Source organism: Condylostylus longicornis, unplaced genomic scaffold, assembly GCF_029603195.1.
Source record: "Condylostylus longicornis isolate FDR11 unplaced genomic scaffold, ASM2960319v2 ptg000148l, whole genome shotgun sequence".
Lineage (NCBI taxonomy): Eukaryota > Metazoa > Arthropoda > Insecta > Diptera > Dolichopodidae > Condylostylus > Condylostylus longicornis.
Window position 1 is genome coordinate 358,411 of NW_026578116.1, and position 288,358 is coordinate 646,768.

Consider the following 288,358-nt stretch of genomic DNA (forward strand, 5'->3'; position numbering starts at 1 on the left):
TTTTCACTTCTGTATAACAGAATTCCATACTGTAAAATGGCATTCTAAGAATAAATCACCCTTTACATCGGTTGTGATTTCTAGTATTATACACCCTTAAAAAGAACGCACCCATCAATGTTATAGACACTTTTAACTTTCAAAAAATATAATTATTATTTTATAAAAGATCTTATTAAATATATTTGAACAAAACTAATAGAAAAAATATACAAGTAAAATAAAGAATCAAATAATTTTCTTTTAAAGTATTCATTGCATCTTATATATTTAGAGACATAATGATTTCAACATTTCATCATACAACGACATTAAAGTAAGAAGGAACAACAAAAAGTTGAGCGTTTACTTGATTTAAAAAAACAGTAGAACTAAAAAAAAACAGAAAATTTTGTTCTTTTACGTTTAACATTTTTACATTTTTAAAAACATTTTGTGCTTCTAAATTGAACACATAACCATACTTAAAACAATTACACAACTATATACACTTTGTACGTGTGTATGGTTTTAGTTTTTAAAACCTTAAAAAACCTGACGAATTAAAAACTAGAAAAACATCTTTTCTTCTAATGTAATGTAATAAAAAAAAAATAATAAGAAAAAAGAAAAAATTCAAAATAATTCAACAATTCCTTAAAAAGAGACTCCTCAACTCTTGGAGCCATAAGTAGACAAACAGCAAAAAAAAACAACAATAAAGAAAGAGCAAAAATGAAGCATGCATTGTAAATAGTTTTTTTGTTTTCTTCTCTTTCTCTTTCTTGTTTTTATTCTTTATTCTTCGTTTTGTTAATTTCATTTTTTCTTGTTTTTATTGTAATGCAATTTCTATTCAATGTACCAATGGTATTGGTACCAACTAACATGAATTCTTATTTAGCAAAATTTCATGTTTTAAACATCACCTTTGGTACATAGAATTTTTCTCTGTTTTTTTTTATTTTCTTCTTCTTATTTTGTGTTGGAATTTTTTTTTTCTTTTTTGCAATTCTTGTATTTTGTTGAATTGAATACATATAGAATAAAGAAAGAGTTGCCAGAAATTTCATTAGGGAAATGTTAAAAAAATATTTTTTTTTTCTTTTTGTCACCCTATATACACCTTATGCATTATACATTTAATATTGGTTATTAAATTTAACTTGAATTTTTTACCAAAAATACATTGAATATCCTTTTAAGTTTTACAAAGTATCCATGTATAATGTGTTGGAAATAATGCAAACATAGAATTGTAGGAGTTTTTAAGCACACATCCTTTTAACAAATGAATAATCGGATATCTAAGAGCACTTTAGGTATTTTAATTTTAACACAAATTCTGTGCCAATAGGGAGAACTATCCTAAACCCATTTAGTACAAAATCGAGATAATTTTGTGTTTAGATTTTGCGTATTTTAAATCTGTAATAGAACAAAATTTAGTCAGATTAGCATATTTCCAAATTGCTTAAGCTAAAGTGAGAAAAATGCTCATCAAAAAATTTGATAAATTTGCTTTCGATTTTGATTTCAAAAATTTGGTCAAATTAAAAGTAAAAAATTGTTGTAACTGATAGGGAATATCCTTACCCGGACGAAAAATTAATTTATACACAAAAATGTTATCCTAAATAAATTTATCTAAACCTTAGAAATTTGCTTTTTTGTTAAAACTTTTCTATTTCTTTTTTCTTAATGGCTTAAATTCTTTACACTTAATTTATGTACTCAAAACTATAATAAATTGGACTTAAATAGTTTTTCTTGAATGCCACAGAATTTTTTCCTAATTTATGAACCCGACAAATAAAATTCATTTTTTCTTTTAAGTGAGTAACATAGTGTCTATAGGAGAAATTATGTTTTTTTCGAATTTGAAGGGAAAGGAAAAGGATAATACCAGTATCCTTTTCCGGTAAGTTTTAATAAATGTTAATTAAAGGAAAATATTATGATTTTCTGGTCATATGAGTACTCTTTGATTATAAGTTATCTATTGTATATCTTTTCAATAATAACCATAGTATACTCAATTACTCTTTTATGACAATATGAAATCGACACCTACCCACGTGGTTCCGGTAAAATTCTACTTTCTTGAAAATGCGACAATGAGAATTGAGAATTTACTTTAATATTTTTCGGTAAAAATAATTTAAAATTTTTTGTTCAAAATTATTTAAAAAAAAAACAAATATGTCTAAAACGTCATCGATTGCTCATCAAATTTACTAAATTAGTAATAATGAAAAATTATGTACTCGCGACAGTTTTTGTCAATTTGTTCTTTGTATATCATTGAAATGACATACATATTTTGGTAATTTATATTGTGCAAGCATAATTTAGGTGTTTTTTTAAATGACGGCGCCTAAATGTTGTTTACATGCAAATTGAATGTTATTTTGTCAGTGTTTATAGACACTATATAGAGATCTACCTTAACTAAAGTATATGTAATCAATAAATAATGTTCTTTCATTTTAATCATTTGAATGATTACTCTTACTCTTTCTCTTAATACTCTTTAAAAGAGTTGATCTGGTATCTCTAGATAAGCGTATATTAACAACAACAATAAAAATATTAAAAAAAATTTTTTTTTTTCATATTTTATTTTATTCTTTAATTTTTATTACATGCTCTTTTTGTTTTTTACTTTTGTGCTCTTTAAGCTATTCTTATTGTAAGAGTATAGTGAGTGCAATGAAAATTTTAAGATATGCTGCACATTTTCTACATTAGATGCAATGCAATATTTGTGTGACTGTATATGCATGCACGTACTTATAACTTTTATGTAGATGAGTGTGTGTTTGAACGCATTCATTAAAACGCATAACTATAACTTGCGGCGTAATTCTTTTTTCACTGTTTTTTTTTTTTTGCTTTAACATTTTCTTTTTTATACCCTGCACTTCGTGAAGGGTATATTAACTTTGGTATGGAGTTTGTAACTACTTGAAGGAGTCATCTGCGGTATGGACATATATATATATTCTTGCTCAGCGTAAAATTCTGCGTCGATTTAGACATGTCCGTCTGTCCGTCCGTCCGTCCGTCCGTCCGTCCGTCCGTCCGTCCGATCGCACGATAACTCAAAAACGAATAATGAAATCGACACCAAACTTTCACAAGTTTTTTCTTTTGTGCCAAGGACGAGCCCTATTGTTATTGGACTAATTCGGACAACGGGTTCGGGTAGCTGTCATGCAACTCAAAGAGTTTATTTTAAATATTTCAAAAACTAATAAAGCCATAAATATAAAATTTTGTATACATGTGTCCAATTATATTCTACACATGCTCTAAAAATTATAATGGGATAGCTGCACCGGTTCGGGTGGCTGCCATACAACTTCAACAGCAAATTTTTTATATTCGGCAAAATAATAAAGTCAGATTCATGAAACTTGGCAGTCATGTGTCCAATTATAGGTCAAATATACTTCTGAAGTTTTAGAGGAATTGCTTTACAGGTTCGGGTACCTGCCATACAATTCCAGAAGCTAATTTTAAATATTTGGGAAAATATTAAAGTCAGATTCATGAAACTTGGCAGTTGGATGTCCGATTATAGATCAGATATATTTGTGAAGTTTTAGAGGAATTGCTTGACAGGTTCGGATACCTGCCATACAACTCCAGAAGCTAATTTGAAATATTTGGAAAAATAATAAAGTCAGATTCATGAAACTTGGCAGTCGTGTGTCCAATTATAGGTCAGACATATTTCTAAAGTTTTTATGGGATTGTTTGACAGGTTCGAGTAGCTCCCATACTAGTCTTACAGCTTATTCTTAATATTTGGAAAAATAATAAAGTCAGATCCATGAAACTTGGCAGTTCTGTGTCCGATTATAGATCAGATATATTTGTGAAGTTTTAGAGGAATTGCTTAACAGGTTCGGGGACTTGCCAAACAACTACAAAAGCGTATTTTAAATATTTAGAAAAATAATAAAGTCAGATTCATGAAACTTGGCAGTTGTATGTCGAGTTATAGATCAGGTATATTTCTGAAGTTTTGGTGGAATTGCTTTACAGGTTCGAGTAGGTCCCATACAAGTCTAAAAGCTTATTCTGAATTTTTGGAAAAATAATAATGTCAGATTCATGAAACTTGGCAGTTGTGTGTCCGATTATAGATCAGATATATTTGTGAAGTTTTGATAGAATTATTTGACAGGTTCAAGTACTTGCCATACAACTCCAAAAGCTAATTTTAAATATTTGGAAAAATTATAAAGTCAGATTCATGAAACTTGGCAGTCGGATGTCCAATTATAGATCAGACATATCCGTGAAGTGTCTATAGAATGACTTCACAGAATCGAGTATTGCTACACAATAACGAAAGGTGCAGGGTATAATTCAATCGGTTTATACCGACTGAAACGTTTTTACTTGTTTTTTATTATTTTTAAATTCAATTTGAAAATACCATAATATTAATGAAAGGAAGAAATGCGATAGTACATAAGAAAATGGAAAAGATTGTAAAAAAAAATTAAAACAACAAAAATAATAATTTTAATGAAAAAAAAAAAAGAAAAAAATTAAAAACAAGCAGGAAAAACTTAAAAAATGAAGAAGAGAGAAAAAAAAAATTGTTTTGCAGATCAGAGAAGAATTATGAAGGCAACGACCTAAGATTACCTGATAAGTTCAGGTTAAAAATTTTCTTCTTCTTCTTGTTCTTTTGTTTTTTTTTCTTTAGTTTTTTCATTTCATGTTTTCTTATTGTTTTTGTGAATATTTTTTTTTTTCATTCTCATTTTCTTATGTGCACTCATATATTATTATTATTGTTATTAGTGATTGCTACAAACATACTTACATTGTAACAAAAAAAAAAAACAAAAAAATGTAAAAGAAAATACAAAAAATCTGTTGTGTATTGTGTGTATGGTAGAAAACAATAATAACAAAAACAGAAATTATGTGTATATGAAAAAAAAAACGCGAATTCAATCAAGGACGTGTATAATAATCAAACGACCTTGAGTAGTTATGCTACACATACAAAAAAAAAAAAAAACAAAACTTTAAAAACAACACCAGATTAATTTTTTTTTTTTGTTTAGTTTTATTTTGAGATGCGAGTTAATCGCGTTTAATGTTTCAATTTTTATTATTATTTTTTGTGGTATTTTTTTATTGTTATTATTTTTTTTATTATTTTTACATATACGTAATTTTGGTATCATAATAATCTATTTTGATTTCTTTTTAATTTACGCGAGATTTTAAAAGTACTTACATTAAGAAATTTAATTTTAAATTTTCCTCGATACAAAAAAAATTTATCCTCATTATCAATAGGACAAAGTAAAATGCTACTAACATTAATATTATTCCAAATAGATTTTCGCAATTCGATTTGCTACCATATGTTCTTCGAAACCTGTACACCGTAATAGTAGCACTTCTTCCGTGTCCTAACTCCTTTGCAACAATTTCTGACAGAAAGCACATCGATTATCTTATTTCATAATATTAGAAATGCGCTTATTAAAAAATTTACATTACGCACATTGACGTGCATGTCAGTAATCTACATCTAAAATCTTAGTACTTATAAGAAACAGGGAAATTCCATTAAAAATATCTTCATGTATAAATTGTTGCAAAACGAGGCTATTTGATTTGTACTATTCAAAATTTGTCAGATTAATGTAGAGCCAAGGTTAATAATAAAACTAATATTTCTATTCTGTGGGATGTTTTTTTTTTTGATTATCTCGCAATACAATGGCAATAAGTTTAAAAAAATATTAAAAAGTAACGATACGTTTAAAGTTTCGCAAAAAGAAGCTAAATAAAGTTAAATTATGATTACAACATATTGGCGAATATTATTCTCCTCAAATTTGAAATTCTTACTCCATTTTACAAAAAAAATATTTTGTCAAATGCATACGCATAATTTACAAAAAATTCTACATAAAAGTTTTGGAGAAAACAAAACATCAGAATTATTTTTTGCCAAGATTGTCAAATTCATGCATCACCCTGAACAATGCAAAAAAAAAAAAACAAATTTTTTTTTTTAGTATCCCGAATAATTTCACGAAATAACCTCGAAAACCCAAAAGTACAATAAAAAAAATAAATAAATTTAGGTTAAATGGTGTTTTTTCTTTTTATTTTTGAAGGCAATTTTTGTTTTCGTTTCTCTCTTTTTACCCCCCTATCTGAAATTATTGAAAGCACAACATTTTCATGATAGGAAATGAATTTATGACATATAATATTTTATTGCAGACACAATTTTTTAATAATAATAAAAAAAAAGAGAAGGAAAAACAAAAATTCTTTTTCTGAAATATTTTATTACCCATCATAATCTTAGTTGTCTCCAATTTTGGAGGTGACCCAATTTTTTTTTTTTTCTGTTGGATATTTTCATTTTTATTCTTATATTTCTTAATTTCAATTTTTTTGGTTTGCTAAAAATTGGTCTCCTTTTTATACTATATGACCTCGCATTTATTTTATGTACTCACGAATATTAATCGAAAATAAATAATTTTGGTGCAGGGAGTTGAGTTCCATAAATATTAATGTGTACTTTTTTCTACGAAAAACAAAATATCCTTTACAAATTAAAAACTTTACTTTCTTGAGGTTGTTATTGGAAGTTTCAAGTAAGTGAGCTCGTATAAACTCTAAGAGTATAACAAAACAGTGCAGAACATAGTAGATGTTCTTTTTTTTATAATAATTTTAAAAACTAAGCAGAGAAAATATTCAACAACAATTTTACAAAATGAGTTGATAATTTTCGAAATTTACAACTTCTCTAAAAATATATTTTAAACTGAAGAAAAAATTTCCTTTAAATTGAAAGACACTTTAGTTCTACTAATATATGCGCATCATATATATTTCGTGCGTGAAATACACGATTTTCTTCCTCAAATACACAAATTTTTTTACATGACAGGAGTAGTAAACAGCAATTGGGAGTGAGAATCTTGTAAAACAAACGATATTTTGTATGGAAATTGTGTTATATAGAAAGATAAATTTACCTACAAATTTAAATAATAAACAATTTGACATTTCGCATATAAAATTGTTATACGGCCACCTATCAAGTAAGTGTGCGCAACTATTATGTTAAACTTCTTTGTAACATATAAGCTACCAGAACCTAATGTCATTTGAATATTTTTACTAGCGCCATCTTTTTCATAGCCAAAAAACAATAATTTTTTATTATTTTTAAATAAAGGAAGAAAGGGGGTGGTGAACATAAATAAAAATTGAGATATAATAAATATATAGCAATTTTTTTCGAATTTTATACATGTACACACAACCATACCTGCAAATAATGCATATATATGTATAGTTTTTTGAATCAAAAAATATAAGAGTTATAATTCTTTTAAATTTATTTCAACAATCGAAAAGTAATTTTATTTTTACCCCTTTTTTTTTTTATTCATATATATTTTTCGTCCATTTTGTAGATCAATATTGTCAAAACGGAATGAAATTATCCAGGTAATTTATTTATTAATTCTTATTTTGGGATTTCAGTTTTATACACAAAATAAAAAAAAAACTATACATATATGCAATAAACATACAGGTATGTAGAGTATGCACTAAAACAAAAAAACAGAACAAGATCATATCATGAAAATATAACGGTTTTATTTTTCGCCGACAAACATTAATTGGATATTAAATTGGCACGTGGAAATTTATATACGAAAGTGCATGTACAAAAACACTCACACTAACAAGATTTTCATGTTGGTTTGAATGTAGAAACAGCTTGTGCCCTAGATATTACGAACTTTTACGTAGCATGTACGTATGTCCATAATGTATGTATATATATGTATGTAGTTATGTTAACATCGCATGTAATTATATAAAAGGAAATTATTTTTTAATTACAGAATGAATTTTCGAAAATAAAAATTTCAGAAGAATATTTTACGAAATTATTTAGAATTTTATAAGAAAACAAAAAAGTAATAAAAAAATTGTGCACAGAAAATAATCATTGCCAGAAAAATTACGGAAAGAAACAATAAATTTTATTTTGAAAATGTTAAAAAAAAATGGCTTTTCATAATAAATTTTTTTTTTTTTCGCGAAAATGGGATCGGCGATTTAAAATGAAGATCTGTAAGTACAAAATAAAATAAAAATGAGAATCGATGAAGGCTTTGGTTTTTTTTTCCTTTCCTACTAAAGAACTTGGCAATTATTGGGATGAAGAGAAGCACAATGGTTTTTTTTTTTGGATTCAAAAAACTTAAAAATGTCGAAGGCAATTATTGTAAATGGAATGTTTTGTTTTTTTATGAAAATGCAATTCACAAAATAAAAATTTTTTAATTAAAATCTGAAATATTGTACACCTGATATAAGTTGGGAACGAGAATCGATTGCAAAACATTTTCCATTATTCCAGAACAGAATTGACCGTTCGACAAACAGAACTGAAATTATAAAAATTTCGGAAGAATATATTTTTTTTTTTAAATAAAAATTTTTTGAAAATTATGCATTATTCGTTTTTGATTTAACGTGCGATCGGACGGACGGACATATCCAAATCAATGTAAAATTTTAAGCTGAGTAAGAATATATATGCATGTCTACACCAAAGGCGACTTCTTCAAGTGGTGAAAAACGTCAAGTTCTTACAGAACGTACGAGTATACTTTACATTTTTCTGTATAAAAATGTAAGATATACGTTCAGTATGTTATATGCAAATATAAATATCAAAGAAATCGGTGAATGCCCTCAAGTCCTCATGCGTTTTTAAACACATTTTTATAAACAATAATGACATTACAACATCTGTGCGTCAATATGGCTTCAATTTAGGATTTAAGTAATTTCTTTCTCAAAAAGTTTCGTTTTCGTATATTGTAACCAATGAAATGAATATCACATCTTCATTTCTTTTAACTGTGATATTAACAATTTCTTCAACTTCATCTGCCAAATGAAAAAACTATTCTGATATGTTAAATTACACTTAATTATTCTTAATTATTGCTTGCATTTTGGCAACGATTTTTGAAAATATTTATTGCATAGTTACAATTTTATCCTATTTCCTCGTATCGTATTTCCTTCTGCAATATATTTTTATAAAAGAAATTTTGTATACTAATTTATACAATAAGATCAACACATTAAAATTTAACTTAATCTGTACAAGATGCAAATTTTCCTTTATATTCAAAATACTTGAAATTTTGATTGAATTTTGATTCATTTGCAAATTTTTTGTAAAAAATTTTTATGTCAAAATTATTCATAAATCGAACAGATTTATATGTAATCAAAAGTTTGTTTTACATTTTTTATTTCTAACAACAATAAATAACAATAAATTTTAATCAGATATTCAAAAATTTGAGACACTTTCTTTCGCATAAATCATTTGGTTCACCACTTCTCGGATTTTCTATTTTAATTGTTTAAAATTAGTAACCAAAAAAAAATGATACCAAAATTTCAAAAGAAAAACAAACAAATACCAATAAACTAAATTAAATTTATAACATTGTTAAAATAATAAATAAAATTGTAAATGAAAGCTGTAAAATAATATAAAAAAGCAAAAATATGCTATAATAAACTTATAAATTATGATTTTTTTACCATATTCAAATAAAAGAAACGAAATGAAATATAATCTTATTGAGGCTCTTAAAATAAAACAACAATAACATACCATAATATGATCGAATCGAATCGGATCATCATTTTAATCATCATCATGTCTACAAGATTGGCAATTTTATTTTCATCAAATCCGATAATAAATCATTCCCAAATCAATAAAACAAAAAAATGTTTCTTTTTACCTGCAATAAAAATAAAAAATTATAATTTAATATTTTGCAAATTAAAATATAATAAAAAAAAAAATTTTTATATATTTTATTTTGTTAACACTTATGAGAATTTAACAACTGCTATCATTTTAAAAATGAACAAAAAATAAAATTAAAAATCCAATCGGTTCCAATCGAAAAATCTCAATTTTTTTTTTTATAACCCAATTTATTGAACACAAATGTAAATGCAATTTGAGAGAGAGAATTTAATAGGGTAGTCAACCTTAATCAATTTTTTTTTCTCTTTTTGTATTTTTTATTTGGAATCACTTGACTTAACCATATTTTTCAATATTAATAGTTTTATGTTCACATATCGAATTTTTATTATTGTTTTTATTAGAAAATTTTTAATATTATTTAAAAAAAAATTTTTTTTATCTATACATACATACAAATATTGTGCATATATCGTAAATTTTCATATATATTACATTATTGTGAATAAAATTAACCCACACATTTTAATTTTGTATATTTTGTAAACTAAAAATTAATAATAAAATCTATATACAGTGGCATTTCAAACAACATTATTATTATACATACTTATATATCTCAGTTGAAATATCAGTAATTCTAGTAAATAAAAACAGTTATAATATCATCGGCCAATAATTTTCAATCTTAATATAATGAACAAGAACACAAGAAAACAAACGAAATTGAAAAAAAAAAACATAAAATTGAAACATAAAATTGTTTTCAAATTGAAATTTGAATATTTGCTTGGTATGACAACTCGTGTTCTATATTTGCTAGTCTTGCCGATTATACTGATAAAAATGTTTTTAATAAAAGTAGATTTGAATAAGTTTTAATAATTTTAAACGATTATGTGAACTTAAAATGAATTCTGCAACTCAAGATAGGGACCCCTAAAGTTATGCAAAAATATTTTTATACCACATATAGCGCTGCCGTAACAGAAAATATAGCAATTAATAGGAAACAAATTTACCCATAAAATGCATATAATTTTTATAATTTTTTATAATTTCTTAAAACACACACTATCACATTTTAAGTTTTCCATAAGCAAAAACTTGCTGTTCGTTTATCATTTTAGTGAACTAACACTGTTAATAGTTATTATCTAAAGGCAAGATATAAAATTAGTTAGAACTTTTCAAATTTTTCATGTAATTCAACGTTTCAAAAATTAAATAATAAAATTTATATAGAAATAAAAGAGTAACAAATTGTTTCTACTCATATTTATAATACAAAACTTTAAATATTTTAATTTAATTCATAGTACCGGTAACACTATTTTCCTAAATGTCAATAATATTATAATGTTCGCATATCATCAATATTAATTCAAACACAAAAATAAAAAGAAAATTACAACAACGTAACATTAATGTACTTTACTTTGATCTATACAAAATCGATAAATAATGTTCAACTGATATTCTAGCAAAATAATAAAAATGTACACCTATACATACATATAATAAAATTAAAAATCAAAAAATTGACTAACAAATACAATAATTGGAACCCCACTGTGACCTCCCTGCTATTACCTATATGTACCTAATATAAAGTATATAAGAATAAAAACTTCAAAATGTATGACATGCGAAACGATAATTTGACGATTATAAAAATTTTTAAATTTTTCAATTAAGAATAAAGAAAACTATTCCAATTTCAATCAGGTGCTGCCCAGATAAACGTCAGATATAATTTTTTATCAGATTCTCCCAATAAAATTTATTCAGCAGCAATAATATATAATTTTCAAAATTTTATTTTTTGCAAAAATATACGCAATTATTATAAGTTGCTAATTGAATTTCTATGTATTGCGTATTTCAAAATTTTTTTTTTAATTTTATATTATAAATTAAACAAAAAAAACATTAAAAGTATTTACCACTTCATAATAACAATCAGAAGAATTTAATTTGCGGATATCAAAAATGAATACAAGGACAGTTTTCAGTAGAGGAAAATAATAAATGTGGAATCATCATAATTTTGATTTAAAAATAATTCTAACCACATAGCCTAACACATGATATAGTGACAGAGCAACAGTAATACGCACCTTTTTCATTGATAAATAAATTTTGTAAAACCATTGAAATAGCTTTAACCCTAATGTTATTATTATGTTGTTATCTTCAAAATTAATTCATAACTAGAATCGATTTCATTTTAAATTGCTCACACAACACTACAGCAAGATAGATCACAGCAGACAAAATGTTTGACACAAAAGTTCACAAAATTTTCCCTTTCGAACTGAACTTCATTCAGTATTTTAAGCAGTCCTGAAATTTTCAAAAATTAGCAGCTATGCGCGTGTTGCTAATTTTAAGTGTTGCTAAATTTAATTCAACTATGCGTGTTGCTAAGCTTAATTTTGGAGTGATTTTATAGGCTTTAGTGCTACACTTTTAATTGTTAGATTGATCTCATAATTATTGCACTTTTTTCAATTAATCGGATCATGCTATTCAGCAACATGTCAATTGGACATCAAAACAATATTTAACAAAATTTTACAGACCAATTCATTACCCGAAGAAAATATCAAAGAAACAGAAGGGTTAATAAATTTTAAAGAAATAAAAAAAAATAATATTTTATATGCACCATCGGTTAGTGTATAACAAAATTCAATTGAATTCATTTTTCTTTTTCAATGATTGTATCCATTTCAAAAGCATTTTTATGTACATATATGATTTGATGAGCCTTTGGCAATTTGATAATGTTCAACGAATCCTATTTTAGTTTATATCCAAATAATTGAAATTAAAAATATTATTAATTTCAAGAGTTTCTGTTCATTATAACTGCACCTTACTAACTAACTTACACATCTTAATTATAATTTATTAAACATTAATGATTATGTGAATTCGTAAGGATGAAATTTAATTTTTAAATTAATTATTATAACACTATTTCCAATACACCAATATTAAATAAGTAACTATGATTTACAGCACGGTACATGTAAATTTCAAATTTAAAATTGAATTTGAAATTTATTAATATGCATAAGCATAGTGTGTGTGTCTGTGTTAACATGTTATATTAAACTTTTAACCATAATTTTTACTTACAAATTTACCAATATATCCGAAACATAACTTCAATATTGCAATGAATTGCATATGAAAAGAACAAAAAGTAAAATTTAAAAAATAATTTCTATTGTACGGCAAAGATCATTTAAAAATGGAGTTTTTTTTTTCGTGCACATCTCTAAAAAAAACTTTGCAAAAAATGTGCCTAATCATCCCACTCAGTCTATGCGTCTGTCTTATTTCTGTAAAAGTCTCACGTAGTTTTTCCTTTCCTACTAAATACTTTTTGATTTTAGCAAAATACCAATTTTCGGCCACGCATTTCTTCAAAACTATAAGCTTTACCGAACTTCCGTCAAAATAAAAATTTAACAGTAATCGTCCTGCGTCCTTTCACCTAAAAATGATATATAATATTTCACAATAAAGTACCTATATACAATTTTAAAATATTATAATAAAATATTTGAAAAATTTATTCTAAGATTTCTCCTAAATGTATGCAAAATTATATGCCAATAAGGGAGTTACATAAATGAATCGGTTTTAATTCACCAACAAAGATTTGTAAATGCAAACTCTAGATTTAAATTGTTTAAAGCATAAAGTGTGCAGATTTTACAAGCAACTGGTTTCATTGATTACATTTTTTTTAACAATTCTCTGTTCACATATTGAATAAAACAGAAAAATCAAATTTAATACATAATATCGATTTAAAAACGGTATAATACTATAATAGCAAAGTGGATACCAGTCATAGATTTTTTTGTTTAATTACAAAATAACAACCAATACCGAAAGTTTTTCTCAAAACGTTTATGTATTTACATATATACTTTAATGTATGTGTATATTGTGTATCACATGCGGTATAAGTCAAAAATCTTAAATTTTCAGTTAATAATAAGAATATGTTATATACTATTATATTAATTTAACTATTGTAAACAGTATTTGAAGTTAAAATATTTAATCACACATTCGGACCGAACTACAAAAAATTTGAAAATTTACATATATCTACTTCAAAGTTATACTCGTATATAAATTCTGGATATATTCGGAATAATTTCGGAAAATTAAATTAGGATTGATATAAATCCGAATTCGGAAGATTAAATTCGGATTAATATAAATCTGTTTAGAGAATTTTAATATCGACACGGAAACTCTAAAAGAAAATAGAGCAGTTTTTGATGGTATACGTTCCATAATCGCATAAATTTGTTTCGAATTTTAGAAAATTATTTTTTTTACTGAGTCAGGGTAGACTCTTCAATAGATCGGATCTATTAGACTCTTCAATCAATTTCTCTTCTTTTTGAAAACTATTATAATTTTTCGAAATATGTATGTCAGTTTGGAAACACGTATGCCACATCTATAACTATCATAAGAGTAAAATTTTATAAAAAAAAAAAAATATGGAAAATATAAAAATTATGCAAAATGTCAGATAAAATTCAATTAAAAACAAATATTTTATTTATGTTTTAACAAAATAAATAAATAAATATCGTCTTTTTTTCTTATTTTTTATATAAATAATTCCAATATTCATAAACATTATTGTACCTACACACATGGTATGTCTATATAAATTTTATTACTGAATTTATTTGTAGGAAAAAAAAATTATACAAGTTAATTAAGCCTCCAAGTTTTATTCAATTTATGGAAAGATTTTTTCTTTCCTTTGTTTTAACAAAAAAAAAAAAATGTACGGAAAATGTAGTTTCCATTTAATTTTTTTTTTTCATTTTCCGAAGCATAATGCTTACAGTATACACAACAAATTGTACTGGAAAGAAGCAATTTTGCATATTAATACAATGGTGGTAAAATAATTGTATACACAATTAAAATTAAAAAATTAAAATTAAAAAATTTGTTACACAAATTTTCTGTGAAAAAATGATATTGAAGTAGGGGGAAAATGTTAAAAGGCAAAAAGTAATACGGAGACAATAAAGTTATTAAAATTAAGTAAGGTGATAATAAGTTTCTAATCGGATGGTATGATATGATCTGCAAGTTATCTACAAAGCGAATTTGATTGTAAATGCAGCGCATCACACTTGTGTTAATTGCACTAAATAAATTTTGAATTTTAGATTTTCTGATTATAGATCTTGTATTCGCATAATGAAACCCAACCAAGCTAATTTTCCAAATTCAAAAAAACCTTGATTCAATAACTTTTCCACGACTTTCTATTTTTTGCATAAAATAAAAATAAAAATATAGTTATTCAAAGCCAATGTTAAAATAAAATTTATCTAAAATATTTGTCAGAATAAAGTACTAGTTAGTGTACATACAAAAAAATAAAAAGAAAACAAAGGTAATGTGAAAAGGAAAAAAAAATTTTTAACAAAGCCAACAATGTAGTTAAAAAATCAATTTAAGCCTTATCTTTTTTAACATTTAACAATTTGAAATAGTCCTTCGAGTTTTTGTAACTTTTGGTATGCTCAGCTAGTTTGTGTTAAAAAAAAATGTTTGCCCATTTTATTTACGATTGAAAATCTATTGATTAATTGTAAAAATTTTTTTGAAAAATTCGAATTATTAAGAGAAATTGACTAATTTATTATTATATATGAATAATTTGCTCAAATCCTTGGAGAATATCTCAAAAAAGTCACAATTATACTCAATTATTCCTTCTTTACTGCATACGGCTAGTGCATGTAATCAGGCCCTAGTGAAACTATTGTACTATTGTAGCAGTAATATCTCTATTAATATTAAGTTTGCAAATTTAATTGAGCAAATACAAAATACATTGTATTCTACATTATTATAATAATTACTATGATGGTTAATGTTATACTTGTCCCTCTTTAATTTAAGTATTAAATACAAAATTGAATACACATTACAATTTGGAATAAGAAAATAAAGATGTTAATTGTTTACAGTTAAAAAAAAATTAACATGTAAATTAATTTAGTATATTGTTGCATATTGAATTGATTTTATTGCTCTAACTTTAACATTTACTTGAGTACAATAAATTAATAGATTTGTAGACGAAGTTACAATGTTATCTGTTGAATGTTATTTATTACATGAACAGTGTATGTTATTCCTTCATGATGATGCAAAGTAAAGACCTGAAAAAGATTTTTAACATTTTTCTTTTTCCGGTTTTTGTAATTTTAGAACAAAATTATTACGGTGCTATAAGAAACATAAAAGAAGACTGGTAGCTTGTACCTATATAAATAAAAATATATAACATATATGTAAGTAAGCACAAATGTATTTGAAGCCCCAAATGAAAATTTTAAATTGAATTGTATAACAGCTATAAAAATTTACAATTTCTTAGATGGGTCCTTAATTACATTTGGAATATATTTATTATTTCGAACATAAATTACTATATTAATCACTACAGTTTATTAATGACACTATGTTACATTACAATAAAACTATTTTAAGAATGAGGCAGCAAAGTCAGAGTAGAGTAGTTATAATCGAGTAATCGGAGTAAAGTTGTTTAAAAATTTACCGGCTTCGATGTTATAATTAAATTTAAAAGAATTTTTTTTTTTATCAAGCTTTTTTTAGATTTAAATATTTTCAATAATTGCAAAACAAACTCGGAATCTTAAAAATTCACATAAAGTGACATTTTAAGTCTTATAGTGAATCTTAACAGAAAAAACTTATGTTACCACCAAAAATTTCGTTGAAATTAGCCAAGATCAGATATCAGAAAATTTGTAAATTCAACTAAGGTAAATATCGTATTCTGCAACTTCGTAAAATTGATTAAGATTATCGTGTTATGGCTATAACAACTTTTAATATTTTTATTTCTTAATTTGCTCGTTGAATGCTGGTAAAGCAAAGATTGACTCTTTAACATTTCATACTTATCACTAACTCATGTTGGCCAAAAAATGACTTATCGGGTTTTGGCAAATTTCCACTTCAATTTTTATTCACTTTCATATCAGAATAAATTTTGTACACATTTCAGAAGAAAACGAGATACGTAATGTGATTCTTCTCAATCGAAAATTACATCATACAAATATATGTACATGCGATAGTTACTCAGTTTCTTCTAACTTGGCGAGTAAAATAACGAGATACACGATATCAGGCTCTTAATGAAATCAGTTGCACTCTTCAAATTTATTTAAAAAAATAAATTCATCTTGTACATGGTACATGGCCATTATTTAACAAAAAAAAAAAAATTAAAAGAAAAAACTATAAAAAAATCTAAAAAAAAAATCATAAAACACCTGCAACACTTCCAAAACTTTTGAGTGTCATTTAAAATTTTTTCAAAATTTGTTTCCTTCCGGTAATAAAATAACACTTTTTTCTAGTTTATTGTTGTTATGAAGAGAAAAAAAAAATGTATTTGTCCAATACTAGAGAAATTTAAAAAAATTTAAATGTACACAATTTTAATGGATTAAAATAAATTTGTTTAAATATTGAATAAACACACGAACATATACAAAATACTCGTATAATATAGATAATTTGCATTTTTAACTATAAAAATCAGATGCTACTAGTATTTACCATTTTAGAATAACAATTAAACTCTTTAACTGTTCAACATTATATAGTTATGGAGAAAATCGAACATAAAATTTTTTTATATAATTTTTATTTGCACATTTTACTACAGCCAATAAAATTTAAATCAAATATTTATAATATTTTAGTCCAATTGAGACATAAAAAATTTTCGACATAAAAATTTACGATTTAAATTTTAATGAATGGTTTGTTTAAGAGAGAAATTTGATATTTAATCAAAAAAAAATTTGCAAATAGAAAACATAGACCATTTTAATATAATTTCATTAATTTTCATTCAAATATTATGAAGGTTATGTATGTATGCATAATATTAAATTTTGTTGATTAAGTTTTACTATTTTTAAAATTTTTGAAAATTTTTATTAAAAAATTCCATTTTCGGTATAAAATTATAGTACAAATTTTTAGGAATTTTTAAATTTTTTCTCTTTTTACAATAATTGGAATAATGACTTTTACTTTATTTTTTAAATCCAATTTTTATTCAGATTGTCTATAATGCCAAAACACAACATTTCATTCGCTTAGGTTACAAGAGACCCTGCTTTTTCAATACAGAAATTACAACTCTTCTTCTGATAAGGCTATTATTTTATTCGTGAACCTAAATTTAATAAGGTATAGGTACATCATGTACATATATGGTATATTTATGCACAAATAAATATTACGGGCTTAAATGACACATAGGCTGATTACTTAATTTTTAATTTAGTATATAAAGTTCAAAAATTAAATAATAACAATAGGAAAGAACACTAAACAAAATGTCACAAAATAATTTTATAAATTTTCAATAATGTTGTCCGTAGATTTGTAATATGATTTGTAAGTTATAAAACAGAATTTTTGGAAAATAGGTTCAAAATTTGCAGTTATCAAATAGAGTAAGGATAATGGCCAAATGAAAATAAACAAAACTAGATCCCTTTTAAAAGCTCGCCAGAATGATTTTTAATTGCAAATTCCTTCTTCAACATAAAAAAATTAAGAATGTGGTCCTTACACAGTAAAGTTCAAAAGATTGTTCGAAATTCTCGAATACATTTCGGTTGCTTCAATTTGAATTTTTCCAAAGACTTTCATTTACGCGTTGCAAAATTAAAATTATAAAAAGTTTACAATAATTTGTAAACATCATGTAATGTACTACATTAACGCATATATTACTGTTTATACAAGTATACGAGTAATAACATATTAGAAATACAATAGAATTATGAATATTTAAATTCTTATATGCAAAAATTTTTAAGTGCCTGTTGCGTTTGAAGAGAAACAATGCTACTCTTAATGCACATAAAATTGAATTAAGGTTGAATTTTGCAATTATTATATTAATTCTTCCCTAATTTTAAAATTTTCTTTGATTCACAATAATATATTATATTGTTTGATTATGTATATAAGTAAGTAGGTAAATCTCATATTATTTATAATCTTTTAATTTCTTTATTCTATTAATTTACTTAAAATTGTAAACAAATTGTTTTAATTTACCATTGAAGAAAATTTGTTTAATTGTTACACCTCACTTTATGACTTACTTTAATAATTTAATTATAAATCTCATCATCATCATCATTATCATAATTAACTTGTGTCATTCAAGAAAATCAATTCAAATTTTATGACGTCATTGAGTATGATTAATAGAATAAGAGATTTTTGTTTTCATAATTGTGTTTTTTTTACCAAGAGGACTGTGGGAAGACCGTAATAGCTACAAGAAGTTCGAATTTGTTTTGACACAGAATCTTTGATGGTCAAATAAAGGTCAAAAGTTAAATTGAAAATTTATTTTAAATAAAGTGTATAGGATTCTTTAGAATGACACATTTTCTTAAATTTAATGATATTTTGATCTATTTAACCAAATATACTAAAGCAAGTTTTTCTTGTCAAATTATTAGATGTGACGTCACAAAATATGAACATATTTTCTTGTACCACCTGCAGGTTTTGTGTATTCCTCTTATACGTATGTACCTATTAATTTTATTTAATCGTTCATTGTTTTATAAATTGTTGTTTTGAAAAAAATTCGCAAAGCTCGCATCATACACGGTTATATGAGAATTTTAAATGTAGAGAATTGAAAGCACAAAAATTTACATATACTCGTTTGTAACTTATTTGTATATGTACATATACAAGAATTATGTACGTGCAGATACATATGTATATGTAAGTATGTATACAATTATATATGCAAATTTGAAAATTATTAATAACCTAATAAAATTATTTGTAACATACCAATCATGTATATGGTTATAAAATAAATGAGTAGGTTATTAACCCAAATGTGATTTGCAAAAAAAAAAAAGAATTTTCCTTTTCCAATTTATTTTTTCTTATACAAATTGAAAATAACAATAAAAAACAATCAGAACAAGAACAAAATTTCTTTTTCTCATACTTTTCAAAATTTCAATTCAAATTTTTATCAAATTTTTTTTTTCGTTATAGGTTATAGTTTTTTTTTTATTATTATTTTAATTATAAATATTTGCATAATAAAAAAATACGTAGGTAAGTAAATAGAAAGAAATCAAGGTGAGTTCATATTCTATATTGGCGATTAATATATCACAATTTTATTTTTTAATTAACTCTTTTCAAAAAATAAAAAATTTGAAACCTTCTTAAATATCAAAAATTAAAAATAAAATTAAAATTTATTGATTTAGAATTCAATCGTTATTTTATTACCATTATATATTTTTATACAATAAATTATTGTATTGGGGACGGACGATCATTATTTCAAACAATAAATTAATTATGTATTTTAAAATTTAGTTTAAAAAACAGAAATATCATCCCACTTAAAATAGAAATCATAAAGAATTTTAAAAATTTTATATCTAAATATTTGGAAAAATTAACGCAGTTGGTGTGAAATTTCAACTTATACAAATAATTTTGTCCAATTAGTTAACATCTTTGAATATAAGAACATAAAATCTATTTCTTAATGCGAGATTTTACTTATTTGGTAATACACGCGTTCAAATATTTTCGGTTTTAAATTTAATTTGTAGAATTAATTCAAAATTATTAAAATGAAGCTAATAATCCATTAATTTTGTGAGATTTAAACTCAAATAGATTAACTTTCCTCGAGTTATTAACTATAGCTTTTATACTCCAATTGAATATATCATTCTAGCTTATGCACTCTTGTATAATCTAATCAAGAGCAGTAATATGACATTATAAACATTTATTAATATTTTTCATAAGAGAAGGAAATTTGACGAAGAAGGAAATTATGTTAGCCAATTGTGTTTTTTTGCATCATCGTTTTCTTATTTCGATTTAGGTCTTAGACAACATCATAATTTCTGAACTTATGTTTTTTTTTTGCAATTAATTCTATTCATTTAATTTTGTAATACTGGCTATTAATTATTGTTTTCTACTAGCCGATTTTTTTTAAAATATAAAATGCCACCTCCATAAAAATTAGAACAGCTTATCTTTAGAATTTGTATTATGCGATCTCGTAATAGAATCGTAGAATATATCATCGTCTTGTAAAATATCATTTTTCTCGTGTAATTATTGATATTTTTCTCTGAATAATACCTAATGATTATTTACTCATTTCATGTCATCACTAATGTCAAATTACATGACAATAATGTCAATAAAAACTTGCTAAATAATAAAGGGTACCTTGTTAAATGAAAACTGCTCGAATTTATTTTTGGTTGACAAAAAACTATTTTCGAATTTTGTTAAATTATTGTTGACCTTAGATAACAGTATACCCAATTGTAGTTATGTAATATTAAAGATTGCCCATAAAATTAACATTTTTAGCTTCTTAGTTGTTTTATGACTTCTGTTCCCTCCTTTATTAACATTATTAAGTGTATACCAAATCAATATATATTTAATCAACCGGTCACTAATCAAAGTTCTTTCTAATAATGAATCTTTAATAAACAAACAATAAATAACAGCGGACTATAAAAACAGTTAGGTTTTGTAATCAAATTTGTTTATTTTTTTTTTTGTTGTTTTTTTTTTCTATTTACAGTATGATTGTATTTCTTTTCATTATTATTATTTCATTGATTCTTGTTGTTGTTTTTTTGTTTTTATAATGACATTTAAGGCTACCTCACATTTTAAAGTATCCGCTTTTATAGAATTTTACTATGGACATACACACACCATAGGAGAAGAGTAAATATGGAAGGTTTAAATCTTATAAAATCAATTCTTTCTTCAGAAAAAAAAAAAAAACAAAAAATTTATATAAATAAAACAGAAATGTCAAAGTTTTCAAGTTGATCAGTTTGTCGTGACATTAAGTATCCGTTGTTTTCGGTGTTTTCGTTTTTCTCTTTATTTTATCAATTTTGTGTATTTGTTATTTTTCTTCTAATTATATGTAGAAGAGTAAATTGTGTTACTGTTATAATTTTATACTGACTGTATAATGTCCACTATGTATTTTGGCCCTCAATACCTCAATCGAAAAAAGTATTTTTTCTATTCTAAATACATACATATACATACATATAAAAATAAAATATTCATATATACATATATACATATAAAATAAAAATAAAAGAATTGAATTGTAAAGAAATTTTAACTACATACATACATAAGTATAAACACACACATAAAGATTGTCGTGTCATTCTCACAATGAAAACATAATTCATAGCTTAAATTCTCCTCTTTAAAACAAAACTGCATTATATCTACATCTTCATGCATTTTAAAATCTTCTATACCTATTTCCATAGATATACGAGTATATATTATATTTCTTGTTTATGTATAAGCAATCCACCGGCTCATTTCAATATTAGAGGTCAAAGTTATCAGAAGATCTCTATAGAATTTACATTTAATATAGTATATAGAAGAGTAATAAATTTTTTAATAACATTTCCACCTACATAATAAATTTTTTAAATTTATTTTATATATGTAGGTATTGGAATTAAGACAAGTTAAGTTGTATAGTAAAATAAAATTCAGTGGACAAAAGCCGTTACATTTGAATGATTTGTAATTTACAAAACAATCAAATAATTATTTTGCATTTATAGAAATTGTTTAAAATGTAGTGCACTTAATTTAATTGAGGATTAATTTCAGATTTTATTTCATAAATCTTCATGAAGGTGTTCTCGACTTTATATCATTTTAAGTTGACTATAATTATAACTCATACTCGCATATATGTACATGACTAAGATCTTTTTGGACAGAACATTGAGTCTTAAGCTTTAAACAATGTAAGAGGCTTAATATAATTTTTTACATATTGTTACAAATTATTAACATTTTGTTTTAATAAGTTTTAAATCACAAATTACTGCTAAATTAATGTTACAATCTTAACATTTACAATGTACCCAAAGTGTTATACACAATTTAATGCTTGTAAATAACAAATATTAAAAATATCTATTCAGATTAAAAATAATTTACGTAAGATCGAGTTGAATGTTAATGCTTTTACTTCTGGTCTAACAAAATTTAAGATTTTTTTAATATGAATATACAAAAATCTTTTATTACGATTCTTTAAGCATATTTTAGCAATAATTTTAATAAAAATTCTATTTTTATAGCCCTTTTAAGTTTCAGAATTATAAAATGTCAGTTTTTGACTTCAATTATCGAAATGAAATGTGCTACTTCAATCGACTATTATTAAATATTCAACTACAAATTTTCATAAATCCCAGATTTTGTTTTAAACCACAATAAAATTTATGAAATTTTCATATAAAATGTTTGTATTTTTTGAAATAAAGTGCAGCAATTTCACTACAATAAATTATAATCAATTTTGGATATTTTTCAATTTTATAATATTATTTTATAATTAAATAAATAATAAACAAATAAAATACATTTTTAATAATGGCTGAATATTTATATTGAGTATAATAATTTTAAAATTGACATACATAATTAGAAATAATTAAATAAAATAAAAAATATATATTTTTTGTGCTATAAAAATTTTATCATCTGAATTTAGATCATTTATATTCATTTTAAATAAATTAATTTCCGAAAATAAAAAAAAAATAATTTTTACCATCATATCAATAAATCTAATTAAATTTTTATTTAAAATTGATAAATTTTATATATGTAAATACAAAAATTCATTTATCACTTTATTAAAAAAATATTTTTTATTTATGATTTTATGAAGTGTGGGACTTCTTTATTTTGATGCGAGCACTAAAAGTACGTGTATTTAATTTCTACCACAAAAATTCATTAAATTAAATCAATATTTTTTTTTTTAAAAAAGAAAACACTAATAAATAAATTTCAATTTAGAAAATCTAAATATTATTAAAAAAATTAAATTTATTTATTTTTGCATATACTTGAAATAATGTAAAATAATATAAAATTTATTAAATTTAGATGGTCAATGAATCGTGTTTTTTTTTTAATAGTTTTTAAATAATATTTTCGATTGAGGTTAATTTTAATAGAATTAAGAGATGACAATAATATTGGAATAGAAAAAGGACAAGTAGTTAAATGTAATTCACATAGTTTAATAAAAACAAAAAATAAAAGTTAATGTAAAAATTCATCCTCTAAAATTAAATTTTAAACGAAAGACAATGACTTTAAATACAAAATGGTGTTCACAAAATTAGTTTAAGTTTTTTATTTTAATAAAAGAAATCAAATCAAATTGTAATTAACTTTTGTTAAAATTCAGCCAAAGAGTTACACAAAATGGGAAAATTCTTTTTGTATATTTAGTCTTAAATTTCACGAGCCAAGGCACCTTCAAAAATTTTTAAATTTTAAACATCTTAGAATAAGAATATTGTATAGCTAAATTAAAAATTTTTGCAAAGTTTTTCTTAATTTTTTCATATTATTTAGAAAATATAGTACGCTTTCATTTTGCAAGAACGGCAAAATAAATTTCATTTGCTGAACTGCAAACCTTAATGATGAAAAACCTATTTTGGAGACTAAAATTTTTTAAAAACTTTAACTAAGTATTAAAAAATTAAACAATGATTTTTAAATATAATTTAATCAATTATATTATGAATTTTACTAATACAACATCATAGTTGTGAAATTAATAAGTAATGTGCTTATTAAACTAATAATTTAACTTAATGAAAATTTCTTAATGCAACTGCAGAACAGATGGATGACGTAATCAAAGGAACGAGTTAAAGACAGAAAAATTAATTAAAAAATTTTTCTCCTCGAACTGGACTCGAACCAGTGACCTACCGTTTTCTAGGCGGACGCTCTACCAACTGAGCTATACAGAGGCATGAAGAAATTGCCGACGAAATGTTCTCTACATTGCTTTATACTGTAATCCACATGATTACTAATAAATTAATCAATTTTCTTGGTTACTATTAAAAATTACAAATTGGCTTCTAAAAAATTATTAAGTTTTTGTCACTTTATATATTCGAAATGTTGATCAAGCTCAAATGAAACCGATAAATATATAGCGGAAGCTCACATTATACGGATATAAATTGTAACGAAAATCAGTTCAATTAAAACTTAAATACTAAAATGTACATATTTGCCTTCTTAGCAAAATTTTTCAAAAGAAGCGAAAGAATTAAATAATTAGAAACTTGTTGGCAATGGAGTCTTATGATTAAATTTGTATGAAAAGATATGACAAAAATATCACACTTATAAGGAACAGTTCAGTACTGCAGTTTTCACGAAATTTACGGTGTATACTAGTATAATAGTAAATATTTCAAGGAATTACATTGTTTACGTGGTATTATTACCTTTAACTCTTTTTCTTGACCTTATACCATTTTAACAACTTAATTAATAATTACAGTTTGAAATTGTGAAAAAAAATCAATTTTAATCGAATACGGAAATTCAATTTAGCAAAAAAAATTTTCCACACCATACATTTTCATTCGAAAGCTAATTTATTAATTTATCATAAATGTTAAAATTTAAGAATTTTGTTTTAAAATTATTTTAAAACTAGAAATTGAAATCCATCAACACCTTTTCTTTGAATGAACTCAAATTATTACAGAGTCATAAAATTTTAATGTATACGCAACATACGTTATTGTTGTTAGCTAGATATACGGAATTAAATAAAAAAAGTTTTATTTTTAAAATTTTTATATTATTTAATTAGTATTTCGTTTTTATGATTTTTTTTCGTTCACTTGTAATTCTCACCTTTAATCTTTCTATTCATATAGCAATCATCCAGCATACAATCAACAACAATATTAGAGAACAAATTAAAAGAATAACCTCTAATAAATTTCTATTCTACCGCTCTTTAATGAATTCTTTTTTTTTTCCTGGAATTTTTTTTTTGTATTTGTAAATAACATGGGAAAAGTGCGAAAATTTAATACCAACCACAAGTAAATTTGAGAAACAAAAAAAAAAAGCAATAACATAATAAAAATTGAAAGCATAAATAAATAAAATCACCGCGCGCAACGCACTTTTTAGAAAATATTTTTATTTCTTGTTTTTTTTATTAATTTTAATTTTTAAGGTTTTTGTTTAAGATTTATTAATATTATGATGATAATGGTTATGTAATAACCATTAACTTAAACATATAATTTTTGTTTTGAAAAACCTCAACAATCAACAGCAATAAAATCATTTATAATTTTATATATATATATATATATATGCATGTATATCACCATCACCATATATATATATGCATGTATACAATCATACGCGCCCAAACATAAGATGTACAACACACATCAAGCATTTCTTATTGATGTAAGCGCATATTATCATTGCAACGCAATAAAACAATATTAACACATATACATACATCACCACATATGTGCATGCATTCCTCGCCATGTAACATTCAAATGGTAGTTATGTTCATCTTTTACCAAAAAAATTACTACTTTTAGTTACCAAATAAAGAAGAAAATTTTGTAGTTTTTTTTTTCTGTTTTTCTTTTAACTTTAAATATAGTTCCATTAATGAGTTAATAGCATGCTATGTGGGTGGTGGTGAACCGATTTGAGAAAATTATTTATTTACTTTTTTTTCGTCTTTTTTCTTTATTCTAATATTTTATTTGTTTTTAACATCAATCCGATGATATATTGTGTATAATAGTTAATTATCGCCCTTTCATAGTCAAAAATCGAAGTCAAAATAAACAAACAAAAAATGTAATTCTTGTGCGTTCTTGCTATTTTTTTAAGAAACTCTTAAAATAAAATACTTAAATTAAAGTAAATTGCATTCATTAGTCAAGATGAATATATATAGAATATGTTTGAGTTTTGTCATTTCAATTAATGCTGACCCAAGCTTAATTATATAGCATCAGATTCATTTTGTATTTTGTTATTCTATATGTATGTACATGTGTATATAAAGACTAAAATAATGTGCAAAAACGTAGGTGTGAGAAATAAATTGACCCATTTTTATTTTCATTTAAAATTATACATATGTATATGCAGATATTGACACTTAATCATATACATATACATATGCTTGTAGTATATATGCAAAGTTCAGGTCCTACTATATGTAAAATCAATTCTAAACTAATTTCTGTACCGAGATAATAATAAATAGAACCTATGTAATTAGGTTGATGTAATTAGGGTTTGATTTCGAATTAATTTTCCTTCAATTTTCTTCAATTTAAACTTCTTCTTTGAAAATTGATACGCCACCATACTTAACTCACAATTATTACTTTTACAAAATTTTCGCCATTTACGTATTTCATAAAAATTTTCAAAAAATTTTTAATACCACGAAATTTTATAAGCAAAGATATTTTTCCTTACATTATTTCAATAAAAAAATATTTTTTACGATAACATTTCTCCTCCCTCTCTGTCTCTCTCTCTCTTTCTCAACATTCCGCTCCTGTCATATCTACTTATAACCCAAATAATTTTTTTTTTGATTATTGTTTTTGATTTTTCCTTTTTATTATTTTTATTACATAATTAACAGTTTGAATATAATATGTACTTTACCGTTATTTTCATTTATTCCAGCTTTTTTTAATTAATTACATCAAAAATTTATTGTTATTATTTTAATATTTATCAGTGTCAGCAAAAGTTTAATCGCATAATAATTAATGAAAAATTATGTTACAATACACTTAATACAATTAATAATTTACGATATGCAACATACATATACATAACGTGCGTTATAAGTAAATTTTTTGGAAATAGGGCACTAATGTACCTTTTAACCGACATTATTATATTTCAAGTAGAAAAGTCAAAAAATGAAAAATTTAAAAAAAAAAATCAAAGTGAAATAAATGCTTCGAGGAATTCCAAATTTTAAACAAAATAATTTTAAATGGGAGCATGGAATAAGGAGAGCAACATTAAATCTAAATACTTAAGTGGGAGTAAAAGAGAAAAAGTATTAATGATCATATTTTTATAGAAGAGAATTACCGTTTTGTTTTTCCTTATTTATTATTATAAATGAATGTGTTTTGTCTGTTTATTTGTGTTATTATTTTTTTTGAATTAATGATGAGTCTGGAATTTTTTGCTTTATTATATAAAAAAAAAGTCATTTAAAATTTATTACATAATAATGATGAAAATAATAACAGAGTTAACGGTATATACTGAGAAGATAAATATGATATTTTTTTTGTTGTTCTCTTTGTTTTGTTTTCATATTTGAGAAGAATTCGTGAACAATCGTGAAAAATTATTAATAATAAATTAATAGTGAAAAATTCATCACGTGATATTTTATTTTTTTGTTTTTATTCAATTTTTCTTTTTTCAAGTTTTTCTTTGTTTTCATACAAATAAGATAAATTGCATTTTATTGTCTTCTCTTTCGCTCTGTAATCTTCAAAATTATTTTAGATTTAATAACAACAAAAATATTAAAGGTTTGTAAGTATAAAGATTATTTTCTGCCTTCTTGGAAGGGCGTTTGTTTTTCTAAAACAAATTGCTTGTTTTTTTTTTTCTAAATTTATTGAAAAAATAAATATGGATGTATTTTTTTCCTTATAACAGTTATAAATTATATTGAAGGACATTTCAATATCATGTTCTTTTCTTTTTTTTAAATACCGTTAACATTATATAAGTGAAAAGGTTAATAACTGAAATAATTGCTATACATATACCTATAGGGAGGAAAGAGAAATATTGGAGTAATAAATTAAAAAAAAAAAAATGTTAAATATTTATAAAATTAAAGAGTAAAGGTTAAAATGTAGATTAAGAGTGTTTAATGAAGGCTTTTTTTTGTTTTGTTTAAAAGTTGAAATTTAATTAAATTAATAAATTTTAAAAAATTCGTTTTCGTATTATTGAACATGTTTTCTAAGAATAATTAATTTTTTCGATATTTTGCCATATTAAATACTCTCTATGCGGTTATACATTAATAAATTTATTAATAATTGTTTCCTTCCCAAGGTGAAATAACATTGGCCTACATAAATTGGTAAAATATAAAAACAAATTTAAAAAAAAAAAGTTCAACAATAATTCACAAAAGATTTTGTGGCAATTTTTGGAAAAATTTTTAAATTTAATAATAATGATAATAATAATAATAAAGAAAACAGTTACCATGGTTGAGAAACATCAGGAATTGGACTGGCATTTCCAACATAGACGACTTAATGCATGTGGCGACGAACCGTGAAGAGTACAATAACATCGTTGCAAGAATATAACAACAACAGCAATTGCCATCGACATATGACCGCTAACATCCAGAAGTGGATAGGCACATTAGAGAGAGAGAGAGATAATAATAATAATAATAGCAATAGTACTAACAATAATTATACTTTCATGCAAATACACAGTACCAACTTTCAAACTACATACTAAATTATTTTTATTTTTCTGTCTTAATTCCATCTATTCCATCTATTCCGATATTGGGTTTACAAACAGATTTAGAACTAGAGAGAATTTTCGAAAAACTGAATTTTCTCCCATTATGAATTTCTATTTCTTCAATAATAGGTCTACATATTGTAAACAGATGACATTTCTACAAAATATAAATAGAACAGTAAACTAAAGAAAATAACAATGTAAACTGAGAAATTCGCTTTTGCAGAAAATCATCAAATATCAATAATCAATTTGCACATATTCAAGGTTCAAGATTATTTTTTTTTTTCAAATTGTGCATTCAAAAGTATACAAAATTTATAGTGAATCAAAATAATGCATCGAATTTTTCCTGTCAAATCTTTTAAAAATTTAACAATAGTTTTCAGTTACGAAAACAAAACAACTGCTTACAACACAAAGATCAAGCTACAAAATACCCCAAAATTTTCTTGAAAGCATAATTTCTTAATATAATAACAAATTTATCGTATTTTGATTAATAAATACCAATATATTTTTAAAAATTAATGTAATTTTTGATTTATAAATTTTACCTTTTTTGAATTCCAGAGGTTGCTGATGATGTTGCATTTTTTTTAATCGATACATTGGGAATAAACATTTAAAAACGATCACAACCTCTTATAATACAAAGCAACAGTAACTGTCTCAGAAGCACTTTCTTAATTATTTAACACTGATTGTTATTTGCTATTAAATTATTTTTAATTCACACTTTTTTATTAATCCTTAATTTTAAATGTTTTTCTCAAAAAATAAAGGTTTTCCTGTTTTCCTCCTAATGTAAATATTTTTCTTTTAGAAAAGAATGAATCTTTAAATAACATTACTTATGTATAATGAATTGTTTTTTATGTCTAGTTTAATATTCTTCCGATTGATTAACTTTACACTAATTTCTTGCTAAAAAAACATTTTCAAGAAACTATAATAAATATTAAAATTTTAATGTCATAGAACTAAAGTTTTTAGTTCAAATGTATTTAATATATAAATCAGTACAATTTTTGTGTTAAAATTCAAAAGTTGATACAAATTCAAATACACGTACGTATATATATATATGTATACCACTTACGCAAGTATAAAATTATAAAATACAAATCTGAAATTAAATTATTTTTATAAATTTATTGAGAATATACACATACATACTTAAAATTTTAAATTAAAAAATCATAATTGGTAAATAAATACTGGATTAGAAAAATGCGACTATGACTGCATGGTTTTAAAAAGTATGCTAATATAAATACGCTAATAAGTTTTTCAAGATAAATTCAAGAAAAATTTTGTGTTTGAGCAAAACTTGGACTCAGTCGAGTCAACTGTTAAACATTTCTAAAATGAGGTGGATTTTAAAAGCATTTTACCACATAATAGAAATTGAAGCATCTCCAATAGATCATCTTCACTAATTCAACTGAGCAAATAATAAATTAGTATGAATCTATTCTTAATTGTAATTAATTATTTAAATTTTTAAGATACTAATGAAATTTGAATTAAAATAAAGCACCTTAAAAAATTTTATACTCATATATTGCATGTAAAATTTATCTAAAAAAAATTAAGTGCTGCTAAATTAATTTTCGTTTATTCAGAACTGATTAGCAAACTGATGAACATTGAACGAAATTTGTTTTTATATTGAATTTAATGTTGTCTCTTTAAAGCTTAATAAAATTGAATTTAAATATTTGAATTAAATAATTTAATACCATGTGAACGAGTTTACTTTTAGCTACTCAACTTAAATTTGTTTATACCAACATTATACCCGTATGAACGTATGTTCGAAAGGCATACTAAATTTGCTTTACCGTTTGTAACGCTAAGAAATAATGGTCTTAGATATAGATTCAAGTGTATGTTTTTGATCAACGTCGAATTCTGAGTCGATTTAGCTTTGTCTGTCCGTCCGTCCGTCCCAACGATAACTCAAAAACTAATTGAACTAAGTTCACAAATTATTAATTATAGTAAATGTCTGAACCGTATTTAAATTGGATATGAGCGGGGTACTGGTTCGGGTAACTGAAATTTCGCATAAGCGAATATATTAGTTGGGCCAATGTGATTGATAAAATTCGTTGAAATTGTTTAGCTTTTTCTGGTAGCTGCCATACAACTTCAACAGTAGTTTGCCCATATCTTAGAAAATATTTAAAACACAGTACTAAAATTTTGCATAAATTAATATGGTAATACGGCAACTTAAAGTTATAGTCTGTCCCACAGTCAGTTATAACATATTTATTCGCAAATAACAATATCGTACGGGTACCACAGAGTTGACACGTTCAACTTTATTTTTTCTCGTTTGTAACTTAAATTTATTAAAAATTTGCAACTACTATACATTTTTTTTTTTAATTATCTATTCTTTATTATGAAATTATGTTTAAAACTATTTTTATATTTTAAATGCCTTTAAAAGGGAAACAAAAAATTTAAGAGTAAGCAGAAATTTACACTAACTTTGTTTTGTTAACTTTTTTATGAAATATGCAATAGAGGCAAGCACACTCAATTATGAAAATATTTAAAAATTCTTTAAATACAAAAAAATTTAAAAAAATATACAATAAATGTGGAAATATAATTCTCAGCAAGAACTAGCAAAAATCTCAGCGAATTTCAGCGAAATATGTAATTGCATGTATAAATTTGAAAATTTTTCATAGGTTTTATAACATTACAACCCTGTTCATAATATTGAGAAATTCTCAAAATAATAAACAAATAAATATATTCATGCTTAGCATCGAATTCTGATTGTATTTGACTGTTGAATGTTCGCGTCTTTTTACCGAAGTGATAATAAAACTTTATTTTATAATATGCCTAAGTTTTAGCAATTAAAGTATATATTGTAGACGCTTTATAACTTCAAAAATAGTTTGTCTATATCTTAGAAACTGTTATAACTGTACTTGTACTGTAATATTAAAAAGCGAAAACAATAAACGGGGAACCATCGTTTCCATAAAAAGTACTTGGGATTGCAATTTCCTTTATTGTATGTAGTTGCCATATATATACCTCTAAAAATAATACGCATCTCATAAAACATTCAGGCCAGAATATTTTTTCGAATTTGAGCTTATTAACATGACGTTTTAAAAAAAAAATGTAATTAAAATTGCTTAAATTTTTATGATTTTATAAAGCATTTTATATTGAAACTATAATATTCCAAATATAAATTCTTTTTCAAGAATTAAAAAGCTAAAATTAGTTCAATACTATTACAATTTTGATAATTTCAATATTATCTGTCCTCTTTCAATTTAATAATAAAATTAGGTCAGATATATGATTAAAATCTTTGGATTACCAAACTAGAAAAGACTGCGAATAATTTTTTAATTTGTACAATGAAATTTTATTTTGTGATTTTTTTAAATTTACTTCTATATTATAGAACTGACAAAATTTCACAAAATTTAAATGAAATTTATTAAATTTAAGAGCTAAACAGTAACAAAAAATCCAAATATAACATTATATAGTCTTGTATATTATTGAATAATATACAAAATTAAAATTAAGATATCAAAATCAAATAAAATATTACAATTTATTTAAATACAGATATGTAAATATTTTGTCAACTTTATCTATAAAACATACATTTTAAAAATTGTTTAGCTATTTTAAAAACTTAAAATAGAAAAATTTATTAGATTTTTTTGTATTTTTTTTTGTACAAAACAAAAAATATTTGCAAGCTTATGTTTAAAAATATTTTTTTAACATTTATTTGACCATTATTTTAATTTCGACTCATTTCAAAAATTCTTTACTATCATAATATTGTAATAAATTTAATATGGTAACATTTAGTATAAAAACGTTTATGTTTCTATATAAAATAAAATACCATAATGTTTATGACCTAGAAAATCTTTGTATTATAATGCAAATCTTTAATATTAAAATAAATCACTAATGGATTAGTATTAATAAATATTGTTAACGCGAAATCCAGCGAGTAGAAATAAGAAAAGAAGGTGAAGAAAATAAGAAAATTATAAATTCATAAAGTACGAGTGTGAATGTAAAAAGTGTGCGAAATACAAATATAATGTATTATAATGTAAAATCGACTATAAATTTTAATTTAGACCGAAAAATTTCTAAAAAATATATAAAATTTGAATATGAATATCTGGATTGTAACAGTCAGAATATAAATTCATAAATGTAAAAATTTTTTTAATAAGAATCGGTCATATCTAACAAAACTATGGTTGCTTCGCTTTTTCAATTGACCGAGGTCACCAGCTGATGATCCAGTTTAATAAATATAAGTAAATTTAACAAAATTTGCAATTACCGATATTCAGATGTATTCAACGGGTTAATCTATATTGTTTCAAAACGCTTAGCCTTTTGAAAGAACGAAAAAATGCAATTTAACGATTAAATTAGATTAAGGAGGCTTAGTAAATATAGAAAATATTACAAAGACAAAAAAAAAGTTGACCGTCTTCTTTTAAAGAATTCATAATTATTCAGACTATAAAATCGAACCAAAGTATGATATTTGTACTCTTTTAAAATGTACTGTTATACATCTATGAACAACACTTTCGCCATTCAATGTAAAGTACAAGGTGCAGTCCGCTCACGTTTCACAAATTTATAATCTGAATCTCTATAATATATGTATTGTACTTGTACTCGTATATTTTTGATATTCTAAAATCTCTTAAATATTTTTATTGTAGTTATTTTGTTCGACATTTTAAATTTTAATGGCACATTAAATGAATCCATTTTAAATGTTAAATCAATTTTAGAAGTATAATCATAAAATTCAAGCACTCAATATAAAAACAAAATACTTTAAAATATATTTTAACAAAAATTAATAGCTATAAACTGTGTATAACAGTTTTATATTTACGTTATATGAAAATGTATAACATTTGCATTAGGTACGTATTCACATTTGATTTGGAAGCGATAGAGGAGAGCTTTTTAATGTGAAATTGGAATACGTAAATGTATGTGAACTGTATATTGTACAGTAATATGTGTGAACCAGGGGAGAGAAACGGCAAAAAAACTTTTAAACTAATCACCGAGATTTCATTTCATTTAAGGGTATTTAATTTTTCTTTTTCTTTTTTGAATAACCGCAATTTTTAATTGCGAAAAATAAAATTATATTATTAAGGATTTTCGGTTTTGAGTACCAAAATCCCGCTTCTTCTTCTCTTTCTTTTTCCAATTCTTTATTTCTTTGTTTGTTTTTATTTTATAGCTCAATAAATGCCGCAAAAAAAAGTTGTTGAAATCGCTCTTTTAAAGTATTAAGATTTTATAGATTAAATATTAAAAGTATGTACAATATTAAGTTAATGGAATTGATACAGTTATAAATCTTTATCTGTTTAGAAAAAGAAGAAGAAAAAGAAATAAATAAAATTTTTTTTTTTCAATATTTTCCACTATTTTTGATTCAATTGATTTCGCATGAATGAATGAATCGCGTCTTAAGGGGACAATCTTACATTTTTAATCTAAGGTAAGTGGACAAGTAGGTACACGCACATGTAATAGATTTAGACAGACGAGCAGCACGATAAGTTCGCTAATCAAAAATTTTCAAAAAATTTTAAAAATAAAAAAGAATTACGGAAGGCCAAATCATGGCAACAAAAAAGAAGGGTAAATTTTTCGGGGCATAATTCAACCAATTTAGGAACAAAGCGCACAAAATAACTTTTTTCGCACAATCGAAATGCATAATCATGGTAATCGTTAATTTTCGAATTAAATAAGAACCAAGCTATTCCAGATATTTAAAAATATCACGAATGTCACCGAAGAATAAAAACAAAGTGAACACATTTGGAAAATGAAAAAAATAAAACACGATTAGAACTTCGAATCTAGAATTACTATATTAATTAAAATGAATATAGATGTATTAAATGGGGACGAGGAGGTTTATCAACAGTTTTTTATTAATTTTAAAAATTCTTGAAAACGCAGGCCTATTCAAGCGGATTGCCCTCTATTGAAAAATGGAAAAATATTTTTGTTATTAAATTTTTTGTTTTCCCTAGGCGAATTAACAGAATTCAATCAGATATTCTACTTTCATCAAATTTAATAATAAAATCAAACGGTTTATTGTAATTTTTGTTTGCATTGATTTCCGCGTCGGAGAACTTTCATTTCGCGATTTCTTATAGATTTCAATTCAAAAGAATATATCAAATTCAGAAATGGTTATTTTCAAATTAAAAAAAAAAAATACAAGTTATGCATGGAGTTTGTGTGTATTCTGACTGACTGAGCTGAGCTGAAAGATAAAACAGTTTTTTACATAATTTTGTTTTCTTTTTACTTTTTTCTTATAGTTTACAATGTTGGATTGTTTGTATTGAATTGAAAACTTAAAGAAATCAAAGAAAAAAAAACAAGAAAACATAAAAGACTGAGACCGTAAGAAAAAAATCAAAACAAGTTTTCACTGCCAATTTTACAATTTAACGACCTTTCTTTTTTCTTTAATTCCATAAAAATTTCAAAAAAAAAAAATTTTATTCTTTTCATTCTTAGAAGTTTGTTTTATACTTTTCGTAAAATTGGAAAAAAATTTTACATAACTGAAATTGCAATCTTAAAATATTCGTACTCTTTTTGTTTTTTTTTTTTGGATTGATAAAATTAATTTTACAAAAAATTAAAAAATAATAAAAAAAACACTCTAATGTCTGATTAAATTTAAATCAAGAGTTTGTGGTTAGATTTGCAAAAAAAAAAATAGATACTTAAATTCTCACTTCTGCTTTGCATTCTTATAACCAAAGCAAGTAGATGTTATAGTTGTTAAAATGAAGCTAAGCTGCAAATTTTAATTTGCAAAGTTAAATGCTAACCTAGGCTATAAGTTTTAAATTTCAAAGAAATCCAGAGAATTCTAAAGAATTTTAAGTCGACATACTGTTGTTTTGATTAATAGAATAGTAGACTCGGGGAAGAAAAATTCGAATTTATCTTTTCTTTTTTTATCAAATTTATGAATAATTATCTCAAAATTAATTTTTTTTATTAGAGTCGTCGAGTTTTTATTAAAGTCGCCTACTGGAATTAATATTCAAATTTTTAGGAATAATAAAAATTGCTTGTTGTAAGCATTACTTAGTGTTTTGTGTAACTCAAAAGATGTAACAAAAGAGCTCAATTAACCGAATGATTATTTTTTTCTAGATAACATCAGGTGTCTCTGAAAAATTCATATTTCAAAAAGTAAATATTGCCTTCTGCAAATTTTACTTTCTTCTCATTACCTCCTGGACTAAAAAATCAAAATTTTTAAATCTGTTTTTATTTCCCACAATATTTTTTGATACAATTTTATTGTTATTCTTTCGTTACAAATTCTTTTTTTAATTTTATTTTAAATATTTGTGGGCTAATTGATGTTACCTAAAATAATAAGAATTCGTTTGTCTTAATTTCTTTGAAATAAATAAGAAAAATCATGTTTTGCATCTTATGATCATATTTGAAGCTTTATTTTTAAATTATAAAAATTATCAGATTGCAGTTATTTTCTTTTTGACAATTGCCTTAGATTTTTAAGTTTTTGATATGAAAAAGCGAAACCAAAAATCTCAAGAAAATAACCAGAATTTCTTATTTTGATTAGCTCATATAACAAACACCGAATAAAAAAAAATTAAATTTACTTTTCCGATTGTGAAAACCTAATGGTTATTTTTGTCAGATTCTTATCCACGTAATTGGCCGAAATAAGAAATAAATAAATAAACAAAGGACCTTATAACAAAATATTAATTGACCTTAGTATGTAAGAATTTTTGTAACTGCGTTTTGTAAACAATTTCAGTAACGAAATCATACTGAATTTGGTTCTTCTGACTGTGAGAATCACCAAATAAAACTGCAAAACCAAAAAAAAAATTTTAAATATGTAATAAAATTTTTTTTTATTGAAATAACTTGAAGTTAAAGTTCAATATCCTTTCCAATTCTAATCGTATATTTTAAAGAAAAATGTGTAAAATTACCCAAACACGAAAAAAAAAAACAAATGTGGTGAACTTCAAATTTATGTCTTTATTTGGGAATGATGTATCTTTTTTTCTCACCTGGACTCAATATTTTGCAATAAAACAAACATAAAAGATCTTTTATATAAGATATCTATCCGGTCATAAATAAATTTATCACCATGTTTCTTCTAGACCTTATGTATACCGATTACAGATTTGGAATATAAAATTCCTTTTCTTTTTAATTTTTCTTTAAAGAATTTTTTTAAGTTTTGTAATCAAAAGAGAACGTTATAATTAATTGTTTTATATAAAAGTGATGCGATTATTCTGATAAAAAAAAGAAACAAACAATTTTGTTCTTGTTTTGGGCAACTCAGTTTAAATAATTTTCAAAATTTTCTTGTAATGCAATTATTTATTCTTCCACTTTTAAATAAAGTTGCATACGATTGTAAGTGTTTTTGAGTTCACATTACTTAATTTCACAAGATTTTTAATCTTTAGTCGAAAACATATGGTCAATATTTTGGAAATTTTATTTATCGCACATTGTAAAAGGAATTCATTCTTGCCATAAGAATATTCAACACTAATATTTACATTTGATTTAACCCTAAAATACCCAAAATAATTTTTTTACGAAATGTAGCTAATTTTTACCCCCTAATAAGATTTATTAATATTTTACGAAATTAAATACTTCAACGATTTTCACTTAGTTTACATAATATTTTTGTAGTTAAAAACCATATTAAGAGCAATTATAGGTGTTTAATTTAAATAGCATGAATTAAAGCAGTAACTCGGAACTTTTAACATGGTGTACCGTATTTATAGTAGTTTTTTACTGTGATATATTAAATTTTTGTTGGATAAAATTATGTAATTAAACACAAAAGCTAGAATCTCTTATTCTAAGCAAATAAATGGAATTATAGAAATTATTTATTATCAAATTTGTGATAGGGAAATTTTTCAAAGCACAATTGACAATACTTGAAACAGATTTTTACCTTAAAATTACAAGACTGTCAAAGTGCAGCATACGATCACTATGTACACATTTTTGTTGTTCAATTTGAAAAACTATGCAATAGAATTTAGCAAACAAAAAATAAATTAACGAAACATATTTCACATGGCAACACTTTATTTGTGACGATACCAAATTGGGAAGCGTTACATTAAAGGGTTAATAGAAAAAAATTAACATTTCCTTTTGTATAGACTCAGATTTGTTTTTTTTTTGAATTTTTGATATTAGTTCAAAAACTTTTAACAAATTCGAAATTCCTTTGAAATCGAAGAAACAATTAGTATCAGAGCATTTTAATATTTAAATACAATAGTGTATAAAGGAATGGGAATGTTACTGCACAGTGTCAATATAAGGTACGTCACATTACGTATTATTGTAAAATTATTAAAATTTTTTAATTTTTCATAACCTTAAATTTGGTTTATTATTGTGGAAATTTCATAGGGTGAAATGTGAGTTCTACAGATATTTTTAGCTCAAATTCTATACCAATTTAATAAGTTGCCAATTGTTTCAAATGCAATCTAAAATTCATGTATGTATGTATGTAGGTATATATGTATTTTAATTATAACTTGAATAATTTATCTATATACCTTTTCTATAATAAAGAGAGTTTTAGTCACTTAATTAATATAGACACAAAATTTTTACTTAAATTCAATAAAAAAGTTCTAAAATGTGAAACAACTTGGTCATATTTTTTATTATTTAAGTTTATTGTAACATTTTTTTGTTTTCACTTGAGTGTTTTGATCTTGAAATATTTCGAGTCAATATTACTAAAATTCTTTATTTTAACAAATCTTTCAAAATCACTTTATAGGGAATTTAAACAAAAAAATCAAGAATTTTTCTTAAACCACGATATTTTACATTTCAATTCCAAGTTCTAAAACTACTAAAAAATACAAGTTTTATTGTAACTTTTTTTTTGTTTGTTACTTTTTAAAAAAGGAGTAAATTACACGATAATATTTTAGCGAACAACTCAACTTATTGCGAACTTGTTAATAACACGACTAAATTTAATAATAAAAATTTACAACAATTTTTTTTTCAAGTTGATTGGTTTCCTTATAAAAGAAGAAAATGAAAAAACTCATTTCTTCCTTTTTTTTTAATATTTATTTGTAAAAAGAAAAGGCAACTACATTGCAACTTTCAAATATAAATCAAAAAGAAACTTTGAAATAATTTTAAAAATTTTTCTTTAAGGCGACGACTTAGAAGATCTCTCGTTATGATCGCTATGTAAGTATAGTTAATTTTCTCGCGAAAAAATTTCTTTGAAGGCGAAAGAAAAAATAGAAAAGGTTTTCTTTCTCTATATTTTCTTTATTTATATATTCTCACAGAATAATTATATGTTGCTATCTACTCAGTTTTCTCTTAAGCAAGTTTAATTATCAAGTGAGTTGTTGTAGAAACAAAAATTAAATACAAAATGCAGGACTACAGACTTTTAATACTAGTGAAAACGAAGAATAAAAGATAAATTCTCTATTTGAATACTAAATTCTCTGAAGGAAAAAAAATTTAGTTAATAATTGACATAGCTATATGATGAGTGAGAACAATAATTCTCACTCAATTACTGTTGAATCTTTTACTTTTACTCGGAAAATTTTATTTGCAATATTTGAATGCAATAATTTTATTTGCAATATTGCTTTCAAGTGTAGATAAAATTAAATCAAGATCTCGCATAATTTTGTTTTTTAAATTGTGAATTGAATAACATGTAAATTTACTATAACTTTTAATGTTATACTGAATAATTTACTGAAGGGATATAGTAAATCTATATAACAATAATAATCAGAGTAAATTCTAATAAACTTATAAAATTTTTAAAATTTTAGACTAACATAGAGTAAAAATTTGGAAAAAAATTTTCTTATAAATTTACAAACAGTTCTGATGTATCAACACAATTCAAATTATTATTCTTTTTAACTCAATAAAAGAGTTAAAAGTTTTAACTCAACAAAATATTATTCACTCAAGTGATTCTCTTCATTGATTTTTTTGTATTATAAATTTAGTAAAGTATAAATAATGAAAATAAATCTCTTAAGTCTCACTTTCAATAGTTTCTCTTTCAATAAGTCTCTCTTTTCAAGACAGGTTTTATATTTTCTCTCTTCTTTAATTTATTTCTTGTAAAATTCTTTTAATTTGTTCCTTATTGTAATAATTTATTGTGAATTGTAAGTAGAGAAATAGAGAATATTTTACGAGTATAGGCATTAATAATATAAAAGAATATTTTCAAATTTTTGTGACTACAATTTATTAGTATACTTTGTTCCTCTATGTTTCTCGTTAAGTAATAGTAGAGAGAATCAACTTTTTAAAGCGAACCGCCAATATTTTGCACTAGCAACAAGAAAATGTCATTTTTCTTATTTATAAAATTCTTGAAAAATGCAAGGTGTTTCAAGAGTTTTAAATGTATTTATATATAATTTTGATGAAAATTAAAAACTTAAATAAGTAAAATATTTTTTTTAAACAAATAATACTGAAAATATGCTTCTAATGGATTTTTAATATGAATACAAGAAAATTGCATTGTACCATTGAAATGTAGTGAATTGTGGGGATTTTTAATTTTTTCGTTTTAATATATGAAGAAATCTGCAGCTCAAGTTATCGACAGATTAACATGAAAAACACCATTTAGTGCATTTACGATTGGACTAGCATGTAATTAAATCAAGACGCTACAACAAAAATATACCGTGACTTCAATAATGCGCTTACAACGTAAACTTTATAAACAAAAGGTCTGAGACGTTACGTATTAATACAATTGTATTAACATAAACCGTACTTAAACTTTTTATAAATCATTATTGAAGTCACGGATTAAAGTCCGCATTGCATACATCGTTTTCATAAAATCAATCATTTTTCTCATTCGGAATCCTTATTACGTCCGAGAAATTGGGTAAAGTATACTAATCTGAAATGCTTACTTTTTGCATAAGCGAACATTAATATTATTTGTTTTGTTCTCTTTCGGATCTTAACAAAAATCCAAAATATATATGAAATTTTTCTTTTGTCATAAATTTTTTTTTGCCAAACATTTTTAATAATGTTAAAAATTTCAATTAAAATTTATTTGGGAGTCGCTTTCCCGCATTTTACGTTACAGTGTATTAAATAAAAAAAAGGATTTAATTTTATAATAAAAAAATTTTTTTTTTTCTTTATTTCTTCTAACAGATTTTCATTGCTAAAGTATGTAACTTACAAAAATTACCATATTTTAAAATTTATTCAATTTTATATTTAATCAAGTTAAACAAAACAAGAATCATGTGTAAAGAATGTAGTTAATACTTTTACATATACAAACATACCTACATAATACGTAGTAGATACCTTTATGTATTTTAAAGACTTCATTTGAATTTTAGCTGGTTTTTTTTCAGATTTGTTTCTTGTACATATCAGTTGACAAGTGAACTTAATAGAAGAACATTTCTACTGATCCTAATTTTTTTTTTCCTGAGATGAAATGATGGTATAACCAATAAAACACTATATATATATAAAACGGATACAATAATATAAAACGGAAAGGTAAATAAAATTAAATATCGCGAAAAAGTAAAGGTACAGTAAATGTAATTCAACATTTAAAAAAAAAGCAAAACATTACAGGTGAAATAGTTTAAAATGAAAGAAATAAATATATTTAAATAATGTTCTAGAGAAGTGGAAAAGGGTTGATCATGTCAACCTTAAAGAACGAATATGTGAATTTAAAAATTTTTGAATTAAAGGGTAAATCAAACCAACCAAATGTTTGTTTAACCTTAATTCAATCAATGACAAATATCGATATCCACTTATCAATTATGTGGAGTTAACACCGCTACATAATAATTTTCACAGGGGTAACACACTAAACTAGTATTTAATGTGAATGAACTGAATTTTATTGTTACTTTGTAGAAAAAATCATTAAGGATGATTTAAAACATAACGTTATAAAATTTCTAGTCTTTTTAACCCTTTCGCGGCTATGTAACGTATTTTTGTATTAAATATATTTTTTTTCAATTTAATAGTTAATATTCGTACAGTGAATAAGGAATTTAGACATTTTATTGGTAATTGACATACGGTAACAAGAGTTTGATTGATAAAACGCTTATAAAAGAAGACAAAACGTTAATTTCAGGTTACATTTCAGTAAGTTTTAAAACCAGTTAATGTGAAACCATAAATTTCATGTGAGGCTACCGTAAAAAAAAATTAATTCTTAATTTAAAATTTCTTTTACGGTTCTTATAATTTTACTATTACACTTATAGAATCTATATAGTATTAATTCAATCGGAAATTTTTATGGTTAGAAATGAAAAACCAAATTTATTATACACGTTCATAAATTAAAAATTCGTTCTGGTAATAATGTCAATTTTCAGAAATTTATTATAATATTCTTAAAGCCCTAAAAGAATTAATGCAAATTTAATGTTAACAATATAATGTTTGAGATTTTAATTATGTATATTATATGGTTGGAACATTCTTGGAAAAAATCACTATTAAGTTAAAAAGTGTAAAAGATTTTGCTAACAATTTGAGTTTAAAATAAATTTTTATTATTTTTCTCTTTCCATTTCTTTGTGTATTTTCAAAATTATCATAAAATCTAATTTTAAAGTTTCATTTTAAAATATTCTACAAAGAAAAAGAGTGTTAAAAATTGTAAAAAAAAAATTTTTCGTTTTTTATGTTTCTTAACTATTAAATTGTAATATTATTGTTAGTATATATTATTATGCCATTTTAAGTGTACACATAAATGTTTTAGAAAAGTAAGAGTTAAAAATTGTTCTTTTTAATTTCGTTTTCGCGTGAAAAATTCAAACAATTCATATTTTTTTTTTTTTTTGCCAATCTATTGATTTGAATATTTTTAAGGAATAAATTTTATTTTAATTTTTAAATAAATACAATTTAAATTAAATGTATAATATAGCGAGTAATATTTATTTTTTGAAAATATTCCCAGGAAATTGAAATTATTATTAGCAAGTTTCTTTAACGAAACAAAAGAAATGAGGTCGACTCATTCCAAACGTGAGCAAACCAAACGTGAACATTTTAAACAAATGCAAGAAATTTATTAAAACAGATGATATTGCGATTATCAACAGAATATTGAAATAGCGGAGCTGGAATACGAAATTTCCAACAATCGCTTGCATTTACGAGTAGCCCCCGAAGCATGACGAATCAATGACAATTTTATTTTATTGCGAATCAAATTTATTGTTTTTGCAATCAAAAAATCGGCCGAAAAATTAAATTCAATTCTGCTCAGCCCTTTTCTTTCTCAAGGTATCTAATATTAATTTGCAATTACTTTTAAAAGATTAAGTTGTTAAAACAAAAATTTTATTAGCCAATAAAATTCAAGAAAAAAATAAAAATAAAAACTGGTAGCTAATGAAGAGAAGAACTTTAATTTAATTTTATTAATGAACATTAAAAAAAAAAAAATTCTGACTGAAATATTACAGTCCTTGTATATGTGTAGTGCATATAGAAATGCAATTTAAAATATTTTTTTTTTTACAAATCCTTGCAATTTACAAGAATATTGCTATGGCCATGCAGTAAATATCATACGTTCATGAGTTTATTACGCGCAACAATGCATTTTATATTCTTTGATGACTTATGAACCTTCACTTTTAACTTTTGTTTCTCATTGTTTTGTATTTCTCTTTAATATTTTATAATGATAATTCAATGATTGATTCAAAAATTGTTTTTTTTTTTTTCAAATATTCTTTAAAATCATTAATACTTTTGATGAATATTTTAAAAATTATAGATGACTATTATAGTTTTCATCTTCATAAAAATAGATATTGTGATGCATCATGATCATCATCATCATTATATTATCACCATCAGCTAACAATAAAATGTAATTCATTACAATAAAGAAATGCAATATACGAGTATGCATCACTTTTTATTATTGATATAGATTCAAAATATATTCAACAGACTTGTGAGCACATATTACAGAACCTAATCCTAGAATTGAATAATGAGATTTGATTTTAAAAGCAAAAGTAAAATGTATTAATTTTTGTTTTTCCTTTTGTATTTTATTTTTAAAACTTTAAAGCGTTAAAAATTAATGAAAATTCTTGCACAAAGATTTTCTTCAACTCAGCCAAAAATAAAAAAACAAATCCTTTTTACGATGGAATGAATTTTTGTATATTTTTTTAACAAAAAGATTGAATATATTTTATTTTGCATTGTTATAGAGATGAATTGCAACAAAATTTTATGTAAGAGAGCAAAACAAAAAAAAATGAAAATCGCTTTACAAAATTATGATGAAGAGTGGAAATAATTGCAAAAATCAAGAAGAAAAGAAAAAATGGAATTCACGGGCTTTCACGCTCAATGATGACCTTGAAAAATCATTTTTTTTTTCTTACTACTTTAATGGGAAAAACTACATTTTAACAAAAAAAAAAATGTAAAAAAAAAATAAAGAAAAACAATTAATTATTCTGGTTAATGGATGGATTAACCATAAAAGAAAAAAAACTTTTTAAAAAGAATGTGTTTAGAACATTGACAGATCGCTGGTAATTTAAGTTGTAGTACAAAGTAATGGAAACAAAAAATTTACAAAATCTCATTTGATATTCGTCAATTATTATTATTTATCTTTAAATGGAAGAAAAGAAACAGATTTTTTTTTTCAAAATCCATTACTAATTCTTATTAAAATAAATTCTATATTTTATTGATTGCATTCTGCAATATTTGTGTATAAAGTAAGTAAAGCTATGCGTATACAGAATAAAACATACGATATGGTCAATAAATTTGAATTATAGAAAAATATATAAAAAGAAATTAACGTAATTGCATAGAAGATAAAGTTAAAGTTCTAATATTCGTAGTAAATGTCATTCAAACCTAATTAATTTTTTAATAAACTAAATTTAGAATTAACGCACGCATTGAGTATTAGCATAAAATTATGCTACTTCTAGTATTAAATACTTGATGTTATAATAGAACTCCACTTCAGGTATTAGACAGTGTTCTGGTATTAAAATTTTGTTCAATGTGCTTATATAAAATAGGAAAAATTTCAAAAATCCTTAAACAATTTAGAAGATAGAAAAGAAAACTTTTAAATTTAATAAATTAATTAAAAAATGTTATCAATGTCTTGAAGCACGTTTTCTTATTAATTTTCCTGTTATTACATTGTCTGCTATAGAAATTTCATACAAAATTGTTTTTCATATCTTTTCCGTGATTATAAGAACAATTTTTGAAAATTTTTAACTATAAGAAAAGGGAATAAAAGATTTCAAGCTAATTATAAATTTCATTAATACTTTTAATATGAAATAAAAAAAAGCATGATGAGGTTAGCACATAACCACCCGCAATGTATTTTGTCTTTTTTTTTTTTTTTCCTTTGTTCACTCCAAGGAGGAGCATAGGGCTAGTGCATGATTTCTCACTAGTTTCATAGCGTCATAGGGTTTAACTAGGTAGGTGACTAGCCTGCCGTAGTTTTTATTTATATATTAATTATTTGAGGTTATTAATATTTACTATTTATCTTACTTTTTTTTTTTAATATCGAATATTAGGAATATTTGAAAATTACTTGTATAATATTTTTATTAGTATTGTATATTAAGTTATAATAATATTGAATATAATTTTTATAGTGACCTGACCGGGGTTTGAACCCGAGACCCTTCGGTTAAAGGACCGGTGCCATAACCACTGCACCAATGGTCAGATAAAAATGTATTTTATCTAGCTAAATCAAATTGTTATAGAAAATTATTAAAAAAGAAAATTTTAATGACACTAGTAAGTTTTTAGTTAACATTGCTCGAAAAATGTAAATTTGCCTCGAATTTGGCTCTCTGGCATTCGAATCCTCAGAAATATTCGCAAGTTAATTCCGGTAACAACCGGAACTACAACACAATTATACAAACGTTCTACTATTTTAATTTGAATAACGTTTAATGATTTGGAACTCCAAATTACTGTATCTGATTTTCGATTAAGCTATTTAACTAAGCATTTTCTTCTGTTTCAGTTATATAATAATATTCAATACCCAGCTGCTAAATAATTTTACAATTATTGTGAATTAATATCATAATTTTATTTGAAGTAAGTATATATTACCGATTATACTGAATCACGTTCATTATTAATATTTATTTTAAAAATTTTGTAACTACTTTTATTTTAGGGTCTCGCTGCATGTTATCTTCACAATATTTGTAAATATACATGCACATACATATGTACCAAGGATTGTTTTATGAGATTTAATTTTTCATTTAAATTGCTTTAGATATCATAATTGTTATCTGAAATAAAAAATTTATAAATTCGAAACAAAAACAGAAAAGAATTCAAAAACAAAAAAAGAGTTACTGTAACCCTAAAAGAATCCATTATGCTTGGGATTGCTTAATCGTTCGTATAACTAAATTTTAACCAATATAGTAATTTATAACACAAAAATTAAGACATCATATTCAAAAATTTAACTGTTAATCATATCATATTATAACTGTATTAAATTAAGTCATTTTTTTTAATGCAATTTATACTTATAACTGTGCGCTTAATATTTTTTAAGTCATAATTTTAAACTTGTATTATGTTAACCATGAGATATTCTAAAAAAATACACCTTTACTTCATTCAGAAAATTAAACTTACTGAAATTAGAGAATTTTTATGAAAATGTGAAAATATTCAGGAAAACATATAATTCGTAATGAAAACTTGCGAAAAACTTAGTTTTAAAGAAATTTAATTATTAATACTATATAAATGATTCCCTTCAGTGATCACCATTCTCTAAACTCAACGCAGCCTTTTTTATTTATAGAAAAATAATATTTTGTGAATGTATGACACACAATATCCTAAGCTTACGGGTCATGTATATCAATACACCCCAAACAATCACGTTTTGGAGTAATTCCTGATAGAACGAAAATGAAATTTTGAGCCGAAGTAAAGTATATGTACAACACTTACAATTCCAGATCGTTTTATTGAAACACTATAAAGTATATTTCCTCTGTTAGTATAATAAATATTAAAGTTATGAACAAAAAAATTATTTTCGAATTCTATACAAATAATAAATTATTTAATATATGTATGTATATGTATATATATATATGTTCGTTAGTTAACCTGGGCGTATCACAATATTAAAAAATCTTATCCCGCTGAGTTATGTACATACTCTTATGTATATATTTATTAATTCGACAGAAAAAATTTTAAAAATTATTCATTCATCAGCTACCAAAAATTATGATTGATAATATTTCAATTTTTATTATATCTGTTTTTTTTTTACAGTTAAATTATTACGTAAATGTCATTTAATATAAAATTTTTATGCAGTTATAATTTAATTGATTAACATAAGAGAGCGGTTATTCCCTTATTTCTTTTATTCACATGAGATGCAAAAGTCCATTCTGTATATAAACTCCATGTATATAAGAAATTTAAGTAAGAAGTTCAAATATAGGCCTATAGGTTAATAATATGTCAGCTGTCAAAAAAAAAATTTTTTTTTCCGTTTTTATTTTAAGTATGACTGAAAACATTAATTAAAACATTTTAATTTTAATATGTATACGTAAATTTACTCATACATATACGAACATTTACTTAAACTTTGTGTATACAAATTAATATGCGTGTGTATGTAAGCATTCACAGTGCGGACTTAAAAAATTTATATAAAAGTGATTTTTCATTCTTAGCAATTTTCCAAATAAATTTTGGAAAAAGTGCTTGCTTATTAGTTTCATTCTGTCTGTCGGACAATCCGCGTTTCTCTTTACAAACTTCTACACCCCTTCAAGGAGAAAATTTTTACCTGTCTTCTTCCATCTAAAAGTTATACCATACTCTTTCAAAACTCTAAAAATATCATTAATTATTTTTGCCGAATTATCAAATTCGGCAAACATAGAGAAGTCGTGGAAGTCGTTGTTATCTCAAGAACAAAAACATCTCATAGCGCACAATTTCGCAAAAATAAAAAAAAAAAACAGAGAAATTTTTAGGTGAAAATTCAAGCGTCGTACAAAATTGCAAAGCATAAATTAATTTTCTAATATTTTCAAATACATGTAAAAATTATAAACACTTTTATTTTGATATTTTGTAAACATCAACTTTAATAAATATGAAATTATTCAAATAAATATTAAAATATTTTATTTATTTTATAAAAAACAAATCTACTTGCCGGTTGAAATAAAAAATACAAACAGAAAAATATTATTATGTGTTTGAATAAAAAATAGCAAAACAAATACGTACCAAGGGGCATAACATTTTGTTGATCAAATAAAATATTAAAATTTCGATACCAACCTAAAAATAAAAGAAAAATATTTGATTAAAATAAAAGTGTTTTTTTTTAGAGTAATAAATTTTAAATATTTAAACATTACAAAAAGTAAATTTTTTATTGTTCATTATTGTACAGTTTGTTTTTTTGTGAAAAAATATGTAGATTAGAAAAATACAGAGTGGGTACTCTACATATGCTCTAAAATACACAAATATGCTGAATTGTTTTGAAATACACATAGATCAGTGCCAGTTCTTGTTATAATTGCAAGCAAATGCCAAATATCAGATCTCATCTCAAAGTCAAATGGATCAAAAAAGTTGATAACATAAACGAAATCAACAAAACTTAATTGCGTTATTAGTAACAAACTAACAACACAGCTATCATACTTGATAATTTGTTTAAGAATAGATGAGTACCCATAAAGGTTACAGAATTATTCCGAATGTACATGTGGATGAATGCATTAGTTGACAAATGAAAACAACATTTTTGTTATTATTTTTCATTTACAAATATTAAAAATTTCATGCATAAAAAAATTTTATTGAAAAAATTTTTAGAATTAAAAGAATTTTAAATTTAATTTTTTGATATTTTTACAATAAAGTATAATAAAAGCAAAACCAATTACCAACGTTAAAATAATGGTTAAAAAAATGATCTTCGTATGTTAATGCAAGTTACATGAACGATACATATGTAGATGACAGTAAAATTTGACTATTGGCTAATATGTCGCGAAATATTCTAAAATATCATTTCGGAATTCAAATTGAGTAAAACTAATTAAATTTAAAAATATTGACATTAACTTTGAAATTATAGGAGATTTGCCTAAGTGTAAACGAATCTGCAATCTACATTATTCAAACATCGAAAATTTAATGTTGACTATGTAAATCAAATGAATTTTTGATAGACGATAACAGATATCATGCGCTTTAAATTAATTAAGACTGCTAAAATTGCTACCAGTTTCTATATTTATTTTGTATTTTGTATAACAATTAAATTTTTATAATTTATCCCTCTTATATAGCTTTTACATTCCAAAACTAATTTGAAAAGGAAAACTAACGCCTAACTATAGGCACTATAAAAGTGACAACTAACGCCTAACTATATGCAATTTGTGTAAATAAAATATTAGAAATCAGGAATTAGAATATACGGCTTGTAAAAGTCCTTTTCGCAAATCTCTGATTTATCTATTAACTTTTATAAGAAAATAATTTGTTTAAAACCAAAACAAAAAATCGAAATTTCATATTTCGTGTGCACAGCGCGTAAACACATAAATACTTAATAAAACGTCAAAAACAAATACACGGTTATCCAAAAAAAAATAAATAAAATAGGATAAAATTGGAATTTATGATTTGATCATAAAATGAAGTAAACTAAAATTTAAATTAGTTTTTTTTCTGATATTTTAATTTTCAATATGAAAATGTTCTCAAATTGTTGACATGAAACGCAAATTTATCAAAAAAGTACTTTGTTTTAGATATTGTTATTAATTTCAATATATACATATGTACATATGTACATTCGTGTCACAATTTTGCTTTTTTCCAAAATTATTAAATAAAAATTTTAAAATCCATCTGTGGTGACGAATAATTTTAAGAGTCCTATAAACCTATAGATACTTCATAATCCAAATAAATTTAAGTTTGAAATACATACTTTTTTAGAAATATTAAAATTTTTTATATAAGCACTTACGAAAATATTTAGCCATATGAGTTGTCATGCAAATAACAAGTTACTATTCGTAGTAAAAGTTTCATACTCCAAAACTAAGTACTTCAAATACGGCAAAGCCGGAATAATAAAATTATACAAATAAAGGCAATTTCAATTTATCTTCCAGAATTGGAGCCTTACTATGTAAATCGATTTCCGAAATGGAAACATAGTACTACACAAATTGATTGGAACTTTATCTTAACTTTCCGAATAAGTATAGGGAAACGCATAGTCAGGCTCAAACATAATCTTCATTTGTATGCATCTCGATTACTTAATAAATTGTTTTTAAAAAACGAAAAATTAAAATTATGTTTAAATACTCCAAAGTGAACCATTTACAATTACTGTCCTGCAAAAAAGGCTAACAATAATTTCTGTCATCAAACATTTGTTAGTATTCAAGAAAAATAATCACAGATAAATTTATAATCTTTTTTCGTTGGGAAATTTCAAAATTACTAGATTATTTTCCAAGAAGACACTCAAAATCTCTTCATTACATTTAAAGTTAAAATTGTGCAATTAAGTAACTCTGTAAGTTTAACCCAAAAAAGGTACTTAAAATAGTTCAAATAATTCAGAAATGTTTCTTATTCATTCTCCTTTTCTTCTCATAAAAGAGGAAAACCACTAATTAATCATTTTCTAAACAAATTTTACACCACAATAAAATTAAAATTAATTCAAAAATAATTCAACGAAAAATATTAAAAATAAAAATTTATTTATTTTTTTTTTCTCATTTTCTCATCTCTCATCATATTTTTTTTTTTGTTCATTCTAATAAATTTTACATCATTCTGTATCCATCATCATTATTTATCAACATCATCATCATTAGACTACTCGGCCGAAAACAAAGCATTCATAAAGCAATAAAATAAAAATTACAATTACAAAATGGTGAGGATGAAAGCATTAAAAAAAAAAAAAGCAATTTGAAGAAAAAAAAGTGCTGCCCATAACACTTTTGATCCATAATTTTTCATCATTTTTCAATAAATTTATTCATATAAATGTATGTATGTATATGAATTTGTGAGCAGAAAGTATAAAAAACTACAGTTATCGACAAAAAATTTTAGACAAGCTCTGGTTAAAAAAATAGTGTTGTTCCACTTATGTCGCATTTTATAGGTTTTCACTTTCTTTTGTAAATTTACAGTTTCATCGTACACAAAATTTCTTCTAATACAATCAATTTCACGAACATTCGGAGCAGAGTTTTAGTAATTCGGTATTGATAATAAGAATTTTCCGAATTTCAGGGCTACGACCGAAATTCGTTATAGGGCTGATAGCCTGTTACGTTGCAGGAAAACAATCGCAATTTTGGCAATATATAAGCGAAAAAAATTAATTCTCCATAATATTATACAGTTTATGTCCTTAAGTTAAATTATTAAGGCTCTTGAGGTTAATTAAATGAGAAATCCATCTAAATTTATTAAGATCTATTCAATATATTGGTAATTTAGCTATTTATTATTGGAATAATTTAGTAAAATTTTAATATAAAATTTTTTCCAAAATCCCCCGAAATTATACGACGATGTCCCATTATTTTTGTCAATTACTGTATATACTTTTATTTTTAACTTACTTACCATCTTATTTTACACCAGTTTTACAATATTTTCAAATTATTCAACATGAAATTTTTATTATATTATTTCTACGTTATATTGCCTTTACAAGAAATATAATAAGTCCATACATACACCCATACATAATATGTTCGTATGTATGTAAGCAATTTGTTTTATGCTTATTTTTGCAAATTACATAGTTGAACTGATAGGTTAGCATCATTTGAAATGACCTTGAGAAATATTTTTTCTTTTTTTAATGCATAATATTTATTACAAAAGAATTTTTTAATATTAATGTTTTATAAAATGAAAATACAAAATGGAAAAAAATTCAAAATGATCAAAGAAAAAAAATTCATTATCATTTCGGTTTCAATTTATAGGTATAGTTGTAATTAATGAAAGCTGATGAATGATGAATAAAACTTGCTTTTAAAATAAATGTAAAGAAAGCAATCTTTTGAATTTCGAAGTACGAATTCTCTTGCTAATGAATTCTATTTGAAATTTTAAATTATATCAAACAAGCGACCGATGCTAAAAAATTATAAATGAATGACTTATCTTAATAAATTGAGAATAGATTGGAAAATTTTCTTAAAATTATAATTTATTGTCATGACTAGAGTTTTAGAGTTTTAGTTATGTCAATTTTAAAACAAAAATTGTTATAAAAAACCATTTTTAAGAGATTTTTGAAATTTTGTACATGTGTGTATGTATGAATTTATTAAAAATTTCAACATTTCGACAATATTATAAAATTGATTATCGTAAATCGAAATATTTTTATATTTCAAATTACAATTGCATAAATGAATTTATCTTTGAATAATTTTGCAGTTTTCTTCGATAGTTTGAATAAATTGTTTTATATACTTAACATTATTCTCTACTATAAGATAAAATGCATTTGTATTCACCAAAAAATGTTGACTTTTGAAATAAAATTATAAAATATTTTATTTTTTGAAATTTTTCAAAATCATAATATTATATTAATAAAATTGATAAAAAAAAAATTTGAAAATCTATTCAAAACGCTTTTTTATCTGCTTACTTGCTTCTATATATATTTGCAATTTCATTTTCAATAAAATCTAATCCTGGCATGATATTAGATATTTATCAGTGACGTACGATATAAACATAATTTTTCAACATCTTCCAATATTATTTCAATATTGACGGATATTAAAAAACTTTATTTGCAGGATTTAATAAACAAATTGCTGTAAAGCACAAATATCGCTTATTCGTTTATTTGGCATTTGCATATTCGTATACAAAATAGCTATGTGAATACTTATATACAATATACGTATATTAAAACAAATTTTGCAGAATATTAAAGTAATCTTGTACTGAAAAAAAATATTTGTTGCAATTATTTTATTACATAATTTTGTATAATTAAAATGAAACCTCAAATTTCGTGGATTTTACAAGTTCTCCGAAAGGGCTGTCACATTAATTTAAAGTTAACCATGTGAGTTACTTTATCCGTATATTTTGTATACATCCTGCTACTTCACTGTTCAAAAATCACATACAATAATAACATTACGATTCAAACGATTTCCAGAAATTTGATATTTTTCATGTCAACCAATTCTTTGGTTCTTTTTCACCGTTCTATATATAGAATAAATGATAAGCTTAAATTGTTGCATTCCTATATAAAGAAAAATATATTATTCGCTATTAGAAAATTTCCTCAACTAAATAAAGAAATACAAATATTGCTTCCCCATATATTGGGAAGGAACAAAACGAAAATTGCATTATATACAATTCCATTTAATTTTTTTTTTAACTTTTCTTACCTTATCTGCATAATAACAGAAGAACGGTAACAATTTATTTTAAAGGATCACATTTTAACTGTATAATATGTAAATGTAGAGTAAAAATTATTCTTTCGTCTATTATTGTATAAGAAAGCGAAAGAATGAAAGGAAGCTCTCAATATTTTTTAAAAAATTCGGTTACACCTAAAACTTTTTATTTGCTCATCTTTCGTTGGAATCCTTTTTTTTTTTTTTTCAAGAAAATTTTTAAAATAGCGACGTTCGTACGACTTATATTTTATATAACTTTCATAGCATAGCGGTTTCTTATGATGGTGAAAAAAATAAGTATAAAGCTCTTATATATTATTTTGCTTATCTTAAATAAAAAATATAAATAAATAATATTAAAAAAAAAAGAAGCGTTAAATTTTATTTTGAAAATTGCTAACACAAAAGAAGATTAATCGTATCTTGTTAGTATGCGGTACAATTTATAAATATATATGAAAGAAATCTCAAATAGGATAATGGAGCGTAACTTAAAATTTTTATTATTTTCCTTTTGAATAAAATTTTATATAAATAATTTTATTAAATAAAAATAAAAATCAGATTTGTTAACGCTACATAAACGAATAATTTTTGGATTTTATTTTCACCAAAAAAAAAAATTTCTTTTTTAAAATAAAATTGTTTTCCATATTTTATAAAATAGGTAGTATAAAGTATAAGGTTTTTCAATAAGAGAATTCTAATTTGTAGTTGAAACAAAATGAAAAATCAATTGAGAAAAAAGAATTGCAATTTTTCGTGGAATAGAATATCATTCAGGTCTGATCTCCAAGGCTGCATTTAGAATCAATTCGGTTAACCCAATTTCACTCTATATGCATTATTATAAGGATATTATATGCACGATTTCAGTGTGAAATATTAGCTTTTAAAGAAGTAATAGTCTATGCAGAATTAGAAATTTGTTTCTCTTTAATAATGAAATTTAATCTGGATAGACGCTCGGAATGCAAAAGTGCGGTAAAGGAACGCTTATTTTGATGATATAAAGTTGAACAGTACTTTATATCGAATATTTGATCGTAAGACGAAATTGTAAATTTTGCCAGATAAAATTGACTTTAACAAAACCAATCTGTCACCTTATAATATATAGCAACACCAATATAGGCAATCCTATTGAAAAACTTATTATTTGTAGAAATAGATAAAAAAAAAGGATGTTTCCATCTGGAAGAACATTAACAAATGAAGTTGTTGCTTGAAAAGAAGATTATTTTAAAAAGAACAAAAACTTATTGTATTGTACTATAATTTATTATTTTGATTTAATTTTTGGAAATTATAAAAATATAAATTACTTTTACACTACACATTATGCTGGGTAGTGTAGATTCTTGTTTTATAATAAACTATAAAATAAAATATTATAAGTAACTAAAATCAAATTTTTAAATTTGGAATATTTTTAAATGTATTTGTACATAGGTATACACATGGTTTCCGCTTTCGAGATCCTACACCCGTTCTTCTTGGTAAAAGTATACAACGTCAAAAATACCCCAAATTTTATTCAATAATGTAGAAAAATTTAATTATCAATCCGTATATATAAAAGAGAAAATATCAATTAATTTACAGAAAAGTTTCATGGTCGGAGCTAAAGATTTTCGTAATCAATGAACACAAAAAAATTATCCGAAATTTCAATTAACAAATAGCACTGAATTCAAATAGCATACTTAATCTTAAATTATCATAAAAGCTTATAAATTTATATTACAATTAAATTTCTACTTTTCCAAAATTTAGACGAAATGTTACCAAAAAGGCGTTTTTACGAAATGAATGTTAATCCAAAAAGAACCCAATTTTGTTTCGGTTTTAACAAAATATAGATGTTGCAAGTATTCGAAACGTATTTTATTTGCATTTAATTAATTAAGAAACTAATTTACTTTATAAATAACAATCATTTAATTATTTACGAAAAATCTTAACAAATTCTTAAAATGTTAAAAATACTAAAAGAGTTCCTTCTAAAACCAGTAGCAAAAATACTTCCAATAACTGCTGGCAAAAATTATACACTCTCACCTTTTATCACAACGGTAAACAAAGGCAAAATTCAATTAAGAACATGAACCCTTAAAAACGGCCTTTAAAAATTTCATCATAATTATGGAAAAAAAAAAAAAAATTTTGGTGAAAGATAAAGGTTCCTTATTTTTACCATGTTTTCATTTTAATTAAACAAACAAAAAAAAAAAACAATCAGCTATCACTTTATGATTTTTATTGTTGCCTTTAATTAATTTCATTTTTTATGGTCTGGTCACACAAAACAAATAACATAATTTTGTTGACTTCTTCTTCAAACCCAATTCAAAAATAAAAAAAAAATGTTTAAGTAGCCAAAAAGAAAATTTTAATAAATTTTTTTTTATTAATCGTATAATTTTATTGTTATTTATTAGCCTTATCAAATTTCATAGGACCTACCACGTTGGAAATGATGACATGATTCTTAAATAATTGACCATGTACCATTAACATGGGGAAACAAATATGAAAATACAATAATCTTAAATATAATGACAATTTGGAAATTTACGTAAATTATGTTACTTATAAAATTGTATTTATGGTGCATGCATACATACGCACACAGATAAAATATAAGGAATACCCCTTTTTTTTTGAAATAATTAAACGCATTATGTAGCTGTGTAACGCTAAGCATTTGAAAACAAATACGACAATCACCGTGGTAAAATTTTTCGAATACAAAATGTAAATAATATTTCAATATATAATATACATATATCGTATATATATATATAGGTATTTATTTAATAATAAATTGTATGAAAGGCACATATGTATTGAGAATTTGTTTCTGTAATAATTATTGTTTTAAATTGCACTTAATGTAGTTCAAAGGAAATGCTTTCAAGTACTTATTTATTATAAACCGGTTGAAATTATAAAAATAATGGAAACAAGTGAAGTAATTTAAGTGATTATTAAATTCTATCATTATACAAATTTCATACACACAGAAAAAATTTCACAATACAATTCACAATTTCTGCTAATAAATTTTTTAAGTGAGATTATTAATTAATTTACGTTATTAAGAGATATTTTTGATTTTGAATTCGATAGCTGTCAATATTTTTAATTAACCGGGTACAAATTTCAAAGCTGAGCGTTTTTTGAGCCTTGGCTGTTTAAATATAAATTTAATCTCAAATTATAAGAATTATAAGAAAATTATAAGAAAACTCAAAACGGGTATAATAATTATTTGAATATTAGGGAATTGAGCGTTACAATTTTTGTTTTTTTACATGATCTCCTATATAAATTTTCATAACCAGAGTAATGTTTTATGTAATTGCCCATTTGAAGAGTCAAATTTTGAGCGTCCTCCTTTCGGATGCTTCGATTGAAATATCGTCAATTTATACGTTGAATATTGTAGATAGAAACACGAAAAACTAATCAACAAAAAATAACCCTATAGTATTGACAAAATAATGCTAATACTTGAATTTTCACAATTTAAATGGTTAATTCGAATTTCTCTAAAAATTTTGCAAACTCAATATTTTTATATACAAATATCAGTTATTTATTTTAATTTATCACATATTTCACAATTTTTTTTTGCAAAATAATCAATCATCATTAGCAAATATTTACAATAGATAATGTCAAATTTTAAATCACGATTCATCAAAATCCTATATACATATGTAGATACACAACATATGCTATGTAATTTAATCGCAAAATTTTGGCAAAATCTCAAAATTAATAAAAATTAAAATCAATCAAATACTCAAAATCTTAATTTTAAAAAAAATATTTTAATAATAAAATAAAAAACGACACGCTTATTTTTTCTTTCTCAAAACTTCAAATGAAGCGCCATTTCATCGCTACCTTATACCTGAGTTTTTTTGTGTTTTTTTTTTGTGTTTTTTGAACTTGACCGCTTATCGCTTATCTAATTTAATTATCTTGTACATACATATGTATAAAATAATTTATTTTTTTCTTTTTTTTTTAAAAAATGAAGATTATTACAACAATTTTAATGTAAATATTTACACTATACGGTTTTAAATATGATTTACTGCTATCTAAAAATATAAAATTACCTTGAATGAAGTAGAGAGAGAGAAAGAAAGAGAGGGAGAGAACAAAAAATTCTATTTAAAATGAAATGGAATTTTTAGTATTTTTATATTTTTTTTCAAGTTTAACTTAAAAAATTTACATTTTTTTTCTCACTCATTTACTCGCTTTTTCTTATCAGTTTTATAAAATCAAAAGACATAAAACAAAAATAATTTAAAAGTGACTAAAATAGTTTTAAAAATTCTCACATTCTGTCAAATAAAAACATTTTTAAATACTCGTATATCATAATTTTTTTTTTGTATTTTTATTATAGGTACATACTGACTTTTTTTTTTGGGACAATAGAAGTTATGCTATAAGGTAGTTAGCCATACCTAAAATATTTTTCATACTTACATTGCATGCCTGTTATTCTTTACCATTTTTTTGTTCAAAAATTTTTTAAAACAACAAAGTGTCTCTTTTTAACAAGAAAAAAGAAGACAAGAAAAAAACACAACTAATTTTATTAATTCTGCTCCAGTATTCCAATCAACTTTGTAATATGAGCACATTCTCATATCAAAAATTAAAAACGTCGTAAGTACAAGAAATGAACTTTTCGGAAAAATTTTTACATAATTACGTACATCAATAATTATTTTTTTATTAAACTGACGCAACGCAATTTTATCTAATAAATGATAAATTTTATTAGATTTTGATAAAAAGAAAATAAAGAAAAAACTATTAAATTAAAAAAAAAATTGATACAAGACATTATCAGTTAATTAACTAAATAGATTGATAAAAGAATTGATTTTTTACATGATAAAAATTATAAATAACATTATTTATGATAAAATTAATTTCATATTGAATATTTTTCATCATAACATTCTTTTTTTTTTTACTGGTGTATCGAAATTCTCTTTTTTAAAATAAAAATTTCATCAATTTATTGTTAATTATTTAGGTCAGAAATTATTTTAAAATCTATTTATTCTCTATTTATTATTATAGTCTATTTGAATTGAAAATGACTGAATTTTGTTTAATTTCTATATGTAATTTAATCTAATATTACGAGTATTTAGTAAATCTTCAAATTTTAAGATAAAAAATAGAAATTACATTAAAAATTATTAAACAGAAATGTTTGTGATTATTTTGAATTTCGAATGAAATTAATTTGAATTCAAAGTTTCACACAAATCACCAAAATTAGGTTCTATTGTGAATTTAAATTGAACAATTAAAAATTTTTGAAATAAGAAAAATAAGTATATTTGACTCGCTCAACACATAGCCGAGTGCAATGTTTGCTGTCTAGTTAAGCAACAGTGTTACAGAAAATTATTAAAATTCTTTTTAAACACTTCTTTGCACTTTAAAGAAAATAAGCTTTTAAATTAATATACCTAAAAAAATGTAAATTTGGCTCTTAGTTGTGTTTCGCTTTGTGCCATCCGAATTCCCTTAAAAAAGTTCGAAACTTAGTTTCGGTAACTCAACAAGAACTCAAAAAATAAATTTTAAGAAATTCAATCAATTAATTTCGTAGATATGATAAAAAATGTAAAATCACCTCTTGGTTCGATTTCCGAACCGGGGTCTTTTCAAAAAATTTATAAATATTAAATTTTAAGAAAATTGTTTGAATAATTGTCTTTATTTATATAAAGTTGATCAATCCGTAACATAGTTGAAATAAACTCACATATAAAATTTTATCAAAATTTATTCTACCGAACCTGAGAAACTCTCGTCCAGAACGAGAGGCATCCCTCTAAAAATAAGTTATTTACGGTTTCATACCGAAATGGCGAAGTGCGTTTCCACCGAAAACTAGATAAGGAAAATGAATGCGATCGGTAAAAATAAACAAATATTATAATTTATGACATTTAATGGTAATTTTCCTCATATTTCAAATATAAGTGTGTATTTTTGCATTTTGTTCAAATAATAGGTCTGTAAATCGTATTATTAAAACAAAATTAATATTTGAAATATTTTATATAATTCAAATCAAATTTTAAGACAACTTGACCGCATAAAAGACCCCGTCTGATTCATCTTTTTCTTTAGTAAATTAATTATGGATTGTTGTCAATTTATGCAAAAAATTTAAATTCTATACTAATTTTTGATATACATAATTTCCAACATATTATGTATTTATTATACAGTTTGATTTCATTAAAATTTTTTTTTTCGTCAATTTTGATTTCTTAGAATACATAATTTAAATTGATTTATTACATTAAATACAGAAGCATTATCATTAATTGAAAAATGTCAAATTAAATACCTTAAATGACAATTTATTTCAATCGTGCGTACTTCTTAACTGATCTCAACAATCTTCAAATTAACATTTCAAAATAAATGTCACGCACTATCAATTTTACAATACTTGCATATTATATGTTTATATTTATTGTGATTGAGGAAAAATTATTGAAATTTCCTCCTATAAGCATGCATTCCTGCTACTAACTAATGTAATATATAAGAACCAATTAAGGAATAAACAAATTCCACCGTTATAATTTCATTTACTTATTTTGTAATTAATTTTATTCAAAAAATCATAGCATCTTTATACCCGTACGAACGTATGTTCGAAGGGTATACTAAATTTGCCTTACCGTTTGTAACGCTAAGAAATAACGGTGTTAGATATAGACTCAAGTGTATGTTTTTGATCAGCGTCAAATTCTGAGTTGATTTAGCTTTGTCTGTCCGTCCGTCCGTCCGTCCGTCCGTCCGTCCGTCCGTCCGAACGATAACTCAAAAACTAATTGAGCTAAGTTCACCAAATTTTCACAAATGATTTATTGTAGTAAGTGCCAGAACCCTATTTAAATTGGACATGATCGGGGTACCGGTTCGGGTAGCTGCCATACAACTTCAAAATTTATTTGGCTATATCTCAGAAACTATAAAAGTTATGGTATTGAAATTTCACATAAACGAATATATTAGTAGGGCCAATATGCCCCATAAAAGTTGTTGAAATTACTTGGCTCCTTCTGGTACCTGCCATACAACTTCAAAAGTTATTTGGCTATATCTCAGAAACTATAAACGATGTGGTATTGAGATTTCACACAAGTGAATATATTAGTAGGGCCGATGTGTCTGGTAAAAGTCGTTGAAATTACTTGGCTCCTTCTGGTACCTGCCATACAACTTCAAAAGTTATTTGACTATATTTCAGAAACTATTAAAGCTATGGTATTGAAATTTCACACAAACGAATATATTAGTAGGGCCAATGTGTCTCATAAAAGTCGTTGAAATTACTTGGCTCCTTCTGGTACATGCCATACAACTTCAAAAGTTATTTGACTATATCTCAGAAACTATAAAAGCTGTGACATTGAGATTTCACACAAGTGAATATATTAGTAGGGCCAATGTGCTTGATAAAATTCGCTAAAATTTCTTGGCTCTTTCTGGTAGCTGCCATACAACATCAATAGTAGTTTGGCACAACCAGTATTTTGAATAACACATAGTACTGAAATTATGCATAAATTAATATGCTACGGCAACTTGAAGTCATAGTCTGCCCTATAGTTAGTTATGGCACATTAGTTATTCGCACATAGGATAACAAATTCGTACGGGTATCACAGAGTTGACAAGGTCAACTCTATTTTTTTCTCGTTTTATTTTAAATTAATTCAAGTTTAATTTCAAATTATAAATACAAATAAAAGCGGAAAAAGAAATTATTTAACATTCACGCATTTTAATTATAACAATAAATCAATCTTCATTTTATTGCTAACTAGTATTTTATAACTTGCAAATGAAATTGACAATTAGTATTGTATATGTATATTATGTATAAATATGTATATGATGATTACATCAAGATATTTAATCGATTTCAGACGCAATTCCACTATGCAATTAATAAATAGGTACAACATTGTTAAAAGCATCTACGAATAATTACAAAAATAATGTCATTTCCGTATCAGAATTTTAACTATTCACCTTTTCAATAGCAGATTTTTGCAGTTTTACAAAATTTTATAAAAAAAATTGAAGTAAGAATTTAAAATTACATTTTGTTTTCTTAATTTCATCTGCCTCGTTTGACTTTACAACGTTAATTGTTAAATTATAATTACAAGTGTAATACAACTCAATTTTCAAATTTTTAAATTTCAATAAAATTCAATTTGTCACAATCACAGAAATGTATGCTTCCATATTTCTACCTTCGTTGGAGCATTACAGACGAAACCACGAGAAGGGAAGAGGTGTTTTAAGATGGAGCCTCCTCTATTACGGGTCCTCCTCCATAAACTTGGGTTAAATAATCAAGAAACTGAGTGTTGCATTATGCCGAACTTCCTAGGAAGACGAAACAGTGAAGAACGTACGCCATGTGCTCTTCGAGTACCCACGCCTAATAAGAAATGGAATGAAATATCTGATAGAGTCCCACTTTGAGAGTTTGCAAGAAACTTCGAGGGCGTCCTTGATGATGCAGTTGAGATTCGTAAAGGATGCCGGGTGGTTTTAGGATTTTTGGTATAGTGAATATGATTTTTGTAAAGGATTAGCGTTTGACCTCTATATTTCATTACAAAATTTAAATTTTATATTTGAACAGTGTTAAAATTTTTCAAATAGACGAACGAATAGATTGAAGCAGTACTCAAATATTTTTATTTTTTTTTCTTAATTGTATCAAAAATAAGAATTTTTAATTTTTTTTTTTTATAAAATGATCTCAGAATTGAAAAAATCCCCCCGTATTGATTTAGATAAATCAAAAAGAGCAAAAATTATTGTACTAATACAAAAAGGAAGCAATAAATCAAAAACAAGCGGCAGCCAGTTTCAAAGAAAAAAAAACGTAAATAAATTAACACTTCATTTATTCAAATTAATTTTCTATAAAAAAAATAGCAACATTGTTGAAATATCTGTATAATAATTCTAATACAAATCAAAATGGGTACATTGTAGATATTAAAAAAAATTTAGAATTCTGTTTGAAATATCCGAAATTCAAACTTGAAAAAACTAAACATCTAAAAAAAAACTTCAGTAACAACTTATAAATACCTTAATCTTAAAGTCAGAAGACTGCTATCATTATTTACAGACTTGTTTACAATAATTATAAGTATAAGTATAAAGAACCCACAAATTTTTTTCTATATTTTGTTTAATACTACATTATCATCCATAAACTTTAAATGCAAAGCAATAAAAAAAAAAAAAAATTAAAGAAAATCGTATATGTACTTATACTTGCAGAAAAGAAAGCAAGAAAAAAAAGGGTCAAAAAAAAAATCTATCTAATGTCAAGTCAGTAGCTTTATCTAGTTAACGGTTTAAATTAGCGTGTAGTCGTAACTAATCCGTTTTGGTAATGAAAAAACAAACATAACAAACAAACATAATATAGATACAACTAAATATAAGAAAAAAAAAAAAACTAAAACTCCACCTTAAAAAAAAAGTTCTTCTGTTATTCCTTAAACATCTGACTGAAGACAATTTTATTAATGATCTCTACCAAGATTGGGAAAAAAATAATTTCTTCTCTTCTTTCTTTTCTACTCTTTATTGTGGTTTTGCCATTACATGTATTATAAAGTACCTATCGGTATTATTTTTATTATAAGACATGGGATGATTTTTATCGTTTAATGTTAATCAAAAAAAAAAACAAAAAATGGTAAAATGGTAAATGAAAAATCAGAAAGAGAAGAGAAAAAATTACAATGATGTTAACAAAAAAAAAACAGAAAAACCATTAGAACAAAACAAATTCAAATTTTTACTACTTTAGATGAATTGTCTTTAAAAATTAACTGTATGCCTCAAAGTGTTTAAGAATAACGTAGGTATACGGGTGGATTTGCTTATTTTCTCTTATATAGTAGAATGAAAGGAAGAAAACATTTTTAGTTTCTTGATTGTTTGTCAGATACCAAATAATTAACTAAATAACTATTTTAGCATTTATAAAAAAAAAAGTAGAAAAAAAAAAGAGTTATAAATAGATTTAAAAACGAAAAATAATTATTCTTTATTTTTTATTCAAATTTTTTATGCTTATCTTTTTAGAAAATAGGGTGAATCTTGATAAATTTCAATATATACACGGTTTTTAATAGATTTGAGTATAAAACAATGTTTACCAAATAATGTTGTTCAATAATAGTTTTTTTAACGCTTGTATGATGCCTTATAAAACATAAAGACTAGTCTATCTTAATATATTAATGAAAGCCTTTTGAAATAAAAACAGTTTCAATTAGGAAACTTCATTTAAATATTCTAGAAAGTTAAGTAAAAAGTCATCTGTTGAGTAAGATACAGAAACAAATAGACGGCGGTTAAGATATTCATAATAAATTTCGTAAAAAAAAAATAATAAACTTAATTTCCAAAAGCTGAGACACAACTATTCATAAAATCTTATAATTTGAAAGAATGAGAATTCAAAATTTACAATTAAACTCAATCAGAATTCTAAATATGTGATCATCACAAAGGTAATTATTATAATTATCATTAATTATTAAAGAAATCGTATGGGGTTACAGGAAAAGATCTATATAGAAAAGAAGATGAATCATTGAAATACGCCTTTTATGAGAGTTTAAAATTTTGATACAAAACAGTAGTTCCCCTCTGGATTAAGGTCACAGCAATGAAGTTCCTGATAATTGACTGTCACAACATCTCTAAGATAGATATCTAAAAAGTCTAAAAAGTAACGTGGGACATGTAATTAAAAAGGCTTCACAAAAAATTTCGAATATTACATTAAAAATGTTTTGTAAGTCATCAACATTATAGTGAATTCCTTGACAATTTCAAAAATTCATATATTATGTTAATATTATTAATTTAATTTTCAACATAATTTATTTATTATTTTAAAGAATTTACTCAAAAATAAGTGAAAAACTGTAAATTATATTAAATTTTTAAACATACAACTATTTTTACACATTCAATACATTTCTAATTTACTCCCCTATAAGTATAATAAAAACTCTTTATATTTCTACAATAGTTTTCATTTCCAAAACTAAAATTTTTGTAAAAAAAATTACTAGATATTAAAATTTAAATTGAATTACTAAATTAAAAAAATCTAATTTTGATAGCGATAAATTGTTTTAAATACCACATTTATAATTTTCCAATTTTTATATACTTATACATAGCTAATCTTAGCAAACAAGAAAAATATTTTTTCAATCATATTTTCAATATTCTTTTTCTCCATTTTATATATTTTATATTCTTTTTCTACATCATTAATTTCACAGTTAATTTAATATTGAAAGAATATTTTTCTCTTTCAATTCAAAGAAAAACTTTATATATATAGAAAAGAAAAATAAATCTTTTTCCCATTATTCTAGAAAATATTTTCTCTATTATAATCTAAAAAATTATGTTATACGTACATACTTTAATATCGTTATAAGCAGAACTCTTGAAAATGGAAAACATTCAAAAAAAAAAAAAAATCCTAAATAATATTTTTGCTTTTGTTCTTCAACCATCAGAACAGAATAATATTTTCAATGGAGATAAGTGTTTCTTCTCGCAAAATAACTATTTTCTAATGTTGTCATCGACCATTAAAAATATTATCATAGAGACTAAAAGATGAAAAAAAAAATAATAAAATGATGGTAATAAGAAAAGAATTGTTGATTGTACATGGTAATTTTTTATCACATTATCATTATGATGCAGTCCAATCATCAGTATTATTTATTATTATCATTATCATGATAACGATGACAATGAATATCATTAAAAGCATCAATTCTATTATCCATTTAATAACACTAACTGTTACCATCTATAAACACTTATATGTATATATATAAAATGAAGAGAATTCAATTACTGCAATAGATGCAGTATTGTTCAACCACATTATTTTCTCTTCTCTTCTATTAATGGTATTGTAATTTTGTTATTTATTTCTTTTATAAATCGATTATTAATCGTCATTATGAAATTTTCTTTTACTTATAAATTTTATTCTTATATAAAATAATTATATATGAACGCCTTTGTGTAAACAGAAGAGTGTTAGTTATGTTAAACCTTTAATCACATAATGATGATTTGAATATAATATTGGTATATGGTTTATATGATCATAAAATTTGAAAAATTATGGTATTTTAATTAATTTTTAATGTGATTTTATAATTTTCTGCAACCGAAGATTTGGATAGACGTAATGTTAAATAAATGTAACAGCATATTAGAATATAAAATGTAAACAAAACAGTAAAAAATTCATTTTGATTTTTAGCAAAATTGAATGACAGATTATATTAAGTTTAGAGACACCTTTTTTGTAGAGCTTTTTCAAGATCTTTGCAACGATATGCGGCATGACCATAAGCCTTACTTTATAGGACCTTACTTGAGACCTTCAAGGAATGATGTTTAACAAAAGTTATCGAGCATAAAATTGTAGAGATTCACGAGACCATAATTGAATTCACGTTTGCAATTTCAGTTGCAGTTTGCTGCAAAAACCATTCAGTTTTTGTTGGCAGAACTGCAAAATATCTTACATCAAATCTACAGAATAAAGTTTTTTTCTGCTTTTATATTAATAGTTTCAATTAGTAGAGACCTCATTATTTAAGCATAATGTGGAAAGAGTTTTTGTTCGCAGTGCTGCTTTAATTGTTCTATTAAAGTGCAGTTTTAGCTAATAACATCGCGATAATGCTGCATAAATAGAGTTGGAGCCATTTCAACGATGTGTGAGTATGATCATATTTATAGTGAATTTTTTTATAGCCTGCAATGGAACCTTGTGCGGATATGCAGTGGAACGATAGTGCTCATTTGTGCCCATTAAAATAAGTATTGTGCTCTAGCCAGATCTCTCTAAATGGACTTTGATCAACTTAAAATTTAATTCTAAACAAAAATATATAGAGAAACGTATACCTTATAGAGTCACAAGTGTTTCTTTTTTGATTTTATATACGTCGTGACATATATAAAAAAGTCAATATATATCCCCCATTTATATGCAAAATATAGGCAAGAATAATAATAAGTATGTTATATTATTATTTAATTATTAATCAAACAACATTAAATAATAATTGGATTGATAGTTGTAAATTAGAGTGTGTTAAAAAGATATTTGAAAAACAAATACTTAATGTATTTACTTCCGAATTCAATTATAAATTAATATCAAAAACAATAAACTCAAGTACCAATACTTTTAAAAGTTATTAAATTTGAATTACTTAAGATAAAAAATAAAAAAAAAAAACAATTTTTTAATCATTCAATTTTAATTTTAAATAAGAAATAAACTTGTTTATCTTAATGTATACTACATAGTATCATGATAATTGAACAAATTATTTCTAAAAACAAGGGAAATTGCAGAAAAATAAGCAGGTACCGGTCTTTTACTATACACTTGCAATTTTCATTATACATAATGTATTTGAAGAAAAAATCCTTAACAACAATGTATGTAATTTAAAATAAAGCAACAATGTTGCTGCAAATGTTATTGCTTAAGATCAATATTCAATTCTATTACCTCTATTTCTTAAACATTTGTTTTAGCAAAGCGAATGATATAGGAGAACTATTTTTAGATACTATTAATATTTTCTTTAATAATTCTATAAATATTAAGCATTTTTTCTAAAATTTTTTAGATTGAAATCTTTCGGATTAATGTCTGGAGAAAAAGAAAAGAAATCTTAATTATCCTGACAATTTCTTTTTCAATAAAAATTAGGAGCTACTTCTAAATTAATTCTAAATTGTAGAACAATGCCTTTATTAAATTTATCTTAATTAAAAAAACTATATGTAATTAAATAATTGTTTTAAAAAATAGAATTATTGTACATAGTTTCATTTAATTACAGAATTGAAATGAAAAATTTTTTGCAATGTGTATTACTTGGATCCTCTTGGACCTATTATCCAAAAAACTGAGGAGGACCTGAAAAGGTTGGACATCAGGGGAAAAAAACAATATTTCTCTGGTGCATCCAAGCGGCGTATCGCGGCTTATATCAGGGATGGCATGTCCCCAGAGGAAGCTCGCAGATACGAGAAGGAAAGGCTGGAAAAGCTGAAGGCCTGCGGATCGGTTGTTGTGGCCGACCATCCCCAAAAGAGGGAAAGGTCGGAAAGCAACACCCCTGATGCAGGGCCCTCAAAGAAGAGGTCGATGAAGGGCAATGCTGAGGAAAAGGTCCCTGGGAACATTCCTCAACAAAACCCGAAAATGACTTCTTATCGGGATGCAGTAGCACAGGTCAAGGTGGCCATCACTCATAGACTGCATCCAGAGGAAAGGCTATCCGAAGTCCAGATGGGGAAAATCAAAGTAGCCATCATGGATGAAATGGATAAAGTTGTGGACTCTCATCCACAATTCACTGCAGCGTTGCAAAGGGACGGATGGATATCCGTAACATGCAACAATCAAGACACCAGGGAGTGGATAACCAGTGTCTGCAGGAAGATAAAGCCTTGGGACGGTTGCGATGTCGTGGTACTGGATGGCGACAGCATGCCCAAACAGCATGTCTGCGTCACCTATGTACCAAAGGACGAGACAACCGTCAGTCTCTCCAGGGACAAATTTCTAAGTAGGATAGGGAAGCAAAATCCCAGCCTCAAGATAAGTTCCTGGAGGGTGCTGAGGATGGATAAGGAAAAGGACGGGGGCTGCTCCATCACCTTTTCCGTGGATGATTCCGGATTGGAAGATCTACGGAAAGCGGAGTTCCGACTTTTCCTGAATTTCTTCCGTGTTACCGTTCGGGTTAAAGGAAGAAAATCCTCTCAAGGTGCTGGCGGCAGGGCAGGACAAAATAAAAAACCAGTGCCCACCGCGACAACGACAACGACGAGCACTTCAGGCCAAACAAAAGAGCCAAAACTCATTGGAAAGTCTGAAGTCGCTCCGAAAATGGCGGCAAGGGAAACGGAAGGACCATCGACCAGCACGCCAAATACAAGCGTCCCGGGGGAACCAAAAGGGCTCAAGCCCATTGGGAAGCCCGGAAATGCTTCGGTATTTGCTGTTGGAGGGGCTAGCGTGGCACCTGGGGCGGCAAAAGAGGCTGTGGCAGGGCAGGCGCCCACCAAGATGTGTAAAAAGGCGAAAATGGGAGGTAAGGCTCATGTAAAGCCTTTGTCTAAAGGGCCAGAGCCCATAGACAAGAGCCGGAGGAAATAATATGGCTGTGAGGTGCATCCAAATAAATCTACAGCATGCTAGGGCATCTACTGATGTTCTGGCTCATAGATTTATGAAGGATCACCTCGATATCGCCCTTATCCAAGAGCCTTACATAGTGAAGGATCAGGTTAAGGGCCTAACAGGTGAGCTATTGTATGATAATACAACTGGGGGCAGGCCTAGGGCTTGCATCTTGTTTAGTAAAAAGCTAACGTATTTTCCCATTCCAGATTACTGTTCTAAGGATCAGGTAGCTGCGTTGGTGAAGGTGAAGTCCTGCGGGGGCTGGACAGAGTTCATTGTGTGCTCATCCTACCTCCCGGGGGACTGTGCCCACCCGGACGAGCAACTGAAGGATCTAGTGGACTTTTGTGGAAGGAGGAACTTCCAACTTATAATAGGAAGTGATGCCAATGCCCACCACACCGTCTGGGGAAGCAGCAATATAAACAAAAGAGGTGAGTGCCTACTTGAATTTATATATAGCTATAAATTAATGATTATGAATGAAGGCAATAGGCCGACATTCATAAATGCAATTAGGGAAGAGGTCCTTGACATCACCCTTTGCACTGAATTTATCGGCAGTAGGGTTGGTGGATGGCATGTCTCAAATGAGACATCCATGTCCGATCATAGGCAGATTAGGTTTGATATCATGGTCTCCGGGGGCCTGGCAGAAGAAATATATCGGGTGCCCCAATCCACAGATTGGAGTCAATTCGAAACGCTCCTCATGGATGGGATTAGATCCGTTCCTGCTTCTGTCAGAACGGTGATGGATATCGAACTGGCCAGCGAGGCCCTGACGGCGGCTATTACTAATGCCTATCACGGGAGCTGCCGTGCTAAGCCGAGGCGGAGCAATAGGAAGTGCCCGTGGTGGAATGAGAAGCTTTCAAGGCTTAGACTAAAGACCAGGAAGCTATTCAATAGGGCCAAAGCGTCAGGTTCGTGGGAAGAGTATAAGGACTCACTCACAAAATACAATAAAGAAATTAGGAAAGCGAAGAGAATCTCGTGGAGGGCGTTCTGCAAGGGCATTGATGAACTCCCCAGCAGTGCGCGTCTTCACAGGGTGCTTTCCAAAAAGTATGCTAGTAGGTTGGGCCTAATGGAACGTCCTGATGGCTCCATGGCTGAGAACGGAAGGCAGACGTTGGAGCTTATGGCGTCAACGCACTTTCCTGACTCGGAGATTCTTCGGAATCACTCAAATGCAGTCATCGAACCGGGGGCACCCTGGCCCAGGAGGGATGACTGGCAACGATCCCGTCTAGTCTTCACGATGGGCAGGATTAGATGGGCTGTTTTATCTTTCAGGCCCTTCAAATCTCCAGGTGATGACGGGATATATCCTGCATTTTTGCAGAGGGGTTTCCAACATATCGCTAGAGCACTGTTGGGAATTTTTCGCGCCAGCTATGCGTGGGGTTACATTCCTCAGGCATGGAGGGTGGCTAAAGTGACGTATATTCCGAAGGTGGGTAAGCGACCAAGCAACCACCCAAGGTCTTTCCGTCCAATCAGCCTTACTTCTTTTCTATTGAAAGCAATGGAAAAAGTGATTGATAGATTTATACGGGACGGTGCACTGGGAAGCAATCCCTTGCATGAATCTCAATACGCCTATCAGTCGGGAAGGTCTACTGTACTCGCTCTGCAGAGTCTGGTGGGGGTCCTTGAAAACTCACTGGAAGTGCGGGAGGTAGCAGTTGGCTGCTTCCTTGATATAGAGGGAGCTTTTGACAACACCCCATATCATGTCATCTGTGAGTCGTTGCACAAACGAGGGATTGATGCGACGTCTAGCAGATGGGTCAATCGGATGCTACAGGATAGGATTATTAAGTCCACCATAGCTGACGATATACTCTTCATCTCCGCTGCAAAAGGATGTCCGCAGGGCGGGGTTCTTTCGCCCCTCCTGTGGTCCATTGTAGTGGATGATCTAATAGCTGCTCTCAGGGGCTCCGGGGCGCGTGTCTGGGGATACGCTGACGATGTGGCCTTCGTCGTGCGGGGAAAATTTGAGAGCTCTATTTCTGATCTTCTACAGCAAAATTTACGTGTTGTGGAAAGGTGGTGCAAAGGCGTTGAGTTAAATATAAATCCAAGCAAGAGCACTTTGGTCGCCTTCACCAGACGCAGAAGCAGGGACAGATTAACGAGCCCAATTCTGTTTGGTGAACGTATTAGTTACTCGAGGGAGGTGAAGTATCTGGGGGTAACCCTGGATGATCGTCTCTCTTGGAATACCCATATCGATAGAGTTATCGGGAGAGCTACGGCGGCCTTGTGGACGTGTAGGAGCTTCATCGGGGGGACCTGGGGAATTAGTCCCAGAATAGCACTGTGGCTATATACGGCCCTTGCTAGGCCCATCGTCACCTATGCGTCGATTGTATGGTGCCGTAAAGCTCAGCAGGCGGGTGTGCGGGCCAAGCTGGAAAAGCTACAGAGGCTGGCCTGCCTGGGAGTGACCGGGGCGATGCGGACGGCTCCCACCGCTGCATTGGAGGTGATGATCGGATTGCCGCCACTGCACCTCCATATATTGAAGGAAGCTCGGCTGGTGACTTACCGACTTCTCTCTGGCGAGGACGGGGCAGGGCTAAAGTTGGCCCACAGAACTCACAGAGACTTCATTGAGGGCGATCCGATTCTAAGGATAACCATGTCAGATACCTGTCTGCCGCGGTACAACTTCGACCACAAGTACAGGGTTCTGTTTCCTGATCGATGGACGTGGGATCGGGGTGGTCCGGTACTTAGGTCGGGTTCGAGCGTGTGGTATGCGGACGGATCCAAAACGGAGTCGGGTGTGGGCTCGGGCGTATACGGTGTCCGCCCGGACACGCGTGTATATGCAACCCTTGACCCGTATTGCACAGTGTTCCAGGCCGAAATACATGCAATAGAGATCTGTCTGAGAATCAATTTGGAAAGGGGGTATAGAAACCGCACCATCTATGTGTTCTCAGACAGCAGGGCTGCACTGCTGGCGCTCCGTTCAGCTCAGGTTACATCCAAGCTGGTCTGGAGCTGCCTTGCTGCACTTATGGAATTGGCATCGGAAAACAGAGTGATGCTCATTTGGGTGCCGGGCCATAGTGGCCATGCGGGCAACGAAGTTGCCGATGAGTTGGCGCGGAGGGGATCTGGGGCTGCCTTTGTGCAGCCGCTGCCTTTCTGTGGTCTGCCTTCTTCCGCCGTGGGGGCCAGGCTTGCCTGCCTACTCGCGGCGGAATGCAGTCGTCACTGGCGGGACACGAAAGGGTGCCGTCATGCGAAGGTGTTTGTTCCGGCGTGCTCCGGCGGATTCGCTGCGGAGTTGCTGGGGATGAGCAGGAGCCGGGTTCGCACTATTGCGAATTTCTTCACGGGGCACTGCCCGGTGAAATACCACCTGCACAGGCTGGGGAAGTCGGGCTCCCCCCTGTGCAGATTTTGTGGGGGTGGCGATGAGACCGCCGTGCACATTCTCTGCGACTGTCCGGCACTGGCTGTTCGGCGCCGCAATTGTCTTGGACATGGGTCCATAAGTGTTCGGGAACTATTGTCCAACTCCCTTAGGGATATCTCCGGCTTTGTGATTGGGACGGGGATATTATAGACGGGGGGGTGGGGTAGCTACAATAAGTCAAAAATGGCTGCGGTGGCTTGGGGGGATGCTCCTGTCCCCACTCAGTTCCCTTAGAATCTATCTATCTATCTATCTATTACTTGCAGCTAATTTAATGAAGAAGAATATTAAACTATACTTAGCCAAACATATTTTTTATCAAATCTTCTATTATAATTATGTCAACTTATAAAACATTTTGAATCCATATACAGAGAAAATCAGCAACAAGTTTCAGCCCTTTAATATTTCTTTTAAAAACTGTTTATTTAAGACTTCTACATTTTTGGAACGGGAGCTATAAACAAAGCAAAACTGAGGTTTGCTAAAATTTCGTATTAATGAGGTTTGTCAAAATTTCTTCCCTCCTTTTTTGCTTCAAAAGGAAGAAATGAAAACTATTCAAAATAAAGAAAAGCTTCATAAAAAACATAAAGCTAAAATATTACATACAGAGTGTCTAATTTAAAAAATCTTCCTTTTAAGAATATCATGTTACTGAATTCACTAAGTTCTCCATATGCGAGTCGAACTGTTTCTAATCTTAATTGAGGATATCGAATCGATTAATAAATTTTGAAGCGTAAAATAATAATCATATTCAGGCAGTTCAACAATTTAGATTTTGCTTTAAGAATTTAATTCCTATAAAAAACCAAAATAAATTTGACTGCAGCCGACCAATTTCGTTCATTTATAATAAGGAAAAATTTTACTAAATTCTGAAAACTTTCAATAAATAAATTTTATAGTCAATTAGATTTTTTTAATTTTCCCAATAGAATGTTCTAATTTTGAAATATAGAATTATAGTTTCCATTCGTCTAAAAATTTTTAGAGAAGAAAAATTTCATTCCACTCATCAAAACTTTTCCAAATATCCGCATATTTACAACGTTTATAAATTATTAAATGTAATTTTCCATAACATTAACGACTATTAATTATTATACAAAATATTTTTAAAATATTGTATGTATGCATGTATGTACGTAGTATGTATTTTCAAATATTTGCAATTAAATTGAATAAAATATTTCTTTAATAAGAGAAATTTTGAAATTTTCAAAGAATATAAGGAAAGCATCATCTATTCAATTACAAAATGAAATTCCTATATAAAGTACATAGCTATTATAATATATTTATTTGTATTCTTATAATGTAGTATAAATGCAATACTCATTTCTGTACAAGAACTAACATTGTATTTCTATTACAATTGTAATTTATAATGATTTCTCACGTACATTTCATATAATGTACTAATTATATAGGAGCGAGAAATCCAATGTTTTTTCATTATATACGACAATTCATAAGAATCACGTGCTTTATTACGTTATGAGCAATGTCTTTAAAATTCTTGCTTTTTTTTTTTTTTTTTGAACGGTTAATCCAATCAATTAGTGTATTGTATTAAGATAATTATGAATTGTTAAAGTTTTTAAATCAAGAATTCGATAAAAACTATTTATTTTAAATCCATATATGAAAATGCGCTAAAATTCTATATCAATTTCAAAAATATATGATTAACGGCATCAAATGGATTATATATGATCATCTAAATCTTAAATAGTAATGGTAACATTGTGTGGCATTAATTTCATATTTTGCTGTTTTGAAATTGCTTCACATATTGTCAGGTTTTTAAGTAAAAAATGAATCAATTTAAAAAAAATATATGACAGACATAACTATTCATAGAATATTATAATTTGAAAGAATGAGAATTCAAATTTAGAATTAAATTCAATCAGAATTCTAAATATGTGACCACCACAAGGGTAATTAATTTGAAGTAATCAAAAAAATTCCTTCATTACTGATAAGGAATGGATTGAAAACAACTCGAAATGAACACTATTCTTCTAAGTTTTGGTCATACTTCCTCAACCTTTTATTATATTCCTCGTTATACCAAAACCAGAACATAAAATCTGGTATGACCAGTACATAACCTATCGTAAAGTATAATATCTAGTTTTATGCACAAGAAATTGTAGAAATATATTTTGAGGACTTCTTTAAAATTTTAGGGAAACTAGTAAGCTTTTAGTTAATATGTATGTACCTATAGAAACATGAAATTTGGTTACAGTGAGGGTTCACTTTAAGCAAATCTGATTTCCCTAAATAATTTCTCAGTTAGTTGTGTTCTAAAGCAGAACTTAAGCATGAAATTCCAAAAAAATTCTTCAATTATTTTCTAAAATTAATTAAAATATATAAACTTGACCCATAGTGAAAGTTCAGCTTCTGAGCCCTGATATTCCCAAATAATTTACTGGTTCATTCTTTTTATTGTTACTGGTTAAGAACAAAATAAAATTGGTTGGTTGCTTCTCAAGCAAAAATTTGAACTCGACCCATAGTAAGGGTCCTGTTATTAGAACGTAAGTTCTATTACGATTATTAAGTTGCTTAGAAAGGAAGTTCTTGCATAAAATTCTATTTAATATTTGCCTTAAAAATCACAAAAGTTGAGAAATATACCAAAAATTGATTAATCCGAAGTATAGCTTCAATGAACTCAAATTCAGCCGAAATTGAGATAGGCGATTGCACTCACAAACAGACCGCTCTGTTGGCATGCTTAATGTTCAATATATATATGTATGTACATACATACAAACATATTTAATTATCACTTTAGTACAATAAAGTCTTATTATTAAAATTTCCGTTTCAAACATTAGAATTCAATACATTATATTGTCACTGCTTTGAACAAAATTAAACGCATTAAACATTCCAAAATGTCGCATATTCGATTCTAATAAAAATTTGCGAGTTACATACATAATTAATTTTTTTTTTTTATATTACAAACTTACTATAATTATCATTTGTTTCTCCTTATAATTTGTTTTATCTTTATCATCTCACTTGAATAATATTGTCACATGATTACCAATGTGGCAACATTCCATCGATATCCTGATTTATTTTTTTTTTTACAATAAAATTATATAACATTAAATAAATAGCATAATATATGTAGGTATAAATGTATTTATATACTAAACTAATCATATGAGCAGACACGCACAAATTATAAAAAGCAAAAATAATATTAAAAAAAAAAGAAAAAAAGAAGTACGTCAAAGTTTAAATGATATTTATGTAATTATAAATAAAGAACACCTCTCTTTTATAAGAATTATGTCGCTATGTCGTTATGCCAACAATGAGGATGCGCACCGATTATGGAAAAGACAAGAAAAAAATTTTACAAAAAAAAAAAAAAACAATTTTAGGTATTTCATCAGGTGAACATTAACTGATTTGATAATTACATGATTAATGTGATAAACAGTGTTTCTTAAACTAAAATGGCAAGCGGTTCATACAGCGATTCCTTGCCTAATTATAAATAAATCTGATTTTGCATTTATTTTTGCTGGACAAAAAAAATGTCACAAATTAGAATCGGTATTCTATATTTCATTTGTTTACTTATATTTTTGAAATTAGTATTCATAGTTTCCTAAAAAAAAAAAAACAAAAACATTGAAATTTCCTGATATGAACTTATAGTTGGGTACGAAATCATAACACCTTTTCCGGGTGAATAAAAAAATTGAGATTTTTGCTGGTGACTAAAACAAAATAGATTACAGTTATAATATGTAATTTTAATAATAATTTAATCCGAAACGTAACCCATAATTATCGGGCCTTTCTCCCTTCAATTTTTTTTAATTGCTATTATTTTTTTAATTTTTGACGTAGAAATTGCTCTAATTCTCCCTATCATCGTAATTATAAATTATTCTAATATTAGCGTATGATTTATCACCACATCAATATTTATCTTAATTTTAATTTTAGGACATAAAACCAAATGTAGCTGCGTTTCCACGGTAAATTTAATGCCTGAAGAAACCTGAAACTTAGGTTTTTTCTAATATAATTGTGATTGACCGGCAGCCCGGTAACAAAACAGAATATTTCTGATTTCATCTTATTTTAAGAAAATTTTACAACTTTTATGTATAAATTCAAAAGTCTATTAATAAACTCTTCTTTAGTAATTTTTAATATATTATTTTATGCCAATTTGTACGCATCATATATAGCAACAGAAATTTTGCAAATAAATCCATTCGTATAGTAACAAAAGTGTTACAAAAAACTTTCTCATAAAACATTTGGCTTAATCGAAACATTTACTAAATTATAATTGCCATTTTAATGTGATCTTATATTGACTACAACAAAGATCAAACAGAGTGAATGCTCATTTCTTAAAATTCATACTAAAAAATAATTATTTTTAAATTAATATAAAAATAGGCCATTAGAATAATATTACCAATAAAACTTATAGAGCCACTGATCTTTTTGTAATCAAATGATAACTTGTTTTAGTTATCATCTTATATATTATAAAAATACCCATTGCCATTAACGCGAATTTCCATCTACATATACCTACATGTTATATATATAAGTAATATTCAATTGTTAATAAAAAAAAAATAAAAAAACGGGATAATTGTACAGCATGGTGGCGTTTTATTTAGTGAATTAATAAATTTCATATTATTTATAATAAAATTCTTATTATATAAAGTTTTCTTTTAAATATGTGTAAAATATTCACTATGTTTTAAATACACTTATTACATTTAATCACTATTCAAATAAAGTTTGAATATATAAGAAAACAAAAAATTTCTCACTTCTTCTACACATTCAGTTTTACAAAAGATGAAGTAGGTATATAGAAATTAAATGTTAAAATTCGTAATACGCCAAATACAATTTTAATATTCTTAAGCAAGGAAGTAAAAAAATATTTAAAGTTATCGAGAACATCATTCAAGTGAGTTAAGCAAAACCAATATAATAATAAAGTGCAAAAGAAAATTTATTTTGTATACTTGTGTATGTATGTATGTATAAGGTTTTTGTTTTTAATTAAAATTTATATTTATGGAAATCGATAGTTTTATATTATTCTTCTAACTTCAAATTTTATTATACATACATATATGACTTTAATATATATACACGAATCCCCTCACTTATGAGCATATTATTGTATGAGTACATATACTAAACTTTCTATGAATATCGAATATACATAATTCTGTAAAACTTAATAATAACCATAAAGAAGTGAAAAAAAAAATTATCTATTAAGTTCATATTCAATTTTCGCAATTGCAATAAATTCCCAATGCAATAGAAAAATCGTATAATCACAAAAATAAAATTCTTTAAAATAAGCACAAAAACAAATAAAAGAATTTTCAATTTAAACGAAAAAGAAAAGTTCTTTGACTTGCAACTTTTAATCAACTACTCGTATATACCTACCGATAACAATGTTACAAAATTAAAATTAAAACAAGCAATAATAAGAAAATAAAAATTTTTTTTAGAATTGATAATCGGTTCTACCGACTGACTACTAATTATTTTAAAATGAAAAAATTTCCGCTAGTTGCATAAAATAACATTTAGCCGATGATACCGACCGAAACCACTAATTATACATCTAATTATATCAAAATATTCTTTATGAAAAAAGATGAGAACGTTACTCAATAAATTTTTATATCGGTATTTCTACTCAAAATTTAAATCAAATTTTGACCCTTGCCCGCATTTGAAGGGGGGTATTGAGGAACTATGTGGAGTAACGAGCGCAGCTGCGGTCTACCGGCCCTTCAAAGTTGCTCGAATTCATCAGGAGGGTGTTTCTCGAGGAGTTTTGTAGGGCTTTGCCTTGTACCTATTTGGGGGGCAAATAAATCTTATATTTTCTGGTTGCGGTGCACTGTTACCCCATATTTACAATCTACAATCTACAAATCAAATTTAAATAGATTTTCAAAAAAATTAACCATCTTGGATTAGCAAATTAAATTCGAGATAAAATGAAGAGATTGCAAGGTAAAAGAAGCATATAAGAATTACTAATGCTTACGTTATTGATAAATTAGCGCTGAACCACTCGTAACGGCCAAAGATTCAATTCTATAAAATAACATAGAAACCTTGTTGTTCATGAAAATAACTATATAAATAAGTTATGTGGAGGTTTCAAGGGAGAGAGCAAGGTAATTCTCACATAATAACCAAATGGTGCAATTTATTTAACAAAAATTTTGTCTAAAGAAATGACGAAGCCGTATTGAAATAGAATAACTTCAAGTTAATTTAATGCAAATCAAGCACAATATTTTAACCTTCAGTTTCGACAACTGCAAGTTTTGATAATAGTTTATATAAAAAAATATTTCCAATTTGAAATTTAATTTCGAAAAATTATAGCGTTTAAAATTATTTTAAAACATACAAAAATTACTATCAAAATTCTTAACATAAATTCAACATGCACTTTTATTATAAAATTGCAATAATGCATAAACACACATATTGCACATATAAAATTGTACTATACTATCATATAAAATAATATAGTTAAGTTTGTATGTTCAAAACAGAAAAAAATAACATTGTATTATATAATGTATTTTTAGGAGAATAAAAAAAAAAAAAACAAGAATTACATAGATACCTCAAGAGGTTACAAAACATTTCTTTTAAAAATGATCTTCATCATTACCATTGCCATCATCATCATCATCATTATCAACATTGAACATATCATCAATTGGAAGATAAACAAAATAAAATTGAAAAACAGAAGTATAAGAATCGTTTAAGTTGCAACTTCTTTTTGGCATATTTACTTATAAATATCGTTGCATACACATACATACCTCTATACATATATATACACATAGCAAACAATTGTAAGAGTACAAAAATCGCATCACTATCAGCATTTAAAGTCAAAAAATATAGTAATAATAACAACAATAATAAAAATGAAAATAAAGAACAAAATGGTATCAGAAGTATAAAAAACAAAAAAAATTGAAGAAAAAATAAAAACGATCTTAATAACTTTTGTGAGTTTATCCAAAAACCATTTAATGTCGTCGTCACGACGAAATCATCGATATTTTATTTAATTTTTGTCTCTTTTCATTCTATTCACTTTGCTTTTAGCGCTTCCTTACTTAACTACTTTTCTACCTATATTTGGTATATTTTGTTAAAAAGCGCAAGCTAACATTAGATTACAGTAAAATTCAATTATATTCCCAAAAATAAAATTGATTTTTTTCTTTTGATACTTTATTTAGCTTATAAAATTCGAATTTAACAGGAATTTCCTTCGAAAATTCAAAATTGACCCGAAATACAAAAAAAATTTTTTATTGCATAATTTTAGGGGATGTATTTTTTAAGTTTTATGGAATTTTAGGGGTATTTACAATTAATTTCTCAAAATATAAATATCCGAACTGATTTTGAATTAAATAAAAATTTTTTGTCTACTTAAAATATATTAAATGAAATTTTCTTGCTAAATTAGCGATGGAATATAGAAAATAGAAGTTAATTCTTGTTCAAGAATGCATGATATATAGTAAATTACGACTAAAATTAATTACAAGGTAATAGATTACTTAACTAACAGCTGGCTGACCAGTTATAGGTATGTCAAGTAATAATTTGAAACAGTTGAAAGGAGACCAGGAATAAACTAAGCTTTTTACAAACCAAGCTTGAATAAAACTAATTGATAAATTTTTCAAAATTTTTCACTGTAAATTTTATAATATATATGTATATCAAATGTTTATATATAAAGTTTACTTTATGATTGTTATTTTCTTGAATTTTAAGTTAAAAAATCGTTATTACCTTTATTATTATATACATACATAATATGAAAACATAAATGTATATAAAGATGTACGAAATTTTCAATTGTAAATTTAACGAATTCTTAATACTATCGTATATATGAACGTTTGCTTATATTAATAGCTGATTTTTTTCTCATTTATATGTGCAATATATGTACAAACGTAAATAACAACATTTTGTGCAGATATTCATATTAATTTACATACACATATGTATATGTGTTATATATAAAACTTACATTTTACAACAATAACAACAAAATCATAACAGAAAAAAAAAAAAAAAAAAAAATTCTTTTAATTTTTTCTAATATTCTTGCTTCTTACTTGACTATTTAAGGTTATGTTTAGAAGAAAATGATAATGATAGTACAATATACGACGTGGTGTATAAAAAGAATTAATATACATACATACATACATATATAGAAAATGATAAAAATTTTCTTTTTAAAATTTTTTTTATAACTAACTACAACTATACAATAATGATGATCACGACGACGTTGATGATGATTAGAAATCAACATTGTCGTCATCATAATCAAAAAAAAAAATAATAATAATAATGATGACGACGCGCACCACCAACATTAGCACTCCAGTTGCGGTGGCCATACTAAAATACTTAAATACACAAAAATACAAAATAAAATAAACAGATAATAAAATAAAAACACAAAATAGAAGAAAAAAAAACCATTATTAAATGGTTAAATGGCAAAAGCAATGGTATATAATATGAATTGATATAAATGGCATGGCAATGCCAATGGTACTATAAATGATTATAGCTAAAAAAAAAAAAAATTAAAAGAATGAGATAAACAAACCAACCATTCGTGAAAAATAATTCTTTACTTTAATAGCTAGTAAGTATATATATAGAAAAGTAGAAGAAGTAGTCACCTGTCTGATTTCCAATGTTATTTTTCTTCTTATTATCATCATTGTTGCTGTTGTTATTGTTATTCTTATTATATAATTCTTACGATATTTTTGTTATTTTTTCTTATTTTTTTGCAACAAATACAGGTATCCCTTGTATAACGCGATAGTTACGTTCCAGGGAAATTCCGCGTTATGTGATTCGTGTTATATAAGACTTAGTATTCATATAAATTTGGGGGTTATGTTCCAATAAGTTTTTTTACAAAATAAAATACATATCTAATAAGAAATAACATATATTTCAGCTCAAAACTAAAATTCAGATTTTGTTTTAAAATTAAAACCATAAAATAAAAATAATAACAATTCAAAAAACAAAATAAAACAGATTCATACATATAATTAAATTTAAAAAAAAACTAAAACAAACTTCATTATAATTAATCTGTTTTGCTGTCTTCAAACATCCTATTTCGAGAAAGTTGTGAGCGTTATAGGAGGAGCGTCTCAAAGGCAAAAATGGGAAATTCCCGGTTTACATTGAAAACAAATATGAATACACATCCCAATGGCCAAAATGATTGTGAAAACAATGATGAAGATATTTTTATCGGATATTGGGATTTTCAGCTTCGCGTTATAAAAGTCCGAATTTCGCGTTGTACTGAAACCGAATTTTTTTCCAAATCGCGTTATATCGAAAACGCGTTGTATAAGTACCGTGTTATACAAGGGATACCTGTATTGCATTGCATATCAAGATATTTTTATTTTATTTTTTTGTTAAGCGTTTGTAAATTGTAAATTTTCATTTTTTATTTTTATATTTGTTTTTTTCCAATATGGTTACCGATTCTATAGTATAATATTAAGGAGGAAGTTAACTTCAAAGAAAGTAAACACGGCAGTATATAAAGGGCATATAATAAACAATAACATAAGAAAAGAAAAAAAAACAAAGTTTTTACTTATTTATTTAATTTGTTTTATTTCATTTTTTTATTTTTGTGTGCTTTTGAATGCCGCTTTTCTTAAAAGTTTATTAGAGCTATAGTTGTAGTTTCTGTTTTTTTTTTTTTTTGCTGGCTTATTATTAGACATGTATACATGATTTAACCATATTTTTGTCGCGGAAAAATCCATTTTTCTTTTTCGTTTTTTGTTATTTAAATTTTTCTGTAAAATATGTACATATATATACTTAAATATGTGTATATAATCTAGTATAACATTATATACTCTTAGATTTTTAAATGAACTAAATAAGAGAAGCATCTACATATATACATATTACAGTATAAAAGAATGAATGAAGTTATAACACGCGTCCTTTAAAATTAAATTTAATTCTATATAGAATAAATAAAACCGTATGGATGTATGTAATTTTTTTTCATGGGCAAGATATTTGTAGAATCTATTTAATGTATTTGAATAAAATATGTACCACGTCCTTAATTATATTTGAAATATTTAAAAGAATAGGAAGCCAAGAGGACTCTAAAAAATGATTGACACTATTAAATTTTTTGCTTTTAATTCATACTTTTATTAAATATATTCACTTTATAATGAATATACAGTAACATCGAAAATTTAATATTAATCTAAATTGTTAGAAAATTTAATAAATGTTTATTATTTTAGAATAGAAATTATTTTTAGCAAAATACCGAATATAAAATGAATTAGACTTTTATATTTATAATATAATCGTATTATTATTGAAACCGTGAAATTCTGAAAATTATTATGATATTATTGAAAAATATAATTAGAACCTTAATAATTCAATTAATATTACAAAATATTTTATAAAAATATTCCGTTATAAGCACAAAAAATATGTATTCATGGTGGCGACAAATAGCTATTCCCAATTAAATCAACAAATTCTAAATTTAATTTATAAAATAAAATTTAATACAATCAAAATGGAACCATTTGATTTTCAAACGTTGTTTTGATCAAATTCTAAATTAGAAGAGACAAAATGGCACGTTATACCATTTTCCAAAAAATATAACATTCTTTACAAGTTTTGGATTCCATATATACATATATACGATTATTCATCCTTACATACTCTATTTAAATATTTCCTATATTACTGGTTATATTTTTAATTCTTTGCTATTGCTCTAAACACAATTTAAAGTTTAATCGATTTTCTTAGAATTTTTCTTACAAACAAATATCTTAAAATATTTTCAAAAGGTATTTTCAAGTAGGTTTATATATTTTAAAGGTAAGTATGAAAAATTCATTGTAATAAAATTCTTTTCTATCCAAAAGGGAGCCAAACTCAGATTTCTTCTAATTCTCTGTGTTTTTTGTTCAGTTTTTTTTTATTTTAATTTATTTTATACACTTGATCCATACTGACATTTATGTTTTCAATTGCAAGAAAAACTTAAAAAAAAACAAATAGAAAAATGAAAATTATAAGTTATTTTTGTTAGTTTAAAGCATAAACCTGAACTTAAAAAATTTACGTTATTGGTCTGTCTAACTCCAAGATATTTTAAAAAAATAAAAACAATTTCGATATACAGTGTCATATTCAATATACAGTAAAAACTGTCAGAGGCGAAATCGCAAGAAACCAAATTTTTTTACGGTTTACACAGACTCTTACGAGAGTCTTCGATCTTCACAGAATAATGACAATTTTCTTTCAAATTCTATCTTTTCAGTAATATTAGTACCTTTGCAATGAACCTCAAATTGCCCTTTTTCCCTGCTCTGAAAGATTTCCCTTCTTGCAACGTCCGGCTTTGACGGATGTATTTGATTGCAAGAAATTGTTCTTTATTAGTTACTATTGTACCCTAACTTACTACATAACGAATAAAAGTCAACTTAATACAGATATTTGCGACATTATATAGAAATCGATGACTGATGACATGATGACATTTCAGTTCGTTCCCACCTCAAAAACATTCAAATTTCAAATATATAATTATACTTTATTACTAACACAATACGGCAAATATTGCTACTAAGCTGAATTGTTTATGAATGATAAATCTTTCGACAAACAACTGACGATAAACGTGAAATCAAATCAAAAACACTGCGTAATAAATAAAAAAAAAACAAGACAAAAAAACAAAAAATCTCTCGCATCAAACCGCTCCTTGTAAATATTTTCTGAACAAGAAAAAGAAAAATAGAAAAGAAAAAAAAAACAAAAATCAAATACTAAATAGAAAAAATTGTAAAAGTATTACAGGCCCATCGTCGTCCGCCACTATAATACAAAATTCCATATTAGAGAATTTCATAACAAAGAAAAAAAAAATAAAAAGGAAAAATTAAAGAATTTCGAATTCGAATTGAATACTTTATTGGATACAATAGAAAACTGGAGACTAAACTTAGAGAGCATTTAACAAGAAAATCAAGAAAAACCAAAAACAAAAAAAAAATTATATTTAAAAACAAGACTGCAAACAAAAACTTGTAGAATTTTATAAAGACAAGAAGTTTAGCTGCTACTATCAGTGTGGTGGCGCCTTTATTGTCGCGTTCTTTTTCCTGTTTTGTCTTCCTATTTTCAATTTTTTTTTTTACTTTGTTTTTGTTGATTTTTACTGTAAATTCCTTATTTTCTTTTTTACAATTTTCAAAAGCAGTAGAAATTTCTACTTCTATATTGATTTTAATTCAAGTTTGTCAAAGATAATATGTAGACGATTCCAAGTAGACAAAACATAAGGGATCTCACTTAAATATTAAATTTACTACTACATCTTCAATCCTTTTAAATTTTAAAGAGAAATTTATAAAAATAACATTAGAAAACATAAAACTTGTTATTTTTTTTTACTATTATTAAAAGTTTAAGTAAAATTTACTATTACCAAAAATAGAATGTTCTGATAGTTAATAAATTTGTAAAAAAACCGAAGAAAAATTTTTGTTATTATAAAAAAATACCTCCATACTACATAATAATGACATTCTATAAATTTTTTGACATATCATAGGTACTTGCAAAATTAAAAATACAATTGAATTCCGTTATAGCAGTCATATATGTATGTATGTGGAAAATCACAGGTACTTCTAAGTCTATATGTGGGTAATTTTTTTTTATACATATAATCGTATATAATCGTCTGTGATTTCAAATTTTTGAGAATTTTTTACAGTTGAATGTTAACGAAATGCTGTAAAAATGTGAAATATAAATTTACAAAATCTATACATAAAGGCATATCACACATTTTTTTAAATTTTTAGTGGTCTTTTACAAGGGAACGAAAGTGAGTTGTTTAAATTTCAAATATTAATTATTAACAATGTAAAAGTTAATAATTTAATTTTTAAACTCATTGTTTTAATTAAGTAAATTTTAATTATTAAGAATGCTTATCTAAACGCAAACAAATCAGCAATATTCTAATTAAATGAACAAAGCGAGATTGAATATTAATTGACATATTGTCCATACTTTTATTTCGATCACGACCAGGGTTTGAATCCGAGAACTTTCGGTTAAAGGACCGGTGCCAAAACCACTGCACCAATGCTCAGGTCGATCTTATTTTAATAATGGTTTTAAAACCCTTTTAATTATTCTAAATCAAGATTTCCTCAAATCTTCTTTGCTTGCCGAAACTTTGGCCCAAAAAAAATAATACTGATGCTGGCCTATAAAAGTCTTTTAATAAATATTATTAAATTCAATGATTTGAAATTGAAATAGTTTGTGTAAAAGAGCAAATATTAAACATTAAAAATGAATAAAATATTTCACATTCTAATATAATAATTACAATTAGTAAGCAAAAGTTAATGTAAGCTTTATATTATTAAAAAGCCTATACTTATAAAATTCATAGTTTTGCTTACTGAATTTAAAGATTTTTAATAAATTTTGGGATTGTTAAAAACACTATATTTATAACAAATTTGCAACTAAATCAATTCAGGAATCAATTTACAATAAATTAGAATCCAAAACAATTAAAGAATCATCATCAACAAGACGAAAATAAACAAAAACGAGAAAAAATAGAGTTGACCATGTCAACTCAGTGATACCCGTACGAATTCTGTGTGCGTATAAAAATGCCAAAGCTGACTATGGGACAAACTATGATTTTAAGTTGCCGTATTACCATATCGATTTATGCAAAATTTCAGTCTCTTAATACCCTTGTTTCCATGAGATAGTTTCAATAACTTCTGAGATAATGCCAAATAACTTTTTTTCAAATGAAATTGTTTGGCTGCTACCAGAAATAGTCAAGCAATTTCAACGACATTTATCAAACACATTGGTCCTACTAATATATTTGCTTGTGTAAAATTTCAATACTACAGCTTAGATATATAGCTAAATATTTTTTAAAGTTGTATGGAATCGTCATTAATATGAAGTTGTATAAGAAATCGTCATTAAGTGGGTATGTATGCATATGTGTGTATTTACATACATACAGAAGATAAACTTAAATAAATATTTAATTTTCAAATCAAAATATCAAACATTACACATAATGTACATGCACACGTCTATGTGTGTCTCTTAAATTTATACACGATTAAACCCTAAACGAATTGCAGCTGTTCTTTAAGCATTTCAATATAAACAAAATGGAAATAAATGCATTTTTAAAAACTTTAAAATTGTCAATGTTTTTTTTTTAATTGCTTTAATTATTCACAATTCGATCTAGATAATAAATTATAAAAAATCAAAAAAACATTTTCTTCTTTAATTGAATTGACCAACATAATGGTTTCTTTAAAAAAAAAAGTAACCATTTAAAATGTCAGTATATTTGGGTGACAATTAAATTTAAAATAAGAAAAAAAACCTACTTAAAATCTAAAAGAATCAAGAATAAGAAATTTTTTATTTTTGCTTTCATTCTTTATAGCTTCTGCTTCAAGTCAAGTATACAAATATGCTCCGTATTTTTCGTCAGTTGACAATCTAAAGAGATTCGGATTAAAATTTAAATTGAAACTGTCAGTTAAAGATGAAATTTAAAAGATTATTTTTATTTCTTCTCTCAAACTGAAAAGAACTGACAATTACATTGAAAAAGAACAAGGCCCCCTCTATACAATGTAAGTTATAAAAATGAAAAACAAAAAAAATCAAAATTAATTTAAAATTAAATCTGTATTTTAAGAGGATTTTAAAATTATTACATACATATATATCAAACATAAATACCTACATATTATTATCAGATAAATTCTTTTGACCAAGCGTAAACTATTATGCAAACAAACATTGCGAAAAACAAAAATAATCATCATGCGGCTAAGTAAAATCGGCATCATTCAATGCGAGGAAGGAAATGAAAATGGCGAAAAGTTAGGTAAGGATTAAAGTTTATTAGTATGGGACACAAGAAATTTTTCGGTTAATTTATAGAGAAAAAAAGCCTGTAGAAAAAATCAAAACAACTAGAATTAGAAACGACAACGTGCATAATCCTAGATGTCTGGCTATTCTTACCACAATCCGTGTTGTGGTTACGAACATTAAAAAGCTTTAATGATTTTAAGTTATTTGAATTTTCTTTAAAAAGACACCTGCTTCGAAAAAAACACAAAAACAGAACATTCCCCAGAACAAGCTGATTAACAAAAACTTGCTTCTGACACCCTCATATTAACAACTAGAACACGGGAGTGGAACGTTTTCAAGTCAACCAATAATAACATCTTTATACTTTAGCAGCCTAAGAGGATCAAAATGCAATCTTAAACACGTAATGCGAAACGAATAATACGAATCTTTTTTGAATATAGATTTCATTCTAAAATTCTAAAAGCAATATGAAGAACAATTCGTCGGCAATTCGTATGTGTTGAAAGCGGTAGGTTACAGGTTCGAGTCCAGTTCGAGAAGAAAAATTTTTTAATTTTTCTACCTTTAACTCGTCCCTTTGATAACGTCATCTATATCTGTTCTGCAGTTGTTTGAAGAAATTTCCATTGAGTTAATATTATTGTAGTGTAATAGACACAATACATTACTTATTAATTAGTAATTCAGTACTAATGGGTATTTTTGGCAATGAAGTTGTTAAGGTTAAAATTGTAAAATTTTAAATGTCATGTATTCATTTAATTTGTACATGAAGTTTTGAAAGCTTTCCAGTTTTAAGCAACCTTAAGAATTGCATTTTCAAAAATATCAAATTTTTCTCCTTATTAAAGTGATGTCAATTTACTCATCACCATATAAAATTGACCTTGCTTCTTAACCCTTATAACTATTTAACGTTCAAAACACTTATAAGTAGACCGTATATTAATTATATTACTGACAACACTTTTTGATTTAACATGAAAATTATGAAATGAAGGCTGGTAACTATGAAAATAGGTGGAAAACTTGGGCATTATTGGAACATTAATTCAATGAAATTTATAAAATTATTGTGTAACTAAATATTAAATTTATGTTATGCAAATATAACAAATTGTTTTCCTTAAATTACGATATTAAATTATTTAGATTATTAATAAACGCAGATGGTAATTAATAATTTCACTAGTGTGTAAATAAGAATAATAAAGTTGGGTCAAACCAATGGTTTGTATTGTAGCACTTTTCCCTTCAACAAGTGAAAATTCTGCTTTTAACTACAGTCTATTTGTACCTACCACACTATTAAAATTATTTTCATTCATATATAAAATTATTTCTAGGATTGCCTATATTTAGGATGACGCATATATGCAGTCTTTGAAATAAAGCAAAAATTAATATAAAAAGGGGTTAACATAATGCTCGATTTTAAGGGTTAATTGTGTGAGTTAAGAAAAATAATTATATTTTTTAATTTCATGGAATTTACCGTTAGCTTTTTGCGTTTATAAAAATTTGAAAAAACTTACGGTTTCGGAAATATAAGGCGTCAAAAATTCAAATTTTACAAATTTCAAGAGGCGATAACTAGAGAGGGGGTGGAGATGGAAAAAAAATTTCTTCTAACGAAATAAACTATTTGTTAATGTCTAAAAGCTCCTAAAATTTCAAGCTTCTACAATCTGGGGTCTAGAAGAAAAACGACATCAAAAATATGGAAAAAAAGGACTTTAAATAACGGTAAATTTGAACGGCCATTTTGTTTTTCTAAAATTTAACTATAGTATACCGCGCTAGGGGAAGCAAGTCGCTGCCTTTCTGCGTTTGAAAAATTTCAAAAATGCTTATGGTTTCATTGCAACAAATATTTAAAAAAGGCCATTTTTAGGGTTTTGGGGGGGTATAACTTCTAGAGGGGGGGAGATAGGTAAAAATTTTGTTCTACGGAAATAAGTTTCTAGTGAAGATCTATGTACGTATGAAATTTCAGCTTTCTATCTTCAAGGGTGTAGAAGTTTTGTAAACAAAAAAAGTGTCCACGGACGGACGGACGGACGGACGGACGGACGGACGGACAGAGTGAAACTAATAAGCACTTTTTTCAAAAAATTTTTTGGAAAAGTGCTAAAAAGAAAATTACCTTAATATTACAAAAGAATTTTTACAATTATTTAAAATCTACTGCAAAATTCTTATGTATCATGTGAAAATTCTATTTTAAAAATGAAAAAAATCTGATGTGGTCAGCACATAACCGACCGGAATGTGTATTGTCTAGTTAAGTGAAAGTGTTACAGAATATTATAAAAATGTCTGTTAAATACTTCTTTCCAATTTTCAGGACATTAGTAAGCTTATAATTAACATACCTAGAAAAATGTAAATTTGACTCTTAGTAGAGTTTCGCTTTGTGCTACCCGAATTCCCTGAAATGCTCGCCAGTCAGTTTCGGTAACAACCAGAACTCAAATATCAAATTTCAAGAAATTCCATCAATTTGTTCTGTGGATATGGTGAAAAATGTAAGATCGGCCCGCAGATCAGTTTTCGAGCCCTGGTCTTTCCAAAAAATTTATATGTTAATTGTTTTAGTACGAAGAATTTAAATATTAAATTTCAATGAAATCGGTTAATTATTTCTCTTTACATACACAAAAATGTACATATATTTGCTGACGCCTGATTACTTCAAAAGTCAGAAATTTTTGAGGACGGTCGAGCAAGGCTTATATATGAAATTTCAAGAAAATCGATTGAATATTTTCTTCAAAATGTTCAAAAATGTAAAACAGGCCGCTAAAAAGTGCAGTTGCCGAGGCCTGATATATCCCAAACCTTGATCAATCCGTGCCATGGTGGAAATAAATTTACATATAAAATTTCATCAAAATCGGTTCAGCAGAACTTGAGGTACACGCGTGCACACACAGACCGACAGACCGACAGGTTGCTAAAAATTGTTTATTTACACTTCCCTACTATGGAGAAGTGCATTCCCACCGAAAACTCGATATGCAAAATTTGTTGCCATCACATAACCTACCTATTGTTTACACAATACGGTCGGTAAAAATCAAGCATGTGGAAAGAATCGTATTGTATCACACAAACTTCTTCATGTATGCATGGATGTGTTTGTGAATAATTCTTTTAATGCGTCATGTAAGTAGCTTTATAACTATTTTTATAATAGAAAAAAAAAATTATTTTACTACAAAAGTAAAAGGAATTTCTGATTTAAAATGCAATTATACTAGTTGTTGTTTTAAGGTTATCATGTTAAATTGTAACCCCATATAAAAAGTATGTAAATATTTTTATTGTAAAAAGATGACTTGTAATACACTTTTATCTGGATGAAAAATAAATCAATATTGTATTTCAAGATGGTTAAGAAAATTTTTTGCAAGCTTTACAGGTTTATGAATTTTTAAATTTAATATCATATAAGTTAAAAGGGTTCAAGTTTAAGCTATATGATAGCAAACCTTTATAATTATAAGTATTACAAAATTTTAGTGAATCCAACATAGATAAATTGAGCTAGAATTACATATAATTGAATTTCCGCCATTAAATATGATTTGAAAATTATCTCAAATAAGCAATTTATTAAAAAATTAAAAAATAAATTGCTATATAAACTGAATTATGTAAACCTCTAACCGATGGCATGAGAGAATTGTTGAACTCAATTCCACAAACAAATTGACGTTATTTTAAAGACAAATACGGTTTTGACAATCTTTCTCAATAACAAGTATGGAGATATCGATACCATTTACAAGTGCACCGTTTATGAAAGCACATAAATATTAATAAATATGAAGGCACAAAATTTGACAGACACAAACATTATCATAACCTCACCATCAACAGTTTATACAATGTTTTCATTAAAGTAACACTTTCTTATGTGTCTACTACCATGAATTATCAATTTGGTAATATTGTTATAGTGTGGGTTTATTCATGGTGTTTTGCAAGAATACCGTAAATGCTAAAAAAAAAATCCTCGTTTAACAAAACTGCTTTCGTAAATTCTATGTAAACTTAAAAAAGCACCTTACTTCTTTTGTAACCCTCTTCCTTTTATCTTCTATGTCACTCACTCCTTCAATTGACCGTAAAAATTCGTATTCACAAGTTCTTTTATACATTCTTATATATTTAAAATAACTGGCATATAAGTGTATAAAATTTTTGAAATAAGTAAGTAATTAGTATATTAATACTTTATCGACCGGTTGTGGTTGAGGTTACCCCTCAGTAAGTAACGGCTAAGTCGCGCCTAAATTTACTCCCAGTACCGGCTAAATTTTCACTATGCATTGTGTTGTGCTTATTCCTTTTGTTATAAAAAGTCATAAAAAGAACAACCCACTGACAAAAACCGTCGATAACCAAAAGCCGATTAATAGACTACCGGTTAATAAGTGCTGGCAATCGAAAAGCCGATAAATATGTTACCGATCGATGAGCGTAAGGAATCGAAAAGTCGATAAATAGGCTACCGGTCGATATTGTTGATTGTTCACATTTTGACACACACGTGTACATAAAAATTTCAACAAAAATATTTTTTTTTTTACATATAAACGTACATAAGAAAATTAGAAATTTGTATTAAATTCCACTAGAAAACGCTGACACAAAAGAATTTTTTCACTTTTAAAGAAGATATAAAAATAAGAAACTCACAAGAACACCAACAAATTAAAATTAGTTTTGCACAAAATTGTGCATTTATTACAATTAAAGAGAAATTTATTGTCTATTACAATTCACTCTTCTTCTCTGACTTCATTTCAAATTTAATTTTTCATACATAGTTTGAATGCTTAATTTAATCTATTGAATGAACAATTTACGATCACCAAATACTGTATATATGGACTATATTTCAGTCCCCTAGGTTAGTATAACAGTTGGTCGATCATCTTTGGTAATAATATAAAACTATAAAAAATGATTCTTTGAGTATTATTCATTTTGAGAGGGTTCCACTGTTTAATTTTATGGAATTTTGTAGTTTGAGAACATTTAAAGAAATTTAATAATTTGTTGTAAAAAAAAAGTTTAACTAAACAATTAAGTAGAGTAATTACTAATGTTAAAATTAACTTAAATCAGTTTTGTATGGATCTATGCAACTTTAGCATAGATGAATTTTAGAATAGAGAAGAATCAAAGATTTAAAGAATTAATTTTCTATTTTAACCCTAAATGAAAATTCTTTAATGCAAAATGTTTTTCTTTTTTCATTTGTATAACAAATTGAAATTCTTGAGGAAAAATTTTTGGAATTCCTTACAATTCTTTTTTCCCTAGGTTTTGTAAAAATGTATGAGATTATTAGTAATAGTAAAAATATGTTTCTTTAAGATGGTAAAAGATAATTTTCCTTCTTAACTTATTCAAAAAGAAAATTATTAAAAAGAATTTTTGCTTTAAAAAGAAAAAAAATTTTTTTCCAATAAAATATTTTCTCATATAAGTAGAGAGAAAAACAGAATTTCTTGTATAAAGTTACTAAGATGTATTTGTAGTTTAAGCACAAATAATATATATAAATACTTTAATTAGAGTATAAGTGCAAGTAAAAGTTTAAAAAGCAATATAAAATATTTGTTTTACGAATAATAAACGATTCTCCTTCTCTGTGTATTCCTTTTTAGCAAAGAAAAAGTTCCTATCAATTCAGTTGATCGCATATATACACCTACGTATATGTTATACTCAAATATATATACTGTATATACTATGAGTTTTTAATATAACATAAAGTTCTCTTTAAAATCTCAAAGTATACTTCATTTATATACACACTCGTGCAAAAGTGAATTATGTAATTGAAATCATATGGAAAATATTATGTCAGGCACTCATTACATAATTATGACTATACAAAATAACGAAAAATTGAGGAAATTTTTAATTTTAACACCCAATTTCATATTTTCATAATTCATACATACTTGTACTAAAATAAGAATGTTTTATCACAAACTAACTGTTATACACATAAAAATTCTTGATAGTTGATATTCTGAGCCTATTTAACATTGGTTTGTTTATAAAAGAGCTTGGAAGCGGAAAATAATTACTCAACTGAACTGTTTAGTTTCATGCCTTATGTATTTTTAGAACTGTAGATGAAATAAGTTTCGAAAAATTTCTTTTTTTTTATAATTTTATTTTTTACAGCTTTTTTTTTACCTGATGATGACACTATGGAAAATTTTTTATCGCCTTATTTAAAGGTTCTTTTTCTAGATAATAGATAGAAACATGTATCAAATAGTAATAAATTTCACCAAATTCTTCTGTACTTCGGAAACAATGCATTTATACTCTTCATTTCAAACTCTTCTACTTCGCGAAACATTTAAACTTTAATGTTGCCTCTTATTATAGTCTAATTGCGTATATTGAAAATAAAACTGCATCTCCTACAAATTTTCCTCAACATCTTTCAAAGTATTTAAAATATTGTTTAGAATTCCAGTGTTTTAAGACCAATGAATCTATCAAGCATATTTCGATTTCTTTTAGAAAACAACTCTTTTAACACAAATTTTGATGGCATTATTTTTCACTCCTTATAGTTGAATGATATATAACTACTAATGCATATTTAAGACACGTTTAATAAACACTAGAAAATCTTTTAAACTTCCTTATACAATATACATACAAGTAAATTACATATACAATTTTACATATAACTTTATAAAGCATAATACGAGTTTCTTAAAAAAAATTTTTAAAATACAATTAAAATCAAGTTAACAAAATAATTTTAAATTTAAATTCACGTTTAAAAAATATAGAATTAATAATTTTATAAGAATTTAAATAAATTACACGTTCATTTTGTGTTTTTCATCTTTATTTCTTACTTTTAGTTACTTTTCAATGTCAGATCAACATCATTTTTATTATCATTATCCTTATTCTTTTTAATAATTTTAACATTATATTTAAATAATATTAACAAAAAATTATTGAATACAAATCAATAGTATTGAAAAAAAAAATCGGATATGGTCAACATATAACCGACCGCAATGTATATTGTCTAGATTAGTAAAAGTATTCCAGAACATTATGAAAACTGGTTTTAAACACTTCTTTATAATTTTAAGGACACTAGTAAGTTTTTAGTTAACATACCTAGAAAAGTGTAAATTTGCCTCTTAGTAGATTTTCGCTTTGTGCTACCCGAATTCCCTGAAATGCTCGCTAGTTAGTTTGGGTAACAACCAGATTTTAAATATTAAATTTAAAGAAATTCTATCAATTCGTTCCCTTGATATGGCAAAAAATGTAAAATCTGGCCCCTAGATCAGTTTCCGGGTCCTAATCGAATTTAAATATTAAATTTCAATTAAGTAGGTCGATTATTTTTCGTTATATACGCAAAAATTTATATTTGGCCCGTATCAAACGTCCAGTTGCTGACACCTGATTTCTTCCAAAAGTTAGGAAGTTCCGCGTACGGTCGAATAAAGCTTATATATGAAATTTCAAGTAAATCTTTTAAATATTTTCTTCAAAATGATCTGAAATTTAAAACCGCTAAATAGTCCAGTTCCCGAGACCTAATACATCTCAAAAGTGGATCAATCCGTGCCATAGACGAAACAAACATATAAAATTTTATCAAAATCGGTTCAACCGAACTTAAGATACACGCGTATACACAGATCGACAGACTGACAGGTTGCTAAAAATAGTTTACTTACACTTTCCTACCATGGAGAAGTGCGATTCCACCGAAAACTCGATATGCAAAATTTGTTGCCATCACATAACCTACTTTATTTTATACACAATGCGATCGGTAAAAAGAAACCATTATATGCTTAAAATGCATTCATCCAAATAAGAATAATGTAAAAGAAACTCATCAGAAATGCTATCGATATTGATTAATGTGTTATAAATTAAATCGATTCATGTCTTTACATACAAACATAAAATGAAATGTTATGTGGAAATCCTTTAACAAAAGGAAACCTTTCGTTTTAATATTTTATGATTTTTTTTCTTGCAAAATTGAAATTTATACAATGATTGATACAAAATTATTGTTAATTTTTGTAATAAAAACATGATGAAATTCAGTTTTTTCACCAAGTTTCTTATTTTTAATAAAATTCCGTTTATAACATTAGCATATAAGTCGATGAACATATATTAATGAAAAAGAAAAAGAAAGTTTCATACGGAGAATCAGGAAATTCAGAAGCAATTTGTGACAGTCTCTTTAACATGTAAAAAAGTCGGTTTAACAATAAAATAAAACAAGAAAAAATAGAGTTGACCTTGTCAACGTTCGTACGGGTATAAACATCAGAAACATTACAAAATATTGTTATTTACTTTGTTCCAGCACCCAAACTCCGTGAGACTAACAGCATAGCTGAACGCCGTCTTAGCGATATGTAATTCCGCTGAAATTGAGAAGCGTTTCCAAAGTATTCGCGGGCGTCAAATTTAATACCCCAGTAATATCAAAATGGTCTCTACTCCGTTAATATTTATAAGTGAAAAAATTTGAATTTTTCAGTAATAAATTAACAAAAAAAAAAACTAAAATTCTTTCTATATAAAAAACCGAAAATTCTTGCTATCTTATAGTTGGTAATTAAAACGTCATGAAAATTATACCATAATATAATAACGCTGATTTAATTCACATATCTCAAATCATACATGTTACTATTTTAATAATTTATAATAGCAAAATAATTTTAATCTTTTTAAATTTTATTCTTTCTTTAATATCAAAAAGGTCATTCTTATGCAATTTAACATATTATTATCATAGTACCTATATGGTTAAAAGCAATTCAGGGTCAAAAAATCATTTTTTTTTAAATATTTTATAAGTCAATAATATAAAATTTATGATTTCAATGAATGACTTAATATTGTTGAACCATAAAATGAAATGTTCTATCTAAAGATTTTGATTTTGAATTCCATTGTTAAAAATATTTAAAAAAAAAAAAAATTATAAAATCAAAACGAGAATAAATTGATGAATACATTAAAAAAAGAACATTTTTTTTTTACAGAATTAAATTTAATCAGCATCAATTATAACATCAATTATAACATATGTATGTGTGTATTATAATCGAATATTCGCATATTCTTAGAAACAAGAAGACAGGAATAAAGCAATATTTTTCAAATAAATTCTAAAATTCATTAAGGAAGTGTTAAAGATTTCAAGCAATATAAAAAATATTACTTAAAATCCAAAAATATTTGGAAAAGTTTTATTAAAAAATGATGGCAAGAGAAATTTTTTTCTAAATTATCATTGAAAACAGTTTACCCCAATTTTAATACATGACGTCTGTACAAGATAAAATTCCCCCTACAAATTTTATACATGCGGTATATTTTTTCTTCTTTTAAAAAATTATTAAAAATTCTCATATTTCTCTCCTTTCCATGCTGTAATATTTCTATCTTGAACAGGTTTCATTATAATACATTATAATGTATTATACTGAATCTTGGAAAGAACTGTTATTTCAGCTAACGCAGTTGTCCCTATAATTTTTATGAACGCTTATGAACGATAATAATCGTAACTTCATAAATTAACGTTTCATTTTCAATATCTGCATTGAAAATGAAACGTTAATTTATAATTCGTTTCCACTTAGGAGGTATATAGGGCTTCTATACTTGATTCTCCATCTTGTTCTAGTTTTGGCTAGTAACTTGACCTAAACCCATGGCAAATTCGTGTTCTTTAGTATTATACCCTAACGGATCTATATATATACCAATTTATATTTTTAAAGCATCTGGATTTTGTTGAACTATGTATAAGTTCCACTTCAAGTTTATTCAAACTGTTTCCGAATATTGTTAGATTTCAAACAATGCAACTTCACTTATTATTTCAGATTTACTTATCGATAGATTTAAGCCTCCTTGTCTACTATTCTTCAGAGTAATTATCGTCAAAGAAATTCAAATTCACAAGCAAATGTACACAAATGAAATTTGAATAAAAAAAATAATGATTTTTCAAATTAAATAATGTTCAATGAAAATTTTTTAATTTTCTTATCAATTTTCAATAACTTTTAAAAGTTAAAAAACAAAACCAAAATACGCGCTAATAAAAATAATTTTTGTATTTTAAATATCGCATATAAACACTTAGATTATAAAAATTAAAATTCCAACATTTTAATAATTAAAAATGAATATTTTTTTTTTCCTTAATTAATAATCTTGTAATTTCAAAAACTTAATGAAATCATTAATTTCAGAATTATCGTTTTAATTATTATTAATTGGTTTTAATGTTTATTTAAACCAAAAAAAGAATTTAATTATTTCATTATATATGAACAATGATGGGTAAATGATCTACAAAATCGATTGATTATCAAAATTATTTCAATTTAATTAAAAATTTAACATGAAAGTTTTGTATGGATTAAATTTAATTCCAACAATAATTTTCAATATCTTTATTAATGACATAATTAAGCCGAGAGAAATCAAACATTTGTTTTTGTTATTTTTTGTGTAAAAAATAGCAAAACATATCCAATTAGAGTGTCACAACCAAACCAAAAAAAATAATAAAAACAAATTCGTGAAACAAAAGATCTATTCAATGAAATCTGAGAAAAAGGATTAATTTAATTTCATTTCATTTGTTAGACAACTTTTACTTTTTCATATTCATATGGAAAAAAATGTTCGAAATATGTTACAAAATAGATTTTTCGTTAATGTTTTTCTATTTTCAGTGTTTGCCGCAAATGCTATGAATAAATACGATTCTTCAAAAAAAAATGTAAATAGAAACGAAACTTGAATAATTCAAAATTCCAGTTTGTAAGACAATTTCTAATGCTTTTATATAAAAATTTTAAGAACTAGATTTTAAAGTCTTAAGACTTAAGAAATAAATGCATACTGTATATAGACTTATACATAGTGTAAGTGATGTTAAACACAAAACATTCTTATTAAGCAAGAGAAACATATAAAATTATCCGAATTAATATTTTTTAAATCGTCACATATGGAAAATTTACAGCCTGATCGTGTATCTCACTTTTTTACTCACTTTTTATTCACTTTCAACACAAAATTCTCTGTATTTTCAAGTGGATGCTTCACTTTTCCAATAAGATTACTCATTTTTTTTAATTGGATTGCATTTTATCTTAAATTAGCAACTGAACGTTTCACTTTCAAAAACAAAGTGAATAAATTGAATATATGAAGTGAATTTTGTATGTATTTTAGAAAAAAAAACGAGATACGGAATATCAAATAATTCTTCTCACTCGAAAATTACATTATACAAGGATATAAGTTACTTACCTTCCGAGTAAAATCAGGCTCGGGATAGACGATCAGGCTCTTAATTTCAAATTTTATAAATAAAAGCAATAATGAAATTATTTTTTAAAATAAAAATGATTTTCACTTGAAAATACTTGGAGCAACTATAAGATTTGTAAATAGCTCCAGAATGTTTATTATAAATAAGTTTGTAATATTAAAATGAAATACCATTAAATTTTAAATAATCTTTGAGAAGAAAAAACCTTAAATACAAATGTCTAACGGAATCACTAATTTATTTTACCAGAAAAAAATAAAAAAAAACAAAAAGCAAAATATTCAAAAATGTTACAATTTTCCCACCTTCAATCGACGCCAATGATAGTGCATAAAACTGCCACGATTTTTATTATCACAACTCTATTTAACATCAAAGCACGATTTCAGAAAACAAGAGAAAAACAAAAATCAAAAACAACTAAAAATGTCCAATAAACATAACTATCATACAAAATATCTACTAAATAACTAAAATACTAACAATAGAAGTACAAAAAAAAAAAAAAATCGATTCCAAAAAATGAACGATGCTTAAACCAATTAATATTTTAATTTAAAAATTTTCACTTTGTCTCCCCGTTTGAGAAAGCGCAAAAATGAAAATTTATTTAAAGAAAAAGAATTTTTAAATTTTTTATCTTTTTTTTTTAAATATGAATATTTTTCAAGAGAATGTTTTCGGTTTTCTACCACATACAATACTACGGCTTATACTTGTATTACTAAAATACTTAATTTTGCTAATTATATTGTCTATTCACATGTTAAACACAAAAGTAATTGTGAAACACCAGATTATGCCAGAGAATCATGTAAAATATCGAATTATATTTTTAAAACTTAACACGAAGAAAGGGAAAGGCTAAGTGTACATGGGTATATACATATTCACACTTGCATATTTAGCCTTTCTCAATTCTGTAATTGTTTAAAATTCTGTAATAAGTTCTGCGCAACGTAATGCTAACAAACCATTATTGTTTTATTATAACTAGGTGATTTTCACTTGTAACCAGCAATTCAGCATAACAATAAAGTAAATATATGAAAAAATTTTAATTAAATTCTTTGAAAATTAAAACTTATATCAATTTTGTTTTAAGTTTGTAAACCTAATTTGAAAACTAAATCTTGAATTTTCAAAATTCATACATATTAAAAACTTATGCATATTTTTATTAACCCTTTGCACTATGAAGTCACTCTGTCTTGGCGTGACAAAAATATTTTTCTCTAAAACTCTGAAGTCACCTCTGGCGTGACAAAAATATTTTTCTCTAAAACTCAAGTCACCTATGGCGTGACAAAACAGTTATTCATGCGTGCGCAATTCAATTTTTGTTAGCATTGAGTATATTCTCGTCTGTAAGGTTGCGCACATTTGGTAGTAACTCCAAGTAATTACTTCATACCTAACATATGATATCAAAACCAGAAAAATTAAATCAGAATTGGCCGAGAACAAATTAGAAAAACAATTATAGTGCAAAAGGTTAAAAATATTAAATTACATATATATTATTTCATCAGAAATTTTTAATGTTCAAACCCATAAAATAGCGAAAACCATATAACAATTGAAATCGGTTAATAATCTTTAATTCACATGCATCTAATTAACATTGCTGTACACTGATTTAAGCAGCTATAAACTTAAAAAAATTTATTTTTTTGCTTCTTCGATTGATTCGATGCAGTTTTATTTGCAATTTGAAACATGAAGAGACTGAAGAGCTTCCAAACAATTGAATTGTTGTCAATATGAACTTAATTCATTTTTGAAGACCTATCAAATAGACTACCTATACGTAAGACGTAGTAAAGACGAATATTTTCACTATATTATATTTAAAAAGTAAAAATTTCAACAATTAATTTATCGATTCAAATAAAATTTAATTTGAATGTGCAATAGGCCACTAATTCATTTCTTTAACATATAACATTTGTTTAATCATAACCCCTTTAAATAATAAATTACATTTGTTCAAGCATATTATACATATTGCGTGTGTTTAATTAGTAATAATATTAAATTTAAAATTAATTTTAAATAAAACAATATTCACTAACCTTTATTAGAGTTTTCCTTCATTAAAATTTCTGTTTCTACAGAAATTTCCATTTTAATTTCAGGATTTTCAATATTTTCATCACTCTTATCTTGTTTAACATTCCATATAGATTCTGCTGGTATCTCAATAAGTGGATCATCAAGATCTGCTAAAGATTTTAAATCGTTAACTTCTGTTTCATTACAATCAACTTTTGAAAAAAGTTTTTGTTCCGTATCAGTATTTTTAGCATTATTAACTACAACATCGGAGTTGTAATTTTCATACGAATCACTACTAGCTACAGCTTTTGTTGATTTCATTCCTTTCGATTTTTCATTACTAGAATGTAATTTATTTTTAATTTTCAGATTATTTTTAGAATTTGAATCTTCGTCTCCTAAAATTATTCTTTGATCTAATGATGGTTTTTCTTCAGAAATTTTAGGTTCAATTTTATTTATTTTTATGTCAATATTTTCAATTACTTGTTTTTTATTAGATAGATTATTTTCATCAATTTTTTTATTTTCAATTTCATCTTCTTTACCAGAAGGTTCTGAACGATTCTTATTAAATAATTTCCAATAGAATGCATCGCGTTCAAGAATTTTATCAATATTATCTTGGCCTTCTGAAAATCGCCGCCCATTAACTAATGGTTTTTCATTTATTTCTTCTTTTAAAGTTTCAACTGAATTAGATTTTGGAAGTTTGTAAGTTTGTTCTTCAACTTTCGATGTAATTAATTCAAGTTTACCATTTATGGTTTCAGATTTCATTTTATCTGAATCAAGGTTAATAATTTCTTTTTTAGAAACTTTTGAAGTATCTACCTCGTTTTTAGAAACGTTAGAAGATGGAATCTTATTTGTTCTTACTGGTGGAGGTGGCGCAACCTTTTTAATTACTTTTATTTTATCTTCTTCTTGATTTGTTGTTTCTTTTGTTTGTAAATTTTTTGAAAATCGTTTAATTTCATTTGATTTGTTGGAGTTTTGAGCTTCTTGTTTGACAAACTCCGAACAAATTAGTTTTATATTCGGTAATTCTATTTCAGTAGAATTTTCAACACGCACAATATTAGTCAAAACAGGTTCTTCTTGTGGTTTTATTTCTGAATCCTTTTTAAACGATTTCAGATTCACCATGTTTTTATCGTCTGATGAAATATTTTTTGTTTGTACTTTAACTGGTACTAGTTTTGCATCCAAAATAGTTTCGTCTTCAGACGTAACATTTTCAACAATTGCAATTTTTATTTCTTCAAACATACTTGGTGGATCTGGAGTAATTTTACTTACTTGTAATAACGTTTCTTCAATAATTCTTTTCTCTTCATGGGACTTGGAATTAAGTTCATCAATAGTTTTTGATTTCTTATCGGACACCTTAATATTTTTTACATTTTTAATGTCAGTGTCAGAGAAAGCATTATTTTCTCCAGTATTTTGATTTTCACTACTTGATAAGATGAGTTGCTTCTCCTCCGAAATAAATTTTTTTATATCATCTGATTTGGTATTGTTTTCATCTGAAGTCTCGTATTTTAATACATTAGAAATTTGAACGTCAGATGGAGTTACAATTTTTTCAAAATTATTTTCTGATATTGCTGTAAGAATCATTTGCCCGTTATTATTGTTTTCAATTTGATTCGCATTTTGTTCTAGATTTATATTATTCTCACAAATTTTCTCTGACTTCATTTCTGCTTGATTAGAATTATTTTCTGCAGTTTTTGAAATGGAGTCAGTTCCAGTACTTTTTTTTGAATTTTTCCCGTTCTTTTTATTATCTTTATCCATTTTATCACTCCCACGTCCAAATAAACTTTTTTTAATAATACTTACTAGTATACCACGTTTTTCGGAACGATTATTTACTTCACACTTATCCGGTGTTTTAGGTTTTTCAATTTGTACTGATGTACTATTAGAGCTTTTTGCAATATTAACATCGTCTGTTTGTATATTATTCGCTGTTGATGTTATCTTATCTTCATTTTTGATATCATTAACAACAATATTTGAACTTTTAATATCTGGAGTTGTGCATTCCGTTAATGATGTTGTTGGTAAAATTTCTAAAGTAGTTTCAGTAACTGGTATGTCAGATTTTGTTTTACTTACTTTATTATCAATATTTTCTATCACTTGTTCATCATCTTTACTTGATTTAATTGGTATATGTTGAACATTTATATTTTGTTCCTGTGTAACTGTTATTTCACCAGAATTTTCAATACCTGCAACATTGTCATCATCATTAATTTGAATGAAGGAAATATTTTCTGTTTTATGATCATTATTGCCATAATTTAAATTAGAATTTAAATCCAAATTTATATTTGAATTTCCCAAAATTTCATTCTCAATAGGATTTTTATCAAGAATTTTGTTGCTTTCTGTTATACCATTACAATTTTTATCACTTGTTTTAACAGAATTAATTAGAATTTCTATTTCAGAATTTATCGGCTTGTTATCAACTTGTGATTGCTGCAGTGATATTATATTTGTTTGAGAAGTTTTCATTATTTTTGATACTGGTAAAGGTGGCGCGGGTGCAAGAGTTTTATTGTGCGACAAATTCTTTTTTTTGCTTTGTTGGCTATTTTGAAGATCCAACGATATTTGATTGTCCTCTTGTTGAAAGTTAGCTTCACTTTCTCCATTATTTGATAAATTGTTTTCGGAAAAAACAATATTTTCTTGCTCTGAATGTTGTTCGTGTGGTAAATTTTCTTCTTTTGGCTTCTCATTTTCTTGATTTTGCTCTTGCTGCGATTTTGGCTTCGATTCTGGTATATCGTTAATAAGGACAAATGGCCGACTGAAATATCAAAAAATTAATGAATACAAAAATAACTGTTAAATGTATATACATTTGCACGAATTGTACACACATACTTATTATGCTTCTATTGAATGGCAAAGGTTAGCTAAAAAAATTTTATATGAAAATACACACACATATGCGTAGTTGGGAGCGAAATTTTTAATGGCCGAAATTCACCAAATGTATACAACTTTTATGATTGTTTTCACAAGCACGAATCAAAGAACATAATCTATCGAGCGCAGCGCTGCCAAAGCCGAAGATTTTTCTTTCATATTTCATATTTTTTTGAACCAAACTTCAAAATTTAAATTTTTAAAATTTAGATAGAAAAATACCTTCAAATTTAAGGTTTTTTAATGTTACACAAGTTTTTCGAATTTCGAATTCTTTGCAGCTTTTTTCATATTTTCCAAAGTTCACAAAAAACATTTTAACAAAAAATTCAATTTAATGGTTTGAATTGAAATTTGATATTTTGGCTTGCTACTCTTTTCAATTTAACTTCAATTAAAAATCTTAAAGGGTTTTTGAATTTTTTTTAATGAATCTATAAAATGAAAATTTTATTTTAAGAAAATGAAGATATTTGAGCAAATATATTTGGCAGCACTGATCGTGCCAATAACGATATGTATGTACGCATGTATTTATATATGTATGGTTTGTGTGGATTGTATGTATGTAACACTGTTGATTGGGAATATTTCGAGCATTCGGTAATACTTACGTCATAACCGAAGAGGTTTCAGAATGTTGGATTGCTTCTTCGGACTGTTTGAATTCTTTATCCTCTTGCGATGATTTTTCAATTTGCAAATGTGGCTGCTGGTTCATACCTAAATTAGTTTGCTGGTTTTCTACATGCTCATGGTTTTGCACGTTATTACATTGCTGTTGCTTTTGATAAGGAGATTGTAACTGTTGTTGCTGTAATTGAAATTCCTTTTGTTTTCCTAATTGTTGTTGTAATTCTAAGGAAGAAAATTCTTCTTCGACTTCTCCAATAGTGGGTAGCATACTCGAGAGCCATGGAAAACTATTAAAATATGCCTCTGATGGTCCAGGTCCATTAATTAACTCCGGTGGTCCTAATTTTTCTCCTTCTTCAATATCATAATTTTTTTCGTCATCTTCATCTTCACTTGAACTACTTACTATATAATTATCTTCATTAGTAGCGTCAATTTTTTTACATTTTCCAACCACTACTACGGGAATATTGAGATCAGGTTGTTCAATTTGATCTAAGTTTTCGTTAATATCCAAGTTTTCAATATTTTTAAATATATCAACCGAAAATTTTTTAATTTCTTTAATTTCAACATTATTTTCAATATTTTGATTATTGTATTTATTATCTTCTGGTAATGATATTGAATTTATTTCAATTTCTTTATTTTTATCTTTTCCCAATGCTTCTGGCAGGGGACAAACGACTTTATTTGTCAGTTTGTTTGTAGTAGTTGAATTGATCGCCGAATGGTTTCGATTCAAATCATTTAATAGAGGAGGATCTTGCTCTATAGAATTACCTTCGTAAGTCTGAATTTTAAATTTGATATCTTTATTATGCACTTGCTTCATTTGACCCAAATCATTTTTCATTAATGACGGCTTTTCGACATTTGGTTTAAAAGTTTTAAACTCTTCAGCTGGAGAACTTAATAATTTTGGGATACCAGTTGATTTTTGTAAAGATTGAACACGTTCTGGAGGCTTTGGCTTTGGCCCTCTCAATTTTGCAACAGTTTCTTGACTTAATTTTGGTATTTGAGTAGATCTTTCTGGTATTTGTTTAGTATCTGCTGACAGTGATCTTTGTAATATTGGCTTTTCATTACCGTTTAATTGATTTGCTGGTTTGAATGTGGGCAAATTACTAATCTTGATATTCTCACCAGATCTAGTTCTTTGTAGAGCTAGCTTTAAGTCACTTTCCGATTTTTGCTTAGTAAGTGATGTTTTAATAACAGGAGGTTTATTTTCAACATAATTTAGATCTGAAGCATCTTCAATAGATAATTTTCGCAAAGGCAATATAACAGGAATTTTGGATTTACCTATTCTTTCTAAATCGTCACATGATTTTAAACATCTAACAGATATCTTTTCTAAGGAATTTTGGACTTCGTTTTTAATAAAATTTTGACATTGCCTTTGAAGACTGCTCAGCTCGCCAGATGGAGAAGTTGATTTTGCTTTAGTTCTTAAATCAATATCAGTTTTTGCTCGTTCAATATTTTTAGAATTTTGAGACGATGATGAGGAAAACATGGAAGTAATGGCTTTTGGAATTTTTGTTATTAAATCCGATTTGCTGCTATGAGAATTTGCTGAAGAATTACTTTTTGGTTGTGATTCGGGCGAACTCTTTAATTTAACTTCTGTATTAGAAGATTGATTGATCTCAATTTTGGTTGGTAAATTAATTTTTCTTGGAACGGGCAAAATTTGACGTCTTTTTGGTTCTATAATTCTTGGTTTTGGAGTTGGAGGAATAGAAATTTCGATGTTTTCATATTGAATAATTTGCAAGTCAGATGTATTCGTTGAAGGAATTTCTATATTTTCATAATCATTCGTCTTGGTTCCTTCTACTTTTGCAGTTGATATTAAGTCAATATTTTCATATGGATTAACTTGGCAACTCTTATTCTTAGATAAATCAATATTCTCATATTGATTCTTGAATAAATTTTGTTTAGATGTATTGTTATTTAAACTAATTTCAACATTTTCATATGGTCTTGCATTTTCATTTTGTGTCACTTGCACTTCATTTGCAAGAATAATTGTTTGATTGATTTCAATTGGCTCTAACTTTTTTAAACATTCCTCTAATTGAGCAGAACTATCGACATTAAACTCTTCTTCTAGTAATGTAAATGGTTGCAAAACCTTGGCTAATTCAGATTTATTAATCACATTATTAGAACCATTTAGAAGACCATAATTAGTTAAGTCTGATTCAGAAGAATAACTAGAACTTAATGAAAATTTGTCTATTACAGTTGATATAGAACTGCTTGTATCGTCACTTTCGGAACCTGTAATAACAGAAGCTGTCTCATCTGATAATAAATTAATGTAATATTCTGGATCTGGTGGTGGAGTTACGCACTTTTCATCTTTTTTAGTTATAATTTTATCAGAAAGTCTTCTCTTTAATAATTTTCTTGGTGGTACTGGTGGTGGCGGTGGAGGTTGCTGATTTAATTTTGCTTTCTCTTCTTCAATATTTTCAATTTTAATTCCATCGCCATTCCTTAGTTCCAATTTTATGGCAACATTACTTTCTTTCAAACACTTAACACATTCTATTCGTGTCATTTGAATAACAGGCTGATCATCAATTGTTAAAATTTCATCACCTTCTTTCAAATTACCCCAACTAGCTTTTACACGTGAAGCTGGACTATCTGGGGCGCATGATTGTATAAAAAGTCTTTGTATTTTTTCATTTGACTTAGTTCCACCTTGGAATTTTAATCCAAATCCTAATCTTTCTCCGGGTAAACGATATACAACAACTATTTCTGATATTACAGTTAATTGTTTTTTATTTTCTTGATTTAATTTAGATTCATTTTCATTTATAGATAATACCGTTATAAATGAGGAATCTTCATCTAAATCGTTATGCTCGTTTGGTAATATAACTCTCTCTTGAGAGAGTTTTTTACCATTCGGATCATCTACTTCCACAACTGTTATATAATCTTTATCTTCTTCCATATTTTGTACAAATTATTTCTTTCTTTATAATTCTACGACTAATTGTTCTCCAAAAATTGGTATTTGTTTAAGTAACATTTGTCAATTATAAATGTGATTCCTAAGAAAAAATAAAAATTTATGTATTTATTTTTTAAAATTTATAGTTTTTTTGGAAAAATATGATTAAATTTCTTTAATGACGTATTATACATGGAAGCTTACAAACTTATTTTGTGATTGCAAAAACGCATTCTACCATTAACTTTCATATTATTTTCTTTTTACTTTTACTTTAGATAAGCTCCAGAAATAAGATCTAAATTAAGATTAATCCAATTTAAAACTGCATCGACGTGCTTACAGAGCATTATTTAGTCTATATACCATGCCAATGATGCAATGTCGAATTTACTCATTACTTATATCTAGTCATGGCATAAATTGTACATAATTGTATATTTCAATAAAATTTATACTCTTTTCATATAACTAATTAATTTATAGTTTAAATACAGTAATGTTCCGATCCATTTGGCTTTATATTATTTTTCTAGTACTAAAGCAACATTGTAAGACTGAGTCTCTCACTTAATCGTTATTTATTAAATCTAAAATGTGTGATAGATTAATTTTTTGCTTTAAGAAAAAATATAAGTAAGTATATTTTATTTCTGTTTATTTTAAATTTATTTTCTGATAATTTCTTTTCATTTTTATTTTCATACCTACATAATTAGTATTTTTTTAATAGAAAAATTTAATTCAAAAGCTAATACAAAAATATTTATTTTTTTTTTTAAAAAAAATCTTACAATTTCGTCTTAAAAAAAAATTTTAAAACTAAAATTATAGAGTAACTAAAATAAATAAAAAATGTATAATACATATTATTATGTATAAGTACTGATACATATACATATTGTAATACATTGCCTAATCTTATTTAAATTTTAATCATCAACATATTCGTAATTTGGATTTCTTTTAATTTTTTTCGAGGGTAGCGTTGTATATTTTGGATTATGCTGTGTTTTAAAATGATCTCTTAAAGTTCCTTTATGGGCGAATCGCTTTTCACAAAAATTACAAGCAAATTGTTTTACAACACTATGTGTATTCAAATGTGTAGTTAAAGAATCTTTACGTAAAAATGAAATACCACATAGATCGCAAGTAAATAATTTATCAGTTCGATGAACATTCATATGACTTCTGACGCCATCTAAAATAATAAAATATTAAAAAATCATTAAAATATTACAAAATTGAAATAAAAAATAATTTTGTTATTAAATACTATCTCTTTAATTGCTTTTAAATTCAATTCAACAATGACTAAAATAAAACGTTCATATGCATATTAAAATTTAAAAAATGAAATTTTAATTTTTTTTTCTCTAAATAATTTTGTTAGAGCCTGCATTTACTGCAATATTGAATGAAATGGAATTTCTACTTATAAATTAAATTTGCTGTCTCAAATATTATTAAGCAAAATTTTGCAAATTTTGAATGAAAAGATTCTACAAATTAAACATTATGTAATGATAAAAATGCTTATTGGCTTATAAATGAAATTTTAATGAAACAGTAGTAGATGTTGATTTTTGAATTAACACAAAATGACAAAGATTTGTTACTTACTAAAAATATAAATTAATTTAGAAGAGCACAATGTTATTTATTAATTAAATTTTTATTGTTTCCTTAGCTTTTGATCTATATTTTCTAATAGGTATGCTTCCTAATTCAAATTTTTCATATTTTTTATGTAGTTTCAAATGGTCATTGAATCTTTGTTTACTTGTAAATTTACGCTGACATAAATTGCATTCGAAAACTTCTCCAGAATGAACTGGTAAATGATTTCTTAGACATTGTGGTCTAGAAAAAGAAATTCCACATATATGACAAATACAACGTAAAGTGCCTAAATGCCTTTTAAGATGATTTTTTAAATTTTCTAAAAAGAGAATAAGAACAAAATTATTAAAATTATTTAGATGACTTAACCATTTTTTTTTTATGATAGCCATCAGTTGATCCCTTTTTCTGGCTTTTCTAGTAAATAATTCAAATTTTGTTCTTATCCTACCCTTTTTAGGAAATTCAAACTTATATTTTTCATTTAAAATTTGTTATTTTGCTAGGCTTACCCTGAAAGCCAAACTGAAACCTAAATGTTGTCGTAGATATGCAAAAATTAGAAAAAATTAAGAAAGATTTGAAAGTATTTATGATAAGATTTTCTACCAAAGATACACAGAATTTGTTTGAAAATATTCTTTGAGATATCACAAAAATGAATTATTTACTTTATATATAGGTTATTCAATAAATTTTTAATGTTTACTTACCTTTGGTTGAAAACATTTTTCCACATATATCACAACTTTCTGATGGCGGTTCGTGCTTTCTCTTTTTGTGCATACGCATTATAACAGCCGTTTTAAATGCTTGCCCACATAAATCGCATGAAAATGGATGTTCTCCAGTATGTACTCTATGATGTTGCACTCTTTCTTTTTCATAAAAGAATTTCATTGGACAATAATTGCATTCGTACTTTTTTTCTACTAAATGATTTCTTCTATAATGATAAGACAGACGACGTTTTTCCGTTGTCTTATATTCGCAATAAGCACATTTAAATGGATTTTCTGGATCAATGTGTAATTCTGCTGTATGCGCAGCTAACTCTTCCTCCGTATCAAAAGGTTCTGAACATTGATTAATATCGCAGGTGAATTTCTCAAAATGAATTTTTCTATAGTGTGTAGATAGAAGGGAAGATTTAACTTTACATATTTTACACCGTCTTGTGTGAAATTGTTTCATTAGACTAATAAAGTGTGGATGCAGCGGATCGTCTACTTCAATATGATGGTTTTCTTTTCGCCTTGTATCTGTTTCTCCTATCCCAGATGAAGTATCAGAATCTGTGTCTATATTTTTGTCTTTTATATTTGGTTCAGTTTCATCTTCATAGTCCATGTTATCGTTTAAAGCACTATTGTTGTCTATGTTTTCCTCTATTCTTGTTTCTGAACTTAATTCTGCGAAAGTGGCATGAGTACTATCATGAGCTTCTAGTTCTCCTTGAGAAAAAGATTCAAAATCACATTTTGAACATTTGAAAGTATTTTCTAACAAATGAGATTTTCTATAGTGTAATATCAAATTTTGTTTCTCGTTGTCTTTGAAATCACAAAAGAAGCATTTAAATAAAAATTCTGTGTCTGAATGCAATACCACAAAATGTTCGTTTAAATCATTTATCGTATCGAATGGTTCAGAACACTGCGAAATATGGCAGACAAATTTCTGTAAATACTGCTTGTAATGTGAATTTAAATCTTCGTATCTTCTGTTACAAAATTTACATCTGCCATATTTTATCTGCCGCAATGTATTTAGAAAATGTTTAGGTATCTGGTGGCAATTCAAATCAACATCTTTTGGTGGGTCTATTGTATCATCATCTTCAATTTCGTTCCGGCTGATATCAAAAATTTGTTGAGAATCGTTAGAAAACTCATTTTGGGTGTAAACTTCCTCTTCTATAATAGGACTTTCACCCTTAACAACCATTTGTACAAAGGGACAATTTTGTAACTGCGTATATTGTGGTTGCTGAAGGAAACAGTTCAATAATTTTTATTACATTTAAAAAAAAATAAGCTTACCTGATCTTTATATTCCAAATTGCTTTTTTCAACCTTAATATAAGATTGATTATTAAAGCTACTTTTGTAAATTTCATCTGGATCATATCCCTGAACAATATAAAAAGAGTCATCTATAGAATTAGTATCTTTAACAGCTACGATTTCCTGTGATTGAAAATGCTGATCGTCACCAACTTCTTCCTCCGCGACTATTTCATGTTGATCTATAATTTCTTGCTCCGTATATCCTTTAATTAAATCTGTTTTTTCCTCTACTATGCAGTCCTCTATGACTTCAAAATCTCCTCTACATGAAGTGTAATCTGGTTCTACTTTGCTACAGCAAGCAAAATTTCCATCTGGATATATTAAACCACTCCAATCAATAGCATGATCATTGAGAAAATGATTTTGGAATGATTTAAAGCAATAATAATTTGCTTCACAAAATTTACAAACAAAGTATATTCTGCCGTCTAACGCTAAATAAATTTCACCAAATTTGCAATCATTCGGATTAGTATTCGATTCCTTAATGACATTGTTCTCGTTTGTGAGAGTAGTTTTTATTTGTACTAAATTATCGCTAACTGATAACTTTGTTTTATCCAAGCTAATTTTTAACATAATCTTTTGGTATCTAAGTACACATTAAAAATAATAAGGTAAATTAATTTAAAACAAAATGCTTGTATTTTTTATTTTCAAAATTTGCTTAGGTACTTCATGTATTAAAATTGAAAATAAAATTTGGTTTGTTCTTTTTAATTTAAAACGTCAAAAGAAAATTGAATTTTTGAAGCACTATTTCTTTAATTCACAATGGTTACCGCTACAAAATATTCTAGTACCACAAACTAATCTACTACATTATACGTAATATATGTTTACGTCATAATTTATTTTTTCTTAATTTTGCTAACCAACTACATAATTGCTTAAAATTTTACAAGAATCATTTTGTAGTTTTTTTTAGAAATATCTTGTAATCAGTATTCTGTTTATCATATAAAAGACTGACCTAAAATAGTATATAATAGTTTCATATAAAACAGAAAAAGATACGGGTAAATAGCTTTAGTATGAGACGAGACCAAGGAAAAATTCGATTGTTGAACAAATTTTTGCATTGTAAACTGATTGAAAGTGTGCATACAATAAAATCCATCAACAATTTTACAACACATAAAATTACTATTGTGATTTAAAGCTTTTCAAGCGTCAACTTCAAATTAAAAAATTTTCTATTGTAAATTGAATGTCACTTTATGTTGTCAAAATATTGTTTATGTTGGAGTTTCTTTTTCGTGTATTGGCAGAAAGCAATAAAAAAAATTAAAAATTAATTTTCAGTAAAATTTGTAATTTTTAAAGTAAAATTTTATGAAAAATGGGTAATAGAAATTGTATAGTGAAAGGATGTAATTCAGATATGGATAACCCGGCATCGGAGCAGTTGCAAATACATTTTTATTCGTAAGCAAAGTTGATAGGGGCGGCAATTATCAAATCTACTAAAATTATTAAATTCTTTTTTAGACTTCCAGAAAACCTTTACTTGGCGGAGAAATGGATTAGAAATTTAGAAAATAAAATGAAAGTAGATAAATTTACTGAAGAATCAAGGGTTTGTTCACTGCATTTTTCAGAAGAATCTTATGACACTGAGTGGATACCTACTATATTTCCAGACCTATCTAAGCAGTTAATTGGTAACGAATTCAATAAGTGCTTACCAAAAATTTTTTTAAACTCAGTTAATTTTAGTATACGACGAAGAAGCAAAGATAAATGCAGTTTTTTTAAAAGAAGATGACGAGGACTCTGAGTCATTTGAAGATGAAGACGGGAGCACATCTAAGCGTAAGAAAAATTCCAAAGCGTCAAAACGGAAGGCACCTCCAAAAAGCGCACCAAAAGAATTTGAAACAACAATTCCTAGCGATAACTTTTTCCGAAAATCAAAGTTAGCCGAAATATATGTCTCACCAACCGGAAAATTTTATGCAAAATGTAAATTTTGTCCTGAAAAGAAAAGTTTTCATGTTAATGATATTCTACAGCATTTTATAAAGAACCATACAACCCACTATTTAAAACCCGAGGGGAAGTATAGCACGACATATCGGAAAACTGCGAAAGAAAAGCTTTTCTATCAATCATTTATATTTTCTATGAATAAATCAAATAAGGTAACTGCAAAATACACGCGACACGCTAAAGCACAAGAGACTCCTGCGTCTTTTGTAATACCCGTTGATGTTAAAGAAGAAGTTAGTGTACCTGAAAAAAAAGAAAAAAGAAGGTATAAAACTAAATCAATTCAACCTACATCCACAAAGAAAGCTGATCAAATGAACGAAGAAAGAAAAGCTGAAATGTATAAACATTTATTGACTACAAGTATTAAAGAATCTTTGAAGCAAGATGCTGAAGATATTAAATTTCCAGCTGGAATTGTCGTTGAAGAGGGTGATCCAAATGCAGAAATTACTGATTCGGAACATATACAAAAATTGGATGATAAATTTTATAATCGAATTGGAAAAGATCCAACATACTTCCATTGTAAACATTGCAATACCTCAGTAAGATATATAGCTAAACATTACAAAAGTGTTCACCCTTATGCTTATGTATGCGAACGTGGTAGTTGTTATGAGACTTTCGATACAATAGCTGAGTTGAATACACATACGAAAAGAATTCATTTTGATCCTGTTTATGCATTTACGTGTACTGTGTGTGGACACAAATCCAGAACTTTGGTTTTATTTAGAACTCATTATCAGCGTATCCATATGAATAAAAAAGATTTTCCATGTGAAATATGTGAAATGAAATTTTATTGCGATTCAGAAAGACAAAAACATATGCGAGTTCACACAGGTCAAAAACCATATGTATGTACACTTTGTGGTCGAAAATTCGCATGTGGTCAACAGTTGAATTTACATATACAGAAAAAACATCAAGATCCACAATATGAGTGCGATATTTGTCAAAAGAAACTCCATACTAAACGTAAATACTAAATTATATTTAAATATAAATATACAATTTTAATAAATTTTTTCAATTTTTAGGTGCACTAAAAGAACATTCGGTTATACATGGAGAAAAGAAAATCGTTTGTCATTTATGTGGCGATAGATTCTTTAAAAGAGATGCTTTAAAGAGACATTATACCAAGAAACATGAACCAAGAGAATACAAATGTAAATTGTGCAATGAAATATTTAATGAAAGACCTCAACTTAAAGTTCATATTTTGGGTAAACATATTAAAAAGAAAAAAGTTTCTTCCAATTCCAAAAAATTTTCTTCAAACAATGTGTCATAAAATTTAATTTTTGAGAATAAATAACATAAAAATTTTAAATTGCAAGGAGAAATTATATTCATTCAAATCCGAATAAATTCTACCTACTTAAAAAAATTTGAAATCATGTAAAAAAAGACATTGCAATTTAATTTTTTCTTAATTTATTCAAAAATTATTGTTAGAATGAAAATTTCTAAATTTGAATCTTATATAATCTTCAAAAACAAAAAAATTTGAAAAACGAAAAGGAATAACTATTTCATACTAGACTAAATATCGAGAATAGTAGTTTTAAGTTGTAATTTTAGTTATTTTTATTAAGTTGTCCCTGATTTTTTTTTTATTTTTAAAGTTTAACAATTATAATATAATTTAATATTTTGTACTGGAAGATAAGTATGTAAGCATATTGTCTAATTATGTTAGCTATGTAAGTTTTCAATTTTAAACATAAAAATTTACTGGATTTAATAAAAATTATAAAATCCTGCATGCAAAATTGTGTTTTATTCGCATACAATATTTAAATATACATCCACATACAACTAGTTCTTGGCCATTGTTTCCGATCTTTATAACTGAAATATCTATGCATAACTACAAAATATATAGATATACTACGAAAAATCATAATACATATATATCAAAAATTACGCATTCGTTTGTTTTAATAATTTAAAAATTAAGTTTTGAAGATGGTTTCATATATCCAATCCAATAATTTAATCTGAAAATTCTATAGCTACATGTTGATATTGTCCACTATTTAGTAAATCAATATAAAGAGTTAAAATAAAACCGGTTTTAATGTGAATCACAACTTTGTGAATTTGTAAAAATGTACCTGTACATCTATTCACAATACTCGAGAATTTTTTTTTCAATTTGGCTGTCAATGTCAAATATGTGTTATTATTTTTAAAATTTTATTTTTATTCAAATCAGAAACAGGTGGCAAACATTTATATTTAGAAATTTAGTGCAAGAGAAATAAAAAACAAAAATTATAAAACAAAATTGAATTGACCTTATTTAAAGCAAAAACAAAAAAAATGGGCTATAAACACAATTTTCAGCAATACGTAACATAAAATGCTGGCATTTTGAAAAATTTAAAAAAAAAGAAAGATATTTAAGCGCAATATTGTAAGTACACACATATAAGATTTTTTAAATAAATGCTCCTAATTCAGGCTCTAGACAAGTTTCATTAAACATTTAATAAATAAATAATGGAAAATAAAATAGCCAAGTTTTATAAATGAAATTTTTGTTATAAAAATTTTTTTACTAAAAACTATGTAACACGTGGAGGTTATCCAATAAATTTGAATAAGCACACATAAAAAGTACATAATTTTTAATTCCAGTTGGAAAAGAAACAACATGGGTAGTAATTTGGAGAACGATTTCACGTTAAACGATTCAAGTTATAGCAGTGATGAGGATCTTATTAGTAAATTTCTAAAAATAAAATCACAAAAATCTTTGAGTTTATCAAGAAATGATGAAAACTTTGAATGTACCAAAGTTGTAGAGGTTTTCATAACAAAAGATGGAAAAATTTTTGCTCAATGTAGTATTTGCCTTTATAAAACGGAAATTGAAAACATGAATTACTTACTAAAGCATTTTATAGATAATCACGCTATATGCAGAATTGTTCAAAATGTTGAAAACCTTATTACTAATTATAAAAACCGTGATGAACCGGAAATTTTTGAAAGCAAATACAATAATACTGAAGGATTAAATTTCATGAATAATATTGAAATTGAAAATGTTCATCAACAAACTGAAATAAAAGCAATATGTGCAATACCTTCAGACATGTTTGAAGCAGAAAATTTGAAATTTGAAAATGTTAGTGATCAATCGAGTTCGTCGTGTGTAGAAGAATTATTTGAATTAAACAAATTAACTTCACTAAAAAATGATTTTGAGAACAATATAATAGATTTTGATGAGAATGAATCAAATAACGAATATATAACAGAATGTAAAGATGAATATTGTGACAGTATAATATTAGAGGAGAAAATGCTTGATAATAAATTAATTAAATCCATTGATGCATGTGAAGAAAATCCAAATTTCGATATTTCAAATCAAAGTGACGCTCAAAAATCTGATGAAGAATTTTATCAAAAATTAGCCGGTTTAAGTTCCGATCAATCGTTATGCCATATATGCAATATTAAGTTCCGTCATATTTCGCGACATTATAAAAATCGACATCCTGAAATAATACTTTGTGAGATTGGAAAATGTTTTCAAACCTTTAACACATTACCAGAATTGAATATACATCAAGAAAGGTTTCACAATGATCCAGACCATGCTTTTACATGTATTATTTGCTCTTATAAAACAAATAATTTATATTCTTTTCGATTTCATTATCAACGTGTGCATTTGAACATAAAAGGTTTCGATTGTGATTTTTGTGATATGAAATTTTTTTCAAATTATGAAAAAGTAAAACATATGAGAAGCCATACTGGTCAAAAACCATATAATTGTAAATTATGCAATTCAAAATATCCAACAAAACAACAATTGAATTTGCATATTCAGAAATATCATTCTGAGCCACTTTTTGATTGTAAAATTTGTAATAAAAAATTTCATCGACAACGTATGTACATATTTAATGTTATTAAGTATTTAAGAATATTATATTAAGAAAATAATATATTCTATTTTAGAAACCTTAAAAGAACATCAGATGACAAAGCATGCAGAAAATGAAAAAAAAGTAATTTGTGAAATTTGTGGCGATCGATTTTTTTTGAAAAAACATAAGAGAGATCATTTTAATAACATTCATAATCCAGATCGTAAACGTTGGACTTGCACTGATTGCGGAAAGTCTTTTAGCAGAAATTCCAATCTCAGATATCATAAAGCCATACACAATTTAGAAGACTAAGCATCTTTAAATTTATTTAAATTATGTTAATATTTTTGCAAATCATATAGGTATATTGTTCTTACCATTTGAAATGCGTATACATATATGTATATATTAAAGAAATTACAGCGTAATTATGTACGCCCTGTACCATATAAATCCCGAGATTTCTCAAAGTATTAACTATTTTTTAATTAAATTATATAATATATTTTGCTACATGTACCTATTTAAATATAATGATTTTGTTATTCTTAATTTAAATATGTTTGTCGGAAATGTATATTTGCTAGAATAAGTTTAGTTTTGTAAAAATGTTATTCATAAATAAGTACCTACCCTACTGCAAAAGTAGTAAAAATTGTTAATGCAAAAAAAAAAAGTATTTTAAAATTAAAAATTTTAATGCATAAAATAAAAGTATTCTGCCAATTTTTATTATTTTATTTAAAAAAAAAAACATTGTTAAAAATACGTACATCGAAAAATCAATCTTAAATTATGCCAGCATTTTTTTTATTTAAATCCTTTCTTAAACAATTAATGACTTAAGGAAAACTTTCATACGGAAGCGAGACAATGGTACTCCTACATACTTTACTTACAACTTATATATAATTTTAAATAGAAATGTAATTAAATACATAATAATAATTTTAGAGATAATTCTGCAAATGTTGCAAATATTAAAATATTACACTATTACTTTATAATATAAACAAAATTGTAATTCTTTTATATTTTTATCTATAGTTATTATTTTAATTTCTAATTTTCAACAAAATTGACTTAGATTATTACATACGTGAATTTTAGATAGAATTTATTCTTAAATATTAAATATTACATTAAGTGTGACAATAATTATGTTTTTTTTTATATATTTTATGTATTTAAAAACTATCATTCCTTATTTCTTTCACAACCGTAACCAGTTTTCCGTTATTGTGACATTCTTTAATGTGTCTTTTTCGTACATGATATGCGTAAAAGCTCTTATCACACAAATTGCACTGAAACTTTGGTTTTTGTAAATGAATACGATTATAATGATTTAAAATGCCACTACGATATTTACATTTATAAGAGCAACTTTTACATTGAAATGGAAAATTTGGATTTATATGTAATTCTGCTTTATGTGCATTATATTCTTCCTCGGAATCAAATGGCATATTACAATCTGATATATTACATTTAATGGCATTGGGGTGTTTATATTTTAAATGTGTTAGCATTTGGCCAGTCTTAACATTACATAACTTACATTTTTTATATTCAAATGAATCATATAAATCATCAAAGAATGTTCTTTTCCCACTGTCATTTAAATTCAATGGATCATTTTCAACGGATCGGATTCCCTGTGAACAAACTTGTTGTTCTGTTTCTTCTACAAAATCGTTTGCATAAATAGTTTGAGTTTCGTTATTGTACTCCTCCTGTAATAGTTCAGTTTCCAAAGCAACTAAAACACTACCAGCATTTTTCCTTAGCTGCTCTTCAGTTTCTTGATGATTATTTACTGTTTCAACGGTTTCAATACGATACGTGTTACCTGATGGATCATTCACTATTCTTACATTATCATCCTTAAAAGTATAGGTCGTTGTTGTTGTATTGGTAGCTGTATTGTTATTATTTATGACGTTCTCATTTTCATTTATAATATTTTCTTGATCTTGTTGCTGTTGTCGATGAATCTGCTCAATATAATTTTGATTGTCAGAATCTTCTTCATAAATTACCGTTTCCATTTGCATATCTTGATCTCCTAACAATACTTGACTCTGATTCAATTCATTTTGAGTTGCATATAAATGATCATCTTCAATTTTTATTTCTTCAACAATTTGAATTGATGCATTTTGTGTATATAAAGTTTTATGTTCTTCAATTAAATGTTTGGTGAAGTACTTTATGCAAAAATAGTTATTATTGCAAAATTCACAATTATAATAAAACCGACCATCTTGAGCTAAATAAATTTCACCAAATTTTTTATCATTTTCATTAATTGTTTTATTTTTTTTTATATTCGTTGAATTTGATGTCGGTGGTGACTGTATTGGATTATCTATTATTTTTAATGTTTTTCCAACTATTTGAAAGACAACATTTTCTAAATTTAATTTTGCGAGGGACATTTTAAACTTTTATAGAAAAAGTAAGAAAATTAACTAATTTTTTAATTTACTATTTCGGTAATTTTTATTTAGTCACTTTTTTTTGTTGACAAATATAAAATCTACCAAAGGAACCAGCCAAACAAATAAAAATTCCCCACACAAGAAAGAGACGCCATGTTAAATGTCAAAGAAGTTGTTGCATGAAATTTTCCGTCAATGAAAATTACGGCTGACAGCAAATTGAATTTTGAAATTAGCATTGCCAGAAACACTGAAAGTAACTTGAATTAAAGATGCATATGTAGATGAGATCCGTAATGCACAAATTTAATTTTTTCAAAAAAAGAACCTATATATAAACACATTTCTTCTAAATAAAATACCTATGTTTTCTAAATAAACCTATGTATTCGTATTTATTCATCTACCATGCGCTCGGATTGGTTAAATTGTTCTTCAATAAACCAATCAATCAGTTTCATTGATTTCTGCACAAGTTTTTACAAATAAGCAGTTGTAAATTTTTAGGCTAATTCCAGTGCTCATTTAATATATAAATTTTCGTATTTTGCGTCAATATCGAAAATAATTAAAAATTAAACTTCAAAATTTCATAATATTATATTATGACGAATTTTAAGATATGAAATAATTGTATGAATGTATTATGTAAATATATGTATTACATCGAAAATTAAAGTTTTTAAATCCGCTGAATGTTTTAATATTTAAACTAACGCAAAATGGTTAAAATAAAGCAAAATGTTTAGACAGATAAATTTTATTGATAATTTTTTGGCGTTTTGAATTAGCAATACCGAAACCAAACGTTAGATGATTTGACTATGACGTGCAGTTGATAGAACTGAGTATATATTCAATTTTAGCTCTGGCATAAAGTCATAATTTACATATGATAACACATTTTGACAAATCACAAAATGCCAATTTTCATATGTCATATAGCGGGGTGGTAGTATTTTGAAAATTTAAAATTTATAGATTTGAACTTTAGTAACACAAAAAATTTATATTTATATTTAAATACTTTGATGAATATGAAACCAGCATCAGAACGTAATGTAGAAATAAAAGCTAAAATTGGTTCTGATGAAGAATTTCAAAAACGCATTGATATTGCAAAAAATTTAACATCTAGCATTGGTGAACTAATTATACAAAGAGATGTTTTTTTCAAAAGTCAATCTGGAAGATTAAAATTAAGGTATCTTCAACCACCATCTAAATCACAATTACTTTACTATGATCGTCCTGATTTAGAAGGACCAAAACTTTCGCAATATGATAAAATTGAGGTAGATGAACCAGAAAAACTTGAAAAAATACTTGCAACAACAAACGGAATTATTGGGATTGTAAAAAAAGAACGTTTGTTATTCATGCACCAAACGACAAGAATTCATCTAGACAAAGTTGAAGGTCTAGGAAATTATTTAGAATTTGAGGTTGGGCTAAGTGTTGAACAAACTGTTGAAGAAGGTCAAAAAATTGCAAAAGAAATGATGGAAACATTCCAAATTAATGAAAAGGACCTTATTGTAGGTGCTTATTTAGACAAATTGAATAAATAGTTCCTTTTTCTTTTTACACATATGAATATGTATGTATATATTCTTTTTTATTGTGTATGATTGTAAATATAGAAATTTTCCTCATGATTTTTCAGCTTCTCTTTTATTTGTTTTAGTATGAATTTTTTGATGTCCTGTGTAATTATTTTTTTGAGCGAATTTTTTTCCACAAGTCTTACACTCATATTTTTTTGTTCCACTATGTAAATCTATATGTTCTCTCAGATATTTCACATGCTTAAAAGCCTTTCCACAAACATGACAAATGTTGGGTCTCTCGTTCGAGTGAACAAAATTATGCTTTAGTAAAGTTTCTACAAAAGTATATGTATTACAAAATTTATTTACACTCAATTTGTATATATACCTTTCAAATGAAATTTTTTTCCGCAAACTTTGCAATTGAATGTTGGTGCTTCGTGATCGCGTAATATGTGTTTATTTAAGTCTTGTGTGGTCCGCAAACCTTTCCCACATATATAACAGATTGCTGGACGTTCCCCTGTATGTACTCTTTCATGCTTTTTTAATTCACCTGAATCATAAAAGGTTTTCTCACAATATGAACACTTTTTGTTCCTAATATTTAAATGTATTCGCTTAAAATGAACATCAAGACTCTTCTTTTTGTTTGTTTTGTAATCACAATTTTTGCAAGCAAAAGGTTTTTCGGGATCTCTATGGATCACAGCAATATGCTCTTTTAAACGCTTTTCTGTTAAGAATAGCTCATAACAATAAGGAGTCTCACATTTATGCAACAAGTCAGAGTGTTTTATTCTCATATGTAATTTAAAATTCTTGACTTTAGATAAGCAGTGAATACAATATTTCAGCTTAGTCAAATCTGCAGGATCCTCAAAATCTGTACTATCATCTGAATCTTCTGATTGTCCGAGACTTGTTTTATATTCTTCTAAATATTCTTCATCAAACTCACCAGATAATTCTTCAAGCTGAGCTTCTGAATCATTTAAATTATCGTCCGGCTTAAACTTTTTGAAGTTCCTCAAAATTTCATCATCTTTGTCTGACAATATTTCTGCATTTTCGTAAAAATTTCTACTTTCATAATTGTGATCGTGATTTTTGAAAATATTTTCAATACTAGCATGTTTTAATTTATTTTTCGTAGTGTTGGATGCATTTGAAATTTTATTATCCTGCAAAAAACTAAAAATTTTCCAAGATTCAATGTCGTGATCATCTACACAGTGCTGTACATAGTTTTGAATTTTGTAATACGATTTACTACAAAAATAACAAATAAAATATAATTTGGCACCATTATTTGATAAAAAAATTTCACCAAATTTTATATCATTTGGATCTATTGGCCTTATAATTTTTACATTATATTTATCTTTGCAGTTCTCACTATTGGGAACAGTTTCCTTAATTGAAGTTAAAATGGAATTTTCTTCTTCATTTATATCTCCATCGTCATACACAATGCAATCTATGAAAGTATCATTTTCTGCTTTAATATCTTTAGACATTTTACTCTTAATATTCTAAAATAATTCGAAATAAATAAAATACTTAAAAATTACTAATTTTTTTCTAATTTTTAAATCGCTTAATTAAAAAATGTCACTTTGTCATGTTTAAAATTTTCAACTAACGTTATGTCAATATCAGATGTAAATATTTCCCAATAAACTTTTCATTCACAATAGACAAAACTTGTTTAGTTCAAAATCAACATTTTGTTCTTGTTAATTTGACAACCCATCTATTTTTTTTCTGTATATAGTTAAAAGATAAATATTATTTACAAATATTGTGGCTACATATTGTTTTTTTTTTTTTTGAAAAAGTGGATAAAAATACAACAACAATATTAATATAAACATTATCAAATTTTAGGTCAAAGATTAAATGTTTGCGCTAGGCCGCTGTGTACTACTATGGACTATTCTGAATTTTGTACAAATATATACTTATATAGATCATAGATCACATTTGATTTGATATAAAAATAACTGTAAGTATGTATGTAGTTATCCCATTTACTATATTTCTTAGCAGGGCTGCTACTTTGATACTTTTAAAAAAGTTTATAAGCCAGAAAAAGAAGAATTATAAAATCTTGGTAAAAAAGACAAAATCCATAAAAAAATGTAAAGTTTATACAAGGATGTACATACCTACGCACAAATGTATATTACAAACTAAGTACGACTTACAATGTTGTGTGCGTTATGTATTACAACATTCATTTTATTTAATAAGTAAAAGTTTTGCATACTCTGTTCCATGCAATTAAAAATATTTGTATGCACATAAATGCATGCATATATATGTACATATATAACTTATATATACATACATAATGTAGTTAATATGTTTATAACAAAAATAATTTGCTTTCATACATTCACTTACTTATTTATTCAGGAAATCAATCAACGTATTTCAGAAAACTTGAATATTTTCACTAAAATTCAATAAAAAATAAGCAGAAAAACATTTTGTATAAATACTGGATAATTTATGTACAAACCACTGCACAATTTTAGTCGCATAGCTTATAATTAAAACTTATACACAATAAAATAAAATGTTAAAGCTCTCAAGTAGTGATACTTGTAGAAATTGCTTGAAAATTTAAGTGCATTTAAGGAATTTAAAGTATTAAGAATTTTGTATGTGGCGTTTATTTAAAAACGAAACATTGCTTTTAAATACATATAATTAAAGTTTAAATAATAAAAGTTAATAAAATAATCTGACAAGAAACGCATTTAATAGATATAAAGCTATACAATACGTTTATGGCTCCATAAGAGCTGTAATACAGTAAATTATGTACTAAAGTTAATTATTAAAACTAGTGGTTCCAGGAAAGACATACATTCTCACTTAATTGAAAATTAATTTTACCTTAATCGTTTGGGCCATGTTTAGTGTTTCTTCATTTGTTTGCTTCGCAGCAATAACTCAAAAATTTCACGGCCAATTATTCGAGCATGCCAAGGAACTATTTTGCTGCCTTAAACGATTACGATAACGGTATATATATATAATCTTTTACATCAATTGGGATGTAACAATTTTAAAAATATTTGCACAACATGTGTATCTTTTCTGCGTTAGAAAAAATGGCCTATATGGTATTAGTTCCAGGAGGTGATATTTCAAAATAAAAAATTTGGAAGATTTGAACAGACTTCAATTTTCGTTATTTTAGTTCCAATAACCTGACATACCTACTATAGTCAAATACCTACTACATTTTATTTTATATATGAGCTGCATCGTGTACTTCGCTATTTTACTCATCAAGTGAGAAGGTGCGTAACTATCATAATATATTTGTATAATATTAATTTTGAGTGAGTTCCTTTTTGCGTATCTCGTTTAATGTATATAAAATTTATTTTGTTTTTGAAGGTGAGACGTTTAGGCCATAATTTGAAAGAAAAAATGCAAAAATACCATTGAAAAAGCGAGACTTATTGGAAAAATGAAATATCCATTGGAAAAGATTCGAAAATTCTAATTTAAAAGTAAATAGAAAGTGATATGAAAAATCGAGATACACGATTAGGCTGATAAGTAGGTGTCTGACATGCAATCTAAAACAATACTTGCATTATTCCAACAATTGTAATTATTATTACACTAAAATTGCTATGCAGGTACATATTAGTTACTTGATAATGAAGGCTACAATGCTAATAAATATGTACATAAGCATGTTGGTGAAATTTTTAATTTGTGCACACATTTTCATTTTTTTAATATTAATAATGTCACTTTTAATACCTTAATGAAATTAAAAAAAAAAAAAAGGTATTTTATTACATGCTTTTTAAGTGCAATTATAAGCATTTAATTAATTGGGCTCAAAGTAAGTAATTAAAATAATCGAAATTTCGAAATTAAAAGAAAACTGCAACATTTAGTCCGTGAGGTTGAAGAGAAAATTTGACCAAAATATACTTACATAGGTAACTGAACTTAAAAAAATAAATTGCAAACCAACTGTAAAATGTCTTCGCCCGCGGATGCTTGGAATGTATGTACATAAGTTACTGCAATTTTATATCAGATGAAAAATTGCCATTAATATCGAATTGGTTGAAAACGCAAGAAAACTTTATTATTACTTTAACTTTTAACCACAAATAATTAAATAAGCATTGCAAAAATTGAATTTTTAATTGTCATAAATCACATTTTAATCAAAATTAATAGAAACAATTTAATTTAGAATAACATTAAACAAATAAGTATCAAAGAATAGTAAAGAAATATGAATATATTTTTTCTAAGGTTGAGTAAGTATCTGTAATATTTGGTTTGGTTTGAATTAATATATTTTTAAAATATTTTATGTTTGTTCTTAATTTCGTGATCTTAATACTGTTATCGAGGAAAAAATGGCTCGCCTCACGTATTGGTGATAACGAAATCAAAATTTTAAAGAAATTTCTTGAAATTTTTACGATATTGGAAAAAGTGAACGGGGTATTTGTACAAATAATTTAATATATCAATCTTATTCGAAAAATGTGAAGTTTTTCGAAATGAATCTACTTTTACGAATATGTTATATTCAATATCCCTAATACAAAAATGGAGTGGAATATTATTTCCGACCTAAAATTCATTAAATCTATATAAAATTTTTGGATCCGATATAATATACAAAAGAGTAGGGTTAATGACTGTTGTTTTTCATTAAAGTTTTTTTGTAATATTCAGGACTTCTCAACTTGAGTACCATTTTGGACATTACTTTATAGCATAAAAATTAATTAAAATAGGTCATAATAGCTTAATTAACACTAATCATCCCAATTTGACCAATAACAAGATTATTCATACTTTAACTATTAACCGTATCTATGTTAGTATATAAGTAATGAAAATTATAGGTATACAAATATAATAATTATATAACATACTTGCAAACTTAGGAAATATGTATGTATATTGTCTTGTTTATGTCTAGTCTATTTATAAAACAAGAATACAATGTATGCAATTCCAAATAACATTTACATAACTATGCAAAAAATTTTTACATTTCTCTGTTAATGTTAGGTAAAAAAAAATAAATAAATAATAAAAAATGTGAACAAAATGAACATTTTGATTGTTTCATTTTATAAAATTCAAGTACGTGGGAATTATTATGCATTTTATTCTATTTTATATTTCATATAAAAATTTATTCATCAGCCTCCTATATAACAATAATCTTTTATACATTTATGCATATACAAAAATTGTATGGAAAATAAAATAAAACAACAAAAAACAATTAATTAATTATTCTTATTATACCATCTGTTTGTCATTATTATACAATAATGGTAGATTTGAGTGCAATGTCAAGGAAGATAAATGAATTTTATTGTTGGAAAATAATTACTGTATATAGTATAAACTACATTTAGCACTGTATATGAATCTGACTTAATAATAATTATTACTTATTGTGAATACAAAATTTTCTTCTTAATAATTATAAAATTTTTTCCCTATTTAAATTTTTTTTTTTATAAATTCAGTGTTAATGACATTAAAATAAAATTTATTCATCTTTTTTCATTCTCTAACATTTAATTCGAATAAATTATAAAAAGAAAAATAAAATTAAATGCACACCTTAATGGAAGACAAAGTGGCGCTTATACAAATTCTGTTTTCATATTCTTTATACATCATTTTTATAAAATTTATACATGAGGCATTTTTGTAAGGCAGTGAGTATAAGAAGTTAAGAAATTTAAATGTGTGTAGGCTTTAATGAACTTAATATGTAGGAATAGAAACGAATTAAGAATTTCTTATTTAATTACTATAAAAAAAAAAAAGAAATTATTTTCTCTAATTTTATGCGCATGATATTGAATTTTGGTTAATGTTGAGGATTTTGTTAAATTGTAATTATTGTGTATATTGAAAAGGAAATTTTCCGTAGTTGATAAGTAAATGATTAGTCCCGTAGTCATTATAAGTTAAAGAACAGCATTACAAGAAAATTTATTTCTAATAAATTTGGTGTTTTACTAAATTGTTCATCTTCCTTTCTTAAAATAATTTTTTTATATAATTAAAATAATTTTCAATTTCTTATACATTTTACATTTTTATACCCTGAACCTTCCTGAAGGGTATATTCACTTTGGTATGGGGTTTGTAACCACTTGAAGAAGGCGTCTCCCATGTCCGTCCGGTCGATTGCACAATAGCTTAAAAACGTATAACGCAATCGGCACCAAAACTTTCACAAGTTCTTTCTTTGGTGCAAACGACGGCTGCTATTGTAATTGGACCAATTCGAAAAACGGGTTCGGATTGCTGCCATACAACTCAAAGAGTTTTTTTTTAAATATTTCAAAAACTAATAAAGATATTAATATCAAATTTTGCAAAGATGTGTCCAATAATTTGTAAAATAAATAAATTTTAATGGAATGGCTGCACTGGTTCGGGTAGCTACCATACAACTCCAAAAGCTAATTTTAAATATTTATATTTGGAAAAAATAATAAAGATTCATGAAACTTGGCAGTCGTGTGTCCAATTATAGGTTAGATACATATATGCATTCTGTTTCTATAGAGTGGTTTGTCAAGTTCGAATATTTGGTTTCGAACCTGGCAAACAACAATTTTAAACTCAGATTCCTAAGGTCCAGGGTATAATTCGGTTGGTTTATAATGACTGAAACGTTTTTACTTGTTATAATTTTAATAGTATATTTGTATGTGATATCGGATATGTCTTAAACATGCTATGTTCTACTTTTATACATACTAACAATTGTTACTAATTTGTGATCTACTAGCTTACTAACTCACTGAATGTTTGATCATCCAATAATATTTGTTCTATTTGTAAAACTATTAGTCACAATTATTTCGATTAAAGAGTCTCTTTTTTGCATAGTGCTAAATTAAGAAACCTTATTCTGTTAAAATATAATATTTATTTTTATATTAAAATTTACTAAAAGAAAATTAGAGAAAGAAATAATTATTTTGGAAGCAAATGTTAAGGCTCAAAATAATAAGGAAATGAGATTTAGACTTTGAAAAGAAGTTTACTTTAATCTTATCAGGGCCTTAAATATATTTTAAATAAGAAACTTTTACTGTAGCTTGTAATTTTTAAAAAAAGTTCGTTTTGTATTTTTGTTGTTCATTGTAGTGTTTTAACCTTTGGTGCAACAGGACTTTTACAATTATTTTTACTAATTGAATAAAAAAATAATAAAAAGTTGTTTGGTTTATAGGGTCCGGTTTAATTTAAACAAAAGAAAAAGTATTCTTGATTTTTCAACAAATCTATTATTAATAAATTAGAATTGTCAGCAATTTTTCACAATTTAATCAATACACAGTTGTTAACAATTAGCAATCAACAATGTTGGGTAATTAATTAAAAAATTGACTCTTGCATTGAACTGATTAGAAAAAAAATACAATTTTTTTTAAGAATACTTCGTAAATCATTCTCAAAGTCATATTATTAAATTTATTTATATGTATATATATACATATAGGAATTGTTTTACCAATGTTATGAACTTTTAATTTTCCTATTCAACCATTTTTTCATATTCAATAAGAAATCTTATTGAATTTCTGTTTTTATACAAATACAAAAATGACCCTATGCTAACTGTGCTTTTCTGTGCTTTTCTCTATATCACTATATAAGAAAATTAATTTAAAATATATAATAAAATAAACAATAAAAATGATAATAAAAATTAAGAGAACAAAAAAAGATGAAATTCAAAATTCAAGTTCAAGATTTTAATTTTCAAAATAATTTTTCATTTGTTCCGCTTTTTCCGCTTTAATACTACATACGAGTAAATTTAATATTTTAAAAAGCAAAAAAAAAAATAACAACAAAATTTATTGCATTTGAAGAAAAAAAAAAATATTTATTTTAATATTTCATCGTCTTCTATTATGTGACATAAGTGTGAGCAAGTTGAATGTAATGTAGGCGAGAAGAAACTTAAAATTTATTCCCATTTAATGAGAAAGAAAAAATATTTTTATTTTTATTGTTTTTTATTGTTGAAAAATTACTTTTAATATCAATGATGGCATCATTGCTCCTATAAATATCTTGTTTCACATGTCAATATTAAAATTATTTTGATTTTTAATTATAAATTAATAAAAATTTTAAAATTAAGTGTGGATATTGTTCGGTTTTGGTGATTTTGAAAGAAAAGAAACTTGTTATGAACACGTAATTCAAAGTTTGCATTTTATTTTCATAAAAAGAGTTGCTTTAAGTACTTGGAAGTGGTTATGAAAACGGATTTAATAACACATTTCAATTATTGTTTAATCACATTTGTCTAACAACACATTTGTCAATTATTGTTTAATTACTGTAATCAACGGTTTTAAATTAATAAGACTTTCAAAAATTAAAAAAATTCTTAAAAAAAGATCGGCAGTATTCCGAATTGCCAAAAATAAACACCACTTCTAAAACGTATTTAAATCCAAAATTATGAAAATTATGAAACAAAAACAATTTTTGTTTTGACATTTCGGTATACAAATATTGATTTGTTGACGCTGACATTTCTCTTTTGTGACAGACAGTTTTTTAAAAATTTTTTTATTACCACCTTCTTTAAAATTCGCAGTGTTTTTCCAATTTCCTACAATTTTTCCAATACAACAAAGCTCAATGCAAAAAGTTAAAACTTAGTGTTATGCCAATACTTGTGATACTTATCGTCAAGACTTCAGAGAAACATTTTGCTTTCTTCTACCTTTCAAAAACGTCTTTCTGGTTGTGTATACAGAAAATACAGAAAATGATTGGTCATCAAATTTGAGTTTTTTTTACTATATACGGAATACTGCCATTTTTATGATTATAATTTATTTAAGTTTCCACGCAATATGAAGACATCATATTTTAAGAAAAAATTAAAAGATTATTACAGAAAAAAATTTTTTTTTGCAAAATATGGCACAAGTAATTCTATTATTTGCAAAATTTGCATATTTACAGGCGATAAATATTTAAAATTACCTTAAAATACCATACAAAAATATTTACTTCAATTCAATCTACGTAATGATAATTTACATTTTTATATAATATTATATATAATATTATACATAATATTATATTTGACAAGCTAAATATGGAAGTTGAAATACAAATCTTTATAATTTATATTTTTTATAATTAATTGAATTGAAATTTTTAATATCAAAAATATAATCAGATATTTCCTGAAATTTGAATTATAGTTTTTCAAGTATAATGTAATCAATATAATTATATATAATATAACAATATATAAATTTATATACATATGTAATATATGTAGGTACGTTATTATATAAGAGAAACTGTACGCTATTAATTAAGTTTATTATTGCATACTTCTTGTTATAAAAATAATTCTTGTAATTTGAGTGGAAAAATTACGTAACACTAATTTGAAAAAATATATACATAATATGTATATATATATATACATATTATTTGTTTGTTTTTCAGTTTTCTATATCTTTTCTATATATCCAAGTCAAGTAACCCTATACTTCACATTTTAATAAAGCAAAGTAAGAAAAAAAAAACTCAGACATTTTTATGAAATTTATTTTTACAACCTTGGTTGGTTTTTTTTTCTTTTAATCAATAAAAAATTCAATTATTATATTAATAACGACATAGAGATAACTAATATTATTACAGAAAATATTTGGGTCATATAAATTACAAAATTTAATTTTTATTAAAAAAATTATTGTTATTATAAAATTTAAATAACTATTGGTACAGAAAGAATTTTTAAGAAAACAATTACAGATATTATAATTTGCATAAATTAAGGAGTTAAAAAAATTTTTTTTTGGTGTAATTGCATTTTTGTACCCGAATACATACATACTATACCTACAATTATACCAATTCGATCAAACTATTAATCAGAATTAAAATAACATCCAAATTTTATAACATGTATTAGGTGTATAAGAACTTTCTTTTCATAAATTTCCTCCGCCTTATAATTAAATTTTGCACATATACTCGTATATAATGTACGAGTACTTAATAATATGTGGGTACTATATAGCCCTATATACATTGTTTTATAAATCTTGTATAAAATCTTATATAGCACCTTTTATGGTGTCACATTTTCTTAAAAAATAAACTTGTTTACATTGATAATGTAATATGAATATAAATATAGGGTACGTAATTTATAATGTCGATAACTAAATTCTTGTAATTATAATATATACTCGTATATGCTTGTTGTATATATATCCAATAGATATGTATGTTGCCATACCTTTTATTGGAATTATTTTTATCTTCACTTTTTAAGCATTTAATAAGATGTTTTGGTGTTCTTGTAATTCAGAATTTCATACTTGAATTTTAAATTATTATGTAAAAGAAGAAGCAGAAGAAGAAGAAGAGAAGAAAAAATAATTTTTAAAGAAATTGGTTTTTCATTTATGGTCTCTTTTTTTCTTGTTCAATTATTTTACTTCGCAGAAATAAATTTAATTTTTTTTTTTTCGTATATTTATTATTCTTTTGGAATTTATTTAAATTTGTGATAAACGTTTATAATGTGTTAATAAACAGCAGCAGATTGTATTCAATAATCTGCTGTCATCCACTTATGATAGATAAATTTTAATTTATGAGTAATAATTTTAATTGGTATATTATATGTGTATATCATATGATATATAATTCGCTGAAATAGAAAACAACTTATGCATTAATTTTGTTTTTTACTTTTTCACTTCTAGGACGGATATAGGAAATCATGAAGTCATGAATCTTCCTGCATGAAATCACTGAGTATAATTTTCATAGTAACCTGACTAGGGTTTTAAGCAAAGATCCTTTGGTTAACATTAATCATTTCGCAAATGTAAACGAAAATGGGTTGTTAAGTTGAACATTTGCAAGAGAGACACCATTTTGAACGAGTCTTGTACGTTTTTCTAAGACATTGAAGAAAAAAGTTTGTTATAAAATAAGATATTCAGTACTCTATTTTTCTCAATAACTCCTAAATCGGAGTAGGTACGAAGATGACTCATATTAACGCATTCGCTGCCAAGAGAGTTTTGGAATATTTAACTCCTGGTGCCAATTCAAAATTTTTATTTTACAAGACAAATAATGCAATAATATTGCATAAAAACACTCATGAGGCTTCCCAAAACTATTGTAAGGTGTTTTTAGGTATCTTTAGGTAATACGAGATAATCGTACTTTGGCCTACTTTAGACAATTTTATTTGAATATGCCAAATACGAGATAGCTCGTACTTAGTTTTTTATTTGATTTCAAAATAAAAAAGAAAAAGTCTAAATTTAATATTCGAAATTCAACTTTATTTCAATAAAATAAACCATAACAAAACAAAATTCATTTTTTTTTAAGTATTAAATATAGTAAATTACTTGTGGTGATAAATTTTGAAACAATTATTCACGCAAAGAGCTGGTTTTTCAGAAATTAAGTTTCATATAGTTGCACAGTTCTTACTACGAGTTATCTCGTAGTTGGCAGTTTTGATACGAATTCCAACTACGAGATAACTCGTATTTGGCAGCTAATGCGTTAAAGGTGAGTAAACACTAAAATTGACGAAAGTTCCTATGTTACGTCAAAATTAATGTTTTTTAAAATGAAGAGTTAAAATTTCAAATTTTTCGAACTTCACGGGATTCCGAAATCTGAACAGATTGCAACTAATGGAGATATTCATGAGAAAACCTCTGAGGTTTCCAAATCACATTTAATTATACAGCTGTCTTACACAGGCACGCAGTTATACTTTTAATTTCAAAAAGTAAAAAAATCAGTCGAAATTAACTTTAAGTCCTAGTAGCTCCGAATCTGTTGAAGTGTGAACGTCGTCTTCATACAAAAATTCTGTCTACTCATGAGGACCTATACAATGGTATATAACAGTGAACTGTAATAAGAGACATCCTGTATAAACAAATGCTTAAAGTAAAAATCATGCTGTGTATTCCAAAAATATTACTCTCTAAAATATTTATTACCCAAACTACCTTAAAATTGTACCTATAATTGTAAAAAACTAAAATGTATATATATATTATAATAAATATTTTTCTGTTTTTATTTTTTAATATATTTGTAGGTCAGTCTGTTAATTAAAGGTCGATGACGTCCCAGATTTTTATTTTATCTTACACATTTGTGTTTTTTGTTACTTTTTCTTTTACGGTTCGTTCTGTTTTTTTTTTTTTTTTATTCACAAAATTTTCTTATTACTGTTCCCATGTTATCAAAAGGTTTTCATGTATGTATGTAAGTAAGTATATGAGTACGGTATTTACCTGCAGATTTTTAATTTTTCTTTCTTGTTTGCTTTTTCGTTCTCGTTTTTGTATAATATTTTTGCATTGGAGAATGGGAATTTTTTGTTATTTGTTTGTAACCTGATCAACAGTGAAAAGCTCAATGAAATAGCAAAAGAATAATGGTATATAATGGTAACTTATATGTATACCACATTTCAATTTAATTTTGATTGTATATTGTGTTGGTTTTATGTTCTGCTTTAATTTGTTTCTTTTTTGTGATTTTATTAAAAAAAAAACCAGTTGTTTTGGTTTTACTATAGTTTTTTTATATTTTGTTATTATGGTTAATTTCATTGTTATTATTAAGAATTGCTGTTTTTGTTGTTTTTATTGTCATTTACTTTTATTTTAGGCTTATTATTATTACTTTTTGTTTTTGTTATTTTATTTAAAATATTCTGTCAAATAATAACAGGAAGATGCTGTGTTAAAAAAGAAAGGAAAATAATAATAATATGAAAATTATTTATATACAGGCTTTTTACAGAAATTTTAACGTTACTCTCTTATAATTTAATTAAATTGTGTGTTTACATCCCATTTCAATTAAGTATAGAAGTAGTTATAATATGCTGTTATTTTAAAAGACAATGTGTCCCAATTTTCAATGCAGTTAAAATATATTATAAAAGTTAAAGAGTAATTAACGCAAATTCCATTATTCATGGTATAATATAAAAGTTTTTCATTTTAGTATAAAATTTATGAATAATGTTAACTGTTATATGAATAAATTTTTATTATATTTTTGTTTGTATATAATTAATATAATGATTAAGTTTTTGTTTTTTTTTGGAATGTTTAAATTATGATGAAGGTGTTAAAAGAATTTTACTAAATTTTTTTTGGGCTGCTTTGTTTTTTTTTTTAATTATTTTCAAAGTTTATTGACTTTAATACCTAAATTTTTTTTAAATAAAATTAGTTTTTGTAATACTCAGTTTTTATAATTTTAATTTGAGAATAAGTGTGTTGAGTTACAACAGGTACAGGTAAATAGATATTAAATAATATTACGAAAGATCATATCTTATGCCTTATAAGAATTGATTTTAAAAATTGTAGTCTTCAATAAAAAAATTCATACACATCTTAGGTACAGCCTTTTATTTGATTTGAAAATTAATAAAATTTTTAATTTATAATATTAAAATTTTTCATATAATCTAGCAGTTTTGTAATACTTCTGTTAAGTGCATGTTGTTTTTGAAGCTGAATATACAAAATTATCAAAAGACTCAGGATAGAAACTTAATTTTAGTAAAGGCAAATACAATATATATATTTTAATAATTGCGAGCAAATAAGTTTTTAATTTAAAATTTATTAAATTGTCCAAGAAATATTTACTAAATCTGGATAACGTATTAAGAGTAAATTAACTTATAATGTTTGTAGATTGTAGTTTGCAAATTGGGGCGTTCTTAAAAATGTATTGTTACCCCCCATAGAACCGCTCGAGACTATAATTGTTGATTAATTCAAACAACTTTTTCGGGGAAATATCCCACAACGACATGCCAACTAGCGGGGGTCAGAGCCTTCTCTTATGGGTCAATGCTCCACACTTGTGGTGAAAGTATAGAGAGGAGACTCTGCTCTTTATGCACAATACCTGCAAAACCCGTCAGTCTCCAAGCCCAGTTTGCTTTGGTGTTTTTTAAGTCTACTGTGTCCCGTTAGAAAAGTTCTAATTTTTAAATTTCTACCCATTATTCTTCCTACACTTTTATTCATCATTTTGCATCTAATTGGGATATTTTAGCCAAATTTTTGTAGAACAAAGATTATATGCTATCGAAAATTTGAATTTTCAAAAATTTAAGAGTTTGAAGAGTTTTTTGCTTGTAGCAACTAATTCTACAATATGATTTGACAGTAAATAAATACGATAAATAAATAAACTTGTCTGATAACTTACATTTATTAGTGTGTAGTCAATTAATTTTATTATGAGTGTGTGCCTTTTTGAAATGCTTTTTATACGGTTTTAAAAAATTAAATTTATGCTTATTGTAAATAATAGTAAAAATAAAAAATAAGCATAAAATAAATTTATTTACTCAGTTTTAGTGTAGAGTAATAAAAAAAAAGTAAATTTTATAGTGAAAATAAAATTTTCATTAAGTAGCTGTTTTTTTTTTTTCTTATTTTTTTATTTTAATAATGAAAGATTTTTAATGTTCTTATCGTAAAAAGTTTATATGCTTCATAATTTATTATTTATGTATAGAATTGTTTCCATAACTAATCGCTTAATTAACTAAATTTATACAAAATGTAAAAAGAAAGAATTTTATTTTTTTTTAAAATAAGTTTTAGAGTTTACCATATAAAATTAGAATTGAGACTATTAAGGTGGAATACATTATACATGGTTTTAAATATTAGTTTTTTCTAACCAGCTGCATATGCCTATTTAAAAAATTATTAGATTCTCTTTAACAAATTATTGTAGGGTAGATTGAAATTAGAGACATGTAAACTGTTCTCCGAAGAATTTGAACTAAAAAAATATAACAAAAGTGGGATAATAGCATGTTTTTGGAATTATATAATAATAAGTCACCGAAGAAATTCTTACCTTAGCAGCCCCATTTGCGATATCAAATAGTTAACATGAAAAATTTTTGTTTTATTTTAAAAAATTGCTTCATTCCTGTTATGTATGTAAAACGCAGGCAGTATTCCATATTGTCAAAAACAAAGTTTTGAAATCATTTTTAAACCGGTATTTAAATCCAAAACTAAATTCAATGACATTTCATCATTATCATAAAACAAAGTTTTTTTTTACATTTTCGACTTTTTGACGTTGACATTTCTTTTGAAAATGACATACATAAATATATATAAATAAATAATATAACAATCCTTCTTAAAATTTCAAGCCTACTGTCAATTTTCTAATCACTAAATTAATTTAAATATTAATTGACGCATACTTGTAATAGATACGTAACGTAAAATTTGACATTTTACTAACATACGTAAAATCTGACAACAACGTCAAAATATATAAAAAGCATCCAGAATTTTTTGAATATTCAACTTGCTTGAAAATGGATTTTATACAATTCGAATGGTGTGACATTGGAAAATATTTTTAAGATAGAATGCACAATGGATGAAATACTACCACACTTGCAGTTAAAATACTCAAATATGACATAAGTTCTTTAAGTTTTGCATTTTAAAATTTTCAATAAGTTTGGGTTTCATGAGAAAAACAATATCGAATTTATGAGAATCACTACTGATTTCATGAGAAAAACAAAAACAATTTTAAATATGATAAATATTATTCTAAATACCAAAGATTTGTGCTGATTACCAAAAACATATCTTAAATCATATTTAAAATCATATTCACTAAAGTTTTTCTAATACAAAATATATAGGTACTCGTATATATTCCTTGATTATATTTGTTATACAAAATTTCATTCAAAAATTTTTTAAAATATTTATTGTTTTCCAACACCGTCACAGCAGCTTTTATTTTCTATAGAAAGTATTGTTATTTGTTTTTTAATACAAAAATATGATTTTCGCATTAAAAATTTAATTTATACACTACCTATCTTTTATGAAACTGGTAATTTCTTAAGGCAAAAAAAAATTTTTTGCGATTAATTTTTGTTTTCAATGTTGGAAACAATATAGAAATCTTAAGAATATAGAATTCTATTGTATTCAAAATAACATTTACAGTGTTTTCCAAAAAAAATAGTAATTCGTTTTGATAAAATCTTTTGAAATGTTAATTTCTTACATAAAAAAGACCAAACACCAAAGAAATAAGAAAAACATAAAAATCATAAAAACCACAATTTTAAATTATCTTCCATCATCACCCCATTCAAAGCAAAAATTTTCAAAAAGTTTTGTCCGACTTTTTCTTAAATTAATCTCAAAATATCTTTTGAAATTAAAAGTAGTAATAAGAAAAAAAAAACCAAAATATCTAGATTTTTACCAAAATATCTAGATCATTGTACAAATTTTTGTTAACATATAATAAATGAAAATTAACAGTTCCATTGTATTTATTTTATTTTCTAGGTAATATTTACTATAGAATTGAAAAACAACAAAAAAGACAACAACAATAAGAAAGAAAAAAAAAATAAAGTTAATTAGTTTTTAACAAGTTGAAAACATCCCGTTATACTTAAAATATTAGTAAATCAAAAGATGCTTAAATTACAAATATTTTGTAATCGGTATACTTTAGACGTACTTTGGATGTACTTGTAAATGAAAAACAAAAAAAAACAAAAACAATGTTATGTTACTGAAAAATTTCTGAATTTCAATTTGATTCATCTAAATTAGTGTTATTTTAAGTAAGATCAAAATCTCTTAATATAAATTTAAAATTCAAATAATTTTTTTAATCCCAACCGACCATTCCTAAAAGTAATTATAATTTAATTTCTAGATGTGAAATTCAATTACCAAACAATTAGAATTGAATATACGAGTAGACTCAAAATAAAATTTTAAATTTTAAATTTCATTAAAAGCATGCGCAGCTACATGGTTATCATGCATTCTTTATTGTAAATACCGCTAAAACATTTTTCCTCAATTAGAATGAAGTTTTTCGTTTAAGTCTTTTGTTAATATGAGCAATAGAAATTTCATCAAGTACCTAATAAATGTCAAAATTGTCTAAGCTAATATACTTTGAAAAATATAAATTTGGTTCTTAAAAGGAATTTACTTTAGAAAATAAAGCAATTAGTTTCAGTAGCGAACAGAACTCAAATAATAAAATTTAAAAAATTCTGTTAGTTAATATTTTAGATATTATTAAAAATATAAAACGGGCTCCTATAGTTAAATTCAGATTTTCAAATCCTGATATTCTCAAAACATTTATTGGTTTATTGCTTTACCAATTCCAACTAAAATATTTAGTGTCAAAATAATCAGCTGATTTTTCTCTATAATATGTAGAGAATGGACACAGTTGCTGATCTCTTCGTATATTATCATAAAAAGGTATTGAATATTTTATAGAAAATTATAAGAAATAAATGGTCGAGTTGATAACTGAGCCACCACCTAAAGGGCTATATAAAAGTTTATCAGTTATATAAAAGTTAATAGTTAGACCCGATTCCCACCACGAAGAAGTGGAAGTTTTCATATCAAACGAAAACTCGACATGCGAAATTTGGTGCCATCACAAAATTTCATTGCATTCATTGGTACAACAATGTACAAAATAAATATTTTAATCACTTTTTTTTTTTAAATTTCATTTTTATCTTATCATATTTTTGAAACACGTAACTCGTAATCACTTTATATGTTTGTATGTAAAATAATTTTGTTAAAGATTAATAAAAATGAAAAATTTTCAAAAATCTTATCAATTTAATTTTTAATTTATTAATGGTTATATATACATATACATATGTATAATGGGCTCAAATATATTACGTTCATTATAAGTATTATAAATATCGCAAATTACATAAAAAGTAAAATGATGAAGAAAAACATTTTCGAGATTAAAGAAAATTTATTTAATTTCAAAATTTATGATGAAAATTAAATCTTTTTTGTGTATACAAAAAATCTAAATAATAAAGTCACCGTTTTTTTGTTTCTTTTCTTTTTATATATATTGTAAATTAAGTTACCAGGTCACTAAAATTAGTGAAAAGTATAGAGAAAGAAAAGAAAATTTATATTCGAGTATATTAGCAAGTAGACATACACACTCATACATAGATACGGAGTAATTTTTTAACGTAAAAATTACCGAACAATTTTTCAACATTAATAATAAATCGTTATTGTATATTTATAGGCGCACATTTTCTTTCTTTCCCATCTTTTATACGTGATTAAATAGAAACATTATAATTTTTTTTTCATATATTCATTATCATTTATCTTGTTAATAATTACTTTAGAAATTTGTTCAATAATCACGTTTATTAATTTTTTTTTTTGTGTGTTGTTTATTAAAAGAAAATTTCTATTATTTGTTTTCCTTCATTTCTTATCTTTTATAATTTCTAAATATTTGTTAAGTTTTATTAAAAAAAATTTTGTTAACTTTCTTTTTTTGCTTATACCAATTTTTTGTTTTTTGTACAAAAATCAAAGAATTTATGAGTTTTATGTTTAATGTTTTTTAAACAAATATTTTATTATAGTATAAAAAAATTAAATTACTTTATTTTATAATGAATAATGAATGAAAAAATTGCTTAAATATTTATTGATGACTTTGTTTTTTAGGTATAATAAAGCTATAATATAGTGATGGAATTGTTACAGAGTGTTTCAATTATACGATAATCTTAATGGTTTTGAGATAAGCCCTGCTTTACTGAAAAAACGTATATAAAGAATATTAATTTTTAATAAATGATCTTTGTATTTTTAGCACTTTTCCAAAAATTTTTTGAAAAAAAGTTTACAAAACTTCTACACCCTTGAAGATAGAAAGCTGGAATTTAATACGTACTTAGATCTTCACTAGAAACTTATTTCCGTAGAGCAAAATTTTTACCTATCTCCCCACCTCTAGAAGTTATACACCCTCAAAACCCCAAAAATGGTCTTTTTTATGCAGCGGCTTGCTACCCCTAGCGCGCTATACTATATCTAAATTTAAGAAAAACAAAATGGCCATTCAAATTTACCGTTATCTAAAGTCCATTTTTTCCAAATTTTTGATGCCATTTTTTTCTAGACCCCAGCCTGTAGAAGCTTGAAATTTTAGGGGCTTTTAGACATTAATCAATAGTTCATTTCGTTAGAAGAAAATTTTTCATTCATTCATTTTTCGATAGTTCATTTCGTTAGAAGAAATTCCATCTCTACCCCCTATCAAGTTATCGCCTCTTGAAATTTGTAAAATTTGAATTTTTGACACGTTATATTTCCGAAACCGCGAGCTTTTTCAAATTTATATAAACGCAAAAAGCTAACGGTAAATTCCATGACATTAAAAACTATAATTATTTTCCTTAACTCACATAATTAACCCTTAAAATCGAGCATTATGTTAACCCCTTTTTATATTAATTTTTGCTTTATTTGAAAGACTGCATAAATCGTTCATCCTAAATATATGCAATCCTAGTAATAGTTTTGTATATGAATGAAAATAATTTTAATAGTCGGATAGGTATACATAGACTGTAATTAAAAGCAGAATTTTCACTTGTTGAAGGGAAAAGTGCTACAATACAAACCATTGGTTTGACCCAACTTTATTATTATTCAGAGTCTATGTGAGATGCATTTGTTAAATTCTATATTATAAAATATGAATGAATCTATAGAGAATTTCCGGAAATAAAATAGAATTAAGAATTCTTTGAATTGCACTTTAGGCATTCTTTATTTTAGTTAAACTGCAATTTATTTTTTTAATTGCATATCATAAAGAATTTAACAAAATAAATTGATAATTCAATTTAAATAGGATCATGTTTTTAATTTAATTTGTATGCAAAAAATCCTTTAATTAATTTTCCGGCCCAAAATGCGCATATAAAATTGAAATCTTTCATACCTGATAAACTACGTATTTATTTAACAGATATTTAAAAGATAAGTAATAGTTTATCATACTTCTGTTCATTATTTTACAATAACTTGAATTTCAAATTTTAAGTTTCTTGGCATTTATAGTTTTCTTATATAATATTAGATGATTAGTTGTAGATAACATTAAAGCATTTAAAACTATAAGTTGACCTAAAACTTAAATTAAACTATAATTGTGTATGCTCTTGTAAATAAAAATTACATACAAAGATTTGCGATTTTTTTCTTAATTTGATAAAGGGTTCACTATATAAAAATCGTAAAATTCAATTGATATTGAAATATTCAAAAACAATAAAATTTATCTTTAATAGGTAAATCAGATATTGAAGGTTTTATCAATTTATAAATTAATTGTGATATGTAAAAAAAATTATATATAATTTTACAATAAAGTGATAAAAGATCATAAGGTCATTATACAATTCGCAATGATTTAAAATTAATCTTTTCAAAATTTAAAGAAAAATGCTGGATTAAAACTTTATAAGCAAATTGTATTAAAACAAGAATTGTATGATTAAAGCATTGGAAAATCATACATACATATCATACAATTTTCACTAATACATTATTATATACTGAATATTGTAAAATTTTACGGATTTTAAAGTTTACAAATCATTACTGAATTCGAGCATTCTTTTGAATTTTTGAAGTAATTTTTAAATACATATTAAATTGAGACAGAAATTCTGTCTGAGCCCTTAGTTTTGCGATTGCTGTTTGATTGTAGAATTGTTGCGCATCGATCTAACCAACTAAACTATTCCGTCAATTTAAATCGAATGTTTTTAATATCATTTTGTTCTATACAGATTTTAAATATAATTTTGTCAAAAACTCGATTTCTGTAATCTAATTCATTACTGTTAAAAAATCGATAATGAGAAATTTTTTATACTTAAAATATCATTTTCATTGTTTCGATAAGTGCAATGTTGTCGATAAATATTATGTAAAATTATGTAACTGAGTATTCAAAAATGTATAATTTTATAGCTATATAAAATTATAAAAAGGTTCTGCTATAAAAATTCGGAACTGAAACGATTTCAATAATCATTCGAAGTATTTGGCAGAAAAGCAAGTTGCTCTATATCTCTGAATTGCAGATTTAAAATTTGCATTATATACACATTCAGGTTCACAACTGTACTTTACAAAATATATTTATATTATGTAAGTATGTTATATACATATATTAGTACACAAAATAATAATTGAATAATTTATAATATGAAAGATAAGCAATTCGTCGATTTAAACTAGCCTTTCTTATATAAAATGTTTTTCTCTCTCTCTCTCCCTCTATGAATTAAGGTGTAAAATAAAATGTAAATCTGTCAACACGTTGACATAATAATGTACACATATATCCATACTAAAACATTTACTCAGCAATAAACAACACCCTATGCATATGTTATGTTATAATACCTTTTAATTAAACATCTTCTAATACTTTATCACTTATAATAGTTTGATATATAAACATTTCATATTCAATGTGTCATCATGACAATAAGTATATACATATAATAATGTAACATCAAATTACGTATTATAAATATTATTTTTAAATTATTCAACAACAAAAAATCTTTATAAATGAGAGCCGAGGAAAAAAAAATATAAAATAGTAATGAAGAGAGACAACAACAATCAATGATAAAAATAATTTGAAAGACACCATTTAACTTGAAACACAAAATTGACAACATTCCTTACAAAAAAAAAATTGTCATTAATTTTTCGATGAAAGTTTCAAATAATTTACAATAATTTTCTTCATCAATTGTCTGTAAAATTAAAGTTTCGTTTTCTTAAATCGCAGAACTAATGAAAAAGATGTTTTTTATTCAAACATACTTATAGACGGCACATATACACACTTAAGCAAGCAAGAATTTAATGAAATATTTTAATTTTTATAATTTCTATGTATACCTATATATTTTTCCCATACTGTTAAGCATTTAGAAGAGAAGAGAATTTGGTATATTTTCATTGCCGTGTCATCAATAGACATTTGTGCGTCTATTGTAAACTTCAAAATGTTCTATTCAATTCCATCTATAATAATCAATAAATCTTCTTTTGCTAAACGTCAACATTGGCATTATTCTTTTCTTCTCTGTTTTTTTTTTTTTTGCTGGTTAGCTTTAATATGTCATGGCTTTCATCATCATCGACATCATTCATACCATTCCATTATGCATTATTATTATTATAGTGTATGTAGAATGAGGGTAATAAGACAAAAAAAAAAAAACTAAAAATGAAATGAAGAATAAGAAATCAGAAAAATTAACAATAAAGAAGACAAAAACAAAAAAAAATCTCGTCAAAGTAAATTTTATTCAAGTTTTACATAGACTTAAAGAATCTCTAAAAAGCAGGTCAATAGGGATTTACGGTTACAACATTCTCTTTTTTTTTTTCTTCTCATTTTATAGTTCCTTTTCTTTTTTTTTACATCGTTTTGTCTCTTTTTAATATTATTGTGTATGTATATAAAGAAAATAATTTTGTGAAATTGGTCATGATGATGTTGATATTGATTGATTATGATCAATTTTAAATAGTTTTTCATGATCATTAATTTTTCTTAAAAAAAAAAAAATGGAAACAAAATTGTACGCATCTTTCTATCTTACTCATTATGTTTAAACATTAATTTTTATATTTTAGATATTTTTAATGTAATAACAATGTTTGTGTAAATTAAAAGAAAACCTTACCTAATTTTATAATTTTCTATTTACATACCTATATAATTTTGCTTACATAAAAATTAATTTAAGAATACTAAATGATTTCTTTAATTTTATAACTGTTTATTTACAAGTTTTAAAACATAAATTTGTAAATATTTGAAAAAAAAAAAAAACAACAACATACAAAACAAGCAATTTGAAATAAAAAAATTTTTTAAAGAAATTGTGAATTAATTTCCCTAATAAAATAAAACTGTTTTTTTTTTTTTTTCATATTGTGATAATGGTGAATTTGTACTGATTACTTTTAATGGTGATTAAGCAATCAATATGGGGAACGTCAAATATTTAGTGCATATCATTCGAACTATTAAAGTCATTCCACTGTCATCAATTATTTAGAAAATGATTTCTCCATTCCTTTAAATAATCACAAAAATTTTATTGTGATTTTAAGTAATTTTTATTGGTAAGTTGAAAAAATTAATATTAAAGGTAAATATATGCTGGCTATAAAATTGAGAGGACGATCCTGAACTGTACTTTAATAATTAGAGATCTAAGAAAAAATTGCATAGTTTAAGGGTCATTGGCTTTCCTATATTATTAGTTGTATTCAGTACATTCGTAAGTAAATATAAGTACATTATAGTAGCATAATGCATTTTAAAAGCGTCGAATTCTGAGTCGATTTTGTTTGTTTTCCCGTCAGTCCGTCCGTCCCAAAAATAATTCAAAAACTAATTGAGCTTAGTTCACCAAATTTTCACAAATGATTTATTATAGTAAATGCCAGAGTTTTATTTAAATTGGATATGATCAAGGCACTGGTTCGGGTAGCTGCCATACGACTTCAGAATTTATTTGACTATATCTTAGGAATTATAAAAGCAGTAATATTGAAATTTTATATAAGCGAACATATTAGTAGGGTCAATGTGTTTGATAAAATTCGTTGAAATTGCTTGGCTTATTCTGGTAGCAGCCATACAGAGAAAATATTGAAAACAGAGTACTGAAATTTTCCAAAAATTGACAACTTATGATAATATGACAACTTGAAATCATATCCTGTCCCATAGTCATCTATGGCATATTTATTTGCACATACGATAACAAATTACGGGTATACGGGTATCACAGAGTTGATACGGTCAACTCTATTTTTTTTCGTTTATCTATAAATTCTCTTATTTACGTGCTTATATTCATGTGCATATATGTGTGCACTATGTACGTACGTAAAGTATGTTAAATTTTTTCCTTGAAAATTTTTCATTTACAATAAAAAACAAAACATTAACAATAAAGAATTTTATTTAACAAACTTAAGTAAAAATCTAGAAAATATAAGGAAAATAAGAAGTTAAAAAGAAAAACATAAACGCTCCTAGAAAATTATTAAAAAAAAAACTTATTTCAGTATTATTACGGGCACATACAACAAAAAAACAAAATAAATAAATAAATAAGAAAAAATTGCGGTTTATGGACCATTGGGTTACCTATATTGTATAACCACAAAAAGGTAAATATAACTAAGTAACTATAAGTACATTCGATAAATTATGATTATTCTAGCACACTGTTCCACTGTTCCACTACTCAATCAACAATAAATTTTATCATTTTATACACTATGGTGCAGCAATTGCATATTTTTTCCTCTCTTTTTCAATTTTAATTGAAAAAAACTTCAATTTTGTACTTGAATAATAAAATTCTTTTTCATAAAATGTCACGTAAATATCACAGAAAAGTTAAAAGAGTATAAACAAGCACCCAATAAAAATCCATGAACATTTTTTTTATTATTTTATTTTTTAAAATAAAATAAATTAAATTTGATTAAAAAACATTATGTTTGTGTGTTAGTGGTTATGTGTTTGACTTTTGATTTTAATGGTATTTGATTTTCGTAATTATAGATACTGCAGCAGCACGGTTTAATCGTTTTCAATTCGGTTATTGACATTTTAAGAACATTACATATAGGTGTATGAATATACATGGCATTATTTTAAGAGAAATAAATCTAACTTATAACAATTGCATTGTTTCTATTTGACATGCAATTCAATCAATATTAGTCATCACAATATAATGTTTTGGGGTATGTCATCTAGTTGATTATATTTTTAGTTCAAGACTTGGTTGTTTTTTATTCTGGTTTTTATTCTAGATTTTCAATTAATTGTACGAGTCTGGTGACTGTCAATATGTCAGACTGCAATAATTATCTCTTGAATTCAGACTTCACATTCAATAATTTTGTTACGAACTCGCTTACGATCGCTGTCCCAAACTCCAACAAAAAAATTTTAATTTTAAAAAATCTAACAGTAAATGTGTTTAGAATAGAGTAATTTCTATTATTTGCAGGCAAAACAGAATCTGATACCAAACAGTGTTTACATAATATATACGGCTTTTATCAGACTCAGATTAAATCTTAGAACTTGTGGAATATGCATGTATAGAGTATCTAAAAATTTCTCGAATTTCAATCAATTGAATTCGGGTACCGAATACTAAAGTATTGTAATATTTTGCATTTATTCTAAACTTACTTAGGCGTAGTTTTGTCTGATTGCCACAATTATTATGTCGTTTATTCGAGTTCTTAGTAATTTGTAAACACTTTCCAATTTTTTCAAAAATTCATCAACATTGTAGTATTTGGCGATTATTAGAATTACAGTTTTTTTATTGTAGAGTGGCATACTAGTGGTAGAAAATATTGCCTTATTGGTACTGAATATTTTGGTAAAAATCTTACAATATTCATCATATTATATTCATATACAGGATGATTCTGAAAGTTAACAACAAATTGGTTAGAAGATCGAAAATAGGTAAAATTTTTGTTCCGGACTGGAGGCTAAATCTCAAGGGTTTCCGAGTTCCAGGGATTTTAACGAATTTTCACGAAAATTTTTACTTTTCCAGGTTTTTTTGATTATAGCTTCCATTCTGAAAAAGATAGAAACTTCAAACAAACAGTTTCAGGAAGGCTTAACAAAGAACTTAAAATAGCAATGCTCCTTGATTCTGTATTTTATGTACCTTCGGAATGCCAAGCATTCGAACTTTAAAGAAAATAAAATTTTTCTCTTGATTTTTTTAGTTTTTTCTAGCTAGAGAATTTCGTAAAAAAATTTTTTTTATAGAACCTTAAAATTTTTTTTATAGAACTTTGCCTAGCTGCTTAAGCTTTAATTTAAGTCCTCTAACATTAAAAAAGTTTTTATGTTACAGAAGAGGTTGCCCAAAAACCATTTCTATGTCAAGATTTTAAAGACCCTATTTTTTGTTTAAAAAACAAAAATTGATTTTAAGAAATTTGAAATTTTTGAAAAGAAAAACTAAAATTTTGTATTTTGAAAAACATAAAAAAAAATCTAGTAATCAAAAAATTTTTTTCGAAACTTTTCTTGGTAAAGAAAATTTATAGGTTTTTTATTTTTGCCAATTTTTATAAGAAATGGTACCTATATGGTTTGAAATTTTTAAATGCATTTTTCTCAGATTGGGTGCAATTTAAAAATTTGAAAAAAATATTTTCGAAATCTAGACACCATTTTGCATCTGAACTTATTAAAATTATCCAGCTGGAGTGAGTTTTTAAAGACATTGCCATATAAATTTTGACATTTATTTTAATGGAAAAAAATTTTTTTTAATAGGAAAATTTAATTTTTTTAAGCTAATAAATAAATAATTTAATGGGATTAATAAATTAGTATAAGGACCAATTGATGCAACTAATTTGAAATATGCGATTAAATAGAAATAGATTTCAAAAAAGAAGAAAATCATAAATTTTTGCCGGATTAGGTGAATTTCCTAGGAGAATTTGGTGTTTTGTTTTGAGAAATTTGTAAAATTTTTTAATAAAAAAATATTAAATTGAATTTAATTTTAGTTTTATCAACATCTAGTTTGATTTTAATTGAATTTGTGGGTCACAATATCTTCTGTAATATAAATTTTTTTTTAATGTTTGAGGACTTAAATTAATGTTGTGAAAAATTCTATAAAAAAAAGTTCAAGATTTCAAAAAATTTCTTACGAAATTATCTGGTTAAAAAAAAACTTAAAAATAAAACAAGTGAAAAATTTGATTTTCCCTAAACAAAAACCTTACAATCCAAAAACTTTGAGCAAGCAAAAATTTCTTGAAAATGCGTCAAAATCCCTGGAACTCGGAGACCCTTGAGATTTGACACCCAATCTGGAACAAAAGTTTTACCCATTTTCAATCTTCTAACCAATGGTATATGTTGTTGTATAACTTTCTGAATCACCCTATACATTAATATAAATACAGGTATACATGTAGTTATAAGAAAATTTTAGCAATTTTTTTTAAATTTAAAATAAAATTTCATTGAATATTTTTTTGCATTTCAAGTTATTCGAATAAAAAAAAAATATTGCATTTTATATTTTATTATTCGATTATTTCAATTGTTTATCGAATTGCTTCGCCGCTAAATTATTACTGATACTGTATATATGTACTTATAGTAATCAATTCAATTTTAGTTCAAAAAGATAAGTAAAATAAAAATAAAGGAATTTGCAATCAAAAAGGAAGAAAAAAAATATTAAGCCTAAAAATTCCTTTTAAGGATTCTTTTGGTTTTTGTTTTCTTGATTGTTGCAAATTTATTTTTTGTTTGTTTTTAAATTTATTATTGATTGGAAGCCGTTTTGTGGTTTAAGGTTATAATATGCAGGAGGCCACTATCAGTGTCATCCAAATAAAGAAATAAACCATAAATTTTTTTTTTTCATATTTTACTTTTGGAATATTTTTAATTTTTTTTTCTCTCTGTATTTTTCAGTAAATGTTGCGTAAATTAATGTTGTGGCATGAAATGAATTACCCACCTTCTTCTCTCTCTCTCTTTTTTTCTGATTATTTAATTTTCTGATTTTTTGTTATTATTCTTGTTTTGTTTTTGTTGTTGTTGAACTCGTTATTATGAATGTGCAGTTTTAATTTATTTAAGTTTTAATTTTTATTTTTAAATATTTTTAAGTTTGAATTGAATTGTATGGAATTTATCCATGAATTTGGTATGTATGAGTATAAAATATGTTAAAATAAAAGAGAGAGAGAGAAAAAAGGCATTGGATAATATTGGGATTCATAACTTTTTTATTGTTACACAAGCTTTTATTTGAAATTTGTGTGTGTGTGTGTGTGTTGAAAAGTGCTTTTTAATGCAAATTTAATGCTATAATGATTTTTAATATAGTTTCGTTTTTTAATTAAAGGTGATAAAAATATTAGTTTTTTTTTTGCTTTTTTTTGTTTCGATTTACATATTTATTAAAATATTATGAGCTGTTAAATTTGTTAAAAATATTTTTCAATTATGAAATTTTTTTTATATATAATTTTATTTAATTATAAAATGTGTAAAGATTTTGATTATTGATAAGCAGATGGAAATACAACGGTGTATAAGTGAAGGAAATGGGTTAAAATAAATATATTGTTATGAAAATTATAATAGGAAAAATAAATATTGATAGATTACGCATTGATTTATGTAATAAACATAAGTGTGTTTAAAAGCAAATATGGCCAAAGTCGATTTGAGCAGTTTTAGATATTTCAAAATTTGAATTATCTACTGTTTGGTTTATGTTATGTCAAAGTTTGGTCAATGTTCTTCATTTAGTTCACAGGTTGTGTTGAATATCAAAACTTTTCTCAAGAATTTAAAATTATAGAATTTTTCTCAATTTCAAAATTAATTTGCTGAAATGAATTTGAGAATTTTTCGGAAATCAATTTACGCATTGAAATTTTTAACTTTCAATTGAAATGTAATTTCAGTGTGTAACTTTAACTAATTATATATTATTTAAATTTGAACTGTTTAAATAATATATAATTAGTTACAGTGTTAAAAATTAGTTAAACTGTACTTAGTTTCGAAGTATTAAGAGCTAAATAAATTACAAGTATTATACATACTGATTCAGGCAACCAACATGAAAATGTTATAAACTATACAGTGTACTCTTTTTTCTGTATAAACTCTTTAATTACTTTCTTTCATAAAGAGTGTCTAGCGGGAAGAGAGTACGAAATAAGAGGTATAGATTGTTTTTCACACAGGGTATTGTGTATTGGATGATTTAAAATTTAGTTACATAATTTATTCCCGGATATGGCTTATACTACAAGTAATTATAAAATTTATATTAAGCAAACATCACAATTTGACAATTGAACAGTAACATCACAATTTTTCCCAAGAATTATAGAAAAATGAGCAGTAAATATCACAACTTTTCTCAATTAATAGAAAAATTTAATTTTTTTTTAGATCTCTTACACTTATTATAAGTTGCGTTATGAATTGAATACAAACCAATTAATATATTTAAGTTATTACTGTTATTTCTATTTTATTCCAGATAAAGCCTATTAAATTTGTTTGTGCGATAACTCGTAGTATTCATTCGTAGTAAAATTTAATAGCTTTGTAATTATGTATATAGAATATTATCATTCCACATATTTAATAATTTATATAATAATAATTATATATTAAAATATTCAAAAAAAAAAAAAAAATTACATTAACTGCTTACTTATGTGAAAAGGCAAGTCAACGCATTAAAAATACTTACAATTATTTTCATTAACACTACTACTTATAATTATTTAACATTAATAAGGAAATAAAAATTACAAATACTTAATATGTATACTATAAAAAAATTTTTTTTATTATGCTTAGTAGAATAATAAATTATTTGAATTAATTAAATTGGGTGTAAAATTTAATTTGACTCTAATGATTTTTATCGCTAAATAAAATAATTAAACGATTGTAATATAGTTAATACACAATTAATTAGAATCTATAAAAATATGTTTGCACATTGTCTTAGTCATTATATATGAATTAAATTAATTAAAATTTAAAATTTATATAATAAATTTTTATTATTTATATTAATATTAATTTGATCTAATTGTTACATATTTAAAGTTTGTTACTTAAATTATAAATCCTTGAAATTATAAATCCTTTGAGCTTTCACATATTTAAGTAATTTAGTAGGAAAACATAGAAAATTTTACAAAATTTATAAAATAAATTAACATTTTTATTGAGAAATTTTTAAACATAATATTGAATTTGAAAGTAAAATATGAACTGGTTTTTTTGAAAGTGGTATAAGTCCACTTTTTAAAAAGTCTAAGTTAATAGTAATTTTAGTGAGTTATATAGACACCTTCTCTCCACTATTTACAATCACAATTTCAACAGAGTTCTATGTAGACATAAAACAAACAAATTATGTTATTATGATCAATATTTTTAAATTGATTCATACGCAAGCCCATAAATATCTGAATATATAAAGAAATGGACTTATACCACTTTAAAAAAAACCAGTTCATTTATGATTTTCTATATGAATTATGCTTACATTATGTTAATTATGCATATTTAATTTATAATTTATTTGTTACTGGTTTTGTTTAAAAGTCACTAAAATATTTAATTTTTCTATATAGGAAAAATTACGGCAACATCTTTATTACCCAAATTCCTTAAGTCTAATTGTAAAATTAAATTTCAATTTTATTCTCTTAAAAATTGCATCCAATTATTTTATCTTATACATTTCTTTATGTTTAGTGTTAAAGTTATAGTTTTCAGTGTAATTTTATAATTTTTTCATATTATTTTATCTTAAAATGCATCATGGGTTTTATTCTGCACTCAGTAAGAAATTTTCTGTTCATACATACCGGCTGGCTCAATATGCTTTTAAATTTACTTCATATAACTAGGTCATGAGTTTTTGATAAGTATATTTGATAAATCTTAGGAAATTTAAAAATATTTAAAAAAAAATAAAGTTTATTTTCCTGCATTTTAAGCGTTCTAGCTGTTTACAATTCTTTGACAATTTAGCGAGGATTAGAAGGAAAAATTTTAATACAATTTTAATCGTATATTTTGTATGCTGATGCGATCATGTATAATACGTCAATTGAATTTTTATTAAAATTAAATAAAATTTAATATTTAAAAAATAAATTAATATATAAAAAATAAAGTTAAAAGACTTACCAAATGGTAAAAGTTTTTTTATAAATATCCAAATTTTTTATTTCTTTTTAATACTTTTTACTGTTTTTTTTTTAACTATTTTAATAATTTTATATTTGATTTTTACTGTTACATATTTTTACTGTTAATTTTTTTTTTGTAGATTTTGTAATTTTTTTACAAACTTTTCTTATTGATATCTTTTTTTCTCTTGTTTTCTCTTATTTTCTTTATATATAATAAATCTGAAATTAAATAGAAAACACAAATTCTAATTTTTAAATTCTAGATTTAACAAATTTAAATTTTTGTTAAATATTGTGAAATTTTAAATATATTTCAAGTTTTCAACAAAAATTATTCTTAATTTACAAAATTATAACATCTGTAATATATATATATTACATATTCAAGGTGCTCGTGACTCAATGGAATTTGTTCATGTAAATTCATTCTATCTGCCTGCTACGGGAATACAATTGAATCTCGGATACCCCGTATATCTAAATATTATTACCAATATCTTACGTAAATGTGAGAATTTTAAAATGAAATCAGCAATTTTTTTTAAATATATTTGCAATTGATTATCTTTTACGTATATACCTTTAAACTATATACTGTCTTGACGTGATTAACAAACTTTTGTGTGGAAATCAATATTAACTAAGATGGGATTTCTGTTGTTTCTGATTACATGGCAAATTAAAATAAAAATACAACGTATTTTAAGTCAAGTACGTACGCCTGACTGGTCGCCAACAGAACTCCGGCAAGATCAACAAACCATTATTACCTTTTATATATCGGCACCGGTTCATTCAACCACTCACAAATAAAAGAACTTCACAGGCAATCCATTCTTTAATAGAATGCGCAAACTATAACGTAAGTAATTTGATTATAATGACCTTTCTTCATGCTCCCTACATCCCAGAGTGTCTTTACTAATGGTCATCAAGTTAGTCACAAAATGGGTTAACTAAATTTTTATAATTCTTATATTTCCTTTTATGTTCATTATTACGTATCAAATTATCTTAGAAATTAGGCTATGAGAGGCGTGGTTTATGAATATAAATTTAATTTTCACAACTGCAATTCTAATAGTTTCAATTTTAAGAATAGACTATGTGGTTATTTTATTTCTGGGATTTAGTTTTAATTTAAATTTTGTGTTAAGCCATTCTTCTGCTAATTTAAGAGTATTAGCTATTATAAAACTTACTAGTGATTCTCTGTCGCTATTTTAGTACTTTGCAGTTGTATTTTTTTGATAATTTCTTTCATTTTATCAGTTTTTGTATACAGAAACTTTTGAGAGAGCATTAAATATTTTTCTAAAAAAACGACAGCAATAAATAAGAATTTTATTAACTAAAAGTTTAACGCATCTACACCAATTTTTTCGACAAGTCTTATACATTTTATTCATAAAACTTAAATTATTTTAATAAATTATAATAAAGGAGACAATGTAATTTAAGTGTTAAGTATTAAATTTAAATTTAGAAAAATTTCTGTCTGTTAAGACTTCATCAAGTGCATGCCAATATTTAAATATAATAATTTAACATTTTATTTTTTAATATTCAAACAGAAAAATTAAACTCAAGGCAAAAAAAAACCCTTATCAAAAAATAACAGTAAATCAACCTATTAACCTTTTGTGGCGAATTTATTGAAAGAGTAAAAGAGAAAAAAAAACTTAATATATCCATAAAGCTATGCAATTATTAAAGTAAAAAAAAAATTTAAACTTGTCGAATAATTTTCATCTCTTCACAATTATTTTAACTTCATTTACTTGTTATTAATGTATAAACTGGTTGTTGTGTGTATGTGCATATTTAAATGTCACGATATACCTTAAAGGCATATTTTTAAGATTTGTTCAACTAAATTTTATAAAATTTATTTTAATACGTACATAATAAATTATTTGAAATATTTTCAAGAGAGATTATAAATTAGTTATTCAGTTTGTGATATCAATTTATTTGATAATATTTATGTATATATAAAATATTAGAAAAGATTAAATTTTAAACTGATTGCAATCAGTACTGTAATGACTACCTTATTTGAAGACTGCAATCAGACGAGATTGTGCAAAGTTATTAAATGTCAAGCAGTTTAAAATATTCTATTTAAAATTGAGTTTTTAGAAATTTTCAAATACAACCAGAATTAAGGGGCTCAGAAGCAAAGTGACCTAACCCTTAAACCCTAAATTTGTGGCTGCACTGTAAAAAATTAAATTTTGCATTTAGGCCAAAAAATAAAATTGAATATTGGAAATAACCTTTTTGTCGATAAAATTAAATTTGAGACCTAATTTTGTATACATTTCTAACAAAATAAGCAAATTATTTTGGGAGTGAAGGTTAGACCATCTTATTTCATAGCAACTAAATTGTAAGCAGCTTTGTTTAAAAATTATAGTGAATTATTGCGCTTACAAAATGTTAAGAATGTTTAAAGATAACAGTATGTTTTTCCTTAAAAATAAATAATATTTGCTCACTGAACAGTAACCGTTATAGAAAAACCCATATAAATTTCCCATTAATATTCATTAAATGTAATTATTCTCCTAAGAGTCGCCTGTTTTAATTGTATAGTTTTGTAAAATTTTTCAATTAAATATTTTTCTATTAATTAAATTGAATTTTATAATGGTTAAGCGTTTACGTATATCGTCATTTTAACACGGATATCCTAAAATTTGTCAGGGCCACCATTATGTCATTTTCATCATACTGTTGGTATATTTTATTTTTTTCTTTATTTTTTTTCTTGTATAAAAATAACATCAAGGCAAGTCATCATGCATAGTCTTTAAAGATGATAATAAATGATTTTAAGTTGTATTGATTATAAGTTTTCTTTGAAAATGTTTTCCTTCTTCGAAGAGAAGATGTAAAAAAAATGCAAGTGAAAAAGAGAAGAACAAAAAAATAACAAATTTTTTCTGCTTTAAAAAAATCAAATTTTTTTTTTTGAATTTTAATTTTTTTTTTATTTTAATTTTTTCTAAGTATGCAGTAAGTACATAATAGCAAAAATAATTAAATTATGTATTTGTAGTAGAGAAATATGGTTAAATGACTTGAGGAAAATAATTTACCAATTCATTAAATTAATGATGCATGGTAAAATTTCTTAATAAAATAATTTACATATGTTTAGGCTCGGTTTTTTGGTTTCTTTATTTTTAATTTTTTGCTTTTATTGTACTGCACCAGTAATTTTTTTACTATAATTAAATTAATTTTGTAATATTTTGTTAAATTTTCAAGGAAACTTAATTTAAATTTTTTTAAATTTTAAAAATTTTTGATAAAAAAAAAATAAATTACATAACAGAGAAAAATAAGTAAAATTGCATATTTTTAGGGAACTTTTCTTTTTTTTTTTTTTTTTTTTCCTTTGTTCACTCCTAGAAGGAGCATAGGGCTAGTACATGATTTCTCATGCACTAGTTTCATAGCGTCATAGGGTTTTAGGAAACTTAATGAGTTTTAACATGAGTTCATCTGTTTTGCTTAATAGATTTTGAAAATTACTGTATTTTATGGAATAGTAATGCATAAATAATCTTGATTGGCAGTGCATTTTCGATAGTTTTATTTAACAGTAGATCTTTAATTCTTATGTTAAAATAGTTTATAATGAAGTAATTGTTCCAAAGTAAAAGAGATCTATTAAATTTTATTCTCATATAACATAATTTGTTACATCTTATTCACATTTATAAATATTACTTATTCTGAAGAAAGTGGAAAAACAATTATAACAAAGTAATTAAGGAAGAATAAGTAAAAACCGAAATACTTGAAGAAAAAGTATAATATAATATAATACTGCTATTAAAATTCGAAATACCACTGTCATAAACCTTTTTTTAAATATGATCTACGTCCTATTCAAGTTTAATATGTAATTGTTACTCTATTTCTATTAGATTCCCAAAGGAATGGATGGAAGTAATGCATTTTCTCGACTGAATTAGTTTTTTCTCAAATTATTCAAATTTAAAATTGTTTGCACGTTATAAATAGCTAAATTCCGACATTTCTTCAATATTGGAATTTTCTGTTTCAGATTTTTTAATTTAATCTAATAAATATTAATTTAGAAGATTATTACAATCTATAATATTTTTATTAAATAATCAAAAACAAAGAGATTTAAATTTTGTTTATGAAAAAAAAAAAAATACGAAACCAAAATGCAAAAAATTTAATTAAATCTTAAGAAATATTTGAAGTTTTTTTTTTTCAATTTATTTTCATCTACAACAGATTTTTGAGTAACATAGAAAAGGAATAAAAAATAATAACAACAACAAGAGAACACGAAAAATTAAAATGAATTTTTTTTTTTAATTTAAAATATTGTAAGAGGATGGCGGCTGATTGCGCCGTTATATTTCATGTTTACAAATTAAAAAAAAAAAAAAATTGTTTTTTTCTTTTTCTTTGAATTTCATTTTAATTTTAAAAAAAAAAAAATCTAAAAACAATTGAATGATCTATGTGCGAGCGAATTTATTGCAAATATTTTAAATTTAAAAATTCCACACTTTGTTTTGGGCAAGAGAGACTTTTTGTCTTTGCTATAATGGTAAGTTCAATTGTATTAGTTTTTGTGTTTTTCTTGTTTTTTTCCTTTTTTTTGTAATTCTGGTTTTTCTACTTCTGTTAACCCATAAAGTTACGGTCTATGCACCATTTTAATTTATGCGTTACGTTATAAAATTTTTTTTTTTTGTTTCTGGTTTTTCTTTTCTTTGCTTATTAAAGAAATTTCAATCATTCTGTTAAACCGCCAAAGGCATAATTATTACTATTATTATATTTTACAATGTTGCTTTTTATGCAGTTGTTGTACAATTTATGTATATAACTGGAGTGTATGTGTATATATATGTATGTAAAATCATAATGATTATATTGGAATACAATTTAATTTACACTTTTTGTAATTTTAACAATTTTTTTTTTTGTTTCAGCTTTTTTTTCATATATTTTCAAAACTAAATTTCAATATTATATGTTTACATATTTGTATAAGTAGGTTCAGAAAAAATGCTCTACATAAAATATAACGCGAGCTCGTAATGCAAAAAACTTGTACGGCTATTCATTTGGTTTATTTGAAAGGAAGGAATTGTGATACCACAAAGAAACCAAAAATTAGAAATTTTTAAAAATTAAATAAAGAAATTTAATTTGTTTTTAAAATTTAAAGAAATTTATTAAATATATTGTAAATTAATAGCCATTTTTTTTTTTTAAATAATTATAATGATGATTTATTTTTAATTAAATTAAGTACTTATATACTTACAATGAAAGTTTAATAACAGTGGACACTTTCAATTTTAAATTACACATACAAGAGACAATTATTCTCTTTTCACTATTCTGTACTCATTTTTAATATTGAAAAAAAAAAAATGAAAAAAAAATTTGAAATTAATTGATACAAGTTGGAGAGTAAGAGAAAATTTAAATAATCTGTTGATGATTTGATGACAATTAATGTTGCTTGAGATTATAAAAGTGTGTATATACTTATATTCTCATTTATATGTACATATATAAATTTAATGGGTACTTACTACATTGGTAAGATATTTTTGGCAATCATTCTTGAAAAAGGGTGAAAACAACTTCCGTATTAAAAATTCGTAAGATCTTGTTTCTGAACTTTCTGAAAGCTTATTTGAGTATTTAATTGTGATAAGAATACAATATTCTAGAGCATGTGTACTTACAAATTTTAAAAATTTCGAATTGAATTGAATAATATATCTGGCTTTGCAATACAATTCATATTTAAAATAATTGGTACAATAGGAAAATATGTCTGGCTGCATGTGTTCTGTATAACATAATTTATATGTAAAATGAAGGAAATATGACAATGTCATTGGCTGGAATAACGCTACAGTTAATATAAAATAGATGTAAACTACTGCAAAATTATTTTCAACAATTTTTTTTTAATCAGAAATGAATTTTAATATAAATTATTTTAAGCAATTATTTAATTTATATTTCAATTATTTGACAAAAATTTAGTAAATTCATTATATTTTATAGTTTATGGTAATATACAGAGGACAGTTTTTGTAATAACACAATAGAACTACTTTTTGTAAATTTAAGAAACTTAATACTTACTAGTGCCTCTCAAAAAAGTTGTTCGTTGTGTACTCGTAATTATAATAATTTTGTTCGGTGTATCTCTATAAACTATATATACACAATGGTAATACTGATATTTTTGTACAATCCATTGCAGCGTAAACGCTACAAAAGTTCACGTTTACCATGAACATTTGTGAGGTGTTCTTTAGCTAGTAAATAAAATAGAGATATGTAATTCTATAGGCTCTTTATAAGACTTGCATACTACGTCCGTGATATAAACTTAAATGAAATATTCTAAATTCTAAGAGACTAAAAATTTTACTACATCCTGAATTTAATTTGTTTAAGCTTTTATTATGTTAGAAGAAAAAATTAATAAAACTTCAACTACACATTTATACTTTAGTTTTAGTATATATAGGTCTAAAATATAAATAGGGCTCGATTAGATAAATAAATTTTCAATCACGAATAAAATTTTTCTTATTTGGATTTTTCTTTTTTTACTATATTTTTTTTTCCCCTCCTGTATGTAATTGTACTGAAAAGTGTGAAAATTTTCTACGCTTATTAAACGTTTATAATTCAATTTTTTTTTAATTCTTTCTTTTTGTTATTTCTTGATTTCATCTTCTATAAAGAAAATTTTTGAATATTAATAAGTCATAATGAGTGTTTAAAACAAAAACCAATTGAAACGTTTAAGAAATTTTATTTTTTATTTGCAATGATGAAGTTGCGGTCAATTTGATTGATAAGTTGTCAGTTACGTAACGTACCATACGTTATTGTATACAATCGAATAAACTATATACAAGTACAATTATATGAGCGATGTACATTACATGGTAAGTGTGTGTGTATGTTTGCTAAAATTAAACGATTTATTGTCTTATACAAACATAAATTTTTCTTATAAAAAGTAACAAAATGGAAAAATGATAAAAAATTATAAATGATATTGCATATTATTCAATAAATTTTGGATTGGAATAAAGAAAAGACAAAAAAATATTTTAAGAAAATTTATGCTATTTTAATAAATTTGAATAATTAATATACATACACAATACCATATATATAAATTTAAATATAATTGATGTATAAATAACCTTAAAATATAGGTACTTTATGTAATTATAAAATTAGTACTAAAAAATATTCATTCAGCTCTCTTAAAATATTATCAAAATGAAATAATTTTGAATTTTTAATGAAGAAATGATGAAAATTGCTTTAGGCTTTTAAATTATACTTGTATATGTACTCTATTCGAATTTATAATGAATTGCCCGAATTTTTAATAGAAATCTAATAAAAAATGTACTAAAATTTAAGGTATAAGAAAAAGAAAAAATATAAAATTAGATTTTCAATATTAAATAGATGATATATCACGTGATGACTCCAAAAAAAAAAAAAAATGTTACGATGGTGTAATTTAATCATATATTTCAAATAATTTCTCATATATACTATAGTCTTAATACATAATTTTTATGCGATATTAAATTGATGACTATATAATGATAACAATCTATATATACATATATATTTCAATAATAAATCTTTATTTTAATTTTAAATCTTTCAATCTATATATGACGTGCGATGATTTGTGTAATTTAAAAGTCAAAGTTTTATTTGAAAAATTTGAAAAAAATCGCGTTATCGCTTAAAGCCGTGTTCTTATTTTATAATGCTGCTATATATATACAATACGATAATCTTTAATAAAATTTAATATTATTACAAAATACCTAATATTAATCAAAATATATAATTTCAATAATTTATAATTTATACATTTTTTGCAATAGTATACGATTTCAATTTTTGCACTTTATATTGATCACATTGTAAATACAATAAGGGAAGCATTATAATCGCATCAAAATTCACGAGTTGAATTTTCGCATCAAAATTACGAGTTGAAAATATTTGTAATTTGTGGGGAATTTAGTAAATTTTGAGGTTATATATTAGTTCCCAATTCCAGTAATTATATTGTATTCAGTAAAAATTGAGGCGTCGAAATCAAATGTTTGATATAGGGGTTGAATTGATACTGTTGCCCATACATAAGAAAATAATTTAACCGTAAAATTTTACGTTTTAACTATGAAAGAGCAAAACAAAATATTTTAAAGAATAATAGGATCTATACACTAAATGTTTACCAAGGAGAAAATTTTAAAATTATTAAGCATATTTTTAAGAAAATACGTAAATAATATTTTCTAAGATGTGCTATTCGTGAACAAAATTAGGTGAAAAATATTTCATTGAAGTCGGATTCCAAAAAGTAAAACTCAAATTAAAAATCAAATTAGAAGTTTTTGATGTGAACTAACTAATAAATTACTATACCCTTCTTGAAATTCGAAATAAGCGCACATATAAATGATATTTCGCTTGTTATTGAAATATTACAAATTTTAGTTAGTTATTCATAAAATACACAAAGCTGGTGATAATATGCTGGTCACATCAGTTTTTTTTCTTAAATATTCACTGTTTCAGGAACTAAAATCAAAAAAAGAGAACAAAATTATATATTTTGTAATTATATGATATTTTAAATAACAGTTCCCTTTGAATGGTCTTAAAAAATTTACAAGAAATAATACAAGTAATATCTATATATATATAGATAATTTTAAACATAGTTGATTATAAATTTCAATAGAAAATAAAACGTCAACATTCTTTTTATAAGTTTTCTTTTTTATAGAAAGGAAAAAGTTAATTACATTAATTGTATGTTTGCAATATTTTCTCTATATATTAAAGGAAATGCATGCTGAAGTAATAGCATACGCTTTTCCTTGCCAATAAACATAATAATTTGCATATGGTATTAAAAAATATAAAAAATAAAAAAAAATGAGTTATGAGATTCTTCGACATTGGGCAATTTTCGAAATCTGCATATATTTCACATTCGCAGTTAATATAAAAATATGGAATTATGTGCAAGAACCAGAATGTTGAAATATTTCTCACCAATGTCTGATATAAAATTAAATAAACCCTATATACATAACAAATATGCTTGTAAATTTTTGGATGAGTGTAAAATTTGGAATCTTGTAAGCAAGTGGACGCTCATTATAAATGAAATTATGACAGAATTATGCTCATGATTACAGAGATGCCGGATTATTGTGCCGGTAATTTATTTACTATAGTTTATTAGTTGTTTTATTACCGGATTTCAAGTATTAGTTTGAGTTTTGGAGGGAGACTATTTACAAAAAAGGAAACTTGAATTCTTAAGTTAATTTTTTGTCTATATATTGTTTGCTACAAACTTACTAAAAAAATTTATACTTTGTGTATTACACATATGGAAATAGGATTAAAAGAATTAAAAGTTTTTCAAGGTATTTGAAAATATTGATGAAATTTTTTCGCATACAAATAAAGTGCAATGTTAGTATTACTTTTAAATTACAAATATATCTATTAGAATACAAAAAAAAAATTAACATTGAAAATAACAAACAAATTGTTATAAGGAAAATGTTACGAATATCACACCGTCAATTACTTAAATAATAAATTCCTTTAAATTTTGCATTTTAAGTACAAGCAGCTTATATTAATTCTTTATAGAACATCTTAATTTTAGGCATTGAATGTTTTTTAAGTAAAAGAAATTTGAATTGTATAATTAAAATTTTTTATTTTTTTTTCCAGATTTTTGAAAAAACTTGAAATCCTTAAATTTTAGATTTTCATTAAATTGAGAACCCAAAAATGTAGTCTTATTGCTATTATTTACTTGGTTCAATAATACCAGTGTTATGATCAAGTTATTAGTCAAATATTCCAGTTTCAAGTTATTAGTCAAAAATTTCATTTGTTATCAAGTTTGGAGATAAAAACATTTGAAATTTTCTTTGAAATTCACTTGATTTCTCTGATTACATATGATAAATGCTCTTCTTTAATCTTTAATTGATAATAGTTAAAGAAAAAATTTTAAATTTAATACAAGTATAGGAAAATAGATTAAAATTTTTAGCCTAAAATATTTGGTTTTCTTAAATAATTTTTTTCTTATTCTATTTTAAATAATATTTAAAATTATTCCACATTTATTTAATATTGAATATTTCGTTTTTAAACAAAAATTTCTTCAATAATTTTTGTACAAAAAACAGAAACAAAATTTAATTTTCAATTCACAATATTTAACAAAATTCAATATAAAAAATTATTTTTCGTTAATAATTTTAATATTATTAAAATTATTTTAATATTATTTTTTTTTTTGTTTTTTAAATAAATATATATATATTCCATTTATATGTGGTATTGCATTTTATATTTTGCTTATTTTTTATTTTAAAAATTCACAAATTTTTTCTATTATTTCACACATTTTCCATAATAGTCCCAAAAAATTCTTCCACTTAAAAATTAAATTTATTATAAAATTTTCGAAAAAATTTGTTTTTTTTTTTTCTATTATTTAAAATATTTTGTTAATTTATTATAGGGTCCACCAAAGACTCCTTTTTAGAAACACCCTTAGTTTATGTTTTTTTTCTTCTTTGAATAATATTTTGAATTTGAAAAAACAAATTCCGATTCAATCAAAAATTCAATTTACACAATTCACAATATTCGCAAATAATTGCAATAATAATGAAAAAATAAATAAAAAACAAATCACAATAGAAAAAAATTCCATAATAAAACGAAAAATTTATTTTAAAATCAAAAAAAAATATTTTTGTCGGTTGTTTTTTGTTTTTTTGGGTTTGTTTTTCGATTTTGATCGAACATTGCACCCTTTTTTTTTTGCAATTTGAAAATTATATAATTAGTTGCAAACAATTCTTGTGCTGTTTTTTTTTTAGATTCACATAAACTGTCTCATGATATTTTTAGTTTCCACTATTTATAAAAGCAAAAGAAACAAGTTATCAAAAACACAAACAATTAAACACACAAAATATTTTTCATTTGTTTCTTGTTGTTGTTTTTTTTGAGGTATATTTTTACGCAAAAGTTGTTATAAAGTATTGATCGGTGATCGCATATCGCTTAATATCCGCAATCCATTACAACAAAATAACACAAAAAAAAATTTTTTTTTTTAAAGCAGCAGAAAAAAACTCATTTTAATTCGATTTGAAACAATTGCATCACGATATTTTTGGAGACACTTTTGTTTTTTTTTTTTTTGCTTTATTTTTGTGTTTTTTTAATGTTTCTGTTTTTTTGACAATAAAATTTCAAAAGACAAAAAAGAAAATTTTTTTTTTAATTTTTCTTAATTTTTTTTTTTTTATTTTGTTTTTCTTCTTTCATTTTATTTCATGTACTATAAATGGAACCAAATACTCGTACTGGTAAGTGCGAGTATTCACATTTATTTCATACTTAACATTAAAAAAAATTATTTGTGAATTTGGTAAAGTTTGCAAATTGTTCACACATACATAGACAAATATACAAATATAAATAAAATTTAGGGTTTAATATATGAATTCAAATTTATTTAAATTGATTTTTACAAATGCTTTTTTAAAATGATAGATGACAAAATAATTATCAAACTTAAAAAAATTCTTTTGATAAAAAAATTTTTTTATATAATTAAAAGAAAAAATATTTTAAATATTCAATTAAAGTTAACCACGTACATTGTATGTGAACTCTTACAATTCAAATGCATTATTTATGGCCTTATTAGTAAACTTGAATCTAATATACCAAAAAAAAAAATATTAAAGCTCCAAAGTAAATACAAATGTAATTAAAATTATAATAAGGTTGCTGTGAGGCTACGATAGGCTATAAGGTGCATGCATATAAAATGACGTAAAATTTTTTCCCGGGCTTTACCTTTGTATACACTTTAAATTTTTTCTTTTCAAAAGAAGTTTCAAATTTTTCAATTTTATTATAAAAGGAATGAAATTACAAAATAAATTTTTCATTTTCTGATTTTGGTATGGTTGTTGACTTTTTCAATTTTTTATTATTTTTTTTTTTATACGCTTTTAATGATATTAAAAATTAAATTTAATTTAATAATGAGAATAAATAATTATAGAAATAAAAAAAATTGTAAAAAAGCAAAATTGAACTTATGATTTTGAGTTGCACCTATTTAAGGTTTTCGGGTCAAATAATTGTACATATATAAAAAGGTAAAAAAAAAAATATTTTAAATATTTTTTTTTTTACTATATTTAATAATTCATAATTATTTTTGATATTACACAGCGGTTTTTATAATGCATTCAAAATTTAATAATCAATTTTAAAATTAGAGCGTCAATTATATGAGTATATAGGTTGTATTACTTGTATAGATATGTGTGCGTTCGTGCATACATAATTAATATAATATATTGGAAATACAGTGTAGAGTTTAAACAATTTGAAATTTATTTTTTATTTTTGTGTATGCTAACAAAATTTTCTAAATAGCAAATTATTTCTTTAGGTAGAATTTGTTCTGGGTCTCCAAAAATTTCCAATTATATAACATTGGAGACTATATCATATAATTGGTAATTTTTGGAGACCATTATTATTATGTCTATGCTAACAAAATTTTCTAAATAGCAAATTATTTCTTTAGGCAAAATTAGTTTTAGGTCTACAAAAATTACCCATTATATAACATCGAAGACTAAGGTAGTTTGATTTTTGGTTTTCCGAAAATTTTTTCGAAAACTTTTAAAACAGTTTCCAAAAATTTTTATTTATTTGTTTAACTATACTTGTTTATTTATCTGATTACGAGATTTCATAACATAAATTTAAGAAATTAACAATTTGGTGTTACTTCATTTCTTCTACATCATAAAAAATCCAAAAATTAACATTAGTTGCCGTCTAAGAAGCAAACTGTTATGCCTTAATTAAGTTTTACTGAACTTAAAATGTTACAAGTCTATATTTCAATCCTCATTATATTTTTTTTTTTAAATTTTATTAATATAGGAATTTCTCCTAAAAGTATGTAATTATAAAAATCAAAACAAAACTGAAATTGATATTTCGAAATTGGCAGCACGGTTGGTGACTTTTAAGAGCCGCGTGTTTTATACGTGTGGCATTTTTTTTTAACTCAATTAATTTTTTCTTTATCATCTTTCTGGAATTCGAAACAAAAAAAATTCAATTAAGCTATCTTACAAATATCATTTGATTTAAAATTTTGGAAACAAAAACTCTTTGAAAATAAACTAATTATATCAAATTTAAAAGTCTTAATAAATTTTCAATGTTAAATCTTTTACCATGTTGCTAAAATTTTAACTTTAGAAAATAAAGTTTTTATGCAGAAAATTTTTTTAATCAATTAAAATTAATTTCTAAAATTAAATTACAACTAAAAGCACCTAAATGAAACATTCCTCTATATTTAAAATTTTAATAATTTCGCGTTATTAAATTAAATTTCGATATGCTAATAAAAACTTAATTAAAATATGAGTACATTTTGCAAAAAAAATTATGAAATATATTATTGCACTTTATTTTATATTTATAAATTAAGCGTTAATTAAAATATTACATAGTAGATCAATGTTTTTTCTAGAGAAGGTCAATAAATTAAATTCATTTTTGGTAATTTTAGAAGTTTAAATTTAAAATTTAAATGTGAAATGAAATTATTGGGAAGTGGTAAATAATTTGTACTTTTAACCAGAAATTCATTAATTTAAATTTATTTTTAAATTTTTTTGGGTTTTCAAAGTTTGTGTAACTATGTACGTATTTCAAATAATTTAATTTTTATATTTTTTTTTGTAATTAATGCTCTGCAAAATTTGAACGAATATACTAACTCTTATCACCTACTTATTTTCGATGCATAAACTTTACCATAACTGGAAATTATACTGAATATTTGACATTAAATATAATTTAGTGCTGTTAAATATTTTAATTGAAATTTCTACTCAATTTTAAAATGTATGATTGTTTTCATCATGGTATTGATGGTTTCATTAAAGACTTGATGTCGAAGAGGAAAATTGCCCAGTATTTGAAAATTGGTAAATTTTTTCTATGAATTTACTATTTCCTCCCTCTGTAACTAGGAGGGTTACGATCAACGAAGGTTCTACCAAATATGAAAAGTAAGCATTTGCTGGGCGGAAAAAAAACAGGGGTGTCGTTGAAAACTTAGAAAAATAATAAAGTTTTAAGAAATAAAATTTTTCCTAAATTTTTTCATTACATGTTTTCAAAAATGTTTTCCTTTCTATTTACAGCAAAATTAACTCGCTAATGTGTACAAACAATGCAAAACAAAAAGCTAATAGTTGGGATTACGATATGTTGTATAGCTATTGTACCGGCTTTCCAGCAAATGTTTAAAAGTATCATTATGTCTCACATAGCTAAATTTATAGCCTATTTTCAATAAAGTCAGGAAAATTTTTTTTTCCTTATAGACCCCCTAGCTACTAAATCAGTTTCGAGAGTGCACATGAATATTTACATTCTCCTTGCACATGAATATTTACATTTGTTAATACATTACTATATGAAATACTCTGTATGTGTATATGCATTACACTAGCGGATAGATACTATTAAAAAGTACGCTTTTTACGGCTGGGCGCCGTAAAATGGCGACGCCATTGAAATCTTAAAAAACATACCAAATTATAAAATATAAATTTTTTTTTTCAATTTTTACCATTACATATTTTCTAAAAATTTTTTTTCTTTCTATATTTACAGCGAAATTAACTTGATAATATAAACTTCTATACAAACATTGCAAAAGAAAAAGCTGAAAGTTTCCAGGCTTTAATCCTATGACTAATCTTGTATTCAGCATTATAAAGTTACCGGAAAGTGATTATTGTGTAGCATACTAATTACATATTGTTCTTTGCTATGAGAAGAAGGGCTTACTTTTTGGATTGCGCCGAACACTTAAACCGGACCTTTATCTATGTATATACATATACATTATACTAACATGTAAGAAAATATTTACTTATTTACCAATTGGAAAAATTTAAAACAAAATTTTACAACACGGAATTTCGATAATAATTAAAGTACAGCAAAATCATTATTACATCATTTACTTTAATTACTAATTTAATTTTATTTTTTCAACAAAACAACAAAAAGTTGTGCAATAATTTTTCTAATTTATTGCAAAAATTAACAAAAACCCATTTTATTTTAAACTAAAACTAAAATTATAAATTTATATTAAGTAGCTAAAAAGTTTTTTACATTTTTATTTTTTAAAATATTACGAAATCCACAGATGACGTTCTGACTTAAATATTTTTTTGTTTGTCTTCAGTACGAGTATGATTCATGAAAACTTTTTATATGCTCTTAATGTGTTTATATTTAGTATACATGTATGTAAATAAGCACATTTACATTATTGCCCATAGAAAATTTAATATACAAAAATATTTACTTATATAAGTAAGTGTGTAATATTTTTAAAAATTTTGAAGCTTTTCGAATATTTTTTTATTACAAAAATAAAAAAGTAGTTTGCTTCTAAAAACAACTTAAATTTAAAAACAACTTTTATAATATTTGGGAATTTTTATATTTTTATTTTAATTTTATAACTGCAAATTAAGATGGGCAAAAATGAAAAAAAGAAATTTAAAAATTCTTTTTCTTAAGTTTATTTCTCGTTTTTCTTTTTTTTTTTTTGTATATTTCTCAATTCCGGAAACAAAATTGTGATTTTCTGGCAAAAACAGCCAACTTATCTAAAATTCTTTTTTTATACAATTTTATGTGTCACATAAATTTTTTTTTAAATCTATTTTTGGCAAAACAATATTTGAATATGAGAAATTTATTGTGTTCTTTTAAAGTAGTTTTGTATATTTTTACGTTTAAAACCAGATGCTTTCATTATTTTAAAAAAAAAAATGAAAGGTGGTCAAAAAATATTGAAAACTTAATTGAGTTTCCTAAACAGTTTCCTAAATGAATATAATATTAATATAATAACAAATAAATTAAAAATTTATTTAAAATGGAAATTTATTTCTAAACAACAACAATTCGAATAATTTACTTTAAATTTTTGCAACCCCCATTCGATATGCAATTTTAATTAATTTAAAAGTTTTATTTTAATTTGCTATTTCAATAAAATATTGATTAATATTTTGAATATGGTATATACTTAAAATAATTATTCTTATCAGAAACATATTTCTTTTAAAATTCTACAATTAAATAGTGTGGGTTAATTTTCTACAATCTTCAATTGTGAAATTTAATTATGATTTCAACCATACTAATACAGAAGATTAAATATTAATTTTTTTTTTGCTCAGTTAATTCATAAACCAAAATAAATTTTGCAGTATTTTCAAAATTTTTAATTAATTTTAAATACAATTTTAGTTTTAATTTTAAGGAATGAATTCTGGGAATTTTTATTTCATATATTTTAATGAAATTTTCAGTTTACCGTTATGTTTTATTTACTAAATCGAATCCTCAATATGAAAAAAATGTTAATTTCAATGACTCGGTAGAAAAAATAATATTCAGAATTTGTAAAGAAATTTTATTTGAGAAAAAATTAAGAAACTTATTCTTTTCAACAAGCAATTATTTGAAATTTAAAAATTTCCATTTTTCTTGAAGACACAAAGAGACCACACTTTGAGAAATTAATTCTGAAATAAGCATTTAAAGTACCTTTTATTTTAATTTTTTTTTGTTAAAAATGTTAAATATTTTCTTTTTGTTATTTCAATAATTAAATTTAATTATTTTCTATAAATATTATAGAGTTACAAGTGGTAAACATTATTCGTAATTATAAAAAGAAAATTAAAATTTATTCAAATTAAATTTTACTTTTCCAAGCATAATTTTCCTATTTTAAGAAAAAGAAAAAAAACATAATTATTTGTCAATTTAATTAAATAATTGTTATCGCAATTATTTGTTAAGAAAAAGATTTTAAATGAAAAATTTCAATAATTAATTTTTTAAAAATGAAAATAAAATATTGTAAATTTCACTATTGTGAACTTTGTGGTTATGACGTAAAAATATTTTTGTATAATCAAAAAGAGTAAAATTTGAGAAAATTGTCACCAAAATACATTTTATAATAAATTGTATTTATTCCTTATTATCCAACCTTAATTATTTTTCATATGTATGTCTGTATTTATGTATTTAATGAAAAATAAAAAGTCATGTACCTATGGTATGGGACATCACTTTTTCTCATATAATAACTAAACAATTTTAAACTAAACAATTTTATCATCATATTTAATTAAATATAATTTGACAATTTTAAATAATATTTATGAAAGAAATTTTTCAAAAAATCAAATTGTAAAATTTGGGTTGGGTAATAACAATTTACTAAAAAAAAATATGTAGAAAATGAAAAACCATTATGTAAACTAACATTTTAGAAATTTTCTTAAAAATTGTTGAATCTTTTAATATTAATTTTATTAATAAAAAATTTCACAATAAAAATTATATAATAATTATTTTGATTTGAAAATTATTTATTAACAAGAAATATTTAAAATTGTTTGATAATAGTTTTCGGACTTAATTTAACAAAATGCAATTTTATTGATTATACTAAATTTCTCTTACTTACACCTATTTATGATTAAATTTCAAATATCGATAAAAAAATTGTATTGATATTATTCCTATTTCAATTTGAGTTAGAAAATGTGCAAACAATAATTTTGCACATTTAATGGACTCGAACCAGTGATCTAAGGCTTTCTAGGGGACGTTTACATGAGATACATTGCTGCATACAATGTTTTATTCAAAACAAACAATCACAAAAATATATAAAAAGGTATTGTGCCTATTACACTAAAGATTCTACTAATTACCAATATAATGTGTAGTTGTTTGAAGGAATTTCTATTATGTTATTCTTATAAAATAAACAACTAAACGTTGTATTGATAATTAGTAATAACATTAAAATATGCTAAACACACATATTTGGGTAGATATTTTTTAAAAAAGAAATCTAAATAGAAATTTTAATAGTAATGATTTTTTACCTCTTTAATTCGAATATGTTATCAGAATTTTTTATTTAAATCTAGTAAATATTTCAAATTTTTTCACTTTTCAATCTGCAAAACATAAGAATTATTACTAAATTACAAAACTAAACTAAATATTGCTTTTTACTTTAAATTTTTTGATTTTATTTTAAGTTTAATTATAAGAGAACAATATTATTTAATTTTGTTACCCAGTCTTATACAATATAATCAAAAAGACCTACATATGTAGGTCTATTTCACTCCGGTTTATCATTTATCCATTCTTATGTTACATTATAAAATTTCCAATTTGTTTTAAAATCTAGACAGCACTAATTATATTATTTCAAACTTAATGAAAATAATTTTATAATTAATTAACGAGACAATAAATTTTAAATGACTTCACAGCAACATTACAAAATCTATTAAACTTTAAGTTTTGAGCCCCATGTGCATGAAATACACATTATATAGCCAATTTCTAATAATGTTTATTATAATAAATAAATTTGAATTCATATTTAAATTGTTATAGAAATTATAACATTTTATATAATATCATAATATTTTGTGTATAACAATTTCATATATGTATGTATATATGCCTGTACTTATATTATAAAATATTTCTTATATACATACAATCATAATATGCATTCATGAAAAATAATCATAAATTATAAAAAAATAAAATAACAATAATTATTTTATACTAACAAAATTTATTACTGTTATTTTATATATTATTTTTTAGTATACCAGTAGTGTGGTATTGAAATAATTAAATCATAATATAATAGAATAAGAATAATATATTTATTTTATACACATATAAGTATTTCGTATTATTATGACAGTACTAAAGACACAGTTAACATATACACATTTCTATTATGTACTTATAACTTTTATGTTAATTATTTTGTTTTTTAATTATTAGTATAACATTTAGAGAGACATTTTATATGTATATATTGCTATGTGTTTGCATGTATGTATATTATCAAATATTTATGTATATTACATAATAAATACATAATAAAATGACATATATATATATGTAAATATATAAAATCACTACATAAATTTAAATAAGATTTATTTACATATTATTATAATGTTATACATATAAAGAAAATAAATGAAAAAAAAAAAATTAAAAAATCATAACAAGAATTTTTTAAGCTGAATCACTTTTTGCTTTATTAATAGCAAAATTTTTTTTTTTGTACATAACTTAAATAATAATAAAGTAAATATAAAAATTTTTTAATTTTAAACCACGTAGTAGAAAAAAATTTTTTATTTAAGAAAAAATCAACTTTCAGCTTTATTTTTTTTTTTTTATATCTTAACCAGTATTTTTTTATTTTATTTGTTTTTTTATTTATTTTTTCATCATCTTTTGTTTACTAAAAATTTATTACTTGTATATAAACACAAATTTGGAATTGTGGAAAAAAAAAACAAAAATTTGAATATTCCAAATTTTGCCTTAATTTTTTTTTTCATTTCTTTCTGGCAAATTGGTTATAAAATAAAAAATAATAATAATAATAAAAAAAAATATTCACAGTAAATATATATAGAAAATTATATTGCAAATTTTAATAAATTAATTTTAAGTTTAAGAGTAATAAAATATTTTTTATTTATTTTAGGAGCAAAATAAACAAAAAAACAAATTCCACTTTTTCTAAATATTTTTTTAGCTTTTATTGTGAATTAAAAATTTTTAATGTTGACATTATTTTTGAAGTATATTAATAATTAAAATTCAATAAATTATATAAGAGTATTATATATAAATTATATTTTAAAAATTTTTCTAATCAAATTTCGAACAATTTAATTATAACATTATAATCACCTTTAAAACTTATTAAACATTCTCTTTTTTTTTGAAAAAAAAAAAATTCACAATATTTGTTCAAATTCAATTAAAAACTACTTTTTATATTTTGTAAATTTAAAGAAATTTTATAGTTTCCAATTAAAAAACTTGAATTTAATTTTTCTGCGATATTAAATTTTCTGATAAAATACATAAATCTTAAGTAATTTGTGTAAAAGTATATTTGATATTGTAATTCACATAAATTTTTTTACAAATTTTTGTTTTTGAATTAATTTCGTACTGATTCCAATAATATTCAATCCTTGAATAAATAATTAGAAATTTAATTTAAAATTAACAAAAAGCAAAGTAAAACACAACTATAAACAAATTTAAATCATGTGAAATTTAAAAAGGAAATTTCAAAAAGAAATTCTATTTTTTTTTTTCTTTCTTTAATTAAAAATTTGAACAGAAAAACATATAAGCAAACAAAAAAAAAAAAAGAGTAACAAGAGTTTTGTTTTGAATCTGTTCGCGTACAATCTCTAACTAAAATGTATCCAAAAGATATAATTTACCTTTAGGCTCCTCTAAATACAATTTTTTTTAAGACTTAAAAATAAAACAAGAAAAATAATATAAAAGAAACAAAAAAAGTATGTAGAAGAAAGAAAAACATAAACGGTGATCATTACATCGCTGTATACTTTGTTGTTGTTGTTGTTATTGTTGTTGTTGTTATTTCTTTCATTTTCTTATATCATTCTTTTTATCATAAATATTATACGAGTACTCAATCGCTCAAATTCATATACACATGCATATAAGCATGCAGTTTACGTCAATTTAAACATATATCAACATATATATATATATATATATATATATATAATAGGTATGTTTGTATAAATTTAAAATATGTAAGTGTGTATAAATATACAGTAATAATTTTAAAAAAGTTAGTTGCGCTCCTGCTGCTGCATTATATACCTAGTGATAGTAGCTTAAAGTAATATTATGTATGTATATGTGAATGTATTGAATATTGCTCTTTATACTTACTCCAATACTTTTTTTACTCATTTCTTTTAGTTTCTTTTGTTTTTGTTTTGTTTTTTTCTTAAAACATTATTTTTAGTGCATTGGTTAATTTTATTTTTATTTTATATTTTTTTTTTGTTAAACTAGAATACTCGTAATAAGAAAATAACCACTGCGGTCGGTCGAATCATTTTGTTGTTGGTTTGAAAATGTGTATAAATTTTATGTGAAGGAAAACCTGTACAAGAAATCTAACAGAAAAAAAAAAAAGTGCTGAGAATTGAAAAAGTTTAAATGTTTAAAAGTCTGAGTTGGTTTTTTTTTTTTTTGTTATTATTATTGAGAAAAAGTATATATTTTAATTAAAAAAGATTTTTAATACAGGGTATATTTTATAGGGCTTATTATTATAACATTTTAATAGTATGGACGCTCGCTATGTGCCTAGAAAGCGTTAGGTTACTGTATGTTTCGCGTAACATCATTGCAACGTTTTTGGGTCATACATCCTATAGTCCGTACTATAAAACGGAACATTGAAAAGCTTGACCAATCTTAAATTACCTGGACTCTCCCAGTAAGAAATTTTACCCAATAAAACCGGCGAAACCACATTACCCACCACAAATTGATAAATGAAAACTATATCAGAGACCATCCTATTACAACGAAGCGACTTTAAATCCAAAAGCTGAAACCTACTTTTATAAGGGGGAAACAAAAACTTATCTGACCAATCCATAACACGAGGAATAAAACGAAGACAACGCCTTTTCTGCACAGCCTCAATACGATCTGAAGCGGAGCCCAGACCTGACATGCATACGGACCTCACGAAAGCAATATGAAGATATTGCATAAAAATATTATTAAGTTTCCTACCTAACGCCCTATTAATCATCAAATTTTAAATTACAGTATATGTTATTATTTATTTTCTATAATTTCTCTTTTTAAAATAATATATTCAGAATGGAAGCACCCTATATACAAAATACATTTTAATTGTATAACATCAACAAAAACTAAAACAAAAAAACAAAATACTCGCAGTGAGAGTCGTTTTTTTTCCAAAGCTCTTACAAAACTATAAATATGATAACATGTATACAGATATATATATATAAATGTATATACATACAACTAGAAAAAAAAAATCTAATAATAATAAAAAAATTTGTAAGAGAGCAAAATAAAAGGATTTTGTATATATGTATGTACATAGTAACAGTATAATATTTTCTTATAAGTTGATCTATGATCTCAAAACAAAAATAACTAAAATAAAAACCAGCATTTTAGCTCTGTTCCATAGTTGGTTTCATTTGACAAGTAACACTAGCGTGACATCACTATTTTGACTATATAAGAATTTTGTATAAATTTTCAAAAATTGTAGTTAATAATTGAATTACATAAAAATATTTATGAATATCTCTAATTCTATATTAATCGCAACAATTTTGAGCTGCTCCTCATAAGTTTAACACGTTATACTTTATTTCTATTACTTATATATGATTAAAATAACCTTAAGTAAATTAACTTGTTCTAATACGAATAAATTAACAAATAACTTACTGTGATCATAACCAATCGTATTGAACTGTAAATATTTAGCTGTGAATCAGAGAAAAAAAAAACAAATTTAAATGAGAATTTAAAAAAAAAAGACCGGTATTATTTTTTTCTCTTATTTTTTCTATTTTTTTTTTATCTTCCACTTTACCTGTCGTTTCATTCAAGTTTTTCCTGTGGTATTGAAAGAACAGGTATAAATCTCAAAATAAAAAGTATATTGAAAAAGAAGAAGGAAAATATAAAAACAAGAAAACTGTCAGAGTAACAAAAAAAAAAATTTAAAGAGAGTAGGTTACAAAGTGAACCACTTAACGATCATACAATAAAAAATATTAAAGAAAATAGTAAAAGACTCTATAATATAATAACAACAGCGCTTGTATTAATGTTTGTATGTTTGTATAGCAAATGAATTGAGTTGTGCTTGCACAATTCAACGTTAGTAGACAGTTTCAAAAAGGAAAGTTCTCTAATTTAATATTTTCTCATTCTCCAAGTATTTACATATGTATATGTATATAATTTTTATATAAAAATTTTTATAATTTTAACTCATATTGCTATTTAAAGCTATTTATATACAAATTATATAAAAATAGAGTTTTAGAGAGTGATAAGATTGTATATTATATATATGTGTGTGTGTATATAAATATTTAACATAATTGCAAAGGAATTTGCGATATAAAATTTTATTGTATATGCAATAAAGTTTTACGCTTTTAAATATTTTTGTTTCTTTTTTATTTTAAAGGTATGGTAAAAATTCGTGATATTTTAGTTTCAATAAATTGTACGGAAACTTTTAAACAAAAATCGTGGTATTCTTAGATTAAGATATTTAGCTAAATTTTTTTGTTTTTCAACTGTAGAAATGAAAGAAAATTGAATAATGTGACTGGTGTGGGGGATGTGAAAGGTGTTACCGTTATGTCATATCGTCGGTTCACTACAAACCCAAAATTGTGTTAGAAAATTTTTACGATGTTTTATTAATAGCATAATCACTGCGGATAAATTTATTTTTGTCAACTTCTTACTAATAATAAGGTCAGCAAATTTTCAAATTCTAAGGTGGCAGTTACACATCAGACCAAATCTACGATAAACTGACAACATCAAATTTAAAAAATAAAACAAAAATCAGCTTGCAGTGGCAAAACTTTTTTAAAAATTTATTTTTGACTATGTTATTTTTAAAAATCTGCCAGAAAATCTGGGAATAGTCGGATATATTTCTATTTTTGTCATCATATTTTACAGGATATCAGATTTCGATTGCACATTAAATTTTCATAAAATTCAGATTTAATCGTAAATTAAATCTGATGTGTAAAAGGTATCTAAAAATTAATTCGTAATTTAATTTTTCGAATTTTCTCTTTTAATTAAATTAAATTAAAATTTTAATAGAAATTTTATGATTTTACTTCAAAAATACTTTTCGAATATTAACTTTTACTTTAATATATACAGTTGAACTTATTCCAACACTTTATAAAATAAAGCCAAATGAAAACACACGGATTTCTGAATATTCCATGAGAACTCAATAGAAATGTTTAATCTTTTATTTTTCTATATTCACTAACAACTCAGTGCTATACTTGTTGTAATAAAAAATTTCTTCCATATAGAAATGGCAATTATACAATTTAAGTAATTAACCAAGGTGTGCCAATCAAGTATGAACTACAAAATTAATTTAAATAATATGTTAAATGGAAACTCTCTTAATCATTCATTTTAAATATAAGCGTATACGTAATTGCAAATACAATTCAAATTTTTACATTTTTTTTTATTAAAATTTAAAAAAAGAATGTGCAAAAACAAAAAAAAATAATTCAATTACTCTTACAATTTTATTCTCTTTTATAAAAATATTTTACATACTCATTTTTTTCATTTTCTTCTCACTTCACGTTCTTTTCTTACTTTTTTTTTTATTTTAATAAGCAAAACAGAAAAAAAACAAACTCCTCTCTTCAATTTTACACCTTAAATTTACTGAATTTGCTTTTGTATTAGTTGTTATATGACCTCAACTGTCTGAAATTTTATATTATAGATATTAATTTATATGAAAATTAAAATGTATGAGTGTATTTTACTGTCAAATTTCTGCAAGTTTCTAAATAAAAATGTAGAACGTGCATTGAAATCTTTCGTTTCTTTATGTTTGTTATTATTATGTTTGTTTTTGTTCTTATTTTTGTTTTGGTATTTTTATTCGCATTCAGTAAAAGAGGAATTTTTTTCTTTTTCGTATTTAATAAAATTTTACTTTAAACGCTTTGCTTATAATTTCTAATATTTTTACATATTATACAAACACCATGTGTAATTCAGAATTGTGAATATTCCGAAAAATCTATAGGCATAAAATATAAGAAAAATTGGAAAAATTTTATTGATTAAAGAAAAACTTGATTGAATTTTGTTATTTTGTTTCTGTTTTTTTTTTTTTTTGATGCAATAAAAATGAATAGTAAAATGATAATCAGAAAAATCATATAAAAATTCGGGTAAATTAGGGTAATGAGTAGAGAGTCGTCAAATGAAATTGAAATGTTGATGAGAGTTTTTTATTGCATTTTTTAAAGAAAATTGAAAATTTTATGGTTGAGTTTTTTTTGAAATGGTTTATTATTGATAAATTAAATTTTATTAATTTATAATAAATTTTTATTAAGTATTTTATATTTTTTTTTTTAAAAAGAAATATGAAAAACATAATCAAAGTTGCGTATAATTTAATGAGCGACATTTTTCATTTTATAATTATATACACATAAAATACAATACAATGCAAGATCACATTGATGAAAATATTTTTTACATATACAATATTAATAATTTTCCTATATTTTGTAACGATATATAAGACAATTTGTGCAAAAATTCACACTATTAAAAATAATTGATTTAAATCAAGTTTTTATATAGTTTTTTTTTTTATATTTCATTGAAAAATAATTTCTTTCAAATTGATAATTTTCTATGCAAATTAGAATTTTAACAATGCGGATCACAAATTAATTAGCTCACTACATTTTATTTATAAATATAATCAATAAATGCCAATTATGTGTAGATATATATTTGGTTTAAATGAAAATTATTCAAGTATACACAACATTTCGAATTCTGGCACTTAAAAATTATAAATTTTTGGGATAATATTTTACATTTTACTAAAAATAATATAAAAGTTAAAGAAATATAATAAGTCATGGAATAAAATCAACCATTAATATTAAAATTAAGAAAAACGTACAACCATCATAAGCAATAATGAACTTGTGTATTTTTCTTAAAATTTTATTGAAAAATTTTGCAAAATACCTGATTGTAAAGAGATTATTAGATTATATATAATAAAAATTCCTTCATTCAACCGCAGAACAAATGAATGACGTATTAAAAAGAACGAGTCAACGCAGAAAAATATAAAAGGAAATTTTTTTCTTCTCTTCGAACTGGACTCAGTCGCATCAGTGACCTACCGTTTTCTATAGGCGGTCGGTCTATTAACTGAAGAAATTACCGGCAAATCATTCTTTATATTATATATACATAATTACCAAGTATTTGTTTACATGAAATTGCTACATAAAATCTATTTTTCGAAAATACAATCACTATGTTCTTTTCGTATATCTGTAGTTGTATGAAGGAATTTTCATTAGTTCTCATAAGAAACTAATAATAAAGATAACCGTTGTATTTGTAATTAGTAATAATAGATTATTAGATTTTTCAACTTGTTCCAATCCCAATTTTTTACCGTTTATTAAAAATCAAAGATTTCCTCAATTTTAAATAAATTTCCGTGTACAAAATAGTACATTTTCAAACATGCTATTTTTACAGATTTTGAAGTTTGCCTTTGTAGAACATGTTAGCTAGAACTGAATTATCTAAAATCACTTATATCATAAATAATATACATAAAAACCCAAATTTTCCAGAAAAATAGAAAATCTGCTGAATTTTTGCAAGAATATATTTTATTTCTAAATGTTTCGTTGCAAAAAAAGGTCATGCAATAAAAAAATGACGTCAGTGCAGTCAGGTCACCATAAAATTTATATTTAATATTAAATGGTTTTATACACATTACATTATATGTACATACTAACTAACTGTCATAATTATAGATTTAGTTTAGAAGTTTGTTGTATATGTATTTCATTTATTTTGGAACTAATTGAGATAACACAGTAGAGATAAAACTAATAGCTCAAGTCAAATCTCAAAATCGCCTTAGACACGTTTTACCGCGGTTAACACAGAATTACTTAATTTCGTCTTAAATTAAAAAATTTATGAATTTTTTTAATTTTCAAAATTTGTTTTCCATTTATTACATGTTTTGTTTTATATTCATGTTATTTTAACAATATTACCATAGTTGTATGTTATCTGCATTATAATGAAAATTTGAAAGATATTAAATTTAAACTGGTAAATTTTGTTAAAAAAAAAAAAATTGAATTTTAAAACAAATTTGAATTCATTATGAAATTTATTCATTATTGAATTTGGAATTTAAGTCGGTTCAATCAAGGTCAATAAATATTTTGTTATTTGTAAAACAAAAACTAAAAGACAAAATAATAATACAAATTTAAATAAAATTTATATTAAAATATTACATCACTACATTGCTATTTTTTTATATAACACTTTAGAGTGTATAACATATTATAAATATTCAGATATACATACACTTAAATCTAACTTGTATATGGTTTAAAAAATTTATAATATGCATTTATGCCTAGAAAATGTTTTCAAAACAATATATTAGTAGTGTTTGCATATTACTTAGTATTTAAATAATTATTTTTCTCTATTTTTTTTCTGTTTTCTTTCCTAACATGACTTCTCAAACCCTGAGAACTATATTATGAATTTCATTAAAAAATTAAACGGTAAAATAAAATTTAATGTATACAATGAATAACTGGTTCATTATTATATTAGTCATAATAATAGTTATAACAATTTTATTATAATATATACATTATTGACATTTCACATAAACACAATATTTATAAGCATGTGCTAATGTATATTTACACGGTATATAGGCAAGTGAGTATTACGGCTTTTGTTTATTATGTATATGAAAAAAAGGTTCAATGTTCCTTTGTTTTTTTCTTGTGTTTTTTTTTTCGTATTTACAAATTCTTAACGTTTTATTTTTGTTAAGTATATACCTGTGTATATGGGTACACTTTAATATTCTTAAAAGTTTACATAATTAAGGTGTGATGTAAAATTTATGAAAATTTTAATTAGCAAAATTTACCTTATTTATACGTTTTTAGCATATATACCCAAAAAAAAATATGCTAACTTCGGCTGTAATTAAAATTTTCACATAAGAAAAAGATTTTAAGATAGAAAGCTAAATTTTATGAAAAAAAAATTAGTCCGGTACATTTCTAAAAATTTATGAAAAATACGTCCAATTCTTTGGAACTTATTCTGCCGAAACCAGACAGCCATGCCGAATTCATTAATCTTCAAAAACCGAAGGGTGATAACTTATTTCTTATGCCTTGAAAAATCATAAGAAATTTTAGGTTATTTAAGTTTTCTTTTAGATTATTAAATTAGTTGTTTTAAATAAATTTTCCCTCTGATTTTTGGAGATTTTTTGCTTCATATTAGATCAGAATTCTCTTTCTCATCTCACTCTATTGAGATATATAACATCTCTCTTTACTTATGATGCTACATTTAATTAGCGAATTGTTAATTTTTATAATTTTTTTATAATTTTTATATTTTAAAATTACTCCTAAATATATGCAATTTTATGCAATATTAACAATTTTTGGCTTAAGTTTTTAAACTCGAATGTGATAGCTAGGTATTTTAAATAGTATAGTCGCTTTTAAAATAATTATGATGTGCTTAACTCTAAAATTTTAATTATTTTTAATTTATTGAAAAATTTTCTTTATAAATAGATTTTAACCTATAAAAGTTCTGAAAAAAATTGTTTCGGAATTCGACTTTTGAGCAAATCAAGAAAGTATTTCATTTAGAACATTTAAACTGAATTGTAATTCCAAAAAAATTATTAAATTCATAATATAAAATTCACTCATATCCGATGATTATTGTGACAAAATATTCAAAAATCCAACTACATACTATAATTTTTTGAAAAATTACAAAATTTTCGAAATAATTTTTATTTTCATAATTTCGTTTCAAAATATTTTTCTTTTACTTTATTCGGCAATAAAATAATTAAAAAATAATTTTAAATTTTTAATTTTTTATTATTTCCTAATTTCATCCTATATTTTTTATAAAAATTTTTAATTTATATAGTTAATTTTTATACATAATTAAAATTTTTTAAACAAGTATACCAATTAAAAATTTTAATTAGTTAGAAAAATTGTGAATCGATAATATACCAAATAAGGAAAATCTTGCAAAATTTTTCATTTATTGTATAAAATCTTTAATATAGGATTATTGGCACAAGCAATAATTATTTCATTTGTTATTGAATTGTGGGAAACTTAAATTCAATTGTATTTACAATAAAATAATAAAATAAAATAAATATATATATGTATATATATGGTATAATATTTAATTATTCGATCATTAAACTTACAATTTATACTCATAACTGAATACACACAAAAGCAAATTTACGATCAATTACAAATTATTAAAGCACGGTTATATATTTTTATTTTGTCTTTTAATTCCCCGGTTAAATTCCTTTATTTTTTAAAAAAAAAATTTATATTTCTGTATAGAAATAATTTGAGTTTATATTTAAGTATATATATATATAAGTACAGGGTGTTCGAGACTTGATCATACTTCTGAAGTAGGCTGATAGAATGGATTCAGATCAGCTACATAAAACATCTTTATTTTTTCACATTCTTTTACGGTTTATGAGGTCTCAAATTTGATTTTTCTGAAAAAATTGTTGTTATATAAAGAAATATTATGTTTCTTGATTTATAAGGAAATAAGAGAACAATTTTGAGGTCTAACGCTGTTATATCTCTTTAAATGACAGCGACGAATATTTAAATGAAGAAATGTTTTGTTTTTCCGGACCCATTCTATCACTCTATGCTATGAAAATACCATATCGACTCTTGTACACCCAGTATATTGGATTGTTTTAGAAATGTCATTAGTATGGTGTAAATATTTTCAACTTTTTAGTTTATGTATTGAAAATATATTATATGGTCATAACAACAATCATTCATTAATATTACGATCATCATTTGACTAAACTTATTATAAAAGAATGTTATAATAATAACGCTATAATAAAATCAAAGTAATAGTAAGTAAAAAAAAAATAACAAATCCTAATTTCACAAGGTTTCTTACTAATTTTTTTTTAAACTCATAAAAAAACAAAAACAAGAAAACTTAAAAGTCATCAGGTTATTTTTCTATTTTAAAACAAGACAAGATTCTAAAATTGGGCTATTCGAAGAATTGAAATAAATATAAAAATGTGACAAGTTATACTCTTTAAATCCATAAATTTCGTTTGTTTTTGTGTTTTTTTTTCCTAATTTTATTATAATATATACATACATACATACATAATTTAACATTTATAAAATTATATAAGTATTTAAAAATTATTATATAAAACGCATTAAGTGTTTAATTTTGGTTATTTGGAAGTGAATAAAAATAAAAATAAAAAAGAATTATTCAAAAATTTAAAATTATAAAAAAACAGATAGAAAAATTCACTACAAAAAAAAATTTGTTATAGACAAACTGGTCCGGACCATAACTTAAATGTTCTTTTATTAAGTTATTCAATATTAGATTGTATATCAGAAAAACAGCAAAAAAAATTCAAAATAAGTTCCTCATTAAAGACTCTTGAACTGTACAGTGTTAAAAAATTTGAAATAAAAAATTCATATAGATTTATAAAAATCAACACCTGAAATTCTATTTTAGATTTTAAAGTACTTCTTTGGACAAAAAAATTTAGAGGCAATCCATATAATAATTAAAAAAAAGTTTAGATAGTTTTACATTTTATAGATGGTGTTAAAAAATTACGAAACAGTTAAAAATTTTTGCATGATAAAATAAAATTTTTCGTTTTAATTAGTAACCATTTTTAATCTTTAATTTTTAAATTAAAAAAAAAATAATAATTCAAGTGCTTGCAGTAAGTAAGAAGTAATGGAATATATGTACATATATGTGTACCTAATGAAGTAGAAATTTATTCGTATATTATAGCAACACAGATTTTATGCGTCCAATACTCGATATTATTCCTTAACCAGGATGATACAATGCGTCTAGCTAGACGAACCATAAGTTTTCATAAGAACCATAAGTTTCTTTAAACCATAAGTTTTCATAAGAACTTTGAGGCCTTATAACTGGGAAAGAAGGGCCCAAAACGCAAAATTTCACAAAACGTTTTTTTTTTGTTTAACTGGACACATGCTATTAACCTGGTTCTGGAGTACGATCGATTTTCTCATAACGCATAAGTAAAATTTTATAAAATTTCCTTAATAAATCACACAAAAAATTATTCTAGAAATAAAACCGCCTCTAGAGGATCTGTATTATACTTTAGTGACTCTTATGAAAAATATTTTTATTATATTTTTGAAAAAAATAGTTAAATTTTTAGAAATACGCTTAACCAATATCGAGTAGTTTTTTAATTTTGATTAAAAAAAAATGAAAACATTGTATGATGCTAAAGAATATTTAGAATTATATTTAGTGTGTTTTAAGCCAGGAACTTTTTGTTACAAAACAAGAAATTAAGAGAAGAAGACAGTAAAAAGTTGTATTTGTATTCCTGAATCCTAATAAAAAAAATTTATTAAATACTACTGAATTGAAATTACAAATTAAACTGACATTACCGACCGGCAAAGGGTTAAACTAATTCTGTTTTATTTTCGTAAAATTTAAATTAATTGAGGATATTTTTGATTGCTCTATACATTTTTATGACAATATTCTTATAAAAAAGATTTTTTAATCGAGCATAATAAAAATTATAACAAAATTAATTCAGTAAATGTAAAATTTCTCCAAAACTTTATTGCTGACATAATGAAAAATTAGTATTATAGCATAAAGCAATTATATAAAGTTGGTAATGGAAAGTGACATAACTGTAATAAATTTGTTTTATAAATTTATAACTATGCTTAAATGATAATTACGAGTATCATAAAACGTTTTAAACATTGTTTTTTTAGTAAATAATTATTTTCTCATTTATTTTATATTAAATGTGAATGTCATTTGAAAAAGACTGTCATACACTATCTATACCCTATCTGACATTCCATATCTGATTGTTATTCATGCCGAAATTACTCGTATACCATATTACGTGATTTCGATATACACGTGACCAAATTCACTTTTATACTCTCCTACCTTTATTTAAAATATTTTTTATTTGCCTTATTTTTGATTGACTTCTTAATTTTTTTTTTAAAATGCTAAATAAATTGTATGCGTCAATTATCAATAATCGAATAAATTTGCATACATGTATGCATTAATTATAATTTTTAATGTAAAATATTCGAATACAATTGAAATTTTATTAAAAATTCTACTGATGAGCCAGTTGTACCAAATGTAGTAGTTAAGAGACGTAATATGTTTGAAGACGTAACAATAAATTCAATTGACATATGAAAAGAAAACAAAAATATATTTAAGTTTTTTTTTTTTTTAATTAAAATTCATAACACGCTTTTGCATTACAAATTGTTATTTGCATATAAATACATACATACATATGCATATACGAGTATGATATTAAAAATAAATTTCGGTTTTTACTTACAATATTTATTTTGGTAATTTTTGTATATGACCTTGCAAGGCAAAATGTGTTTTGATTTGATGATGAATTAATTTTTATTATTCAATTGGAAAAAAAATCTAGATAGATAAATTTTATCCATATAGATTTAAAAAAAAACTTTGTACTTTTACAACTTTTTACTTGATACAATTATACAAGCAGAGGACTCAAAAATAAGAGATACTCATAAAAATGTAGCAAATTTGTATTCGAAGCCACACTTTTTAATTTTGAATTTAATTTTTTAATTGTTTTCTGTTAAATGCATCACATTTGAGAGTTGATCCTAAAAAACGTTAACAGTTTCTTTTATATTTTTCAAAATAAATTCTTGTTTTTGTTCTTCTTACTTAACTTCCGGGATTTAATCTTTCATTAAAAAAGTTCTTGTTCTTTCTATTAAAATATTTTTCACAATTTGCTATTTTAAATATGAAAATATTTTACAGGTTGTCAAACTGCGGCTTAGATAAATGAGTCCAAGTTCGCTTTTCATTTTTTTTGTGTTAAATTTTAAAATTATCGTTTTTTATATAATTCTAAATGTCTTTTAAATTAATAAGTTCAAAATAATTGTGAAAAATGTTCAAATTTCATTTCTGTTCAAATGTAAATACTTCAAGAATGATATGACTCATTGAAAATTGAGTGAAATAAAATAAACAACAGCGTAATGTTACGTAATCCAACGAGATTCCATACAGATTTTAAACTTATAAACTTTTATTGCAATTGGACAGTTTAATATTGTGTTTTGTACGAAACAAGTTTTATCGGGTATAATCGGAAAGCAATCGATGCAGCATTATGTAAAAATCATGTACGAAAATTCATCAATACAGTAATACTTTAAAGTTTGGTGTCCAAAAATGTCAAAAATACGCATCGTATACGCATCATATTAAATCAGCTGTGCATCAATTTTTTTTGAGATTTTGTATTGATGCAAAGTTTTTTAAGTGGAAGCTAAGAAGCAAATAATTTATTATTTTAAGTCAATAACTAAGAAAGTTAATTATTTCTTTGTGCACGCGTTATTAATATTTTTAAATGTCCCATTATATTGAAATCTCAAAACCTTAATTGTAATTAAAAAAAAAAAAATTTAATAGATTTTCAGTTGTTAATAACTTCAATACTTTTATACAAAACCTTTTCAAAATAAACGCCAAAAAACATATGATTTAGAAAGTGTCCAAAAAGTCAAAATAATATTGCATTAGCAAGGTAAACACATCGGTCAGTATCAACAACGCATCACATCGGTATAGCATCAACAACTTTTTTTTTGCATCGACGCTGCATTAATTCACATTTTTTATTACTTTCCGATTATATACCCATAATCTTGTTCTTTTGTATTATACTCTTGCTTCATTGGAAACAAACTGTATTACTCTTACTCAAGAGTGATATACAAATTGTATCACTCTTGCTGAATCTAAAATTTTAATTAAAATCAAAATTTTAATTAAAATTTCGGAATCAAAAATTTTAGTATTTAATAAAAATTAAATTATACTATAAATTTCCACATTATATTTTCATTAACCAAAAAAAAAAACAAAATAGTAATTTTGATGACAACTAATAATATAAATTTTTAAATATACTGAGAAAAAATTATGTATAAGAACAAATATTTTCTATATACTGCGCTACTGCATTAATCAAACAACAAAATAAACAGAAACAAGTTTTCCAATTTGCAAAAAAAAAAAAAAAGCAAAAATTTTAAGAAATTCAATAGAATCACATTTTGTTTTTGTTGTTGTTGCGTTTTTCTTTTTCTTTTTTGTTTATCTTCAAATTTTTACTTGAGGTGATTTCTCGAGAAGAGGACTTTTTTTTTTTATTTAATTTCAGCGTATATTGTTGTCATACATATACATACATATATATGTATATAAAAAGATTTATGTACTAAAATAAAAAATACACCTGAACCCGAGAGCCAACTTCAAGTTTTTTATTCTTATAACATTATTATAATATTAATACTTGTATACATAAATAAAGTGTGGTGCCAGAGCGCGTTAAGAAAATTTACGTTTTATAAAAGAAAAATTTATTTATAACACGTTTGACCTAAATATTTTTGCTGCTGTTGCTGGTTCAATAGTGGAAAACAGGTTGATCATTAGGTTGATTTTTTCTTCTATTTCTTTTTTTTTCTTGTAAATTTTCTATACAGATTTTTTTTTTTCAATGATGTTGATGTTGATGTTGTTTGCTCGCAATGATGATATATATTATGTATATTGATGTTATAATGATATAAAAAAAAAAATAAATAATAAACTGATTTTCAATACAAATTGTATATTAAAAATAAAAACATTTTCTAGAATGACTTTTATATGGCTTAAAGTTGATTCTTATTGAAATATCTATATAAAAATGATATTATTATAAAATAAAAGAAAACTTTGAAATGAAATATGTGTACTAGTGTATAAAAAAAAATAAGATCGAGGTGAAAAGAAAAAGCAGTCTTATACACAATTTTTCTTTTTGAAATCGAAACAAAAATAATGCGAAAAACTGAATAAAAAAAAATAAAAATTTAATTTATTTAGAGTATTTATTGAAAAAAAATTATTACAGGATCTAATAATTCTTTATAATAAATAAATAATATTTGTCATTATTATTGCATTAACAAGTGAATTCAAGAATAGATGAACCGGATTTAAAAATTACAATTTTAGAACATTTTAACGAAAGTTGTAAGACTTATGAATAAAAATTTGTGCTGGTTTTTCTTTTCGTTTTAACTTTGATTTTCATTTACTTTAATTATATTTTCAATAAGAACATATTTTTTTTTTATTTAGTTGGCTCATTATTATTAGTTTACTGCAAATTCACAATATCGTTCACCACTTTCCACTATAAAACTATAGAATTAGATTTATTATAATTATCCATTTTTTTTTTTATAAAAAAAAAATTCTTATTATCAAGTAAATTGGAGGATTCAGCTTTCTTATCTTTGATAACTTGTGCAGATATCATTAAAATATTTTTTTTAAATATAATATTTTTATTCAGTACAATTAGACAGCTATGTGTATATCAAGTTAAACAGCCTGTTTATGTCAATTTGATGAAAATTCTTTGATGAAAAATCGAACGTAAGTCATGTTTAATAACTTACGAAAGCATACGAAAGTAAGAAATGTTGAAAATTAATTCTATACATGAAAATTTCTCATTTACAAAATTAAGTATAATGCGCAATTTTGTGCATACACAATTTAAATGGAAAGGTACAAATACGTACACTACACAATTATAAGCTTCCACAAAAAATTTTGTCAAAAATTTACAATCTTGTAAATCCCTCCACCCCTTGTCAAAAAAATACAAATATTTCAAAATTTTTTCAAAATTTGGAATATGCCCTTACTTTGTCAAAAAAAAACGAAAATTTTTAAAAAATTTTGTAAAATTTTGAGCGTACCCCTGAATGAAAATTTTTAAAACATTTTTATTAATGAAAATTAACAAATTGCTGTTTCATGTATAAAAATTTTGTACCGATTTGTTTTCTAAACTAAAATATTCGACCTAAAATCTATAGTTCTTTAAATATTTGCCAGTTTATAAATTTTAATTTGTTTTGAAAATTCCAAAAAAGGAAAGGAGCCATTAAATATTTATTTAAACCAGCTAACATTGGAATTATTTGTAATTTTTGTATTTTTAAATTTAAATTTTGCGCCAAGTCGTTCATTTAAAAGTTTATTTTTGCTATGTGATTAGCGATTTTAATTTTAAAACTTTATTAATTAATAACCTTTAAATTTTATATGTCATTAAAAATGTGGCATATTGAGCCTGTATAACATGTAATTAACATATTAAAGAACTTCCTTTTCTTCATTTCTAAGAACAATTAATTGGCATTTTGTTTAGAATAACTTCATTTTGAAATAATTTTAATCTACTTTAAAATCACATTTTTGACATACAAACATGAAAAGAAAAATAGAACACTTTTGTTTCCTTTTCAATTAAAATACCGACTTACATTAAGAGTAATTAGAATTCTTTTTTTTATAAATTGACGACTTGTCTGTATGACAAATTAATTTTTTCAATTTAAAGATTTAATTTATTTATATAGGTTCCAATTCGAATTTATGTACGTAAAATCACAATTTTTTTTTTTATAAATTTAATTGATATTAATAATTATAGAAAAATATTTAATGTTAACAAAACAAAAAAGAAAAAAATAATAATTTCTATAAATAAAATAAATTTTTCAAAATAGTTATACTTAATAAACTTATAAAATAATCTCACGTATCATTTTATAATTTCAAAATAAAAATATAAAAATAAATTTTGTATAATAAAAAAAAAAATATATATTTTCTTCTCTTTAATTAATGTTTAAGTCATTATTGTCTAAGTGTTGCCGTTTTTGCTGCAATTTAGCGTCATTTATAGGAACTCTGCAAATTGTTTCCATTTACTGCAATTTTTTCATTTAGAAAATAAAACAATTTCTTATTCTTTTCTTTAAAATTTTAAGTTAAATTATTTTGCGCAATTCGAATTAAAGATGAATTTTCATAAATGTTCAAAAACATTTAATTTTTAGTTTTTAATGTGAATATATAACTTTTTATCACAGGCTTATTTTGCAATATCATATTTTTTTTTTAAGAAATATCACAATTTCCTAATATTAAAAAGACAAGTGAACCTATAAAATATTATAACTGTGTTGTTTATTTAAATAATTGTCATAAATATAATAAATTATATACTTATATTTAGATAATAATAATATATATTTCCAATTTTAAAAGCTGTCCTTCCGATGGATTAGTCTTCTTTATATCAAAATATATGTAAGCCAAAAAAAAAATTGCTTCAGTGTTGTTCAGTCTACTGGAATTTCAACATCCTCTTCACTGCAACATGTTATTTTAAAACGACAACACTGAGAAGTCTGTATACATAGAGAAAGGATGATTGTGCCTTGAATTTTACCTACAAATCCAAATTCTTTTATTTTTATGTCTGTTTATTTTTATAAAATGAGGAGAAATAAGTATCCTAATAATAAAAATAATAATAACAGACACAATAAAATGATAGATTTATGATTTCTTGTTTTCAATAACAATCATTGTGTTTTCTATATATAATCGAATATAGATACTTATCTATATATATTTATTTAGTACAATATTTAGTTTCTTTAGTGCGTGTAATTTGAAACTAATATAAAGTTTAGTAACTTTAACATAATATGTATGTATGTAAGTAATTTCAAAATTTTATACTGAAAACTGGCTGTATTATTATGCCATTATTATTATTTACCTTACTAACTTATTTTTTAAAAAATAAAATATATAGAATAAATGAAGCGTAGAGAAAGAAAAAAAAAACGTACTTACTTGATCTTATCGTAATAATTGCAATTGAATTATTTCGCAATATACACAAGAGATTATGTTAAAGACACTATATACAAGTAAAATTAATACAGTACCTTACACTTGCATTGTATAATAGGCAATCAGGTGTATGTTCAAATAATAATAACAAAAACAATTATGATTTTTTTTTGATCTAGTAGTGTAATCCATTCAGTGCATGAACAACATGATATACTTAAAAATAATAACATAGCATAGAAAAAACTTTTATAAAAAAAACTACGTTTTTCTGGCGAACTAAAAAGAAGACAATAATTTTTTTTCTAGATTAGCCTGGATTAGACCTATATGTATTATATATTTAAATCATACAAATATAACTCCTCATCATAAATTTAAATATCTTAAAACTAAAAATGTGGTTCGCGTTTTGATGGAAAGGAAGTTTTATTTCAACTAAAAACATATACATATAGTATTTCAGTTGTCTACGCAATTTAATTGATATTGACACACCACGTTGTTTTATTACAAAATTTTCACATATTTGTGCTTGAGGCTCTTTCCAGGGTCGATTCCGCAAATTTTTATTTTTCACGGAAGAGGGTCACAGAGTCTCGCTCAAAGATCGAAATAAAAAATTTTCACATATTTATGCTTGAGGTCTCGTCCGAAGTCTATTCCACATATTTTCATTCCAATATCATGACTTTGACATCTCTCTCTAATGCAGAATTGAAAAATTTTCATGCTCCTATGTTTATCCCTCCCGACCACGTAGATGGGAGACTCCCGCGGAAGAGGGTAGATGACTGCGGCAGCCAAATGTCGCATGTAGTAGACGAAAATTTCGAAGTTGTTGAAACTAGAGTAAAATTGTGTTGAAAACCTTTCGGCCAATTGATAAACCTACATAACAGTATACCGGTGATTATTGTTAGACTTGCTATTTTCAAGAAACAACTGCTGAAACACAAAATTTTGAATTGAGCAACTGAAATTTTTTCAAAAAAACGCTAATTATTTCCAAAAAAAATCCGCTATTTTTCTTCTGCTGTACATTTATAATTTTTATGTCATGCATGCCCGTTTTGCATCCGAAAATATACTTTGTAATGTAAGCAGTTTTTTCGATGATAGTAGATAATTACTTTTCGAAAGAAAAATGCAAGTAAGTTCAAACCTTTACTTACATGTTTCTATGTATTTTTTATAGTCGTTTTGTGTGTATAATAATGCGGGTTTAAAGAATTACTAAATTTTTCAATTCACCGCAAATGCGAAAATTTTACTTTCTCCTTAAAATTTTTCACTTTCGAATCTTTAGTCTATTAATTGATTATCATGTAAATTAAGTTCTACTCGTATCTTCTTTATTTTAAACCGTTAATATATAAACGGTTTAAACCATAATTATTTTGATAATGAAACAATCAATAAAAATTTTGAAATAACTTTAAGTACCTACTTAAATGCATACTCGTAAATATATTATGGGGTTAATTAAGTATATATTATGATAAAATTTAACACCACACACGTACAAACATACCTATATATGTACATATGTACATAAAATCAAAAATATTATTATTTTCTCAAACGAGAAATTTTTCAAAGGTAAAAAAACTATAGTTTAATGTAAAACGAAAATAAAATATTAATTGAATACTTTTTTTTTCTACTTAAATAATAAAATAAACAACAAATTAATGTGCGTTGTGTTAATGTTTACTTTTTATAGTAATTTACTTTTTTCATAATTGTTGAAAACCAAGCTTTCAGAGGCGAAAGTAATGAAACTATAGAGAAATATTATAAATTATGAATTTCCTGTCCAGCGGTTTATATGTATGTATGTTTATTTTAATAACTGTATATTAATACTTAAGTGATAAAATAATAAGCGGAAGAATTTTTTTGTGTACAATAAGTGATAGTAGGTAACTAAGTAAGTATGAAATCCATAAGGTTTTTTCTTACTTAGCTTGCCTTGATTGCTTTTTAAATGAATTGAGTTATTTGAGTAAAAATGACTTTCTTATTAGAATTTTTTACATATTTATTTTATAAATGTGGGTACAATGTATTAAAATACTCTAATTACACTCGCACAGTTCTAGTATCTTAGTCATGATTAATTAGTACAATAAATGTACCGCATATTCCAGGTACTCACGATTTTTAGTTTATTTAAAAGGCGATTAATAGATACACTGTATTATAATAAATCCTTATCCGAAATTCATTGGAATTTTCAATATTTTAGACTGTAATGAGGGTATTAGTTTTTCAAAATATATATTACTGTTTATATATATATACATATATATTTGAAACTATTTAGAACAGCACAAAATATAAAATCAAAAACTAGTATTTCTTTTTTCAATTAAAACGGTACTATTAAATAATAAGTATGTACCTGTACCTACAAGCATTACCAGAAATAGTTCAGATAATAATTTCTGCGAACATGCAGCAATAATACTGTTGTATTTCGATATAATTCAGCAATTATAATTAATAAGCTGAATCGGGTGTTTATACTTTAATTACAGTTTTAATACAATTTAAAGGTTTCTAATAATGATAACTATGTGTTTAATTTGAAAACCAACCAAAAACAACCAACCAAAAACAAAAAGTTAAATTAGATGTAAGATAATTATTCACAATTATAATTCATACAACATTTTAAAATAAAACCCGTATTCTAAACATTTAGCTGTTTTTTTAGTACTTTTCGTTAAAACACCCAAACAAATTGTGGCAATACTGGAAAATAACTAAAAATTCAAAATAGCGTTTCAAAAGAAAAGTACTAGAACAATAATCATTCACAATGGTAATATTCCCCCCACGTGAATTTTGACAACTTTGACTATTGATACATGACAGCTGACAACTAAACAAAACAAAGGAATCCTGTTGAAATAGTTTAACTATTTTAAGTTCCAAAATATTATTTTTTTAATATTTTCCAGCTTATTATGCGGGACAATACACCACCCAGGATGAGTGATATATCAGATGAAGATGGTGAGCTCATATATTTTGATGATGAACACGCTCCAGAAGAAGATTTTGAAGAAATAAATGAAGGTATAAACCATGATCATTTTGCAATGCAATTGTGCATTTTTTACACGTATTTGCATTTTTTTTTTTAGATGAGCTTCTTGAAATAGCTAATAGTATGCCACAATCAACTATTGAAGACGAAGGAGATAATGCTATAGGAGAAAAAGTACCCGAAGAAGATCATTCTATTTTAACTTTCTCTAAACATAATTTAGCGGTATTCTGTTGCTCTTTACATCCTTCGAAACCATGGGCGGTTTCTGGTAGTGAAGATGATAAAGCTTATGTATGGAATAGAAATACTGGAGAAGTGGTGCAGGAAATCACCGGTCATAAAGATTCAGTGATAGCGGCATCATTCAGTTCTGATGGAAATTATTTAGCTACAGGAGATATGGCTGGTGAAATATTTTGTTTCAAAATAAGCGGTGATGAAGAGATAAAAAAAGTTTGGGAATATTCGATGGGAGATATGGGCTGGATGATGTGGCATAGGGCTGCAAATATATTGTTAGCTGGTAGTTCCGTTGAAGGTGAAATTTATGTGTGGAGAATACCATCTGGAGATTGCAAGGTTTTACCGGGAAATGGTGAGAAATGTGAAACGGCCGAGTTGACTGCCGATGGAAAAAAACTTTTTGCTGGATATGGTGGTGGTACTGTAAAGTTATGGGATATAAAGAGTAATACTGTCACAATGGAAGTGAATAAAGATCATCATATGGGACATAAAGATGGTGTTTCTTCTGTTTCCTGTGATAGTGACAATCCAATGTATATTAGCGGTGGAGAAGATGGTATAACATAAATTGTCAATACCTAATTTTAAATATAATCTTATTTAATTTTAGGAAAAATACTATTTACAAATAATAATGGTGCTCAAGAGGTCATTGATACTGGTGAATCTGTAGAAAGTGTTGCATTTTCACCATACCCTGATCTTAAAATTGTAGCTAGTGGTACATTGCAAGGTCAAATTGCAATTTGGGATTATTCTAAACATACTTTAAGAACAACTTGTGAACATCCAGAACCAGATGACGGAATAACAACGTAAATATCGATATTCATTTGGAATTTTAAGTTTTAATTACATACACGTAATGTAATTACAGGTTGAAATTTCTTCCAGACTATGTGCTAGTTGTTGGAACGATACAAGGAAATATTTATGGATATGATGTTCGTAATGGACAGCGAAAATTTACATTATCCGGCCATGCAGCTGAAATATATGATATTCAATACGATACAAATGAAAATGTTTTGGTTACTGCTTCAGAAGATCATACTGTGAAAATATTTAGATGTCCAGGATAAAAAATAAATATTTTTAAGGAAATATTTTTAAATATACTTAATAGGCTGTTTTTTTTTAAATTTAAAATTATTGATTTATTTCAATTATACTTAAATCAAGTATAATCTTTATTATTTCAACGATTTTTCGAAAAGATTGAAATTTTAGCCAAACAAAAATTCTTTAGTTAATGTAAAATGGATAGAATTGTTTTAATTTAATTTTTGTAAATATTGAAAAAAAAACGAATTAAAAAAGTAAAAATTAAAATAAAACATATCTGAAAGAACTAAAAATAAAGCAGTTATAATTAATGTCATTCCTATAGTGTTGAAAATTTCTAATTTCAGAAAATAAATTTTGCTTTACAGTAAGTGGATGATGATTTTAATTTCCTTATAATACTTCTTAAATGTAAAGTAAATGAGACTATTATAAACTGAAACTAAATAAACATTGCAAATTTTCAAGACTTGCTGAAACTGCTAAGAAATTTACTTAAAAATAAACAGAATAATCAATTACAATACAATTAAAAAAATTACAAATATTATTTTAGCAAAACTTTAGCAAAACTAAGTATATAAGGCCATTTAACAAAAATATCGTATATGCAGAAAAACTGAATTATTCGCTTTATTAATTTTAGTCATAACCAACTTCATTTATTCAAAAATACATCAGGATCAAAACTTAACCATTCACATATCTTTGCAGTTTCCGTAAATAATAAAAAAAAAATTAGAAAAAAATAAAAATACAAAATACTATAAACTACATTATCATAAGCCCAAGATAAGCTTAGAAGCACTTAATATGCATTCTTTTAGCTTTTATATTTAAAATTTGAATGTCAGTACGAGTTTGAATTCCGTATAATGAACATTTGCTTTGCGTCATTATTGAAAAAGTTAAACTAAAAAATTCTACTAATATTCTGTTAAAGATTATGACGTATTTTATTTGAAATTAATAATATAAAAATTAAAAAAAAAAATTTAATATCAGCGAATTAAAGCGCATAAAATACAAAATTATATTTCTAACGCAGTGTTTATAGATTATTTTTAACATTTAATCACATACTATTTTATATTAAAAATGCATTAAATATATTACTACACATATTACGGAGAAATAATTTTTCTTTTATTAAAAGTGAAAAAAAAAAAATAATAATAATGTGAAAAAAGTATATTTTATATATATATACGAGTATATGCATATGTATTTATAAATCTATATCCCTGTATGTTTATAAGTATATTTAAATATATTTTTTATTTTATCGCAAAATTCAACTATGTAAGAAATCTTTTTAAGTAAATTACAAGCAAAATTAAATTAATTTAATTGAAATGTTTAATATACGCTTTTGTTAAATTAAATTAATAAAATTTAGTTTACCACAACTAATAAGTATTTACAAAATTTCCAGCTATTTATGTGCAAGAAAAAGTGATTATCCTAAAAAATCTATGTGTCATTTGGAATTATAGAGTTTTTATAATTAAAAAAATTTTAATAATTAAAATAATAGGAAATTAATTACCTATTTAATAGATACATATAAGACTACTAAATATGAATATTACAATATTTAAGTGAAAATTACAAGTTTAATTTAAGCCTCCACAATTTGGAATATTTTTGATCAGTCGTAAATTATATTGTACATAAAAACAAATATTTGTACTTACATATATGCATGTACATACCTACTTACCTATGTGGTTCCATTTTTTATATCTTATATAATATTAAGTTATTTAAACTGACTTTATTTGAACATAAATTTTCTTTATAACATTTCACTCTTTATTTGAAAAACAAATTCATATTTTTAGTGAAAAAAATTTTGTTTTTTTTTTTTGTATTTAAGTGATTTACAAGTTTCTCCATTTAAAAGTATTGAACATGATGTATTAAAACAAAAATTTTGAATAATATGTATTGTACTTTATTAAAATATTGAAAATTAAAAATTTTCAAAACTTACTTTTTTAAAAGTTAAAGATAATTGAGAAGTAGAGTTGCAGCAACGCATCAACAAATATCGATTTAAATGCATCAGCAATATTTAAAAATGAAAATCGATTTATCTTTTCCAAAAACATCGATATACGTTACTCATATGTTGCATGCTAAAATATTAAATAAATGTAATATCTTTTACATAGATATTCTAAGGTACATATATACATTCTGGTTCTCATTAGTAGTATAATGATAAAGTTCTGTAGCAAAAAATAAAATTGTACATTTAACATCATTTTAATATAAATTTAATAAGAGTCATGAGAAAATAATTCATTGACATCAGATGGAGCCGTTGTTATTCATCAAAAATAAAATTGGTTGGATTTCAAAGCTTTGGTAAAAAAACCAAAATTTTTAAAAAAAATTGGCTTCCCCTATAATAATGTCATAATCAAATATGGAGATTTTTATTTTTTTTTCATCAGATAAAATCTAATGTCAGACTTTGATTAAAAAGCAGATTCATATTTGAAGATTTAACGTCATCTATATACATATATATATGAATTTAGATATGTATTCATATATGTATGTATGTATAGGTGAGGAAAGAAAATTTTGGAAAAAAGGTGTATTGTCGCTTTAACTAATTATTATATTGCTATTTCAAAGAAAGTCCATAAATTAAATAACTATATTGGAGACAATCTTTGCAAAGCACACTTATCAAATAAATTTTTTATTAGAAATTAAGAATAAAAGAAAATAATATATTGTTAAATAATATTGTATATACCTTGGGATTAAGTATAATAATTAAGAATAATTTACACTCAAATATACATATTTAATTTATTATAATATAAATTTATTGAATTTAAACGAAATTTTGAAAAATACTTCAAGCTGCTTGACAAAACTATATTGTATTCTAATATTGCTGCTTTGGGAATACAAAAGAAATGTATATATTTGTATTTATTTAAAAAAATTAGAATTCTTTATTTTTTCTAAAAAAATTATTTGATAAAATTCTCTTATCTCGGCTTAACATCGAAAACTGTCTCCATTATCACTTCTACTATGCTTACATTAAAAAAAAAAATAATAAAGTACATATAATATTTATATTACATATAAAAACATATGTTATATATATATATAAAATACATATAACACTATATAAATAACCAAAAAAAAAAAACAAAGTTCCCTTGGTACTCATATGATACTCGTACATTTATGCCAGTATTTTAATGATATTCCATATTCCATGTACACACAATAAATCCCATTTATATTTGGTATATTTAAATAATTTTAATCTAAATTTTATTTTCATTTAAAATTTCTTTCTCTTTTTATTTATTTTATAAATTTTTTTTTTTTTTTAATAAAAGAGCACTTGAATTTTTTCTTAAAACTTACATTCAATCAATAAGTTGACCTACAATAATAACATAAATAATAATAAAAACAAGAAAAATATACAATAATAATATGTTGGTATACTTTTTCTTAAAGATCATTTTAAATTACATTATAGTACATATATATATATAAGTATATTGAGGGGCTTATAAAATATTTTATTAAGAGGATATATGGACCCAAAAGTTATATTATGAGCTTAGATTATATACATATATTATTGTATGTATGTAACTATATTTTATAATGCATAATGTCGGATGGTTTTTGGCATTAATATTATAGTTTTATTTTGTATTTGTTTTTGTGTTTTTTTTTATTTTTATTTCATATTCACATTTTGAATACTGTGTCAAAATGAACAAAAATTTTTAGTAATAATTTCCGGTTAATGGAACCTTTTTTTTTTTTATCACATATAATAACAAATAATATTATAATAAATAACAAAAACTTTTAATACAATATTATATTTATGTACATATGTAATATACGATACATAAGTATATGAAAATACTCGTATTATTATTAAATGTTTATGTACATTTTATGCATATAAAAATCAAAGCAAATCAAGTAAGCTCCCTGATGACTGCTCTCTTTTGTAAATCTAATCTGATCATCAGTGATTATTATTATAGAATTTTAAAATTTGATGATTTTTTTACATACATATAATATGTAGGTACATACAAATATATACTCGTTTACTATATGTACATATTTCCAAATAAAGAAATTTCAAAAATTTTTACATCATTTACACAATGTCAGGTATATAAAATATATTGAATATACATCCATACATACGTATATATATGCAGATTTATGGAATATTAACATTTATATTTTGTAATATTATATGTACATAGTTTATCATATTTTGATACCGTTATGAATAATAACGTAAATATTATGCTATAATATGAGAGTATATAACTTTGTATTATTTATAAACATTAGGAATAAAGTACTTGAACTTTGTTTTTCATTTCCGATTTTTTATTCTTTAAAAAATATAAGAATAATGAAAATAAAAGCAAATCCTAAATAAATTCCGAATAAAATTTTGTGTATAAAATACAAAAAAATTCTGAGTATCTAAGAAAGATATTAAAAATTATTAAGGACCAAACAATAACGAAAAAAAAATTATTTCCTGTCTTTTGTAATTTAATTTCTTTAATAATTATATTATAAACGACTTATTTCCTATAATTAAGGAATTATAATATTTTAAAGGAATCGCATATATTATTTCGAATACTTTGTTATTATTTCTTTTATTATAAAATATGTATATATATGTATATAAAATAATTGAATTCAAAGAAAAATTTTAAGCTCAATTGAATTTTCGGTATTTCAAAAAACGTATTATGTATATTATTATATTATACCTACACATAACTAATTATGTATGTACCTATGCAGAAATTGTAATAGTACCTATGTGAAAAGTTTATGTTTACATAAATTTGAATAAAAGAGAATAATTTTCTTATAAGGATCACTTACATATCCATACGAGTATGCACATTCATAAAAGCGGTAAAAATGAATTTTAAAGAAATTACTATAATTAGTATACAATAATAAAAATCCAAAATTCTATATTCAAAATTTTCATACTAGTATATTATTATTATTATATTTATACATACATTAAAAGAATGAGCAATTATGTACCTATATGAATTTGTAAATACTTTTTTAAAATTATCACTATCATTTCAATTGCGATCGTATTTCGGTTAGAATTTTTTCATTTTTATTTTGCATTACGAGTAGCTTCATAATTTATAAAAGGAATAGATTTTCATTAGACTCAAAATAGAAATTATAATTCAAAAACGAAAAAAGTTACTAAACTATTAAAACAAGTGCATAACAGTAGTAAGAGATTAAAGTTTAATCGATATCAAAGGTTACATTATATAAACAAAAAAATTTATTCATGTTATTCACAATAGTATAACAAAAAATATTGTTTTTAGTACCAAAAAGTGATTATGTAGGAATTCCCAATAAAATTAAATATCATCTTGAAAATTACAATTCTCTTTGTACTATTACATTTTAAATTTCCACAGAATATTTTCGGTGTTTATTTGAATTAAAAAAAATACAAATTGCAATTAAAAATATTGATAAGAAAAAAATGTTATTGTAAATGTTCAACATTCTTTTATACAATTAGATTAACTTACTTTATACCTTATTTTATTTAAATGTCTATTAAATTTAGAAAGAATTGATGTAGGTATATCAATAATAAATTGGTAATAATTTGTATAAAATCAAAACAAAAATATTTTCACAGGAATTATAATAATATTTATTTTAACAGATACTTAGGTACTTCTATTTCGAACAAAATTAAATGTAAACTTTATTTTTAAACATTCATATTATTATTTATTTTCAAGATAAATTCTCTTAAAATATAATTGAGAGAAATTCATATTATAGCATAACAAACAATACTCAATATAGCTACTTTTCTCTTTCCATAATTTTGTAAAATGTTAGTATTAACACTTTAACTCATGATTATCGGTTAAAACTGTCAGTACCAGTAGATATGCAAAATTTTAATTTTATTTATTTCTCTTAAATCAGAATCTCTAATATGAAATAAATAAATATTTTGATTGTAGTCTGAAGAGTGCCAGTTAAGTATGATTTAAAAAATTCATAACATACTAATATTATATATTTACATATTTATGCTACAAATTATGTTACTTTTATAAATTATTATAAATTATAATACCTTAACATTGAAAATTATTATTATACATAATATTTATTGTTATACTTAATCAATATAATCTGATAATAATAATAATAAATGCAAGAAGTAAACAGAAAAATAAAGAGAAATAATTTTTTCTAATTTAGAATAGAAAATAAAGAGAAATTTTCAATAATTATTTTTAGAACAGCTGAACAGGTAAAAATTTTTATAAACGAAAAATATGTATGAAAATTTATATATTAGGTATTATGCATTTGTATATGAATTACTTGGAAATAAATTTATTTATGTAAAGAGAAGATATTTTTATATAAACAAGCAATTTATGCTTTTGCATGTGCACTTAAATGTTTATATGTGTATATTAATGTAAATGTTTATTTTCCTTTAAATCTGTATGTATATATACATATGTTTATAATTATATATTTGATATAGCACATTGATTGTATTGTAAATTATAATAATTGCGAGGTAACAAAACAAGAGTTTAAACTTCTCAACACTCAACTTCAACATGATTTTAAAAATTTCAATACCATGCCATACCATAAATACTGCCATACCATTATAGAAAAGAAAATCAAATTTCGCGACTGTTCAGCAAAATAAAATCCATACATAAAACAAAATTTTTTTTTGTTTAAGAAAGCGATAAACATAGAAATAGGGGAATTCGCATGCTTAACATAAAAGACATTATGAAGTTTGCGACTGCTTTTGCTTTTCGTATTTTTATTTTTAAGTACAAAAATAAAAATGAAAAAAAAAAATGCTTTTTGTAAAAGAATAAAATATGAGAAATAACAAAATTTTATCTAGTTGAGTAAAGACCGTATAGCAATAAAGTTGTTTTATTTTTTTTTCATTTTTATTTTATAAAGAAAAATGTGTTACCGTACATTGTGACTTAATTTTTTTTTTTTTTTAATTTTGTTATATTATAAATAAAAAATGTATATAACGTGTATAACCGATGTTTTTTCGTTATTATAAAGGAAGATATATACATATATCTATATATTATAAGTATGTATATAAGAAACGATAAGAAATGATCGAGTTTTGTTATTTAAAGCCACGTGTTAAGTATAAAACCATATGGAATATTACGCTTATTATTTACTTTATATGAAAATAATTGTTATAATATATTATGTAGATATGTATATGTATATAAGCTATCAATCTTAAAGAAAATTTAATGTTGTGCATATTCAAAAGAAGAAATTAAAAAAAATTCTGAGACATTTTAATAATTATTTTTAATTAATTAAGAATGTGATTTAAAATCAAAAAATGTGCTTGAAAACAGAAAAAATATAAGCGCACATTTAATTGGGTACTGTGTAATTTTGTCAATTCAAATTTGTAACATAAATTTACATATAATTTGAAACAAGAATACGTTTTACATTTACATATGTATGTATGTTTGTATACGTATTGAAATGTAAATTACATAAAAAAAATATAAACATTTTGTTTTAAAGAGAATTGCTTAAAGAAATTGACAAAAAATTCAAAAAAAAATTTAAAAAAATAAACTTTCAATTTTTTCTTGTTTTAGTTTTATCAGAATATAATTTAGAATTAAACTAGTTGTAGGTATAAATTATAATACTCTTATTGCCAAATATATATCCAATGTAAATTCTATGAAAATTAACAAAAATCTAATAGAATTATTATTTTAATAAGCAACGAAAATCAACTGGAGCCAGGTTCCTGTAGAGAATAAAATTAAAAAAGTTCGTCATACTGAAAAATAGCAATATTGGATTTGGATATTTCACGTTTTATCAAATTGCCATAGAATTATAAATTATGCAGACATCTGCATCTTATACATGTGTAGTGTTTTGATTAAACGTAGAAATTAAAATGTACCAATTCACAATATTTTTTTAAATCCAATTTAAAGTGATATAAAAATAATTTAATTATTTGTTACAAAATGTATTCACCTATATTTAAAATGCAATTAAATCTAAAATTATTGTGTGCATCAAAAATATTATTGGACACAAGCTTTAACTTGCGTCTATAAATCGTTTTGTGAATTTGTTTTTTGCACTTTCTTTCTTTTTGTGAATCCATAATAGAATTACATTTAAGAAATTAAGTAGTAAAAACTTGGTTTTTTCCTTATTGGGAATTTTTAGAAAATAATTAAAGTTCGTATAGAAAATTGGCTCAAGTAATTTAAATTTTAATAAAATGCAAAAAAAAGTATAGGTAAATTGATTCTTCTGATTAAATTACATAAAGAAATGGGTATTTTGGAGCCATAATTAAATTCAACTTTAACTTCTATTTAAAAAATTAAAAATTCATCGAGGAATTCATTAGAAGTTTAGAGCTTTGGAAAAACATTCATTTTAATTATTATAGGGACTAGTCAATAATATTACGATTATAAATTTTTTATTAATAAAATAATTATAATTTATTTTTAGATATAAATATATTTTTAGTACTTATAAGTCTATGAAACCAGTTTCTAATTTAAAAAATATTACAATTTATTTATTTATTATATTGTACAAATTTATATTTAAATATATACATATAAAATTTGGATTAGGAAATGACAAAAAGATGCAAAGTTAAAATATTGGGAATCAAAATATTAAATGTCAACTATAACCATATTTAATATACTTAGAACTAGATATTATAAAGCACATATAACGAAGAAATATGGAATTAAATTTGCAACTGCATTCAAATTTATGAAATTTTCAATCTGTTTTTACATTATTAAAAAATATTTATAATTAGATCATTTTTGAATTTGTGTGTTAATATGTGGGCGAATTATAAAAAAGTAGATAATGTAATTACATTGTAATTTTTTCAAAAGTTTAATAAACACTTGTGAATATTATAAAAATTTATGTGAAATTTAAATAATCACATTGATATAGACATATAAATATGTATATATACTTATATATCACAGATTATTATATGAGTAATAACATACTCATTTAGAATTATTATTTTGATATTCTTTATTCAATATAGGAACGTCTTCCTTATCTTTCTATATTCTTATAAGTATGAAGACATAACACACTTAGAAAATCTGTCTATTATTTATAAAGTCTGTGTTTGTTAATGCATTTCTATATATATATATTTTATTACATACATACATATATTTCATTACATACATATATTTTATAAGTATAAAGGCTGTTAAAATTCTAATAATGCATAATAGAATTTAACAGCACATCAACTTGTCACACATGTTTTGTAGCAGGTTGTTTTTCAAAATAATTATATAATTTTTTAGAACAAGTACTCACTGCTATTGATACGTATATATATATAACAAAATAGTAATAAAAGTACAATTTGATTATTAATTAATTAAATACGATTTGTTCAATAAGTTTTTGTGAAAAAAATACAAATTGCTGATTGCATAAAATATTGGGATAAAATGGTAGTGCTAAAATGCTCGTATATTTACTCCAGCATTGATTTTAGTTTCAAATTTATCTGTTAACAAGGTAGCTATTCATATTAAGAAACATAATTATAAAAATTCAATTAGCAGCTAATAATAAAATAATACTTTAACATTGTGTAAATTTTTTAAATTATTGCTTATGAATTTGTTAATTAAATATAACTTTAATTAATAAATATTAATTAGGTGTTAAAGAATAATTTGTAAGCCAAGTATATTATAATTAACGCATACTTTTATATTGAAAGATTTTGTATTAAAAGACGCGTTTTAAAAATATTCTTTAATTGTTTACTGCAATGAATATTGTATTTTTTATTATAAAACACTGAAGAATGCTATAAGTAGTTACATGTGAAATGTTATTGAATGTTTAAATGTATTTTTAACATTTAAATGATTAATTTCAAATTCATAGTAGCTAATAAATAGTTTCTTCACCTTCATTTATTTCTTTGACCAAAAGCTTATTTGAACTATGTTTACTTAATTGCTATATGGTTTTATACAAGAAATACATCTTAAAAACTTTTTGCTTATTATTATTAATTATTACATTTTTGTAATGTATTAGATATATATAAGGTTTTCTAAGCCACCTTTTTACTATATTTTCATAAATTAATTTTAATTAATTATGATTATTAAATACTTAGCTAATAATATAATTTATTCAAATTTATTATTAAGTATAATTTTATAATATTTTACAGATTATTGCATATTTAATTTGAATATTAATTAAAATACTATAAACATATCTTAATATAAGAAAGAAATACACAAAAATAAAACAATGACTTACAAAATATCATGACAATAATGAAAAATAATAAAACCTTCAAGAAAATTAATAAAAATCGAACAAATTAAAACAGTATAAGAATACAATTTTAAATAAAATAATTAAGAAAAACAAAAACTATCTAAGTAATTATAATAAAAACTAATAATTATTTTAAAATTATTAAATAAAAATATTGAGAATTTATTTAAGAAATATACTTAAGTACAATAAATTTTATTAAAAAAAAGAAAATTTTAAAAGAATGGCTCGTGTTGGTGCCAGTGATAATTTACAACCAAAATCTAGTTTTGATATACAAATGACACAATCAACCAAAGGAAATAATAATGAAAATAGTAGTGGTGGTGAAGGTGGCAGTTGTGAAAGTTCTAGTGGTGATAACAGCAGTTCTAATGGAATAAAATTAAAAAAAGAAATTTCATTATTAGATGGTGTTGCAATTATTGTTGGTGTTATAGTTGGATCTGGTATATTTGTTAGTCCAAAAGGTGTTTTAATACATTCCGGTTCAATATTACAATCAATAATTGTATGGATATTATCTGGTATATTAAGTTTAGTTGGTGCCTTATGTTATGCTGAATTAGGTATGTATAAAAAATTTTTATTTTCTTTTTTTTAATACTTAAAAGTTAAATACTTTCACACCGTTACTAATATATTGTTAGTAATAGTATGTAACAGTAAATTTTTATGTACAATTTAAATAAATAAAATATAAGTAATAGTACTTACTTATAGTTTAAAACTCCAATCCAATATAATCTATAGTATCCAATGTGATTTTAATAAATTATATACTTTTAAAATTTTATCAGGCTAAATCGACTCCAATTTTTAGGCGTTTAGATCAGAAATTCATATTCATCATTTTTTGAGCAAACCGTTTATATTTTTTAGGATTTTATATTTGTATTACCTTTAGTTTTAGAGTAATTTGCACTAAAAACGTACTATAAGTACTTATATGCACGATTACTTATATTTTTCTTAATATTATTCACTCTGGTATGTACTCACTCTTTAACATTTTTTTTCAAAATTCGATTAGTCATATACGAGTAATAAGTAACTCTTCCCTATAGAATTTTTAATGTATAATTTGCCATTTAACCTGGCATAAAAAATCTTTGTTATTGCAGAACTATAAAAATTTTGAAGGACTTTTACCCTTCTTTTACAGAAATACCGAAGGACTTATAGAGTATGTATACAATGAGTTTGATTTCTTGAACGAAAAAAAAAAATCCTTTTTGTACATGCAAATAAGTTTTGAATTATTATGAATTTGTAAATACAAATTTTATGCTATAGGAAATAGGTACATAACTTAATTCAAAAATCGAATAATATACGTTTATTAATGATGTACATACATATGTATATATGTATGGATACAGCTACAACAAATTTAGGGGGAAAAAAAAACTATAGGTATATTATGTAAATGCTCGAATAAATTTACCAGTCATTAAACTCTTTTGAAAATTTCAAGGTTTTTTTTTTGGTGTATTCTTAAGGGGTTAAATATATAGTATATGTATGTATGTATATGCAGAATAGAAAGAAATCATAAAGAAATTTCGTATGAATTCAAATTTTTGTGTTGATTTTATTTTTGTACATATTATCGCATTTCGTTAAAAGATATTACATTTTATAATAATCATCTGAAAAATGCTTTGGCCAACGATGAATTTTTTCATTAAAACTTATGTGTTGTCTAATACAAATTAGTCTATGTCTATAATTTTATTAATAACTGATCGTTTGCTTCTTCACTCAATATTTACAATAAAAATGTTGCCTTAATTTTATTGTTTTTTTTTCAATTCAATTTATTATGATGCTATTACTTATCGGTATTTGTAACCACAATATTCATAATTTATATGAAAGTGAAATTTATTATGAAAGTAAATAAATAATTAAACGCATATTTTATACAAATAAGATTATTGCCATCCCACATAATTTATAGTATACTTAATATTTGTTTTAAGTGTCTACTATTTTTATGATTATCAATAATATTTGTTATCTTATCATTATAATGTATGTACATATGTATGTTTATGTATGTACATTCGTAGGGGTGAGAAATCTTTAATATAAATGTAATTATCTTAGATAGGTAGGTATGTAGGTAACATTTAAAAATTATGAACAAAATAATTCTTGTGTGTTTGATTATAGTTTTCGGATTCATTTATGCATTGTGTGTACATGTATGCAAATACATAATTTTGTGCTCATAACTTACCTAATCATATTATTATGTATTTGATTGAACAGTTACATAAACCTATATAGGTATGCATTAAAAGTTGAATGCAAAGCAATGGAACAAAACAAAAATTTGCATATACTTATAAAGCATGCATGCATATATACACGCATACATATACATATATGTATATATATAAAAAAACTAAAATAATTGCAAAATTATAAATCAAAAATTTTGCCAATTAGCCTTCATTTAACGTCAATCAATTTTTTATTTTTGCAATACTACCAAAATAGTTTTCAAAATATGAAAGTTTCATTATAAGTAAGTATTAAAAATAGAGTTATTGTTAAAATAAAGATATGTATGTAATAATGCGTATATTTATACTTATTTAATGTATATTAATATGGAGTAATGTACCTACCTGTATATGCGCATAAACACACCGGTTTTATATAAATAAGAAAGTAAAAAATAGGTTGACAAAATATATTAACGTTTTCTTCACCTATATATCTAATATATTATAACGTATATACATATATAAGCATGTGTTCTTATATACTTATATATACATTTGTATATACACACACTTATGCATAATATGTTGTCTTGTTTGAGAAGAGAAGTAATTAGGTGACGCAATAAAAAGCACATGTTGCTAGATAATGAACTCTTCCTCAATACTTATGTATAAAAATATAGTAATTATATGTATGTTCATATTTATATAAATTATTATATAGAAGATTATAACACTCATTATGATAGCATATAAAGCAATTCAACACTCCAATTTCAACAATTTTATATATACACCCATATTATCATATGATATGATTTTGTAAAGTTGGATAATTATGTTGGTATAAAAGTTATTGTATGTATATGAAAATAATGAATGAAATCAAAAGAAAAATAAAATTGTGGAGAAATTCTTGACTCAAATAGCCAACTTTAAATTTCAAATAACTTTATTTCTTGAATGTATATGATATAATGACGAAAGCAAAAAAAATGAAAAAGATTTTTGAAGAGAGAACAAAAGCATTATGTTAACGCTTGTTAAAGCGTTATGTATGCCATGCCATGTCATTATACTTTGTCATATTATGCTCTCTACAAAAAAAATGAAGAAACGCATACAATAATAAAGCTTTGTAGAGTATTTTCTCTTAAATTTGATTTTGAGATATTTTGTGATTTTAGATTTTGAAAAACTCTTAAAAAATCGTCTGCAATGAACAATCAAACTTTATTAGTGATTATTAAATTTAGCAGTTGTTTAACAAAAAGGAGTTATCATGTAAAAGTAATCAAGCAATTTCTTTTAAAAATTTATATGTTCATATGTACATATACGTATATAGTTTTAAATTTCAAAAATGAAAGCACTATATTGAAGTAATTTTCTTGTTACAACTTCAAATTTGCATAATTATAAAAGGAATCTTAATGTGATAATTATTATAGGAATAAAATATGTATGTATGCATATATGTACTCATTTTGTGTAGGAGAAGGTCTCGGCGACAATGTAACATTTAATTGTTTATTTGAAATGTCATATAAACAGTTTGGATATCTGTGCGTAGAATTTTCTTGTTTCGCACAAAATAACTTGCATTTTTATAACTTGGAGAATACTTCACTTTTATTTTCATGATTTCAAATTTAAGACAAGGAGGAATAAACATAAGTATATGTACATATGTACATGCATAACCATTTTTTAAGGAAATAATATTTTCATTAAAATAATGAAAATATTATTTCCTTAAAAAAGTTTGTAAATATGTGGATAAATAATTTAATTTTAGCTGTACATATTTAATTTCAATTTTAGACAGACAGATGAACTGACATCTGATATAGAATTAAAATTTTTAAGAAATTTGTAATTACGAAGCTAAGTAAAATATCTGAGATTATTAAATTCTTATGCCTGCTACTTAATAAAAAAATTTAAAATATTTTGATATTCACAACTATTTTAAGTATTAAATGTCGTGTTCGAAAAAAAAACAGTTAGGTGTGTAGATTTTTCAACGTGTGCAAATTTCTTGATCAAGAGCATAGTGAAGTTTTCGTTTTTCGCTGACTAAGTCGAATTTTTCGTTTTTCGCTGACTTAATCATAAAATTTTTATTTTTATTTAGATGTAGTATGCGTGTATGTATGTATGTATCTATGTATGTACTTATCATTATTTGGTACCATTTATTTGTAACGTTATGTTTTAAATACAAATAGACACAAAAATTTCAAAGAATTTTAAGGAAACTATTCTATGAATAGATTTTTTTCATAGTTGAAATCAACTTTTTCTATTCTGTATATACTACTATTACACATTTTCTAAGTAAACTACTTTATATATACCTATAACATGTACATATATGTGCATACTATGTGTAGAATGCAAAAATGCATAATTGATCAAATTTGTCAAAAAATTATAGACCATTTCTTCACTTATCACACTTAATACATAATAAAACTTATCACACGAAAAGTATATTGCATACTTAGAGCATATTTACATGTCATGTATTTACAAATTCTTATAAGTATTAAAAGTAGCAAAAGACTGCATAATTATATTAATTTAAAAATATATTTTTTTTTTCTGATTTCTGTGTTTCTTTTATTTAAATATATGCCCTTTACCTTCATATATAAAACTTACATAGAAAATTATATATAAGTACTTATATTTTGTCAATTACCACTTACAAGTTTATGCATATTCAAATATTAATATGCAAATATACGCAACAAAAATGTCTTTATATGTTTATACATAATGTATAAAAAAATTTTCTGTGTTACATAGCTACTATATATAAGATATTTATAACCATATTAAATATAATAATAGAAAATGTTTTTATTATTATTGCATTTGAACGCCTCTTCACGTTACCTTAGAACACATGTCGTTTTACAAATATAATTGGATCAAATATAATATTTGTATTTTTTTTTTCGATGCTAATGGCCTCATGTAGTAAAATCACAGTCGCAGCTAGCATATTTTTTATATATCATTGTTTTTTGGTTTCACTTTAAATGTTTTTATTTAATAATAATATTATGATTTAAATAATAATAATAGATAATATACGGAACTTAAAATAAATAATATATATACATATATACATATATATATATATATATATATGTATAATGTATATAAAATGTTTTATAATATTATAAGTATAAACTTAAAATTATTATTAAAGAGATTTTTGAAAATTGAGTGATAGACCAATAAAAGTTACATACTTACTTATATGATAATGACAATAATATAATAAATAAATAAATTGATAAGATAGCGTACATAATAGGTACTTATATGTATATATCTACTTACTAAAGGCACTTAATTTGTAAGTAGTGGGTACATAAAATGAGAGTACTTAAAAAGCGTATGTTTAACCATAAAATAAAAACCACAAATAAAATACAGATATAAATATGTGGCCAAAATAGTTAGATAAAATATAGGCTACTTTCCTATCTTGGTGGTGAAATGCATTACTTTAAAGCCAAAAATAATGAAAATTTTATTTGGTTAAACTTTTAATTTTACGTTTATACAGGGTGATTTTTTTAACATTGGATAGAGCATCGGATAGAACATCGGAACATTTTATCAAGTCAGAGCCGTTCCCGAGCTACAAGGACTTTAAAAAAATTTGCCGAAATTTTAATTATCTAAGTTTTTTTTGCCTATAACATGTAAAACCAAATAATCCGCTTTTCTTTATTTTAAGACCTGTAATAGCCTTTTCAAAAACTGTTTGTGTTAAGCTTCTACATTTTTTTGGAAAGGAAGTTAAGTGTAAACAAAAAAACTTAGATTTGTTAAAATTTCGTTAAATCTTTAAAAATTTTGTAGCTCTAAAACGACTTTGATTTAACATAATGATCGAACAAAAATTTTTCTCATTTCAATCCTCTACCGAACGGTATATGGCTCCTTACTTGTTTATGAATCACCCTGCATATACTTAATTGAAATACATATATGAATTGAATTTGTGTGCACACTACAGTAACATAAAAATATCAAATTTTAATTTATGGAATACTTATTATATACTTGACACTATACTGTCAATATTCACCAAAGTTATTTGGCATAGACGTGATTAACAATGAACCAATAATTATTTGTAATATTTATGCATTTTTATAATACAAGTTTCATTTGTTATTTACAAAGAATTTTTTTACAATTAAATATACTTTAATAACACCAGTATAATTAAATAATTTCCATTTTAAAGCTTTATAAAGAAAAAGAAAAAATATTTAATAATATTAAAAAATATTTTATTGGTTTTTTTATTATACAATTCCCTTTACTTAATTTTTATAATTTATTCTGATTTTTCCCCTATTATAATAATATTCTAATATAAAGGGATTTTCCAACAAAGCTAATGTATGATAACAGGAGCAATGTTGGCTATAAGGAAGATCGAAATAACGATAAAAGAAAATAATGTTATTTATAGTTTGTAGGAGTTGATTTTGAATGAATTCTTAGAAAAAGTTGCATTCGCAGAATAGTTACATGTTTTGTGTGTTAGTAGAGCCCGCAGAGCTAATTGTGATCATTTTTACGATCACGATATTATTATGGCAAAAATTATATTACGTTTTACAACATTGTAAATTTTACATAATTTTTTTTGTAATAAGCTTAACACTATTCAATATTACTTATATTTGTTTAGAATTTTGTTTGGAATATTAATAAATTTGCACTGACATATCTAGACTAAAATTTTTCTTTCAAGTTTCAAATAGCCATATAATACAGCTATTTCATAAATAAATTTGAAAGCTAAATTATAATAAAATCTCGTTTTACAAAATTTTTAACATTTTTTCGAATATGTTATAGGTTATTAAACGAAAGGTGTATTCATTATAGAATTCTTTTATGGTAATTTGATCTCGATTAGTTAGCGAATAATTTATTCTTAATAAAATATTTGAATTTAAACCAAGTAATTCTATTTCGTACATGGTAATCAAAAACTAAAACCAAATCTGAAATTAGATACAACAATTGATAAAATGTTTAATTTTATTTTAAAAATTTCGTTATAATTATTAATAAAATTTAATTTAAAATTACTTTTAGGAACTATGATACCAAAATCTGGAGGAGATTATGCTTATATTGATGTGGCATTTGGTCCTTTACCAGCATTTCTATATTTATGGGTTGCTTTATTAATTCTTATTCCAACTGGAAATGCAATTACAGCATTAACTTTTGCACAATATCTTTTACAACCATTTTGGCCATCATGTGAAGCACCAGTTGAAGCGGTTCAATTATTAGCTGCAGTAATAACATGTAAGTAAAAAATTAAAAAATTTATACAGTCATAAAACACATATTAATCAATTTACAATTCAATCGATCTAATAATTGATATTTTTTAATGAACTATAGGCTTTTTAACGATGGTCAACTGTTATAATGTTAAATGGGTAACCAGAATAACAGATATTTTTACAGGAACAAAAATTTTAGCACTTTTAATAATCGTTGGAGCTGGTGCTTATTATTTATTTACTGGTAATACTGAAAAATGGGATTATCCATTAGAAGGCTCACAACTTTCACCAGGCTTTATTGCATTAGCTTTTTATAATGGTTTATTTTCATATTCTGGTTGGAATTATTTGAATTATGTCACAGAAGAATTAAAAGATCCGTACAAGTAAATTTTTCGATTCCATATTTGAAATTAAATTATACATTCTTATAATAAATTTAATATTTTCTTACTAATTTTTGATATTTTTTCGTTTTTTAGAAATCTGCCGAGAGCAATCTGTATATCATTACCATTAGTTACAACAATTTATGTTGTAACAAATATTGCATATTTCTCAGTATTGACACCTGATGAAATTTTATCATCAGAAGCAGTTGCTGTAACGTTTGGAGACAAAATGCTTGGTTTTATGGCATGGTTGATGCCATTTTTTGTTGCATGTTCAACTTTCGGTGCTCTTAATGGTGCTATTTTTGGTGCTTCCCGTTTACTTTTCGTTGGAGCTAGAAATGGTCATTTACCGGCAGCGATATCTTTAATTAATGTAAAATTCTTGACGCCAATTCCATCATTATTATTTTTGGTATATTAAAAAAATTTTTTTAATTATTAATAATTTTTTAAATTTAAAAAAAAAAATATATTTTATTTTATTTGTAGGGTGTTGTTACTTTGATTTTACTATTCATCCGAGATATGTATGCCTTAATAAATTATGTACAATTCGTAGAAGCATTTTTCACTTTTATGTCAATTTCGGGATTACTGTGGTTAAGGAAAAAGAATCCAGATAGTAATAGACCTATAAAAGTAAAAATTACCTAAATAAATTAAATTTTTCTATTATTATTACAGATAAATTTTTTTAAATTTAATTTTCTTTTAGGTTAATTTATCATTACCAATATTATATTTGATAATATGTGGATTTTTAATGATATCATCCATATACGTATCACCAATGGAAGTTGGAATTGGTTCAGCTATAATTGTATCTGGTATACCAATTTATTACTTAACAATATATAGGCCAGTTGAAGTTCTGACATCTATGTCACAAAAATTGAATATCTGGTGTTCAAAATTCTTTTTATGTATGCCAAATCAAGAGAAAATCGATTAATTAGAGATTTTAATATAAAAGAAAAGACATTTTTATTATTTAATAGAAGTTAAGATATTTGTATTTTTATTACGTAAATTGATTAAGAAATTATTAATTTAAGGACGAAATTTAAATTCAATGAAGCTCTAAATTTTAAAATAAAAATAGAAATATATATATGTATATATATATATACAATTTAATATTTGTAACATAATATTAGTATGCTAAATAACATTAAGTATGTATGTCGTTTCTATATATAAACTATAAAGTAGGATTTTATTTAAATCTAAAAGTAAATTTTTTTAAAGTCTGTGATTGCTAACCAAACAAGTTTTTGTGTTTTTATAACTTATTTAAATTCAATACGTAACTTACATAATAAAATTTTTTAAATTAATGGCTTTACGATGATCGACAAAGCGAATTAATAAACTAATGAAATTAGCTTGACGAATTAAACAGCATTTCAAATAATAATCGACGAATGATTTCATTCAAAAATTACATTGTGAGAACCAGAAAGTAATTTGTAATTTCGATTTTTCTTTTATTCACTAAACTTGTCGTATTGAATTAATTTGGCAGTTTTGATAGTTTATGCGGATTCGCGTGAATTCGTCAATCATAGTATGAAAAATTCATATTCGTTAAACATATTATTTGCTTCGTCGATCACGATAAGATCCAATATAAGTTCATTAACTATTATAGTAATAATTATAAAATAATGAATAAACATTTCTCTGTATGGACAAGTCTTAAACAATAATGGCGTCAAACGCAAATGTTATCTCTCTGCAACAAATAAAATTTTTTTTGTAGAAACGCTACATATATTTAAATAACATAAAATTAATTTATATTTGTTCTTTATTTTTAAATTTAATTGATAATGTTTATAATTTTATTCTCGTATTATTTATTTTTCAATGATTATTTATTTTGACGAATTTATAAAATTAGATTTTGTAAAAAGACATTAAAAAATATTTATTACATTCTTCAATTTGCATGTATAAATTTTATTCCAAATTTTAGAAAAACTTATTATATAGAATAAAAAACTGATTTAAATTGGTATTATTAATATATTGCCAAGAAAATATAGGGTTGTAATTAACAAAAAATTATTTGAATTTTATTAAAAATATTGGACCAAAAAAAAGAAAAATTATAAACAAGCACATTATTTATTGAAAATAATCTTAAATATTTAGAGTTCAAATAAAAATCAAACCATTTAATTTTCTTAAATCAATAAAAGAATCAATAATTATTATTATAAAACCTATACGTAACTTAGGGCGTAAATTTTTGAAGTAGTTTTTTATTATTATTATTTAAAGTGAATTTATTTAGTTATATTTGATTTTATATTATTATATCAACCATTGTTTTAACAAAGATCAATTTAGTCTTATCAAAATAATTCAATTAAGTTTTATCTTTTAATAATAGTAAATTTTTTATAACAATTTTTTCTTATTTACTTATACTTATTGAAATAACATTAACAAAGAGTTATTTGAAAATTTTTATAAAGAAACTAAACCTTTGTAATATCTTATTTTAATCAAATATTTGCATTTAATGTTAAATAGCATGTTCACAAAACTGAAAAAATGATAAAATACATAGGTGGAATTTCAATCTTTTCAAAAATACTTGTTTTTTTTTTAAGATAAAAATTTATCAAAAACATTCCATAATTTAATATGAAAAGTTTTTATAATATTATTATCTATTTTTTTTTTTTATAGAAGGTTTCAAACCAAGACTCACTAAGTTATGCTTAATATGTCGATGTATATTTGAATGATAACTATAATTTGAATATAATTTTGATCAAAATTTAAAAAAATGCAATAAGTTCCACAATAAAAAATACAAAGTAATTCGGTTTTGTTTTCAATTTTTAAGATAATAGCGTTTATTATTCTTTAACAAATATAGGATTTTAGATCTATAGCATTCTTACTTCTATTGAACATTGAAATTAAAATATTTTTTTTTCGAATTTAAAATATTAGCAATTATAAAACTGAATATCGTTAAAGAAATTTAGAAATTATTAAAAAACAAAAATAGTAAATAAAATTTTTTTCATTAAAATTTTATTAAAAATCATTAATATTTCTATAAATAAATGATAATCAGTATACTAATTATAATAATTCTATACAATATCAATACAAAACATAAAATTAAATATAAGTGTACAATAATTAACAAATAACACACATATATTATCAAATAATGTATGTGAAATTAAAATTTTAAAGCAATAAATAAATAAAAAGACAAATAATATTATAAGTAGCAAACGTGTAATATTAAAATAAGATTGTAAAACAAAGTATTGTTTCATTTACTGTATTAATATTATAGTATTTAAAAGAATATATTATTTCTTATCTTTTAAAGAATCATTTTTTTTTCTAATCAAATTTTATTTTGTAAAATTTTATTGAAATACAAAACTATATGTAATAAGTAATAATAAAAAAATAAATAATATATTTATTAGATTATATTTAATTAGATTAATAAATTTGAATACAAAATTTATATTAAGTTATAAACAAAAAAAGCAAAAAAAGCAGTAAAATTAAAAATATATTATTATTATTTCGATAATTTAAAAATAACAATTTGTTTTAATGAATTTAATTTTAAAACTTGGTACGATTCTCGTGAGTTTACTAATTTCATTGAAGTGTTTTAAAATTATTTACCAATAATGAAAGAATATACAGTTTTTAAAGTTTTAAATTTAATTTACAATTTTCAGAGTGAAGAATTTTCATATCAATGTGACTTTGAGTCTCAATTAATTTTCGATATTTATAATATGTATATATTTTAAGTTAAACACTGTAATTAAAATTGCCTTATATTGAAAAATTATTTAACTTCATTTTAATTTCAATATCGCAAAATATTCATAATTTTATACAAAATTTGATTATACGAATACTTTTGATTTCTTTTTTATAAAATTAAAAACTAATGAGGACCTATGAAATTTATTTAACTGTACACCATGCATTTATATATATACGTATAGCTTATGGCACATAATTTTAACAACTTTTGTTTTTTTTTCTCTCACAAACAATGAATTTGAAAAAGATTTCTATTGTTTTTAAATATAAGATTAACTGCATTTAAGATAATTTATTATTATATTTTATTTCTGAAACATTTAATAAACCTTGTTTGAAAAAGAAGTGAGTTTATATCATAGAGTATATAGTTTATAGTGATATACAGAAGACAATTTTTGTAATTAGCAATGCAAGAGAACTACTTGTTTTGAGTGGCGTTATTTCAAATTAAAAAACATGCTACCCACTTACAGGGCAGCTGTAAAAACGTTATTATAAAAATCATTTCCTGTATATCATTATAAACTATGTATATACGCAATGATCTTATTTAATTGTTTTTTGAGTTCATTTAGCATTATTATTATTATGTGATAATAATAATAATGCTAAATGAAATAATAATGGCAAAAAAACGATATGAATTTATGTTTAAATAATTGATTGTATTTTTAAAAATATTAATTAATTTAATTATTTTATTATTAAATAATAATAATTTATTAAATATTTATTTTCCTATATATTGCAATAAATAACTTAAAAATTGAATTTAAATATAAATTGTATAACGAACTATACATATTCACCATATAAAATTAATTCACCAAATTAAAGTCAATTTCATATTTTTCATAAACAAAAAAAGCTTTAAAAGCTCAAGTGATATTGAAATATAGGTATTAAGTACTTACTGATAGAATTTTGTTATACTGTCATTATAGTGTATTCATTTTATCTGTCATCTGTCTAAGTATTTGGTGTAAAAATGCAGCATCCCTCTTTAAAATGCCGCACCTACACCTACAAAAAATATTCAAATTATATTTAAATACATTTAAATATTATGATGGTAAAAATATTGTTATCAATGCGGTCATATTTTAGATAATAGTGTGAGAATCGGTTAATATAAATATTTTTATCATATGAAAGAAGATCAAAAAATAAGAAAAAAAATTTACAAGATAAATAAAACTTTTTTTTTTTGTTTATTTTACACCCGCCATCAATCAACTAAATAATGTCATAGTATGAGTTTGTAAAAAATAAGAAAAACATAGAAAAAAAAATGAAAAAATTTCCCTTAAAATTTAATCATTATAAAAGTTAGTATGAATATAGTCAACGTTTTAAATCATCTTTAAGCTACAAATTTAGTTATAATTCTGAATTCAATTCTACAAGTTGATTGAACCATTTTATTATCATTATACTTTTGAATTATTTACTAAATTAATTAATTTTTAAAATATTAGTATTTTGGCAATTAATTTTGGTTTATACGACCCCATCGTTTTTCATAATTAATTTTGTGATGTTTATTTAGTAAATCTTGGAATGAAGGGTGCATTCTCACTATTTAAAAATTTAGAATACTATTCATTTGTTATTTTTTAAATATTTTGAGCACTAGCAATAAAAATAGTAAATTTTAAAAGTGAAATGAAATAAAGGCATATTATGAAATTATGAAAATTCTTATGAATCGTTATAAATAAAATATAAATACGCAAACAAACTCATATAAAATAATATAATTCATAGGCTATACATCGAACAATACAACAAGTATTAATGGGATCTTTTTATGTGTTATAATTTAAGGAAATTATTAATTAAGTATAGAAAAAAATATAAAGTATATAAAATAAATATCATCTAATAATAAATAATAAAAAGAAAAAAAAACAAAATTCATAATATAAAAATGAAAAGAATAAATTATATATTATTTTTTTCAATAAATATCGCTTTTATGCTCAGTGAATTGAATGAATGTTTGGCTGAAAATAAAAAATATAATCGTTATTTAACATTTTTATTTAGAAAATATGGAAATGGTGCGACAATAACATTTGAGGTAATTATAATTGTATATTATTCCAATTTTATAATATTATATTGTTTCTGTATGTACATAATATGTATAAAAGATTTACTATCATAATTCTATTGTTTATATCATTTTTATTGTGTTCTTTTATTTTGATTTTTTCCTCTTTATAAAAATAAAGAGTGATTTACGGAAAATTTTTATTTAAAATTTAATAATCTTAAATCAATCACAGGTTGTACCTACCCAAGTAATTTAAAATACAATGTGTGATTAGAACCATCAGTATTCAATTTATAGGTGTGTGCCACAATAATTGTAGCAATAGTTAAAAAAGAAATTATAAATTAAATTTTAATTTACAGCCTGTAATGTAACACGTAAGTTGTAAAAAATAGCAAAAGCTACATTAAGTTGTATAGAAAGAGATTTTAAAAAATAAAAAGAAGAATTCGATTGTTGTTCCTAATAAAAGAAGGATTCGATTGTTGTCTGAGAGCCTGGGGTTCTTAACTTTTCCAAATTGTTTTAATTTTTTGCATTTTTAAAGTGAATTTTTAGTTTCTCCTTTTATTGGGGAAATTTAGCTTTAACTCACTTTCCTTAATCGCCTGTACTCTCTATAAAACCTTATACCTCAGTCTCTCAATCGTCTATACTGAAATATATTTCTAAAGCACCCTATAAATGTTTTCAAACATTTAGATACAAAAAAGTATGTTCTCTTTCTAAAATAAAAAAAAAAAATAATGTTTAAGGGAAATTTGCACATGTATTAATTGCTAGTACATTACATACCTATACTACGGGTTAAAGTTTGGAAAATGTTATAATTTTATATACATTCCAATTTTGCATATGGTTATATTTATTTTTATGAAAATATATAAAATTTATTAAAAAAGAGTAGAATAGTAAATTACTTTGCTTAATATTTAAAATTTCAGAAATGTACGAGTACATAATGTTGATAGTATCTCAGTTTATTAGAAATATCATGTGTACTGTGTTGTATACAATATTTATTTATTTACTTATTTATTCATCAATTTCTCAAAAAGAGAACATGAATGCAGATACCAATATATGTATGTATCCATATACTGTGTATAACGTGGGAAATTATGTAAATTTTCTTTTTCAATTACGTTGAACTTTTTTTATTAAATAATTTTTTTATATTATTTAGAAGATGAATGTTTTCTAAAAGTACATTGAGAATTAATAGTAATTATACAAACACAATGACCCATGTTTTCCTCTACATATCTTAATCGTAAATTTTTTTACATAATATGGTCGGAGTATTTGTTAAAGCTATATGTATAGGAATAGGTTAAATATTATTATGGATTTTAATATTTATAGCCCAATATAAAACATGTTATTATATAATATTTCAGTTTATTAGAGAAAAAATTTATTAGATGATGAAAACATAATGCCCAGTTAACTGTTGAATGCTTTCCAAAATTGTTTCTGAATATGTAAAATTCATTAGATTGCTATATGTGCATTTTATCTAAACTGCTTTGGAATTCAAATGATAGCAATTACTTTTAACTGAACTTATAAATAAATAAACATCAGTAATCTATTGAAATATAACTGAGATAATATTAGGCTTATTTTCGGCTTATTTTTGATATGAACTACTATGTTACTAAAACGTTATTAATTTTTTGTTGTAATAAAAAATATTTTATTATAATTGTCTTATTTTATACAAACATAGTTGATATAGAATTAAAAGATTATGTGAACAAATGTCTGGAATTTTATATATTATCACTTAAAAATTTTAATTATTATCACTTTTCCCAAAAAAAAAAAGGAAAAAAGTGCTTAGTGGTTTCACTTTATTCGCCTGTCTGTCCGTCAGTTCGTGTATCTGTTTATAAATCTTCTACACTCTTTAAAATAAAAAGCTAGAATATTTATACACAAATTATACAGAATTTTCATACAAATAGATCTTTAGTAGAAACTTTTTTCTGTCGAAAAAAACATTTGTCTATTTCCCCTCTAATAGTTACAGATTTTCAAAGTTCAAAAAATGCCATTTTTGGACCATTTGTTCCATCGCAACTATAAACGTTTTCTAAAGTCTGCAAACCCAGAAAAGTAGCGATATTGTTCTTTTATCAGGCTACAGCATAGTCGTTTTTCTTCTAGACGGTAAAATGCGGAAGTTTGAAACTTTAGCAACTTTTAAACATTAATAAAATATTTACTTCGTTAAAAGAAAATTTCCACCTCCATCATCTTTCAAGTTATCGCATATTAAAATTTGTAAAACTTTAATTTTCGGCACCGTAAATTTTTGAAATTGATAGCATTTTTGAAACCTTAAATTTGTGAAATTGCAACCTTTTGCAAATTTCTTTAGAAGCAAAAAGCTAACGATAAATTAAATGCTATCAAATTATTATGATTATTTTTCTTGCCTCACTACATTAATGGTAGAATTAACCGTTAATTTTACCATTATGTTAACATTTTTTTTAATTTTTTGTTTATTTATCCTAAATGTATGCAAAAATTCTCGTATTTTAGTGAAAGTAATGAATTAGTTTGGTTTCTAGAAAAGTGCTATTTTACATCACTCATTGGTTTCATCCAAATTCTAAACATATAATTTAATTAAATATTTAAACAGACGATTGTTATACATTTGTATTTATGTAAAAATTAATAGATTTACGACTACACAGTGAGTAATAATACAGTGATATACTTTTAATAATATTTCCCAAAAAATATATATGTATTTCGTAAAGTTATTTATTTTGATAAACGGTAAAATTTATAATCAAACTTGGAGTGACATGTTAACGTACTTCTGTTTTGATTAAAAATAAATTAAATTTTTATTATTCATTTTTGTGCATGAGCTTGGTCCAACTCCTTCAAAAATTTTGAGCAAATTTTTTGCACGATCATAAATAATATAGATTTCGCTTGCTAAACAAATATTTCTTTTAAAATAAATTATAGCAGCATTCCGAAAAATATTTGTATTATAAAATATTATCTAAATTTTTCACTAAAAAATTTAGATAATATTTTGTGTGGTTATGTAAATATAAAAAAATTTATATAATTTGAGTATATATTAGATAATTTTGTATGACTCTAATATGCAAGTAATAAATGTATATATGTACATATATAAAATTAAATAACTCGGTATATCGGAAAATTATATAATTGCATAGTCATAAAATTTGTATAATTAAAAAATATTTTTGGCTGTATATTATAAAAGTTTACGAATTTATATTTAATTAGAAAATTTATAACATCTGGTATGCTTAACAGGAACACTTGAAATATGATCGAGTATCCAGATTTAAACATTGAGCAAACAGAGCATAAATTATTTTTTAAATTATAATAAGGGTTATTATAATTAAAAAATTTATTATAAGTATTATAATGTTAGTTATCAAAATTTATTTGTTATTCTTCGATTCTAAAATTTTGGTTATTTTCGAAATCATTATACACATTGGATGATCCAGAGACAATGACAAATAAATTTTTTCACTATTATTTGTTACTAATTTATGCTGTTAATTTTTTGTTCCATAATTCACATAAAATTTTAAAAAAATTTTTATGAATTTTGACTTTTATATCAAGTATGGGCATTTTCACTGAAGTGAGAAGAAACTGAGTAACCCTCATATATTTGTATAATGTATACATATGTAACTTTCGATTGAGAAAAATTATTCCATATTGAGTATTTTTCAAAATTTATACAAAATTTATTCAATTTGTTTTTTGAAGGTGACACGTTCAGTCAAAAATTTTGAGAAAAAATTAAAAAATACAATTGAAAAAGTGTACTTATCAGAAAAATGAAATATTCATTAGAAAATCGGAGAATTCTGATTTAAAATTGAATAAAAAGTGAGATGAAAATGCGAGATACACGATTAGGCTGATAATCTGAGAGCGTATACTGTCATTTCTTCAATAATTCTTCAAATTTGAAATGTCAAAATAGTATAATGTAATGTCATATGTCGTATGCAAATACAATATGAGTTCTGTGAAATTTTTTGAGCACAGGTTTTTGCTCTGAACTCTCTGAGAACGATAAAATTAAATTTGCATAAACACCACTGAAGAATGAACTTAAAAAAAAACAGTATTTTTAATGAAAAACGGCAAGAAAATTATTATTGCAACATAGTCCCTAAAGAAATTTGTAGTTATACTTTAATTCTTCCCAATACTTTTAGGAATGTAATTTCTTATTTACCCACAAAATGAGAATGGGTTTTAATAAATCATGTCAAAAAATCTTTTTATGAAGTGTGCAACAAATTACAATTATCATAAAACTTACTTATAATTAAAATATCAAATAACTGTTTATATACTTACATTTATACATACCTACGTATAAATATATGAAATCAGTATAATGAAAATAAAAGTGTTTACCGTTTTACTTTAGTTTTATGATATTTACATCGGATTTTATTTAATTTTTTTATCAGTTAAAATTATTTTCTTACTTCTTAAAATAAAATATTTAAATAGCCAAATGAAACAGAAACAAAAGTACACATTGTCATAAAATTCATTTTTATTATATTAAATGAAATGCAATATTAAATTCTTATATAGGATCCTCCAGATCCATTGCGTATTAGAATTAATAACTTGAATTTACTAAATCCATAGGATGAAGTTGGAAAAGAAAATTTTTAATGTCTAGCATATAAATTTCCATAAAAATGCATAATTCTCTTAGAAATTTTAAAACAATGACTAAATTCTTGTTTATTTGGACATTATGTAATTTCTCTTAAAAAAATTTATATAAAACTGTTATATTTATTCTAATTTATTTTAAAATTTTAGGGATTAGAACATTTAATGCACAATCTTGGTATTGGAGATTTGGAATTCAGTCCTACTCATACGATTGAAGAACATTTTCCAACTGGTTATACACCACCTGACATAACATCCGATGAAGATTTAGAGCCGCATCCTAAAAGTATATTAAAAAATTCAACATTATTACAAGGTGGCACCGATTCACAGAAATTTATTCGTAATGTCATAGAATATAATGATGAATTTCAAATTTTAACAAATGAAGTTGATTTTAAAGAAATGCATGATCCTAAACATTATCATCCAAAGCAAATTGAAGCACATGATCATGATCATGGCCATGGTCATGGTCACGGTGAGAAAAATTAAATTATATATAGAAAATGATTTTATTATAACAGATTTAATTTAATTTTATGTCGAAGTATAACTATTTTAAATGTAACAGAAAATAAATGATTTAGTATAGCAATTTAAAATGTAATATTATAACATTAACATGTAATTTTAGGTGAACCAGTTAAAAAACCAACAAAAATCTGTTTATCCCCAAGAGGTATTCTAAATTTAATAAGTGATGAGAGTATTAAAAAAAGGAATAAAGAGATACAAGAACAAGTACCAAGAAAGACTCAAAAATTGGATGACGATGCATTAAAAGATGAAGATGATGAGATGTTAACTTTAGTAAAAATAACCCCATCAACATTCTTAAAAATTTGCCCAGCTTTATTGGTACAATTAGATCAACAAATTTGTTCTGAGTATGCACCAATTACATTTGTTACTTCTGAAACATCTCTCGGAACATCTGAATTTATCTATTGTAAGTATTTTCATATTTACCAATTTTAAGCTGTATATGTAATTAAAAATTATTTTTTACTTAGCTTGTATATATGCTGCAATTGCTATTACAATTCTCTCGGCATGTGGTTTATTTGGAATTTTAATTGTACCATTAATGAAATCTTTTCTTTATAATGAAATATTAAAATTTTTGGTAGCAGTTGCTGTTGGTACATTAGGTGGTGATGCTTTAATGCATTTAATACCGCATGCATTACTTGTATCAAATGCTAATTCACCATCCGGCAGAAATAGTTTTCATGATCATATGGATTCAATATTGATATTTGGATGTACATTTCTTACTATAATCTTTATGTATTGTATTGAAAGTTTATTACCATTAATTCGAGGTGAAGATTCACATGGACATGGACATGCGCACAGCCATGGTGGACATAATCATCATAGAAATCATCATGAAAATTTAAATAATCAAGAACCACCAAAAATAATTATTAATAATCATCAAGATTCAAATAATGCATGTTCAAATGAACATAATCCCGAATCAAATAATACAATGTTAGATGAAAATAAATTGGATTCTAAAGAAGATATGATTGATTTACCAATGACACCAGTAGCATTTATGGTAGTTATTGGTGATGGTTTACATAATTTAACTGATGGTTTAGCAATTGGTGCAGCATTTGCAGCAGATCCAGTTACAGGAATGGCTACAGCTTTTGCTGTATTATGTCATGAATTACCACATGAATTGGGTGATTTTGCATTACTAATTCAGACTGGATTAAGTATTCGTAGAGCAGTTTATCTTAATATTGTTTCATCAATTCTTAGTTTTATTGGTATGGCTTTTGGATTAGTTATTGCCGGTATGCATGCTGGTATGGTTAAATGGATTTATGCATGTACAGCTGGATCATTTCTTTATATCGCTTTAACAGATTTAATACCCGAATTAGAAAAATCAAAAAAAAGTTTTGCAAATACTTTAATACAAATTTTAGGTATTTTATTGGGTGGTCTTATAATGTTATTAATAGCTCTTAATGAAACTAGTTTAAGGACATTGTTTGAATAGTATTATTTTTTGTTTTTTATTTTTTTATTGTTAAAAGTAAATTGTTATATGTATATATATAAAATAAGAATAAAATTACGCTTTAATGAATGAAATTTTCTAAATTCTACGAAAATCCAAATGTTTCTATAATCCATAATTAATGAATCTTTACTATACTTAACTTGTACCTGCTGTATGTACGTTTAGACAAAATGTGTGGACTTTAGCTCTTCTTTGCACAAGTACCTACTCCTATATTTTGTGTATTTTACATCGGTATTTATAATTATTGTGGAATGATATACAGGCTCTTCATAATAGACATGCGAAAACTTGCTTCTGTCTACTATCTTAGTATCACAATCATAACAAGAATTCTTAAGAAAAATAGGAAAAATAGATGATTTAAAATATAACAAAATGTACTATTTTCTAACGAATAAAATGCTAATTCACCGTGTCGAAATAGAAATAGATTTTCAAAAATTCACAATTTTCCTTGAATTTTTTGTGGAGAAGTTTATTATTCAATTTTAAAAGTAAAAAGTTATTAGAATTATTTCATTGTGAATATTTCCATTGCAGATAAGGTATATTTTATTTTAGTATATTTTTGTGAATTGAAGTGGCATCCAACCGGGGACGCGTTGGCAACCTTAGCTAACCCACCAACACAACCTAGCGATCCAGCATAAAAAAATAAGCTTTAATTGGACGAATTAATAAATTTCTAATTTGCATTCTTAATTTATTAAAAAAAAAATACAGATATTGTTTAAAATGAATTTCCTTTTACATATGTCACGCTAAATTTCAAAAAAAAAAAAATTCCTTTTATGACATTTTATTAAAATTTCAATTCACAATAAATATTTCAATTCACACAGTAATTACTTAATTACTTAATTACGGATAAAACGAGGTATTTTTACTATTTTTAAAAATTTCCTTTATTGGATAAAAATCAATAACGGATATTTTCTGGTTTGAGTCTAAACTTTCAGTGTTGCAGTTTTAAATATTTTGATTTGTATCCGAAAAGATAAAAAAATAAGAAAAAAATTTTTCATTTTGAATATCTTTTTTTTGATTTTTACGCTTTGATATTTTCAAAGAAAATTTTAATTGAAACACGGGAAGGCAGTCTTTAACTGACCATCAAACTTTAAAGACGGTTGTTAACGGTTAAAAGAAGTTTTTTTTTTCTTTAAAATATTGGTGTAATTAAAGCACAAAAAAAATATTGTTTATATTAAATTAATTATTTTATAAACCAATAATTATGTGAGAAAAAAAAAAAAAACAAAACGAAAAATTGTTTAAATTAAAAAATTAAAATAAAAAATCTGGAACAGAAAAATAAGTAAAAAGAAGAAGAAAAAATAAAAAAAAAAATAATTGAAAAATGTAATTTGAAAAAAAAAAAATTCATTTTAAAGATAAGAAGTAAATAACAAATTACATACATAAACGGCGTATATAAATTAATTTTTTTTTATTTTATTGTGATTTTTTTAAAAGAATAATCAATTTATCATTTAACCTTATATATATGTTTTATTATTATATTATACGCACATTTAAAAAAAAATTAAATTAAATTTAATGAAATTAAATTAAAAAAAATAACAATGTTAAATCGTTTCAAATTTTTAAAATGAAAATTTAATGTTTATGTTAACATTATTTTTAGATCAAAATGTTATTACAAATATTTGGTATTTTTTTTACATTAATATAAATATTATTATATTATATTAATAAAATTATATCATAATAAATATAAATATTTATTTAAAATTAAAAAAAAAAATTATATAAAATTAAAATTTTAAGAGGATATGAATTTGAAAATCATTTTGAATTGAATGAACAATATTGGGTAAGATAATAAATTTAAAATTAAAGTAGAATATGTAGAAAATTAAGAATATTATTTAAAATGAAAAAATAAAATGATTGATAATTATGAATTTAGGTTAAATTATCATTAATAAGTATATATATACACATACATATGTTATTAGACCCTGTTATTTTTTTTAATTATTATTTTTAGTTCCTTTGAAGTTATTAAATTTTGAATTTTATATTTTGTTTCAATGAAATTTCAAATTTCTATCTGATGCTTGATTAATTTTTGTTTTATGTGAACTAATTTTATAAGAATTGCCAAAAATATGCCTATATATATACCTATATATAAATAATATGTTTAGATATTTAAAAAGTAATGACTATAAAAAATATAAGTATGATTGAGGCGCTCAGCACATTAGTGGTCTATATCCAATATTTTTGCAAAAATTAGTGATTATGTTCAATTGAGATGTAAATCAACCTATAAAGAATTGTCCTATATTTTTAAGTTTATCCCTCTTTTCACATGATTAAAATTTCGTTTTTGTCTTTTAAAAATATTCTTAAAAATTAAATATTTCAATCGCAATTTACTCAAAATGCCATTTTTACAAGTAAACCACTAATGTGATAAGCGCCTCAATTATGTTACAAAATTTTTAAAGTACCTAAAGTACTCTACATACGCAAAAATGTATGAATGTGTGTATATGAATTGTTTTAATATTTACTTAGAAATACTATCAAAATTTTTAGATTTGGTAGCCAGACTTATTATGAAAATTGATATTTTTTTTATGAAAAATTCTTTATATTTGAAATATTTTTAAAAAAGATCATGAATTTGAGAAATGGCGTAAAAAATAGATCATTATTATAAGATTACTTGCCGCTGTATAATAGTGACAATTTTGTTGACAATTAAAATGACAAGTTAATATGGTGAGCTTGACATTGTTTCGCACATACTTGACATCTTATATTGTTTGTAAACTCAAATTACCGCTATAGAAATTTCTGAAGTTTAAAAATATTGTAATATTGATAGAGAAAATATAGGTGAGTGTATTATAAATCAACTACTTATATGTTACAATAAAAATAACATTTATTGTGCATAATAATATTATGGAGAGAAATTTCTTATTACTGTTGAACAACTTAATATACTTGTATCTAATTTAATTACAAAAAAATAATTTAATTTTGTCTATTAATATGCACAATTTCTTAGTATTTTGTGTTAAAAGCACAAATGGTCAGTATGCAATAAACAAACACATACATGCAAATAAAATATAATTGTCATTGTAAATAATTTTAATTTATTTAAATTCTATAACTAAACAATATTATAATGACTTTTATAATATTATATTATAAGATATTGTAGGTGTAACAATACTTGTTTAATATAATCTTTCTTTCATTAAATTTCATTATAAATGAAAACTTTGTACTTTGTGATTTGATTTTATTTTTTTTCCTGGAAGAAATAATAAATTTTTTTTACCTATAGATTTTAAAGTTTAATAAAATAATCACCTTAATACTTATGAATTAATTTTTTAATGCCATTTAAATGTGGTTTTGTTGTATATGCATGTATGTATGTATAATTGCATTGTTTTATTATATTGCTAGATACTGTATAATATTGTAATGTGCAATTACGATAATATCAATTTATAATTAATAATTAGTTCTCTTATTTGCTAAAATTGAAGTTACGCGGCATTAGGAATATAAAATTCTTATAAGTTTGAATTGCTGAATTGTGGAATTAAAAATTGTGTTTCGGAAATGAATTGTTTTATTTTAAGAAAATATGAATAAATTTTGGTTATTATTAAATATTTTAAGATAAAATTGATTTTGGAAAACTTGAATTACTTTAATTGCTATATGAATAACGCGAATCACCGTACAATTTTCCGATTTTCGATTAATTCCGATTTTATTCAATTTCTCAAAACTAATTTACAAAATTATAATATTATTAAAAAATATCTAATATATTATACTCGTATATATACGTATCGTATATTTTTGTACAAAATATTCTAGTATGAATTTTGGATTAGAAAATGTGTAAAAAAAAATTTGAAATTAATTTTAAAAATGTTGAACAAAACTGGTTTTCAATTAAAAAAAAAAAAACAATTTTTTTTCTTCTAACTTTTTAATGTTTTTTTTTTTTAAATTATACTAATCAACGATAGTACTAGTATAACAGTTATTGATACTATTTAAATTTTCGGATGTGAAGCTTATTTTTAATCGGGATTAACCTAATATACTACTATGCTACTATGCACCACTGGTATGACATGACTATGAAGTCATCAATTTTATTGAAAACTTATAGGTACAACAGTAAACAGATTCATATCGTAAAATATAGTAATTTAATGCGTTTTGGATTTTATTTTTTGATTGTGAAAATTTTCGAAGGTAAATAAAACTCGTTTTGTATTTTCTTCTCTTAAAGTTTTGCAATTTCATTAAAATACAATTTAAAAATATTTTATTTTCATTTAATTTGTGATTACTACCATACTTCAACTTTTATCGGTTAAAATTTTTACATTTTATGTTATCTGTTATAATTGTCATATCAATCCACTTTTGAAATAATTTCTCATTAAAATATTGTTGTTTATTTTCAACTTTTTTACTAATCGTTTTCGATTTTTGATAATAACCTTTTTCTTTTTTTTTTTGTTATAATTTTTGTACAGGTGATTGTTATAACGTTTACGATACTTATACGTTAATGTTTACGAAATTTATCAAAAATATCTCAAGTACACATAATACTTTTAGATTAAGAAATAAGTTTATTTGCTTAATCGCGTTTGTCACCAAATTACCAATATTTTTTGAAAGTATACGGATAGGTACTCTATTACAATTTAATTTGGAGCGAAAATAAAATTATTATGTTGTCTGATTTGCAAAATAAAAGTTTATTTTTCATTATATCATTATTTTTGGGAATATCTATACTTAATTAGAATTTTTACATAATTAATATAAGTTTTGATAATTAGTCACAATGTTTGTGCCGTTCAAGAAAAAAACACAAATTATTCACTAAAGTTTTTGTATAAGAATATTTTATACTTTAAGTACAGAATAAGAAAATTGGGTTGTTGTTTTTAACTTACATTTTAGGCGATTTTTTGGCTTAATCATTGGCTTAATTTCAATTAAATGGAGAAAATTAATTTGATACATTTTGTTCAATCTTCTCATTTTTTTTTTTTGCAGTTATGCGAAGAACTTTAGGCTGTCTTTTAAACATTTAGCTCTTTCACATAAATGCGTTATGGATTAAGAATATTTTTAGGTAATTTATTAGGCAGGTATTATTAAAACTTTGAATGAGCCCCAATTATGACAAAATTGTTAGATAAAATATTTGTCTACATAATTCATTCAGTATAACATTTTTGCTAACTGTATGAGTTAAAAATTCGTTAATTCACAGAATTTACTATAAAAAAAGATAATGTATACGAAACTGGGTAGTAAGAAATTACAAGATCTAGACCAAAACTTAATAGCATCAAATTTTCTAAAAATTAATTAAAATTCAAATTTTTCCCTGTATTATATTACGTTACTCACTTACTTATGAAGTAAACCACTTTATTCTACACATGAAAAAAAATCATTTGTTTTAAATAAGAATTTTAAAAAACATAATTAAATTAAAGAAAGTTATTTTATCGTAAAATAATTTTAATTATTGTAAGTTTATGAATGAGTACACATGTGAAAACTTTTGTTAAAAAATTAAACAAAGCACTCCTTAATATTTTAAGATTTATTAAATAGTTAACAAAGCTAATACATACATACATATATATATATATATACATTATCAGTAATTAAGAATAAGAACGTACCGTTATTATATAAAAGAATTCAACGAATTTATTAATATTGTACTTATTAATTAATATTTATTGTAATTTTATATTCGCGAAAAATGAAATACTATCTTTTAGCAGGTGATGTGTCGTGGAAGACAATTCAATTTTTTTTCTTGAAATTCAAAAAATAAATTGAAGAAACAAAAAAAATAACAAAAAACTATAAATTGTTTACAAAATAAAATACAAGGAAGGTCACCGCCCTTAAATTATTTTCAATTAAAAAAATTATATGACATCAAAACCACCTCCCTTTTTATTTTAATTTTTCTTGTTTTTTTAAATACATAATTCGAAAAATAATTTTATAGTAAACTAAATATTAAATACATTAAAACATATTAAATAGATTTAAAAAAAAAACTATATAGTAAAGGAAAATTATTAAAATATTACAGGTGAAGAGTCAAGAGTTTCGCTCCAGTGAAATTTCTATACAACAAACTGACTCTGTAATGGTTTGAAAGTGTTACGAAATAGAGAAATTTCAAAAATGAGAATCATAAATAAATGTTTGAGAATATTAACTAGAAAAAAGTACTATGATCATTGTTATTATACTGAGGGGAAATTGAAGGATAAAATTATTTACGAATGTAAGATCGTCTTTAATTCGAATTCTCTATAAATTCTTAAAATAAATTTGAAATTAGGGGATTTTTGATTATTTTTATTATTATAGAGGATATTGTTTCTCCATAATTTTGTCGCCAATAACTTTGGTTCTCAATTTTCTGCCAAATTTCTCTTTTTTGGGTTCTATCAAGGTACTTAATATATTTTTATTGATTTTAAATTTTTCTTATAGTATTTGATTGTTTTTCCTATAAATATTTGTGGCAACTTACAGAAATATATTGCAATAACTATGATGGTGGAAGTTCTACTGCCTTTCCGCTTTTGTATATTTGTGCTAAACCTAAAATATACTTAAATATTGACCAATATCAAGGTATTCTGTAATACTGCAGAATACTTGTATATACAGAAAATAAAATACACAACAAAAATATTTTTGCATGGGAATTTTTTTTCTATTATTATTACTTACATAATATTATTGGTGATTTACATAAAATATCTACAGCATATTGTATTTACAATCAGATTGTAATATGTATGTATGTATGTGTAATATAAAAGTTAACATTTTGTAAAACATAGTACAAAATTATTATTATAATATTATTATGTCGCCAAAAATCTTCATAAAATTTAATTTCATCCATTATTAATTAATAGAAATATAATAGCAATACTTATTTTTTTTCTGGAGATTTTAACTCATACATATTGGTTTCTCATGCAAATTGGTTCATACTTTATGGCGTCATGGCATATGTATAATACAAGATATCTCAAAATTTTTTTTTCCTACAATATATAATTCTAGAGATTATATACTGAAAAAATACGTAAGGAATCTTATTAACTGGCTTATATTATTCTTCAGTTCAAGTTGGTTTACCAAATATAAACTTAAAAATTGTACATATATACAACATTTTTCTTAGAAGATTCTGTAAATTGTCACTTCCAAAGGCTAAATATGATGTCACAAAATATTGATCGTTTTGGCCGTATCACCTATGAATGTATATGAGGCTATTAAATGCCTCATTTAATCAATTCATAATTTATTATAATTATATGCTTTTATTATTTATGTATATGTACACTATATTCATACATACGTTATATATATATATTGCTGGTACATTTATTTTAATTTAAAATATTAAATATGGAAAATTTGTTCCTATATTCGAATTTCATCGGATTATTTGTATACCAGTTTTTTTTTATGTAATTTTTTTTTATGTAAGTTGGTAAAGTTGGTTTTTTTATTTTTATTTTAGTAATAAGATACGTATACATACATATATTTTTAATTATTATTAATTAAAAAAGTGTCGTGTCAAGTTTTGTTGTTTTGTAATTATAAAAATGAAGCTGCCGTATAACATTTTAATTAAAACTACAAATATTTCATAACAGAAAAGTTTTTTTTTATAATAATAAAATGTAGAATGTTGTAAAGAAGTCAGCGAAAAAAAGATCATTAAAATGCATGGAAAAAAATTAATTTTTTTTACTCGTATTTGTATGCTTTTAGAAAGTTCTTCGAAAAAAATTTACATTTCTAATAAAGTTTGATTTGTAAAAATCTAGATAAAAAATAAGGTTTGATTGTTATAAAACTGTTTTAATTTAAAGTTGATTTTAAACTCGTTGTCTAATTATAGCCACATATGATTAAATTTGAGTTTCATCTTTGGAAGAAAATAATAAGAGCAAGCTTGAATGTCTTAAAACCAACATAACATTCATGATACTTGCTTTTGGGTGCGTTTACATTATTATTTTAAGAAATTATTTGGCCAGTCAATTGAACTAATTATTTACATATTGCTCAGGGTCATATATGTATATGTATATAGTGAACATGTGCGTAGTAGATTAGCAGGCAATGCTACAAAATAATTTTCATATGGTGAGGTTAATGCTAATGTATAGATAACACGCAATTATTGGTTTAGAGTTTAGTAATAACAAGTAATTTATCATTAAGATATCTAGTTTTAGCATTATCATTTTCAGATATTTAAGAAAACTTTTAAGCTTAGATATTGGTAGCATATGAAAGAGAATTCGATTTTATGACCTCTAGGTTAATTATCTAAAAATATTCGTATTATGTATCCAGTTGTATGGATTATGTATCATCTCGTATGACACTTATATATTCTCTTAACTCTATAATTCCAAATTTTTTTATTACAAACTAAACCAGTCGTATGGTACAATGACTCTGAAAATTTGATTGCATATTGATTAATTTTTGATTTTATTAAAAAAAAAAATTTTTAAAATTTAATTTTATATCTTCCGTATTCCCAATAATTTGGACATTTTATCAGCTAATAAATATTCAATACTTGTCCTATATGATTTTTCAAGTAGTGTAGGTATTGTAAAAAGTAGTTATATTTTTTAAATTTTGTGTTGTACACTACTCAACTATTTAAATAAATTATGTGTAGAAGAATGTAGAGATTCTCATAAATGCAATACTGCAAAAACATAACATGATAGTAAAGGCCTAGTATTTTTATCTCGAATAATAAGAGAAGCAATGAAGACGTTGGGCTCTCGGTTTGCCGGTCCAGTGTACTATAGTTTCGTCTGACACGGTAGGTTTTCTTTTTGGGTCTACATCGTGTAATTCTTTCGTCAGATTAATACATAAATATCATTTGAGAAATATAAAATATAGCCAGTAATATTTTGACCACATTAGATTTCATATTGTTTTCTACAAGTAATTTATTAGAAATTCCATAAAAAAACAATGTATGGGTACATGTGCACCATTTCTGTCCGAGAAATTTGATCAAAATCAAAATAATTATGATGAAAAAGAAAACAATATTCTGTCTGACCTTATATTCAATATTTATAGTGACAAATTTTTAGCATCAAAATATAAATTTAATTTTTTTTTTTGCAAAATTAAAATCAAAATCCAATATATTATAATTATGTTAATAAATAAACATTAGATTAGTTTTTTTTCCAAATTTAAACAAAAAAAAAAAAATATCAATTCCAACAGTATGCCAATGAACGGCTTGCTTTTTGCAAAATGAGATAGAAGGTCGTACATTAATAAAATGTACGCAGTTTAAATGATAATTTAATTTATTAATTTTTGTCCTATTTTGAATTTTGAATCGAAAATGAAGATCTTGAAAAATAAATATGAATTGTTAATTTTTTAAAGCGTTTGTAACATTATGTGCATAATAAAGGTATTCAATTATTAAAGAAAGACGCATTTATAATGCTATTTCTTTAAAATTTTGATCTATAGTTTTTGAATCTTAAACATTTAAAATAAAAATATTAATTAATTTATTTAATAAATTAAATCTAAATTAATTAAAATATTTTAAATTAATCTACACAATAAATTGAAAATTCTACTTTTTACGTGATTTTTTAAAAATATTTTACGTGATTAATAAGAATTTCAACCAAATTAGTTTAATTCGGATAGGTAAGATTATACCAAATTTCAAACACTTTCAAAACATATGGAATTTTTTACAATTTAGAACTTTTTTGTAATTTTAAAATTTTGAAATATTTTGAGTTTTAAACGTTATTCGACTAAACAAAATAAATGTTTGATTAGCATTACTAATACAAATATCGTTTTTTTTTTTATTAAAAAATTAAACTTTATTTTTGTTTTGTCTTTTAAAATAAAATTTGAGCACATTTGAATAAATCTGCATAAATGTTTGTTTATTTTTGAAAAAAAAAAAACATTTTTTTTTCCATCTTAAAATTTTAATCTATTTAAAAGTAAACAAAAATTTGAGTATCTATGTACAAAAATTTATGTGAAAATTACCATTAAAATATTTTTTACTATAGTTTGTCTTGCATAATATGAAAATATCTAGCTACTCTTTGTTTTCATAATTTTTAGAAAAATTTCAAAATTTTATTAATAATTATTAAAAAAAGAACATGTGTAGAACGTATAAATAAATGAAATTTAGGGAATAGCTACCTGTAAAATTTTTCAATTTGGGATTTTTTCATTATTCCATTATAATGTACCTATAAAAAATTATTAAATATCTACATATAAGTTGGTATATAATTTGTCCAAGAAATAAATTTTCATAGATTTGGAAATAATTTTGAAAACATAAACATTTTTGGGTCGGGAATACCCAAATTTGAAAAAATATTATTTATATATTATAATGTTTTTAATATGGCCTTTACAACCTATAACTATCAGCCCTCCATTATTATTTTATATATGTAAATAAACTGAGCCTTACATTATGTAATAACTGTAATGTTCTAATCAATAACAAAAATTCTGTTGTTAGAACAAATAAAACGCAAGTAAATTAGATTTTAAAATAAAATATCCGAAATTTAACTAGTAAATTAATATTATGCCCTTTGCTTCTTTTTCTTAAATTGTTAATTACAAAAATATCTTGTTCTAATTGTAATTTATATAATATCAAAGATTTAGTTTTAGAATTAAGTAAGAATTAATTTAATACACCTAATTTCACCTACTTACTTTATAATTATAATATGCACTATTTTGCGAATTAAATTAATATGCGTGAGAAAATTGCCTCTGAGTAAATAATTATTACTCCCTTTCTTATCAATACATATACAGTGGTGAATTATAATATATGTAGTGAAAATTATACGCACAAAAATTTTGATTCTCTTTTTTTTTAAAATATATTGAGAAATTGTAAAAGTAATTTCTTAATGAAATTAATAATATTTTCCATTGATTACGAAATTTTAATATCAGCAGTGAATTTGTTATCAAAGTCTAAGATTTTATTTATTATTGTTTAAAAATTATATTGCTGTTGTTATCGATTATGACATCAATGGCAATAAGTTCATTTATTGTAACAATTGTAGAGCATGCACTGATAACACATAAATATATATATGTACATATATTTATAGATATAGAAAATCATTTCAACTACCCTATTAATTATTATTTAATAAAAAATTTGAACTTGAAAAATATGGAACAAAGAGAAGAATTGGAGTTTAATCGGAAATCCTTGTATTTTTTTTATCTCAATTACTATAATACTACTCCATAAATTTTTCTCTATAGATTTTCATGGAAAAGATTATCTAAAATAAGGCAATTCTATCAATTGAGAACAAATTTAGTTGACGATCAAAATTTAATGATAATGTCAAAGATTGCAGTTCGATAATACTAATGTTATTTGTTATTTGTAATTTAATTTCAATTATAAATTTATATTGCGTAGGAGATTTTTAATAAGAATTAAATTTTTTATAAATTTTAAATGACATTTTTGAAATACAATTGGATTTTCCTCATTTTTATTTATCATATAATAAAAATTTTTAAAGCATCTTATGTAGCTCCTTTGGGCCTTGAAACAAAGTGATTGAATGGTGTACTTTTACGGAAAGAGAATGTTAAGTAATAAAAATATTTTCACTACCTTTGTTAATTGTAAATAAAAAAGGGTATTTCAGAATTTTGGCTGTGATTAAGAGCAAGAGTAATTTGGATGTTTATAAAGTTTTAGTACTATAAACCTGCAACTTGTGCGTAGTCGAGGCAAACTAAAAACAATATGTAATTTTACATTTTATTTGCAACAATTGCAACTAGAAGGCGTATTGTATGGTGTTAAATAATTATGATAAAATTAATTACATATATGAAAATTTTTTATTAAAACTCCAAGCTTAATACAATTCCAAATAAAATACTCGTACGCGTATTTAAACCACAAAATATACAAAATAGAAATATACAATAAATTTAATTTTATTTGTGTTTTTTGTACTGCTTTTTTATTTCTTATAAATTTTTGCAATAAAAATTTTAATATAAAAGAATCAATTTAGTTCAGTGAAATCATGTGTTTATAGCAACTTGGTGTCATTGAATTTATAACTTGTGAATATTTGTACATAAAAGTGTGTTTTTGCTTTCATCATTTTTATTTAAACATTTTTAGCTTTAAAAGAAAAGAAAAATATCAATGAAACTGGTTGGTTTGCCTTAATTAAAAAGATGCACATATAGGAAATTCATGCATCAGTATTTTTGTTTTTGTTTTTTCTCATAATTTCATTATAAAACTTGTCAAACTAGAAATTAAATACGATTTTATATTTAAATATTTTGTATGCTATACAGGAGGCATAAAATTGTTTACAAATAAGACAGTGTTTTGGTTTGAAAAGTTTTTTGTAATGTAACATTGAAAGAGGGATTAAACACACCTTGTTTTATAAATAAATAAAAAAAAAATTCTTAAGCTAAGTATTGTGAAATCTTATCTTCCATTCGTTGGAGTGAAAAAGGTATACTTAGGGTTATTAATGGGTTTGTGAGTTCGAATTTGTTTTTCGATTGATAATTTTTTAAGCTAGTTTCTTGCGCTTTCGGCGGCTTGCCTAATTATTTTAAGCCTTTATTAATTTTACATAGTAATTAGAAAAGTTATTAAGATATAAAATTTTTGCAGTGCTCTTCATATTGCAATATATTTAATAAACACTCTTGTTACAAATGCATTATTTGCAAACACAATTTGTCTAAGTAGAAGTTATGAAAATGCTTACGTGGATGTTCCAATATAAGGCAAATAGAAATATAATTTTTTGATTCGCATTTTCAATACGCACAAATTGTAATTTACAAAATTTAATATTAAAAAATAAAAATATTAAAGAGAATAATGATTTGAGGAATTTCTTTTTAAAACGTTCTTCATTGGCCAATTTAATTTATTTCAAGGTCTACTTCATTTAAACCATATTAAATTTAATAAATATTTACCAAATCATTAGATTTTCAAACAACCTCTTTGATCAAACAACAAAATTTAGTTAAGCGAGCTGATTTAAAAACTTTATTTTGTATTCAGTTTAAATGAATTGTTTGATAAGAATAACTTGTTAGTATTCGCAGCCAATTATAGAAATTTTAATTATATTTGCAAACTTCATATATATGTATATATATGTGTAAGTAGGTACATATATTAGAATCTCTTTTGTATGTTTTCCATGGAATTTTAAAATTACTTTATTATTTTACATATATTGTTTACCATTTTACATATACAGGGTGATTCTGAAAGGTGTACAAAATATACCGAAGAAGAAGATCGAAAATGGGTAAAACTTTTGTTCCGAACTGGGTGCCAAATTTCAATGGTTTTCGGGTTCCAGGGATTTTAAATATCATTATCATATCATTAACAAACTCCATTTTGTTCAAAAAAATTAAATTTTCCCATTAAAAAAATTTTTTTTCATTAAAATAAATGTCAAAATTTATATGGCAATATCTTTAAAAACTCGCTCCAGCTGGATAATTTTAATAAGTTCAGATGCAAAATGGTGTCTAGATTTCGAAAATATTTTTTTCAAATTTTTAAATTGCACCTAACCTGAGAAAAATGCATTTAAAAATTTCAAACCATATAGGTACCATTTCTTATAAAAATTGGCAAAAATAAAAAACATATCAATTTTCTTTACCAAGAAAAGTTTCGAAAAAAAATTTTTGATTACTAGATTTTTTTTTTTGTTTTTCGGAATACAAAATTTTATTTTTCAAAAATTTAAAATTTTTTAAATTCAATTTTTGTTTTTCAATTAAATTTCAATAAAATTTCGTTTCAATTTTGTTAAAATTGAATTGTTGGTTTATAATTTTTAGAGCATAATGGTTCTTAAAAATGTCAACTGTTTCTTCGAGTGATTATTGTTGCCAAAAATTAATAATAATTGACAATTACAATGTTTTAAATTCTTGCCTTTAAGGGTCTTTAAAATCTTGACATTGAAATGGTTTTTGTGCAGCATTTTCTGTACCATAAAATTTTTTCTAATGTTTGTTGACTTAAATTAGAGCTTGAACAGCTGGGAAAAATTCTATAAAAAAAAAATTCAATGTTTTAAAAAATTTCTTACGAAATTATGTTAAAAAAAACAGAAAAAATAAAACAAGGGAAAAATTTGATTTTCCCTAAAGTTCGAATGTTTACTATATCTTTCTGAAACTATTTATTTGAAGTTCTACCTTTTTCAGAATGGAAGTCATAATCCAAAACAAACTTGGATAAAATTTCGAGAAAACTCGTTAAAATCCTTGGATCTCGGAAACCCTTGAAATTGGGCACCCAGTCCGGAACAAAAGTTTTACCCATTTTTGATCTTCGCACCAATGGTATACGAGTATGTTGTTGTATGCCTTTCAGAATCACTCTGTATATGTACATATCTTTGATTGTAAGATTTTTATTTTTAAAAGTACTTAAAAAAAATTCCTTCAAAAAATAACTTAAAGTCAAATGTTTACATATTATAAAACTTACATATATATATATATAAATGCTAAAAAATACTTTTACACACCTTATTTTGTATGCCACATGGCCGCGGTTATATTTTTTCCTCAATAATATTTTATTTTGCTAAAATCAATAAGAATTGAGTTTTTTGAAATATTTTTGAAGAATATTATTATTGGACGAATACACATCCAATTCGCATTTTAACGAGTGAGTAAAAAACGTAATGTTTATTTAAGTTTTATAGCAAGAAAAAAAAGCACTTCTTCATAACAATTAAAATGTGACCGATATTAAACTTTCACTGTAAATGTACTTGTAAGTATATGTATACGGTAAACAATAAATTAAAATAAAACTATAAATCAGTAAAGACGTTTCAATTAACCTTAACCGATAAAATTATACCCTAAATCGCATGGCAATCTGATTTTAAAAATTAATTTTGGAAATATTTTAAATTTGCTCTTAGGGTTTTATGGCAGCTACTCGAATATGTCAAGGCATTCTACATAAACTTGAGCTACAATATTGGACACAAGAGTGCCACTTTGCTTCTGAGTCCCTTAATTTTACCCTGGGCTAGAATATAAATTTCCATACTGCAGCGAACTTCTTCAAGTGGTTACGATCTCTATATCAAAACTGATTTATATTTTGAAGTTGAAGGCTGGTTCTTCTTTTGTCATAACATATTGATAATTTTGAAAATTCATAATTTTTGTGTCATAACATATTGTCATTTATAAATAATAGTGAAAACTATATTATAAAAAAACGAGTAAAAATATAGATGACCGTGTCAAGTCTGTGATACTCGTACGAATTTGTTATCCTATGTGCGAATAAATATGTCATAGATGACTAAGGGATTGACTATGACTTTAAGTTGTCATACGAGTATTACCTTATTAATTTAAGCAAAATTTCAGTACTATGTTTTTAATATTTTCTATGATATGACCAAACTACTATCGAAGTTGCATGGCAGCTACCAGAAAGAGCCAAGTAATTTCAACGACTTTTATGAGACACATTGGCCCTATTAATATATTCGTTTGTGTGAAATTTCAATGCCATAGCTTTAATAGTTTCTGAAATATAGTCAAATAACTTTTGAAGTTGTATGGCAGGTACCAGAAGGAGTCAAGTAATTTCAACGACTTTTATGAGACACATTGGCCCTATTAATATATTCGTTTGTGTGAAATTTCAATACCACAACTTTTATAGTTTCTGAGATATGGCCAAATAAATTTTGAAGTTGTACTAGAAGGAGTCAGAAGAAGTCAAGTAATTTCAACGAATTTAATGATATACATTGGCCCTACTAATATATTCGTTTGTGTGAAATTTCAATACCACAACTTTTATAGTTTCTAAGATATAGACAAATAAATTTTGAAGTTGTATGCAGCAACCCGAACCGGTACCCCGATCATATCCAATTTAAATAGGGTTCTGGCTATTACTATAATAAATCATTTGTGAAAATTTGGTGAACTTAGCTCAATTAGTTTTTGAGTAATCATTGGGACGGACGTACAGACAAAGCTGAATCGACTCAGAATTCGATGCTGATCAAAAACATCCACTTGAGTCTATATCTCAGACCATTATTTCTTAGCGTTACAAACGGTAAGGCAATTTCGGTATACGCTTCGAACATACGTTCGTACGAGTATAAAAAAATTGGTATGTACATTTTGGAAATCGCGTAAGGCTTTGAACAAGTCAGAACTGAGTCTGTATTTAATTATATTGCAACTGTTGTAAAAAGACTTTATTCCTCGTTTATATGTATAAAATTATTTTGAACAGTACCCTTGACTTCCAAAATGTTATATAAGCTGAATTGTGTATTAATACAATATTTCTGCATTTTGGATGTCAAGGTATCTATTGAATTCATACATTGAATGAAAATACAATATTATTTGCAACATTTGCAATAAATTATTGCAAGTTTGATCAGAGTACAGTCGAATTAAAAATTAAATTCCAGAAAAATTTTCAAATATTACAAACAAATAAGAACAAATTCAATAGATTTTTTCAATCACAATGTGAACAGATAACAACTGTAAAATTATTTTTAATAAAAAATAATTTCGAAAAAAAAAATATATCGTATTCGATATAAAACATTATTTACTAGTGACTTCTTATATTACTTATCAATTTATTTGACTTGTGTTGTCTTTGATAACACTCGTTCGTTCTGATAACTGATAGAACTATAATATTCTTGAACAACAATATCAGTTGTTTTTAAAGTAGAACTTCTTGCATGTAAACAAAAAAGGAAAACATAAAGAACTTCGATATTGCTTATTTTTTGATTTTTTTTTTTAATAAGTAAGTGTCTAAAATTTGATAACGTTATGATAAAATATGTAGTATATTTTATGATATTAAATTTGAAAATTGGTTGAAATCTCGTGATTTTATAAATACATACATAGAGATAGGTTTTATTTGTAATTGTATTTTAGTTTAATACGCGATTTTTACAGAATGTGAAATAAAATTGGTTTAAAATTTAGAATTATTTAATTATATTATTGATTATATTATGTAAATGCCTTTCATTTAAATTAAGAAATTGAACTATTTTCGGATATCCAATTACAATTTTGAATGCACTTTTTGTGCTAGGATAATCTAATTTTTAAAGCCGTACACAAGCAATAATCTAGGAATGCTCCATGTGGTAAGATCAAATTAAAATTTTAAAAAATCATAATCTATCTAGCATTTAAATATCTATAAAATATTTTATTGGTATAAAGGCAACAAATACAGTGTAACAGTGGTACCTTCAAACGAGAAGGTACCACTCTTATACAGAAAGTATCAAATTACTATCTTTATTTATTGCCTTATTCTACTACTCGCTTGAATGTAGGTTTACAATAATTATTAATATAGAGAATGAAAATAGAGAATGTTTTGCATAAAATTAATTTGAAAAGCCAATACAATGAGAATATTAGCACTGTCCTGTTAAATTTCACTCCATCACCGCAGAAGTACTCATGTTATGACATTTTCATACTCATATTATGAAAATGTCATAATATATGATTAAAAATTAAGTGTGACTTTAATTATTTTATGTATACTATAACATTTTATTACTGGCAAATAAATTAGGATTACTTTTGCAAAAAGGAAAAATAAATTATAATTCGTGAATCATTAAACATATTTAATCAAAAATTATTTCCCATTTATTTAAAAACAATTGTTATACAATATGATAACCGTTTAATGTAAAAATCCTCTTAGTCATAATACTTTATTAAAAGGATGTGTTACTTCTCCTTAAATAATTTTTCCTTAAATAGTAGACAAAATTTTTTTTTCTTGTATTTTGCCTTTTTTTGAAGCTCCATTTATCATATACACAAGCGTATAACACAAGTTTTGTTATACGCTTTGTAAAAAAATTTTTCTTTCAATTTTGAAAATGCTCTTGTATATGGTATATTTTGGGGCCATATATAGTCTCACGAATTTATTGCAACCTTTATCACGTTATCCATACCCTATGGGTGCCGTAAAATTTATTCTGTTTCCGGACATTGAATATATGTATGTGTGTAAAATATTTACATATAGAGTGTATATGCTGTACACATAAGTTATTCACTTTAAACACGAATAATATTTTAGACTTTAAGTCTCTTTTGGGGAATTGGCCAAAAAGTCTATAAAATAAAATGTTTACTTTTAATTTTATCTTTTTATTTTATGGATTTCTTATGTTGTATATAGTCTTATCCATTGCCCAGAAAAAAAAAACTGCTTATCAATATTATTAGTAAATATATATACGTATATCTTTGTAAAGTCTTTTATATATTTTTGTTAATTTTGAGCAATTGCGTTTGCAAAAAAATATAACAATGGTGAAGGAATGTTTATACACGTACAGATATTTGTTTATGAACACAGTAAGCAAAAATTTCGAGGAAAATACAATTTATAGGTGATATATACAATCGGACGTCATTTTTACCGACAACATTGCATACAATAAGGGAGGTTATGTGATAGCAACTATTTTGCATATGAAGTTTTCAGTGGAAATGCACTTCTCCATGGCGGAAAAGCGTAAATAAATTATTTTTAGACAGAATTACGTGTGACTGTCTGACTGTCTGTTGGTTTGTGTGTGCACGCGTGTATCTCGAATTCAGTTGAATCGATTTTCATTGAAATTTTATATGTTAATTTCTTTGTGTGATTGACTTGAATTTGTTTGAGTGATTGACTTTTAGGATATATTAAGCCTTGGAAACTGGAACTTTTTGCGGGCCGTTTTAACATATAAGCGCATATGAAAAGAAATAATAACCCAATTTATTTAATATTTAAATTCGGGTTATTAAATTAAAGTGCTTATAAATTTTTCAAATAGACTAGGGCTCAGAAACAAAACAAGGGTCCGATTTTACATTTTTTACCATATCTACGGGACTATGGAATTTCTTGACATTTAATGTATAAGTTCTGGTTGTTGCCGAAGTTAACTGGCGAAACTTTTCAAGAAATTCGGATGATACAAACCAAAACTCGACTAAGAGCCAAATTTATATTTTTCGAAATACGTTAACTAGAAGCTTATTAGCGTTCTTAAAATTGGAAAGAAGTATTTAAAAGGCTTTTTCGAAATATTTTGTAATATTTTCGCTCAATTGCACCCGGTTATGCGCTGACCACATCCGATTTTTTCTTTCTTAATTTTTCTGATTTTCATGTGTACAAATCTATGTACATATACATACTTACACCCAACTTAATTATTTCATATCAATTTCTCAAAATAGAATAGAACTATTTATAACTCACTTAATTATATATTTTTGTATATTTTTGTTTAGGAATTTTTAATGTTTTTTAATGAAATCATTAAATTAGTAAACAAAACAATTGATTAAAAGAGTTCTCTATTGAAACAAGTAGTCATTTGGCTAAAAATTAAAAATTAAAAAAGAATTTTCGAAAAATTCTTTCTCTCATATTCTGTTAGTTGCATCACTTGATGCGATGGATTGTAAAGCCAAATATTTTGAGTTTTTCAGAATATAATCATTTTCGAAATTTGAAATTCTGAAAACCAAAAATACTTTTCAATAATATCCCAATTCATCTCAAGAGATTCGACTAACAGAATGTAGGTGTTTGTAATTTGAAAGTAATTGTTATATAATCACCATAATACTAAATTTTTTTGCTTATAAAAAATTTCGGAAAATGCAGGAGTATTACAGTTAATATTAAGTTTTACTTTGAATCATTCTGCAATAAAATTTAAATTATTGGACAAATTACGCTACAGATTAATTTGCATAATACAATCTTATCGATAACATTGACCTTATGCCGTAAATTGGTTTGAAATATTTAATTGTTTATGCATTTAGCTCTTTAAAGATGTCGGAATTCTTTTGATTTGTCTTAAATGTTCTTACATCTTTTTCGCATAATTATTGCCAACTAAAATTAGATCTTAAATATTTTATTTTTGGAAATTGATGCTCAAATTATTGAATAAATTTTTTTAATTGGTATTTAAAATTTTTATAAAAATAAATAATTCATAAAAATTTTATTTTAAAGGTGATTGATTGCATTTAATAACATTCTTTCTCTTATAAGATTTAATTTATTGTTTTTTTTTTTTTTTAAAATCAAAAATCTTCATTTTTAAACACTTTTTAATTGAAATCAATTTTGTAATCAATTTTTAATCGTGTATAATTAATCATTTATTTCATGTTTATTTTTTAAACATTTTTAAAGAAAATATTTGCAATTATAAATTGCATTTTACTCTATGTGTACATATTCCCTTAATACTTTTGTTTATTTATACACATACGAACTATTAGAGGGAAAAATTGAATTTCTTTTCTGAACGAAAACCATTTCCGACCGAAAGAATTCTACATATATATATTTTGTGCTTCGTTTACTATGAGTGCATTTTATAACAATTGTATATTTTATAGCCATATAATACTTATAAAAATATTCACATAAAAATGTATAAGTGCATTCAACAATTTCTACACATGTAATGAGTTTATTTATTTGAATTATGAATAAATGATCAATTCAAACACACAAGTAATAGTGTAATATTGCAAAACTTCGCGTGCTTTACAATTTGATATCATGTAAAATCGAAAATTGAGTGGGTATACAATTAAAAATTAATTATTAAAATAAAAATTTTAGATTTTTAAATATTCTGAAATAAATTGTTTTTTTTTTTTTTTGTTTTAGAATTGTTTAATATTTGAAAATGAATTGATTTTGAAAAAATATTTTTCTTAATTTTAAATTGAATTGCATGTTTTGTTTTTTCGAATTTAAATAATTGATATTTGCACATTTGATATTTGGTATTTAGTTGATTTACAATATTAATTATCATTAATTTATTTAATTATGTTGCTTACTTTAATAATTTATGCAATTTTTTATTCAATTAATTTGAAATGTATAAATAGTCGGCAAAATTGTGATACCACTTAAGTATAGCATATGGAATTAAATTGCATAGAATGTGTAACTAAAGTGATATAACAGTTTTGTGACGAAATGTAAAATTATACTGTAAATAATTGGAAAATTGAAAATTATAATTAATAAAATCCTTTGAATATTGGGGTTTTATTACTCAGACGAAAAATTTTTATATTTTAATTATAATTAATTGGTAATTTTCTATAAGTATAACAGTTTTAGTAGCAGCTTAAGTATAAATTTATTATTTTGACAAAAAATTCATTTTCTTCTTTTGAATTTACTAGCTTGATTCAATAACACTAAACCCCGATCACTAATTCAAAATTTTTTCCCATTTAATAATTAATATTTGCCATAATTTCTCATGCAATTATAAATTTGAAAATTAATAATATATTAGTTACTTAATAAGCTTATATATTACGAAAAATTGCGATCTTACATTAAATTAAATTTTTTTTTTTCTTTACATGAATTATAATTGCACAATAATATTACATACTATAAGGAATTAACAAAATAAATAGGTATACATGTTATTTTTACGTGGAAAAACTAATTAAATACCGTAAATATTAATTTCATTACACAAAAATATGAATTAAAGTTGAGGAAAAATAGAATTTTTTAATTGGATCACTCGAAAATGCAATCAAAAAACCCTCAATTACGTATTTAAATTTTGAGATAAGGTAAGTTGTCGGTTTAAATTTATTTTAAACATATGATGTAATACAGAGTGTTCCCTACGGCCGTGAAATAACATATTATATCAGATCTTCGTTAATATAAGGAAAAAAATTGTTCAACAACAAGTCTCTATCACAAATGGTGTAGTGGGGAGGAACTCTTGAAAGTAAAAAATAATTTTTAATTTGACTGACTGTATAGAAAATTAGCTATAACTTTGGTTGCATTAGTTTAAGGGTATACTTTTACATATGGGGTAGAAAGGTGCTGCAACGGAATATTTGGGAAGCACGCAATTAGCTTCACAGTACTCTTAGTTCCGATGCCATAACCATTCAAAAAATTAATTTTCTGACTTGAGTTCTTTAATTTTGGTTAGAACACTTTTTGGTGTAGTTGTTACAGTTTGCGAAATAAATGAGAATGAATTCTTGAAAAATAATCGAATAAACAGTGTGAATGCGGTCTCTATCAATTAGTTTCTGATAAAGAGGCAAGTATAGACTATTTAAAAATTGTTTTTTGTTATAATAAATACCAGTGTATTTAAAATTATAATTTGGAAATATCTTAAAGAAATTACGAATATTTATACAAACTGTATTTATCAGAATGTTAAATAATGTTCAATATTAAAACTTAAAAAATAAAAATTATCGCAGTCATTTTTTTTGTATTTATTCGACTTATTAATTAAACTTATAAATAGAAACAAAATCACAGTATTTATTCAGTCTATCAATATTCTATACGTCATTTAGTATACAATATATTATGTGACGTAAATTAAATATGAGTTCAATTAACAAATAAATAATTGCTTTGTATTAATAAATAAATAATTAATTATTATGATAATAAGTGTATGCATATTATATCAAGATACGTAATTGTAATTTAAATTTCAATTAAAAGAATATTTTACATATAGATAACAAATATTTTTTGCAATAAAGATGAAAAACTATCGGAACATTTATTATACCGTTAGTCTAATATGGTTAGACTAACAACAAACTAGAACTCAAAAATTTGAAAAATATGAAAAATTATGAATAACCATAAATGATTGGTGTTCATCTCACCTATGAAAAGTTAAAGACAATTTTGTGTAATATTTTCTTTACCTGTAATTATACTTTCTTTAATGTCATTAAGGCCCAATTATTTATATACAAACACATTAAATACATATTTACCTAACATGAATACAGCTAAACGTGCTCATAAGCAACACGCTTTAAGGCAAACAATTTTCAATGACAAAAAAAAGTGAAGAATTCTTTAAAATTGACACATTTATAAGCACGTACATATTTTGACACGATATTTTTGTTTTTTTGTAAATTCATCCAATTTTTTTTTTTTATTTGTAGCATTAATGAAATTATTTAAGTCAAAGTGGCATTTTGCGAGCTAGAAATTTGCTAGATATCAAATTAATTAGTTTCGGAGTAGTTTTGTAGTTTTGAACGATAAAAACAAACGATATTTTTATTTAATCACTAAAAATCTAATGGGGCGATGTGAACCTCGAGCTTTTCTATTCTGCAAATTTCACAAACAATTTTTATTTCTCCAAATTGTATTTTTATTGTGTTAAGATCCACATTAATTGCATTAAGCAACTTCTTAGTAAACGCAAAACTCGGTTGAAGGCAAAAAATTTGTCGAAAATAAAAAACAAGTAGTATGCATATATCCGAGTTCGACTGTATTTAATCATTTTTAAAGAATAAATTTTCATTTACTCTCATTTAAACTATAAATTTATTTCAATTTATATTTTTCAATTAAAAGCATTAAAAGCATAAATTTTATATTGCTATTTTTATTTTCAATAAAAATTTAATTAACTTCCCGTATAATTTCACTTTAGTTTTTGTTGTTTTTTGGTAATTAATCTGTCTACGATTACTTTAATTTAATCTCAGTTGTAAACAATTCATTAAAAACGTACACCTATGTATATATTTTGCGTATAGAACAACTTTACGTGTTTAATTTTATTTTTTTTTGCAATTGAAAGTAAAATAGAATTTACATTTATATTAGATTTAAAAATATAGAAGAAAATTATTTAAAGGGATTTCTGTGTCCTCTAAGGTACACACATCAATAGCAAAATTTTAAGTGTGTAAATCTTTGGTTTCAGTTTTAATGCTTTAAGTGGAATCATATTAGAAAATAATTCGGCTTGCATTTATGAGCAATAAAAAAGAAATAAAAAAGAAGTAAAAATGCAAAATGAACTAAAAGCTATTTGTAGTAGTGCCAATTAAAGGGGCTTCAAAATTGAAAATTCATTTAGAAAAAAATCAACAAATTTTCAATAAAAAAGTCAATAAATTGTTCTTTTAGCTTCATTTTTATGTGTAATTATAGAAGCATTGCCATAGATGCTTAATAACAGCAAAAACAAAATGGTTTTTATAGTCAATTAGCTATTTATTATCAAAAAATTCAGAAGCTACCGAAAATTTTTTTCGTTTTTGGATTATTAGAATTTTTCGGTTAAAATTTTTTTATAAGCAATGGATTTTCATTATAAGTTATAGTGATATTTTATTCCAAAAATTTATTATTGAGGGCTAACTACATTATATTCAAAAACTGTTCTTTATAAAATAGTTCTAACATACTACATGTAAGACGTATCACAATTTAGTAAAAAAAAAAAACTTGAAACAAAGGGCACCATTTTTTTTGCTGCACAAAAACATTTCTACAAACGGAAATTTCTTTAGCTTCTGACTTAGTAATTTCGCGGTTTCAAAATTTTCAAAACCATAAGCAGCTATTAAAAATTATTTATATTTTTCATAATTCAGGTATGTTACAAAAGAAAAGTTAAATTTTCAATATTCCTCTACAAAACAGTTTAAAAATAGGAAGAGAAATTTTTTATAATTATGAAAACACAATATTGTGTAAATTTTAAATTTTATGTGTAAATAGAGAATAATTTAAATACTTTGATAATCTCTGATATAAACTGCCTAAAACATTTTATGAAACGAATAAAAAAAGCAATAAATATCACACGTACAAATACGATAGAGCGTTTTTCTATTTTGAATATTGTGTACTCAATTTATTGTTCATCATCATAATGGTAATAAATTTTAACACAAATGTACAATATGAATGTTTGGCGTGTTTAATTGTTTAATTCTGAAACCACAATAAATGATATACAATATTAAAATGTTATATAAGTGTTAATTGCCGTAGATATTATGCCACATTAATTTTTTTTTAATTAATCGAAAAAAAAAATGTTCTATTAAAAATTATTTGGAATATTATATTTTAAATATACTCGTACATATTGCTATTATTAGGACAGTGTCATGTCATTTATATTGATAAATTAGTCTATATAGAAAAATGACATGTAATATGATAGATTAATAAATTTTTAAATTCTATCGTCGAAAATTTAAGTATATTTAAGTTAATTTTTTTATCATATAATTTAAAATTTTCATAATTTCTTTGTGAATTTCTTTAAAACAAAGTTTTATTTTTCCTTGACCCATATAAAATTATAAATGTTATTATTTAGTACTGTGCTTGCAAAACTATAATATCGTCGCAATAATAATACAATTTTTATTTTCCTATAACTATTCATATATACATATATACTGACAATTTAAGTATTTTTATATTAATTAAAGAATTATTAGATTTTTTTTTTCGTTTCGTCTAAATGCGTCATTTTTCCTATATAGAATGTCTTAAGAAGTTTTTCCTTAAAATAGATTAATGTGAAAGAACCAATTAATATCCTGTTGTTTTTATAAGAATAATGTAATCTCATCAATATAAAAGGTTATATTTTGTTATGGTGGTAAAATACAATTATTAGCATAAAAATTGTTGCATTTGAAAATTCGTAAAACTTAAAAATTTTGGTGTGTGAAGTAGATAGAAAATTGTCATACTTAAAATTATTATTTAAGCTGCACTGCATATAAATATAAAAAACAATAATTTTTATTAAATTTTATTAAAAAGCTGAGTTTTAATTATTTTTATTAATATAAAATTTTAAAAATGTGATAACTTATTTTGCAGCCAGAAATTCGGATATCAAATAATTTTATGAGCTTTGAAGTGACGATTTCGAACAGGAGCATACAAAGCGTGTTTAAATATTGTTAATATAGATTTAATAAAATTAGGCGAACAAACCCCAACAAGCATGTATATATATTTAAACCCAATTTAATACCAGAACTATTCGAATTTCAATAGATTCGTTTAAAACCAAAATGGCTTAAAATCAAAATTTTTCCGCTAAATTGCAATTTAGTGTAATGAAATTTTTTGTTAAATTTCCGGCTGTTATACTGCAAACATTTGCTATTTTGTACCAAACATCAAAACATTTAACTTGAATACTATGACATAAACATACTTTTGTGGCAGTTGTTAAATCTGCCCTCAAATGAGAAGAATCAAATTTTTATGAATGCTCATCATGCAGTGTATAGATCAGTCTAATTTATATGCCAAAGTTTGTACCGTAAACAGTATGTATGCATGTATAAAAGTATATATTAGTCAGGTATAAAAGTATTTTTCTGTTGAATTAATTTTTATATATCTCAATAATTTCTCCTCAATTTGTTTTGCAATTTTTGATTTTTCTCTTTCTTATTTTTGTTTATTTATTTTATCAAAATAATTACAAAGCATGCTGTTTGGCTAATTACAACTTATACAATAAATGTTTCTATATATATATATATACATATATATATATACGATGTATCTAGTATGGGAGGAAGATGGGGGTGGGATGGTACTTTAATACGCGATAGAAGTTAATTTTTTTTCTAAAAAAAATTATTTTCATAGTTGCAAGTATATATGTAGGTACACCTGGTTGTTTTGCATTTCAGTGGCATGCGGGTATTTATGGAAATGGAATTTTATTAATCAGAATTATTCAAATATTAATTTGCGTTACTTTATAATAAGTCTGAAATTTACAAATTGATAATGACTTAAGTTTAATGGCTGTATATAAGTGGTTTAAAGTTCCCGTATAATTTAATTTTGAAATGAGTGCGAATGTGTAAAAAAATATGTAGGTAACATAATTTCTAGTTGTATATTTATTTAAAAAAGTGTTAGATAATTAAAATAAAGACTTCAATCTTTGTGCATTATTGCAGTTTTTATAATTTTTAAGCACAGTATAGAATGCAATTTATGTTGGATAAATAAAAAATATCAGAAATAATGTTGAACTGGAGGCAATTTTTCTTAAACAAATATCGTATAATCAAAAGTTAATAGTGTAAAAACAGTCTAGTTCAATTATGGAATTCCAATAGAATAGAGTGTTCAAGAATATAAGAGTTTCACTGTATTTTATTATTTAATTTAACAGTTGGAAACTAACAGGAATCATTTTGTAAAAGTTAAAATCCAATTGAAATTCAATTATTGGAAAATAATTTTTAAAAAAATATTTTCTAACAAAGAATTGTTAAGAAATTGAATATTTATAGTAAGTAAGCCCAGTTGGTGGTAAATTGATGCAGCATTGCAATTTTTTTTTTTTTGAATTTTCATTGAAAATATATTTTTCTTCTAGAACTCATTTGTAATACAAATTTCAAATGACGATTTTGTTTTAAGACGTTTTTTCAAATTCATGCGGATTTTTTACGATATTAAACATTTTAAATATTCTTTCAATAAAGCTTTAAAATCCAATTTCTTTAATTCGACTTATTCGATTGGATTGGAATTTTTAATGCTTTCAATTGTTATCTTTAAATTTGAAAAATTAGTGTGATTTTAATTGGTTTTTTCTTTTAAATTAAAAAATTGGAGAGCAATAAATTCTATAACACTAAAATTCCTTTATTTTAATACTACTACTATGCCTTTATTTTAATACTACTACCTAATACTTATAAGACAAGGTATGTAAACATTAAAAATTGCATAAAATTTGGCGTATTTTATTATTGTGCGAAATAATGCTTAAATATTGTCAAAAATCAATTACAATATTATTTGTTTTCGCCTTTGAAATCAATGAAATTTAAAATAATTAAAAATTTTGATGGCAATATCTTAATTTCAATTCATACCAAAGTATTAAAGCTAAATATGATTAGGTCAATTTTCACAAGAATATTATAATTTTCAGAGACTCAAGATATTAAAATCGTCAAAACAAATCAATGATGGCTGAAGAACTATTCTAACTACAATAATGTGTACAAATATAAAAATAGATTTTATGTTTATTAAAAATATTTAAAATACTTATTGAAAAATCAAAAACAGAATAAAACAAAAAAATACTAACACTATTTCAATTAAGTAAATATTTATAAAAAATTTTATAAATTCTTGAAATTTATTAGCAAAATATTATAATTTCAGAATGACAGGGCTTTAATATTATTAATTGTGTTATAACAATCATATTTTCACGACCATTGAATAAAATAAATAAAGTTCTGTTTGCAAGAGGATTTTAGGCATTGAATTGGGGTTTAATGCTGTACTAAAAACTACATCAATTTATTTAAAATAATTAATAATTAATTTACGTAGGAAAATTATGATTCTACCTTCTTTCTATACATAAAAATAATTTTCTTAGGAAAATAATAATAGAATAATATTTATCCATTATGTAATGTAAGCGGATATTTTTTTCGAAGAACTATATTAGTTTATAGAATCTTCACCATTACTATATGATCATCTTCTTCATAGGGTTTTCCAGTATAAAAACAATTTTTATCTTATTACTATCGTAATAAAAGAGGTAGTTTAATTTTATTATTAATTTAAACTACATTATAAATGTAAATGAACACGCTACTTATAAATGAAAATACCCTGATATTTAACTGTTTTAAGGACAGTATGTAACATTTATGGAAAGTCAGAAAATAAAAATAATCTGTTATACGATCCTAAATTAACTGAATTGATATAACAGAATTTTCTGTATTTTTTCTATATTCCTCAAATGTAAATCTCAAATATGTGGAAGCACTGGCACTAAAGTCTGTTCGTATTTAATTTAAGAATTTTATCGTAAAGCACAAAAAATATACATGAAAACTCAATTGAATTTTTTGTTAGAATTTCCTGTTCAAGTATCAGTAGAAAATTCTATTGTACTAGTCTAAATCTTTAATACATTCACATGGTTCTTATTTTACATGAAGATTTTAAAATAAAATATGTACATTGTGTAATTAATTAGTTTAAGTATATATTACATAATAATTAATAACTTTGTCAATTTTTGATTACTTCCAATCTCGAGACTGCTGATTGAATTTTTGTCTGATTCATTCTATTCTTATATTGTCCGAATAGTTGGCAAAAAAAATAATTATATTGTTTACCAACATTTTCCAAAATTTCCAATTTAAATATTGCCTTGGCTTGTCACTATATGTATATCACTATGTACATATATAAAATTATTTAAAAAAAAAACAAATTATTCAATAAAACAAATGTTCACAACATTGTTATTTAATGAAAATGTAACAAATTATTATAAATTACTTTATGTAAAACAAATTATTTTTAAAATTTCATATTATTCTTTTATATGTATGTATACATGCGATTTAATTTTTATGTCGACATACGTAATTAATTATAATTTCTTGTTTTTTGAATGTTTTTCTGAAGAAAAATTTATGATGGTTTTTGAACGAATTTGCATTATTAAAAGTTTTAAAAATTATTGCTATAAAATACAACATGTAGTCTGCCAATAATATTAGACGTAGATAACAGAAAATGTTACTGGAAAATACGTGATTTTTAAATAATTTTGTGTTTTCAATTCAATTTTTTTTAGATTTTTCATTAAGTTGTCTTTAAAAATTTTGTAAAATATTCTTGGCATGGCGTTCATGTACTATATTTATGTACTATGTATATATGTTATATAATGTAAATGCATTTATATAAATATGTGTCACATTTAAAAGTTTACAGAATTTAATTGAATTACTTAATTAGTAAAATTGACTAAGTAAGAAAGACATGCTATTATTATTATTTTTGTTTTTTAAATGAATTGAATTACATAAAATTGCTAAAATACTTATCCATATTATTATTCTAAGAATTCTTAAATTAACTCAAACAAAAACCTTAATTAACTCAAATTTTTAATTATTTTGCCAAAATAATGTATTACAATTAGACGCGCTTGTAAGCACAGCACACAAATTGCATGATTTTCAATGATTAAGTATATACAATTTTCCTAATAAGCGAGTTCCATTATAGGCACAAAATTTGCTTTAAAACTAGTTTTTTATATTCATTTACTTAGATATATAAAACCTATACTGCTTTACTAATAAATTAATTTTCTGATTTATTTATACTTATATCAACCTTGCTTACTTAGCTCAACCTTGTGCACATTCTGTAGAGACAGAAAAGAGATCATCTTGCATATTCTTCGTGACTACCTGGTACCGGCTGTCCGGCATCATAATTGTCTTGGGCAAGGCATTTTGAGCGTTCGGGAACTGCTGTTTAATTCTCTTGGGACATCTCCAGTTTTATACTTAGGACGGTGATATTATAGACGAAAGAGGAGGGAAACTACAATAAGTCGCATTTCAGTGACCCGGAGAATATGTCCCCTTCCCCATTCGGTTCCGTTGGGATCTATTGATCTATATGGGTCCGTTTTATATAGAACTACATCTAATTCGAATTTCCTATTTGCTCTATTTCAAATCAACATTCTACCAGATCTTCAATGAAAAATAAATGATAAAAAATAAACCAGCTTTTAAGAGCAAGTAATTTGCTCTCATTAATAATTCTTTAATATATAGAATCTATCATTTATTTGTTTAAAAATAATTTTACATTAGACGACACAGAATTTTTATATAGAACCAAAAATCATGTTTATATATCATTTTTATACGAAACATTCAATTCCTGCGAAATAAACTGACCTTTTCGATACTATATGAAATATTATTGTATAGCTTTATAAAGCTAAGATATATCCATAGATGACTTAACAATATTACGTCATTTTTTTCATTTCTCTAACAAATTCTAGTTAATTATTTGTATACAAACATACCTAAATTTATATATGTACATACACAATTCATTATATAATAGAATAAATTGTCATACTAGTGTATATTCATCATCAATTAATTAGTGTCAAAGCACCTAAGTGTAAACATAATATAAACCACCTAAATGTTATTTATGTTACATGTCCTCCATTTTAAATGATGTTCAAAAGAAAATGTTTATAACTTTGTAATATGGTATATCAGTTATGTATGCATGCATTGTATATCTATATATACATACATAATATACATTATATAAGAATGGAATTTAAATATTATTAAGGATAATATTTCTTCTGATGTAATGAAATTTAACCTTTTAAGTGAATGTTTAATTCCTACGTGTGTAGTACATTATTTTAGACCTAGAATTTTTCAATTTAATAAATTATGTTATATAACGGCATATTGCTTACTATTATAATAGGTATATTAAGAGTTTTAAGAAAAAAAAAAGTTTTATATCAATAATTTGGTCACTTCAGAATTATGTTGTGCGTATTAAGAATGCAATTAGTGAATTAGACGTAAAATATTCTTATATTATAATATAATATTATAATTATTATGTAGACTTAGTTAATAATGTAAAATATCTTTGAGTTCCATAATGTTTATATGGGGCATATTGCCACGTGCTAGTTTTGACGTATAATTGTAGCGCTAATTGTTTGCTAAATTTGATTTTGAAAGAATTATTATTCGAAATCATTGAGTTATTAAAATTATGTGCATTAATTATTAGATTGCGTCAAAAATTTTATGCTTTAATTATTATAGACAAATATAAATAACCTATAATTATGTTATAAATTTATTTATAACAAATATCAGGCAGTATGTCTATATGGTGCTTGGATACAAAGATACATGCTCACGTATATTGATTATATTGTACCAGTACCTTCAAGTATATACAAATTTTGAGGTATTAATGTTGATTTTCATATCAAGAATTGATTATATCTTATCCTATATGTACAGATAGTAGGCGTGTAAGGATGATAAGAAATTTTTATTCTATTGCATAAGATACGTATAATTAAACTTTATATTATCTTATGTATATTATGAAAATATTTTGCAAACAGTATTTTCCCTTATTATTTAGCACTCATATAAAATTATTAGTGTTATCACATATGAAGAATTTGAAATTTCTTAGTGGCACGAATTTGAAGTTTATACGTAAAAATAGCTTTTATACACAACAGTATAACATTATATTTATTTTGTTTTATTTATTAAATTATTAAATTTATAATAAAATATGGTGATACTTCTAATTATTCTTCAGCATAATGCTGATTTAGTTAGGAATCTTATATACCTGTCTATAAAGTTTCACATGTTTAAGCTTCAGATTGTTATATGCTCTTTAATAGAACGCCGCTATAATGGATAAGAAGTATATAATAGTATATCAACAGTAATTTTGGGAAAGAGAATTTTTAATTAACTTGATTCTCTTTAAATATATAAAATACAAAACAAAAATTACTCTCCTATTCTCAAACCCAAATTTATTTACTTACCTGACGCTTACTGTTTTTATACTATCACATATATCGAAAATTATTCGGTTTAATATTATTTGAACTGATATTAATATCTAAGGGCAACACCAGTTTCATATTTAATAATAAAAAAAAATATTGGTATGATAGCGGTAATAATAGTAATGAATGTTTTTTTTTTTGTAAGTATTTTGAATTTCATGATAATTGTATTTAATATTGGCGATGGTAAATTTTGTTAATTAGATAAATAAATTGTATAATTATATAGTTATATATACGTACATAAAAGTATATAGTATTGCCTGCTTACGTAATATTTATTTAATATTAAATTGAACTTGTATTTAGAATTTTTAATTAATTATCGATATTTAAATGATCACAAAAACAAAACCAAATATATGATTTTATTGTAAATGTTTGATATATACAATTATTAATTCAATAATTATAATTATATCGTATAATATACTTATGTATGGATGTGGGTATATTTATAATAATTTTAAGGTGAAATTCTGTTTAGAAAATTTTCATAATTCAATGCAATTTGTTAGACAAATTGTAAAACTAAGTTTACGTATATATGATAGTATGTTATTTGGTGAGCATTTACTGACGTGTATAGATCTGTAATTTGGTAAAATCGCGAAAACGTCAATTATATTAAATTATCGTTTTATTGTTTTATTGTAATTACATGTGCTATGGTTATATAAAATTTCATTTATACTAATGTAAACTTAAACAATTGAGCTGTCATGAATATTATATAATAATTTCAAATTTTAGAAATTTGTAAATATTCTTAGGTTTCATTTAATAAATAATTCATGAAATAGGTATACTCTTCAAATAATTTTGCTTATAGTGCACACGCACTTCTATAAAATATTTAAAGTGAAAAAAAAAACAAGCAAAAACGTTTCAGTCGGTATAAACCGATTGAATTATACCCTGCACCTTTCGTTGTTGTATAGCAATTACTCAAACCTGTGGAACCATTCTATAACCTTTGAAACCATTCTATAGAAACTTCACGGATATGTCTGACATATAACTGGACACACATCTGCCAAGTTTCATGAATCTGATTTTATTATTTTTCCAAATATTTTAAATTAGCTTTTAGAGTTGTATGGCAGGTACCCGAACCTGTCAAGCAATTCCACTAAAACTTCAGAAATATATCTGACCTATAATTGGACACATGACTGCCAAGTTTCATGAATCTGACTTTATTATTTTGCCGAATATAAAAAATGTGCTTTTGGAGTTGTATGGCAGCCACTCGAACCGGTGCAGCTATCCCATTAAAATTTTTAGAACATATGTAGAATATAATTTGACACATGTATACAAAATTTTATATTTGTACCTTTATTAGTTTTGGAAAAATTTAAAATAAACTCTATGAGTTGTATGGCAGCTACCCGAACCCGTTGTCCGAATTGGTCCAATAATAATAGGGTTCGTCCTTGGCACAAAAGAAACAACTTGTGAAAGTTTGGTGTCGATTGCATTATTCGTTTTTGAGTTATCGTGCGATCGGACGGACGGATGGACGGACATGTCTAAATCAACGCAGAATTTTACGCTGAGCAAGAATATATATATATGTCCATACCACAGATGACCCCTTCAAGTAGTTACAAACTCCATACCAAAGTTAATATACCCTTCACGAAGTGCAGGGTATAATAATCTTCTATTTAAAATTATTTTTATCATTGCATATCCGTAGGATGAGAACAAAATTCAATAGAATCATATTGAGTTTGACATCTAATTAAATGAGTTAAGAGATGAGTTAATGATCATATTTTTGATGAGAAAGTATTTTCCATGATAATTTCAAATTAATTTAGAGTTTTGGAAAACAAAGGTGTGGAAAATTTAAATATTTCGAATTTTTAGAAACGTTATCTTAGAAAAAGGAATTAAGTATTGAAAAAATTTTGTACTTCTTGAATTTACCGTCTAAGAAAAAGTACTATTGAAGTGTTATACTAATAATGACAACCATTTATTTATAAATAGGGTTTGTTTATGGTATATTTACGATATCTTTTCCGAAAATAAAAAAATGCTTCTGTTTTCAACACAATTAAAAGTGATAATTGGCATTTTCGAAATTCATAAAAAATAAAAATATTTATAGATCAATTTGTGTATAAAATTGCAGCTTTAAACGGAAACTATTACAAACAAATGTACCAATAATAGTTTCAATTAAATAATTTTTGAAAATTTTCTACATAAAATTTTGGTTTCTCTCTTGTAAGTACGATATATAATTATGTATAACAGAAATTATGTCCCTGTATAACAATTTTTTTGTTATATGTATCTAAAATTAATAATTACTTGAATATGAAAGATATTATTTACGTTGTCTCCTCACGATTACTCGTGTACATACTACCATACATAAAAGTTGAAAGAAATTAATAGTTGCATGAGTATGTTAGTGTCAAATATAAAATGAAATTAATTTTTTTTTTATTGAACATTAACAAACAAAGTTTAACTAGTTCTTAATGAATAACTATTATACTCTTATACTTTATATTATTACAGTTTCTTAGAAAACATATAGAAGAGTTTTTAGTTGAAAAAAAAAAAAAAAGTTCACACATATTATAATATAAATATTGTTATTCTAATAAAAATGTCTGGTTTCTGACCATGCACACTCCCTTTATTTTATATATAGCTTTTGTTTTCCTTTAAAGTTTTTTTTAAAGGGATAATAATTATACGTAAAATAATTGACATAAATAATATGTGGACAAATATGAACACACGCGTTCATTTCCCCACAATTTCGTTATTACATACAATTGAAACTAAGTAGATAATTTATAAAGTCCACTAAATTTATTTAATTTTTTTGTGCCTTATAAGCATTCATATAATATGTGTATTTTAAGTAAATATTTACTCATTCATACATATGCATGTATGTATATTTAAAAGCAGAAAAAAATGACAAGACAAGTATAGATACTGCACCTGTTCTTTAAAAAAAAAAAAGGACAAAAAAAAAATTAAAATGAAAGTAATTAGGGAATATCTTTTACCGTTATGATTAATGTAAATATTAACAGGAAAAACAAAAACTATCTAACGAGAACTTAAACAAAAAAACCTAATCAAAATGTTGATCATTTAAATATAAGTATTTAACGAGATTATTAACTACTTATACACATATGTACATACATAAAGTAATTATATAACAATGTAATTGGGTAATTATGAAATATTATATGGAATTTAAGTAAATTCATTTTTACTATGTAAACATTCATGCATAATAATTTTTATGGGTGTGCGATTATATTAGAACTCTTTTCTTTGTTATGATGCTTAAATATTAATTTTTCTAAATAATCCTTTTGGTACACGTACACGTAATTGAAAGGATTAATAGTAATTTTGTATTTTGGTAGTTTTCATTTTAACAAAAACTATTATTAATATAAAGCAAATATCACACGTGTACATATGTTACAATATGAATATTAGTAATATATTTTGTAGTAAAAATAATTTTCATGCCGGAAGAAAAGAAGTTTTAATTTCAAATCTTAACCGGATCATAAATTAAAATTTGTATATACAGAATAGATTTCTGGGAATTTTTTGATGAAATTCATTTAGAAATATAATTGGTTGGCACAATTTTCAAACTACAGATTTGTTACCAACAATCTGATACCACTAGACCAGGTAATCGCCAAATTACTGATTATTGTCGTACCCAACGAAAGTAGTCTGTCTTATAACAGAGCATCAGCACAGAAAGTATAAAGAAAATATTTTTTTTGTTCGTCGCCAATTTACTTCGACACATCGGACTAAGGAGAAATCCTAGTGTAGCCGCATATCTATGTCCAATTTTCTGTGCACTAGTGCTCCATCGAGACATTTCCTTTACTAACTTCGTACTTTGGCCACAATTTTCTTGCTATTCTGTACGTAAACAGGTTCTTTCACCTGTAGTCAGCTCACGATAGATAATGTATATATATATATATTCTGCTTAACAATAATAATGGGAAAGAAAACCAGAAAATGCTACTTAAGACCATTTCATCAGAGCGAATTAATTTCGCACTGTACATTGGTATTCTGGCACCCAGATAAGTTTGACACTAAATGTAATTAAAACAATTATAATATATTCAAATACAGTAATGAGCACAAGAAATTTTGTATTAATTACATTATTTAATTTAAATATAAGTATAAAAAGAATTGAGATAAAATCAATTATTTTGCATATTCCTTGAACGCGTTATTATAAATAAATGTGATATTAAACAGCCAACATTTTCGATTGATAATCAGGAATGAAATCCGGAAAAACATAATATTTGATGCATAATACATACTTTCTTAGTCATGCACGCATTTTATCACATACAATATTCTTAAATATTTAAGTAAGCCAGTTAGTATGTATACAAGAACAAAGAATAAAATTTTTATGTTATAATTAATTTTTTTTTTCTTTTATATAATCATTTCTTTATTTTAATCACAAAGTATAAATTTTTATGTAATCTACCATTGTATTTAAAAAAAAAATTTAAAGGACTTTTTAAAGCAATTATAAACAAAGAAATTAACAATATAAAATGAACTGAGTTCTACGATAACAAATAAATTGTATATATAGACTCATTTTGTACTTAAAATTAAAATATTGTGAATAATTATTTAATATAATAATAATATTAATATTAATATAGATAAATTTATTAATAATAATAATAAAAATAGCATTTTGAAGTATATGAAAGCACATTATTCACAATATATCTGTAAATACAGAAATATGAACAGTTTTTTCTGTTATCAAACCGTAATTATACAGTTCATGTTATTTTATATAAGTATATTTTGTGTATATGTTTGCTACTGATAATTTATCACTTAATAACTATAGCTATATTTAATTATCTTTTATATAAAAAAAATTTTTAATATTTATTTAATTTTTATTATTATTTCTTTTTCAATTTCAGATCTTAAATTATGAAGGACTTCAATTTAATAATCATTAATTATTTATTACAAATATACGATAGAGAGTGCAAAATAATTGTTCTATATAATTATTAAATAGAGAGAAAAATTGCATTAAAAATAAAATTTCCCTACAATTTAAAATTAATAAAAAAAATCAAAGCCATAACAAAATATACAAAATTTAAATAAGCGATAAATTTTTATTTTTTCAAATAAAAATCTAAAATAAAATAATAAAAATGATTAATAAAAGACTGATCTCATTATTATTTAAGAATAATAATAATTATAATATTAAAATTAGTTGGTTTTTATTAATATTTAATATTTTAGTTATAATTAATTTATGTAATGGAGTAAAATTATCATTAGATAATTATAATGTACCATGTAGGTATTCTGATACAGTAGATTTAAGAAATTCAACAAAATTATCAAATGGTTCATATATATATGGTGATATTGTGATACCAAATCAATATATTGGTTTATATGATTATGAATTATTAAATAATACATATAGAATATCGGTGCCATTACATCCAAGAGGATGTGCATGTAGTTTAACATCAAAAAAATGTTTAAGATGGTGTTGTGATAATGGTCAAATGTTTTCAGAAAGGGGATGTGTTAAAATTAATGAAACATATACAAATGAATTAACAATTGTCGATTATAATGGTAATAATATAACAACAGATATTTATAATTATTTTATACCACAAATGAATTATCGACCATGTGATGATATGTATTTTTTGGAAAGAGATTATCCAGGTGATGAATATATATTATATGAGGTAATTATTACACCTTCAAATATTATTATTTATTAGTACTTTTTTATAGTTTCTAAATATTTATGTTATATACCTATATATAACATAAATTTATTCGCATCCCATAATTATTATTTTTGAAATTATTTTATTAAAAATTGAAAACTAAATTTTTTTTTCCCAAAAATTTTTCAGGATGGTAGCCTAAAATTATTATATGACGAACGGATTGTAGATAAAAGTAGTATGTGTTTCGGTTATGCTATGTGGGAGAATGAAAGTGTTTCATTTTATCCGACTGCTTATTTATGCCGAACTCCACAAGAGAATAGTTTACGAATGGTTTTAAATGCTTTTGGTAAGATTAAAATTGAATTTTATAATGTTGTTTTTTTTTTTTTTTTAATTGAAAAATAAATAGAAATACATAAATTCTAGACAATTGTACTTTTAAAGTAAAGTACTAAGAAAATTTTATAAAATAAATTGAAATTAATTTCATTTTGTCTATGTATGTAAATGTTTGATAAAAGTGAGATAACGTCGCGTTTAATTAATTTATTTGTTATATAGGAAAATAAAAAAAAAACATATCAATTTCTAGATATGATTTATTTATTCGTTATGGTTCACAATCTGAATTATTGGTATAAATATACAATAAACATGAATCAAACAAATGGTTTGTAAAGTAGCACATTTCCTTCTTTTATTTCTGTGAAGTGAAAAATTCTGCTTTTGAAAACAATCTACTATTCTACTACATTTAATAAAATTACTTTCATTTAATGTATGTAGATACCTAAATTTGTCTATCAAATTATTGCATACATTTAGGATGAACATATTGAATGAAGCGTTAACACAATAGTTGAATTCGGGTATAATGGAATTTCGGAAATCAAAATCGTTGAAAATTCAAATTTTATGAGCCTGTTGAAAGATAACATGTTATTAGATAACTTAGGGGGGGGGGGGGGGTGTTAACCCGAAAAAAATTTTTTTTTCAATTTAAACAAAGTATTTACAGTTAAGTCGGGTAATTGTTTTCTAAGTACAAATAATTATTTGTATTAAAATGAATTCTAAAAAAAAATTTTTAAAACAAGTTTGAAAAAAAACCAACCGTATGTAATTTAATCTTTATTTAAATTATTTAATATGAAAATTTTCATGTAAGTTTAAAAATTGTGACGGTATTAGATAAATATACATATATACCTAAATATACATAATATTATTAAGTTAAATTTCTCTATGTCAGGGGTGGCAAAGTTTCTTGATAATCCGAACAATATTTCAAAATTTGAAATTTTTCGAGAGCGAAAAATTAAACTGTATTAAAAAGTTAACATAATCCACAATACCAGATTAAAAATTATGCATATATCCGTAGCTCAATGCATTTATTGCAGTTTAAAAGTTAAGAAGTTCAAAATTAGTCTGGAGTTGATCGATTACGGATGATTGCGCCACTATTTTTTTTGTTATTGGAGCCGTTTTTTGCTAGGTCATTTAATATTTGTTATATGCGATGAACTTACACTCTTACGTTTCTTTTCCCCGGTTTTTAGTGGTTTTTTAAAGAAAATTTTGCCACACATATGGTAATAATTTTTATAAATATAACAATACAAAAATGAAAGGCAAACTTGGGTATATTTACTATTTACCTAGAGCCACAAAAATTTTTTTAAAGAGCTGCATATGACTCGCCAGCCGCATTTTGGCCACCCCTTTTTTATATTTATACCATTAAAATGATTTTCAATTTATTTACTTGTTGATTGGATCATTGAAATTCAATAAAGATTTTTAAAATAGTCTTTATAAATAAGTAAGTTTATCGTTTACGTCTAGATTTCTTAAATATTAATTACTCAATATTATACAAATGTTTGATATTTACAACGTTTTCAATATTGGGGCTATAATGTGCATGTATTTGCATATATAATGCATTTTAAATTATTTAATATAAATATATACATATATATAAAATATATTAATATTATGTTGTATGAATATGGTTTATATATTGAAAACATGAGTATATAATTAAAATTATTAGAATTGCAAATTTTTATTTAATAAATGGTGCTACTACACATATAAGATTTAGATAAAATTTAAGATTTTTTTTTGAATATTTGTCAAAAAACCCAATTACGTAAAAGTTATAATTGAGAATTAATATACACACATTATAATGCATCATATTTTTATAACAAGTTGAATAGGATTATAACGTTGTTAAAATTACGAGTATATTAAAAATAATTTTATTGCATTGTTAAAAACCTTGTAATTTACTATAATAATTAATATTCATGAAGTTTATAACACAATTTTAAATTCTAATTTTAATAATTTAATTAATTATGTTAAATGCATAGCACATATTACGTACATATATTATGTAATAATTATGTATTATATAATATATGGATAATATTATATGTGTATAATAATATTTGTGCTATGTAAAGTAGAAGCTTTCCTTTAAACGATTATAATGGCTTAAAGACCAAAGAGAAGATTTTGCATTTTTATGTTTAAGAACTGAAATAAAACTTCCTATTTTTCACGTGTCTTCCACATTAATCTGTATATATTTTTTTTAATTTTAATATAATATTTAATTTCATGGACATGAAAATTGAAAATTTATTCGAAATTTATTTATATTCAAAAATATTTGGTTAGAGGGTGGAAAATGGGTAAAACTTCTGTTAAGGATTTGGGTGAAAACTCAAGGGTTTCTGAGTTACATTTAATTTTCACGAAATTTATACTTGTGCATATTTTTTTGATTATAACTTTCGTTCCGAAAAAGATAGGGGCTTTAGATAAACCATTTCTGAAAGGTCTAGTAAAGGGCTTAAAATGAACACTCGGCTTGACTAAGCATTCAAACTTTAGAAAAAAAAAATTTTTCTCTTTTTTATTTTTTCAGTTTTTCTAACCAGATAAATTTAATACGAAATTTTTTGAAACATTGATTTTTTTTTTACATAATTTTGGCAACTTTCTCAAGCTTTAATTTAAATTATTTTTACGGTACAGAAGATATAGCACAAAAACCATTTCTATGTCAAGAATTTAAAAGGCCTTAATGAAATGTGAAAAATCAAAAAAAAAATCACTATTTTTGATTTTTATTGATTTTAAAAGTTAATTTTAATGATAATTTCTATCATCTGTATCATAAAAGATTTTTCGACACTTAGTGACTTAAATTAAAGCTTGAGAGATCACCATGTATATATTTTTCACATGTCCTTAAAACTTACCTATACTGAAACTGTACGGACCACCTGAATAGCGTTTTCGTCTTCATCTCTCCTTAAATTTCAAAAACTCATTGTATTTTCCTCAATCAGTAGCTATATTTTATTCTAAACACCACTCTAACTAATGTTAAATTAGTTTAGAATATTAGGGCTCTCTCTGTTTGCCTCTTTTAAAATTTGTTTATTAGTTTTTTTGAAGCTCCACACTATTTTATGCAATTCATAAAAAGTTAACATGTTTTATTCACCAAAATAATGTATAAATTTTCAATAGCATCTCTTGAAAAAATTTGATATGGCAACAAACAGTTCAATGATCTTTAAGAATTTTATTAATTCAATAATTCTATATTGTAAATGGATATAATAACAAAATCAAATATAATACGAACAACCTCAACAATTTTTATAATTTATGAATTTTGATTAGAATCTGTGAATCTAATTAAATTTTTAATTAATATGTAAAATCTACATAGTAATAATTAAATATTTTCTAAACTGAAATGGAAAAACCATATAGAAAATTCGAAATTAATTAGAGACACAAATTCATTTTTTAAAATTGTTGCTGGCTTTCGAATCTATTTTAAGTTGAATTTCAAAAATGCCAAAAAATTTTATAAAATTATTATTGTTGTGAGGCCAAAATTTATGATCTAATTATTCATACAACTGTTAATTTATGTAGATATTGTATAATAAATTTTAGTTATGATTTATTTTTGCGCATACACACTCATATAATGAAAATCTCTGTTATCTTAACAGAAAACTCAAATATTTATAGATTGGAAGTTAGCCATAAAAATATCTTATCTATTTATCATTCATCTATACACATAGACGATAATTTGTCTATATTATATTAAATAATATTTAATTACTTTATCAAACAATTTAAATATTTATATAAAATTTTAATAAAAATAAAAAAAATAAATATTAATTGTAACATTTTTATTTATTTTCAGCGATGTTATTTTCTATACCATTTATGATAATAACAGTTTTGGTATATACATTAATTCCTGAATTAAGAAATTTACATGGGAAATCTTTGGCCTGTTATTTATTAGGATTGATATTTGGTTATTCATTACTATGTTGTCAAATATTTTTTAAGGAACTTAATACATTATCATGTTATATAATTGGTAATTACATAGAGAAAATTTTTAATAGAAAATGTTATATAGCATAAATAATAAACCTTTCTTATTTGTATTTATTTCTAAAGGATTTGTAGCTTATTTTTCATTTATGTCAGCATTTTTCTGGTTAAGTGTTATTAGTTTTGATTTATGGTGGAATTTTCGTGGTACACATGGTCGAAATTTAAGAGATTCAAAAAAATTTTATATATTTGCACTTTATGCATGGGGTTTAGCAGCAACATGTACTGGTATAACAATTATAGCACAATTAACTGATTATCTTCCACAAAATTTTAAACCTGGTATTGGAGATGAAGATTATTGCTGGTTGGATGGTATATTATTAATATTATTTTATATTTTTCAAAATAAATTTTAATTATTTAAATTAATTTAAAATTAATTTGGTATTTTTTAGTCTTAAGAAATTATTCAGCATTTGCATATTTTTATGGGCCAATATTAGCAATTATAACATTTAATATTATAATGTTTATTATAACATCAACGAAAATACATCATGTACAAAGAGAAGTTGCACGAATGATTGCACGTGAGGATAGTCGAAAAAATTTAAGAACTGAAAAAGATCAGTAAGTATATATTAAGAGAAAATAGTGTAATGAAGTTTCTCTTACTCGAAACATTAATACTCTCTTAAATTTCTCTTTTATTCTTACTCAATAACAATAATTTGATTAAAGTTTTCCAATTTCGAATTAATTCTTGTGACATAATGTAGAGTGATTTGAGTTTACATGTAAATAGAAATTTCCCTTATTAACGAGTATGTGTTGAAATCTTGAAAATTTTATAATTATTTTGCTTTCTTATTGTAGATATGGTCTATTTTTACGATTATTTATTGTAATGGGTGCAACATGGTCCATGGAAATAATATCATATTTAGTTGGAGAAAAGCATATATTTGCATGGATATTTTATGTAATGGATGTTTGTAATGCTGTACAAGGTTTCTTAATATTTGCATTATTTGTTTTAAAGAAGAAAGTTAAACATTTAATAATAAAAAGGTAAGTGTTTTAAAATAATTTTTCTTAATTTTTTAAAAGTATTTTTCAAAATTTGTGAAAATTTAGAAAAATTAGAAATTTTGATTTTTTATCCATTCAAGATGTAGAATAGGAAAGTATTTATTTGAATTCTATAGGTGATTAATTGAAATTCCTTTATTATGATTGGATTTTAGAAAAATTATAATTTTCCTTAATTATGTATTTTCATATAGATTTCTTTCTGTTCAAATTTGAACTTATTTAGGGTGCAGAATTAGGAATAATAATATAGCTGTGTTGAAATGATTTCTAAAACAAATTATTTTCTTATTTGAAAACCTTATTAATTATTTCATTTAAGAATTTACGGTAAAATTATTCTCCATTAATTTGTAGTCATAATTTTTTTGCGATTTCGAGCAAAAATTGCATAAATTGAACTTGGTGACTTATAATTTTGTTTTATTAAAATTACTATGACAAATAATGGATTTCATTGAAAACTTGTTTAAGAATCGAAAAAATTCTAAACAAAATTTAAACCAAAATTTAGGCTTTTTGAATTGCAAGAAACTCTTTTGGTCTAAATGGAAAATTCTTTTGAAACAAATGAAAAATATTGTAAATAGGAAATAGTAAATTTTTATTAATTTATTAATATAATATAAATTAATTTATTTGTTTCGAAAAAATCAAATAACGCTAATATTGTCAAACTTATTTAAACTCAAATCATTTGGTATTTTCGTTCTAAAATGAAGTATATTTTATTTATCAAATTTTCATATTCTTAGTTAGACTATTAGCAAAATACTATACAGGATGGTTGGTATAAGGCGGCAAATTATTTCAGGTATGATTCTTTAATCAATTTCCAGTAAGAAATTGTTTGGGGAGAGGTGCCCAAATACACTTGTTTTCGAGTTACAGCCTGTTGAAAAAACAGTACCAGTTTTCTTCTACATATAAATAAATGCTTATCCCACACAAAATTTTACTGGAAATTGACTAAAGAATCATCAATGAAATTATTAGCCACCTTATGTGAAACACCCTGTATATTAAATTTATGTGTACAAATATAATAAAATTAGAACTTATATGTATGTATATATATATTGCATTTAATTGTATTTAGCTAAAGAAAATTAATAGTATATATAATATACGCAATATTATATTATAATTTTAGGGAGGAGTGTTAGAATTGTAAAAGTATTGTATAATTATTTATATATACGTACATTATATAAATATAATTATGAAGAAATTTAAATGTACACAAAATACATACATATGTATACATAATGTATTTTTTCGGCATTACATAATTGATTGTAACATTTTTGATATATAAAGCGGCACAATGAATTAAAATTAAAAAATTTTAACAGAGTGAGTGAGTAGAGCTTCTTTAAAAAGTAAAAACAGTTTTTAATTTTAAAAATAAGAAATATTCATTTTTTTAATGTATACTTAATAAATTATAATAATTAAAATTTTTTTTTTATAAAAAAGTGTACATAAATTAAAATTCTAAATTAAAAAATTCTTTTAAATAATTGTAATAGAATTTTGGCTTTGTTCAATAGCAAAATAATTGTGTGAAATATTCAACAATACAATTACTTAATTATGTAAATAAATAAATAATTACAGAAATTGTATATATAAAAAGATAACATTAGAGTGTCGCTTCAAATTAAAAAAAAACAAGAAAATTAGACTTTTGATAATTATTATAAATAATTTTAATATGCTTGTAACAGCGCACTGCCATGTATATTGTTCATTAGTCATTACATTTCCAGGATACATGCGCTCCGAAATTTATTTTCCAAATAAATATAATCTTAAGAATATTCACACACAAATTAAGTTTGCTCACTGCAAGAAATTGTAAATTTGTGTAAATTTCAAAAAAAAAAAAAATTAGTTGCGGCTTTTACATAGTGCTTCAATTATTGTGCCTGTAAGAAACTGAATGGTTTTAATGTATAAAATCATCATAAAACTATTAAATTATATTAATATTTTGAAAGGGTAAATTTGTTTTGACATTTTCGATATATGCTTAAAAAGAAATTATAAAATATAATTTTAAATATTGTGCTATATTGCGGGCAAAAAATTATAGATTAAATTAGAAGTAGAAAATTTAAATTTTGTATTTTATTGAATGCAGCTTTTGAATCCAATCTAGTGTAACTTGAGTTGCTGAAGAATAGTTTTAATATAAGTTAAATTCTAAGTATAAGTTGCACATAATAATGTTGATTTAATTGTTACATGTTAGAAAGTAGGCTGTTTACACGTGTGTGCTTCCCACATTCCCTTTTCCACATGTGAGAAGAATATAAAATAAATATTGTGCATATACACGCTCAATGCATAAACGTAACATAAATAAGTACAATATGGTGGTGAGTGGCGCTTCGGTGTCAATTACTCGATTTGTCATTATTTATTAATTATTTTATTATTTTTAATAGTTGTTTTATAATTTTTGTTTTAATAATTAATAAGTTATAATTATATAAAATGAGATCAAAAAAATAAAATTTGAATTGCGTTAAAAAAGAATTAATTGTAAATGCTAAGAGCATGCGAACATCGAAACGTCATTCGCATTTGTATAGACGTAAGCGTCTGCATTTTTTTTTACATAATAAAAAATATTTCTAAATAAATAAAATTATTTTTAAAGAAATTAGGATATATTTAACTAAATTGCATTTAGCGCGAAAATTTTTCCTATATTAAACCCCTTTAATTCAAAACTAGACCGCTTCTCCATTTTTCAAATGTAGTTTAGGTATCGAGTTAAAAATAATTTAATTTTTATTCAAAACACAATTTTAACCTCATAATAATTGTTTGTTCTATATATATTATAGCTTAACCCTTATTGATCGTATTTTAATTGATAAAAATCTTTTCTAACTAAAATTGAACGGAAGGCGATTGTTAAACGAAAGGAAAATGTTAATAATTTTACCAACTCTATATTTATATTTAAATTTAAAAATATTATTTTAATATTATTATAAATAAAATAATATTAACATAAAAACAAAAAAAAAAGAAAACTAGAAACAAAAATTATTTTCAAAAAATGTCTTTTTCTTTTTTAAAGTCATTTTTCAGAAAGTGTGTACTCAAATGCAGCTCTCGAATCATTCCGAAATATGTCAAGAAGATTTAGTAGCCAGTTTATAAAATCAAAATCAGATAAAACATTAGAATAAAACAAAAAATTTTAGGATACTACTCGAATATTATAGCATAAATAATTAACAAAAAAAAAAAACCAAAACAAAAAAAAAATTTTCATTTATAAGAAAAATTTTGCAGAGATCTAGAACAAAAATAAAATAAAATTGGTAAAGTTTCATTAAAAAAAATTTTTATTAATTTATATACATGCATCTAATTATTATATAGATACAATAATACATATATATATACAAATTATTTTCTTTGTTTTACAATTAAAACCAAAAAGAATTTTTTGGCTTTCATTAATAAATTTTTTTAATATTATTGTGGAAAGGCTTAAATTTTATTGGCTTCATATACAGAAAAATTCGCTTTAATTGTCGTTTTTGATATAGAAAAATAATTAATAATTTTTTTTTTTTGTTTCAATATATTTTTGTTGTAACAATTAATAAATTAATCGCAATATTAGAAACTAAATATTTCATATAGGTGTTAGCAAAATAAAAGTAGTACATGCATTCCTTAATTTTGAAAAAAAAAAATCATTTATTATTTTTTTGGTTTAAAATTTTCATTATTATTTTTTATTAAATTAGTATTTTTTGTGGTTTTTTTTCCTTTTAGTTTCTCTACTAAATAATATGATTTTGTATTTTAAGAATCGGTGCCATTGAAATTATTTTCTATTCAATATAAAATAATGAGGCTTAAAAAATAATAAGACTATATGTACGTTTACAAAACATGCAGAGGTGTAACAGATAGGCATTTAATATTGTACAGTATTTTAAAGTTTTAGACAGTGTTATTTGAAAGAATGAATTTCTCAGTGATAAATCATCATAAAGAATATTTTGCTATCTTTAATTTCTCTCCATATATTTTCTCCTTTCAATTGCTATTTTTTATTCTCTCTTTTAAATTCACAGCAAATGATAATGTATTAAATGTTATACTTAGTTAGGAAATAAAATAAAGAGCGTGAACCGTTCTCATTAAGAATTTAAATGTTGAGATTAAGTTTAATACATTTTATAATTAATAACAGATTAAATTTGAATTGCTATGCATGTAAAAGAGATTTTGTTGTTGAAATTAATTTTCAAGAGAAAATTTAAAATTTTTCCTTGTGTTATATTAATAATCTCAATTCACAATTTTTTTAATTGGACTGGGAAGAAAATTTATATTACTATTACTTCTCTTTATGACATTGTAGTAAAATTTCCTTTTTATAGTTTTATTAAAGAATGTAAAGTAAAATGTTAACCAAAATATTTTTAAAATAACTATTTTAGAAATTATTTTAATTAGTTTAATAGTTATTTACTATAAAAATAAATATTAGAAAACATGAATTTTTTTTGAGTATAATAGGTGCAAATTTCTAAACTCTTCTTCAAATTTTAAAAGTTAATTGAAATTTTATTTTCTAATAAAGGTTAAAATACTCTAAAATTTTTCCCTAAAAATATGCAATGAAATTTTAATTTTTAAATAAGTAATAGGTAGGTACTTATTTCGTTTATAAAATTTAGAATTAAAATTACACATAAAAAAAAAATATATTTTTTCTTGTAACAATTAAGTATAATTTTAGAATTAATAATATAATTTTTCTAAAAAAAAAAAAATAATTTAATTCAGTACATTTGATTGTCCCCTAAAAGCATGGTTGATTTCTGTAAGTTTAAAGTCAGCTTCAAATACTGTAATAGAAGAGGTCGAAATCTGACCATCTAGATATAGAGGTAAACAGTTTTAATGAAAATTCATTCTTGTTTTTTAAGGTTTTGGGTAATATTTCAATTGAATTTAAATTATATTTTTCACTAATATACTTACTTATATGCATTTATTATTTAATTATCTTAATACTCGTATAATTTGGAATATATTAGATCAAAAATATTAATTTCAAAGTAAAAGCAATACAACAATATTAAAGTTATCAAATTAAATTAAATTGAATTTTTCTCTTAAATTTTTTTAATTCAGTTAAAAAAAAAATTTAAGAGAAAATTTGAATTCAGTTTTCTCCTAAATTTTTAAATATTTCAATTATATTGTTTTTATTATTGTTAAAGAATTCTTATTGAAAAAAAAATATTTTCTCTCGAATTTTTAAAAATAAAATTTCGACTTACTGTTTTTAATTTTTTATTTTGATTTTGTTTAAATTTTATTAATATATTTATGGTTTATAGAATTACAACTAATTTTAAATTAATATTGGTTAAGATAGTAGCATCTTTTTTAAGCACTTACATAATTACCATTTTATTTTGTCTAGAAATATATATAGTGTGCTCACTAAAATTTTGTTTTAATTTTTTAGAATACTAACAATTTTTTTCTCAATTATTTTCTTCCACTCTGTCTCTCTCTCTCTCTCTCTCTCTATATATTTTTAAGTATAATTGTTTTTCAAACACCATGCTATTTTAATTCTAGTCGTTGGTTTTTAAGTTTAATTTTCTATTGTTTTCTATTTCTAATACACTCTCCTTTTCTAGAATATAGATTTTCTTCTTTTATAATAATTATTAAATTTTATCAACTAAACAAATACAAAAAAAACTCATTTTCATAATTATTATAACATTACCTATATATATATTTTTTAAGGCAAGACGAATCATTGTTATTAAGACATTTTTCACAACGATAACACACTCAATTTAAACAAAAAAAAAAATTCTTATACATTAAAAAATAAACAAATATTTACTCAATTTTGGTGGCTCTTATTTAATTTATGTATTTATTACAAAAAAAAAAACAATAAAATAACAAAAAAATAAAACACATTTAATATAAATAAAATATTAACTGTAATCGAAAATATTGTACGCAACATATCGAAAAAAAAAAAAATGAAAAATGTAAATATAAATTTTAAATTTTTTTTAATTAATGAACATTTTTAATTTTTTCTTTTATTTCAATATAATATAGATATAAGCAAAGCCGTAGTATCAACAGATCAAGTCAATACTCAACTAAAACTTCATCAAGTAATATAACACTGACGACATTAAGTCATGCAACAACAGAAAAACCATTAATGGATCCAAAATCATTAAAGGAGTAAAATCTTACCAATTCTAATTTAGACAAGTTATATAATATGTAATAATTTACTATATGATCACATAAACTGTATATGCTTTCCCTTACATATTAAATTTTTTTTTTTAAATTATTGATTTTACCAAAGATTATCAAAACAAAAAAAAAAAACAAACCTTTCTAACTGATATCCAATAATATAATTTAAGTATAATTTGTATTTTAAAGTTTACATTATGTACTATATTATATAAGAATAAATGTAGAAAAAAGAAAAATTTAGAATATAAAATACGTGTTCGTTTTATGTAATTTAATTAAAATAATATTAAATAAAGTATAAAATAAAAATAAATGTAATAATTAAAATAATAGCGTCTTTAATTAAAAATTAACAAGAAATTTTGCGGACCCGAATTAAACAAAGTAAATTTTCTATTTAAAATATTCTCAATTAAAATTGTAAAGTAAGTATTTTTAAGGAGCGCTATTGAAACTTAAAAAAAAAGAATAAATTTTAAAAAATAAAAATTTTTATTCCGATTTTTACCATTACATGTTTTCCTTTCCATTTACAGCAAAATTAACTGGATAATGTGTGCCTATTTCCAAATATTGCAAAACAAGAAGTCGAAAGTTCAATATTAAGCTTCAATTTTACAACTAATCTTGCATTCAGTATAATAAAAATACAAGAAAGTTATACTTGTACAATTTTTATTGCGTATATTGCTCGCTGCGTGAACACCGCGTAGGGCGCCGAACATGTCAGAACCTGGCCTAATTATACGCATAATATATTAATCAACATTTGAGGCTATTCTTTGTTCTTCTATATTTTGAAAATTAATATAAAAGAATCTGAATTAACTAATATAAAACTAATATAACATTTTTGAAGTGGCATAAAATTAAATATGAGAAATTCAATATGCTACGAGTATTATAAAATTAACTACAAGAATTCGTTGAACTTATAGAAAATTAAGGTTGATTGTGATGTTTGTAAAATATGTGTGTGTTGGGATATTTGTAATTATGTTATAATGTTTCCTTATGCTGTTTCATAGTATATAGAAGAATATCAATCTCTAATTTTGCAGAACTTCGGTTGCAGATTGTTTCTGATCATGAAACTTTTAACTGTAAAAAATAAAACACATTTAAATAAATTAATTTTAAAAAATTAACATTTATTTTCTCTCTGGGTTTTTCATTTTTTAATTTTCACTTGATTTTTTTTTTTATTTTTTTTCCATTTTTTTTTTATCAATATTTATATATTTGAGATACGTACGTATACTATATAGAATATATGCATACAATATACATATTTATGTATATAAATCTATATATATATATATATATATATATATATATGTATGTATATATATGCGTATTGTATGAACTTACGTATATATATGTGTGTCTATATATACAATTTTGTATATATAAACATACGTGATATATATGGTATATATATGGTATATAATGTATACGTGTATACGCTTGCTATGCATACATATATATATATATATATATCGTGTTTATGCATACATATATATATATATATATATGTATATGGCTGCATATATATATACATATCCCGGATATAATTTACATGTAAAATTTTTATTAAATTTTTTTTTTTTTTACTTTCGTTTTTCATTTCACATGAAAAATCAAAAAATTTGATAGCGACAAAAGAGAAGCAAAATATATAAAATATTTAATTTTTTTTTTTTTATTTTTTTTTCAATAATATTTGATCATTTTTTCATTTTTTTTTTTCATAATAAAATAAAACACAAAACAGCAATATTTTTTAGCGTTATTTTTTTTTTTTTTTTGAAGGAAAGCACAATGAACATTTTTTTTTTATTTTTTTTTTTTTTCAGTTTACTTTTTGTTTTTCAACTTGAATCCTTTCATAACTTTTTTTTTGTTTTTGTTTTTTTTTTTTTGAATGCATTGGTTTTCTACTTGTTACTTAAATCTACGTATTTTTTTTTTGGTTTATTTTTTGAAATTTTTTAAATTTTTTTTATTGAATTTTTTCTTTTGGTTTTTTTTCTGTTTTTCATTTTTCTTCACCTTAAATTTTTAAACCTAACTACTTATTTTCTAGTGTTTTTGTGTTCTAACTAGTGATCTAAGTTTTGTTTTTTTTTTTTTAATTTTTTTTTTTGATTTTCACTTTTTTTTCTCTACTAAATTATATGATTTTCTAAGTTTTAATTAAGATTTACTGGTGTGTGTTTTATTAGAAATAAAAAAAAATATTGAGATTTACTAAAAAAAAAAAATTTAAAACAGGAAAAAATAAAAAAAAATTTTAAACAGGAAATATTTGAAATCGTAGAATTCGTATAAGGAATATTTCTTTTAAGAAATGGATGACAAAAAATTTTAATTTACTCAATTAAGCCCATAGCTTAACAAGTTTTTACATTACAATTTATTTTGCAATATGCTGACGAGCACAAAATTCATGTAGATCATTTTATTTTATTACAATACAATTTATTATCAATTGTAATAATGTGATCCACGGTGTAATTTATAAATATCAATGATAATGTTCAAATATATTAAAACTTTGTTCTGAGCCGTAACGTATATAGCTTCAATACTGCAGAAAAAAAATATACAGACAATTATTATGGTTTTAGACGATTTATTACAAATCAATATTCTCTTTACTATATTCTCTTTAAATCAATATTCTCTTTAAATCAATATACTCTTTATTTCATATTATATTTTTATTGTGGTGTGGTAAGCATATTCCTCTTCTTTTAGTTTATATTCAAAACAAAATGAAAAGACATTTTTTAAATGACAATAATTATTATTATTTTGTTATTATGCAATAACATTGTTAATTAATATTTTATTAAATAGAAATAGAAGATAGTACAATCGAACAATATAATTTTGGAAATTTGTAAAGAGAAAAAAATTAAAGATGAAATTTCAAAAACAAAAATTAAAAAACATATTCAGTGTTTTATATGAAAAATTATAAAATTTAAAGTTATTCAATTGTTTTATTTATCAATTACATAATAAGCTGTAAAGTAAATTAGCAAATTGGACCAAATAAGCATAAATAAAGATAGAGTTCTAAAAAGAGAACATCTGTTTTATTTTTACATTTAACACTCTTTATATAACATAATTATAACTTACAATTTAATTATAACATAAGCTCAGAATATGTAAACTGTTACTGCATGACAATTATTATCATAATTTAAAATTCTCATTTCTATACAAATTCTAAGAGAGAATCAAACAGTGTTCATATAAGTATTATGATAAAAAGAGAATTTGAAATGGAAAGTATTTTATTGTAAAGCAATAATATTGTTGTTATATATATATATTTTCAGTAAATTTTACTCTTTTATGCTTTATATAAATTATATTTTACCTTCTGTACTGTATATTTTTGAACTGTTGTCTGTATCGATTATACTTGCATAAATGTATTTTTATAATTAACATTGTATTTATTTCCTTGTAAAAATTATGATTATTAAAGTGCAGAGGAATTATGAATTTTTTTTTGCATTTTAATTAAAAATAATTAAAAAATATAAAAATTTTATTTTGTAATGAAGATATTTTTATCATGTCAATGTCAAAAAAAAAAAAATTTTTTTTTTTTTTGTTTTCTCTTAATTATATAATTAAATTATATAATATTGTATTTATGTATGTAAAAATGTCAACATTACAATTAAATATTTTAATAATTTTGTTGTGTTTTTATTTTTCTCTTTGATAGAAAATTAAATTTAAAACGAATTATTTTAAACGATATTTAAATATTTATTTTTAAAAAAATATATTATATTAAAAATTTTTAACTTTTTATGAATTTTTTTTTTATTTTTTTTTGCCGTGTTTTTTTTTTGTAATTTTTTCTACTTCTTTAAAGTTTTTCTTTTTTATTATTATTATTTTTTTTTTTTTTCAATTACGTTCTAGAAACAGTGTTAAATCTATAAAACTAATTTTTTTTCTTTTCTTTATTTTTTTTTTTTTTTAGAGTCTACAAAGTCATTACTTTTTTTTTTTGGAATTTTTCATTTTTTTTTTTTGTTTTTATAATACTCTGAACTTATTGAATAATAAATCCTACAAAACTACAATCTAGAGTAAAAATTTTTTTTTGTTTTCATTTTTCTTTGGAGTCTACTTATTAAATTTTATTTCTACTTCATTTTTTTTTTTTCCTTCATCATATTTTTTTTTTCATATTTCTATATTTCTAAATTTTAAATTTATATTTTTAATATTATATAATATAGATATAAATCAAATGCATATAATGACATAATATTTTTAATAATTATGTATTATATGTTTGTTCATATATTATTACAAATATATTTATATGTAAATATTATTATAAATATAAAATACATAAGTATGATGTTTATTTTTTTCAACCATCTTGTTCAATTTCTTGTCTCTTATACAATTACAAATATATTATATATTTTGTATTATAAAATACAATAATACTTGAAGAATTATATAAATTTATATATATATATATGTATATTGTTTTTTTCTACTTAATTTTCAAGTCTTACTTTTATTTTTTAAAATCTAATAGTTTACTTAAAAATTAGATTTATTTTTCTCTTAAATTTACACGGAAAAAAAAAACTCTTTTATTTTAAGTTTATTCTCTTAATTAAATACTTAAATTTTCTCTTTATTTTTTTTTTTTTTTGAATTTCTCTTTGAAATTTTTGGTTTTCCTTTTTCATTTAAAAATTAAATAATGTAAAATGTTAAGAGAAAAGGAAAATGAATTCCTTAAAAAAATTTTTTGTTTTTTTTTTTTTAAATATAGTAGAATTTTTATGTTTTGATTTTATTTTATTTTTTATTTTGTTCCTTCCAGATTTATATAGTGTTTTTCTTTTTATATATGTATATGTAGTTTGTATTCAATTTACTCTTATATAAGAAATTATTTAATAATTTTATTTTGTTAAATTATTTGTTTCCTTTTTATTTTATTAACGGATTCATACTACAATTTAATTTTATTTAATTATTATTTATTTATTTTTGTTTGTTTGTTTGTTTTTTTTTGTGCTTTAAACACTGCCTAAATGTTTTTTTTTTATATAATATTTATTTATTTTCATTTTTATTATTATTAGTTTTTTTTTTGGTTGTTTTGTATTCTTTTTTATATAACTGACATCTAATCATCATTATTTTATATAGAATGACCATAAAACTTGTATAAAAACAATTGGCGGCGGCTGTTCTAATAAAAAAGAATTCACTATTTTATGAATATATAATAATATTATTATATAATATACTATTAATATAATATATAATTTATGTAAAAGCCGCCTTAAAAGTCAGAAGGCATTTCAATTGATATTTTAAAGGTTTTAATTTATTTGCATTTCTTTTTACCTTATGCATATATATATATATATTTTTTTGTTTACACATAATATTTATTTTATGTATGTATATGTATGTATATATATTAATCAATATTTAAATATTCCACAACATTTTTTATGTATTATTATTTTCTTTTTTTAAATTTGTATTTCTTTTGTTTTGTGTTTTCTAATAATATTTTTAAAATTTATATAAAAGAATATCTCAGGGAATTGAAATTTAAATAAAGGAATTTTATTTAAAAAGAATAGTTTATTTATGTAGTTTGTTGTGTGTCTTTTTAAGAGAAATTTGTTTAAGAAAATTTTTAATAAGGGTAATTTTATAAGTGTTTAAAAAATACTAATGAATTAAAGGAATAAAGTACCGAAAGATGGGAAGAAATTCAATACACACAAAATGTATAGAAAAATTTTGAATAGAAATTCATACATGCAAAATAATAATTAAAACGGGGCAAAAAATATGGTTTTATTGTTTTTATTTCTGTTTTTTTTTTTTCAATTATATTTAAATACAAATTTTCTAAAATATTATTTTATAATAACTATTTATAATTAAATTTTCATTATACAAGATTAATATATTATGAAAATCTGGAAGAATTTTTCTGTTTAGTATATTATTATGTTATTTAATATTTTGAAAGATATCAAAATGTTAAGCTTATTTCAATGAAATTATGCAAATGTTGATGTTATATTATATTTATTAAATTTATAAGTAGGTATATTTATTTAATTTGTAGGTAGGTAACATTATATATGTAATTCAAACAATTAATAAAGAGCTACTCTTACATTTCATCTTGCAAATTTTGCTATGTATGAAAAAAAACTTTGAAAAAAATTGCATACATTTAGGATAAAATTATTTATAAATAATTTATTATTTATATACCTATTCACAATAAATAAACGAATGAATGAAATATTCTAATTAATAATGAATAAAAATTATAGTTTCTTTATAAAAAAAAATGTTTAAAAAAATTTTATAAAAACAGTTGATTTTGAGAGAATATTATGAAGATTTTTTTTTTAAATATTCATAGAATTTCTAATTTCTTGTTAAAACAATAGATAGACTAGAACAGCAAACAGTTTGTAATCCTAATTCAAATAATTTTGTTTAGAAGAGTAGTTGAATATAAAATTCATAATTTATTCGATCGTTCGTTAATTTAGTTATTAATTTTTAGCTGATCATTATTGTGTTATAAAATAAAATAATCACACATATTTTGTCAGTCGCATCACTTAACGTAATGAGTTGTTCTTAAAAAAGTCTGTAATTTTCTGATCAAAATAAATTCCGAAATTCGAAATTCTTGTCAATAATATCCCATCAAATGAAATGATGCGACAAACAGAATATAGATGAATATTTTCTTTTAAATTTTCTTAAAAAATTTTAAAAATTTTAATTAAACTTTTATATATTATTGCATAAATAAAAATTTTTCACAGCCCTATTTTGTTTAATGCTGTATATTTTTTTTGTTTTAATCTATTTAAATTCGCAAAATTTCATAAATCGAATAAATTTTCATGAAAATTACGTATATTCTAAACATTTATTAATTTTAAGAAATTTAGATTTTAGATACGGAAACTTGTTATAATATAATAAGATCATAGAACAATTCAAGAGAGCAAACACATTTATGATTATAATGAAAATGGTATAAATTATGTAATTTTTGCCAAAATTATTTCGGAAACTCGGTATATTTATGTAAATCAACGTATGAAATATACAATATAATTACTGTGTATTTGATTTTAAATATTTTAAAAGCATATTTTCCGTACATAACTTTAACATTTTGTTATCTTTGTCTTTTTGGTTTTCTATTTGAAAATTTTTTTGTTTATTTATTAATTTATTCATTTTCTTTGTTTGTTTGTTTGTTGAATTATCATATATTATATGTATATAATAAGTTCACTAGGTTTTAAAAATTTTCATACAAAAAGAAAAAAATTATTTAAATTTTTTTATTTTCATTTTGGATTTTCTTTTTTAATACTTATTTTCAACTTTGTTTTCTTATAGCATTTTCAAATATACGTGTACAATATACATTATTTTGTATTTTCAATACTTATATCTAAAGCATCTACCATTCAGTAATCATCATTTATTAAATCTAATTCTCTACTTTGGTTTGTTTTATTTTTATTTTGTTTAAGTCTTCGACCAATACTAAAAACAAGGTGTTTTTTTTTTATTTGCTTTTACTTCCCTATTAATAATATTTATTATGTGTTTGAAGTAAAATTTCTTTCATTTTTTTTCTCTTATATAATATAAATTTCTTAATAAATAATATGTATTTTCATGTTTTTACTTTTTTTTTATCTCACTTAAATTTAGTCCTTATTAAAAATTGAATCTATATGAAAAAAAAAAAAGAAAAAAAAATTCTCTCATCTAATACTTAAAAATCTAGGCAGTCGCATTTTCTATTAAATTTTTTATTTATATTTTTTTTATTATTTTAATTTTCAATAACACTTTCTTTTGAATAATAAATCTTGTATTATTTCTCTTTTACTTAAAAAAGTAACAAAAAATAAATTCTTATAATACGTACATTTTAAATAGTGTGCCTCAATTATATTTTAGAGCAGCACATTCATGAGCATTTTGTTTTTTTTTTTTTGTTATTGATTTTTCATCTTACATTTTTTTGTTTGGAAACATTTTTCATTTCAACTTTGCTTTTTTCCATTTATTCTTAATCGAATATTTATTATATTGTTATTATGTACTTATTTCTCAATTCGTTAGGAAATATAAGAGAAATAAAATTGATGTAGTTTATATTCGAATATATTATAGGAAAACGGAAATAAAATAAGAAAAAAAATATTTTTAATTCATAATAAATAATATTTATGAATTTGCAAAATTTTTGATTGAAAATAAATTTCGAAATAGTAAAAATAATTCTACTTAATATCGTATGCATTTGGTTAGAGTGAATTTACTCTTAAAACCGTCTGCAGAAAAATTTAAAATTTGTAGTTTACATGCATTGAGAAATAATTTGTACTCTCAATTTTTACTCTAATACAAAATAATTATGTTATTTAATTGAAATCTTGAGTAAAAATGTTAAAAGAGAAAAAATAAATTTCTTTCATTAATTAAAAATCTTTAAAGAAGAAAGAGAATCTCAAATACAGAAATTTTAGTTATTTTTTGCAATTTTTCTGTAATTCTCGTAATGTTAGGAAATTACTTTTTGTAATGCTAGGATATTAGGCATTTTTAATGCAGAATTTAGTATAATGAACTTTATGTTTTGCATGCGTTTTTTTAAAAGATTATTGTAAGTGTATTTTTACTATAAACGCTCTAAATCTTTCTTTTCTTAGACTGAAAAAAGTTTGATGCATATAAAATGTTTCAAAGAGATGTGTAAAAATCGTAATTGTGTTTAATGTAAAATAAAAATGCTGGTATTCTCACTTTCATAATTGGTTAAGAAAATAAATTTGTTATGTTAGCTTTGAAGTTGTTACCTTGTTGTATGAATTGTTTTTTTTTTCCGAACGACAATACTTTTCTTGTGTGATAATATTGCCACTGATTCTCTTGTGTTTTATTAAATAATTGCTGATTTAAATCTTATTATTTTATCTCATTTTAAATATTGAATAAAAAATTACTTTGCTAATTTTTTCGGTTTAATCTTTTCCAAAAAAAAGTTTGCTTTTTTTTAATTCAACTATCTTTGAACTATCAATTTTTAAAAAGGCATTGTATTTCGCCTAATCCAGCATAATTTCTTCGACTAAATATCCCAACACTGAATTACATTAATTTTTTATTCTATAATAAACAAAAATATAAAGAGAAATTAAATGAGAGTGGAAATAAAATTGGATGAAAAATGAATCTCGATAATTTTATTGAAAATTTTTGTCTCTTCAAAATGCACATTTTCCCTTTGTTGTTTTAGATTTTGCATTTAATAAAAACTTTTAGTACATAATTTTAATTTTATTTTTATTACTTTTTTTTATTTTTTTTTTTTGTAAAAATAATTTCTTTTTTTTTTGTTTTCTTATAATTTTACATATTATTTTCATTTATTACTTTTTTTGCCATCCTTTTATAATACCATATATTTTGCTCAGCAAAATATTTAAAAAATTTGAATGTTTCATATCAAAGTTTTAGAAATTTTTTTTTTGGTTTAGGGTTTTGTAAGTTTAGATTTTGAAATTATGGAAAACATAAAATCAGTACGTAAATTTATTTTTTGTTTTTAATAGAAATGTAAAATATTTTATATAAATGTTGAGAAAGTTTTATATTTAAATGGATTCCTATTAAAAGATTTCTTCGTCTTTGGATATTTTTTTTGAAATTTTCAATTCTGAGTTCCGATCAATCAAAGTTTTTTTGGTTGGGTTTGAATTTCACTTTTTTATTAATATTCTTTAAACGAAAATTATTTATTTATAATTGAAAATTAAAAAATATATTTATTTTTTTATTAACTTTTTTTTTTATTCAAGTTTCAATTAAATTCATTTAATTATCAATTGTTTTTTTTTTCGGTTTTTGTAAAAATTATAATATTTTTTAATGCTCTATGTTAAATTTTAAAAAGATGTTAAATTTTTTTTTTTTTAATTTTTCAATCATAAATTTTATTAATATTTTTATTTTTTGTCTCAATTTTTGAATTATCTTTGACATTATTACTGTAAATTGGTAAGAATGTCAAAATATATTTAAATAAAAAATATTTTTGTCTGTATTTTTTTTTTACTTTTTTATTTGGTATTATTTTTAATTTATATCAAATATTTTATAATGTTTCATTTTTATTTTTATTTTAATTACTTTGTTAAATTTCATCAGTTCTTTATGTAAAGAGTAATCATCTACATATAAATATAATAATATTATATAAGTTGCATTTTTCTTGTATATAAATATATATATATACATATATATATATGTATTAAGTAAAGTTTATGTCTATATAAAGTATAAATAAAAGTTATTATATAGCAACCTAATTTTTAAGGCTCAATAGTTATTAGAAGAGCTTAGTTTCCAATCATATAATGGTTATTTAAAAATTTGAATTTTTGTATAAAAGAAAAAAAAACTGTTATATGTGCTTATTAAATGTTATTGTTATGTCAAAATAATTAAGCACATAATCTTTATATGTATATATATATATATATATATATTTTCATTTAAAATTTAATATAATTCAAAAGAATGTTAATTGTGTACAATGTAAAGTTGTTGGGATAATTAAAAACAAGACAAATAAAATATAACAAAAAAAAAGAATTAGAATTTTTTGTAATTAAAAAATTAAAAAATGATATTATTTAACATAATCTACTAATGAAATTAGAATTTGATGAAGCTGAATTGATGTACAATCGTTTTTGTTCTATAATTACTATTATATTTTTAATACGAATATAATTATATTTACTCTAAATATAATTACTATTATATTAAGATTTTATTTTAAAATTTGATTTTTACAAAAGAATGGAATTTTATATGGAAATTTATTGATACCTACGAGCTGTATATGCTTTGTCATTATAATTTATAACAAAAATTAAACATTTGCTTATGAGAAGTTTAGAAAAGTTTCGGACAAATCTTCAACATATTTAAATAATTGAAGGTATTTTAAGATATTAAAGATGTATTATTAATAGTACACAATAGGTGTCGCATAATTCAATAGACTTCACTATTTGTGAAAATTACATGGAAATTAATATTATTCCAATTATAATTTGGTTTTAGTTATTTAAAATGTATTTAGGTCATTTCAGCAAATTACAAATTTAGGATTTTTATATTTTCTATGCATTGTTTCATTGATAATTTAACCATTTTGTGATACAAAAATTAAAATTTACTCATATATATATAAGCACTCAATTAAATTAAAAATAAAAGTTTTCCCAATAGTAATAGCATATATTTAGGGGAGTATAACAACTCAAATTATTTCAACTGTTATATTGATTCATGTTTCTTAAAATTTCTCATATACTGATGTATTGGAGTGTGATGAAAAATTTCATTATTTCATCACATCATTTAATCATTTCCCATTCTAATTGGCATTTATTATTATATTTTAGATGAGCAGATTAAAATTTATTGTTGAAAATGTTGTTAATTTCAAATATAATGTTATCCATCAATATTGGATGAGGGGATGATGTTTATGCAGCAACTAAAATATAAAAAAAAAAACCTAAAAATAAAAAATTAATTAAATTAAAAATAAATCTAAAAATAAATTGGATAAAAAAAAACATAAAAAATTAATTAAGAAAAACAAACAAAATTTTCTTGGAGAAAAAAATTTTTATTAAGATTTTTTTATTTATTTTTTTTTTTATTTTTTAATTTTTTATTTTACTTATAATTTAAAAATTTCATAATTACCTAATAATTAGGAAGCTAGAGAACTAAGAATCATAATTGCAAAATAACTAAGAAAAAATTAAAGACAAAGAAAAAAAAAATTCTATAAGATAAAAACTAAAACTAAGACAATTAAAACTAAAATAAAAAAAAAACGCCATATTAACATTTTTACTCACACACACAATTCGTTTTTTTTTTTCTTCTTTTCCTTAAATTTTTTTTATATTTTTAAAAAAAAAAATACTAGATTTCAAAAAAAGAAAAAAATTTCGCTGAATAAATTTTGCAT

General features: G+C 24.0%; 10 protein-coding genes across 14 annotated transcripts; 7 read left to right on the top strand and 3 right to left on the bottom strand.

The window, feature by feature from the left end:
• Positions 1-9,715: 9,715 nt before the first annotated feature.
• On the bottom strand, positions 9,716-175,253 carry LOC129615825 (MATH and LRR domain-containing protein PFE0570w-like). Its single transcript, XM_055531206.1, has 5 exons — positions 175,218-175,253; positions 152,572-152,795; positions 105,147-108,254; positions 101,595-104,410; positions 9,716-9,839 (listed from the first exon to the last, which is right to left on the bottom strand). The coding sequence occupies exons 3-5, from the start codon at positions 108,152-108,154 to the stop codon at positions 9,799-9,801; spliced, it is 5,865 nt and encodes a 1,954-aa protein (XP_055387181.1). The 5' UTR covers positions 108,155-108,254; positions 152,572-152,795; positions 175,218-175,253; the 3' UTR covers positions 9,716-9,798.
• Positions 109,221-123,344, bottom strand: LOC129615809 (uncharacterized). The gene is made up of 8 exons (XM_055531192.1): positions 122,132-123,344; positions 121,861-122,078; positions 118,945-119,695; positions 114,012-114,087; positions 111,823-112,450; positions 110,494-111,769; positions 109,781-110,099; positions 109,221-109,358 (listed from the first exon to the last, which is right to left on the bottom strand). The coding sequence occupies exons 1-7, from the start codon at positions 123,261-123,263 to the stop codon at positions 109,825-109,827; spliced, it is 4,356 nt and encodes a 1,451-aa protein (XP_055387167.1). The 5' UTR covers positions 123,264-123,344; the 3' UTR covers positions 109,221-109,358; positions 109,781-109,824.
• Positions 113,118-115,326, top strand: LOC129615821 (zinc finger protein 334-like). The gene is made up of 4 exons (XM_055531201.1): positions 113,118-113,280; positions 113,344-113,516; positions 113,572-114,828; positions 114,891-115,326. Exons 1-4 carry the CDS (start codon positions 113,195-113,197, stop codon positions 115,145-115,147), a joined length of 1,773 nt encoding a protein of 590 aa, XP_055387176.1. The 5' UTR covers positions 113,118-113,194; the 3' UTR covers positions 115,148-115,326.
• On the top strand, positions 116,078-118,380 carry LOC129615822 (zinc finger protein 484-like). The gene is made up of 3 exons (XM_055531202.1): positions 116,078-116,275; positions 116,500-117,767; positions 117,838-118,380. Exons 2-3 carry the CDS (start codon positions 116,516-116,518, stop codon positions 118,059-118,061), a joined length of 1,476 nt encoding a protein of 491 aa, XP_055387177.1. The 5' UTR covers positions 116,078-116,275; positions 116,500-116,515; the 3' UTR covers positions 118,062-118,380.
• Positions 118,454-120,321, bottom strand: LOC129615823 (zinc finger protein 521-like). The gene has a single exon (XM_055531204.1). The coding sequence runs from the start codon at positions 120,188-120,190 to the stop codon at positions 118,937-118,939; it is 1,254 nt and encodes a 417-aa protein (XP_055387179.1). The 5' UTR covers positions 120,191-120,321; the 3' UTR covers positions 118,454-118,936.
• LOC129615824 (uncharacterized) lies at positions 121,144-121,858 on the top strand. Its single transcript, XM_055531205.1, has one exon. The coding sequence runs from the start codon at positions 121,225-121,227 to the stop codon at positions 121,762-121,764; it is 540 nt and encodes a 179-aa protein (XP_055387180.1). The 5' UTR covers positions 121,144-121,224; the 3' UTR covers positions 121,765-121,858.
• Positions 175,254-193,424: 18,171 nt separating the features above from the next.
• Positions 193,425-195,182, top strand: LOC129615816 (angio-associated migratory cell protein). Its single transcript, XM_055531199.1, has 4 exons — positions 193,425-193,622; positions 193,691-194,398; positions 194,453-194,657; positions 194,720-195,182. The coding sequence occupies exons 1-4, from the start codon at positions 193,511-193,513 to the stop codon at positions 194,922-194,924; spliced, it is 1,230 nt and encodes a 409-aa protein (XP_055387174.1). The 5' UTR covers positions 193,425-193,510; the 3' UTR covers positions 194,925-195,182.
• Positions 195,183-205,302: 10,120 nt separating this feature from the next.
• LOC129615806 (Y+L amino acid transporter 2) lies at positions 205,303-214,793 on the top strand. The gene is made up of 6 exons (XM_055531188.1): positions 205,303-205,955; positions 212,766-212,984; positions 213,084-213,354; positions 213,451-213,775; positions 213,853-214,002; positions 214,079-214,793. Exons 1-6 carry the CDS (start codon positions 205,610-205,612, stop codon positions 214,313-214,315), a joined length of 1,548 nt encoding a protein of 515 aa, XP_055387163.1. The 5' UTR covers positions 205,303-205,609; the 3' UTR covers positions 214,316-214,793.
• A 4,353-nt stretch (positions 214,794-219,146) lies between these two features.
• LOC129615820 (zinc transporter foi) lies at positions 219,147-226,004 on the top strand. Its single transcript, XM_055531200.1, has 4 exons — positions 219,147-219,274; positions 224,129-224,462; positions 224,619-224,933; positions 224,998-226,004. The coding sequence occupies exons 1-4, from the start codon at positions 219,170-219,172 to the stop codon at positions 226,002-226,004; spliced, it is 1,761 nt and encodes a 586-aa protein (XP_055387175.1). The 5' UTR covers positions 219,147-219,169.
• A 37,855-nt stretch (positions 226,005-263,859) lies between these two features.
• LOC129615799 (G-protein coupled receptor Mth2-like) lies at positions 263,860-276,477 on the top strand. Of its 5 annotated transcripts, none has more exons than XR_008697485.1 (8): positions 263,860-264,435; positions 264,610-264,772; positions 268,682-268,864; positions 268,948-269,199; positions 269,283-269,457; positions 269,704-269,898; positions 273,017-273,263; positions 276,061-276,195. XR_008697485.1 is itself a non-coding variant. In XM_055531170.1 (8 exons), exons 1-7 carry the CDS (start codon positions 263,875-263,877, stop codon positions 274,835-274,837), a joined length of 1,617 nt encoding a protein of 538 aa, XP_055387145.1. In that variant the 5' UTR covers positions 263,860-263,874; the 3' UTR covers positions 274,838-274,853; positions 276,061-276,200. The 5 variants fall into 5 exon arrangements, 3 of the variants coding, with proteins under 3 accessions (XP_055387145.1, XP_055387146.1, XP_055387144.1); XR_008697486.1 differs by lacking the exon at positions 276,061-276,195 and adding an exon at positions 274,750-274,840; XM_055531170.1 differs by lacking the exon at positions 273,017-273,263 and adding an exon at positions 274,750-274,853 and having other exon boundaries at positions 276,061-276,200.
• Positions 276,478-288,358: the final 11,881 nt, after the last annotated feature.

Bases quoted from the DNA above. Each gene is read 5' to 3' on its own strand.
- LOC129615820 (XM_055531200.1), top strand. From the start codon at position 219,170: ATGCTCAGTGAATTGAATGAATGTTTGGCTGAAAATAAAAAATATAAT. The intron at 224,463-224,618 runs GTGAGAAAAATT...ATGTAATTTTAG, and splicing joins TGGCCATGGTCATGGTCACG to GTGAACCAGTTAAAAAACCA. The intron at 224,934-224,997 runs GTAAGTATTTTC...TTTTTTACTTAG, and splicing joins AACATCTGAATTTATCTATT to CTTGTATATATGCTGCAATT.
- LOC129615809 (XM_055531192.1), bottom strand. From the start codon at position 123,263: ATGTCTAAAGATATTAAAGCAGAAAATGATACTTTCATAGATTGCATT. The intron at 122,079-122,131 runs GTATATATACAA...ATACTTTTGTAG, and splicing joins AAAAAAATTTCATTTGAAAG to AAACTTTACTAAAGCATAAT. The intron at 111,770-111,822 runs GTAAGCTTATTT...TGTTTCCTTCAG, and splicing joins ATTTGGAATATAAAGATCAG to CAACCACAATATACGCAGTT.
- LOC129615822 (XM_055531202.1), top strand. From the start codon at position 116,516: ATGGGTAGTAATTTGGAGAACGATTTCACGTTAAACGATTCAAGTTAT. The intron at 117,768-117,837 runs GTATGTACATAT...ATTCTATTTTAG, and splicing joins TAAAAAATTTCATCGACAAC to AAACCTTAAAAGAACATCAG.
- LOC129615806 (XM_055531188.1), top strand. From the start codon at position 205,610: ATGGCTCGTGTTGGTGCCAGTGATAATTTACAACCAAAATCTAGTTTT. The intron at 205,956-212,765 runs GTATGTATAAAA...AATTACTTTTAG, and splicing joins CTTATGTTATGCTGAATTAG to GAACTATGATACCAAAATCT. The intron at 213,355-213,450 runs GTAAATTTTTCG...TTCGTTTTTTAG, and splicing joins GAATTAAAAGATCCGTACAA to AAATCTGCCGAGAGCAATCT.
- LOC129615825 (XM_055531206.1), bottom strand. From the start codon at position 108,154: ATGGAAGAAGATAAAGATTATATAACAGTTGTGGAAGTAGATGATCCG. The intron at 104,411-105,146 runs GTAAGTATTACC...TTGATATTTCAG, and splicing joins GAAACCTCTTCGGTTATGAC to TCGGCCATTTGTCCTTATTA. The intron at 9,840-101,594 runs GTTAGTGAATAT...TTTTTATTGCAG, and splicing joins GAAGGAAAACTCTAATAAAG to GTAAAAAGAAACATTTTTTT.
- LOC129615821 (XM_055531201.1), top strand. From the start codon at position 113,195: ATGGGTAATAGAAATTGTATAGTGAAAGGATGTAATTCAGATATGGAT. The intron at 113,281-113,343 runs GTAAGCAAAGTT...ATTCTTTTTTAG, and splicing joins TTGCAAATACATTTTTATTC to ACTTCCAGAAAACCTTTACT. The intron at 114,829-114,890 runs GTAAATACTAAA...TTCAATTTTTAG, and splicing joins AAAGAAACTCCATACTAAAC to GTGCACTAAAAGAACATTCG.
- LOC129615799 (XM_055531169.1), top strand. From the start codon at position 263,875: ATGATTAATAAAAGACTGATCTCATTATTATTTAAGAATAATAATAAT. The intron at 264,773-268,681 runs GTAAGATTAAAA...ATTTATTTTCAG, and splicing joins AATGGTTTTAAATGCTTTTG to CGATGTTATTTTCTATACCA. The intron at 269,458-269,703 runs GTAAGTATATAT...TTCTTATTGTAG, and splicing joins TTAAGAACTGAAAAAGATCA to ATATGGTCTATTTTTACGAT.
- LOC129615824 (XM_055531205.1), top strand. From the start codon at position 121,225: ATGAATATGAAACCAGCATCAGAACGTAATGTAGAAATAAAAGCTAAA.
- LOC129615823 (XM_055531204.1), bottom strand. From the start codon at position 120,190: ATGTCCCTCGCAAAATTAAATTTAGAAAATGTTGTCTTTCAAATAGTT.
- LOC129615816 (XM_055531199.1), top strand. From the start codon at position 193,511: ATGCGGGACAATACACCACCCAGGATGAGTGATATATCAGATGAAGAT. The intron at 194,399-194,452 runs GTATAACATAAA...ATTTAATTTTAG, and splicing joins TATTAGCGGTGGAGAAGATG to GAAAAATACTATTTACAAAT. The intron at 194,658-194,719 runs GTAAATATCGAT...ATGTAATTACAG, and splicing joins CCAGATGACGGAATAACAAC to GTTGAAATTTCTTCCAGACT.